The sequence below is a fragment of the Ursus americanus genome, chromosome 8 (genome assembly GCF_024610735.1).
Source record: "Ursus americanus isolate L20-20 chromosome 8, mUrsAme1.1.p, whole genome shotgun sequence".
NCBI classification, from domain to species: domain Eukaryota; kingdom Metazoa; phylum Chordata; class Mammalia; order Carnivora; family Ursidae; genus Ursus; species Ursus americanus.
In genome coordinates this window covers 46,407,506-46,642,542 of record NC_142134.1, presented here as the reverse complement: position 1 = coordinate 46,642,542, position 235,037 = coordinate 46,407,506, and the positions used below count along the sequence as shown (strand labels likewise).

General features: G+C 36.1%; 1 protein-coding gene across 1 annotated transcript; it reads right to left on the bottom strand.

Moving 5' to 3' along the window:
* Positions 1-128,808: 128,808 nt before the first annotated feature.
* Positions 128,809-234,254, bottom strand: COX7B2 (cytochrome c oxidase subunit 7B2). The gene is made up of 2 exons (XM_045815886.2): positions 234,198-234,254; positions 128,809-129,169 (listed from the first exon to the last, which is right to left on the bottom strand). Exon 2 carries the CDS (start codon positions 129,105-129,107, stop codon positions 128,865-128,867), a length of 243 nt encoding a protein of 80 aa, XP_045671842.1. The 5' UTR covers positions 129,108-129,169; positions 234,198-234,254; the 3' UTR covers positions 128,809-128,864.
* Between the last annotated feature and the right edge of the window lie 783 nt (positions 234,255-235,037).

Below are 235,037 nucleotides of genomic sequence, written 5' to 3'. Positions count from 1 at the left end.
TGTTATCACCCAGTTTACCTATGATAAAACACAGAATCAGAGGATTTTACATAAAGGTTTGCAGTAATTAACCACAATTGAGTCTGTGTGGTTGTCTCTTTCATAAAAACCAGTTTGCAGTCTGCTGAGACATCTAAAAAAAAAAGGTAGTGCTCTTTTGACACTCTCTTCTCGAACTTTACAAATAACCATGGGGGGGGGGGCCCAACATGAATGCAAAGGAAGAGCCTGAACTCACCTCCTCACAAGTACATACCAAATTTACAGCCACATATGGAATAATTCCCATGGAAAAAGAACTGAAAACTAGCTGAACAGCTCCTTCTACAACTAGGGATAAAAGGACCACATTGAGATGAGTGGAAGAGATAGAGATAAGGTCTTGTCTAAAACACCAGCCCAGGACATGGACACACAATAACGAGGGAGCTCATAGTTACAAAGCTTCTCTCCAAGAAGTGAGAGGTTTGTGTCCCACATCACGCACCCCAATCTTTGAGACTTCCATCGGAGAGACAAGTCTGGCTTTGGAAAAAAATCAGTCTTACATCCACAGGGTCTCAGGGGCTGTGGGGATCTGAGATACTCTGGTTTTTTTTGTTTGTTTGTTTTTGTTTTTTAAGATTTTATCCATTTATTTGAGAGAGCGAGAGAGAGCATGCATGCACAGGAGTCGGGGAGAGGAGCAGAGGTAGAGAGACAGGCAGACTCCCCACTGAGCAGGGAGTCCAACATGGCCAGATCCCAGGACCCCAGGATCAAGACCTGAGCCAAAGGCAGATGATCCCAAGGCAGATGTTTAACTGACTGGGCCATCCAGGTACCCCTGAGATACGCCTTTTAAGGGACTTGGATTCATTTGTCTGGGATTTAGCACAAAGACAGTAGTTTGAGAAGGGACCGAATTATAAGCGAAGGAGATACATTTGCTAATTTTGAAGTATCTGCTGGAGGGGTGGGACCAGTAGAACTTTGAAGACGAAGGTGCTGGGGAGTGCCATTTTTGCACTCTCCCTCTCCCTTGCTGGTGCCCAAGACACAGCCTTGCTAAAGCTGCAGGCATGCCTAGCTCAGTGCTCATCTCCGCAGTAGATGTCCCCCACTCTAGAACTCTTCCCCTGTATCACTAAAGCCTCAGACATGCCCCACCATCATCACTTTCCCAAAGCCTTGCTAAAACTAGTGGACAAATGCAGTCTACACAGGCAATGCCTTTTGATTGCCTGGCTCTGGAGGTCAGAGGGTCTTGTGTTCCTGCGCCCCATGCAACTGTTACAATCAGAAAGACAGTTCAGGACAAGCTATCACACCCAGTACACTGCACAAAGAGAAGACTTGAAATGCACCCTTAGTCTGCCTATAAAAAAGCCCATCTATTTTTGCTGAAGCTTCAGCCTGAAGATATAAGCTTCAGGTATGCCACACATCTAGAGGCTACGGAGGTGCTCTCAGGGAATGCGGGCAGGGAGCCACCACCTTTTTGTCCTCCCTTGGCCTCACCACAACAAACAGATACCTTCCAGAAAGGAACTTATACACTCACCTGAAACACCAGTTCTTGCAAGTGGGTGCAGGAGACACCTCCAGATCTCTTGGTCTGAAGATCAGCAATCTACGGTTGTGGTCCCACAGGACTGTATGTACTTACATAGGCTAAAAGAAGTTGCCTAAGGATCTGGGTTTCAGTCAGCCTGAAACGAGGTGTTGACTGAGATTCTTCCCTTTGGAACACTACACATCTTGGCACACCCTCAACAGTTAAGAACTAGGAAGAATAAATCAAGCTACTGAGACAATCACAAAGGTTCAAGAGACAACGAAGCACTAGGCATGTTTGAATGATATTTCGTCTCCTACACAAGGCCACTCCTTCACGTCTAGGAGAGGTACCTGTTTCACATAATACATAGAAACAAACACAGAGAGTCAAATAAAATAAAGAAACAGAGGAATGAATATGTTCCAAATGAGAGAGCAAGACAAAACCTCAGAAAAAAACTTTAATGGACCTAGCTAATCTACTTGATAAAAAGCTCAAAGTAACAGTCATGAAGATTCTCACCAAACTCAGGAGAAACTCCCAGGATGAGCACTGTGAGAACTTCGACAAAGAGAAAGAAAATATAAGAAAGTACCAACCAGAAGTCTGAAGAACACAATAATTAAACTAAAAATTACATTAGAGAGGTTCAACAAAAGACTGGATAAAGCCAACTGACCAGCAAGCTCAACAACAGGGCAATGGAATTCACCCAATCAGAACAACAAAAAGAAAATAGAACTTTAAAAAGTGAAGATGGCTTAAGAGACTTATGGGACAATATCAGGTGGAATAATATTCACATTATAACGGTTCCAGAAGGAAATGAGAGAAAGAAAGGGGCAGCAAATGTATTTGAAAAAAATGGCTGAAATTTGAAATAATGGCTGAAAACTTCCCTAACCTGGAAAGAAAACAGGCATTCAGATCCAGGGAGCAGAGAAAGTTCCAAATCAGGTAAAGAGATCCACATCAAGACATTATAGTTAAGATATCAAAAGTTAAAGATAAAGAGAATATCTTAAAAATAGCAAGAGAAAATTTGTTACATACAAGGGAAGCCCTATGAGATTGTCAGCTGATTTTTTCAGCAGAAACGTTGCTGGCCAGGCGACAATGGCATGATATATCCGAACAGCTGAAAGGAAAAAACTTCCAACGAAGAATACCTGGCCAGGCAGTCACTCAGAATTGAAGGAAAGATAAAGAGTTTTCCAGACGAGAAAAAGCTAAAGGAGTTCATCATTCACTAAACTGTCCTTGAAGGAAGTGTAGAAGGTAACTTTTTAAGGAGAAATACAAGTCATTAACTAATAAGAAAATATAGAAAGTAAAATCTCACTGGTAAAAGCAAATATATATTAAAGGTAGTGGATTAACCACTTATAAAGCTAGTATGAAGGTTAAAAAACAAAAGTGGTAAAGTTAAGTATAACTACAATAATTAGTTAAGGGATACACAAATATAAAGATGTAAAATAAAACATCAAAAAAAAAAACACACCAAAATATAAAATATAAAAGACCTAAGGGAGAAATTGACAGTAAAACAACAATAGTAGGGGACTTTAATACCTACCCCACTTATATCACTGGATAGATTATCCAGACAGAAAATTAGTATATAAAACATTGGCCTTAAACAACACATTAGACCAAATGGACTTAATAGATATTTACAGAACATACCATACAAAAGCAGCAGAATATACATTTTTCTCAATTGCACATTGAACATTCTCCAGGATAGATCACATATTAAGCCACAAAACTATTCTTAATTTAAGAAGTTTGAAATTATATCAAGCATCTTTTCTGACCACAATGATATGAAACTAGATATAAATTACAATAAGAAAACTGGGAAAATCACAAATATGTGGAGACTAAACAACGTACTATTAAAAAAAAAACTCACCACTCAGAAAAAAAAAATAAACAACATACTACTTAACAACTCAATGAAGAAATCAAAAGCGATATCAGAAAATACCTTAAGACAAATGAAAATGGAAACACAACAATGCAATCCAAATCTTTTGGATGCAGCAAAAGCAGTTCTAAGAGGGGAGTTCATAGTGATACTGGCTTACCTCAAGAAACAAGAAAAATCTCAAATAAACAATCTAACTTTACACTTAAAGGAACTAGAAAAAGAAGCACAAAGCCCAAAGTTTGTAGAAGGAAGGAAATCAAGATCAGAGCAGAAAAAAAAAAATTAATAGAGGCTAAAAACCAAAACAAAACAAAAGCCAAAATAATAGAAAAGACCACTGAAACTAAGATCTGGTTCTTTGAAAGGATAAACAAAATTGACAAAACTTTAGCTAGACTCACCAAGAAAAAAAGAAAGAGGCTCAAATAAGTGAAATCAGAAATGAAAGAGAAGTTACATCTGGTTCAACAGAAATACAAAGGATCATGAGACTGCTATAAGAATCAAAATGCAACAAACTGAATAACGCAGAGGAAATGGGTAGATTCCTAGAAATGAAATTTTTCAAAACTGAATCATAAAGAAATAGAAAATCTGAATAGACTGATTACCAGTAAAGAGATTGAATCAATAATCAAAAACTTCTCAACAAGCAAAAGTCCAGGACCAGACAACTGCACTGGTGACTTCTATCAAATATTGAAAAGATTTCATACCCATCCCTCTCAGATTCTTTTAAAAAAAACTGAAGAAGAAATGCTTCTAAATTAATTTTATGGGGCCAGAATTACCCTAATACCAAAACCAAAGACAACACACACACAAAAAGAAAATTACAGGCCAATATTCCTGGTGAACATAGGTGGAAAAATCTCAACAAAATATTAGTTAAACGAATTCAAAAATATGTTAAAAGGATCATGCACCATGATCAAGTGGGATTTATTCCAGGGAGGCAAGGATGGATGAATATCCACAAATTGATATGATATATGACATTAACAAAATGAAGGGTAAAAATCATATAATCATCTCAATAGATGCAGGAAAAGCATTTGACAAAATCCAACATCTACTTATGATAAAAATACTCAGCAAAGTAGTTATAGAAGGAACGCACTTCAACACAAGAAAGGCCATATATGACAAACCTATAGCTAATATCATACTCAACAAATGAAAAGCTGAAACCTTTTCTTGAAGATCAGGAACAGGACAAGGAGGCCCAGTCTCACCATATTTATTTTATTTATTCAACATGGTATTGAAAGTCTCATCCATGGCAATTAGGAGAAAGAAAAAAAGATATAAAGACATTCAAATTGGGAAGAGTTAAGTAAAACTGTCACTATTTGCAGATGACATGATACTATATAGAGAATACCCTAAAGACTCCACCAAAAGACTGTTAGAACTAATAAATGAATTCCATAAAGTTAGAGGACATAACATCAATATACAGAAATATGTTGTGTTTCTATACACTAATAACAAACTGGACAACACAGAAGAAAATGAGTAGAAAGAACACAGAAGGAAGAAAGAACATCAGAAAGATAAATTAAGAAAACAATCCCATTTATAATGGCATCAACAAGATAAAATACCTAGGAATCAATTCAACTATAGAAGTGAAAGTCCTATATACTAAAAGCTATTAGACATTGATGGAAGATTTTGAAGACACAAATAGTGGAAAGATATTCCATGCTTAATAGATTGAAAGAATTAATATTGTTAAAATGTCCACACTACCCAAAGCAATCTGAAGATTTGATGAAATCCCTATCAATATTCCAGTGGCATTTTTTCACAGAAATAGAACAATTTTAGAAAGCCAAAGCAACCTTGAAAAACAAGAAGAAAGCTGCAAGCATTAAACTCCCTGATTTCAAACTATTTTACAAAACTATAGTAATCAAAATGGTATGGTATTAGCATAAAAACAGACACAAAGATCAATGGAACAGGATAGAGAGCCTATCCTAATAAACCCACACATATATGGTCAATTAATGCACAAAAAAGGAACCAAGAATGTGCAATGGGGAAAGGACAGTCTCTTCAATAAATGGTGTTAGGAAGACTGAATAGCCATGGGCAAAACAATAAAACTAGACCACTATCTTTCATCATTTACAAAAATCAACTCAAAATGGATTAAAGACATGAATTTAAGACTTCGTGCCATAAAACTTCTAGAAGAAAACACGGGTGGTAAGCTCCTTGAGAACATCAGTCTTATCACTGGATTTTTGGATCTGACTCCAAAAGTAAAGGCAACAAAAGCAAAAATAAATATGTGGGACTACATCAAACTAAAAATCTTCTGCAGACCAAAGGAAACCATCAACAAAATGAAAAGGCAATGTACTGGATGGGAGAAAATACTTGCAAATCATATAGCTAATAAGGAGTTAATATCCAAAATATATAAAGAACTCAAACAACTCAATAGCAAAAAAAAAACCCAAACAATCTAATTTTAAAAATGGGCAGAGGATCTAAATAGACGTGTTTCAAAAAAAAGACATACAGATGATCAGAAGACACATGAAAAGATTTTCAACATTGTTAATTACCCGGGAATGCAAACCAAAACAACAATGAGATATTGCCTCATACCCATTAGAATGGCTATTATCAAAAAGATGAGAAATAAAAAGTTTTAAAAGGATGTAGAGAAAAGGGAACTCTTATATACTATTGGTGGGAATGTAAATTAGTGAAGGCACAGTGAAAAACAGTATGAAGATCCCTTGAAAAGATACATGCACCTTGTGTTTGTTGTGGTATTATTTATAATAGCCAAATACAGAAACAACTTAAGTGTCTATCAGCTGAATAGATAAAGAAAATGTGTGTGTGTGTGTGTACCATTGTGTATGTATGCGTGTGTTCCATTGTGTATGTATGCGTGTGTACACATACATTTATACATACACATACGTAGACAATGGAATATTACCTAGCCTTAAAAAATGAAATTTTGCCATTCGTGAGTTGGCTGGATCTTGAGGGTATTATGCTAAGTGAAATAAGTCAGACAGAGAAGGACAAATGTACGATTTCCGTTATATGTAGAATATAAAAACAAAACTAACAAACAAAAAACCTCATAGATACAGAGGATGAATAGGCAGTTATCAAAGGGGGGACGGGGGGTTCGATGAAAAGGATGTAGGGGGTCAATCATATGGTGATGGATGGTAACTAGGCTTATGGTGATTACTTTGTAGTGTATACAAATATCAAATTATTATGTTGAATACCTAAAACTAATATGTTATACACCAATTTGACCCAAAAAAAGAATAATCATACATTTTGCAATGCTATAGTAATCAAAATAAATATAAATATCTATTTATGCTACAGATAACCCTGCTGTGGGAGAACTGTGCGCGATATACAATACTTAGTACAATGTTTAATGGGGACTCATTAGCAATGTCTCTGAAAACCAGCTTAGGAAAAAAATGATTGTAATATAATGAAAGTGAAAAGATTTCTGTAAATTTTATTTTCACAGCAAGGGAAGAAAAGCGATTCCTTAAGGAAATCTTCATTATTTTGTTGCTTTCATCACCAGCATTCTCATCATTATCAATTAGAGTAGTCTTGATTATTAAAATATTAGTTGCAAGTGACAGAAACATATCAGCAATCTATTTAAACAATAACAAAAAATTAGTATGAAAAGTTCAGGAACAGTTTTCAAATAAAGCTCAATCCAAAGATTCAAAGTCTATCAGCAAGGCCTTGAAATTTTCTCTCCGTCTCTTAGTTCTACTTTCCTTTTGGCCTCATTCTATGTTTGATTCTGTCCATGTGGTAGCAAAGTTGTCTCCTGGAAACTTGTGGCTTAAATGGTCCCCAGCACTTCTGTTTTAGAAGAATATTTCTTACTATATATCTAATGCCAATCTCCACATTATTTTCTACTTTGACCTCCTCGAAGCGTGTGCTGCGCGCTCGGGTTTTTCAGATAAGGGCATCCTAGATCTCATGCTTACTTGTATGTAAAGTCGTTAGGGCTGTTCTTGAAAATAAAAGAAAGGAAATAGATCTTGAACAGAAAAAACAATATTACAAAAAATTATGAAGGATGTAATACATTTGAAAACAATGCATAAAGTATATGCTCTATTTTTATAATGTAACTTTCAGAGTAACAGGTATAAGACTAAATTCTTTTCATTTTCTCATCCAAATACCTACACCATATTTTGTTTCCATGTGTAAATGCATTTTAGACCTCACAATGCAAGACATAATGAGTAAATCTGGTGAACCATGTGTTGGGAGGGAGGGAGGAGGAGTTGGGAGACAAAAGGTCCATGTAGTTAGTCATCAGTGAAAATATTTTTAAGTTGGATGGTCCATTATAGAAAGTTGAATTCAGAATTGAAGCACCCACACAGTTTCATTTCAGATGTATGCAAGGAAATAATTGTGAATCCAGAGAATCATACGAGGCTATCCAGGAAAAAGAATATTGGAACATGCAATGGAGTTTGGTGAAATGGTAGGAGTTTAGTGAGAAAAGTTATGTGTCAAAGCAACCCATGTAAAAGGGTCTGGTATCGAGAGAGACGGGAAGTCAAAGTTTAGGATTCTTTCATCAAAAAGAAAGCAGAATCTTATTTAATATTCATCAAAAGATTGAGGAAAAACATACTGAAGTGTTATCAGTTGTGCAATGCTCTAATGTCATTGTTAAAAGAAGTTTCTTGTCATTAAAATGAACACATGAAAGAAACCTTTTAAAAGCAAATATGATAAGGTTCATTCTCCAATATTGTCCTCCTTTTTTCTTAGGGTTTTCCTGAAGACAGAATTAAACTTACAGCATCCACAAAAAATTATTTATATCTTCTAAATGTACAATAATCTTTCTCCTAAGTAATATCCTTTTTCAAGAGTTTTTTTATGGCATGGTGCAAATACAGTAACACCAATCACTCAAGGAGAGATCATTCACTCTTATATAAAATTTTTGTAGGAAACTTCCACATGTAATGGAGATGCTTTCTTAAGAATCTGGATTTCGAGACAAATCTGAATTCTCTGAAGAATGACAAAGTCTCCATTCATTTATGATTCTATAGATTAATTTTGTGGCATAGGTGGTATATGAAGAATATGTGGTATATACTCAAAATGCAAAAATTAGCCAAAAAACTTTGGAATTTTAGCACATTGCCTAGCATATGTGCCTTGTTTTTCTTGTTCAAGAACAAGTGCCAGATTCTGATAATATAATTATCTCAAATATTTCAGCACGTGATTTTCATGAGCAAGTCCATGGACCTAGCAGAATTAAACCCTTTATCTCAAGTATGGAGCTATTAATATTTAAGTTTCATTAATTCAGGGGTTTTTGTTAAAGAGATTGACATTTATTATCATTGTTTTAATGATAGAATCTTTTTAACTTTACTTTTAATTGGTCTCAGGTCAACAGCTTTATAATTTACAAAGTCCTCCACCTACAAATTAAAATAATAGGACTGTTTACATCCCTGATATAAAGAATAACATGTCTCAAGTTTTCTAATTCTCCTTCTTGTCTGGATTTATCATTTTCCCCTTTCACAAAGATTTATTTAAAAACTACTACATTCCCAATACAATATGCCTACAGATATTATTTCAATTCATCACACTAAGGGAAATTTCAAGGCAGATTTAAAAAGAAGGATGCTCAGACTAATTTACTTAATTCTCTTCTGTCTTCCAGGTGAGAAGAACACTTTAGATAATTTCTTCTCAAATAGCTTCATTTCCTTATCTAAGGGTAGGACCATTGGAGGCACTCTGCATTTTCCTTTTAGCTCAGAGAATTTTGATAACTTTCTATTATGATGCAAATCAAATGTGTATAACTGTTTCTTTGGGTTATAAATTTTTACTTTTGTTCAGTTACCCATGACGGCTTGTGTGAGGACACTCTCAAAGTTTGATAGGTGTATGCTAGACACAAATGTATTTCAATTTGATACTTGTTTCCAAGATTTGTGATTATATGGTCCCCTGGGAACATTTGTAGTATAAATCCAAGTATTCTTTGTAATAAGAAGCCAAGTTCCCACAGAATAAAAAATAATAATAATTTTTTTAAAAAAGCAGAAAATAAGATGGAATTCCCCAAGAGAAATGTCAAAAGCTCTTCCTTTCTGCCTCTATTGATCTTCACCCTAATTGTCATGGTAACTATGTAGGGATAAGATAGGGAGGTAACATAGAAGACATTTTCTCTACACAAGAGCACAGCCTATGTAATTGGATAAAAGATCTACTCCTATAAATTGGGGTTGGGGTGTGCAATTTTCAGTCTCCAAAATACCAGTAGTCATTCAGATATCTATCTTCTTCACACACTCAGAACCATACTGGTATCACAACTCTTAAAGTGAATGGCCTCTTGGAAATAATCATGCCTCTAACAAAGGAATGTGCAAAAGTTGCTACGGAGAAACTGATTCTTCAGGGATTAGAAAGGCTCAAAAGAGGAGGTACCATTATTGTTTGGTGATGAGAAGCTTACCAAGAAGAAACAGTGAGGAGGCATATTTCAGGTCCAAAGAGCTCATCTACTAAGTGCATTAAACATATACTAAAGCCAAATTAGACTTCATAAGTTTCAAGATGAACAAATTATCTACATTTTCCCCCATGAATGCAAACTGAAACCTCAATTTCAATAAACTTCTTGGTCCACATTCCATTTCTTAGGAAACCAAGAGACGTTTGGATAGTTTCATGCAATACATTACAATTATTAGGGAAAAAAGTAATTTCAAGAGACAAGTGGGATAATTTGGTAGTCAAGTATAGCTTTGTGTTCTCAAAAAGGAGGATCCACTTTTTCAGGGTTTCTAAATAAAATTCAAAGGAAATGTGAATCTTGTTTCCAGATTTACTGAAGAGCTGTGTTTACACCTTGCATGTATCCATTCACTGGTAATTAATCCCTTCTTGCTTTCCATGCCATCCTGCAGCCGTGGTCTTCATTTACCTGACTTCATTAATCCTGCACACATAGTTGTATCCAAGTTCTTGCTCCCACTCATCTACCTAGCTGACACATACCACTACATGTTTACTTACCTGTTGAGAGCTTTTTCATTTTATGCCCTACCTTTGCCTTACTCCCATGGTGACACTTGAATTTAGGACCCAGTTTTTTCTACGGACCACTGTTAACTTGGACAATAATCTAGAAAAAGGCATTCCATAGATTTCATCTGTTATCCTCCATGGACTATAACTAATGGTTGCCAATAGATAACATTCACCTGTAAAAGCAATTATTTTTCAACCTTATAACAGAATTATTAAAATGATTAAAATGTTACATTATAGTGACCTATTAGGGTGTATTGGCTCAAACTATCCACAGGAATGCAAAGTACATAAGACTATAAATTTCTACAATGATCTCTAGCTTATTTGTCTCTTGTGTTTCCTCTGCTGCGATTCTCACTCCCTTCATGATAGGAGAATGTGTAATCATAAATCTGTGTTGGCTGTAGTGTCAAAGCAAGATTACACTGGGGGAAGAATCAAGTCCCTGCTCTATTGGAGCCGACAAAGACGATAGCATCAATCTGACCCTTTTATAACCTCATTCTGCAGGCCTCACTTCCCTCATCTCTCGTGGAGAGTGTGAGCAGACCCACCTATCATGTTTTTACCCAATAAAGTGGCATGTGTTTGCAGAACATCTTGTTTTCCTCTTATTCATATTTTGACTTGGCATTTATAGCAGTTGGGTTAAAAAAAAAAAAAGCCACAGTCTGATTTGTCTGCAACAGACAGTCTAATTAAATTGGAGGGGAGGGACAGATGCACAATGCTGCTGAAATGCTCATAATACAAAACATGGCAGCTTCAGTTTGGGAAAATGTAGCAAGATGGTGCCAACAATTTCTGCTCACTGAACTAGCTGAAGTATGTAATTATGTTAAGTTCCCTTATTTTAATTCCAATTTCACATATATTGCTGATGTATTTGGAAAGAGCTTAAAAGGCCATTATTTGGGTTGTGATAAAAGAATGATATACACATGATTCACAAATGCTGTAATTTTTTCTGACTCAGATGTTTTAATATTAAAAGTGTTATTTTTATAAAATAAGTATTTATGCATGGTTTTTTTCATCTTTTAAAATTTTAGCTATATGATTCAAATCAGCATCAGTTCTTTGATACTTAAGAACTGCATGTAATCAAGAGCTCCAACTGCTGTTTGTAATATTGAAAACCTGAAGCAAACCTTTATGAACATGAACTCTTATGAACAGAAGCACAAACTGCTTGTGTCTCTAGTGGCAAACCCTCTGTCAAGCTGTTTTACAATTTGTACCATCAGTGTAATATTATTCGTTCAAATTGCTGTGGGCATTCATGTTGTTACTGTGGGACAGATGCTAATCTCACAATGATCTATTTGTCTATTTCATCCCATCCTACCTCACAAGTTACAAAAGCTATACACATCACCAGTTTTCAGTGTGAAATATGTTTACAAATGTGTAAGTAATACATGTTGCATTCAAAATTCACTTTTTCAGAATAATTTACAAGATTCATGCTCCCATTAGAATACAAAGTTTCAAGAGAAAATTGCTGTAAACTTATAACTTAAAAAAATTCATTGAAGAGCTGACAGTACAGGAACCCTAATTGAAATAAACTTCAAAAAGTACTCAGTGCTTTATAAGAGAGAAAGCATTTCTGTCTGTTTTATCCTTAAAAAAATAAAACAAAGAGCAGCAAAAACAATAAAAGGCAAGAAAATGATTCATGATCAAGAGAGGAAACAGTCAATGAAAGCAGACACAGAGATAGTCAAGAAGGATTTTAAATTAAATGTGATAAAAGTCCAAAAATTCTAATGGAAAAAGTGTACAGCATGCATGAAGAAATGGAAAATTTCAAGAGATATGTGGAAGCCATAAAAAAGGAGTGATCTATAAGATAAATATATCACAAAACTTATGTGAGTAAAGCTTATAACACTTCAATGTTATTAAAATATAATATAAAAAATAGCCCCAATAAAAGGGAAAATAAAGCACATTGCCATGATTTATCTTTAACATTTATTCAAATACAATAAATCTAAAAAATACTATATGATACCTGGTTAAAGATGACAAGTTTAACATAAGAAATAGCCTCCATTCCTTCTTGAAATCTTATTTTTAAAAAACTATTTTTGAAAGAGGAATAAGCTCAAAGAACAAAGGGAGGAAAATTCTGGAAGCTGAAACCAGATGGAAAAGTAGTAATTGATTAAATAGATCTAAGAAAGCTGAATCCTAATGCAACAATGAAACCTGAGAGTCTCTTGGATGATCCAATGCACACCAAAGAATCAACAGGGGTTGGCAGCATCAAGTACTCATGCAAGTTCGAATAAATGTGGCAGAATAATGTCAGGAAGGTCAGTTGAAAGTTCGTTAGGACCCCCAGATCACCTCCCTTCCTCTGCATTGCTAAGGATCGGCTACATTACACACACACATACACAGGCATGCATGCACACATGAACACCCTGACTAGGCAGATGATTCGTGGTTCATTAACAGGGGAGGAATAATTAGAATATCTCTGATCTGATTTGAAGACCAGAATACTAAAAACAAAGGAATCACAGGAAATTTAAACACTAAATATATTATCTTACCAGGATCCCGGAAGTGAAAGCCATAATTTATGTCCCACAACCCCCTTAAAAGAGTTTTCATGGGAGTCTGGCCAGCCCAAGAGAAAAGTCCTGCAGGTAATAAAATCAAGGATTTCTCTAATAAGCAGCACTGCTAGATTACTGCACATGAAAGCGCATGGTCTTTTCTATTTGCATAGAGCCTCCAATCAGTTTTTTAGTACCCTTTTTAGTCAAAAATGAATAGACATTTGAGGCACATCGCTATTATGAAAGACAAAAGCCAAGACAGACAGAATCAAGTAACAGAGTAAAGAGGTTACAAAGAGAGAAGAAAATTGCACACACACACACTCTTGAATATTTTCAGAGAAATAAAAGGAATAAGAATATACTAAAAAAAAAAAAAAGGAGACATTCAGAGAACACTGAAATGAGTTCTTGGAAACTAAATATATAATATTAGAAATGAAAAGATTAGTAAGATAAATGGAAGATAAAGTTGAGAAAATCTCCCCAAAAGTAGAACAGTGAGATTAAAAAACAAAACAAAACAAAACAAAGAAATAAAATAGACTAGAGGATCAAGCTAGGGTTCTTAACATCTTAATAATAGGTGTTTGGAAAAAAAACACACAAAGAAATGGAGGTGGACGAAGAAAGGCAAAACAATTCAAGAAAATATTCTAGAGCTCAGATTCATAAAATTCCACATTGAAATAGTCACCTGGTATCAAGTACAATGGGCGAAAATAATCCCACCCAGTAACATTGTATCATATGGCCACACAGGTTGTAAAATACACAACTTTAAGGGTAACATTGTAAATGACAATGAGAGTGAACTTCCTTTCACAAGTGCTTTCTGTAATGAATGATGCCCTGGATTTTTGCAGTGAAGTGGTCCTTCTCAGCAATGTATGCCATTGTGAAATTTTAGAAAGCAGGATAAAGAGAAAATTTCATGAAATTTCTGAGAGAAAGAGACTGATATCAGATTCTCAGCAATAATACTGGAAGCTAGAAAACAATGGAGAAAAATCTTAAAAACTCTTTTAGGGGGCTCCTGGGTGGCTCAGTCAGTCAAGCGTCTGCCTTCAGCTCAGGTCATGTTCCCAGGGTCCCCTGCTCAGCGGGGAGTCTTCTCCTCCCTCTCCCTTTGCCCCTCCCCCGGTTTATGTTCTCTCTCACTCACTCTCAAATAAATAAATAAAACCTTAAAAAAAAAAAAAACTCTTTTGGGGAAAAATGCTTTCCCAATCAGAATCCTATAAGAAATCAAACAATTGTCAACATAAAACAAAGATATTTTCATACATCCAAGCTATCAACGAATGTACCTTCTGATGTGCCGAGGAAGCCCGTGGGCATCTGATCCAGCAAAATCAGGAAGCAAAACAGATTTATGGAAATTATGGGATTCAGAAAACTAGAGATCCAAATTAAGAAAGAAAGCAGAATACTTAGTGTAATGATATGGGGCAATACCAATATAAAAACCATCAGACCTAGGGATGAATCATCCTAGATCAGAACAAGAAACTTCTGGAAAGCATTTCTTCAAAAACATGAAATTGATAGAATAACTAATATAACTTAATGAAATAAAAGGGGATTACAAAATTAGGGAACAAACTGGGGATAGTAAGTGATACATGTTTAGAAAACTAAGCAAACATGTAAAAAGGGCAATTTTTTAACTATAAAGAATAAAAAAAATGCACACAAATGAAAAGTAATCATGGCATACCATATGGGTCAGTTGGGAAGACAGTCACATAAGCATAAAAGTTTTAATAATGTAAATATTAAATATTGATCTTACAGAAATTATATAAGGGTAATGACAAGATGGGGAGATATAAGAGAAGGGCAGTGTTGTAGGTTATTCATGAAAAAGAATTAATCTTCCTCTTCTATATTAGGAAGTAGATTGATAATGCCAAAAGAGAAAATCAAAAAGTAGAAGATACATACAGGGGATACTAAAAGAATCGGGGTTCCCTTGAGAGGTAGCAAGCATGTGTGGGATTGTGGTACTACTGCTGTGGAACAAGGCCTATGGAACTATTTCTCTCATTAAATTGTGTGCAGAATATAGGAAAATCTGCACTACAAATATGATGGGGTCTTCTAATTCAACCATTTGTTACACAACTAGTATCGGGATTTATGGCAGCTGTATAGATGTGCATGAATGGCTTCCTCAGTTCTTGATAAGAACTTGTGTTTCCTGCTGAAAATTGTCAACTGGCTGGTCAGTCAATATGCCTAATTCTTACCAGCCCCAGTCTCTGGGAGAAGATACTGGACCCTCAATCCACATACATCTTTGGGCCCCGTTTGACCATGGACTATCAGGAACCTCGATAATGCTGCTTAAACTGATTTCACGTATCACCCCTACCTAGAATTTCATAGGTCCTTGAATTCTGTAACTTGGACTATGGCGGTATAATTTTGTGGTTAAAATCTTTGCAGTGGTCGAGAGTCTGCAACTGGACTGCTTGCATCAGAATTTACCACTTCTATGACATTAGGCAGTTGCTTAGTTGGTTTATTGATTCATAAAGTGGGATTAATAGTACTACCTACCTCATGCGATTAAATGTTACATTATATCCATTTAATGAGTTTATTGCAGTATTTGGCATTTAGTAAGTTCAAAAGAGATGTTAGCTATTATTTTTATTATCTTCTCAGCTCAAAGCCTAAAGGTCTACCATTCCCCTTGAACTCCTCAGCTTCTTCAATAGCCAGGGCCACTTGATTGCCAGTGTTTCCAACTACCCAGCAACCTGGAGCTTTGGAGCTGTTATGCAAATGAAACTAGAGGGGCTGTCTGTGGCTTTCCAGACATCTTCAAAACAAGTATGCAAATTGGATTTAAACAGCCAGCTTGGATTACATATGAGGAAATGATTCCAACACTTACAAACACCTTCTGCAAAAATAACAAAAAGACAAGACCATGATCAAATATAGTGAAAGCAAAATAAAATTCCAAAGGTATGACTTTGACTTTTTATTTAAATATATTTTGGTCCTGTATAACATTCACAAAGACACAAAACCTGAAAAGAAGGTAAACATACAAAGAAAGTGGGAATAAAAAATTCTGCACCAATATGGAAAAAGAAAATGAGAATAAACATAAAATTTTAGGAATAAACATTAAGTCTTCTAACTGTAAGGACAGCATAAATCCACACAGATAATTAGAACACTAATAATCTAAGATGTGGCCATAATTTGGTTGTACCTGCATCCTCAGAACCCTGAGGTTCCTTAAAAAAAAAAAAATTCTAAAATATCTCTGTGTTTTGCTTCTAATTTCAGTTTATCATTGCTTTACTTAAAATAAGACACTGAGGATAAGCAATGAGGAACTACATAAAGGAAAGTGTGCTAAGGATCTAAGAAACACCAATTTAACTTGTGTCAAGGTGTCTCAAAGGGTATTTTTGCATCTAGATGCAATTATAATTCCAGATGATGAACCAGTAAAAGATGCATTATGGCTCTTTAAACTTGAATCACAACTCATTTGTTTAATTATTTAAACACTATGCTCTTATGTAATAATAAAAACATTTATTTGATGAGATAATGAACAATACTTTCTTTCCTCCTCCATCGATGGATTGGAATCCCAAAATCAGACTGAGACGTAAATGAAAAGGATACTTAGACTGCCATCTAGTATACATTTTTTTGTATAGCATAATTTCCAAAGCTGTTTGAAAAACAACTCTAACACTGGAACAAATACATGCTTAAGCACCACTGCTTTTTTTAATGTGTTGAAAATTGTATATGAGACATCCTTTTCACTCTTTGACCCAAATTCTTCTCCTAAACATTAATTTGTGAATGTTCCAATCTATATATCAATTTATTAGTACTTCATTCACTTGGCCCAGATGTAGAATTGTAATCTAATAAGGATTTTCTTCAAAGGCCTCATTTGAAATATTCTTACTAACCTGTTATTTTCCTTCTCTAGAAAGTATACAAAGATTTGAGCCAGGAGTCTCTCAGGATTCAACATGCTTTGTAAAAGTATTTACCTTCTTCAAAGAGAACTTATTTTTTTATTGGCACAAGAATAGTTATGTTGATGATTAAAATTAGGTGGAAATATTTCCATTAACAGTTCTCCTGGACGATGTTCTGATATCTATTTGTAAGCCTTTTGCCACTAACCACATAGGTTCATATCTTCTCTAGCTCCAAGAGAGGGAGGGAAGACAAACCACCAGGGATTTGTGACACAAAGACACCCAAATAGTGCGTCCAAAATGAGCAGAACAAAGCAACACCTCAAGACTTACTGAACATTAAGATTGACGTTAAAACTTGATCAGTAAATGTTCTAACTTGGCATCAGATAGGAATAGGCTACAATCCCAAGGACATTTAAGAATTGAGCAGAAATGTTAGGTCTTTCACACGTCCTTGAAGCTCTTGCAGAAAACGAAGAAATACTCAACTTTGCTCGAGGATTAAAAAAAAAACTTGACTGACCCATTGACAGGTAATCTTAGGCTATTCAACTCAATTTAATCACACACATTTTAACTGAGCTCCCTTTATGGGCCAGGAGATATAAGAATGAATAAATCATGGCATATCTCATGAACAACTTACCATATGTTGATGATACAAATTTCAGTATTTAGAAAACTTTCAAAAGGCTAAATTGTAATAAACTGAAAAACCCAGCCTTGCCGATTTTCTAATGGAGGTTGAATTATGACCTGTCAGTTACGCAGCTAAAAAGATTCCTTTATTGAGAAGAAAGTTAGCTATCTTAATGCCATTTTAATGTACTATTCTCTGGTTTTGTTATAAATTGAAATATTTCAATACTAAATAAAAAAATCAAAGAAAATAGAACATTGTATTTCATTAAGAAGTACCATAGTTTTACTCAAAGGCAAAGTTTTGAATAACCAAATACCTTAAAATATTAATGAATCAGGAAATGAACTTAATTTTTTTCTGTAATCTTTGCATTGTAAAAAAAATGTCTAAATAAATGCCCAAATTATAGCATATAACTGTAAGATAACTTAAGAATATTTAACCATTCATCCCCTTTATCCTTCAGTGCGTTATGTTTCTTTTTAATACTTTTTATCTGAACTTAGAAAATTTAATTGGAAAAGACAAGTCCAGTGTCACAATCATAGTCTAAGCTGCCAAAACAATTCCAAGCAAAGCCCAATTTATATCTGCATCACCATCACCAGCCACTCACTCTCTTCAGTCCTATCTCACCTCATGACTTACTTTAAAGAGCCTATGAGGATCTGAATCCTAACAGAAGCAAAACTAATTATTTATGCGTATTTCAAAATGTAGGAAGTTCAGCCAAAGCTCGATTTCAAAACAAAAACAAAAACAAAAACACTGCTTTAAGTGTGTTCATTAGCACACACACACACACACACACACACACAAATACAAGGAAGTGAACAAAGCATTCAATTCAATAAATATGAACTGAACCTATCTGTATTATTCAATTCCTCTATAGAATAAAATTGAATGCAATTTTGCTTGTTTTCGCATTAGATGCTCTCTTAAATTGATGTGAACACAGTATGACTACCCTTTTTCTTCCTTCACTTTGTCTCCTCCAGGAAGTCCTCTTTCTAGATAGATATCCCTTAATAGTCAGTAGACCACTCGTGTCAGGTCTCTTTGGCTTGTGTTTCCAGTTGTCTGCTGTATTAATTTGCTTAAGCTGCAAGTCCAGTCCAAGATCAGAGGTCTACAGAGTTGGATCTGAAGCCTCTCTCCTTGGCTTCTAGATGGCCATCTTATTCTGATGTTTTCACACAGTGTTTCATGTGTGCCTATGTTCTAATCACCTCTTATTATTAAGACACTAGTCATATTGGATTAAGGCCCACCCAGAAGACCTCATTTTTGACTGGGTGACTGGATTTCCTGTGGCTCCTAATGCTTTAAGATTTCCTCACTGTCCAGGAATCCAGCATCTTTAGAAAAAATGTACAACTTCAAGGAAGAAAGTTACTTATAAAAGGAATGAATATAGGTTGTTGGCTTTATAAAAGAAAGGAGTTTTATAAAAATTCATAATAATATTTGTTTTTTCAAATCTGTACCTTCTCTTTTCATATTATCTTAAGGATATCCGAGTCATCTCTAAAGTGGTTGCTCCCCTTAGTAGAAGTTCTATATTGCAAGTCAAATCTATGGCCAAATATGAAACATAAACCAGTTTATGGAATACAGATGTAAGACAACTTATCCTGCTTACTAATTCACACACCTATAATTAAGTCTGGGCCTATGTGAACTCTACATTTCATCGCAAATGTGCATTCAGGAATATTTATTATCTCATGCTTCTGAAAATGTAAGAGAAGTATTAGAATCTAAATCATTCCCTGTGCACTAAGCACTATAGGCCAAGAAGGTGAGCAATCAACGACTCAACAAAATTATTTCAGAGTTAAGCCTGCTTACCTGCTTTCCTAAGATTTCAAGTTCCCTGTCCTGTGTGTGCTTCAAATTTTGACAACTCATGGGTGCATTAAAAGAAAAAAATTAATAAATTTTTAAATTTTAAAGCTCATCCAACATTTAAATTATTTTTAGCAAAAGATTTATTCAAGTAGTTGGTCATTCAATAGAAGTCCGAAATTCTTATTTTCGGTATATTTTAATCTTATGTCATTGCCCATATTATTGTTAGGGACTTAAATAATTTGGAGGCATAGGAGTAATGTTAAAATATTACTTTTAAGATTCTTGAAATTTCCTGTGACCTTAGTATCCTTAATCTTGTAAATCCAGAAAAAGAGTTAAACACAATCAATCGAAATGAGGAATTGACTTGCATTAATTCTTGGAGACTGACAAATATCTAAGAATATGACATGACTAATTCAGTTTCAATAATTTCCAAATTAGTATTATTAAGACTGTGGAGCATTTATGTTAAATAGCAAATTGAATATACATGTTTTCATTTTTATTGGGCTATATATGCAATAGTTGTTTGAGGTTATTATATCCAGGATTGCTTGTTTCATTTCATTACCTAAGTGTCATCATAAAAATATCCTAAGATAATAGAACTTTGATCAAGTAAATATTAATGTGGGTGTAAAATAGATGTCTCACGCTGGCAGTTGGATTTTGTCTTAAATGTGTTTCTTTTAGTTGGTACAACTAAAACAAAAGAAATGTTAGTAGGTAATAATTATTTGAAGATTTTAAATAAAATTCCATATTTGTGGCTTCATTTGAAAAATTGTTTATCTTACAACAAAAATCAACTTCCCTACATGGTGACAGTCGGATGGAATTGAGCAGCCACCGCCCGTTTAGGCAGGACAAGCAAGACCTCATTGCCCACCAGCCTCTACCACTCCCTACTGTTACTCCTAAATACATTCAGTCATCTCCCTGGCCACATAAGCATTCATATTTGCCACACTTTATATCAAAGAAGAAAGATGGAAAAGATGCAGAACTGGAGGTATTGTCCAGGTTTGGATCAAGTTCTTGGTGGAGCTGAGAATGTTGTAAGACACATCACTATTGGAGACAAAGTTTAAAAGAAAAGATATCCACATTCACGGTCAAAGTATGAAAACTCATTTTTCAAGAATATAAATGGCTAGAAAAAAATAGAATGTGTCTTATGGAACTTTGTAATGTTAACTGTAAGATCTTTTAGGTGTGTTTTGACATTAAAAACATTCTGAATCCTTTAGTATTAAGTATATTTTATTGATGTCTAAGTCTTGGAAATTGGTGGTCAATATAGTTAACATAAAGCAACTTATCATTGAGTAGAACATTCATTTAACTAGAAAAAAATAATTCCTTTAATGATTTGTGTACAATGAATATAGTTTAAAATGGTTTACACCGTTCTTAAAAATCTTTTTTTTTTTTTTTGGTACCACCTTTTTTTTTTTTTAATGATTTTTTATTATATTATGTTAGCCTTCTTAAAAATCTTTTAAGTTATTCTTTTCCTAAGGGGCTTATATGAGTTGCTTATATAATGGCTCTATAGAAGTATTAGAGGGGAGAAGTAATAACATGTATCTTATGCTGTGGTTAGAATATAGTAATCAAGTCCATAATATTACCAAATCCACTGGACAACATTATCAGTCAAGGTGAAAGCCATATTGCTAAAGCACTGGTATCTTTAGCCTTCAAGTGAAGACCTATTTATTACTGTCGACAAAGTAAGATTTGGAGAGTCTCTTGATATTATGTTTTTTCATTAAAAAACTTAAATGGAATTATTATCTTATAGCTTAATTTTTAGAGTGTAATAGTTAAGATTAAATATATAAGAAAATGGAAACTTAAAATAGGCTTCTAAAAGTAATTAAGTAGAAATAGTGCTTTGTACAGATAGTATTGAGGAAATGAGAAAAGTTTAATACTTAAACAAAAGAATATCTGAAAATTATATTCTTTATAATCTGATTAAAATACACCAAAATAACAGATAAATTCAGAGAGGAGAAAAAAATTGTATTTTAAACTGTCTACTTTTTAAACAGAAGGAAGGAAGGAAGGAAGGAAGGAAGGAAGGAAGGAAGGAAGGAAGGAAGGAAGGAAGGAAGGAAGGAAAAGAAGGAAAGAAAGAAGTGAAAAAAATGAAAAGAGAAATTATGAGACCCAGAATCTCAGTGGTAAAAGTGACCTGAGAAGTCATCACACTCAGTCACCTACTCAGTTAATAAAAGAATGCTTTCTGAGGAAAATAGTAAGGCCATTTTCCATCCCCAATGAGGAATAACATACAACCGTTACATAGGTTAATAAATTAATAAATGTTCGCATTAAGCCAAAATCTTCTCTTCTTCTATTTGTACCAGTCAGCCCTATTTTGATCTTTGTATCTGTAAAATCAGTCATTTTTCACTTTGCACTTCATGGTGTAGACATAACATCAAAGAGTGTAGTAATTCTGGTTTGCATACTGTTGGAGTAAGTCAGCCATGTTGGAGGTATAGCCTGGTATCTTTCAGGCACTTTGTCTTCTGGAAATGTTAAGACATTACCTCTAACTATGACCCCTATTAACAGGAATCACTGCTATTGAATTTCCAAATTATTCAACTATTTTTTATTTGTTTGATTTAGGTTTTGTTTTTTGTTTTTGTTTTTTTTTTTTTGTCCACTACCCTCCCATCTCTGCATAGAATCATTTCATTATTCCCTTCAGAGAAAATATGAAAAAATTGTTTTGCAAGTTTTAAAATAAATAAAACCTTGGGTTAATCCAAGTTCCATTAGATCATAGTAACCTGCTAATTAGTGCCCTACTCATGTTTACTAGAAAAACAATGTGAATCAAATATTCACAAGTCACTTTCAAAGGTTAAATTAAGGTATTATTGTTACTCAAGAATTTTTCAAGTAGACCCAATTTTCAATCCTTTCCCTACTGTACATCTGGATATCTCATTCAAAAAAACAAATCTTTTCCATGGAAATGTTCATGAATGCAAAATTAAGTAAGTCAGGCAGTAGTAGAAGGAAAAAAAATGTCTTTTAAGTCCTGCCTAATATAATTTATTCAAGGCTATTTACCAAACATGTTGAACTGTTTGAGAAGAAAAGTAATACCTTGTCATTTGGCTATTTCCTCAAGAGACATAACCTATGACTTGAAACCCCTAGAAATTTCTAATATAGCCTTGTAGTTAGAATTTCCTGTGGAAATAGTGGTAGACTGAATTATTGTCCTCAACATTTGCAACCCCACCCCGCACCCTTAATAGTGTGATAACATCTGCCCAACATATAATGTATCATCAAATCCCTGCCTCATTGATTTTAGGCTTGACCGGGTGATATACTCTTGACAATGGGATATGTGAGTAGATGTGCTGTTAATCATGTTAAGTAGAAGCTTTAAAATTATTTAGGTTTGTTTCAGACTCTCTTGTGTTACTGTCCTATGCTATGAGACTAGCATGCCCCAGATAAGGGTAGATTCTTCAGCCCAGGACCTGGGATGAAAAAGCATTTTGGAGCAGACTTACCACTGGTCACAATCACAGTAGCCCTACAGACTTTATGACACTTCAGCAAGAAATAAATGTTCTTGTGCTGTAGCCCCTAAAATCTGCAAGTCGTTTGTTATATAGCATAATTTAGCATCAGGTGATTAATGTGCTAGCCAGTAACTTTGATCATAGTCTCAAGAGAAGTTTGTTATCCCCAGAAAGGGTCAAGAATTACTGTTATATAATTTGCCATGACAGCAAAAGTAATGTGGATATTTAGCAATTCTCTGCTGTATTTCTTCATGCTACGCTGCAAAGCTAGATAAGTCAGCCTACAGGTTCATCCTAGGAAAGGATTTTCACGTTAATCATGCTTATTATTGAGTTTATCCTCACAATATAGAAAAGTAAATTACTCTAGTGTTTTAGCTTCTAACTTCATTGAAGTCTTATTTGTTCCCTGCTAAAATCTTTTTTACATCTTGTATTTCTGATTAAAAAGGTTAAGAACTAAAAAACTGTTATTAAAAAAATTGCATCCCAATCTTTTCCAAGCACTTTAAAATAGGAATTGTCATTTATATAGTTGAATAATACATCTGTTTTATTTTCAACTATATATTACTGAAAGATGTCACACATACTACTTATCCATTGTTCAATCACTCAATGTCCAGATTCTTGAAATTCCTGGACTCCTATAATTTGCAATCTGCAGAGATCTGTAAAGCAACACTCAACTCCAGAGACATGCTGTAGGTGAGCACACCGAGTTTCAGAGAAGTTAATGATGTAACTAAACTCACATAGCATGTCAAAGTCAGCACTCAGACTCTAGCCTATGATTTGTTCTCTTAATCTGCTCATTGCTACTAAAACATGCTGCGATTTAAAAGAGGGTGAATAAATAGCCTCCAGACTGACTTGAGCATTAGTTAGGTAAGCAGAATTTGTGAACATCCAGGAATTTTGTCATTCTTGATAGGCCCTTACCAACACTTAAGATCAGGATTGTCTGAGGGCTTGAGATGCAAAACTGTTTAAGGTCCTAAGAAGTTTCCCTGTGACCTACTCTCATTTATTATTCTTTAATAATTCTGCTCAGTGTAACTAGCTTCTGGGTATGCATTTGGTGATTGTGAGTATGTGACGAGTAAGTACAGGACTCAAAAGAATAATCCACATCCCCAAACGTCACATACATGCACAGAAAATTCCTGAGAAGCTGTTTTAGAACTCAATCATCACTTATATCTACCTTTGTGCATAATTTAGTCATTAAAAAAATACATAGTTCAGTCAAATTAATTCAACAGCTTTCAACTGCCTAAAATATACCAGGCACCCTACACTATAGAAGAGATACCAAGGTGAATATGGTATGGCATTTGTTCTAAAAAATGTCCACATTCAAAAATAGACACCCATAGATCTGACAGCTAGTGTGGCGCTTTCACTGTGAAATCATATAATCTAAATTCTTAATTTATATAAATGTAGTCATGAAGACTACAATACACCGCTTTCCCTCATAGAACATATGTCTATGACCACTGCTTCTTTTTTTATTTCAAAAATCCTGCCGTGATTGAAGACTCATCCTGAAGCCAGTTCTACCACAGCGTGTGGCATTAGTTGCCAAGGGTCACATCTTTATATTGCTTTGAAAAGTTGAATGTGATTTTCATGCAAAACATACTTAAATGTTATATTAGCATTCCTCAAATGCTTCCCCTTTCCATCTGTGTTGATAAGCATTCAAATATGTCCACTAAAGACATTTTTACATTATTTTCTCAAATGTGAGCCAATTTTAATTTAGCAGGCAATTATTTTGAGTGAATGGAAGTTAAATACGTGACTTTTGAGCTAATTTACTCTGGGTAATATTAATTCCCAGCAAGTAATTGCTTTAGCAACTGTAAAGATGAAGGAGCTTGTGGCGCCACGTGCCTCCCTACCACACACACTGGCACAGAGATGCTGAACTTGAACTGCCATCCTCCGGGAGAGGGAGAGCTGAGACGTCAATGAAACATTCTGTTCCCTTCATGTAAAATATGTCTTCCTTTCTCCCAGGACTCCCTAGAATGAAGGCAGACAGTAGGGATTGAGGCCATTCATGGCTGCAAATTTAAGGAAATGATAAAAGACACGTTTCAACATGCCAGATCTGTGATTCATGTCTGTTACTTCTTTTAAGACATGGCCCACAATTCACCTTTTGAAGAAACCTTTCCTTCTATTCTCATCTGTGAGTAAGGTGACCTTATAGTTTATTGTCTAACTGGAACACTGTTAAGAGTGAAATGGGGCTATAAATAATAGGGCTGAGGCAACAGGCATAAACCAGACTGTCCCTTGCTAAACTGGGATGGATGGCTCCCCTATCCATGAAGCAAGCACTAGACCTCAAGATCTAATAGGATTTACTGCAGGTTTTACTTATTTGACATTCAGCATATGCTCCTGGGTGTTACTTATATTTTATGCGTGTGTTCTGTGGACTTGATTGGGTTTATAATACCTTTCGAAACGAGAGAGGATGGTTTTCACTTGTTTCTCTAGATCCTAACACAAACCTTACATACAGCATGCACTCACTAGATATGTTTAAGGCAGTGCTTGAACAGAGCTAATGCTTAATTTATGTTTGCCGAAGGAATCTGTTTTAGGGTTCTCGGGAGACACAGAGCCAATAGTTTCTGCAATATATATGTTTATATATAAAGATATTTATTATAAGGGATTGGCTCATATGACTACCGAGGCTGAGAAGTACTGAGATCTGTAGTTGGTAAACTGGAGACCCAGAAGAGCCAATGTGTGGTTCCAGTTTGAGTCTGAAGGCCTAAAATCCAGGAGAGCTAATGGTGTAAATTCCAATCTGAAAGCCTCAAGAAGACTCAAGAAGAACAGAGCTCTCGGTTCAAGTACAAACGCAGGAAAAGACTGACACCTCAACTCAATCTGTTCGGAATTTCTTTCGGCTTGTGGGAGGGTCAGCCTTTTTGTTCTGATCAGGCTTTCAACTGATTGGACAGGCTCCCACAATGGGGAGGCCAATCCGCTTTACTTAGCCTACTGATTCAAATGCTAATGCCATACGCAAGCCCCGTCACAGACACATCCTGAATAATGTTTGACCCAATATCTGGGCTCTCAGCGACCCAATCAAGTTGACACAGAAAATGAACTATCACAGAAGGAATTGCATGATATTTGTAATGACAGTGACTTCAATTAATATTATTGTATCTTTATCTATACAACTTGATTTTGGCTAGGTATGTAATAGTTTATTTCTACTGCAGGATAATAATCTTCACGGCTTCCACTGGATCTCTTTAAACTGCCTAGATCTACTTATCATTACTAGTGATGATAACTTAGAAACTGGAAAGTTACAAGGCGAATAGCACAGTTCCTGCCTTCCAAGGCCTGAAGTCTTACTTGGAAGAAGAGATGAATACAATAAAGGATGACTCACAAGGGAGTCAAATAAGTCATGTAATGTCTGTAGTACAAACAATAGAGCACAGTGTGGCAGGAAGCGTGACAATTTGCAGTCTGGAACTTGCGTTTGAGTGACTTCTAGACCCTTTCAGAGAGACCTGCGTGTGAATCCAGCTCTAGGAATTAACAGCTGTGTCGCCTTTGACTTACAGACCTTCATTCACCCTGCCGTAAAATACTGACAATAATAAACTGCTGTCACAATTGTGAGGATTAAATGAGTTGTGGGCTGGCACATAGTAAGCACCACATTCAGTAAATTATTATTGTTATAATCACTGTTGCTGTTATGAACATTATCATTACTATTATATCAATAGTTTTGATTTTTGAGCCTTTCTTCTTCATATGTTGTCATTAATGTCGGGAACACTAAACCCAAAGGATTATTGTGAAGAGGAAATGCTATAACATATGTTGAAGTATTTAGTTAACGTAAAATATTACACATTACTTATTGGAAATATTACTGCCATTGCTGTGAAACAGGGTGGAAATAGCCCATAGATGGTACAGCTGTGTTTTTATCTAGAAGTATTTCTTGCTGAAAAGTGATTGAGCCGATAATGATTCAAAGAACTGTTCTCTTAGATGTTTTCATTTTTCTGCTATGTTCCTTCTTTATATTCTTTTGTAAGAATACATAATTGCATATGAAACAGAAAATGTCCAAATCTGAGGTTGCAACAGCCAGAAGAATGTATGCAGGAAAGTACTGGAAGCAAACATAAAATGAGGGAGATACTTTTAGAAGTGATCCTCATACAGAAAGATTTTCTCTTTTGGCCAAAAGCCAAAAAGGTCTATCTAAGCCTTCCTCTCATTGCAGAACTTTCAGAAAAGTCCTTCTCTCTTAAAGTGGAAAGTAAATATGAAAATGCCACATACAAGGACCAACTTCATAAAGACTGCGATAGCTAAAAAGAAATAGAAATAGAAAAGCTACAGACAAAAAGCTGAAATTTCTTCCCTCTAAGACTGAACTTTGAGTAGATTCAGACAAAGAGGCGGAGCATGTGAATTAGAATGTAAGCACAGAATACAAGCATGGACTCATTTAAAGGCACGCCAGCATGCAAACCCACACCATTACAAAAGAGAGCAGCCGCGGGGCTCAATCAGTTAAGAATCTGCGTTCAGCTCGGGTTATGTTTCCAGAGTCCGGGGATCGAGTCCAACATCGGGCTCCTTGCTCAGTGGGGGATCGAGTCCCACATCGGGCTCCTTGCTCAGTGGAGAGCCTGCTTCTCCTTCTGCCTGCCGCTCCCCCTGCTTGTGCTCTCTCTCTCTCTTTCTTTTTCTGACAAATAAAAAAGAGAGAGAGAGAGAGAGAGCAATGTAGAACTAGGAGGCGAAAAAAAGAATCCGAATAGGAGCTGAGTGACTAAATGTTGAGGGTCCAATTCAATTAAAGTGCGAAGTACAATTAGAGTTGTGTATTAATTTTAATTTGGTGTGTTAATATTGATTTATTTATCTTAAAGATTTTATTTATTTGGGAGAGAGCGCGAGAGAGAGTGGGGGTGGGGGGAGGAGCAGAGGGAGAGGGACAAGCTGACTCTGAGCAGGGAGCCCGATGCCTCCGGGCTCTATTCCTGGACCCTGAGATCATGACCTGAGCTGAAGGCAGAGGCTTAACCAGCTGAGCTACTCGGGCCCCCTAGTGTGTTAATATTTATACTTATTTATACCTGAAAGGATGCTTTGGAGGTCATGAGAGTGAAAATGGAAACAAAGTCTTGTGGAGTTTCAAATATATAACCTTTTCTTATTTTTTCCCTGAGTTTCTAGACACATGGGGTAGTGGGCAATGTAGATTGCATTGCAGGTCCATAGACTGGGTGGAACGATACCATTGTGAGGTTGGCTGGAATGCAGGACATGGCCAGAGATGCATTTTGCCCTTGCATGATAGCATGCCAGTTTAAGGCTTATCTTTTAAACATTACCACGAAATACTTAGGCATAAAAAGGGATGGACTGTATTACAATCAACACCTATATTCCCATCCCCCAGTTTAAGGTATGACATTTCAACGCTCTCCCCTGAGGAAATTCCTCCCCAGTATGTGATGCTTTTCATTTCCATTCATGTAGTCTTTTACTACACATGTCCCCATAAACAACATATATTATTCTGCATGCCTTAAACTTTAAAGAAATATCATAAGTATTTTTCTGAAATGTTCTCTTGTTTCCAGTATACTTAATATATAGTGTTATATTAGTTTCAGGTATACAATATAGTGGCTCAATAATTCTATACATTATTCAGTGCTCATCACAGTAAGTGTCCTCTTAATCCTCTTCAGCTGTTTCATCCATCCGCCCACCCACCTTCCCTCTGGTAATCATCAGTTTGTTACCTATATTTAAGAGTCTGGGTTTTTTTCTTTTTCTCTTTTTTTAATTTGTTCATTGGTTGGGTTTTTAAATTCCACATATGAGTGAAATCGTATGGTATTTGTCTTTCTCTGACTGACTTATTTTGCTTTGCATTATACCCTCTGGATCCACCCGTGTTGTTGCAAATGACAAGATTTCATCCTTTTTTATGGCTGAGTAATATTCCATTGTGTATATATGCCACATCATCTTCACTTATTTGTCAGTTGATGGACGCTTGGGTTGCTTCCATATCTTGGCTATTGTAAATAACGCTGCCATCAACATGGGGTGTTGGTATCCCTTTGATTTAGTGTTCTTATATTCTTTGGGTAAATACCCAGTAGTGCCATTGCTGGATCATAAGGTAGTTCAATTTTTAACTTCTTGAGGAAACTCCATGCTATTTTTCATAGCAGCTTCACCAATTTGCATTCCCAACAACAGTGCACATTTTTCTCCACATCCTTGCCAACATTTTGTTGCTTCTTGTGTCTTTGATTTTAGCCATTCTGATGGGTGTGAAGTGATATCTCATTGTAGTTTTGATTTGCATTTCCCCGGTGATGGGTGGTGATGAACATCCTTTCATGTGTCTGTTGGCCATCTGTATGTCTTCTTTGGAGAAATGTCTGTTCATGTCTTCTTCCCATTTTTAATAAGATTACTTGGGTTTGTGGTGTTGAGTTGTATAAGTTCTTTATATTTTTTTAGATACTAACCCTTTATCAGATGTGTCATTTGCAAATGTCTTCTCCCATCTCATAGGTTGCCTTTTAGTTTTGTTGATTGTTTCCTTCGCTGGGCAGAAACTTTTTTATTTTGATGTAGTCTCGAAAGTTTATTTTTGCTTTTGTTTCTGTTACCTCAGGAGACATATCTAGAATAATGTTGTTAATGGCCAATTTCAGAGAAATTAATGCTTGTGCTCTTTTTTAGAACTTTTATGGTTTTAAGTTGCACATTTAGTCTTTAATCCATTTTGAGTTTATTTTTTTTGTATGGTTTAAGAAAGTAGTCCATTTTCATTCTTTTGCATATAGCTGTGCATTTTTTCCAACACCATTTATTAAGAAGACTGTCTTTTTCCCATTCCATACTCTTGCCTCCTTTGTCAAAGATCAATTGACCATGTAATTGCAGATTTATTTCTGGGCTCTCTATTCTGTTCCATTGATTTTTGTATCTGTTTTTGTGCCATAACCATAATGTTTTGATTACTACAATTTTGTAGTATATCTTGAAATCTGGGATTGTGATATCTCCAGTTTTGTTTTTCTTTTTCAAGATTGCTTGGCTATTTGGGGTCTTTTGCAGTTCCACTCAAATTTTAGGACTATTTGTTCTAGTTCTGTGGAAAATGCTGTTGGCATTTTGACAGAGATTGCATTAAATCTGTAGATTGTTTCGGGTAATATAGACATTTTAACAATATATTTGTTCTCTTTATCCATAAGCATGGAATTTTTCTTAGTTTTCATTTTATTGAGGGGTACATAGGCAAGGAGGGTATGTTCTGATTGGTTATCATCGCTCATACTTCCCTTCACACATCTCCTTTTTCAGACTTGCTAACATTCCTTTTCAGTTACCCAACTTTAATGAATTAATCTCAGTGAATTCTATACCAAATCATTTACAGTCAGAAAATCACACTTAAAATTATAATTCTCACAGTTGTTTTTGATCTTGAGTAGTAATTTGGGGAAAAAATAGTAACTACTTCAATAGGTATTACAGGGTTAAATGATATATAAATGGTTTAGCAGAGTGAGTATGATTTCATAAAGATTAGTGATGAGCCATTTTTATTACATTAATAGATCCCTAATTGAAAGAGAAGGAATATGGAAGCCTTATATCCTTCCAGAATGTCCTCCTCTCATTTGTTTTCCATCGTTTCATCTTGTTGCCACCTTCTTTTCTCTATCCTTTACTTCATATCACTGTGAGAGGAAAGGTAGAGGAAGAAGGAGAAGACCTAAAAAAAGGACTTTATCTGAAATGGTTCAGACTTTACCTTCAACAATGCTGCCAGAGAATGAAGAAAACAGAGAAATGTATAGATCAGCTGGGTCAGTCGAAAGTGAGGACCAAACACTTGGAGCAACAGAGAGATGTGATAGAAGGAAAAGGTAGTTAAATGACTAACCATGTTTGCCCTAATATCTGAGATTGACTCAGCCCTTAGTTGGGAGCCAAATATCTTAAATGCACCACCTGGCCCTATAAACATTACAAGGTGTCTTCACATTTAGTTCTTGGGATTCAGGTACAGAAAGTTTCTGTAGAAGAACAAATGTTTGTAGTTTTCTATGAATAATAGTTCGGGGAAACTTCAGTGTGTTCCCCTGGACTAAGATCACCACCTGGGCACACATATAGCTAAATTCCTTGTGTTATACTCTTGTTATTTTTAGTCACTAGAACATAATTAATTGGGTTCAGGGTGGAGGAGAAAAATGATACATATCAGGGTATTCATTCAGCTCTCAACTAGCAATGAAAATTTGGTCTAACCATGTCAACTGTGAGGCCTTGATTTCTTCACTTGCGTAATTTAAAATTAGTAACTTAATTTTTTCATATTTCTATGATTTTTTTCTAATAGTGCAGAATTCATCTGTATAAGAAATGCAAACTTTTGAAACTCTTTGGTCATTCATCTATGGCTAGTGACCCACAATATTTAAAAGAGAGTACTGCTTTAGTTCTGAATTAACCAAATGAACAGTTACTAACCTTTACTTTCTCCTCCTGCAGAATCCTTCTGGTAGAATAGACAGCTTTCATAACACTCAAATCTACTAATTGGAGTAAATTCCTTGCACATTTCAATTCTTAGGAAATAGATGGACATGAGAAAGTGGAACTGATCAATATGATTTTCTGTTTACAGTTGGCTAGAAAATCTTTTTGGTTTTTTCCCCTATTAGAAACCATAAATTTTAATTATTTCTATTTCTGAATTTAAAACAACACTCAAACCAACAATTTAAATTTGCTCAGATTATCACTTTAAAAAAAATAATTAGACATAAACCTTTCTTTATAGTTGGAAGTTCCTGTTGTCTAAAAGCCATTATTAAGAATAGGAACTCTCATAAAGCAGTTGATGTAGGTATGGTAGAAAATCAAGCTGACATTGCTTTGGCCCTGGAGATATTTTCCAGACATAACTTTTAAGTACATTCCTCTTATGCTTAGCTGTCAAACACATTTCTTCAAAAGCAGAGGACAGGAGCAAAATTCTGATTCATTGAGAAATGGCTGTTTTATCTTCATTTCTCTTACACTTTCAGCTGTTCTTGCTTCAAGCTCCCCTCACTGCACACCAGCACTAGCTGGTGAGAAATAATGCGGTTTCCTGATATATCCTATTCTAAGTAATAAACTTAGCATCTCGTCTTGTCTGCATCTTCAAAGCACTTGGTAAACATTAAATAATTAATCCCCACAACAGATTTGGGAAGTAGGCATACATTATTATCACTGGGACAAAACTGGAGGCTCCCTGAAATTAAATGAGTTGCCGGAGGCTACATATCAAGTTATTATCAGAGCTGGAATGAGCTGCTGCTTCCCACTCTCATTTTAAGACCTCGCCAGGTCCTCTCCTGTCCTAAAAAGCATCCAAGTCCACTTTCTACATCATTTCCATTGGATCAACAGTGTGTTGCAAATGTAATTTGTATATTTAATAATTTTGGACAGGGCAAATTGAAGTTTTGTAACCAGTCATGCTATAAAATAGATTTTATTTCAGCTTGTTCTGATAGTGACCAAAAGATTTCACCTTTAAACAAGAGGTCAGATGATGGCTGTCCAGGAAGGAAATGATGCTTTCTTCAACAAGGTTGGTAGCAGATCTGTGTTTAAAAATTCTGTTCTTAAAATATGACATACCATATTTTTGCCATAATAGGTAGAACGGATTTTTGGCAAGACCAATGAGTATGAACTAAGGAAATACTTGGTGAAGTTTAAAAATGAAAGAAGCATCTTCATTAGCATCTGTTGAACACTGAGTCCTTGCTAAGTAAGAACTGTACGAGGCAAAGAATTAATCATAGTTGAAACCTCATGGGTTTAGGCAATAGTCTTATTAATATTTGCTTGTAAGTAGCTGCAGTTGTACTTGCTAATAAAATCCCCAAATGAAGTGAATCCCCAAATGAAGTGCAGGTCATTCCTCCTGCAATCTCTACACTTAGTATCTCAGAATGTGTACGTTCTGTATCTCCCAAGTTAAGGAGCGCTACAAGGCAGAGCCGTGCCCTGACACTTATCACAGAATTAACAGAATTTCGCCCTCATCATGTCCAGCTGATAAACAGCTTTTGGTGAGCTGAACTCATGTTGCTGGTCTGCTAATTGGCCAGTTAGATTCATTTGGTGCTGCTGAGCCTCTAAACAAATTAAGGTTAATTGGAATCAGAAATGGATCAGCAACCTCAGTACTCAAATCTGTTTAGCAGTTCTCTTCAACTCATTACTTTTCTTCTTTTAGTTCCATGCATCACGAATGTGCCACTCATTCTATCTGCCTCTATTGTGACTCTACCTTATTACAAAATGTTTCAAAAAGAATTATTTGGGGGACTCTACCTTATTACAAAATGTTTCAAAAGGAATTATTTGGGGGACAAGCAGCACGTCACAACACATCAAGATCAACACATCTAAGATATATCTTCTGAATGTCATTTTCAAGTAGCTTTTCCCAATATGTCTCTATCTAATCCTTCAGGACTTTTCAGTTTGTTATTTGGAGCCCTCTTTGGGTAGAACAAAACCTGAGCCTGGAGAGGACCTCATCATATCCAACTGATCTGGCTCCCAGTCAGAGATTTTATTAAATCCATTGTATAGATTCAGTGAAGGAACCTTGAGTGGCATAAGAGCTTTCCCCAAAATTCTATACTTAGGGCATTAGTAGCTTTGTCTTCTGCTTTATAATTTAGTGACTTTCAACCATGCCATGTTGCCTCCACACTATTTCTAATAGCTAATATTTATTGGATGCTCACTATGTTCCAAGCAATGGTGAAGTGCTTTGCATGCATTATATTAATGAATTCTTACAACAAGCTTTATTCCCATTTCATAAGGAGGAAACATCCTTCATTGAATTAACCTGATTGCAAGGTCTTACTCCATATTTAATACCATTAATTCAACAGAGAGAATCTGTGAGCATTTGCAGAATCCATCTCCTGCCAGCTACTACTCTGAATTAAAATACAACTTTGAGAGACAGCTCTGTGGTTTAAGAAAGTGGTGTACATCCCATTCAGACCTCAGCAATGAAGAACAGTGACCAGAGTGAGCATTAATACCCATCAGAGTCTCCACTAAATAGTATGCTCTTTCTATCCCACATTCATTTAAAAAAACAAGTAATTAAAGTGTATATAAAGTTGAGGATTATTTCATTAACTTCCAAAGTGAGAATTTCCCAAGTTACTGAGGTAATTATGATTCAGTTCTTCTTGGCAGAAAAAAAAAGCAACTATATACAACAATAAGTTCTATTATAACTGTGTGTTGGGGCGCCATATACATTCAAGACTCCTTTCTTTGGCACTGTGATATTCTGTTCTCATTGTCCTCCTCTTGGCATTTCTCTATATCCTTCACTAATACCTTCTCAGACTCCTCTCTTCAAACACCTCAGCCGCCTGTTCTTCTGTAGGGTAGTTAGAAAGCAGAAATACAGAGGCATCAGCCTATGTATCTTCTCTGCCGCTAACCATTTTTCTTCCCACTACATCCTGCTGTATTAATGAAACTCCAGAAGTAATGGAGTGATATTTGCTGCACAGAGCTCTAATAATGTGGGTTTCTTATGTAATTATTTCTAATATTTTTCCAGTACATAAAAACATATAAAATACTGAGCCAGTTTCTTTGTTTATTTATTCTTGGATATATTCTATCATCTTCCCGGCCAAATAGTTCAAGTGTTCTGCATCCTTTGAAAAACTTTTAAGCTTAAATTATAAAATTATTGGGGGAATTTTAATACCCTCAATTGACTTTTGCAAAATTTAAAATTCGTAAGCCTTCTGACTGTCTTAGGGCATGATTCTCAAACCTCATGTGCATAAGAATCAACTGGAACTGTTACTAAAATTGTAGACATTTCTGAAACTCACTTCCAAGAGCCTTAATAAATCTGGTGCATGTCTGACAGTGGCAATCTTCTGGATGCACTTAAGAGACTTTATTTATAGAGAAGACTTTTAATTAATTCTTTGATTTTAAAAATTAACAATTAATTTATTAAGGTAATGAATTCAGAAATCCAAATTTCCCTTAAGATTTAAAAAATAGCTTTATGGAAGTATAATTGACATATAATAGATTGCATATATTTAAATTGGATATTAGATAAGTTTTGGCATCTGTATATCCCCATGAAAGTATCACCACAATCAAGATGATGAACATACCTGCCATCCCCCCCCCAAAATGCCCTCATTCCCATTTATAACACTCCTTTTCTCCCTCTCTGCACCTCTCCTCCCACTCATAGGCAATCACTGGCTTTAGCTCTATTTCTCAAATTTTATATAGGAATGGAATCATATAGAATATCTTATTTTTCTTTTATTTTCAAGATGGAGTGGTACCTAGCTTCTCTCATTCAGAAAAATTTTGAGATTTGTTCATGTTATTTTTGTATTAAGAGTTCATTTCCTTTTATTTCTGAGTAGTGTTACGTTGTATGAATAAACCAAAACGGGTTTATGCATTTGCCTGTTGATGTACTTTGGGATTCTTTCCAGATTTTGGCTATTACAAATAAAGCTGAAGTAAACGTTTGTGTACAAGACTTTGCATGTACATATGTTTTCATTTCTTTTGTGTAAATACCTAAAGGTGTAACAGCAGGCTCATATGGTTAAGTAAAGGTTTAATTTTTTATGAAACTGCCAAATTGTCTTCCAAAGTGATTGTACTATTTCACATTACCACGAGTCGTATACGAGAGACCCAGTTGCTTCACATCCTTACCGACATGCGGTAGGTCAATATTTTAAATGTTAGATAATTCTAATTCCAGTAAGCACGTAGGAGTTCCTCATTGTGGTTTCAGTTTGCATTTCCCTATAACTAATGATCTTGTGGATCCTTTCATGCACTTCTTTGCCCATCTGTATCTCATCTTTGGTGAAGTATCAGTTCAAATCTGCTGTACATTTTTAAATTAGGTTATTAATTGTAGATTTCTCAAACATGTCCTTTATCAAGATGAGAATATTCTCTTCCATTTTAATTTCTGAGGTTTTTATCAGGAATCAATTTTAATTATTGCGAATGTCATTTAATAATTTATCTCTGTCATTCCGGATCAGTTTTGATTGAGTTTTTGTCTCATTATGGTTAGTATTTTCCTGCTGGTTTGCATGTGTGCTGATTTTTAATTGGATACCAGAAACTGAATTCTGTCCTTAGGATGCTCAGTGTGTTTGAACACCAAGACCGTTCTTGACCTTTGTTACAGGAAGCCACTAGGTTACTTGGAAACAATCCAATCCTTTCAGGTCTGCTTTAAGGTTTGTTTGGCAGGACCAAGGTATAGCCTAGGGTTAATTTTCCTCCACTAATGATGCAAGAACCTTTTTAGTAATCTACTCCTGCCCTGTGAATTGCGAGATTTTCCACTCTGGCTGTTGGGACAGCACTGTTCTGGACCCTGTGTGAGCTCCACTCTACTCCTTTTAGATGGCTCTTTATCTGCCTAGAATAGCTTCCTCACACATGTGTGCTGATCAGATCTCAACTGAAAACTCCAAGGAGTCCCTCTGCGGGCACTGGTTGTTTCTCTGGGCAGCAACACTCTTCTCTCTGGTACTCTGTCCTGCAAAATGCAGCTGCTTTGGCCTCCATGGGCTCCCACTTGTGTCTCCTTAACCTGGGGAGATGGCAGGGATGTGCTTTCTGGCTGCAGCCTGGAAACTTCATTCTAGAAGTAATCCGGACACTCACAGGGCTCACCTTATTTGTTTCGCAACTCTCAGTGGTCACTGTCCTTCGTTGCCTCATGCCCAAATGTCTTGAGAACTGCTGTTTCATATTGTTTGTCTGTTTTTTCAGTTCCTTCAGGTGGGAAAGTATTTTTGGTCCCCATTACACATAAACTTTTTAAATTAATTCACAATCTTATTCTCTAGTTATAAATCCAGTAAAGATTTAACAACCACTTTAAAGGTAGCTTTTGATTAATATTTTGCCCAATTTATAATTATAGTTAGCTTCCCCAAAACATTCAATCTGCATTTATCATTTTTTAATATATATATATATATATATATATATATATATATATATATATTTTTTTTTTTTTTTTAATGTAGGCTCCATGCCCAGTGTGGAGCCCAACGCAGGGCGTGAAGTCATGACCCTGAGCTTGAGACCTGAGCTAAGATCAAGAATCAGATGCTTAACCAACTGAGACACCTAGGTGTTCCTGCATTTATCATTTTAAATATTCAATTTTTTTATATGAAGTTTAACTATCTCACTGTGAGCATTCTAAATGGAGATATAAAAAGTATCGTTGTGCAGGGATTACCAAATTTATGTCTTCAGACCTCAGGATGTGTGAGTGGGATCTTGCATGCCTGGAGTTCCTATGTCATTAGGTGCATAAAACAAACAAACAAAAAAAGAGTGGCAAAAACTCTTCTAATAAACAAGAATCTCACAAATTCTTAAGTAATTCCTTTACATCGAGTAAATGATACTTCTAAATATAGTAAACATAAAAGTTTTTAAATCATTCTCACTGTTTTCAAACAATAGAATGATATTATTACTTTCAAATTAAAACTTGAATCTATAATTAATTCTTTAATTATTTTAAATTGAAATTACAGGTTAGTTATTATAATATGATAAAAATAAAGAAGTAAGCAGTACAAGTACTTTAACTTACCAAAAAACACAGAATTTTTTCTTAAAATAACATAAAATTCTTAATACTTACTCATAGGAAGTAAATCATTTATCTTTGATAAAAGATGTTTACCCAATAAAGAAACTGTTATTTTTCCCAGAGCAAACTGGGATTTACATGGCTGAAAAATGAGGTTGTATATTGACTAAAGAAAGGTTTGTTAGGAACTCTGGGAAAGTGGATTTCCTCCCTTCTCCTTCCCTCTCCTCCCCTTCCCTTTGTTTTCTTCTTTCCTCCTAGGAGAAACTGGAAAATTCTTACGTCTATAGGCTTAACTAAACAGACTCCATATTTGTAAGGGTATTTGGGCTTACATTCCTCCCTCCCTATACTCAAGTTACGCAGTAGTGTAATTCATTCATCTGACTTGAATCTTTCACTACTCAGTTAGTTTTAATTAATTCTTTTCTGATTTTGCCATTCATTGGCTCTCTAAGACATTGTATTGTCTTCTAATTCATCTCTGAAGACACTACAATAACATTCCCTTGAATAGTTTTTGCAATGCTTCTGAATTTTACCATTTGAACTGTGTAGATGGAATTCTACATTCTTTTTTCTAGTCTGTCAGTCCCACAGATTTTATGTATGTTTTAAATTAGTTTCTATTGGATTTTGAGTGACATTCTGTCTTTGTCTGACTTCACAGCATGACACTAAAATCATATAAACAACAGTGCCTAAGAAGGTACACATTTTAAAGAGTATTAACCAGTTATTCTGTCTGGTTTTCCTGATGTCTCACAACTGCACGTTAAGTTGTAAATATGCACTAAACCCTAAAAAATACAGTTGCTTCCATATTGCAATATGACTGACTACTTTTATATATTTAATATACACATTGATTATCAAATTATCTTTGTGAAATTTTATGTAAGATTTTTGGTTATAATTCATATTGTACGAACATATTAAACAATCTTTACAAAACACAAATAACCTTGCTTCCAGTTATGAAAGATCAGTAACAGTAAGAAGAGTTGAATATTCCATTCCATGATCAACTGATATTCTTCTGAATTACAGTAAATGCAAGCAGCCAGAATTAATGGGCCCTATGATCAGGGTTATAGAAAAAGTCAACAGTATATTTGTTAATATGCTCTAATAATTGTTTATACTGCCTTTGCTTAAACAGAGTCCAGAATTTCAGTAGTTTCACTAAAACATGACTGGGATGGAGTCCATGATAAATAAAGTGGGTCGTATGTTGACTTTGTTAGGCACAACTCAATTCCTAAAGATGACTCTGTAACATTCTTAATCATGCCTTCACCCATTAGGAAGGTAAGGTGATTAATAATGAATATATTCACTAAAAATAAATATCTGGTGGTAAGCTCCAGCAAGTTTTACCTTCATCCTTAAACACCTACAAAATCACCTAAAAACAAGAGGCGATGCACATTTTGATAACTACTCAAAGAAATGGCCTGCAGATATTTCCAAGAATTAAAAAAAAAAAAAATCTTGACCCTCTGGCAATGTGTATATTAAGTGTCTCCTCATTCATGAATTTAACAAGAAAGATATCCTCAAAAGGAGTCAGTTTTTTGGGGGGGAAAGATAATATTGCTTTTTGTTTGTTTGTTTTAACTGATATTCTTTCCTTCCCTCTTCATATAACTACCCCTTCTTAAGGCAGGGGGAAAAAAGAGAGATGAACCTTCTCTTCTACCATTTGTTTATCCAGCAAAAAGCAAGACATTACCGCTTAACATCAAAGGAACACCCGAAGACATTCTATAGCTGTACTTTTTATTAAAATCACAGATTTTAGAAGCTATTTACTTTAATAATCAATATTTATTATGTTACCAATCTTTGAAAATAACTTCTTGGATGACTATTGGAAAATTTACTTCTGGTAGGAAATTAGAGAACACCAAAGATATATGTATGGATTCATTCCTGGAGTGTGTGTCTTTGTATGTATTTTTTCATGTTTGAAAATACTGAATATTTTAACTTCATTCATCTACCCTAACAAGTTTTAATCGATTCTCTCCTATACAAAATATTGTGCAAGATTCTGTGGTGTGAAAGGATTAAAAACCCAGTCACTTGCCTCAGGACCATGTAATCTAGACAGGACAAATGGAACAAATCTGGAAAACAAAAAAAAAAAAAAATGAAAGTAGTTTGTGATTAAATTCCAAATGAGTGGAAGAGTCATAATTCAGTTTCGCTTTTCCTCCTATGATTAGAACAAAATGGGTGACTATATAATAGTTTAAGTTATTAACCAAACATTGTGCAAACAAAATATAACCTGATTGGAGATTATTCATCCAAAATAATCTTTTAATAGGTACACACTTCAGTCACTTTTGGAATTTCTTTGTTTTTTTGAGGGGGAAAGCAGTTCTTCAGGGATACCATAGAAATTCATTATTCTACTCTTACATTTTAAGATCAAATTATTACTACTCCAGCTATTCAAAAGACTGTTCTGAGAGTCAAGCACACCCCATGGCCTTGGGCAAATTATTTTAACTCCTCTAAGCCTGTTTTCTCAATTAAAAAAATATTAAATATACTTAGCCAACTGGGGATTTATGAAGACTAAATATGATCATGTTTACTAAGTCCCTAGTGCGGTGCTTACTACACATAGCGGCTGCTCGATCAACATCAGTTGTTATTATTACTATTTTTACTTTGTAGCTTTCAAAAAGCATGTGTATTTAAATGCATTTTTGAAAAGGTGAGCTTCCTAGAAAAGATCTGAAAAACTTCTAAGTAATTCCTAAAAAGGAAGTCTAAAAATGTGAGTATTGGCAGCATTGTCATAACACGTTTGTTGGCATTTCTGAGGTACCCACTTCCAAGGAGGAGAATGGTTTTTGTATTCAATACTTTTCAAAACATCTGAGGTAATAGTAAACAAAAGCAATTATTTAAATTATCTTGTCATTGCGCCTGAATGCACTGGCAGGTTGACTTGATGTTTCTGTTAGGTGACCTGGAAAGTCAGTAAAATAGCTATCTCGTCTACGGCCAAAGTCATTACCTATTGTGCCAATCATTTCCAATCTCTAGTTCTAACCTGGAATTCTCTCTGGAATGCCAGGCCCTTGACTATCATACGTTTCCACATGGATAGCCTACAGGTATCGTCAACTTTACCCCTCCACTTCTGCCCTAATCTTCCACATCCTTCTTGTAAATCTCCTCTTTCATATCTGCGTGCTAGACACAGCCATTCACCTAATGTTCCATTTCAGAAACCCTAGGGTCACCTCAGATTTTTCGTACTGCTCCATACCCCATTCATCATCAAATCATATCCATTCTACTTATTTATTCGTTCAAGAGATGGTATTCAAGCACCAGCATTGTTCCAGATTCTTCTTCATTCATACCGGTAGGACTTTGATCAAAGTTAACCAAATCTTCCACTATAGCATCCTCACTGGTATCTCTTCTCTTCTCTCTTATCCCATATGTGCACCACACTGTCTCCTTAATGACACAAATGCCATGTGCCCCCACACCCTTCTTCATAAATGTCATGCATGTTCATCTTTAAAAATTTATCTTATGTCATTCCATATGGACTATGTGGATATGCTATCAACAAAACTGCAGTTCTGAGATGATTTATATATGTAGGACTAAGCTTCATTTAAATTCCATGCTCCCTTGTCTAGACCTACTAGGATCACACTGGTACATCTATTACAGCCCTGGCTCTGACTGCAAGGAAAGATTTTGAACGCAAAAAAAAAAAAAAAAAAAAGTTTCCGTATGATTTTGTTTAGATACTATGGGAAGTAAATTGCATCACAGAGGGACCTAGCATACGTATCACATAAATTCTTTAAGACTAGTTTTTTTAACCAACATTTTTAACAAGACTAGGAAATAGGTATGACCAAAATGCCTTCAGTCTACATCAGAGTTTCTCAACCTCAGCACTATTGACGTTCTGGGGCAGATAATTCCTTGTCGGGTGGAGAGAGGAGGGTAGGCCTTCCTGAGCATTGCGGGAGGTTTAGCAACATCCCTGGCCTGTAACCAGTAAATGCCAGTAGCACCTGCTTCCCAAGTTGGTAATAACCAAAAATGTCTCCAGATGTTGCCAAATGTGCCCTGGAGGCAAAATCACTCCCAGCTGAGAATTGCCGGGCTAGACAGTCCCAAATTCTCCAGGCTTCCAGGAGCACCCTTTTCTTGAGTATCGGATCCCATCCAGTGAAATGTAGGATGACTTAGTAGTGGGGTTTTCAGTTGCTCCTGATTCCATCCATGCAGCAGCCTGAGTCTCCACTATTACCTGCCTCCTGTGATCACCCCAGCTCCTACGACTGTCAACACGAACTCTCTATTCTTCCTAAAGTACCGCTAAGCTTAGGCTACTGTGTTTGACAATTTTTATAGAAAGTTGATATACCTAAGAGAATAATCACATTGGAAGACAAGAGACAATTTTACAAACAACATCATCATCACTGTGTTTGTGAAATTACGGACTATGCCTTCCATTAGGAACTTCATGTACCATTCTCTGCGCTTTTTCTGGAATTCCATGACTGACTGGTGCCCCACCCTCGAACCCATCTTTCTCTCTTCTACTGTTTCTTCATCTTCACTCCCCTCACCTCATTTCATAATCTCAGAAATCTCATGTTGCCATGTAGAGCAAGTATGATTTGTTGCTTCCTGACATTCTCCCCATATTCAACCCAAAATCTCCGTCTGGACTTGTCAGAGCGTTTTTCTAAATATTAGAGCTAATTGAACAGGATTTGGATTATGCCCCTGCCCAAACATTGAAGTAGACCTTCCCCCTACAGAACGCTCTGTCCCAAATCTTCACCTTACTCTTCTTTCTTGTCTTCCAGTCCCCTCTTAAATATCACCTCCAGAGACGCCTTCCCTGACTCCTTGACTACACAAAAGAGTCATCCCCAGCTCTTCTCTTTCCCTGTTTCCCTCTTTGCTTAAAATCTGTAAATACATATACCTCTGCATGTCAAATTCTTTATTCACGTGTTTTTATTAACCTCTAAGCTCTGTAGGGGCAGGCACGCATTCAGTCTTTCCAACCATGCCCAGTGTCCGGTGCTCAATAAGAGTGTTATTTTTCTAATTTTAAAAAAAGCCTAAATGAACGCTACAGTCGATCACAGTGGGAACGGACGGCACTGTAAAATACACTCAAACATTAAGTATAGGCCAGTGACAGAATTTAGTGGGCTCAGAATATAAATTAAATAAAGATATTTCTAAAGTGGCCTAGAGCAGGGAAGAGGAAACAACCATGCAAAAGGATTCCAACAGTAGTACAAGCACCGCCCCTTAACTGCAAAGAATGTGATGAAGATGTGATGTGTGCTCTTTCCCTTTGCAATAAGGTGCTAGGTGGAGAGATCCTTTTTAGCTCCAGGGAGACATAGAAGGGAGATTTCTATACCTACCTATTTAAAGAAGCAATGATAATTCTTTAAGAAACATAAATGGTTGAGAATATAAACGATAACTATTTCATACAGTCTTTCTGCAATCAGTATTTAAAATCTCACAAAATGTGAATGAATATCAAGGGAGAAAAGAGAGGGAAGGGGCAGCCCCTGGACTGGCCCAGCAGGGGAATGAGATGAAGCAGAAGCCTCAGGCTCCCCCAGGGCCAGAAGAGAGGACAGATAAATATGCAAAATGGCTTCTGTTCAAACCCCAAGTCAACAGGCCCTCCCTCCACTGAGCACACTTCCTGATAGTTCTGCCAAAACAAATAGATCCAAGCTAAATTCATTCCAAAGAACTGTTCAACTTCAACACCAAAAACAATGTCTTCTCTAAAGACAAATTTTCCTTCAGGAGCCCCCACATACATACACAACATACCCCCCCACACACACACCCTCAGATACCCCAGTGCAGTACGTATACACATGCACCTTAACTCGGCAGTGGCTGAATGGTGCCATCTCAATTTAAGCTTAGAAACATAGACTTCTAAACCTACGAGGTATTTTAAGGATTTTGTGGGATTTTAATTATTATACCCACTCCCCCTTATTTTAAAAAATGAAATTGGGACCCCAAAACTTGGAATCACATGTCCAAGTTTACTCACCAAGACAAGGGCATGCTACCTAGAATTAGAATCCCAAGCTTTCAAGTCCCTGAGCATCGTCTTCCAACCCTGGCCCCATTTCCCACAAGGCTTACAGAGAAGCGTGTGGTTGGTGGTGAATTAACTGATGGCATTTCTCTGTACATTTGCTACTACCACATGATAACCAGTTAGCATTAGAGATGAAGATACCAGAACTAAAAGAGGGGTCTGTTCCTTGCTTGTGAGCCCACAGTTGTTCAGGAGGCAATGAAGAGTGTAAGCATAGGTCTCTGAATAAAAAGCCACATTGTTCCAATATTAAATTATGAGGGATAAAATAAGTAAAATGTTAAAGACTATGTCAAAAAAATCTTATTTCCTGTTCAAGATATTATCCTGCTTTTTCTCTCAAAACTATCCTGAAATAACAAAAAAAGCATAAAATGAAATCCATTGCAGTGCGGGAAGTGAAAAATGTGTTACCATGCAACGAGGCCCTTGGTGGACAGACCTAACTGAAAAGGGAAGCCCAAAGAACTGAGCCATCTGCAATCCCCTGCATCAGAACGAGGATGCCCTGCCGAGTCTGGACTAACTCTGGAATAGTGCTAAGAAAAGAGCTAGGGGGCTGTGGGAGAAAGAGCGAGCTTGGACAGAACAGCAGGTAATTAACTAAAGGATAGCAGAGTTCTGAAAAAAGTGCTCATTAGAACTTAGAAACATGCATCTAGTCAAACTACCTTCGAATGTGACGGCATGGACTCCAGGGGCGTTTTTGGACACTCCAGAACTCAAAAAGCTTATTGTCCCTAAAACTTCTGAAAGAATTCCACATCTAGATGCCCCAGCAAAATTTTAAAAGATTAACACAGAATTGTTGAAAGAAAGGGAGTAGCCAAAAATGCGCTACAGAAATAAAAATGGCCTATATAGAAATGGCAACATTGATAATATAATTCAAGGGGGAAAAAAAAGTAACTGAAAAACAAACAGATCCTGAATTCTTAGCATGTGGTAGGCACTGTTTTAGGGACTTTGTATTCTTTAACATAATAAACAGATTAACCAATAGTGTGGGTATGATTACCCATTATACAGATGAAGAAACTGAGGCAAATATAGCTAAATAACTCATTCAAGATCACACAGTTAATATGTTTTGAAATTGGGATTTAAAGTTAAGCCATTGGACTCCAGATCTCATTCTTTTAACCATTACATCAAGAGTGTATATAGAACTATTATTCTTGTCAAAAATGGGGAACAAAATCTCAAGTATCAGACTATTCATGTAATTGAGTCATATATATTATATAAAACATATATTTGTATATCACTGTTATATTCAACAACTACATTATGTTGAGTGAACGATACTAAAAACAAAAGAATATATATAGTATGATTTATTTTCCATAAATTTCTAAAACAGAGGCGCCTGGTCTGCCTTTAGCTCGGGTCATGATATCAGGGTCCTGGGATCCAGCCCTGGGGCTGATTCTGCACTCAACAGGAAGTCTGCTTGTCCCTCTGCCCCTCCCCCCGCTCATGTCTCTCTCTCTCTCTCTCTCTCTCTCTATCAAATAAATAAATAAAATCTTTAAATTTTTTTCTAAACAGACACAATTAATTTATGGTGACAGAAGTCTTGATAGTTTAATTGTGACTGTCTTTATGGGGTTTAATGACTATGAAGGGCCAGGAGGATTGCTTCTGGGCCATTAATGCTCTGTATCTTGAATCTGGTGGTCTCTAATTGATGTGTTGGTCACTTTGTAAAATTCACTGAATGCTCTAAGATTTTTGCGCTTAAATATATATAAAAGCCTCCAGAAGAAGAGATTATACTTTGTATGCTCTTTTGAGTATATATATGTTCACGTAGCTGCTATATGTAAATCTGCACTTTACAACCATTTTATACGTTTGTCATTCGTTGTGACCACCCTTGTCAATAAAAACACTAATATACCAAAATTTGCCATATCTTTCATTTATTTATCTGATTAAAATTTGAATCACGTATAACTCCAAAGTACATTGTATTTTTTAATATAAAAATTAAATAGAAATAGGTAACTCATAGGAAGTTACCAAAGTAGCCATATTTTGTATGATTTCCCTTTGAGATATATATTGGTCTAAAAAATTCTGAGAAATAAAGTAAATCCAGTGAAATGATTTCAAGACAATTTAATTCCACATTTTTTTTTCTGTGTGAGTCATTTAAGATGGAAATAGCGTCACGACTCAAATTATTAGCTAGTCATGGAATGTCAGCTTTTATAAACTGACGACAATTAAGACTTCTGTCTAAAGACTGCAGAACATTCCTAGACCAGAGTTTTCAGGTGGAAACACGAGTTAGAATAAAGTAATATATTTTTAGGTAAATTAATTGAGACATTTTCTTCCTATACCTAGAAAAGTCCTATTCATCCTTCAAGACACTGCTTAAATGATGCCCTTTTTGCATCAGTCCTACACATTAATATGCCTTCCTCCTTTCCATCCTACTTTGGACAGAATCAATCAATGCCACTCCTGCCTTGCCTCATGTCTGGGTTAGTACCTTTATTTTAAAGAATTGTTGTTAATTGTATGTACCCATCTCTCCTCACTAAAACTGTATTCAGTGAATGATACTGGCCTACACAGGGAAATGTTTTGGATTCAGGAAGGTCTATCTTACCTTCAGGAACCTCTCTCATTTCTTCAAATTATCGTTTGCTTAATATACTAGAGTTACTAAAAATAGTTGCTACAAATATCTTGAGAATTGACTTGAAATTATTTCAAAATCTTTCCTAAAACAGATGTGGGCAAGAGAAAATGAGGAAAAAAGAAAACACAGGAGCGAAAGTAGCACCTGTGGTAGATGGGAAGAAGCTTGAACTGAGAAAGCCCCTTAGAACAGAAGGTGGAGGTTAGTAAAGCGTGTGGGTAGGAAGGAAGCAGTGTTTACAGAGCACTCACTCTATGTCAGGATACAACCTCGTAAACCTCTATCTTACCGATAATGAAACTGAGGCTCAGAAAAAGCTAGAAATTTACCAGAGTTCACCGAGGTACATAGATATTAACAGATACCTCTAAACTTATCTCTAAAGCCCATCTTTTTCTTTTTTATCCCACATTTGCCTTGTTTTGTTGACAAGTGATATCTAGGATAAGAAAGTAATTCACAGCTAGAACATAACTGTAAAATATATAATTAAGAGGACTGTTATTGGAATCATTTGTTTTATGCTTTTTCTTTTTTCCAATACAGGAATTTTAAGTAATAGCTTTTTAAAAATTTATCAATATAGTTACAAATTCAGAATGAAGCTGGGGACAGATTTAGCCCATGAAGAATATATCTATTATTCATAGAGATCAAGTAGGGATAAGACGTCTGCTCACCACACCACTTAAAAGTACTTATCAGGAAAAAAAAAAAACCACAACTGGTCGTTTCTGCAATGTTACGCACTCTCAGATATGTCTACCCCATCCGTACATATCCCAACCAACAAGAACCAACTGATTTAAGGAGCCATTGCCACTGGAAGCTTTGTAACTTAGTCTCAATTTTTTGTGGCATAAAGAAGTTTGAAAACTATTGTCATTAATATACATTTTACAGCTCCTACCTGCAATTTAATTTTGTTTATTTCAAAGTAAGCACCTTTAACATTTAGTAGGACATCTTTAATGGTAGTAAATCTTCCAAGGAAAGCTAGTTTAAGTTTCAGAAGGAGAAAATAACCGTTCAAAACTATTTTTCATTTGTCTCAAGAGGCACGTCCATGATGTTGACTTGTTCTTGTGACTGGAAAACAAACAGAAGGTAATCCCAAGAAGTCTTGCCACGGGTTGAGTAACAGTCACCTCTTGGAATCTTAGCCACCTTATCTTTGAAACAAGAATAATAGTGTTGACAGCAAACAGTGGACTTGTGAAAACTAAACAAATAAAGTTAGATAATTAATGTGAAACAACGGCAGTATTTCAGGTACAAAGGAATTGCTCAACCAATCGTAGGTGGTGTTAAAGTAGAAATCTGATACAATTTAAGGGTGAGTTCTACATAGGAAAGCATGGGAGGGCTAAGGAAAAGCCAAACTATTTCTTTTAAGGCAATTCCAAATGATAATCAGCTTAATACATAGATGGTGAATGATTCATAACCCAGTACTGATAAATTAACACACAAGATAATAATGGATCAAAACCTAAGATTTATAAGATATAAAAACATTATAGTCAATGTTCAAAGCAGGGTTTCTATCATTCTCTTTCCATTTGCAAATTTTGCTTCATTATATGTCACGTATATCTCTAGCATCCAGAACTATATTTGTTTTTATCCCAAGACTTTAGGCTTGGCACCTCAAGAATTTCTGATGTATGTATTTCTTCTCACCCTACCCCCACAAACAACGTATTGCACATTATGTGTCTCCTATACCTTCCATCTGTTCTGTTCCCTCTGTTACCAGCCTAGCTGAGGCTCTCATTCCTATCATCTGGATAACTAGAACATCTGAGAGTTTGTCATTTACCATTGCCCAATTGTCCATCTCATATCATGGTGTCACATTAATCTCCAAACAGCACAGCAATAATCATATCACTTCCTTGTTCAAAGACCTTCAATGCCTTCCAGTTTCCAAATAAATCAACTTCCAATTTTTCACGATGGCAGTAAGGCTCTCCAAGGTGTAACTCTAATTTGTCTTTCCGACCTTATCTTCAACGACGCCTGCACAAACCTTATAGATGCTGACTCTACGCCATGACTTTCAATCTCATTGCCATTCAGTTCTCACAACAGCACTGTAATCAGGTACTGTATTAGCATTTCCAATTTGTAGAAGCGTAAAATAATATTTACTAGTGTTGATAGTATTGATAATTATATGTTAACTTTATATTCTTATATTTCTTTTTACATATCTTTATATTTTTATTTTAACATTAATTTGACCAAATTCCACATAGAAAGGCATTGCTATGGTTCAGATTTAGATTTTCTAACACCAAGTCCTTGCAATTTCCAATAAACCTGAGTACCCAATTCTATTTAGTCATCACTCCCTGACAAGACATCTTAACTGGATTCTAGGACTTGGCTTCCAATTTTACTGCAGTGAATAAAACATCCCTCTTCCACATGTTGTCACTTATATTTAGGGCTGTATAATTCATTTGTTAAGATTCTTTAGGTTGCAAATAACAGACATTGGCACTGGCTAACCTAAGTAAAACAGAAACTTATTAGAAGGATATTGGGGTCAATCTTAGAATTAAAGCAAACACCAATTCTCTAAGATCATAAGGACAAACACTAAGGCAGCTGCAGGGATCTTAGCTCTTAGTTCTACCACATTATGACTCAGTTTCAAGCACCTCTGTTTTTGTAATTCTTGTAATTTTTCAAAACCTTACTAGGAATTAGAGTCAAGAACTATGTCTGAGTTCTCCAACACCTTAGCAGCAATCATTCCACAAGGAGGTTGGAATTAAGAACACAGAAAATTCCCCCAGAGAACCTCAGAAATACTTGGGGGAGAAGATCCACTAAAGACTAGAATTTTGCTAATAAACAGGTAGTAACTCACAGCTGTTGGGATTTGGTATGGTAATCTACATGTGACCTCATTTGTAACCAATGCTGGTGAAACTCAAAGCATACCCATTAATAGCATATACCTCCCGAAAGTCTCCACTGCTGTCCATCCTCTCCAATCCCGCTATTCTGTTATCTGATTGTATCCCTCTCTAAAGCCAGGGCAAGAAAAGACATGTATCCATTAAGCTGACTTCACCAACCACCTTCTCTCTCTAGCTTTCTTCCAAAACCCACCACCATATAGATATAAACAAACAAATCATTTCAATTACAACTGCAATTCCATTCAGGCACTATTCTAGGAGACATTGTGTGCTAGGAACTTTGTACTTTTCTTTCCTTTATTTTCTTTTTAAAAGTCTACCTTATCTTGGGGTTCACTGTGATTTGTTTATTTGTATTATTCTCTTCCGTGCATGGTGAACCTTTTCAGGACACAGTCTGTCTTGTTCATATTTGCACCAAATTAAATGAAATTGAATGTTTGCATGTATACGGGCCTGATGTAGTGAGGCCATTTTTTCTGGAAATCCGATTCAAAAGCCTGGCTAAAAAAAAATATGTCTTATTTTCAGGATACTAAGAAAAGAAGAAGCCATAGAGCTATTTTCGTGTATTATTCCATATGAACACCAGGAGGTTATTAATGAAACTCCCTAGGAAAATCAATGTAGGTGGACCTACATTGAAATAGATATGCTCATAACAGAATATATTTTGGGAAATGGAACATTAAATTTCTTTATTGAAAGAATAAAAGTAATGTGAATGTTATAGGACAAAATTGAAACTTTGTTAAGAAAAATTGAGTGATATGACCAAGAAATAATATTGAAGAGAGAGCATTTTGGCCCAGACTGATTGGTAGTAGGTGAAAAGATAGACCCCAGAGTAAAATAAAATAGTTTCGGTACTTAAATTTGTCAAAGTGCTTGTATCCAAAATATATAAAGAATTCTTAAAAATCAATAACAAATGACAAACAGCACAATTTTAAGCAATGGGTAAAAGACACAACCAGAAACCTTACAAAAGAATTGAGTCTTTATTGCAGCTGCTGCAATATGGCAATTGGCCTTTTCTCCTTTTTTGTTTTTCTCACTTCCATTTTATCACTCCTGTTTTCTGGGACCACCTCCCAAATAATAATATGCTTGTCTCAGGCTTTAACATTAGGGGAACCGAACTAAGGCAGGATGAGATCAAGAGTAAAGACCAAGAAGTAAAGAATGGCTCTTCTACTGACATAGAAAAAGAGAGAAAAACACGATGTGATAGGCTTAAAAATAGCCTTCCAAAAAATATCCCTGTCAAATTGTTGGAACATATGAGTGCTACTTTATTTGGAAAAAGAGTCTTTGCAGATGTGATTACATTGAGGATCTTGAGATGAGGAGATAATCCTGGATTATCCAGGTAGATTCTAAATGCCATCACAAGTGTCCTTATAAAAGAAAGGCAGGGGGAGATTTGATTTGACACAGATACAGACAGAAGACAGCAGAATGAAGACAGATGCAGAGACTGGAGTGTTGTGGTCACAAGCCAGGAATCTGGTAACCACAAGAAGCAAGAAGATGCAAAGAAGGGATTCTCCCCTTAGAGCCTCTGTAGGGAGTATGGCCCTGCCGACACTTGATTTTGGAATTCTGGCCTCCAGAGCCAGGAAAGAATAAATTTCTGTTGATTTAAGTCACCAAGTCTGTACGGCAGCCCTGGGAAACTTATACACATGAATTAAGGTTTGAATAAGGTCAGAGGGAGAAGAAAAGGAAGTTGAGAATGTCCTTACAGGTAGTCTGATTTCTTGTTCAATAAGAATCAAGTGCTACCTGAACTTTACAGACCTCCCGTCTCCCAGAGAAGATATGACAGCCTTTTTGAGGAAGGGGAGAGGAAATGACTAAATACAAGGAAAGGATTTCTGAGGAGAACTCAGAGGTTGGAAATTTGAATGTGTCATCTATCTATTGCCATCTGTTGGGATTTGACAGTCAGCAGCAAGAATGTTAATAAGCAGTCAAAATCATTCCAGTCTCTTGTCTAGTTCAGAGGCTCAACTACTGACCCTGGAAGAAACTAGCAAGAACAAGGCAAGAACCTAATACTGAAGATGGAATATATGAATTAAGAGGGCATTGCAGTAAGAATGCACGAATATGGAGTCCGTCTAAGGGCTGAGAATTTTAGGGAATGTTGGCATTCTACAGGCAAATCAGAAGCCTAGTTCACAAGGCAGGGAATCTGCTGAGGATAGGTTAGCATCAGTTGGGACTTGGTACAAGGACAGCCCCAGTTTTCCATGCCTCAAATCAGAAGGACTCCCAGAGAGTTGAGTTGAACTGAATCTGCATAACTGACATTGTGAATGCCTGGCTCTTTTTGTCGTTTTTTTCCTCCATTTCTGACTCCGTTGCTCTTCATTCCCAGCCAAAACTGTACATGGGAGGGAGCAGCGAGAACGATAGGGGCAAGAGAAGGGAAGGAAGAAAAGAGGGAGAGTCAGTGCCTTTACAAATAACACCTCACACAAACCTCAAAAAGAGCATATAATTTAGGAATTATGAACCCTATTTTAGAGAGAAGGAAAATGAGATTTGAAAAATTAAACCCATAGTCACACAATTTACGAAAGATGAAGCCAAGATTCAAACCCAAGTTGGACTTATACCAATGCCAATGTACTTCATTACTCAATCATCTCATGGTGATCATTCAATTATACTTATTTTTTAAACTAAAAAAAAAAAACTTGTATTTTTAAAAGAAGTTTTAGGTTCACAGCAAAATTGAGCAGAAAGTACAGAGCATTCCCATATATTCCTCTTCTCCAGAGATGCACAACCTCCCCCACTATCAATATCCAACATGATGGAAGTACATTTATTACAACCAATGAACCTAGGTTAACATGTTATTAGCTTCCAAAGTTCATAGTTTACATTAGGGTTCACTAATGATGTCATATATTATGTGGATCTTGATACATGTATAATCAGGTGTATCTACCATTATAGTACCATGCAGAACATTTTCACCTTAAAAATCCTCTCTGCTCTGCCTATTCACCCCTTCCTTCCCTCTAAACCCTGGCAAATACAGATACTTTAACTGCTTCACAATTCTCACTTTTACAGAATGTCATATGGTGGAATCATACAGTATGTAGGCTTTTTCATATTGTCTTCTTTTACTTAATAATACATATTTAAGTTTCTTTCACATTTTTTCATGGCTTGACAGCTATTTCTTTGTAGCACTGAATCTCATTTGATGTACTGAAGTTTTGTTTTTGTTTTTGTTTTTTATCTATTTACCCACTAACAGACATCTTAGTTGCTTCTAAGTTTTTGGCAATTATGAATAAAACTGCATTAACATCCATGTGCAGGTTTGTATGTTGACATGTTTTCAACTCATTCAGGTAAATACAAAGACTGCAGTTGTTTGATAGCATGGTAAGAGTATGTTTAGTTTTGGAAGAATCCACCAAACTGTCTTACAAAGTGGTTGTACCATTTCATTCCCACCAGCAATGAATGAGAGTTTCCGTTTTCTACATCCTTTCCATCATTTGGGATCATTTGCTTTGGATTTTGTCCATTCTCACAGGTGAGTGGTGGCATCTTATTTTAACTTGCAATTTCTTGATGTCATAGGAAATTGGACATCTTTTCAACTGTTTCCTTGGCAGCTGTATATCTTCTTTGATGAGGTACCTGTTCAGGTCTTTTGTCTAATTTTTAATTGGGTTGTTCATTTTCTAATGTACATTTTAAGAGTTCTTTGTATATTTTGGATAATGGTTCTTTATCAGATGTGTCTTTTGTAAATATTTTTTCCCAGTCTGTGGCTTGTCTTCTTGTTCTCTTGACATTGTCTTTGGCAGAGAAGAAGTTTTTAATTGTAATAAGGTCCAGTTTGTCAATTGTTTCTTTCATGGATTGTGCCTTTAATGTTGTGCCTTTAATCCATCCAAGGCCATGGATTTTCTCCTCTGCTATATTGTAGGAGTTCTATACTTTTGCATTTTATATTTAGACTGTGATCCATTTTGAGTTAATTTTCGTGAAGGGTGTATGGTCTGTGTCTATATATATATATTTTTTTTCATGTGGATGTCCAGTTCCAGCACTGTTGGTTGACAAGACCCTCTTTGCTCTAGTATATTGCCTTTGTTCCTTTGTCAAAGATCAGTTGACATAATTTTGTGGGTCTATTTATGAGCTCTCTATTCTGTTCCATTGATCTGTCTATTCTGTTACCAATAACCACACTATCTTGATTACTATAGTTTTATAGTAAGTCTTGAAAAGAGTATTATCTGTGCTCTGACTTTGTTCTTCTCCTTCAATATTATGTTGGCTATTCTTGATCTTCAGCCCCTTCAAGTAAATTTAGAATCAGTTTGCTGATATCCATAAATTAACTTGATGACATTTTGATTGGGATGGTGTTGAACCAATGACCAATTTGTGAAGAACTGACATCTTGACCATTGACTATTTTTATCCATGAATATGGAGTCTCTCTCAATTTCTTTTGTTCATTGGTAACTTCCATTAGAGTTTTGAGTTCTTGTATAGATAAAAGGGGTATTTTTCAAAATGTTTCTTTTTCCCTTTCTCCTGCTAGAAGCATGAGGAAATTTTTCTCCACTATTAACTATGAGGACCTGGTAGAGCTCCTGGAGGTAAAACCCACAAATGTATGGAGGCTCCCTATGGCTGGGTCCCCTTGGAGTTTATTTTTGTTTTTTGGAGTTTTAGTCCCCCCTTGGAGTTTTTATCAGAGTCATATCCACACAAAATCTTCAAGCAATTCACTAATTATAGTTCAGGTTTCCTAACCCTGGACTGGTTTCTGTGGAAGTTTCTGCTCTGGGAAGTTGTGATTCTCTGTATCTGCCTCTCTGTCTCTCCAGTTTTAGGAGCAGTGGTTTGTCCATGAGCTCACTCTCTGAAATATCTAAGGAGAGTTGCTTATTTTTCAGTTTATTCAGCTTTTTACTTGTTAGGATGGAGTGACAATTTCTAAGCTCCTTATTTGTCAGACCAAACTTATTTGCTTATTTTTTTAAAGACTTATTTATTTATTTGAGAGAGGGAGAGAGAGAAAGCATGGGGAGGGGCAGAAGGAGAGAGAGAGAGAGAGAGTCCTAAGCAGACTCCACACTGAGCATGGAACCCAACGTGGGACTCAATTGCACAACCCTGAGATCATGACCAAGACTGCACCACCCAGGCACCCCCAATTATGCTTATTTTTTTAATCAACATCTTCAAGTCTCTCAAACTCTTATCTCTCTTTTCCAACTTACCTTTCCAATTATCACCAATTAAATCACTCACTGAGCAAAAGCTAAAAATTACCTACTAAATTAGATAAGGCCTCTGTAAGCTGAAGGGAATTAAACAGTAACTTGTAACCAAGATATATAATGTACCTGCTTTCATGATTTTACAGTATGGTGGAAGAAACCACCAGTGAATTTCTTCCATTTCTATTACCTGGCTGTTAGATCTAGTTAAAAAACCATTTAGTCTCTGGATTATATCTTTTGCAGGTAGACTATGATATCATGTAAGAAAATTTTTAAATTTTTAATGAAAATTATTTTCAGTACTATATGAAGCAAAGACTAAGTTAAGACTGTTGTGGTCCTTGGAAGTAATTTAAGTCATGAATCGCAACAAGTTTTTCAATCGTTACAAGTGGAAAATACCTAAGCAATAGAAAGGCAATGCACTGGGGAGAGGTGATTTAAGAAAGTTAGATTTCTGTACTGGTATAGCATATTTTCTTTTAAATAGAAAGTCACTACTTCAAGTTAAATCTCAGTTTCAGGCAAAACAGTCTATGATATTTATTATTTATGTACTGAGATTTAGGTAGAACACAAAAGTAATTTTAGATTTTGCTATGGTAACAAATGTGAAATTGCCATAGTAGTAGGATGACAGACTCCGTAAGCAGCACTCCGTATGTTTGCCAAGAGGTTCTGCACAGAGACTCACTTCAAGGATTTTAAATAATTCTACCTAACCAGGTGGGACGTTTGCAACAAAGAAAGCAGTTGTAGACTTTCCAGAAATACAACATACTGAAACTATTTTAATACATCTGAGTATTTTCAACCTCGATATTTTTACAATTCAACATTATGTTGCTTTTACTTATTTTCCAAGTTAAACACCTTCCATAATTCATTAGGAATATTGTAAATTTGTTCTAACAAAAACCTAGGTGGTAAAAATCTTTGTCGTGTGCATTTAAATAAGTGTTGCTCTTAGCCTATGTAACAGATCTTTCCCGTGTTCAGTTTTTTCCTCTACATGAATGTTTAGTTCCATGTTTCCACCTTCTCATGTCAAGCCTTCAGCACTTTTGTGTCCAGAGTTCAAGTAAGAAAGTTTCACATTGCTTATTATGAAATTAGTAATTAATTATCATATTTAATAGAAATCAATAAGGTAAAACTGCTTGTAGGTTTGAAAACACATTGATAAATCAAATTAATAAATAGTATATTATGGAATACAAACTACGACAAAACTCAACAAAGCACATGACTCATCTATGACTTCCAGCTTCCTCAAATGTATACATTGCCCTCTGCAAATAACAAAACTCTCCCTTATTTAATCTTTCCAAATGTAAAAAAAATATATCATTTATTAACTTAATTAACAGTTAACATGTACTCAATATTTTCCAACTACTGGGATTCAACAGCAAATTAACAAATTAGATCCCAGCCCTTTTCCTTTTGGGGCCTTTGAATTTGTGGTTCCCATCTAAGAGGAAGGCAATTCCCTGGTTATCATTCATCTGCCTCCTCTTCATTCATTTCTTAATAAAATATATCTCTTTAGGCTCTCTGTGATCATCCTGTTGAATGGTCCACTACTCTATCCCCATCATTTTCTATCACTAAACTGGTTGGTTTGCTTAATTACTTTTTGAAATTAATTTATTAATATTTTTGTTTATTTTTTTGTGCTTTTCTACCAAAGTATAATGAAAATCCCACAGAGTAGACCCTTGCAGCACCTCCAGCAAAGTGACCAATACCTTCTACATAGATTTTTCAATAACTGTTTCTTGAACCAACTAATTCGTCAATAAGAAGAAATCAGAGAGGGAGACAAACCATGAGAGACTCTGGCCTCTGGGAAACAAACTGAGGGTTAAGGAAGGAAGGGGGTGGGGGGATGGGGTATCCAGGTGATGGATATTAGGGAGGGCACGTGTTGTGATGAGCACTGGGTGTTAAATGCAACTAATGAATCACCGAACACTGCATCAAAAACTAATGATGTACTATATGTTGGCTAACTGAACATAATAAAAAGAAAAGAAAAGAAAGTTTCTGTTATTATGAAGTTAACTTCTATTGGGGGCTTTCATTCTAGTGCAGCGATTTTTGTGCAGAGGCTATCTCCAGATGCAATGTCATGCAAAAACCACAAGAAAAGAGAACCCACTGAATCCCATTTGTTGAACAGATTTTAGCTTCACAGCGTTCTAGTCATTCCTTTTCCTGATCACTGTTTCCACAAACTACCCCTTTATATAAAGAAAAATAGCGAGGTACAATCCACTATTCTCCTCTAGCTCTTATTCTTCTGAGGTTGTTTCTGCTATTCAGTAAGGCTCTTTATTCATTTTCTCAAAGAATGTGATTACTTTTTTGTGTGGGTTGGAGATTGTCTAGCAGGAGGTAAGTATGGGATTACTGAAAAGGTAAGGAGTAAGGTATGCCCCCCTTTTATCTCCATCAATATTGTGTCCCATTTTTCTCTCCCACCTCTAGCATTGGGGATGGAGTCAACTTTTCCCAAAGATCTTGCATATGTGGTAAAGTAATGCATACCAAATTTAAAAATGGGAAATGGTTGTTTAAAGTTAACTCACAATGTCTGGCATACCCCTGGAAGGATTAACGATTTTAAATTAATTCAAATGACTATTACCATAATAAAGTTACAAATTTTTTGTAAAAATTCAGGGAACGTGTCTTTACATTCTATTCTGCTATTTGCAAGTTTATGTACATCGGTGAAATCTCATCCAAAAAAGAATAAAAATAGGCTAATTGCAACTTTACATTGCCACTTTCAGTCCTTGAATTTTTATAGTTCCCTAATGTCTTCTGTAGTTGCTTAATTTCTTCACGCTTCCATGGTCGTGGCTAATGCATGTCACATAGCTGTTGGGAATGGAGTGACCTGAAAACTGCCCACATCATTGAATTAAGAGTATCTCTGCAAAGACAATTAAATATCAGAGAATTTTTCTCAGGCAGGGTCAAGTTAAGGTCTTCCACAGCGTTTTTGTAAATTTAACTGCGCTTGGCGTTCCAATGTCACCTAACTTTAAATATAGCAAGGCATAGATGCTTTTTCCTGTGTATATTTTACTTACTTTTTTTCCCCAAAACCTTCTTTATAAATATGTTTTTATTTTGGGGTGCTAGTTTTGGGGTGCTAGCTTTGGTTCTATTGGTGAATCATCTGCATAACGGCTTTCTTCTCTGTAAGATGAGTATGCTTCACAAGATCACCATGACGGTCTGACCTTCCGCCAGGGCACTGGCTGCTAAAACGTCACTAGCATCATGTTATTCCCTTGCGCAAGGAGCTGTGGCTATGAGATCGGATTCCTCTATTAGTATTTCCAGGCTCTCCACCTTCGAGAGTTGCTCTCCCTCATACTAACTCTCACTTCTCTGATACACAAACACACTGTGTATCAGGGAGGTGGTCCAGGACTTAAGCTCACCACTTCAGGAACCATAACTGAGTGCATAGCAGCGATACTCAAAAATGCCACCAGTCCATGAACGTTTCTCACAGGCTGTGACCATATAAGCGCAGGAAAAAAGTATTCAGAAACTTTTCTAGCAATTTGACATTGACATGACACCCAAGCTCATGATTAATGCACTTGTGTTTTGGAACAGTTTTAATGTTTCTGAACTGGCACAGTGAGTAATATAGCAGGAGCTGCATACCGGTCACACTCAGTAAGACCACGTTCTACTGTAAGATTACTTTGTTCAACAACTGTAAACCACATTTGCATGAATATATGAGCATATCTAAAGATTTATTTATATTTGCAAGTCATTTTTAAGATCATTTTCATTTTTAATAAAACCTGGTTTTTAATTTACAGTTTAACATTATTAGCCAAGTCAGAGAATTAGAATCTATTATTTATTCTTAACCCTAACTTAATTACGATGATGCAAGTAAGCTTAACAGGACATCTTTGTCAAGAAAAGAGAAACCTTTTCAAAATATAGCAGTCGTCACAAACTAATTCATGATGATGAAACTGATTCTGAAGAAATGAAGATCAAAAGAGTTTATACTATACTAAATTCTGTTCAGTAGCTGTAATTGATGATGAAGGTGTTAAAGCCGTAGCGCGTTCTAGCTAGCGCACTGGCTCGTGGGGCCAGGGAACCAAGAAAACTTAAATAGCGTTTAAATTTATACAGAAAGACGATCAAAAGTATCTTATAAAGGAAAGGTGTTGAATTAAAAAGCTGATGGAAGTAAACATTTAATTAATTTATTTAATTTAATTAATTTTCTATCTGGCCATTCGTGTCTTGTGAGTTGATCCTGGTAGCACTGTGAGCTAGAAGCTAGCACCGGAAGTCTAGGTATACGTAACCGCTGAGTTCTTAGCGCAAGACCATTTCAGAGGCATTAGCTTGAAAATCGTGGGCAAAAGCTCGTGCAAGTACCACACTTCAGCGACACCAGGCATCGACTGCAGAAACGAGCCAATGATAGAGAAGATCAAGTCATACAATAAGGAAAGTTAGCAAAGTGTTTTTCACTGCAGTTTAACAAATCCAGAGATATTCTTAGCATGGCAATCCTTTCAGTATCTGTGCAATTGCACATGAACGGTTTTTAGCTTCAGTGCTAAAAAACACAGCTAGACGTGAAATCTATAAAAATATTCAGTTTGGAGTTCAAGTTCTGTGTAGGAGTATGCTCTAATGGTACAGCTGCCGAGGCGAGTAAGCATTCCGGAGTCATCATCCGGATTTAGGAGCTGGTGCCGCATTCTTTACTTCACTGAAATGTTTTGATTTTTTTTAAGTTAGGTGCACTAAATCATGTAGTTAGTGACGGAGTACAAATTGTGACTCACTGAAAACTGAAGGGTCGCATTTGAGATTATTCTTTTTACGGGGAGATAATATGAAAGCTAATACAAAAAACTGTCATTTCATGCTGAAGTGTAATGGCTATTAAGAAGAAAATTTTTGTTGAAATATTTGGGTTGCAGAATAAAACCTCATCATTACGCAATATAAAAATCCAGTTTGGTCTCAACATTATAAGGTTGTGAATTAAGCATCCAGACTTATTAATCTGGTATCTTCGGTATTTCTAATTATCTTAATACTTCCATGAAAAGGAGGAATGAAAGATGTTTTTTAAAGTCAAAAATAAAAGCGAGATTCTTGAAATAAGAGAGCTTCTACAGAAGGTTATGTGATCCAGAATTCAACAACAATTATTCAGTAGGTAGGTAGTAAATTTGATAATTTACCTGCGTGAAGTTATCAAGAAGCACCTTATAAATTTGGTAGAATGATTTAAAGTCCTTTTTCATTAAAAGAATATTCACTTATCAGATATTAATGGAATCCAAGATCAATTTCTTTCAGCATAAGTTAAATAAAGCTTAACAATAACTTTCAGGATAAATTGTTGGTACTGGATACTGATGAAGAATTAAAGATGAATTCTGAAAATACAGCATCATTTTCTTTATCCTAGATAAAAATTAAGAATGAGTATCTTGAGCTTGCTGAAGTTGCTTTAAAATCGCTTCTTTCACTTTTCACTGCTATCAACATATCATTTTGAGACTTGATTTCTCTATAAGTTATAAAAAATTGAAATAGTTCAGATCCGTTATTCCCTGTGAATACTGTTGTGGCCAATAGAATCTATATTAGATAAGTTAAGCAAGGAACAAGTTCATTTGTTACATTAAAACTTTGCCTTTTGATGCGTAGGATGTCTCTTCAAATTGTGAAGTAGGTATTCCATGTGGAGAATCACGATTTTACTCATAATTTCTTAATTGCTGTTACGGAACTCCACCAAGTTCAAGTGTAATAATAGTTCTCTATATGCTCACAGTGATGCAAACTTTCAATGAACAATATGTACAGTTTTTAAATCTTTTCTGTAATGCTTGTTCTGATTATATTTGTTAAATATGATATATTTTCAGTTGAATCTAATAGTAAAAATTGGCTTGTATTTTGTCTGTTTTTAATTCGATTTCATGGGGCGCCTGGGTGGCGCAGTCGCTAAGCTCTGCCTTCGGCTCAGAGCGTGATCCCGGCGTTCGGAGATCGAGCCCCACATCGGGCTCCTCCGCTGGGAGACTGCTTCTTTCTCTCCCACTCCCCCTGCTTGTGTTCCCTCTCTCACTGGCTGTCTCTATCTCAAATAAATAAATAAAAATCTTTAAAAAAATTCGATTTCATTTTCCTAGAAATTCATTTTATTGGATTTTACAGCAGTATAGTTTTTACAACAAACCGGAAATTTTGTAAATCAGTTTTTGCTCTAGATAGTTAAGACACAGTGTCCTAGACTTCTACACTTCCCAAGTGATACAGTGTTAGGGACATGTTAAATTTACAGCAAAAACCTGTGGATATATAGATTTATACCAATAAATTAGGTTACACTTCCTGAAGGGAATAATTTCTCCCAGTGGATAGCTGTATCTATAGAGAACTCCTTTACATCTGCCAGTTTCCAGGGGTAGAAATAATTAGAGTACACAACATGAACTGAATTATGTATAATTCTTCATAAATTTCAAAACATGAATGAAGTTGATGTCACACAAAACTGCACGGAGTTTAGTATTCCTCTAAATGAAGCAAGCACACCTTCTTTTTTCCATGAACTGTACATATCATCATGCAGATAAAACAATAACTTAGAATGCCTGAAAAGCATCTGAGTGTTATGTGTTATGTTAAGAAAAAATTCTTAAAAGAATAAGAAAAGCAAACACCCTACTGCCTTTTGTTTTGGAAGATTTGATGTTAGGAAACCAGCCAGGCTGTTTTTGTTTGATCGAACAAAAGAATACTATGAAAGTGCAAGATAAAACATGATATCGAGACTTTGGCATTTCATTATTAGTCTCATACCGGATACAAAGTCAATGTATTCTTACGGAGGTCCATGGGAGAAATGCCAAAAACAAACTAAAGCAGTTGATGGTCCTTGATCTCCTCTTTAATACGTAGAGCTCCCCGTATTTGGAAGTTCGAGAAAACGTTTGCTTTAGTAAGTGACTACAATTCTTTTGAATAAACTTTTAATCAATATCAGCTCCTTTACCTTTACGCTAAACCTTTAATCAAAGTCTTAATGTCTTCTCCACCCGTGGGTTATATCTGGGATCCCTTAAGAAGCAATTGTGCATGTTCATTTCCTCCCTGAGTGGACAAGCTAAGTGCCATTGTTATTCTATAGAATTCTTACCTTGCTTTTCCAATTGTGTGAACCAAGAATATACTTTCTCTCTGAATGATGTAAAATGTGATTAGTTGTTAAAGTGACTGTCACTTGTGTATCTGCATTATTGAATTACATAATGGCTTTCAATAACCCATCAATAAAGTTCATAAGGGAATGGAATTCTATCTGCTATTTTTTCAGTAAGGGTAATAGTGTGAACCATTATAGTCAAATATTGTTTCTTTAGTGTAACTAATAGAACTTGCTAATATCACCTATTACCATGTCAAAGTTAATACAAAAAAGAAACATTAGCATGTTAGGGTAATTTAGATATAGGAAAGTATTTCTATAAGAAACCCGGGAGAGTTGTGAGAAAAGACACAGCGGCCTCTTTTCTCAGCAAGCAACACTATTGCTTACCATCCTCTTTCTTCACCTCTGTTCCCCACTCATATGTCATCTGACACCTGAAGTCCTTCTAAAGAGAGTGTTATTTAGTGAAATGCTTATTTATATCTATTTTTTAAATTTATATCTATTTTTTAAATCTCTTAGTAACACCAACAAAGGGCTTTCAATTAATCCAGCTGGTTGGATAAAGAGTGGGGCAAAATCCGTTGTACTAAAGTTATTTCCCTATAATAAACCCATTCTGGATCCTCATCCTTTGAAATTTCCAGAGCCAAAAAGTTAAATTATTTTAGACAATGCAAAAAAAATGTCTTTGCAATATTTGGGAAACACTGTATCTTCTGAAATGCCTAAGAGAGTTTATAAAATTTACACAAAATCTTTATTGAAAAATAATTGGAAGCCACCCACAGCATGCTATAAAAAAATTCCAATTTTCTATCCTTTTTAATTCTGATACTATTAGATCTCTTTGCCTGTAATATGGAAATTGAAACACAATAGTTTTTGCCCAATGTTTGAAAATACAGAATCTTGCTATATTATTTTAAGTTCTTATTCTTATTCTCTGAAAATTGTCTAGATTTTCTATTAAATAACTAAAATCCTTTTCATTCTCTTCTTATACATTTTATAATTTCAAGGGTTATTCAAAACTAGCTTACATCAATTCTTCCCATGCTGTAAGTGAACATAATTTTAATATTTACAGGACATCGTATGTCATTGAGCTACAATTTTCTGAGAGAATGCCCAAGGTCCCACATCAAAAAAATACCGATCTTTTCAAATATACAAGCAATTAAGTCATCACTCTATATCCCATGGGCCCACTAGTCTAAGAACAAAATTTTTTTTTAAAGATTTTATTTATTTATTTGACAGAGATAGAGACAGCCAGCGAGAGAGGGAACACAAGCAGGGGGAGTGGGAGAGGAAGAAGCAGGCTCCCAGCGGAAGAGCCTGACGTGGGGCTCGATACCCGAACGCCAGGATCACGCCCAGGCAGATGCTTAATGACTGCACCACCCAGGTGCCCCTAAGAACAAAATTTTAAAAATATATGGATAAACCTACATTTCTTGATCAGCAAACAATGTGAATTTGCTGACAGGATCAAATAATAGATATATATTCCTACTGTGATAAAAAAACCTGATGCTGTCTTGCAAACCATGGGTCTCTTCAGCATATTTAGAGTACATTAAAATGTAGTTTATGATTTTTTTTGTTCTAATTATTGATGACCTATCAAATATGTAATATTATTTCAGTATTAAAAGGAACTATCCAAAACAAAATCCAGAAAGAGAAAACTATTTTTAAGATGAAGTAGTAAGAATAATTGGTATACTTTTATTCCTTTACTCCTTTGAACTAGATCATTTAAATTGCTCTTATCTGGCAGAATAGAAGGAAGGGTTTGGTATAACAATTCCCCCAGTCCTTAGATTTGATTTCTGAGCACATTTAGGAATTTTCTTTTTTCCTTTTCTTATTTCTTTTCTTAACAGAGCGGGAAGCTATGCTTTTCCCTATAGACAATTCACGGACAACAGCCTAGCCTGTGGCCCACTTTACTCCTTACCCATCTGAATTTAAAATGCTATCACAAGATTTCTTCTAAATCACCAAAACTTAACAGGCTATTTTCTCTGCATTTCTATTTGCCACTTACTCTGTACTTTGATGTTGTATTACTAGTTCAAACTTCCTCTTCTCTCTCTCTATGTTTAATATAAAAGGTTCTTCTGTCAGCAAAATTGGTGACCTTGTTTTTCATCTTAATTTTTAAGATAAATTAATAGATTTGGTTTATCATTTTAATTTTGAAAAGCAAATAACTTATTTGCTATTCACTTCCTAAGAATAGTTTTTAATACATGAGAATGTTCATGAAAAAGAGAGATTATTTTAAGATATATATATATATATATGTTTATATGGAAAATAGATAATGTTTACCAGAGGCAACAGTTTGGAAGAGACCAATCTCTAAATGTATTTGCATCTAAATTGAGAGTTTTGAACTTATAGTTCCAAGATTATGATGTAATGGGGAAGTATTCCATTGAAATTGGTATTTCCATTTTAGCACATTTAGTTACATGGTCCATTGCTAAAATAATTATATTTGTGTGGCATGTGTAGCAAGATATAAAGTATCTTAAACTTTAAAATACAATAACTAAAAAGTTTGATTTTAGTTTAGTATATTTCCAATAAAAAATGAAGGGGCACCTGGGTGGCTCAGTGAATTGAGCTACTGACTCTGGATTTCGGCTCAGGTCATGATCTTGAGGTTCTGGGATTTAGGACCACGTCAGGCTCTGAACACAGCACGGAGTCTGCTTGTTCCTCTCCCTCTGCTCCTTCCCCTGCTCATGAGCGTGCTCTCTATCTTAAATAAGTAAATAAATAAATAAAATCTTTTTAAAAAGTTAAAAGTAGAAACAACATGAAAATAGCAAATCAAATAAAGATACTTAAAGGTTCCAGTTTCTTAAAATCCCATCACTGTCTTTTATGATTGAATTTAAGCCCATCTTCTCCTGTTTTCCAACTAAATTATCTTAGTAGTGTGATTATGTTTGTGCCTTTTTCCCCACAGATCATGATATTTGATTACTTTCTAATCCACATACTGGGTCACATTTAGCCTTTCGTCTTTCTTTAAATCATGCCACAGCCATTTATTTGTGTGTCAGTTCAGCCGTTGGGAAGATGTATGAAAATGAAAGGTGTGGTGAATTATCCTCTTATTTCATCTAAGATTTTGTTTTCTATTTAATCCAGTGTAAGGACAGTGTGACTATCCTAAGGACCTCAACTGTTGCTAATTGTTGCTGGTAGGATGTAGATTATACTCTATTTCCTCTTTTTAATGCCAATTCTGTAGAAAAATAATTTACACAGGCTGTCTTCACTCCTTTCCTAGTTCAATTCTAAACTATTTAGATCTACCATTGACCTTTACCACTGTGTGAAAACTGCTCTCACAGTATCTAGTTAATATAATATAGTTATGTATTTTAAGTCCCATCCTCCTGGATTTCTCTAAAAAATTTAGTCTTCACTAATTGCAATCATTTCTACCTTCAGGTCTATTTTGTTTTACTTTCCCAATTGTCTAGTACCTCTTTTTGTCATTGTTATCTTTCTATACCATAGAAATAGACATTTTCTAAAGTCTAGTTCTCAATCTAATTTTCTTTTCACTACGTTCTCCTTATGGATTAATCCAACCAATCTTACAGCTTAAATTGCTATTTTAATGTAGATGACACAAATCTTTTCCTAATTAAGAGAACCTGACCACCAAGCCAGTTATTCCATTTAATAACAACATATTTATCCAGTATTAATTTTTATTACTTTTTTGGGTTGTTTATTTTGGTCTAGCACCCTGACATGCTATCCTTTCTCTCTTCCCCAACTCATCCTACTGAAATATCTATCCAAGTTTTGTCTCAAATGTATTATTTTTAATGAAACTCTTCCTGATTCCCCAATATGGAAATGATGATTATTTCTTTAGTATGATTTCTACTTTGTTTATGGCACTTGTCTTACTCTACTTGTTTTTGCTGTTACATGTTTGTTCAGTTCTCCCTATTCAATCATTATCTTTTTCAAGATAGGTGTCTTAGTTCATTCAGACTGCTATCACAAAATACCATAGACTGGCTGGCTTATAAACAATGGAAATTTATCTCTCACTGCTCTGGAAGCTGAAAAGTCTAAGATCAAAGGGCTGGCATGGTCACATTCCAGTGAAGGCTCACTTCTTGGTGAATGGCTGGTGTCTTCTCCCTGTGTCCTCACATGGTGAAAGGGGTGAGGGATCTCTCTCAGGTCTCTTTTATAAGGGCTCTAATCCCATTCATGAGGGCTCCACCCTTATTGACCTAATTACCTCCCAAAGGCCCCACCTCCTAATACCATCACCTTTGGGAATTATAATTTCAACATATGAATTTGGGGAGGGACACAAACATTCAGCCCATAACAGGGAGATGATGTCTTAATGTCTTTGTTTTCCGTAGAGTGTCTAGGATATAATGCCTTCACATACTGAGCGAATGAATTGAATTGACTATTTCAACTTTCTCTCTATTCTCATTTGAGGATTTCAGAAAAGTCACTCTCATAAAACAATCCATAATACAATTATAGAGGAAGGAAGAATTTGGACAGTAGATATGAACTATTTTTTAGTAAACTGGGGAAGAAGGCAAAGATGTGAATGAAGCTGAGACTGAGAAATAACTGCTTTCTCCATCATTGGAGCATTTGTCTATAGTATATCCCAACCAAGAAAAAAAGTCATAGTGGAACTAGAAAGGAGTCTGGACATCCCAGACAATAGATGCCAAGATTTTGACCTCTGCAATATGATAGACTCTTTAGTACTAAAACTTTCCTACATAAAATGTATTTACCAGGATTAGATGATTACATGCCCTGGTTTATCCTGGGATTGTCTAGGTTTTTACTGTTGTCCTTAAATAATTATCATTCCCCTCTTCATTGGCTCCCCAAAACATACCAGTTTGAGTTATGAATTATATGATAATCTTATCTAAAATATGCAAAGCTGGGTGGTTTATCCAATGTATATTCATGTATATCTCTATGATTGCCAAACTGTGACCTTACACATTCACACACTTGTCACAATCCCAGCAAAGTGATTTATGCTTTCAAAAATTCAAAATACTGGCCTACTAATTACGATTTAATGGAGGACAAAAATCACTATGTTCTTCCCCCCACTTGCTTAGCACATTATTGACCCTTGCTCAGGGTTTATTGAATCGGACCCATGTTCTAGGGAGCTGATATTAAAGGCTCCCATTAAGAGAGTCCCTGATATCAAGGGCTCTCCATTAAGTCATGCATCTGACACTTTCTCAGGTAATTTTCTTTCTAGAAAATTAAAGAGAGATTTGTACAGAAAGAATTTGGGTATATACTTAAAAGCAGATTTGCCATTAACTCAGAACAGTAACTATTCATTTTTAGAAAAGAATGTTCAAAGTACTGATGTTTTTTTCCAACTAAGTCACATTTAACACCTTTCAAATTAAACTTCTCCTATGAAGAACTCATTTGAAATATGATATCCAGAACTTACACATGCTAGAAACTTTTGTTATTTACTTATTTGGATACTGAAGATTGATAGAATGAAGCTGCCAAGCATAGGATGAAGTAAGCAAGCAAAGACAAGATAAAGCATAGAAGAGTAAGACTGGACACACTTCACAATCTTTCTTTCCACTTGGAATAATTTTCACTATATCAAAAAATGAAATTAAAAAAATAAATCTATTCGTTTCATTTCAACTCTTTATCACCCACCTACTTCTTAACAAGAAAAACAAAACAAAACAAAATGAAAACCCAGCAGCTCTTTTCCTTAAACCCAACCACCATTACTTTTAAAATCTCAGTAAATAAAAGAGAATAGATGCCTTCACTGAGTGTACAAAATTAAAGCTACTTTGCCACCAAATCCATTAACCTCTCCAAGAGGCCCCTCTGTTGCTAACATTGATAATGCCTGTTAAACTTACATGCTGAGAAGAAGATAAATGAAGATGAGAAGGGAGATATGATAGAAGTAGAAGAGAAAATTGGCATCTGCCTTCTAATCTGCAGCACTGGGATTTCCTAGAAAATAAATACACCATCAATCATGTCAATTAATCCACACTACGCCAGTCCCTAGCCAGAGGACAGGCAACCCCAGATGAGGAGAACTGGAGTAATCACAGTATAACATCTGGCTTATTAGAGACAACATTGGGCAGCAGAGCCCACATACAGATGTGGTACAGAATGTACAACCAGCATTGTGATAGCCGATTCCAAAATGAAGTCTGGCTACCCTAAGTGTACCAGTGTTTGAAATTCACTATACAGTAAAAAAAAAAAAAAAAGATTCTGAATAAAGGTCCAGGAGATGGCACAGGATCCAAAAACTGAAGGATGGCAGCAAGTTTGGATAAAGGTAGACAGGTCGAGGGACAGAGTCAGAATTCTGATTTAAGAACATTTCTTGCCACTTTTCTTTATTCTTTAATTGTATTTGCTCACATTTATTTTGCCCCTCCTGTTTATGCCAAACATTGGCATGTGGACGAATGAAAGAGTGACATGTTATCTAAAAGCACTTAAGATATATTGCATGAGTTTAATTCACACTTTGGCAGAATAAATGAGGTGTTTTGGTATCTTTTGCTTCTCCCCTAACCCTCATATCCTCTCCCAAACCTTTGCTTTTGGTTTCAGTCAACATTTGAAGACACAGTAGCTACTCTCACCATCCCACTCTTCACTTAAGAAGTGGCTGAGAGGGTATTAAAATTTATACTCCTTCCAGAATCATGAACACTGGAGTAGACATATCAGCCATTGTTTCAGATGGTGACTAGAGTGACATTCTGTTAGGATTAAAGATTAGCATCCACCCCAATCTGCTGGTACTCATGCTGGATCCCTCATGACATATTTTGAATTTGACCAGAGGCTAGTGGAGTGTATCTACTTCAGAATAACAAAGAACTATTAAACACAAAACATCTCTTGGTCCAGAACTTCCCTGCACTTTATTCTGTCCCTAACACAAGATCATAAAAATAATCTCTAATATATTCTTCCAATACTTGTATAGCTTTACCTCTTAAATTTAGATCCTTGATTCATTTCAAGGTAATTTCTTTTGTATATTTGTATGGTGTAATGTACCAAAGTTCCTTTTTCTTTGTTTTTGCATATTGATAAATGGATATCCAACTTTTCTAGCACTAATTGCTGAAAAGACTCTCTACAATGAATTACCAACTTTACCAAAAATCAGCTCTGTTCCACTGATCTCTACATCTGTCTTTTTGTCAATACCACACTGGTTTAGCTAATGTAGCTTTAAAGTTTTGAAATCAGGAAGGGTAAGTCCTTTAACTTTGTCCTACTTTTTAAAATTGTTTTGGCTCTTCTGGGTCCATTTCCATTTAAATTTTCAGATCATGTTAACCATTTTTTAATTATATTTCAAGTTTAGGATAGTTTTGGATTTCTGGAATAATTACAAAGAAGAAACAGAGCATTGCACCTCACACTCAGTTCCCCTGATATTCACATCTAACATTATTATGGTACCTTTGTCACAGTTATGAACCAAGATTGATATAGTGTTAACTGAAGTTCATACAGCATTTGGATTTCTTCAGTTTTTCCCTCATGTCTTTTTTCCATTCTGGGATGTCATCCAGGTACCACATTACGTACATTTAGTTGTCTCCTTAGGCCTCTCTTGCTGTGGCACTTTCTTAGACTTTCCTTGTCCAGGGCCTTGACAGTTTTGAGGAGTACTGGTCAGGAATTTTGTAAAATGCCCTCAATTGTGATTTACCTGACATTTTTCTTTGGGGCTATGGGTTTTGAGAGAGAAAACCACTGGAGTGAAGTGAGATTTTCATCATGTCATACTAAGGATACATACACCATCAGCATGACATCACTATCAGTGTGAACCTTGATCACTTGGCTGAGGTACTGTTGGATAGATTTCTTTATTTTAAATTTACACTCCCCTCCTTCTATCCTGTACTCTTTGGAAGGAAGTTACTATGTCCAAGCTACATTTAAGAAGTGGCATATAGGCAACTCATTTTATTGCACTTCACTTTATTGAGCTTTGCAGAGACTGCATTTCTTTGTACCCTGAATTGAGCAAGTCTACTGGCGCCATTTTTCCAATAACATTTGCTCACTTCATGTTTCTCTGTCACATTTTGGTAATTCTTGCCATATTTCAAACTTTTTCAGTATTATTTGTTATGGTTATCTGTGTTAATGATTATGATTTGCTGAAAGATCAGACGATGGTTAGCATTTTTTAGCAATAAAGTATTTTTAATTTTTTTGATAAAGTATTTTAAATTAAGGTATGTACATTGTTTTTTAGGCATAATGTTATTACACACTTAATAGAATGTAATACAGTGTAAACATAAAGTACAGTGCATATTTTATGCATTGGGAAACCAAAAAACTTTTGACTTGCTTTACTGCAGTGGTCTAGAACCAAGCCACAGTATCTATGAGGTATGCCCATGGCTAGATAAGTTATTTGGAATTTTTATGCATAGATTTTTCTACTCCTGCCGTATATATTAATTTAGTCAATCATTTGTTTATATTAGTATGGGTTCATGGATAGTAGCTTATATTTTGGAGTTATAATCCATATTTTATTTTATTGCTCACATTGCTCCAGCTTTGGCTTTTAGGCTTTTAGGAACTCTGCCAATTTATTCCTGAGTCCCTTTGACATATACCCATCACTGTGATTTTTATTTTTATTTTTGTTTTGAGCACTTCCTTACTATCTAGCACTGTAAGTTTGTTTAAGAAAGCATATAGGGGCTCCTGGCTGTCTCAGTTGGTAGAACATGAGACTTTGATCTTGGGGTTATGAGTTCAAGGCCCACCCTGGGCGTAAAGCCTACTTTAAAAAAAAAAAAAAAAGAATGGTTTTGATAAAGAAATGAAAATTGTTAATTTAAAAAAAAGCATGTAGTGAGATCTTGTTGTTGTTTTTTCCCCCTAATCCAATGTGACCATCTCTGACTTATTTTTAGATTTTATTTATTTGTTTGTTTATTTATTTATTTATTTTAGAGACAGATATAGAGCATGTGTGAGTGGGGGGAGGAGTAGAGGGAGAGGGACGAGCAGACTCTGTGCTGAGGGCAGAGCCTGATGTAGGGCTCCATCCCATGACCCTAAGATTATGACCTGTCTAAATCAAGAGTCAGACACTCAACCAGCTAAGCCACTCAGGCACCCTGACAATCTCTGACTTTTGATTAGTGTTCAGTTCACTTATATTTAATGTAGTTAGTGATAAAGTTCAGTTTACATCTGCCATTTTGCTATTTGATTTTTATAAGTCTCATCGTTTTATGACCCTATGATCCTTCTTTACTTCCTCTTTCTTTTATAACACTTTAATTACTCTACTGTTTTTTATCTATATTTTCAAGCTTTTTATAGTGGTTGCTTTAATTATAATTCCTGTCTTTAACATCACAATCTATCTCTGGTTAATACTGATTTAATTCTGGTAAAATCTAACAACTTCAAATCAGGTCAGCTTCATCGATTCAACCTGCTTTACACCATATATATATCTATATATATATTCTGGTGCTCCTCAACTTTTTTGCAAGTTACAATTTTCTTTTTACTCTAAAGCTTCTTTCTTTTTTTGGGCGGGGTAGTGAATGCTAGTAAAATTATCTGTTTTTGCTTATCTGACAATATATTTTGCCTTTTGGGGGGATTGTTTTGCTGGAAAAAGAATCTTGATGGACAATTTTTTTCTTTTAGCACTTTGAACATGTCATCCTATTGCCTTCTTGACCTTCCTTGTTTCTAATGGGGAATCATGATAACATGTCCCCGTGTATGAGGAGTTGTTTTAAGCTCGTAGCTTAAGTGATATTTCCTTTGCCTTTGACTTAGCACTTTTTTTTGGGGGGGGGGGCAGGGTCTTGGGAAAATTTATTTATTTTGCAAGTAAATTGCAATTACATTTGTTATGATTATAGAAAATAGACAAGGATGGTTAAAGTTTACATTTTTATTTGATTCTGTTTGACTTCGCACTTTGATTATGATGTGCAGAGGTGCTCAAACACCTTAATTTATAAGGCTTCCACTCTCTGCCAGTGGAGCAGTACGTGGGCTGAGAGAGGCATTCAAAATTGTAGTCTCTTCTCCATCTCCCTTGCCTTTCACATTTTGCCAGGATTTCTAGAGTCTGTTTCAGATGAGAAAGCTTGAGTGAGAGGTTATTTCATTCCTTTTCTGCTTCTTTTATGTGTAAGTTCTCCCCAATAAACTTTTGGCCTGCTGATCGCCACGAACCGGAATGCAAACTTGGGCTAGCGTAATTGCAGTTTTTCTCAGGATTCTAGGCCAAATCTGCCAGTTAAGATGAACAAACCTGCAGGTTTTCACTCTCCACTCGGAACTGTGGTTGACGCCTCTGGCAGAAGAGCATATTGTCTTTAAGGTAAAGTTACAGTTACTCCAGATCCAGCTGGGTGTGTGTTGAGGGGAAGGAGAAAAGAAAGAAGTTCTAGGCAAGTAAATCACCTTCTCCCACCATTCTTATTTGGAGCGTTTGTAATTTTTTAAAATAAACACTTCTTTTTTTTTTTAATGATGATTTCTTTTTTTTTAATAATTTTTATTTTGTTATATTAGTCACCATACAGTACATCCCCAGTTTTTGATGCAATGTTCCATGATTCATTATTTGCATATGACACCCAGTGCTCCATGAAATACGTGCCCTCCTTAATACCCATCACTGGCCTATCCCAATCCCCCACCCCCCTCCCCTCTAAAGCTCTCAGTTTGTTTCCCAGAGTCCACAGTCTCTCATGGTTCATTCCCCCTTCTGCTTACCCCCCCCTTCATTCTTCCCTTCCTTCTCCTACCGATCTTCCTAGTTCTTATGTTCCATAAATGAGTGAAACCATATGATAATTGTCTTTCTCTGCTTGACTTATTTCACTTAGCATTATCTCCTCCAGTCCCATCCATGTTGCTGCAAATGTTGGGTAATCATTCTTTCTGATGGCTGAGTAACATTCCATTGTATATATGGACCACATCTTCTTAAAAAGTTAAAAATAGAGCTACCCTATGATCCAGCAATTGCACTACTGGGTATTTACCCCAAATATACAGACGTAGTGAAGAGAAGGGCCATATGTATCCCAATGTTCATAGCAGCATTGTCCACAATAGCTAAATTGTGGAAGGAGCCGAGATGCCCTTCAACAGATGACTGGATTAAAATAAATACTTCTTAATTTGTTATAGGCCTCTAGTCAGTGTCCCATGCCTTTAAACGGCTATTTCTTTTTTTAATCATTTTACCCATTTTATCCTAAAGGCTAAATAATAAAGCTCTTTCCTGAACTTGTTTATATTTGTTTTCTACAGAAGGAAATCACCTAGCCTTCTGGAACCATTATTGGAAATCCTATAATTATTAAATTATTGAAAGGGGTTCAGTGAAACTACTGATAAAAACTAAGTGCTATATCTAGCCATAGGGGGAAGGGGAAGAAAGTCAGGTGTTCAAACCCTAAGCGAAAACTGAATATTGCTAGAAAGCTGTTGAAGACATATGCTTATTCTCTAAAGACTCATACTTAACACTTACAGATTAATAGAAGGTTGTGGCTTTTCTATGACCCTGATTATATCTGCAGTTAAGTATGTATTTTTTTAATTTATTAGTTGCAGATAAGAATTATCAAGTTTTATCACAGCTTGCACATTTGTATAAACTTAAGTTTAAGTAAGATTTTATAGATTTTCTGAAGTCATAACTCCTAAAAACCTACCAAAATACTGCTCACTTTACTTCAGATCTTTGTGATCGTGATGGCTCATGGCAGCCATATCCATAGTCACATGGCTATGATAGAAATATTATATTTTGTCGGCTAGCCACACACACAAAAATCTCTGACATCATATCTCAGACACAAATCAAGCGTAGGCCCTTGTCTGCAACCTATGAAATGAAAAGTATACTAATATAGCAAAATATCATGGTGACTTCTCTTTGCCATAATGTGTATTTCATGATCCCGCTCTAATTGGCAAGCTACATAATTAAGGCAAATTGAAAAAAAGAAGTATGATGAAAAAAGTATGATAAATAGAATAGAGATTAAAGTAATCTCTCTATATTCTGTCCAGTATACTCTTAGCCTTATTAAATAACTCTACTAGCAATTTGGAGATCTACAGTACCTTGGGGAAAATGGCACAATTTAACTGAACAGGAGAAGGAGAATCTGATTTGACACTTTCTAAGGGTTATCTCCAATTATATTAAGAAAGTGTGGCGGCATTTTATTGGAACCAGCAAAAGAGATAATTTCTTGCTTGAAACCGCAATCTCTAGTCCAAGAAAGATCTTTATTATTTAGCCTTCAGGAAAATGAAAGTGACAGATTGCAACTGTCAGTAGGTACTGACTCCCTTTATGTTCCCCTACTTTTCCAATTCCCAATAGGATAGAGAACTGATTAAACTCTGACTCCAGAATGTAAAACCAAAAAGTTTCATAACCATGTGAGTGATTTTAGCATGCCCAAGTGTTGCCATGGAGATCAGAATTTGTTGAACTTGACATTATAATCTGCATTATCGTCTCTAAAAATGCTTAAATAGTCAGAAAGCCGATAATTCCAGCCGTATGTCTTAAGTCCTATCATTCACCCTGATTTTTCAATCTTGTTAAATTTAGTCTGCTGTTTCTGTTTATTGCTACAGTATAAATCAGAGAAGGTATATATGTCAATCTCATCACATCATCTACATTAATAGGTTAGCAAATAATCCTTTTATGGGTGTCACTATTCAAAATTTGCAAAATTCTAAACCAGAAATCCTTGGCATCAAAATACCCATAGCTTAACTACAAAACCAGTAGTAGGTCAGGCAAAAGTTATGGAACTCTATTAAAATAAGACTTATTTATGCTTGAGGGCATCTGTTTATTTATTTATTTATTTATCCTTCTCAAGCTCAATGCAACAGCCAAATCATGTCCTATTCCCTATTTCTGAAGGTTTCAGTTGGAGAGTTTCAGTGTCCCAGTGCCTCTGAGATTAATTTTGTCCAATGCTTCCAGGCAGAGCTTCCCAAGGTCATTTGGGTCAGGCAGGTGAGCACCTAGGAATATTATGAGTAGTGTACTTGACCCTGGGATAAACTATCATAGTTCACTTGGCTGTGAAGTTATTCATTAAGAATATTTATCTTCCACTCTAATCAACATCATGACTCCTCCACTTTGCAGCTTTTTTGTGCTAAACTCTTTCTGCATTCAAATTAGAAAGTTTTAATATAATGTTATTTTTTGTAGATGCTTGGGTTGAGCAGGGCTATAGTTTTATTACAAAACTATAGGATGCTTTGGTTTAAAAAAAAAGCATATTTATTTATTTTTTATTATGTTAGTCACCATACAGTACATCCCTTTAAAAAAGCATATTTAAAAGCCATTTCTAATTGGCTGACTATGACTGTCCATTGATCTATTTCTGTATCCAGCTCTGTGTTCTGACAGTGTAACTGTGTCAGATTACTTTTCTTCACACGATTACCCTTCATTTTTATTTCCTGCTTAGATTTGTAAGTTCTGAGTCCTTACTGCTTTCTCCTTTAGTGAAAAATATATCAGAGAGTAAAAGAAACTTCTTTACTTCTTGCTGTTTTCTATACCTGCCAATTTCTAAATGGAAAGACAAGACACCACAATTCAAAGATATGCCTACTATAAGGCGCAAGAATCCTGGGCTATAGAGGCTTTAAAATATTTCCAATGACATCTTTCTAAGATTCAAGTCCAGTTACTTCATCATTTGCATTATATGTCTTCGGAAAGAATTTACTATAAATTGGATGCAGGTAGTGCTTAAAGCTTAAATGTTGAATTTAGTTGCTCTGCCATATATTGGTATGTTTGAATCTTAAGTGTTCAAGACTTAATGACACAGGCAGGGGAGTTATGGGAAGAGAGGATGATTGATTACAATGGTTCTTACTAAAATCTTAAAGGCTGTACTTTCACTCTAATAGCAACTTCTGAAACACCTAGAGGTTCTAGCCAGTAAAAATTTTTGGAAGCATGGACAGTGATTTTAGCAAAATTAATAGAAATTTGGGGCGCCTGGGTGGCGCAGTGGTTAAGGGTCTGCCTTCGGCTCAGGGCGTGATCCCAGCGTTATGGGATCGAGCCCCACACCAGGTTCCTCCGCTAAGAGCCTGCTTCTTCCTCTCCCACTCCCCCTGCTTGTGTTCCCTCTCTCGCTGGCTGTCTCTCTCTCTGTCAAATAAATAAATAAAATCTTTAAACAAAAATTTTAAAAAATTAGTAGAAATTTTCCCTAAAATATTCAGATTATTTTTTAATCTGTATACAATACATAGGGATATTCTTTCATGTTAAGATTGATAAATACTCTGATTGCTAATTGCCTGTAGCTGTGTGTTGCAAGTGATTCTGAGACTCCAATGAGGAAGGGGGTTCCACTAGTTTACGTAGTGTAGTCCCTGATCAACAGCATGGGCAGCGGCTGGGCACTTGTTAGAAATGCAAATTCTCTGATGCACCTTTAGACCTCTGAGACCAGGGCCCAGCAATCTGTGTTTTAACAAGCTCGCTAGGTGAGTTTCATACATACTAAGAAGCTTCAAGAACCACAGCTCTAACCCATTAATTATGTCTGCTCTGTGTTGTGTGGTGATGAACCAAAAGTCATTTATTTACCTATGTTGGATGAAAAAAAAAATGGTGACACAGTAAATAATCTCTAAGCTATTAAAGTTTTAAAAATCATGAAATGTTTCATCACCATGAACTTTGCATTGGGATATTCAGTGAATTTAAAATGAAACAAAAAGCTAAAGTAATGACTAGTGAACAACCGTGGTAAGAGCATTTATTCTTGTCTGCACTGAATCTCTTTCTTTTTAGAACAAGTACTCCTACTCCATAACTCTGCTGAGGCTGTCATTTTTGTGCCTGTTACAAAAATTGATACCAGGAATGGAGAATCCGAAGAGATAAACCACGAAACATGGCAAGTTGAGGTCAAATGGAGCTCCATTTTCCTGCCTGAAATTTAATAAACCCTTAAGTGGTAGCAAAACTCTGCTAAATGTTTTATCTATTATATAAGATTCAAACTCTGTGTCCATTAATGCTAACACTTCAGGGGACTTGGCAGAAATACGTGAGTAGTAGAGTGTACTGTTAATTTCTTGTGGATGTCACCTAGATTTTAGGAGAATTTTATCTAAGCTGGAAAATTTGAAAACAGAGAGTAGCACACAGCCTTGTTATATAAGGTTATTGTCTTCCCATAGTTAGTTATGCCTGGTGATGGGGAGTCAGATATTCCTGTGTTTTGTGGGAATACTAGTGAAATCTCCATTTCCAGCAAAGGTTAGTGCAAACGAAGTCCAGGAAGTGGGAATGTATAAGGAGATAATATTGGCAACCAGGGCCTTTGTTTAGAAGGCTCATTTCCCAGATGTCTGCACGGTTCCTCTCCTCACATCAACTCAAATGCCACCTTCTCAGTTAGGCCCACTTAGACTGTCCCATTTAAAATTTCCATCAGCCCTGTAACTTCCCTTCACTCATGTTCCCACTTAGCTTGCTCTGTTATTTTCCATATCACCTATCCCCTTATAACTCTCAATAAAATCCTAAATTACCCATAGAGGGAAATATTAGCAGGAAATCGGTATTCACAAGTTGAATTATGAACTAGCTTTGACCTTCCCATATGCATTCAAACTCTGCTTGTACCTGCAGAGAGCAGTTGCTATGGGTCAGCCAGGATAGTGATAATTATAATGGCAATTGTTAATCATAATAAGAGCAACCCATAACGATGATGGTATAATAATTATAGCATGCAAACATAATACATATTAGTGGTACTGGGTTAATACTTAACCTATTGTCATGGCTCAAAGATCAAGGAGAATAAAAGAAAGGGAATGAGTGGGCTGCATATATTCATAGTGTCTGCAGATTGTTTTTCATGTAACTGCATTTATATGGAATGAAATGGGCTGAAGATTCAGTGGACTGGTTAACAATTGACCATAGGGTCTTTTTTTTTTTTTTTAAGATTTTATTTATTTATATGACACAGAGAGAAAGAGGTCACAAGTAGGGGGAAGCGGGAGAGGGAGCAGCAAGGTTCCCACTGAGCAGAGAGCCCGATGCAAGACTCGATCCCAGGATCTTGGGATCATGACCTGAGCTGAAGGCAGATGCTTAACCGACTGAGCCACCCAGGCGCTCCAGCCATAGGGTCTTTGCTTTAACAAAACCAAGGGCACCCTTGCTGATTTGGTAAGATTTTCTCACTTATTAGGTCTCAGATACAACAACTAACTAGAGAGAACCACATCTCTGCTAAATTAGCCTTTGGCAATGGAAAGAATTTCACCTCAACTATACAAAATCAACTCACTTGTAAATTAAACATCTTCATCTTAAGTTCAAATATGCCTCAACCTTGCCTGAAAACAATTAATCAAGGAAACATATGGCAAAATGAGAGAGATAGTTAAGTCTTAGACTCCAGCAAGAAAATGCAAAGAACATTACTTGGAGATACTTTATCCATATCCACACCGATGTTAAAATGTCTCTTTGCTTAGCAGACCATAGAGAGGGTCACTTAAAACAGGTAATTTGTAACTATAAACTGTGGCACAGAAAGGCACATGCATGTATGCACGCCCCTGTGTGCATTTAAGGATAACTGAATATTTATTCTCATGAAAATTAAATTTCTCTGTCCAGTAGTACATATGAACCTCAGCTTTCCTTGCTAAGTTTTATCAATTATAAAACTATTTTGTTTTTATTTTACGTAACCCCTTACTTTGGCTCTTCAATGGTCCATTTGCTTTAACCCTCCATGATTTCCTTTTCTGGATTTGCCTTTTTGTTCAATTTAAATACATCTTGTTCACAGCCTGATGCACTCCTTGGTGACTCACCTCCTCAGCTTAACATCTCCCCACCCTATCGTTGCTGGCAGTTTTTAGCTCTGTAGGAAAACTTGTAAGATGAAATAAGCCTCTGTCATTTTCCTACCTACCTCCAACACCTTCAAAACATTTATCTTTCAAACTAGACATCAGTATATGATCTTTCCATCATTATTTATATTAAATAGAAAGGCAGTCAGGTCATTAGATGGGTAGGTAGGTAAAAAAAAATAAAACATATAGGGGCACCTGGGTGGTTCAGTTGGTGAATCATCTGCTTTTGGCTCAAGCATGATCCCAGGGTCCTGAGATCAAGACCTATGTCGGACTCCCTGCTCAGTGAGGAGTCTGCTTCTCCCTCTCCTTCTGACTCTCACCCCAGCTCGTGCTCTCTCTCTCTCTCTCAAATAAATAAAATCTTATAAAAATGTATATATAATACAAATCAGAAAATTTATTTTATAATTGTATAATCATGTATTAAACTTTCATATTCTTATAATTTCTGTACTGAGAATTTATCAAGACCTAGAATAGATCAAGAAACTCAGCGGACTATACTCTGAGAGTTTGCCTTAGTCTAGCAAAGACAGAAGCAAACGAATGGCTCCAAAGGACTCATTAGTGTTTATGCTGGCAATGCGCTTTTAAGGATAGTAGTCAGAGTTTATTGTGGGCCCATTATTATCCTAATCCACACAGACCAATTGGGGTCAATATTGCTCCATGCATTACCATCACGAGAGTGGTTGTCTCGCATCCTGCCAAATGCAGAAATTAAAAAAGGGGGGATGGGGTGGTAATAAGCTAGGCTAAGAATTTTAAATAAATAAATACTGAAATATCTTTTACTTGATAGAGTGAAAACTACAAATATGAAAGAGGAAGGAAAATATTATTTTCCCATTTTTTGATTCTCCCCTTCGATAAATCTGTACTTTAACAAAGACAGAAATAAATTGATAGCTGCCAAAAATCTATAGAGGACTCAAATGAAGTGTTTTCTTTTTCTTTTTTTCTTTTTTTTTTTTTTTTTGCACAATTGCTAATCACCAATAAATTACCTAAAATTATATTGGATGTTCCTTTCCTTTATTCCTTATTATGTTTGTAACATTTTATATATCATATTTTCCAAGTCCAAACTTATGATACTACTTATTTTCATTTATTGTTCTGTATCTATATGATATATTGTCATGAGTTGATCTCTACTATCCCAGTGGCTTTAAACACTATACATACACTGATGAACCCAAAATTTATACCACCAGCCCCTACCATTCCTTGAGACATCAGTGATACAAACACACACACACACACACACACACACACACACACACACACACAAATGTTTATCACTTATTCAACATCTGTATTTAGATATTGAATAGACACCACAAACCTCACATGCCTCAAGCTGAATTGATGATTTTACCTCTCATATCTGCTCTACTCCCACACTGTTCCTTATATCAGCAAAAAGCATCACTATTCCCTTAGTCACTCAGACCAATAATTTCCTTCTCCTACACAGTAGACCAGTTCACAGCAAATCCTATTGATCCTATTGATTTGATATTCAAAATGTAACCACCTCCCCGGCTACTCTCTTAGCTCAAATCACGATAAGTTCTGACCTCCCCCTAACTTGTCTCCTTGGCTTCCACGCTTTCCCCTTCTACAAGAACTTTCTAGAGGGCAAATCAGTGAGGTACTTCCCAGCTAGGAGGCCTACCTTGGCTTTCTCACACTCCAGCTAACAGTCAGAGACCTTACATGGTCATCGGGGTCTGGCCCTAGGTACCACTCTGATGTCACCTTTTATCCCTCACATTCACTATGCTTCAATCATACGGGCCTTTTGCTTTTCCTTGGACACATGCATCTTCTGTCTCAGGACCTTTGTCTTGGTGGTTTCTAGTGCATGGAACATTCTTTTTCTAGTATCAGCATGGTTCATTCAATTTATTTTGGTTTTGCAAATGCTACTCCCTCACAGAGCATTTTCCTGACCATCCCATCTAAAATGGAGCCCTGCTACTCTTTAAAATATAAGTATATTAATTAAAAAGGTGTAGTAAGGCCAACAGATCAGGAGACTACTGCCAGTGAAAAGATAGTTTATTACTCATAGATCCCAAGAGAGGGCACACCACACCATGAGGGGCCAGATGGAGAAGCACCAGAGTTGGTCAATAGACAAAGAGGAAGGGTTGCGTAGGGCGGTGGTTGGGGGGATGAACTGCAGGCAAGACACTTTACTGTGATTTCCTTGGAAAGGAACAGGTGAGGCAGGGTAAACAGGTGAGGCTATAGGATTGGCTACTTTGAATAATTTTAGCAGTGTCTGCGGTGTAGGTGCTGTTTCTAGTTATCTGACACCTGGCCCCGATGTGCTTAGGGCAGAATAGTGGTCCAGAGCATGAAAACCTTGTAGAGGAAGTAGGTGAGGGTAGGGGTCCGGATGGGTTAGTTTGTATTTAAAAAACCATACTCTGGCAAGTTGTTTACTGTCTCTAGAAATTGGCTAACCCTGGGAGGGGCAGCCCCTCCAGAGTCACAAAGTCCCATCACAATACAGAAAATAAGTGACATAATTAATTCAATCCTCATACCTAGCTTTATTTTCTTCATATCACCTCTCTCCATCTCATCTTACATTATGGATCATTTTATTTGTTTATTCTATATGTATCCTTCCATAATATATGTTTTGTCAGAGACTTTTCTGTTTTATTCACTGCTGTTCTCCCTGCGTTAGAACAGTGCCAGGCACATAGTAAATGCTCAATAAGTCATTTTAACTACTTGATAGATAAATGGATGAAAGCCATGTATCAGTGGTTTTCAACCAGGAGCGATTTTCCTTCCCAGGGACATCTGACAATGTCTGGATGTACTTGTGATTGTCACACTGGGGACAGAGGAATGCTATTGGCATCTAGGGGGTAGAGGCCAGATATGCTGCTAAACATTCTGCAATGCAGAGACAGCCTCCCTAAAAATAGAACTATCTCCCCCAAACGTCATTAGTGTCAAAGTTGAAAAGTCTGCTCTACATAAACCATATTGCTTTGATGGGACTCAAAAACGTATACATTTTTTTAAACATAGGAATAACTATCAGAAGTTAATGATCATGGTCATAGGTATAAATAATTTAGAACCAAGCTTTTTCAATTATAATTTTTAATATACTTTTATTAAATAAACATAATCATCAACTGCGATTACTACTTATCATGGTTCAATAAAAGTTAAACCACGAAAAGCAATGTATTTACCTGTTGATGATTTTTTTTTGTTGATTATTTTCTTCTTTATATTCTATATCACTAAATATACAAACAAAAAATGACTGACAAAACAAGATAGGTCACAATAGCACTTATGATAAGAAGGATAGTAATAAATTATTGTGATTCCATGAAAATATCTGTACAAAATAAAAATGCCAGAGTTTGAGTAACTTTTATAATTAATAATATTATCTTGATTCAGTAGTGATAATATATAATATCCATTGAATCTTCTGTGCTCTGGATGCCTTAAGTGTTTTACAGGCCTTATTCACATATTGAAAAGTACTTACATATTGTATAAGAGAATAAAATCAGACTGCTCCATTGGATCTTTCAGATAACAAGTAAAATGAATAATGTAACTTATGGAAGATAATAGGCTCAAGGATGATGATCCTTAGGCCAACTCTTTAATACTATTATTATCTCCACTTTACATTTAAGGAAATGAAGGTGTAGTGAAGATAACTGACTTACCTAAACTCACACAGATTGTAAATGGGGGAAATAGGACTCAACTATGAATCCAAATTCCAAGCTCTTAAGCACTATCCTCTATTGTCTTCTACTTCCAGATGTACTGGTGACTTTCCTCCACATAGCAACTTCAGTACAGTGGTTCTACACTCCCCTAGGTCCTGGAAGACCTATGAATCCAACAGGTAAGAAGGGAAAGAGTTTGAAGTTTCGAGTATGGAAGATATTTAAGGTCATGTCCATTAAGTTGTGAAAGTTAACTTCTGCTCACACTCCATTGGCTATCGCTCAATCACATATGTATGCCTAACGGCAAGGGAGCCTGTGTGCCCCGGGAAAGAGAAGACATGGATTGGGTGAAAGCTAGTAGTTTTGCTACAGATCGTCCTTTTTAATACCAATTGCCCATTTTCATTTTTCCTTCTAGTCTTACAAGACACTTAGACCTTAGTCCATTGGGCTTGTAAACAGGAATTTCTTTCTCATGGTTCTGGAGGCTGGGAAGTCCAAGATTAAGGCACTGGGAGATTTGTCTAGTGAGGATCTGCTTCCAAGTTCATAGACAGCCATCTTCTTGATGAGTCCTCACATGGCAGAAGGGGCAAGGGAGTTTGGGGGGATCTCTTTTATAAAGGCACTAATCTTATTCATAAAGGTTTTATTATGACTTAAACCCATCCTAAAGGTCCTACCTCCAAACATCATCACATTGCAAGCTAGGTTTCCATATACAATTTTGGAGAGACACAAACATTCATTCTATGGGCATTTGAATTCCTGTCTTGAAGGGAAATAGCCCAAAGCCCCATCTAGTTACTGAATCCAGCTCAAAGTTTAAGATCTTTAGGTGATATGCTATTTTCTTCCTTAGGTCTTAATGTGATTCCTTGTGGGTATAGCAACATATAAAACAGAATGGCAAACTTATTGCATCCCCAGCTAATACAAATAAGCTAATACACAATGACTGAGCAGGGACAGGATATGCCCATTAAAAACTTGTAATCAAAAAAATGAAAATAGGAAACATACAGCAGTCACTGATATGAGGCATTAATGGAATCCTGCTGGGTGGTTATTTTGAAAAATCTCCACTCTTTGATTAGGCCTGGATTTGGTTATCTTGAAGTAACCACTTTGTCCATTATACTCTGCATCTTTTGACTCTGCCCCCTGGGAGAGTGTAGGCAAGTTTGCTGTCTCTAGGGAATGGGAAAATACGTAAATTCAGGATGCTTCCTATCATGGCAAGTTGGAAGTGGAGGCTAAGAGTTTGTTCAGTCACAAGTTATTTTTGGCTAGACTCATGGTTTTCTTAACAATTCAGTTCTGTCAAAAACCTAGGAGAATAGAGCCAACATAGTTGCCTCAAAAACCTTATCTATTTTTTCCAGTTAGTACCATGATTGAACCACACCCAAAAGCTTTTCCTAGATATAGTTCTCAAATATTAATTGCCCTTATGTCTTTCCTTTTTTAAAGATTTTATTTATTTGTCAGAGAGAGAGAGAGAGAAAAAGAGAGAGCATGAGCTGGGATTGGGGAGGCAGAGGGAAAAGCAGAATCCCCGCTGAGCAAGGAGCCCCACATGGGACTCCATCCCAGGACCCTGGGATCATGACTTGAGCCGAACACCAATGATTAACCAACTGAGCCACCCAGGCACCCTGCCCTATGTCTTTCCCTTCAATAACCACCCCCCTTCAAGAATGAAAAAAAAAAAAAAAACAAAACAGAAGAAAGATCAATTCCTATAACTTGGAATGAAGGACAATTCTCTTTATCTTATAAGGTCCCATGACTGAATCACCGTTTTAACCTGAGAAGTCTATATGTCCTTATGCCCTCAAAGTCTTTTCAGTCTTATTTCCTATTACTTGAACTCTGGAAACTACTGGTCAGCTTTTACAGTCATCTGGAATCACTGCCTTACATTTTCTGTTTGAAAGCTGGTCAATTATTCTATCTAAGACGAGGTGACCAAAATATCTTACCTAACTTTCTGGCTCTTTCCAACAACTTTCCTAAGAGCTACTTTCCTAAGGTTTAGTACGCACTTGATCTACTTGTCAACTTATCACAAGTGACAGCTTTATCAATTCTTTTGCCATAGTTAACAAGGATCTCCAGCTTTATAGCCTTCTGTCTTGCTACCCACAACCACACTTTTAAGACTATGACCTGTGTTTCTTATAGTAGCACCCCACTTCTGATACAAATTTCTATATAAGTTAGGGTAACCTTGCACTGTAATAAATAACCACCATTCCAGTGGCTTCACAGAGTATAAAAGTATTTCTCAATTGTATAGCAGTTCTATGCATATGGTCCTTGTTGCACATGGTTGATCGGGGACTCAGGTAATTTCCATGTTATGGCTGTGCCATCTCCTAGAACTTAGAGCTCTTTGCATCAAGCTCCTGTAAATAGCATAATTATGAGAACTATGTATGGGAGAACAAAGAAATCAACTTTATAAATTGTTTTAATTTTGATAGCATTGTAAGTCACAATTGCCATGATTACAATTTTTATGGTAGGTTCTCTTCCTGTTAACTTGAGTTCTATTTAGTCCTTTTTGTTATTGTTGTTTCTTCTTTTCCTTTTGAGAATTAACAAGCTAAATGTTAGGCTGCAAGTTTTGCCTCTTAACAACAAAGTGGGACATCAGAAACTATAGGACTTCAAGGTCTTAAAGAAAAGGTCTGCCCATCTCTGGAATTGACAATGTGCTTCTCTTTTCCCTGTGCCTTACTTCAGTATCTGCCCGTACTGGCCCTTATTTCAGGAAATGCTATTACATTTACTTTTACTGAAGCTTGGCAACTCACCTATGCTCAGTGCCCAGCTTTCTTACCCTACATTCTTCTCTCTTCCTGTATTGCATAAAATTATGTGACTCACCATTCCTTTCCCTGGCTTTTTGCCCTCTGCGTATTTTTTTTTTAAACTTTTGCTATCTTTACGTCAGGGATCTGCTGAAAGAGAGTCCATCTCATTATGAAACACGGCAGATGATAGCCCTTCCTCAAACCACTCACTTCTGATCAATATGCTTTTTATAACAATTCCAATCCTCTTGCATTGAGCAACTTATTTCTGAGTCTATCTGATTTAGCAAGAAAACATTGATCTGTATCATCCCAGCTATACTAGAACATAAACTTTTATCATATATGTCAATGGAACTGAAAGAAATTGGTAATCAGAAAGCTCAAGAATACCACTCAGGGAGAAAGAAACTTAAATAACTAAATACCCCATTGTGCCTCTAAACCATAAGTCACATTCCAGATTTCATGGTATTCTGATGGGGATGCTTTGAAAACTAGTATCTAAGTGAGGCATCACATAGTCAGAAGTGTATTGCTCCCATTCCAATCTCTGACACCAGCTACGAGATCTAGGATTGGTCTATATGTTCTATTAGGCCAGTGTTTCTTAAACCTTTTTATGCTCTATATCATCCAGGATCTTGTGAAAATGCAGATTTTTGTGTAGTAAGTATGGAGTAGGACCTGTGTGTCTGCATTTTTAACAGCACCCAGATGTTGTCTGTGGGCCACACTTTGAGTAGCATAGCTCCAAGCCATGCCTGTGAAATGAAGGAGGTGGGCTACGGGCTTCTGAAACCACTGCGTATGCTTACGTTCTGTTTTCTTTCAAAGTAGATGCTTTGGGCACTGGATCTGCTCCGGCGTGCATTACTGAATAGATTTATTGTCATGAAACACCACAGCGAAGATGATAAGCACTGAAGGACACTGGAAGCTTCTCTTAAGTGTTTATATCTTCTTATCTACTATACACTGTGTACAAATGCAAAAAAAGTTATAAAATTTTTTTGCCTTCCTCAGAATAATATAGTCTGTGCAATGGAATTATTATGGAATCAAAAAATTTGAAGCATCTAAATCAGCAATCGATCAATTCTGACATGATATTTTTCTTCATGAGTGTAATGTTCTATTATTTTCAAATGCACTTGCTTCATTCCATATTTCACTGAGCAATTATTAGATCCAATTTTTCTCATCTCAACAATTCATGGAATGTTTTACAGTCCCACCCACACATAAGGCTTAAATACAGTAGAGAAGTATTGCCCGTCCTCATCACATAGTATACACACTGTTTACAATCATAGGTCTTGAAGCCAAACATTAAATAAAAAGAATTTTAAGTTACCTTTTACAGAAGAATCATTTTTTTTAATTCTCCTTAAAGTAAGCCAGGTTTATTTTTATTGAAATTAAAAATGAAATTTCTTATCCTTTCCTTTTCAGTAGCCCTTAAACAATAACTGATAACACTTTTTACTCAATTATCCCAGGAGTCTACTATATTTGACATTTCTGGTAGAATCCTTGTCTCTCATTTATGCTTTAAACAATACAAAATTCACAAACTTTTTAATGCAACGTAAATTTTTACTCAATTGCTTATTTCAAATGTAGCTTTCCTTTCACAATAGCTAAACACTTGAAAATTGTTTACAATTACTTCCTGCATCATTTCAAACCCCAAATGATTGCTTTTTGTCTCCCAAATGTATTTCAAAACTGGCTATGTGTTGATGTGTTGAGTGAGTCAGAGCACTGTAGCACGATTGACTAGACCTTTGCATAAACACATGATTTTTGTAATTAGAAATTTAAGTCTACTCTCCCCTTGTCATTATCCATCAATTGCAATACAATTTTTATCACTCCATAGCCTTTGTCCCAGGGCAAGGGGCTACCATCTCAATTTCTGTCTCAATTCTTTTATTGCTAAAATGTCATTGTTTTTCTTTTTCTTTCATGTTAAATTCTAATTATTGCTATTTCTTTCTTTTAAAAAATATGTTTTTAAATGTTCAAGAATACGTCCAAGAACTGTTGTTCTAAACCTGGCAAGTCTGTGGTCCAGCTATGTAATTTAGCCTTCTGGAAATCTATTAGTGATGACCCTGGTACTCTCTTTTTTGTGTGCTTTAGCTCCTTTGATCATTGCTATTGAAAACCTGAACCCCTCTAATTATACTGCTCCCTCTGTGGAACAAAGTCATATCACACATCTCAGACTGTCTGGGGTTGTAGCACAGAGTACCTGACTTAGGCCCTCTTCCATCCTTATTGATTATTGCTTTCAATACCACAAAAGAGGCAACATCTTTTTATGTGCGTGGTTTCCATAAAATTCTGTTGGGGAAAGGACATAGTTTAAACCTTCTCTTAAGTTTTGGTTTCATGATTTGAGCAGTTTCTATCCTTGGGAGCACTGCTCAGGGATCTGACTGATTCCCAAAACATCTTCTTGGGTAACTCAAAGCAATGTTAATTAGAGCCTCAAAATATACTGTGGGAGTGTATTATTGTAGCAATTAGTTTCCCTTTCCCCGAGTCTTAGAAAACAATCTCCTCTGTCAAAGCGAACGAATATTTTAAGAGAAACTAATCACATGATATACAGAAGCAGGGCTCAGGTAATCCTCAACCACACATAATTAGATAAATTGTAAAACCTACATTCCATTGTTTACACCAGAGGTTTGGAAGTTTCCTAATCATCATGGATCTCTGACAACTGCCCATGGCAAATGGACAGATGAAAATTTCCGGCACTAGTTTGAGAATTTCAGGAGAAGGAAACCGTGTTTTATTCACTTCTGTATTAGTTACTAGCAGAGTGCCCGCACACAAAAAATACATTTGTTGAATTCAAGCCAACGTTACTATGTCTTTAACTTAAATAATGATACCATAAAGCTTAGATGATATAATTTTTTACACATATTATGTTTAGAATTTTGTTCTATGGTCACTGCACATAATTCCCAGTTGTTTTTAACATCATTAATTCATTGTGAGAATAAGATAGCAATGGAAAGAGAGAAATATGGACAAGATGTTATACTAAATAGTTTTTGACTTGACAAATAAAAGCAACACAAGTGAGATCTTAAAAATATGAAATTATTTGTATATGACAAAAAAAAATTATATTCAACTGATAGTTCAGCATTCAGCCAAAGTTTTAAAGTGCTTTTTTGAGAACAACAACAACAAAAAAATAGTGCTTTTGGGGCGCCTGGGTGGCTCAGTCATTAAGCATTTGCCTTCGGCTCAGGACGTGATCCCAGGGTCCTGGGATTGAGCCCCACATCAGGCTCCTCAGCTGGGAGCCTGCTTCTTCCTCTCCCACTCCCCCTGCTTATGTTCCCTCTCTCACTGGCTGTCTCTCTCTCTGTCAAATAAATAAATAAAATCTTTTTAAAAAAATACTGCTTTTTACATTAATCCTATTTAAGAAATTACTACAATAATATTATCTTTCTTTTCAATCACTCTTTTGCATTTTTACCTCTGTGTGTTTGATTTCACATGAGACAACTGTCTTCGTATTTGGGCATTCTTGCAAAGTTTTAAGCCTCAGTGCATTTTCTTAGTCATTTATAAAACACTACAGAAGAACGGAAATCTTTCATTTCAGTAGTTTGAGTGATGCAGCAGTAACAGTCTCCATGGGAGAGTTAGAGAAGCAATGAACTGCAAAGCATGAACTCAAATGGGTGGATTTGGAAATCAGAAGGGCTCATATTTGAAATGTACAATATTTGCTTATATTCCAGTTCAAATAGAAATACAGAAAGTCTGAAATTACTAGATGTTTATTAACTGAATAGCATACGACACAAATATCCATAGAAACACTCTTAATGCCGGTCCTTTATGGAATATATCTTACCTAATAATTCCAAAACTGGGGGAAAACTATAGTTAAATAGGTTAAATAATTTGATCAAAGGCACCTGGCCAATGAAAACGGGGCTGAGACACAATTGTAGAACTGATTAAAAAATGAAGCTCTTTTCACTGTTTCATGCTCTCTCTCAATTGGGACATAAGCAATTATAATTTTGTTTTTTCAGCTCTAAACAAGGAGCCTTTGGGCTGAACTCAGGAAGCATGAACGGCAGTGAGGGCTCTGCCAGAATTTGTTTGACATTGAACGGGTTATTTAAAGTCTTAGTTTCCTCTTCTGAAAAACGAGAGCCTGAGTAAGGGACTTCAAAGATCTTTCCACCTCCAGCAATATGTACCACAATATTTGGGAGGTAAAGTAACAATAAAAAACGGGTCAAAGAAAAAAAAGATACTTATAATGCAAATAAAAATAAACTATTTTCAGGGGCGCCTGGGTGGCTGGGAGGTAAACCTCTGCCTTTGGCTCAGGTCATGATCTCCAGGTCCTGGGATCGAACCCCATGTCAGGCTCCCAGCTCAGCGGGAAGTCAGCTTCTCCCTCTGCCTATCCCCCTGCTTGTGCTCGCTCTGTCTCTCTGTCTCTCTCTCTCTCAAATGAATAAATAAAATCTTTAAAAAAATAAATAAACTATTTTTAAAGAAAACCATAAATATTTAATTCTATTCACTAATCCATATCAAAATTCAAAAAAAATTTTCTTTTAAGCCTTTTAATAATTTTTAAAACAAGCACATTTATAATTCAAGAAATTTATAGTTATTCTAAAAAAAATAGAAAACTCAACAGAAGATCTTTATAACCTCAACTTACTCATTTCTTTAATTGGTGTAAAGCATATTGATAGGTGCCTTAAAAGTATAATGAGAAACCAAATTCTCTATTAGGCTTTTCTCAATAATCATGCACTTTTGTTCTCAAGAATTGAACATTAGGATTGCAGAGGGACCATTGTGTTAGTTGCTAGAATCATTCATGTCAGATATACACATTACAATTATATTTTTTATTTTATTGTATAATTATTATAATTATGATCTGTGTAGTAATTAATTTTGTCTTGCTCAGAAAGAGTCCTTGGGCTTGTCCTGGGCTCCTGGGATGTAACCTCTTAAAGTCTTGGAATTTCTCAAGTAATAGAAATGTCTTTGTTATTCATGGTGGGCTTCTCAGGCCACACTGTATAGTTTATACTAATAAAGTGTCTAATGACCCAAAGTAGAGCAGCACTCATATGTCATTTTTATGACTTTGCCTTAGATTAATTGTCTTCAATTGATTGACCATCTCTGATCATGGATGTATCAAATAAGAAAGTGCTTCTCATATTCCAAAGACCCTAGCGAAACCAGAACTATTTTGTATGCAGAGAAACTAATATTCAGGAGACTATTTCTTCAAAGATCCAAATGGCAAAATTCACACCATCAGCATTTACTACTGTATCTCAGCTTTCTGCTTTTCTTTCTCCCACTGTTCCTCCTGCTTCTTCCCTTTGGTTGTAATGGGCTGGAATTCCAAGATGTGGTCTGGTACTCATTGGATGTCTCCTATCTTGGTCAAAATGGCATTAGCATCAATCCTTCGGCTCCAAATTAGACAACCATTTTCATCACTTCTCCAAAGCCTCACCCAGAATTTGTCACCAAGCCCTTTTGTTACAGCCTGACTCTATTTTTTATGGTTGACCACTGACAGTTTTCAAGTCCCATCTTTTCCCTTCTCTTGCCCCACAGCTGAGAAAGCCAATAAGAAAGTCTTCATCCAACCTCCTGTGGCACCAGCAGGAATTTGAAACTATGCAAACTTAGCTCACACAAGAACCTTTACTCTAGCCCTACCTTCTAACCAAAATAAAAACAAAGATCCCTCCTTTTGCCCAGGCTTTTGTGCCTGCCTTGCTCTCACCAAATAGTCTCATTGTATAACCAATAAACTTGTCATAACTTCTTGGTACATGTCTGATATCATCAATCTGGACACTAGTCAATTTTGTTGGAGGGAGAGGTGGGCAACCAAAAATACCCTTTCTTTTTTATCTCGTTAAAATTTTTGTGTCATCTGATATCTTCTCTCAGCTCTTTTAAAGCAAAATTTTACAAAGTTCCAATTCCTTTGCTCTCATTATCTCTTGAGCACAATTCAGTAATATGTTCAATCTCATCTCCCCAGAGAACCTCTTCTTGTGAAGGTCAGCAAAGATTTTCTTATTATTTAATCCAAAGGTCAATTCTTAGACTTCTTACTTGAATTATCAGCAACGTTTGATTCATTCAATTACTCTTCCCGCTTTGAAATATTTTTTCCTCCTGGCTTGTAAGACACCATGATCTATAAATCTTCTCCCTCTTCACTGGTACTTTTTCTCCGTCTCTTTCACTTGTTCCTCCTCATCTGCCTGATCTCGTGATGTTCGAACGCTCCAGGTTTCAATTCTTAGACCTCCTCACTATCCGTAGGTGAGCTCATCTTTGAACTGAGGACTACAAAATGTCTATTTCAAAGTTTGACTCTCCCCTAAACTCCAGAATTGTAGAATTCAAATTCCTCCTCACCACCTCTTCTTAGATGCCTTAATATCCACTTCAAATTTAACCATATCCAAGACTAACCATGATATGCTTTCCCCCAAATGTTCTCCATCTAGAGCTTGTTTCATCTCTTTTAATAGCCATTCCATCTTTCCCTAAAGACATTCTTACATACTTTTTCTCTTTCATATCTTACATTCAATTGTCACAAAATCCTGTTGTCTCTATCTTCTAGAATATTTCCAGAAACCAAAGTCTCACTATCTCCACTGCTATTACACTGGTCCAAGCCATCACTGTATGAAACTGGATTACTGAAATGCTCTTTTAAAGATCTTTAACTGAAGGTGCTTGTTTAAAATAAACAGAGGAGAGGTGGGTGGGGAGATAGGTGAAATAAGTGAAGGGGATTAACAGTTCACTTATCATGATGAGCACTGGATAATGATGTATAGAATTGTTAAATTACTATATTGCACACCTGAAACTAATATAACACTGTATGTTAACTATACTGAAATTAAAATAAAAAATAAAGACAATGTGCTAAAATATTTATTTATTTATTTATTTATTTATTAATATATTGTGTGAGGCATAATATATTTTAAGGATCAGGAGCCCAGAAGCAGTAAGAATGCCTCCAAGATAACTTAGAAATTTGACCTCAACTTACCTTTCCAACAGTCTTCTCTCTTTCACTTTATCTACCCAATGCATGAGGAAGTGTAGGTAGCTAAGTAACGTGTGGCACTGGGATTATAGAGATTGTTATGTATAGGAAGGACAGTAAAGAAAGTTTTATATAAGCTCTTTAGGGAAAATAGCAGAAAAGGGAACTTCATTATTCTGGGACTAGAAAATCATCTGTGGCCTTTAATTTGTCTAGCTAATTCACCAACTCTTAAGGGATAGTTGGGTGAAAAAATTCCATTTGGTGAAAAAGCATGTTCCCCTTACAAGTTATGATCATAGTCAATATTAAGGATCAATTAGTTAAAATCAACTTATTTTTAAAACTACACAAAAAAGTCGTTTTTTTTTTAAGAGTGTTTTATTATTTGGTATGAGTCATCACTCTCAACACTAACCACTAAAATGTTAAATTTTATTTTATTTTTAAAGATATATTTATTTACTGGAGAGAGAGAGCACGCGTGGGTGGGGAGGGACAGAGGGAGAGGAAGAATCTCAAGCAGATGCCACACTGAGTGCAGAGCCCGACACAGGGCTAGATCCCACAACCCAGAAATCATGACCTGAGCTGAAACCAAGTGTGGGTTGACTTAACTGATTGCACCAAAAACGTTAAGTTTTAGATTGTGAGAAGTAGAAATGACAAGGTATGTGATCAGTAGTTATTCATTCTATTGTTAAAAATTGGTTAAAAACATAAATTTATAGCTTAATTTTAAGATAAGAAAATCTATAATTTCTTAAATATAAAGCTTTCTATAGTGAATATGAAAGCACTTTACAAAAGACTCATAACCAGACAAAACTAGGTAATATTAGTAGGCTTACACATTAGGGGGTTAAACTATTCATTTTATAATACAATTATTAAAGGTGTAAAAAAATTACTATGAAGTATAAAGGTATTCATCATAAAATTCAAGGCAGTTCTAATGTACTGAGTACTTGATTTCTCCTAGGAAGTCCCGTCTACTTCCCTCCATATGAAATACTACTTCACTGCAGGAAACATTTTGCCCCCTCCACGGATTCTGCACTTTGCTTTCTGTTACTTGCAATTTCATCAATTTATGTTTAAATTTTAATCCCATTCTCAAGAGGCCATTTATTTCCCTATTAGTATTCCCTCTATAATCTAGGTACTCCACCAGCATATGAATCACCAGCTCTACTTGTAGTATTATGAAGAAGCCAATCTGGCTTCTTCTAAGACTGCTTTAAAAAAATCACTTGCCTATAGTATCCACCCAGCCCAATTCCGACTGTAAGGAAAAATTAATACAAATGTAATTCTGCTGCTTAGCTCGTTGACTTATATGTATATTTTTACAATCATAACTCCAAGGAAGGTGGTTTTCAGTTGGTCTTTCTTGGACCAGCTGAATCCGTATCACCTAGGAGCTAATTTGAAATCAAAATTCTCGGGCTCTACCCCAAACATACTGAATTGGAAACTATAGGTGTCAAGTCCAAAAATCTTTGTTGTAACAAGCCTTCCAATGAGTATAGTGCAGGTACCATTTGAGGAACATTTCTCTAGAACAAACATTGCTGAGTAAGGCACATTGTACAAGGTATAGAAAATCAAGTGGTTTACAACTTAATATATGGTCCTACTAAAGGTACTATTACCAATTTGTTTGAAGTTCACTTAATGTCAATGCATTTTTAGATTTGGGTGCTGCTCTGATGTACAACTCAAAGGGGTTCTGTTCACATCATAAGCAATGAGACTGGCCCCTCCTGCAGTTGTGTATGGCACAGTCCCAGGAACAGAACACTGGTTCTGGGGCCGGTGGTACTTCATGAACTGCGTTCTCTACCATCTCTGTGTATTCATGAGGCACAACATAAAAACAAAAACTGTGATGTCATCAACTTTTCTTATTTTGAAATTTTAATGCTAAGCCTCTATCATTTTGAATCTATATATCTTAATTTGTATTCAAATCCTCCTTAAGTATGTATGATGTGTGTGTGTGTGTGCACACGTGCACATGTGTGTTTCTTATATATGGATTTACTTAAAGTTGCTTTTTAAACATTTGGTAAGATCAGGAAGAAAAATGCTTCATGTGAGTATTGTTTCTGTTTGGGGGATTTTTTTTTTAAGGGGGGGAATAAAAGCAACGGTGGGGGGGAGATCAGAGGGAGAGGGAGAGAGAGAATCTTAAGCTTCCCGCCTAGTGTGGAGCCTGACGTGCGGCTCAATCTCACAACTGAGATCATGACCTGAGCCAAAATCAAGAGTTGACACTTAACTGAATGAGCCACCCAGGAGCCCCTGTTTGGGGAATATTTCAAAATAATAATCAACTTGAGGGAGTGGCTATCTGAGTGCATTACAACCATCTAGCATTCAAAACCAGCCTTGGAATTTCTACTTACAGTTTGGTAAGGACAGGATTTGGCTGCAGTCTCCAGCACTCCATATGTTTGATTTAGAATATTTTCCATGTTGTCACTATTTTTTCACAGATGCACAGATGAAAGGCAAAGTGGATTAAGCTGCCATAAAATACTAAGCCGTATTTTACAACAACCACACAATGACTACCAATGAATCCCTGCTGAAAATTGTTATGGGCAGGCCCTTCCTTTTTGCTTTTTATTTAGGTAGCATAGAAAGAAAAGGTTGGAAGCAACTCAAAGAAGTCACTTCAGTATCTTATCTTGTCTCTAATAAAGCTTATACTTTGATCTACCCAAAAAGAAAGTTAATTTATCTTCTGCTTTGAAGTGCACACAAAGCAAAACTTGATAATATTCCAGCTTAAAGGCATTTAATTTGTTTTGACACCTATTGATTACCTATGCCAGGTATGTGCAAAAGAACCTAAGTCATGGTCCTTGCCTTTAAAACTCTCACAGTGATCCCAAAGCAATACTTAAGCTAAGAGCAACAAGCATCAAAAGCTTTATGCATTAAAGAGGGTTTTGCAACATTTCTGTGAGATAGGTACAATTATTATTATCCTCATTTTACAGAAGAGGAAATGGATTTTCCCAAATGTATACAACAAAGTTTGCAGAGTTAAGATTTATGTCAAAGTAATCTCATTCCAAAGCCCACTCTCATTCTACGACACCACCTTGCCACTTCGATGCCATCCACTTTCTGGTTTTCACAGCAGTGAAAAGGAACAGTGAATTGGGTCTTGACACTGACATGAGGCAGAAAGAGTTCTTGGGTATGACTGACTCTCTACACATGACTTCTGAAGGCATACGGTCTAAAACATTCACTGAAAATTTAGACAGTTAAATAATTCAAACATGATTTAATCTAGTCTACCTCCTGAACCCATGGCAGCCATTGCTAATCAACCCCAGCTTCATTAACCAGATGAGAGGACTCCCTCTGAATGTATGTGTATTGAATTATCATGATGTACACTTTCAATATCTTACTATTTTGTCTGTCAATTATACCTCAATAAAGCTGAAAAAAGAAAAAAGAGAAATTTAGCCCCAGATTCTTTATTCACAAAACACTGATGGTGGCCATTACCAAATCTTCAGAATTAACCTATAAAGTGAAAACTGCTTGCTCTGCTTAGTCTGTTCTTAACCTTATCTCCCAGATTTAGTTATACTGCATACACTGTAAATCTTTAGTAAAATAGTACTAGATAAAGATCAAGTTATGTGGCATCTACAGTTTATTCCATCAACTAGCTTTCTTACTTTGTTGTAGAAGAAAATAATAATGGTATCACAAATTCTTCATGACAATTTCGGATGATAAATCTTGCTCTGATTCAGTAACCCTCTTCATTCCCTGTCTTAGTGTGGATAATTTCAACAGGGGATTAGAGGTAGAATTTAGGCCATATCAGGTTGAGCCACAAGGAGTGGTTTTGGAATAGAAGTGTTAAGTACATATTAGTCTATTTAGAAGCTTTACTAAAAAAAACTCTGTTTATTTGGAGGTGAGCACTGATGCAACAGGTGTAAATTTATTCAAGAAGAAGCAACTGCAAGAAATGTAATATTTTCAATCAAATTATCCTGGCTCACAGACCTCCACAGGCATTTTGCAGCCAGCGCCATTGATATCTTGCCACATGGAGTAGATAATATAGGGAGACAGAGAACAGATCTCTAACATCCCTCAATCCTCACAGTCCAAGAATCTCATCTTTTGCCTAGATCAGGCTACCCCTCTGTTCTCTCTCTGCCTCTAAACCTTTTGTGCCGTGCTGTGCAAGACAGCAGCCATTAGCTCCATGTAGCTATTAAATACATAGTATATGGCCAGTCTGAATTAGGTATTCTACAAGTACAAACAACAAAATACTGCATTTCAAAGACTTCCTATGAAAATAAGAATCTTAAGTATCTTATTAACAATTTTTATATTGAATACATGTTGAAACAATAATAGTTTGGATATGTCGAGTTAATTAAAATCTATTATTAAGATTATTTTCACTCTTTTTCCTTTTTTTTAAAATATGTCCACTAAAATAGTTAAAACTACATGCATAGTTTACATTTTATTTCTGTTGGACAGTACTGCTTTAAGATAATTTCAGCTAAATTTATTGATGAATCCATTCTTATGAATACTGCCCTACATTGTTACTTATTTTAGACTAGTGTTACCCCAAACAGAATCAATTACCATACATTCTCCCACCTTCACAATAATTTAGAAAGAGAAAATTTCGGATGTCCCGGAAGAGGCAAAGAGAGGAAAACACTTCTCCCTCTCTCTCTCTCTCTCTCTCCTTGAGAGAAATACACAGGATTTCCCAGTTAGATTTATTTTAGAAGTATCAGCACTACTGTGAGACTGAAACACGGATCCAAGGTAAGGAAAATACTTTCTCCCTGTGTTACTGTAAATTTTGTAACATAGTGTTTCTGTTCTGTTACTCTGGGTTTTAGCTTCCATATCTCAAACACAGAACAGGTCATTAAGCTCTTTCCCATCCAGATCTCCTGTACTCTATGGAAACCATGACCTTTTCCATGTCTGACTGTGGTAGAGAAAACCAGGTTCCAACAAAAGTTTTAGTCTCATATCCTCATAGAAAGTTCAACTTTCTATCCTGGCACAATTGGCCGTGACACAGGTAGATATACTGAGTAAGCAGATTATGGCAAAACAGAATTACTAGACCATTGATCATGATCCAATTTTTTATTATTCAGAAAAACTTTCCTTCAGTTTCATTTACCTTTTATTCTCCTCATAGAACAGGGTTCTGTTTTGTACCTGACTCCCTTAGTATCATTTCCACCAAGTGACTTTTGCATCTCTGATTCTACCTGTGGATTCGGTGCCCTCTTGGGTTTCATAAAATGGTCTGATGTTTGTGACTTGGTGGTGAGAAACACAATGTTCTGATCCTGTGCCCAAGTGAAACAGTATGGAAAATGACTCTCTTCTAAAGATGGAAGCTTTTTTTCACACCTAAATCTGATGATAATTTTAACTGCCATTAAGATAAAGTCAATACTCATTTTAAAACCAATGGAAATGGCTTTTCATCTAAATTACAAATGCTTGAAAAAGTCTGATATTAATTGATGTCTACAGTCTTCTAACTGAAAAATTTGCCAGAATCTAGTATCTTATCAGCGTTTCATAAGACCTGAGTAAAGGTTTTGATTTTAATTTCTTTTTAGTGCTTAATTTTCCAGAAAACATTACATTTACAAGCTGATATATCATACTGCAAATTGTACCAAAATTGACATGACTCAGCTGCAATTCAACAAAGTAAGATGCTATCCAAAAATTTTCTTCTCAGGAACACTGCAAAAGCTACATGACTCTCCATTAAACTAAACTATTTTTGTTTTGTTTTGTTTTGTTTTTTGTTTTGTTTTGTTTTGTTTTGTTTTGGGGGGATATTTTTTGCAAGTGTTTACACTGGCTAGTTCCATTAGCTTGTTTATTTATGTTTTATTTATCAACTCTAATGTACATATTATTCTAATGATGTTTGATTTTTAGATATTGACATCTTCCCATTAAAATATTAAGATCTGTGGTTATTAATATTTCATAATAATGAGAGGTGATACAGGAATGATCTTCAATTCCAGTAGGGAATAATAAATTTTTGGAGGCACTATTCTATCTTGGAGTTATATTAGACAATAGGAGTGATAATACAAAAGCCTTATCTAGATATATTCAAGAAACAGGTTGGTGACTAGGTGGTTTAAGAATAATCTTGGAGAAAAATACTCTAAACCTTTCCTCTTAGCCTTCACATACCAGATTTTTAATTTATACTCCACTGTGTCCAAATAAAAAATAACTAAATCATATTTTAATCAGTTGGGTTGACTGAATTGTCCAATTTTATCTAAAATAAATAAAACGAAGAAGTTTTTTTTTAAAAAAAAGCTTCTACATAATCTGTAGTAATTGTTTCTACTCCAATATTCATCCACTCCATCTTTTGCTTCTGCCCCTATTCCTCTGCTGAAATTATTCACGATAAGATCATCAAGTCGCTAATGTCCTCCTGATTCTGAATATGAACTTACTATGCTGTATTTATGGATGCCATTGACATATGACCTCATTAAATGCTTAGGAATTTAAACTCTTTCTTTCATTGTCTTCTATATAAATGGTTTTTCTTAGTTTTGCTTGTATCTCTGTGTTTATGCATTTGCAGATTTCATGTGCTTTCCTGTATGAATGTTTCAAATAAAGAGAGTTTATGGAAGGGAATATTTTTAGAAGTGTTAGAAGGGTTAAGACAGCAAATAAAAGAAATAGAGCACTCAACAACTCACAAGAGAAGGCAGACATTACCACCTCTGGGCCAGAAGGTGGAAGGGAAAGAAACTGTTCTTGAAGCCCCTGGAGAACAGGAGTCAATGGAAGAGGCCAAGTGGTGGATGTTTTCATTGCAGAGGGATTCACTGTTAAAGAAGCAGAACCAAGTAGAGAGGGACCAAGGAGAAGGAACTATCCCAAGTTTTCTCTGATTTCTCTCCAACAATCTTAGTGCCTCCTGTTTGTCACACTTGACTGGAAGCCAGCTAAAGAGCTTGGGGTATACAGCCTCTAAAATGGCAGCCTACTGGAGACCAGTGCTGTGCAAAGATGTCAGAGAAGGTATGTGGGTTGGGGGTGAAAGCAGACAGAAAACCAAGGATTTCTGGTTAAAGTTGGCAGAAACACACATACACACACACAGACATACACACACACACTTCTATTAAATTATCCTTGGAAATAAAGTGAACCCAGGTTACAAACAAATTATGAAGAAAAACCATTAACATTTCATATTGCCAGACTTTTCTAATCTGATAGGCAAAGAATGGAATTTCATAATAGTACACATTTTATAGTAAATTTGGCCAACTGTACTTAATTTTTTCTCTGTAAAATGTGCACGGGTTTACTTTGCCTATTTTAAAAGAGTTGTTGGTATCCTCTATTACTTATAAATACATCTTACAATAAACTCATATTCAGTTATGTTGGAAAGACTCCATCCTCCCACGTACCATAGGCATCAGCTATAGTATGCCTTTACATATTCATTCAGAAATGTTCTATCCATGGGGCGCCTGGGTGGCACAGCGGTTAAGCGTCTGCCTTCGGCTCAGGGCGTGATCCTGGCGTTCTGGGATCGAGCCCCGCATCAGGCTCCTCTGCTGGGAGCCTGCTTCTTCCTCTCCTACTCCCCCTGCTTGTGTTCCCTCTCTCACTGGCTGTCTCTCTCTGTGTCAAATAAATAAATAAAATCTTAAAAAAAAAAAAAAGAAATGTTCTATCCATATACAGCCATATATATGTATACATTTTTTCATATAAGGGAGGTATACCATTTAACATACAGGGAAACTTAGCTTACAAACTCTTCAGTATTTGCTTACATTACTTAAAAATTTTTTTTTCATTTGCAGTATAGTTTTAGAGGGTTTTTTTCCCCCTTATCAATACATACTTAACTCATTTCTTAAAGGCCGATAACATCACTTTGTATGTATATAAAATTTTGTTGGAAAAAAATCCCTTACCATGAATTGTTTCTGGTCTTCTGATATTACAAATAACCCTACACATGGTACAAATATCTTTTACTGTATACCAGCCCATCTGTAGGAAACATTGGTTTGAAAGATATACACAGTTTAAGTCTTGATAGTTATTATCAAGTAGTTAATTCAAAGAAAAAGTGCCAATTTACATTCTATTAACAGTAAGGGAGTACCTGTGTTAATCATATATATATATATATATTTAAAGATTTTATTTATTTATTTGACAGAGAGAGAGACAGCCAGAGAGAGAGGCAACACAAGCAGGGGGAGTGGGAGAGGAAGATGCAGGCTCCAAGTGGAGCAGCAAGCCCGATGTGGGGCTCAATCTCAGGACCCTGGGATCACGACCTGAGCCGAAGGCAGACGCTTAACAACTGAGCCCCAGGAGCCCCTTAATCATATATTTTAACTTTCGTCAACATAATAGACCAAAAAAATAGAATGTCACGGTAATGTTAATTTGCATGTCTTTGATTCTGAGTGAAGTTGGGCATATTTCAAATTTTTATAAGACCATTCGCATTTTTTTCTTCTATAACTGTACATAACCTTTGCTAGCTTTATATCTATTTGTGTATAGGTATGTGCATTTATATAAGATCTATCTTATTGATCTTATTTACATATTTTATATTTCATAATTTTTATCCATTTGATCTTCTTTGCTGTGAGAAAGGTAGACAGATCAAAGGAAGAGAATAGAGAGACAAAAAATAGAAGCAAATGCATATGGGATTTAGCAAAGAGCTAAATGTGGCATTTCACTTCAATAGCAAAAAGATGGATTTTTTTTCTTATAAGTCTTTAGAATGACTGTTAGCCACTAGAAACAAATTAAGCTGTATCCAATATCATTCTTTTTACCAAAATACTTTTAGAGGAGTCAAAGTAAAAGACATGAAAATTAATCTCATGAGAAATAGAAACATAAAAGTACATTTATTCATTTTTTAGAGTGGGAAATGACTGTCTTCATGAGATATGCATTCCAGAAACTATAGAGGAAAGTATTATTAAAGTTATATATACCATAATTATTAAATGTCAATACAGAAAATATAAAAATAAAAATGCCAAATGATAAATTAATAATAGGACCATGTTTCTTAAAGATATAAAGCCTTTCTACACATTAAAAGCATAACTCAACAACCCAATAAAATATGGGTAAATTATATAAAGAAGAAATATTACCAATTTATAAACTGCTCAAGATCAACAAAATGCAATTTAAAACAAAAATTCAATACCATTTTTACCTTCCAGGTTGACAAAAATGAAAATATTCATTAATATTAAACCAACATTCTCATACACTGGTGGAAGGAACATAAATCAACCCCCTCTTTGGAGAACAATTTGGATCACAATATAATTTAAAAGACACACTTTTTGGCTTAGAAATTCTACTTCTTGGCATTTATTCTTATATATACATGTACACAAAGGTATATGCACTGATGTTATATTAGCAATGTTGTCTGATGTCTATTGTTGAGCGAGAAAAGAAAAGCACTGACCAGTAGGTAAGGAATACTCATGTGTGTATTGACGTTCAGGACCTGGGACACAGACTGGAATGAAACTTCTTTTTATTGCACATATGTTCAGATGTTACCATTTGAATTTGTTATTAATTCATAGTAATGCAATTAATAATAGGATTTTTACTATCTAATATGCCAGCATTTACTATTATGGCAGAATTGCACCAATCTCAGATGGACAGGTTATCCAGGAGTAATGAAATTTTAATTATACTATGTCAACCTTCTCATGAGATTTATACACAACAGTAGCAAGAGGGAGAAAGAGGCTTTTGGCAAAAGCTACCTTTGGCCCTAAACCTCAAAGCTTGTAACCATTTTAAGCTGGGACCTCTAGAGTTGGACCTGTCACCTCTATTTCATTTAAATTCTCCTTCCTCACACACCTCTTCAACCTAAAGCAGGTTTTCAATATTATCACATTCTAATTTCATGGCAGAAAGAGGCAGAAGATACGCAAAGAAAGATAAAGTGTAGGCTCCAGGGTTGAGATAGCTGAGTTAGTGAACTGTAAGAGCAGAGGCCACTGAGAGAGAAATTCAAATGGAGCTCACATCGCATTTAACCCACAGATTAACTTCACTCATTGGCTATTACAGCCTGTTCAGTGTTTGATATGCAATAAGTGGATTTCTCCTTCAGGAGGAATAAGGAGAATGTGAGAGTGGAACCTGAAAATCTTTCTCCTATAAACTACGAAGCTAGCAACTCTTAAGTCCATATTGGAAATTTAGTCCTATATTTAGAGGCCTAGACTGTATTTCTCACTTAACTAAATCTCTTAATTTGGATATCCCATCATTATCTAAAAATTAACTTGCCCAAACTGAACTATAATTTTCTCCTAAATCTGTTCCTCTTACTGTGATGATCCCTGTTCCGCTTAAGGACCCACCAATATCTAGACAGTTAAGGTAAAAACGTCATGGTGTTTCTTCAAGTATCATTGAACTGACGTAGGAGGAACCTCTTCATTGAGCCACACACACACTTTCGACAACCATGGACATCATACACACATGCACATGCAGGCACACAGACACACACTTACTAACACTACAGGGAAGTTATGAGCACCTCTGTCATTCAGGATCCGGCACAAGCTGAGCTACCAGTATCGTTTCTCTTGACTAGTACCCTCAGGTTCCATGAAAATGTTTCTCATATCTCTTGCCTATATTCTTGAAACAGAAGGAAACTACTCCTGAACCTTGGGATGGTGTGGGGATTGTGTGACTACTGACTTCAAAGAGGAACCTTGTGAAGGATGAGGAAAGTTTAGCTGTAGGCATGTTTAGGTAAATAAAAAGAGAAATTAATGAACTTGACAAATGCTTCTTCTGACAGCATGAATACAATGGATTCTTGCAATAATTAAATATCAGTTCTCATTAGTGCCAAGAATCCATAGTCTTATTCTCTTGGTGCTCCAATTTGTAGTTCCAGAGGTAATCAAGAGTGAGTAGTGTATTACTAACTGCTCAATAGAGACCATACAGTATTTAGCAATATTAACAATTCATATTGAATTTAAATTTGTGTATATAAAGTTCTAGAGAAAACATGCATACAGTATGATATCAATTATTTACATTGGCAACCAGATGGATTTTACATGCTAGAATTATATTTTAAATTATGATATTCACTATAATTTGCATTTTGCATCTTAATTTCAACAGATAATTTGGGTTGCTTTGGAAGGAAAATCTTTCCTAAAACTATAAAAAGTCATTTTTAAAGTTTAAATTTACCATGTTATTTAAGATAGATTAAAAAATTACATATACTTTGAGTACAATTACATTTTATTTAATTTTTTAGCCATTGTTTTCACAAAAAAGAACTGCTGAACAGAACGCTCAGACATGTGCAATAATTCAATTTAGCTATCTTTGATATTTTGCCAGCATTGTTATATAAAAATCAGAGATTAATATTATAGTTAATCTGTCAGTATGAAATTATATTTTTCAAGATAGGAGGATAGAACATGCTTTACTTAATGAGTTGTTAACTTTATTTATACCTTTTAAATATTCATGGTATGTCAGCCTGCACTGACTCATGCCCTGGGATCCTGAAATGTGAGGGGCCAGACTGTATTCCCTTTCCTCTCACATCCAACCCTTCACCACATCCAGCTAGTCCAGCTCCTAAATGCTTCTTGAATCTTTCTCCTCTGATACGTCTTCATCCCGGCTCTCATGGATTTAACCTGGTTAATAACAATAGCCCCCTAATTGGTCCATTTCCTCTAATCTCACTCTCCTCAAATCTAGTTTTCACCATACCAAGAGTGGTTTTTCTACGTATCAAGTGATGTTATTGCCTTCCTTTAAATACTGAAACACCTTGAGGGCATGTTAAGTGAGCTGAATCGGAGTAGACAAACCTGGATGATCTCACTTACACGTGGAATCTAAAGAACTGGAACTCATAAAAACAGAGAGTAGGATGGTGGTTACCAGGGGCTACAGCAGGTAGGGGAACTAGGGAAATACTGTTTAAGGGTACACGTTTTCAACTAGTAGATAACAAGGCCCAGAGATCTAATGCAAGTGATTATAGACAAGACTGTATGAGGAACTTCAAAGCTGCTAAGGGACTACATTTGAATTGTTTCCACCACAAAGAAGAAATTGTAATTATGGGACCTGATAGAGGTGTCATGATATCGTGCTGATCAGATTGCAACATTCAAATGTATCCAATCAACACAATGTACACTTTAAACGTACAATGTAATATGTGATATTATATTAATAAAAATATCTTTTTAAAAATAAATGAAGTTGGCAAACATTTAGAAAAGAACACTGTGATTATTAGGAATCAGCACACATAAACGTAGGAAAAAAGTATGTAAATCTAAGCCAACTGCCCCTGTGGTAGTTGTGGGGGTTGTAGGGGTGGTGGTTGATAAAATTATCAAACTGAAAATTCCTCAGTCACTGTGAGCATTGGGTCAGACTTCGAACAAAATTACAGAATCTCAAAGATGAAAAATAGATGCATAAATGCATAATCAGCCCCAAAATGATGTATGAATAAAATCTAAACTTGTTATCATGACAGTCAAAGACACTGCATAACTTCTCTAATCATCTGTCATTTTCTCACATACCTTATTCTTGGTGATAACTCCTATTTTTCATAGGCTTTATTTTTTAGAGCAGCTTTAGTTTCACAGTAATACTAAGCAGAAAGTACAGACAGTTCTCATATACCCCCTGACCTCACACACGCATAACCTCCCCAGCTATCAACAACCGACGCTGGAGTATTACATTTGTTACCATCAACAAAACTACAGCGACACATCATTATCTCCCCAACTCCTTGGTGTTGCCCATCCTCTGGGTTTTACAAATGTAGAATGACGTGTATCCACCACTGTCATATCACGATTAGTTTCACTGCCTAAAAAATCCTCTGTGCTCTGCCTACTCATCGTCACTCACTCTCTCCTGATCACCAGGAACCACTGATCTTTTTACCGTTTCCATTGTTTTGCCTTTCCAGAATGTCATACAGTTGAAGCCTTTTCCTATTGGCTCCTTTCAATTAGTAACATGTGTTTAAGATTGTTCCGTGTCTTTTCATGGCTCAAGAGCTTTTTTTATTTTTAATTTTTAAAAATTTTTTATTTTTTGGCACTGAATAATATTTCACTGTATGGATGTATCATAGTTTATTTATCCATTCACTTAATGAAAGACGTTTTGGATGCTCTCAGTTTGTGGCAATTATGATGAAAGGTGCTATTAATATCCATGTGCAGGGTGCCTGGGTGGCTCAGTCAGTTGAGAATCTGACTCTTGATTTTGGCTCAGGTCATGATCTCGGGGTCATGGGATCAGCCCCGCGTGGGGCTCCATACTCGGCACGGAGTCAGCTTGCCCCTCTCCCTCTGCTCCTCTGTGCATGCTTGCTCTCTCCCTCTCTCTCTCAAATCAATACATAAATAAAATCTTAAAAAATATATCCATGTGTAAGTTTTTTTGTAGACATGTTTTCAACTCATTCAGTTAAGTACCAAAGGAGTTTGACTGCTGGATCATATTTTAAGATTATGTCTAGTGTGAGGCTGGCCCATCCTGGCCCCCCTGGTGTTTTAAAATTCCAGACTTGCCCACGCTGAGCCTCCAGAAATTTGTCAATTACCATTTAGGTCTCTCCTCCAGTACCTTGTGATTCTCTGTCTATCTGCCTATCTCTCTAACTTTGAGGGCAGTGATTTTGCTCTGTAACCTCAATTCTCTGATGGATTTAAGAAGAGTTGTGGATTTTTAGTTTGTTCTGCTTTTTTACTTGTTTTTAGAACAGAGTGGTGACTTCCAAGTTCCTTAGATGCCAGACCAGAAACCCTCAAACATGTTGTTAATTTTCTTAATGTGTCCTAGTCACTCTCTTACCTCAATGCCTTTACAAAAATTGCTTTACTTAGCTGGGTCTCTGTGCACTGGCTATTACCACCTGCACTGATCGACACTGTGTCACAAGTATTTATTTTTTGTTCATTTCACTTGAAGATGGAAGATATACACCCAGAATCTACCTACACACAGCATCAGGACACTACTGTTTAACAAGAAAAAGAAAACATACCCAAATTAGTTTAAGCTAAAAAGGAAATGTATTGGCTCATTTCATAAGAAAATACATGTGGTAGTTCTTGATTCAGGCTTGGCTGGAACCAAAGGTTCAAATGTTATGAAGAAGCTACTGTCTTTTCATTCTTAAACAAACTGTTTCCCTATCTTAACAAAGATGGGGGCTCTGGGTCTGCTGTTTCTTTATGCCAAATATTTCTGCCACAAAAGTATTATGACCCCTTTTCTAGTAACATCTATATTAATCTCTTGAAAAGTTCTGGAGTTGTTACTTTTCCTAACAGTAAGGGGTATTCTTACAGGTCAGCCTGGATTATATTCTTTCTCCTGTAGCCAGGAATCTCACAAACAGGAAAAGAGAGCTCCACCAAAGGAAGGGATACAGATAAAATATAAAGGGCAAAGATAAATTCTGTGGTTTGTAATCTAGTAGGGCCACCAAAAATGTTCATAATAATGCATTTCAACAATCAGAATAGATAATTGAAATTATCTGTAACTCATTATTTTTTCATATTTATTTTTGCACATACAGATCAAATTCACCAAAAATTTGTAAACTCTCATACCTAGTTTGAGCTGTCCACAATGGCCTCTAACAAATATGTATCTGTTAACAGTTAAGAAAATGGAATATAAATTAATAACAGCTGTGCCTTGAAATAATTTTTTCCTTTTTTCCCCAAATTATCTTTAATATGATTCTAATATTGTTTTTATAATTAAACAATTTTTTCTACTACTATAAAGATTTATTTTATTTTATTTTATTTTTATTATGTTCGGTTAGCCATTGTGTAGTACAGCATTAGTTTTTGATGTCATGTTCAACGATTCATTAGTTACGTATAACACCCAGGGCTCATCATAACACATGCACTCCCTAATACCCATCATCCTCTTACCCCCTCTCCAAACCCCCTCCGCTCTGAAACCCCCAGTCTGTTTCCTGGGGTCCATAGGCTCTCATGGTTCATCTCCCTCTCTGATTCCCCCCCTTCAGATTTCCTTCCCTCTCCTATGATCCTCCATACTATTGCTAATTAAACATTTTTTAAAAGATTTTATTTATTTATTTGAGAGAGAGAGAGCAAGTGAGAGAGAGAGCATCAGTAGGGGAGAGGAGCAAAGAGAGGGAGGAGGCGGCTCCTCACTGAGCAGGGAGACTGACTCTGGGCTCCATCCCAGGACCTTGGGATTATGAAGGCAGACGCTTAACCAACTAAGCCACCCAGGTACCCCACAATTAAACATTTTTGAAAAAAAGAAAACTCTGGTCAAAAAGAGAATAACTTTAAAACATATTGAAGTAATAGAAACAACCATACCACCTACTTTTTAAAGAAACATTAACTTCTGCTACTGACTTGAATGTGACTTCTACATCTGACTTGAATGTGAATTAACAACCTTTCCACTATTTGATAACGTGATAAGAATTATTTGTCCAACTCTATTCTGAAAAGTTTAGATCATTTTTGACAGCACCAGCTAATAAATACATCACTCTGACGACATGTTGTAGATAAGATTATTTTCAGGAATACTGAAAAACTAAAACAAAGAGAGAATTCCTGGTCTGCCTTACTTACTTACCAAATCAGGGAAAGACTAAAAGAAGGAGGAGATCTCATCAGCAGCTGTGTCTGCCGTCCTCTGCTTGCTCATAATTCCTTGACTCATCCACTCACCAAATATTTATGGAGTGACAGCCTCTCAGCAGGTGCTATACTAGATACTGCACTTCTTTACATTCTTTGCAATTGTCTTTCAATTATCTCTTCTGTGCTAAGAATGTATTATAATTCTTGCTACATGTTTCTTTTCTTTATGCATCTCTTGTGTTTATGATTTATTTTTAAAACTTCGGCAACATGCATAACTATATGTAAATGATGACAGTATCCACAGAACACTTTAAAGTTGACTGGGCATTTAAAATAGGCTATGCACGACAAAATTTACAAAACAAAACTGGTGCATATATAAGGGAACACATTTTGATTTGTTACAAAATTCTAAAATATAACCATTACATGGCATGATTGCAAAAATCATCAAAGGATCAAAGCAGATAATTCATGAAAGAAAAAGCAAAAATAGCCAAATAAAATTTAAAAGCATCAACCTTGTTAATGATGAAAGAAAAATCAAGTAAACAAGATGAAATTTCTATCTGTAATGTTGGCATTTTAAAAAATGTTAATATTATATTTTGTAAGGTCATTGGTGAGAGGGGATCCTTATACACTGCCAATGGATATACTTCTTTGTAAAGCAACTTAGCACATGAATTGTGAAATTTAATATTTTTTTCATCCTTTGATTAACAATTTTACTTTCAAGATAAAATTTCCAGGAAATAATAAGGGATGAGGGTAAAGATTTATGTAAAGAATTCTCACTGTAGCATTTCTTGTAACAGTGATAAGGGAGAAAACATTTTAAATTATAGCCATGAGGGAATAGTAAATTATATTATAATAAATTCATAAATAAAATGGAAAAATTTTTCCTTTAAAATTTGAGTGATTATTATTCAAACAGAAAATTTTCACCATACAATATTGTGATTAAAGTCCAATACAAAGGTATACTAGAACTATAGACGTAGTTTTGAATAAAAAACCAAAATGTCATTATCATTAATGATAAGACTGCTGTGGATAGTTAATTCCTTCTTTATGTGTTCCTGAGTATTACAAGTTTTCTTTGATGATTACGTATTTGTTTTTAAAATAAAATACAATAAAGTTTGTTTGTTTATTTATTAAGTTTTTCATTTTAATTCCAGTATAGTTAACGTGGTGTTATATTAGTTTCAGGTGCTCAATATAGTGATTCCACAAGTCTATACATCATTACTCAGTGCTCATAATGGTAAGTGTCCTCTTAATCCCCTTGACCTATTTCACCCACCTCCCTTCTGATATACTTTATTTTAAACAGCACCCTCAGTTAAAGTTATTTTTTCAACAAGAACATTTTTTACTTGAAGCATACTTCAGAATACATGGTTCTAAAAGATATATATAAAACATTCTAACCAAGAAACATAAAATACACATTTTCTTCTAGTACACACAGAAGAATCCCCTGATTAAATCACATAAAAAGAAACATAACAAATACTACAAATTTAAGAAAACTGAAATCATACCAAGTATTTTTTCTAACCACAATGGTACAAAACTAAAGATCAAAGATAAAACAAAGCTGGAAAATAAAGTTTATTTTAAAAAGTAACTTGTGGCTTCTGGTTGAGGGCAGCTAACCAAAAACAAATATTTTTCTTTTCTTACACCAAGAGCCTCATCAAGGGACAATAAAAAGGAACAAGTAAAAATGACTGACATGGGCTTTCAGTAGACAGAATACTTATCATATATGAAGAAACAGAGAAGGACACACATTCTAGAATTTAAGGAGAAGGGCCCAAAAATAGAGGGGTCTGAACTTCCAGATATAACATTTTTGCATTAACTTTTAAGCAGGGCTGAAATAGTCCCCATTTACTCCTACCCCTAGGTAATGTAAACCCCACACAATGGTGGGGTGAGGAGCAAGAAGTTTTCTTTCTAATGAAACTGAAGTGGCTCTCTGGGCAAACTGGGACAGTGGGTATTTGCCTTGAAAGCAAAGTTGTTCAAATTCTACTATTCAGAAAAATTCCAGCTTCCTGCTTTATTATTCAAAATGAAGTCCACCAGTTGACAGGCACCACCCATCCATCCAATATTGCTGGTCATTCTCAATTGAAAATGATATTCAAGCATTGCTAGAAATTGAAGGAAAATCTGTAGCAACACAAGGATAAACAGAAAAAGTTACCACAGTGGAACTATCAATTATTGGGGAATTGAATTGAACCTTTTTTAAAAAAAGAATGTCAACCCTAAATGCACAGAGGTTTGAAAAGGTTTTGGAATCCCTGAAATGAGAACAGGATAGTAGAAGAAAGGAATTGCTAAATGTTCATCTGGGGATGCCTGGGTGGCTCAGTTGGTTAGGTGTCTGCTTTTGGCTCAGGTTATGATCCCAGAGTCCTGGGATTGAGTCCCACATCGGGCTCCCTGCTCAGTGGGGAGCTTGCTTCTCCCTCTGCCTGCCGCTCCCTCTGTATGTGCTCTCTCTGTCTCTCTCTGACAAATGAATAAATAAAATCTTTTTAAAAAATAGTTTAAATATTCATCTATCAAAGATTTCCATAGACAATGGCTGAAATGGATTAATCAAGAAAAATCAACTTAAAGATGTAGAGATACAAGAACAATTAGAAAAACAATTAGAAAACTGTAAAATGGTTCTAATGAAAGACTAAAGATAGGCCATAGTACAGAACACTATTGTTTTTGGCTTTAAGCTTTTCTACACTGCTTGAGTTTTCAAAACTATGTACTTGTATTACTTTGTTGCAAATCTTAAGTGTTAAAAATAGCAGGAAAAATTGTGTTTCAAATCGTTCCTTCTCAAAATAAGATTTCCAAACAAAAGTCAGGTTTTAAAATTCACACTTGCTCTATCAGTCTAATTCTGAGCAGTGAAAGCAGAAATGAAAACTCATCTTTAAAGCATTAACAACAATGATTTACTTTTTTGTTGTCATTAAAATTCTGTAGTCAAAAATGTACTCCATGTGAGTTAAATATTGAGAGGAAACTTCAGGATTTCTGTGGTTTAGATAAACTGTGTCCGTGAGTGAAATTCTCCAAGCATTTTGCTAGATATCTCCTATGCCTTCATAGTTAAAGTAGTACCAACAAAAATTCAATCCTGCTTTAAAAATGCTGATGCTTTTCAATTAATTATCTTCTGTCTTTTCTACACATGACCCATTTGCGTCAGAGCCATGCATTCATATTATAAGGCATTGGTGATTTTCTAGTACAAGCTGGCTTCCCTAGCTTTTAAACTAATAATACTCCTCAGCTCATTGCCAGGAATTCCCTGCTGAGATCAGGTTCTTTAACAGCCAGGATTCTTCAACCAATTTAGACTACAAAACAGCTTTGGACAATTTGGTCCAGCTTTGAACTGCCTAGGGAGCAGGCATTACAACACGCCTTTCCCAACTCAAGCTGGCAAAGAGTTTGGTAGATTCAAGGGTAATGAAAGGAAATCAGCTGACTAGAGCATTTTGGTCAAGGGAATAATAAAGTCTCAAAAACAAATCAACTAATGCGCAAGTCTGTGAATGCTTCTCTGATACTGTGATCCCTAAAAGACCTCCCAACCAAGCAAAAAAGTTCAGTGGAAAAGGTCAAAGGAAATAATTGATTTAATGACTACATCAAAATTGAAAATTCACTTGTCAAAAATATCCTGAACAAATTTGAAAGGCAAATAAGAAAACACTTGTAGCATATATGACTGAAAAGATCTGGTATTTTACTATACGAAGAAGTCTTACAGTTTAATAAGACCAGAATGTCATTAAAAAAAAAAAAAAGATGAAGGAAAATGACGGACAATCCATAGACGTACAAACACACATTCACATATAATATGATCTCATTTAAAAATATTAGATACTATTAATAATCAAAGAAATTAAAATTAACATGCAAATTACATGGCACTTTTCTCCTCCCAGTTTTCTATATTTTTTTTTTCAGATTTTTTATTTTTAAGTAATCTTTACACCCAACATGAGGCTTGAACTTAGAACCCTGAGATCGCCTCTGGTTCTCTATTGACGGAGACAGCCAGGCGTCCCTCACCTCTCCGTTTTCAATTTTGCTCCTTAAAAATTAGATTACTAAGGGGATTAAAGTATACTGAACTCCACATAACTCTAAAACTGCTATGTACAATCGGTAGAAGCTGGCAAAATCTTTCTAAACAGCATTTTGATAATATAGATCAAAAGCTTAAAAATGTTTATACTTATTTCTCTCATAAGACTCTAATTAAAAATAACTAAAGTGAAGACTCAAAACTGTGTATAGTGCTGCTTAATACTGGATCATTGCTGATACCAACAACAAAGGAGAAATTTACACGTCTAACAAGAAAAATGGCTTAAAGAGACTCTGGATAGGTGGCTCTTTCAAGAATTAAAAAAACCCGCATTTAGCTAATAAATGTTGTACCTCATAGGGTGGTTAAGAATATCAAATAAATACACACAAAACCCTTAGAACAATGCCTAGCACATAATAATAAACATTAACCATTATAACTTAATAATTACTAAATATTAATACTAAAAGCTTATTCACTGGCAAACTTGCAACTTAAATTTTTATCACCTCTATCACTAGCTAGATAGAATGGCAGAGAGGTAAATAGTTGCAAGAGTAAAGTCTTTGAAATCAAACAAACGGGAATAATACAAAGATCACATGTTTTGGGGACAGATTTAAAGACATAATATATTTAAAGTGCATTTATGGAAAAAAAATAAAGCGCATTTATGGGGATGAAAACATTGTAGTACTCAAATGTAAGGCATGTTGTCATCATTATTAATCATTATTATCAACAAAATATATTACAAATGAATATACTAAGTGTATTTATTTTTACTGTGAAAAATTTCCAAAAAAAAGATATAAGTACAAAAATAGAAGTAATAAGAAAAGGACTCCCATGCACAGAATTCGAAGTGTTTATTGTTTTCAACAAATGGCCATTTTTTAAAATATTTTATTTATTTATTTGACAGAGATAGACAGCCAGCGAGAGAGGAAACACAAGCAGGGGAAGTGGGACAGGAAGAAGCAGGCTCCTACCGGAGAAGCCTGATGTGGGGCTCGATCCCATAACGCCAGCCTCACGCCCTTAGCCAAAGGCAAAGGCTTAACCACTGCACCACTTAGGCACCTCAGCAAATGGTCATTCTTGTTTCATTTATGCACTCACCCTCAACACACACACTGGATTACTGTGAAGGAAATTCTAGATGGTATTTATAATCGTCTCAGGGTATAGCTCGAAAATATGAGCATTCTTTTATTTTTAACATAACCCAAATATTATTATCACATCTAGAAAATTCTTTAAAATCATCACATGTCCAGCCAGTGTTCAAATTCCATATTGTCTCATACATTTTTGTTTCTTTGAATCAAGATCTGAGGACAGTCCATATGTTACTTTTGTCTCAAGTTTAATTTAATATATAAGTTCCTATCCATTCCCTCTTTTTCTTTCTTTGACGTTTATTTTTGGAAGAAACTGGATATTTGTCCAAGAATTTCCCAGTCTCAATTTTGCTTACCGCAGCCCCATGGTATTGCCCAAAGTATTCCTGTCTCTTTATTTCCTGTTAATTGGTAGTTGAATTTATATCCAACTTTGTTTTTTTGGCAAGAGTTGTTCATAGATGGTGTTTGTACTTTCACCAGTAGGTATATATTGTCTGATTTTCTCTTTTTTTGTGAGGTAAGTAGTCACCAATTATCATAGCTTAGATCTATTCTTTGATTTGAAGGGCACTATTCTAATTCTCTTTTTTCTTTATTACCTAGAATAATATGCAAAAAAACTTCTCACCATTTGTTTATACTTCATTAGAATTCATTTGGAAGAGACAGGATAAATGCTAGCTTCTTTTCTTTATATATATTCCAATTTCTGAAATAATAAGATGACTTCCTAATATTCTTTGAAGGGAACAGTTCATTCCACCTTCGAGTTTTTCTAATTCTCACAGAGGGTATATCACCTATACCAACCAGAACAAGCCTGCTGGGTACCCCTCACTGGAGGTCTGTATGCCAGGTCTGCAGGTCTCCAAGCTCAAAGATGCCAGCACCAGCCAAACAGTGCTCCTTCTTTCGAGGTCTAGGTACCAGTTCTGTTGATTGTTTCTTTATGCCAACGTCTAATAATTGTAACTTTTTCCCTTTGTTTTCCTGGTCATAGGTGGTTATTGTTTCCTATAGTTTCTACCCATGTGATACTTTAGCGTTCCCATTTTCTTCTAGTTATGATTTTATTTTTTAAATATTTAAATTTCAGAACAATTTGGGATCAATTCTGTGAATAGTGCCAGAAATGGAATCAATTTTATCTATTTTTTCCTATGGTTTAACTAGTTAGTCCAACACTACTTATTAGAAAGTCCAGGTTTTCCTGGATACTGTTTGTTCTTCTAAATGTATTTTATAATCAACATGTCAAGCTCCAGACAAAAGCATTCAGTACATGATAAAGGCAGTATTGAAGACAGTGGGAAACAAATTCTTGTTGTTGGAGTGACAAAGTGTTGTTCTTGTGACACTCAAAGGAAGCTGAGGCAAAACAGAAAGGTTAGTATCCTTTATTTTTGGCTTCCAAGTCCCAGTCTTGTGGCAGTGCCCCCCGCAGGCAGAGACTTACTGAAGCCCGCACACAAACAGAAATGTGGTGAGTAGAGGCCCAGACTGCGCATCTAGTCAATTATACATGGGTGGGTTTTGAAATTGAGACACCAGAGTTTAATAACTGGCTGTTTGGGGTCTTTTGCTCTTATAAAAGGATTGCCATTGATAGTATTCTGCACATAACTTTTCACATATTTGCCAGTGCATTTTGAGATAGATACCTAGAAATGAGATTGCTGGGTTGAAGAATAAATGTAGGATATTGCCAAATTCTCCTCCAGGGAGATTTACCATTTTGTATTCCCAACAGCAATGTTTGCCAATGCCAGTTTTTCTTCAGTCTCATCAACATATAGTTACGCTTTGGGATTTTTGCCAATCTGATTGGTAAGAAACAGAATTTCGGTTTAGTTTTAATTAGCACATTTCTCTTATTATGGAGAGTCATGAATATTTTCACATATATAAGAGCTATTTGCATTTCTTTTTCCATGAACTATCTGTTCATATCTCTTTGACCATTTGTATTTTACCTCTCTGCCTTCAGAAGGCTTTTATATATTAGAGATAGTAACTATGTAAACTGACATAATTTTCAAATCCTTTCTCGTATTAGCCATTGTGTTTCTTACTTTGTTCTTCGGATTTTTTGCAATGCAAAGTTATTTCTAAATATGTTTTAATTTACCAATATTTCTTCTTATTGCATTTGGATTTTGATTCATATTTAGAAGATTTTCCTCACTCTCATGTTATAAATTCCCCCATGTTTTCTTCTTGCTTTATAGTTCCATTTGTTGTTGTAAAACTCTAAACCAGTTAGAATTTATCCTATCTACAATGTCAGAAATGGACACAAATTTATCTATTTTATGTTTAATCAATTATCCTCCAACACTACTTATTAAAAGTTCATCTTCTTCCCCACTGCTTAAATGCTACCTTTATCATATATTACATTTCCATATGCAATAAAATTGACTTATGAATTACCTATTCTATTATATTGGTCTGGCTTCCATTTGTACACATAGCACAATGATTCAGAAATAAAGACTGTGGAAAATGTTTTAATAACTAAGAGAATCAGTCACTACTTCTGGAATTTGCATGTCCTGATTATTATTTGTTTTGTTAAATGAATTTTATAATTAACTTGCCAAGCTCCAAAGAAAAATAGCTTATTCATATTTTCTTGGAAAATCTTTAATGTTATAAATTATCTCAGGGAAGACTGAATTCTATATGACATTGAGTCTCTCTGTCCAAGAATATGATACATGTTTTCATTTGTTTATATAGACACAATTTGTTGCACATAAATTTATATATATTCTATGTATTTATTTTCTCTTTTGTCAATGGAATTGTCTCATCCATATCATCTTTTTGAATGTTGATTTTATGATTTTTAATCTGATATCACCCTGAAGTTCTTAAGTTTCCCCATCATTTTTTTTTTTTTTGGTTTTCCACATACATAATTCTATCATCTGCAAATAGAATTCTTATTTTCCAATTCTTATACTTTTCTGGTTTTGACTACCTTTATAAGCTAATACATCTAATAAAAATGTTAAATAGTAATAGAATATATTTGTCTTATGTCTGACGTTAATCAGAAAGCCTCTAATGTTTTCCCATTAGGTAAGATGCCAACTTTAGGGATGTGTGTGTGTGTGTGCGTGTGTGCACGCGTGTGTGTGCGCACAGATCAGATTTTTGTCTTTAAAGCATAATAAAGGTCAAATATTTTTAAAGATCTTTATGTATCTATGAACTGAGCATATGCTTTATCTCTTAGCGCTATTAATATAATGGATTATGTAAGTGCATTTGTTAATATTTAACTATCATTGCACATTGCATACCTAGAATAAATCCACATGGTCATCATGTATTATCCCAATGCCGATGAGATCGGATTGTAATTTTATTTTTGGTACAATCTCTGCAATATTTAGGGTTAATAATACACTCATTTCATTCCTATTATGAACTTGGATTTTTCCTTGTTCTGTTCTGCAATAGTTTAGGCTGGAGATTGTCTTATTTTCAGAGTTTGGCAAAATTCTCATCTGGACCCATACAGGGTCTTTTTTTTTTTTAATTGAAGTAATCTCTTTACTTTCCCTATTTATTCCATGGTAATTTATCTGTTCAGACTTTGTAACTTTTAGGATTAAAAGATAATTTCTTTATTTTGGTAAATTGTATTTTGCTAGAAAGCGATTCATCTGATCTAGATTTTCCAATATATTTGCATAGAGGTATGCACACTAATTTGTTATTTTTCCATATATATGTAATATTTCTAAATTTCTGTATGCATGTTTTCTCCTCACATTTTAAAAAATTAATATGGTTGATAATGGTTGCTTATTGTGATCATTTCAAATAAGTGAATTCACTATTGGATTAATTTATTAGTTCTTATTAATGTTTTGTTATATTCCAATTTTGGAGTTGATTTAATTCTGCTTTGTTTAGTTTATATAGTTCTTTATAAAGTTTCTTTTTCTTTTACTAAGTAGTTAGGTGTTTAATTCACTTTTCATTTTTATTGTTATAGGTATTTAATCTATAAATTTTCCTCCAGTACCAAATTTAACTGTATATCATCAATGCTGGCATGTTGCATTCTCATAAGTCTTTATTTTCAGGATGATCTGAAATTTTGGTTTCCTCTGACCCAGGAGTTGTGTGATAGCTAATTTTATGTGGCAACTTGACTGGGCCATGAAGTACCCAGCTATTTGGTCAAGCATTATTCTGGGTATGTTTGTAAGGATGTTTTAGGATGAGACTAACATTTTAATTGGTAGACTGAGTAAACCAGATCGCCCTCCCTAATGTGGGTGGACCTCATCCAATCAGTTGAAGGCCTGAGAAGAATTAAAAAGTTTACCTTCTGCAAATAAAAGGGAATTCTTCCTTGTGTTCTTTGATCTGGGCTATTGGGTCTTTTCTGGCCCTTGAACTTAAACACCTGCTTTTCTTGGGTCTTGAGATTGCTGACTTTCAGACTGGAATTTACATGACTGATTCTCCTGATTCTCAGGCCTTCAGACTTGGACTGGAACTACACATCAGCTCTCTTGAATCTCCAGTATGTTGACTCACTTTCTAGATCTTGAGACTTGTCAGCCTCCATAAGTGGGTGAGCCAACCTATTTGTTGTAATAATCTCTCCCTCCCTCTTTCTCTGCTTAGATAGATAGATAGATAGATAGATAGATAGATAGATAGATAGATAGATAGAAGGAAGGAAGGAAGGAAGGAAGGAAGGAAGGAAGGAAGGAAGGAAGAAAGGAAAAGGGAAAGAGGGAAATAGATACAGATATATATAGATACATAAAAAATAATGTATGGATTATATTTTGCTAGATAACCCTAATACGAGTTGTTCATAGATTTATTTTCTAAATTCCAGATGGAAGGGGCTGTTTTATAATTTTGGAATGCTTTGGTTTTAATTGCAATATGGTTATGCTATTTAAATTATTTCAATCACACACACACACACTCTCTCTCTCTCTCTCGCTCTCTCTCTCTCTTAATATTTCTATAACCATCCTATCTTGGGGGAAAGGATGAACTTGTTTTAGCTAGAAAAATGTGTAATTCTTCCTGTTATTAATGTTTCCTATCTGTCCTTGGTGTCTCCTGTGGCTACTGTTTTATGGAAGTTGTTGCTTTGGGGTGTAACCTACTGCCCTGGACTGTTTGCCTACACTGAACTGCTAAATCAGAGAGAAATAAACTTCTATTTTCTTGAGACTGCATTTTAGATCTCTCTTTAGCTTAGCCTTACTGTATCTAACTAACCATAGACAAACTTACCAAGTTTGTAGTTTGAAGAGAGACTGGCTCAGTGACAGCATTACAAAATGGTCAGTTCCAACAAATGCAAATTAAATGTGGCACACATTTGTGAATAATTCATAAAAGAAGTTTTCTGTTATTTTGCCACCCTCTTCTCAACAATTACTTAAAAATTCTAGTAATTAAATTCCACAAACTAATTAATGATCTTGTATCCCGAGATTTATAACACAAGCCAATAAACTTATTAATTTTAAATGAATAAAGATTATAAAACATTTCTTTTATTATGTTTAGGCGGCTGTACCATAGACTGAGTGGACTATAAGGAACAGAAGTATATTTCTTACAGTTCTGGAGCCCAGAAAGTTCAAGATCAGGATGCTAGCAGATTCAGCATCTGGTGAGAGCCCACATCCTGGTTCATAGACAGCCATTTTCTCACTCTGTCCTCACATGGTGGAAAAGGCAAGTGAGTCTTCTGGGATCTCTTTTATAAGGGCACTAATTCCATTTATAAATTCCATTTATGAGGACTCCACCTTCTGAAGGCCCCACCTCCAGATACCACCACACTGGGGATTAAGTTTCAACGTGAATTCTGAAGAGACACAGTCAGTTTACAGCAACACTGTATCAGTTAAACGACTAAATATGTAACACATAAGTAAAGACGAAGCAAGTAATCTTGCTTAAAAATCGTATGTAATACATGAGAAAAAGTAGTTGTGAAGAATATAAGATTTCTCTTCTCCTAATTGGAACCTTCCTTTTAGGTGTAATTAATAGCATTATTGTTTCATTTTACATAAGCAATCATCCTAAATTTCCTCATTGCTTAGGCAAAAACTGAAGAATTGACCACTTTGAAGTTGCATAACATTTAGCAAATAAAACGCTTTTCCTCTTGTTGGGTAGAGTCTTTAACAGGCCAAATTTCAAGCAGTTTGTTCTATGGATATGAAGTAAAATAATTATTTTAAATGTTGTCACATTAGAAAAATATATGATGTGAGTAGTTTATTTAAAAGCAATTAATTTTAAGTAACATTTTTGAAATGAGTGTGAGGTCAAAGTCTTATCCTATTTTATTGGGGATAACGGCTTAGATTTCTTATTCACTATTGTTGGGGAGATAATATATATATTTTATATAGAGAGAGAGTTACTGTATCTATCTATATATAGCAACTCTATATAATTTATAGAGTTATTAGAACTGCAAAGTTTTCCTGGTACCATAATTTATAGTTCACAAGAGTTAAGCAGACTTTGATAGGGTGGTCTATTACCTTAACCGCCATTCTCATAACATTAGGTGATGTAATAATAACGCAATGTCTTGAATACTCTATTGCTACAATAGTAACAATTAAAAACTCAAGCTCACAAATTATTTAGTAGGTAGGGAGGCAGGTATACAGAAAAAAGACAGAAATTGGAGTGAATTTAAGGTTTTTCCTAGTACATGTCCCTCATACATATAAACATTTGAATGTGTTTCGTTGAGAGAATGTGTTTGGCCAAATCTAATGCGCTTCAAACGGTGACATAACTGCAAGCCTATCTTAGCCCAAGGTAAACAAAAATTTACAATATAGTTTAACACACTTGAAGTAAATATAAATTATCATACAGCTTATTAATCTTTAGTTATTTCCTTACAAAGTTTGAGAGACTAAAATCAGTGTAATTATGTATGCTTAAAATACTTTCAGAACACTTAGGACCTCTTAACCCACAAAAATATGCATGTTCCTATTGCTTTATTTCCCTATTTTTTTAAAAAAATCAAATTCTGGCTACATTCATAGAAATTTGTCATATATCCTTCATTCAGCAAGTGTTGCTGCAGAAAAAGTTTAAAGGGCGCTTAATTTTAATATTGTTGTTAACAGCAATATAGAGTCGTATCATATATATATAACTTAATCAAATTCAATTACATAGGCTTAAAGAAAAAGACACAGGAACAGAGGAAAAGCAAACAGAAAGGACTGGAGAGAAATCAAAAGACTGAAACATAGATACAGATGACAGAGACAAAATATAAACAAATGCACACAGGAGAGAACTTTCCATCTTATGTTCTGCTCAGTAGCTCTATGTGCTCCTGAGTGGTTTCTCAGTTTCCCATTGCTCTCACAAAAGGGCATGTCCTCACACTCTTTCTGGGCCTACTGGACAATTATATTGGTCATGTACATGTCTTGGTAAATGTGTATTACTGTATGTATTCTACATATAACAGAAAACTACATTAAATAAATACTGAACTTTATAATAAACTATACTTTGTAATTAATTTTGATTATGTAATTTAAGATTTCACAATTTTGTAATTTAATTTTGAAAACAATATTTTTATCTCACAGGCTTATTTTAGAGCTCCCTCCTACAACAGGACGGAGCCCTTCCCCCACCCACGCTGTTCATTGGACCCAAGCTCCAAACAACAATCTCAAAAATGAATTTTTGGAAATTAGCCAAGTTTTGAACTAGGCATTGCTTTTGTATTATCATAGTTAAATAACAGAGCTCTTAATATTAGGAAATGTGGTAATATGTCATATAGGACAGTACTATCTCTTAACCATTTATTAAAGGGCTAAAATCCTCCTCCTCCACAATACTTCCATCACTCATTTATTCATTTTACCAGATAAAAAATAATTGCTTATTAAGCATTTAACTCAATTTAATCTGCAAACGATCTGTAAATCAGATATTATTTTCCTCAACTTTATAAGAAAATGGGAACAATGAGCCAGATAGCCAAGGGGCAGAAATAGATTCTGAATATAGATCTTTCTGAATTCAAAGTCCATACTATTTTAGGAAGTTGCCTTTAATGCAAAAATCTAGAAAGAACAACATTTAAAAAGAGTGACAGAATATTGTTTTCAAAACTGTATGTTTATTTCTATAGTTGGCATTATACTTACCATTTAAATGTTCTCATTTATGAAGTGGTTTTAAAACTCTTCTGCATGTATTATCTAATAAAATATCCATATACTTCTCTGTTGTTGTTGTTATATTTGTCAGACACCCATCAGTTATGGTTTTGTGCCTGATTGGAAGATCTTTCATTTCAAGAAAATGTGAAATGTTTCCATGGAGATCAGCTTGAGATAGCCCAGTGACGAACTTCTTAGCTATAATTTCACATTGGTTTCTATGGTTTCCAGATAGGGGAAGAAAATGAAGTTGCAGATTTTTTTGTAATGTAAAAGGTTATTGGAAAATAAGAGATACTGCTCAAATTAATGTCATCCCCCTCCAGGAAAGCAGCTGCTGTACTGCAGAACATGAAAGATTTGAAGATACATGTTGGACATCGATGCACTTTTCCATTCTGGTAACAAATGAGGAACTATTAGGGTACTTAATTTCCAAAATTAGCAGAAACTTCTTTTAAAGGGGGTGAATTCATTGTTATAATGCTTTAACAATGGGTACTAACAATTGGCTTGCAATCCCTACTTCACTTTTCCTGCATCACATCGTTAAAGATGGAACACAGTACATCTGCTAAATCAGTTAAGGAATGGGTGAAAACTGACACAGAGATATCTCTTTATTCATTGTTTATAACTGAAACCAGAATTTAGCATTTTTGACGTACTTGTCATTGTTCTTATCTATAAGGTTGTGTTATGAAACAAGAACTAGTAAATACTGGACCTCGTATTCAAATCCTATTTAAAGTAGATGGACATAAGTTAAGACTGATCAAATACATATTATCCCTTTGGCCCTATCCTCCAGCCTGACTCTTACTTACCAATCTTCTCAATAGTTGGCATGTAGCTACAGCATTTATTTATCAACATACCATCACCACCTGGGATTAGATCAGGGTTGTCTTTTCTTAGAAAGTCTGTGAAATTCCTAATGGTGCAGTAGACCAAAAGCCAAGAGTTGTGAATTCTATTTTCACTTTAAATTGAATTCCATGTCATTTAGCCAATCCAGGCTAATCATGGGTATACATCAATTCAACAAGATACATGACCAGCTTACAGACCTTATAGGATTGCTACAATTTCAGATGAGAAAAACATCCAATCCTCTAAGCTATAACAGCACACAGACATGGAAAACTTTAATTATTCATTCTTCACTTATTATTCATGCTTATTTAGAGCCCAGTAGCAAAATAAAGCTATGGCAGCTCAGTTTTTCCAAATAAAGGGAGAATATGTATCAAAATGAAGTTATCCAACTCTGCCGACAGCAAGCAAATGTATTCAATAACTGCCAAGTAATATCTTCCTCATAATGGTAATATATAATAATATAGTTTTCCAAGAAGTGTGTGAGACAATGTAACAATTGTGTTGTGGCTGATAATTTTATAAATGTATCTAAAAGTTAGCTATAAGGCACATGGAGAACAACAAAATGGCTTGCCTCCAATGTTTTACATATGACCAAAATACAATATCCAGTGAGAAAGGTTAGAAACAGTAAAAGATTCAATATCTAAGTTTTATTATAAGAAACGAGAGGTCACAAATTTTAATACCACAATAATCTTAAGTATTTATTTGTATATATACATTCCTTAAAATAACTGTATTCTTAAAAACATGCATGTATATGTATGTGTGTATATTCTCCATACTTATATAAATATATGTATGTGTACATGTCTATATCTATGCATATAGATATACACACATATGCATTCTTTCTCTACACACAAACACACAGAGGCTTATGCATATATAAACACACAAAGGCTTACATATATACACATATATAGGCTTTCACCCGTATATCAAATCAGAAAATATTCAGGGAGAAGGTAAAGAGGAAAGTAACAGCCATTTAAAAATACTCATTACATGCCACATACATTCCCTATCTCTACTTCCTTGTTGATCTACTCTCTTGATAACATTTTTCACTCCCAAGGTTTTCACAACAATCTGTGATTTGTTCCCTATCTTCTCTAGTTCCAGCCTGAATCTTTCCAGAACTTCCAACCTGTATACCTGAAAAAAGACTAACAGTGTAACTTGGAAGTAAAAGAACAGGTTCTAAAGCTTGACTCCTGGTTCCACTGTTTGTAAGTTGTGTGTTTGGGAAAGTTTCATTCACTTTGAACTTAGTAGGGTATACAGGTGTATATGACCCCGTGGGGAGTTTCCTATTACTAGTGGACCAAAGAAGAAAGAATTAAAATCTGGTTCTGCAAAATAGGTGGGCCATAACTCGAAGTGGAGGGCTTCAGCAATATAGTTTATTTCCAAGTTGACAAGGACGAAGACGGGGAATCTTCCTGGTCGGCAGTACTTTAAGTAGAATACACAGTTGCTCATTTTACTTGGAAGGAAAAATTACCAGAGGTACAACTGTACACCAAGTCACGGGGACCAGCTAATGGTATGACAAGCTGATCAGGGAATTAAAAGGAACACTACTGGGAAATTGATGACAGTAAGTTTGGGAATGGATTATGTGAACAGACTTTTATAAATGGGCACAGAGTGGGAAGATAGTCAGGTCCCATATAAATACACATAAAATAATAGTCAGCAGAGTATCATTTTAATAATCAGGTGGAAAAGATGACCCATCTTATGGCTATGACTCTCTTTCTCAGACACCCTATGCCTTCTCAGTGCCTCAGACACAGAGTGATCACGACAGCAGGGATGATTATGTATGGGCTCACAAAATGGACTTGCACCCATCAAGACTAGTCTGGCCACAGACACTGTTGAGTGTACCCAATCTACCAGTGGACAGGCCACCAATGCACCTATATTTAACACCATTCCTCGGACCACTTCAATCATGGAAAGGACAGTGGTTTGCTGTCACTTGAACACTTAACTAACAATGTCGATTTACCTTCTGTCTCTGCATCCTTTCTATGAATACCATCATCCATGAACTTGCTAAATGCCTTATTTAGTACCTTGGTACACAACAAAGCACTGATCCTGACAAAGAAACTTACTTTATAGCAAACGAAATACATTAATGGATTCATGCTATGGAATTCACTGATCTTACTATGTTTCCCACCACCAATAGAATGGTGCAAGAACCTTTCAAAAGTGTTAGTTATGGCAACAGCTGGATAACACTACCTTGCCAGGCTGAAGTAATGTCTTCCATGCTCTAAATGACCAACAAATACGCAGTGCTATTTTCCCAGAGCTGGGAGTTTCGGGCCTGGGAATCAACAAGTAGAGATGAGAGTGGGTCCTATCACAATCACCTCTAGTGATCCACTAGAGAAATATTCATTTCTATAGCTTTGGGTTTTGCTGGTCTAGAGGTCTTAGACTTCTCCTAGGGATCACATAAATGGCTCCATTTAACTGGAAGTTGACAGTGTCACCCTGCCATGGTTTGTAAAGGGATTTCATGTACTTTTTTAGGGACAGGACTAGTGTATTAGTTTTATGAGGGAAAGTTGCATTGTTAGGTAAAAGCATATTTTTGTTTTTGGCTTTATTTGAAATACAAATAAAGTCAGGAAAGATGTGCCCTTATGTCAAATTGACAAGCGGTGGGTTACTGTGGCTTTCTAAGTGTCAATTTAACTAGGCTTCAACTAGTTTTTCCAGAATTCCTTCCCTCTGTGGTTTCAGATTAGGGTCAACCACAAGAGAGATATGTATTATATAGGGATGGTGGACATAAGACAGCAACCATTTTGTACTTGGAAGGCTGGCATAAAACACTGGGCACTGTGAAGTGTGTGTATGCTGTTGCTGATCTTCTGGTTTGTTTTACTGATAAGGTCCAACACCTAGAGCTATTTAACCTTCTACCAATTCTTTAGCTTTTTTGAGTACTGGGTCAGGTGAATGCGCAGTTCCACAATGAAGGGCACCAGCTGCTCCCATAAGTCATCCATGTCATCTTACAGACAGTGACAAACAGGCACAGGTTCTAGTTTATAGCCAGGATTCCAGTGCATCCTTCCCAATTCCAGTTGGTTGTTGCTCTCCCCTACTTCACATCCAGCTTTCCTCCTCTACTAAGAACTTATTCAGTACCAGATGGCAAGGCAACAGCTTTGTAAAAACCGCTCCACTGGTTCTCACCATTGCATCAGTTCTAATTCCCATAATTAATCTGATATTCTATATTACTTATATGGTTCTGCCTCTCTGATTAAACCCTGACTGATAAAATTAGTATGGAGAATTTATTCAAAAACTTTTACAAAATGAGCAAGACAAACAACTAAATAGAGAAATGGAAAAAGAAACAGAAAAGTCACACACACACACACACACACACACACACACACACACACACACAGGCTAACACAGGATGTTGGACCTCATCAGTAATTAGGCCCAGGAAATACAGATTAAAACAAGAGCTACTATGTCACACTCATCAAAGCAGCAAATACTAAAAGGTATGAAAACTCTTAAGAGTGAGTTTGGATGTGGAAAAAAGGAAATTGTATACTTTACTGGTGAGACTGTAAACTATTTAACCACTTTGGGAAATAATCCAGCAATACTGATAAAGCTGAAAATGAGCATTCCCTAAGAACTACCAATTCTATACCTAGGAAGGACCCTAGAGGAACTCTCCCATAGTAAAACTGGGAAGGAACACATAATGACCTTTGTCTCCACAATAACGGTATTAATGTATATTTGACATTGAGATACATTTATCTTGAAGTTAGTCATCCAGGAGGAGGTGGTCTCCAATGTCAACTGTGATAGGTATTCCCCAATGATCCCTACCTTGAGGTAATCATGCCCTTGCATAATCCCCTCCCCTCTTTTAGAGCCTTGATTAGTGTCTCACTTCTAGTGAACAAAATATGGTAGAGGTGATGGAATGTCATTTGCAAGATTAGGTTATAAAAGACCTTGGCTTCTGTATCTTTTACTCTGTTACACTGTGAGATACCCTAGGGAGAAAACTACACAAAAGGAACTGATGTGTCCAGCCAACATTCAGTGAGGTCCTAAGGCCAGTACGCAGCTGTATGTGTTTGGATATAGATCCTGTCCTGGTTATACCTTGAAATGATTATTGCCCTGACACTTAGATTACAGAAGTGAGAGATCCTGAGCCAGAGATATCCAGCTAAGTCACACTGAGTTTCCTAACCCACAGGAACTATGAGATAATAAATGTTTATTGTTTTAAGCCACTGAGTTTTAGGGTAATTTATAAAATAGCAATAGATAACCAATATACTCTCCAATAATCATTGCAAACCCACAGTGGTAAACAAATTCATTATTTGTAGACTAATATTCATTAATTCAACCAATAATTACTGAAGGTCTAATCTATCAAGCCCTGTTATAGGGATAAAGTCATGAAAAACCCAGTTTCCAAACTATGCTTTTATGGAGCTTTGCACACAGACAATAAACAAAATATATCTTATGTCAGATGATGATAATTGCTATGGAGAAAAATAAAGCAAGGAGGCAGGACAGACAAAGCCCAAACTAAGGAGGGCCTGCAATTTTAAAAAGGGTAGTCAGAGTCCTCCTCTGAAAATATGACATCTGAACAAAACCCTGAAAAGTATGATGAAATGAGTCATACAAGATCTGGAGGAAGTACATTCCAAGGAGAGAAAAGAGCAAACAGAAATGTCCTGATGCAGGAGTAAAACTGATCAGTGCAGCATCTAGGGGGCCTGTATACCTTTCTAAGGACTTTGGCTTTAACTCTGGAGTGAAATGCAGAGTCATTGGGTTTTGAAAAGAGGAGTGATATCACTAACGTTTTAAAATGATCATTTTAGGGGCGTCTGGTGGCTCAGTCAGTTAAGCATCTGCCTTCAGCTCAGGTCATGATCCCAGTGTCCTGGGATTGAGTCCCACATCAGGCTCTCTGCTCAGCGGGGAACCTGCTTCTCCTTCTCCCTCTGCCATTCTCCCAGCTTGTGCACTCTGGCTCTCTCTGTCAAATAAATAAATAAAATTTAAAAAAATAAAATAAAATGATCATTCTGGCTTCTGTGTTAAAAAAAGTTGTGTGTGGTGGGGTAGAGGATGTGGGACATCATGTGTTGAAGCAAGGAGACTGGTGAGAAAGTTTTTATAATAACCTGGGTAAGAGTATGGTGATACAGCTCATGATGGGAAAGATTAAGGATGTGAAAAATAGTCAGATGATGAATATTTTTTTATCATGAATATGTTTTAAGGAAAGATTCAACAGAATTTGCCAAACAAATTTATAAGGTACATATGTGTGTATACCTACTAAGGGATACCTACTGTAAATCATTAAGCCAGAAAAATACATGCATTATTAATTCTACTTTCAAATATTTATTATTCATAATCTCCTATAACCTATACCCACTGCTACTGTTTTGCTTCCAGGCGCTATAATGAGTATTTTCAACAACTTTTTAAAGGTTTCAAATGTATTTTATTTCTTCAATTATGCTATATTTTAATGAGCAGCAGAGTGCTTAAATGACAAGTTTATTTTGAAACAATTTTGTATTACAGTAACTTTGATGGTTACTCATCATTCCACTCTTTTGGGGTGACTCTGCCGACAGGAGATAGATTCCATTTTACTCCAATCTGTGTGGCTATAAACACCCATGCAACTACACAGAAAGCGGTCCCACTGGCTAGTACAGTGTTACCGTATTTGTTATGGAAATCTTGTGAATGATTTTCGTGGCTCTGTCTTGACCTAATTTGTTGAATGCTTCGAATCTTGAACCTATTTAGTGCATTTCTGGTCAAGGGAAACATGATGAAGTTGTGACGGGACTGCTGTTGATTGGAGCAGTCGGCCTATTTCCTTGGGAAGAAACCTGGAAAAACAATAGATAGGCGATGACATCTGTCTACATTCAGTTCCTCCTTCTGAATGCTTCACTCACAGCGCTCCTGAGTGTGACCGGTCATGTAGCTTTGCTACCATGCTGCCTGGATTTGAGTCTCAGCTCCGCTACCGATTAGCTATATGAACTCTGGCAGTTACTTAACCTCTCTTTGCCTTAGTCTTTTCAATGGCAAACTGAGACAATAAATGCCCAGCTCCAACACATGCTGTGTGTGTAACAGCACTCCAGCGGGTCTTAAGGGTTCACTTGCTTAAAGTTAGCACACTCCTTACTTGCTGACCTAAGGTCCTTTATCTGTAACAGAACTGATTTACTTTCTTTGAGATTTGTAGACCACCGGCCTTGGGGAGTGAAGGACTAGAACTTTCCCAGGCCACAGAAGCCAGCAAGTTTGTTCAAAACTGCCTCGGCTTTCTGATTAGTCCAGTAGTTCTTCAGCAAAATGTTTTCCATTTTTAGTCACACAGATGACTTTACTGGCCTCCCTTTGTGCATCTATAGACCCTGCCTTCCTTTTCAAAGAGAAGGGAACACTCCAGCACATCGTGAAACAAGAACCAGACCCTCCTGCACAACCCCCCTCTCACTGAGATAACTGTTGTAGTTGGCATCATTGAATCTGCATGAATCAAGAAATGAAGGCTGCTGCAACCCCTTTACTGATTGACCACCCCAAACCTCTTTAAAAACCCCTGGGCCAGGCGGAAACCTCAGAGCTGGCTTTTGGACAAGAGCCCACCTTCTCCTCAGGTTCCCAGCTTCCTGAATAAAGTTCAAATTTTTTTCCAATCAAAACTAGTCTCTTGAGAGATGATCTTTCAGGTGATGGGCAGCTGCACCTGGGTTTGGTAACATGAGGATTACATGTGATAATCCGTAACAACAACAGAAGTAAGCACACAGTAAGTGCTATCTTTTCTATTCTTCACAAACAGCCAATGGCTTGCTCCCTAGACTCTAATCAGCATGACTGACAAAATGACAATTCACAACATGTCCCACAAGTCCAATGACCTGTGACTACTAAAAACTCAGGATTCAGTCAGAATTATAAGGCATTCACAGAGTATGTCATACTTCCTCCTGCTGCTCCTTTTCCCCCTCTCTTTTAACCCCTTTCCTCACCTCCCCCCTTCTCCTTCTTTACCTATTCCTGCCTTGCACCTTTCTACAGGTAAAATTCTATTTGTCTTATAAATCCAGTCTAAAGGCCACCACTTCTGTAAAATCTCCACATCTCCCTAGTCAAGTTGGATAAAGCCCCTCTTCTCTGGGCTACTACACTTCTTATAACCCTTGTTTCATAGCTTTTAACACGATGTATTGGCTCTATCATTTTTTAAAATAGACGTTTTTTTTTTAGAACAGTTTAAGGTTCACTGCGAAAGTTAGTGGAAAATACAGAGTCCCCATATACGTGCTGACACAACATATGCATAGCTTCCCCCTCCTCTAACAGGCTAATAAATTTGTTACATTTGTTACAATTAATGAACCTATATAACAGCCCTTTATCAGATATGTCTTTTGCAAATATTTTCTCCCAGTCCATGGCTTGTCTTGTCATTTTCTTGAGAGATTATATTCTCCACAAATCGACTACAAGGTCTTTAAGAGCCAGGGATGTAACCTTGCATACACAATAGTTGACACAAAAGCACAGAAAGAACTGTTTTTTTAAACCAATCTGAAACATAAATGAATACTGGTAACCCTAAAGAAGTTAAAACGAACACTGAGGAGAAATTAAAAAATCAAATGTACCTGTCATAACAGCCCTAATAATTTTTTTTAAACAGACAGTTATATTGAACAAGAGATCTGGAAGCAGAAACACACAGAGTTCTGTCAATTTCTCTTCTTTGTGCAAGCTGTCAAACAGTGTTCAGTCTCTAGCAATGACATATGTTAACTGCGGTCCAAATGCAGGCAACATGGATACAAAAATGCCTGAGGTCAGTACTTGTAAACTTATAACTGTTCACTGAAATTTGCCAACTCAAACGACTTTATTCCCAACTTAGAAAACAAGACCCTAAGGTTCTCTTTTATTTCCTACCAGATGGTAAAGTGGTACTCTTCATGATTGTGATGAAGGGGACAAAAACAGAACCAAATGCTTTTCTTCTGAGGTTCCAAATATTCAGGGTTTTTTTTTGTTTTGTTTTGTTTTGTTTTTTCCCCTGTTAGTCATGAATCTCTCCACTAAAATGCACTAAGGTTTTAATTTGACTGAATTCAGAAAGTAGGCTGAAGGTGAAAAGGGTCGGGGTAGGACAGGTGCAGCCTTAATACCAAATACCAATACCAAAACACTTGTGGCACCTAGTATGGCACAGAACCAGAGAATAATTGTGGTAACAGGGATTTCTTGTGGGTCATCGATGCATGCCTGTTACTTTGTGACAAGCGGACTTCATTATTCCTATCCTCAAGATGTTACGTTGAAACTTAGATACTTTCTCTCTAGTGACACTGATCACATTGCTTTGTAGTTTGGTTCATCCTTTGGTTATTCCTGTATCTGTGAAGACTTTTTCTTCCACCCAGCCTAAATTTTCTTGTGCCAGTAAGTATCCATTATTCAGAATTTTCTTTTAGGAACTCCTGTAGTTTGTAGTTGGCATTTTGTCCCATAATAAACAAAACACAGCTTTCATTCCTTTTTTGTTTTTCCTTGTCAGCATCAGCTACATCTGTCTCAGTTGCTTTCATATCTACATTATATCTATTTCTGTTTATAAAACACAAGAGCTGGGAATCCATGGATTAGAGAAATTTTCCATACTGTTAAAGTCCATATAACTTACTTTTAAAATAAATTTCATATTATTGAGAAACCTAAGCCTATTACCTGAAGAACTGAAGCAACAGGGTCTAATATCCATATGAAAGCATAAAAAATTCAATAATATAATGCTGGTAAGAAAATATTTCTCAAAGTAGATGCTTTTGATGAAAACAGACCACAAAGAGATGGAAGAAGACAGATTTCTCTAGGTAATAAGAACAAAGTAGAGGTTCTCTCATGCCTGTGGCAATATAAGAAAAGAAATATGTTCTGAATAAATATAAATAGTTAAAGAGAGTGAAGTATCCTGTGAGGATGAAAAGGAAAAATTGATTGTGTCATCTACTTTATACAGCAATGTTGAAACTCAGTTTAGGAAAATAACTAATATTAGACTTCACTCTAAGTGCAATAAGGAGATATATATATATATATATATATATATATATATATATATAATATTATATAATATTTAAATATAAATATATTTAAATAAAAATATATTATATATATATATGAAACTTCACAGATAACAAAAATAATTTCAAATCACTAAAGGCCATAAAAAGAAATAACACAGTAATATACTAATATAGTAAGGAAGCTAATATTTAATGAATATATGCCTGTTTGCCAGACATTGTCCCAGAATTTTGCACATTTGCAAAAACAGTGTACAATGATGATTATTTATCTCCATTCTGTACATAAGAATAAATGACAGGCCAAGATGTGAATTCAAGTCCCCTGATTATAAATCTAGTACATTTTTCAACTACCATTTTTCTATCATTTTTCAAAGTATATTCAATTCTGAGTATTGGAAATAAAAAAATCCAAAAACCCAATATAGTTACCAGAGGTGGTTTACTATAATTTTTTACTAAGTGACTACTGGTGTGTGAGGGTCTGGGCTGGGTGCCAGTGGTTTCATACCTACTCTCGAGAAGCTTATGGTAGAGTGAGGGAATGAACAGAGCCACTGTTACAAGGGAGGAGACAGGCTAGAGATGAACAAAGGGTATCCGTGGTCCACAGGAGGAGTTTCATTTCAACCTGGAGTTCTAGAAATGGTTATAGAGGAAATGACACCTGGGCTAGATCTTGAAGGATGATTAAGATATAAAAAACAAACCTGGGAGTGCAGACAGTAGACGAAGTAGCAAAAGTGAAAGCACAGACGGCTGAGAGAGCATGCAGGCAGGGCAACTGGTGAGCTCAGTAACACTAGGTAATAAGTGAAGAAGTGAATGCCCACAGATGAGCCTGGACGGATGAGGAAAGAAGAGCAGCGCAGTGAGGACTTTATATGCCTGGCTATGGAATTTAGACTCAATTCAAAAGACCAGTGTTTCTCACTAATGAGGAAAGAGCACTCAAACTCACAGCCTTTTTCTGTGAGTTGACAATGAGAATTCTTAGTTTTGTGTGTTTACTTTCACAATTTAAAGAAATATAACAATATGAGACCTGGATGATGTAGTTTATCAATTACTGCTGCCTGTGTTTGTCTTGTTCTGCGTTTTTTGCTTGTACTATTGATCCTGAACTAATAGGAAAAGAATGGAGGCAGTTTTCATGTTTAAGTAATGTGTTCATGCCAGGGACAAAATGAAGAATTAGACAAATCGAGTCATGCCACAGCTCACTATATGGAATAGACATCTGAAAATAAAAGGACTATGGCTATGGCAAGCACTGTTGCAGATTCTGGACAATACTAATGGTCATATTGAATTAATATTATAATTTTTAATTTTCTTTGTTGTATATTCAATTCATTTTAATTTGAAACTGTTCTGGTTTCATAGTTGTATCTTAAATTTGGTTTTATGTTTACACATGTATACATGATTTTAAAATAAAGCAGTTCAAGGTGGACAAATGATATGAAGGAATTTGTTTCCCTTTTAAAAAGATTCCATATGTAATCCAAGTTTGAGAAACATTCTTACAGAGGAGATACCACTGATGGAATGGGGAAAAATCTGGGGGAAACGCACTTTACAAAGATAATTGTTAGGTGGAAAATGGGTAGGAAGATGGCAAAAGTTGCAGAAAAGGTAGGAGGTTATTTCAATATTAAGTGTTTATTTCAATGGTTCAAGAAAATGATGATGAGGATCTGAATTAAGTTCTGATAAAACAGACGGAAAGGAACTAGAATTGAGAAATATTAGGAAAAGAAAATCACTCTGATGTGGAAAATAAGGTACTCTAAGTAAACTGAATAAGTCCATTCACTTAGCCTCTGGCTTACCATTTTGAACCAAAATTCTGTCTATTTCCGTTAAAAATTAGCAGACATTGACACTGTAGCTTGTAGCTGATTCCAGGGAATTAAGAGTGCGGGTGATCTAGGTACAGAATGCGGCAAGGTCAAAGCAGACATAATTGGGGTGCTCTAGGAATAGAAAGGTCTAGATACCTGAATAAGAAGGAGGGAGGGATCCTAAAACGATTTACTGTGTGGCTGTAAGGGAAAAAATCAACTTCATCCAGTCTAAGTACAGCATAACACAGATCAATAAATGCCCTGCTTAGCTTTGATATAAGGTTTTCTATCTAACTTTAGGGAGAAAATTAGAAAATGTATTCTATTTCGCAAATGTGCCTAAATATTAGCAGTAAGTATCACACAGAGAGATGATGCTCAAGAAAGGATTAAGTGAATACCAAGGTTTCCCAACCTGGACTCTATTGACATTTTGGTCGAAGTAATTCTTTCTTGGGGGGCGAGACTCTGTTCATTGCAGTGTGTTTAGCAGCACCCCTGCCCCTGTATAATACACACCAGTAAGAACTACCTTCCTCTCCTCAGTTGTGACATCAAAAATATATCTCCAGACATTGTCAAATGTCACTTGGTGAGTAAAATCACCCCTGGTTAAAAACCACTGTTGTATACAAAGCAAAGTGTCTCCTGTCACTTCTCCCATAATCCTCTAAATGGCGTTGCTCTATTCAATACAGAGGCTTAAATTCTAAGAAAATACATTCTCCCATTCCCTGCCATGGACTGCATAAAGACTGCCTATCAACATTTTTCCCTGAACTAATCTCAATTTAAAAAATGTTGTGCAGTACACAACTTAGATGAATCAATCTATCTGGGTATCTACTTGCTCGTCTATAAAACAAAACAAAACAAAACAAAAAACAAAACTGAGACTAATTTGGCTTTTCCCAAACCTGCCTGATGCTAAGAGTCATCTGGAATATTTGTTACAAAATGTAGACTCCTAGACTCCATGTCAAACCTACTGTAACAGAGCATTCAGGGGGTAGCCTGAGAATCTGTATCTTTTTAAAAAGTTCTCAGAAGAGCCTTGTCACCAGACAAGTTTATGGAACAGTGAATCAGATAATCTCTAAGGTCCTATCCAGCCCTAACACTCTAGACTTTTCCAAAGAGAAAAACATTTTAGGAAGGCCATTTATTCTTTTAGGCCACTGGAAGAGTACAGTAGTAACTGAATTCACCACCATGGTAATTTAAACAGCAGCACCTGAGTGACCTGAGTTATAGGAGCCCCCCTGGGAATAAGTTAGTCAAGAGAAACATTTGGCAGCATTTAAAAACATTAGAAGTATTAGTAATACTGGTGGTTTGCTGTATAATGAATGATACACTTTCAAAGCTGAGGCTCTTTGACTACATTGCTCAATTGTAACACCTTTATTTCCACCTGCTTTTATTTCTACTCTTCTTTTTACAGCTTCAGAATATTGACACACAGTAAGAAACAATAAAAAAAGGCAATCTTCTTGAAATGAAAATGCACATAACCTGCAGTGTCTTCTGTTCATTTATGTATTTCTCAGAAGACTACGCTGCTCAAGGAAGGATTAAGTGTACACAGTGCAAAGTGTCTCCCATCATGATTACTTAAGGCTTCAGCCTTTTTGTAACAGGAAATATGGGAAACCTGCAAGCAGCAATGCTGCTGGTGGAAATGCTGAACAATGGCTCTATTTCATATGTAATGGCATCATCTCCTGAGTCACTGAATTGATGGATGGTACAGCCATTTGCTTAAGGCTGTGGTTTATGCCACTTTATTAAGTCTAAAAAGTTACATAAATGGATGTTACCTGAAAAAATTAAAAGGCATATTATGGTAATGAATTGTTAGGTGAGGAGGGAGAAGTAACAGAGTGGACAGCTTGTGAGCTGATGTCCTCAAATGGCAAATGTTGCCTGAAAAGTGAAGGGATATAAGGTATGCGCTCTCCCTCACATTCTTCCCACAGTCAAAGTCTAAATAAACTGTGCAGCAGATCATAGGAACAGGAACTAAATGAGAAGAAAACAGAAGGGAGACAAACCATGAGAGACTCCTGACTCTGGGAAACAAACTGAGGGTTGCGGAAAGGGATGCGGGTGGGGCGATGGGGTAACTGGGTGATGGGCATTAAGGAAGGCACATGATGTGATGAGCACTGGGTGTTATACACAACTAATGAATCACTGAACATTACATCAAAAACTAATGATGTATTATATGTTAACTAAATGAATTTAAATAAAAAATAAAATGGGGGGAAAAGTCTAAATAACCAGACCATCTGTACCCTATACAGAATGCTAAAAGTATTCAATAAAGTCTATCCAGAGAACAGTCACAGTGTTCATTCAGGCAATTCCTTTTATGGACTTGATCACATTCATGTGATTGACTCATTAACTACTCATTATGTTTTCTTTAGTCTTAGTGCTTTCAACTATACTCATTTTCCCCCTTTCTGACAGCTATGTTTAAGAGAACAAAATTATAAGAGAGGTTGAGGGCTTTTCTGCATGGCACACTGCAAGTCAGTGGCATGATTGTGCAAAATAATTCTTATTTCATTTTCCATTAAACTTTCATAAGCCCATCGAATTTCCTCAAGGTGGATGTCCATGTTAGTTTTACATTTTGATCCATTTCAAACACTGGAAACAGGTGACCTTGTTATTTTAGGCAACATATTAAGTGCTGAAGGGCTGCTGTGGTTACTCTCAAAAGATTTTATATTAACTGCATTCCATAGCTCACAGATTGTTGTATAGTCAGGTCCTGCTAAAAGAGACTATTTCAGTGGACCAGCAAGTCAAAATATCTGGATAAATGCACAGCATTTCTCCAACCTAATCTTGGAAAAGAAGAAGATCATGGTTATAATAAATTCTAGAAACTTTGAAAATTTTATCCAGAAAATGATACATGGAGTCACTGAAAGACATCAGGGGTGTGAATTAGATGGTCAAAAGATTTGTAGCTTAGACACTACTCTGGTACAAGTATGGGGAAAAGTTTGCAGGAGAATGCTGCAAATGCTCCAGTGAATAATGATAAGAACTTGGACAGCTCACCCAATTAAGGTCTCAAAATATGTCAGTCTCTTATTTCTGTAGTCATCATATTTTTGTATCCAATCCTCAGCTTTGCAGATCCAGAACAAAATTCTTTGGTACAGGCACCTAAGGATGACAGCCTCTGAGGATCTACCTCATGCCACTGGAGATCTCAGAACTATAAACTGAGAATGTGGGAATTAATTTTTTAATTTCAAAGGAAAAATATACCATTCCAGTGAATGGAATACATCACTTATCTCTTAGATTTACTAATTTCAATCATAAAGTGACCTTACCATCAACATTCACCAAAAGATGTGCCTATTTTACTAGTTCCATTTGATGTTAGAAAGTGTTATTTTTAAAAAGGGCTTTGAAGTCAGCTAAGTTTGGGCAATATGCAGATAACAAAGTTAAATTCTTCTTTATTGAAGCATTTTCCAAACCTCTACTGTGCTAATGTACATGACTATTCTCTCACAGGGATGGTACTTTCCAAACTTAGCTGAACATGCCATGTTTTTTTCCTTCTGGAGCATATCTCTGTATTAGTGCTTTCCAGAACACACTTCAGGGAACACCAAAGAATGTCTCTGTGTTCTCAATGCTGTTACATTATTGTACTCATTTCCAACAGTTTAATAATTCCAGGAGGCATTTCACAAACAAAACCACTTCCTTGTGGGGACTTTTAACATACCACTGAAGAAGCACAAAGTGCATGGTAAGCCCAGGGTCTCTTAAAAACACTCATAGTAACAATTAACTACAGCCTTTAGTATGTGATTCTAACTTCTGCAGCTTTAATATTTGTGTAGATGTTTCCCTCCTCTCCACATCTACCTTTATTCATTAAATGCTCTAGGAACAGAAAGACCACATGATGCTTCACTGGCCATTAGAGTTGCATCAATTATCCCTCATTGCATTGGGGCACCTGGGTGGCTCAGTCATTAAGCGTCTGCCTTTGGCTCAGGGCTTGATCCTGGCGTTCTGAGATCAAGCCCCACATCAGGCTCCTCTGCTATGAGCCTGCTTCTTCCTCTCCCACTCCCCCTGCTTGTGTTCCCTCTCTCACTGGCTGTCTCTCTCTCTCTCTCTGTCAAATAAATAAATAAAATCTTAAAAAAAAATAATCCCTCATTGCATAATCTGAAATTTTCATTTAAATCTTGAAATGAAAATGTACAAGCCAACCCTGCAGTTAATCTAATTATGTGATTGATAATGCAAAAGTAACAATTAAAATGTTTAACTTTTAGATGTCAAAGACATTTTAAATTTGAAAGACACATTGAATGTTTCCATTTTTCATGAAAATAGTTTTTAATTTCTAACCTGAAATTAGGCCAGTAAGGGTCTACTCCAGAAGTTAATTTGGATCAAATCCAAAATTCAGATTGGAATATCCTTTCTTCCTTGTTTCTAAAATCTCCAGATTTTTTATTTATGACTTGAACTATCTCTGCCCTCCTAAATTCTGTTCAAAATATATCTGTAAATAAAACCTTTACGAGTAAGGCTTTTATTCTTGCCATCACCTGGGCAACTTACAGAGCATTTGCGGAGAAATTCCATTTGATGAGAAGAGCACTTCATGGACCCAAGTACTAACTATGATCACTTTCCCAAGTTGTTTTTCCAGGCCAGTTCTCTCGTTCAGTATGCTTTTTTTCCTTTTCACTTTCATAAAATTTTGAAAACTTTTTAAAAAACTTTTAACAAGATGTTGGCATTTTACCTTTTTTGTTCTTCCACTTAGGATCCATTATTTGGAAGTGAGAAAGACTTTGGCCAGAGGGCTGACTCTGGTAAACTGATATTTTTTTTTTCCTTGTAAATGCCTCAGAAGAAACAGTGAGAAAGGACGCACTTTGCCAAACCTTGAGGCAGGGATCCTGTTTTAGTGAACTGCTATTTCATTTTAGCTTTCTTTTTTAAGTTCCTGAGGGAAGGACACTAAAGAAGAGGTTACACATCTAAACACATGCAACAGAAATTCAGAACACAGATTCTTGTTTTGAAATCCTAAGACTTTCAATTAGAATTCTTGTTTCAAAGAAGTTACTCTCAGTTTCTCTTTTGTTAATCTAATGTAGTCTAAAATGTCACAGATAAAAATGGCATTCTAAACCAAATTAGCATAATTAACCATCTGAATATTTGTTAATTGGAAAAGTAAGATTTCTATGCAATAGGCCATAATTTTGATTACATGTATAATTTATAGAGCTTACACTCACTGCTGATGATGGAACTATGGGTTTCTTTATATGATGTATTTTATCACATTTATCAAATCCAAATCATAAGATTTAAATGACATAAATACCACTTTAAATTGATTTAATATCTGTAGTAATTGTTTGGTTACTAGACATTCATGAGTTGATATTATAAACATATGTTGAGGAGGAACATGGATAAAAATAGGAGGGTGGGGAGGAAACAGTAAATACATAACTCTAGCTACTCCTTTCCTAGATTCATATTCTATTTGAAGGAGAGGTGGAGAACCAAACTCATGTATGTATTTTTCTAATGCAAGCTAGTTTTGAAAAAGGCACAAAGATCTAAGTATAGAAATAGGTGAAGGACTTACATCCTTTGCCCTTCTTAGAATCAGGACATTGACTGAGAATGGAAGATAGATAGCTTCATAAGAGCAATAGGATACTGTTAAAAGAAGAAGGTGGAATGCATACTGAATGAGGGGGAAAAAAGTCCACAATACTGGAAGAAAAATTTGATCCAATCAAAGGTCCATCAGGGGTAGGGGTGAAAACAGAGATTCATTCACTTAAAGGACAGGGACCAGTGGATTATATTCTCTCCAGTTTCCTCTATCTCTAACATTTTGTTTCTATATTAAAAGCTTCAAATAAATGTACTGCACAGGCCCAGAGAAGTCAGTGTTAGGAGGAATTACAATTCTGTGAGAATGGGCACATATATACTCTTCTTTCTATTTATTTCTAGAACTGAAAGTTGCTCTTTCGAGTTTTTTTTGCATAATAAAAAGATCCTCTAGAAACCCTAAATAATACTGAGGTTATTTTATTGCTTAAATATGATTCAACTGAGCTTCTCATATTTGACTACAGCCTGCTAAACACTGGAGTTACAAAAATGGATAAGAATCACCCACTCTTTCAGGAATGCTTGGTTATAAGAAGAGACAGATAATCATAAGGTTTCAATATGAAAAGTATTATAACAGATATGATCAGGATACTATGTCATCAAAAATAAGAGGTACCTTTCCCACCCAAAGAGCTCATGAAGAGCCTGCTGAATTAACGGTAGATAAGCTAAATTCTTAAATAGGCTCAACCAGATGAAAAGAATGGGGTTGGAGAGATTTATTAAGGGCTTTTCTCCAATTACCAATGCTAAAATTTAGTCTTCAAATATTTCTCCTCTAAAGGTGGCCTTCAAGTCCAAACATATATAAATCAAGAGAGTCTCCTTTAATGTCAAATTCAAAACAACAGCACATGTAACAGTGGCACATAAACATCACATTGAAATAAATCTTCTGGCTTTTTGCCAATTCTATAATACATTTTCATCTTGATTGAACATCATATCGTAATCACCATAAAAATTTGCTTTTAACGTTACTACAAAATAATAGGAGATAAGCCTGAAAGACTTAAAAATAAATGTAGGCGATTCATAAAACTGAATAGACACAAAATAATCAGAGTTAAGACAGTCATAATCTAATTGTGTTCAGAATTAATAATATCCAAGGTAGAGCCATTTCTTGCATTTTCTTCTGAGTTCATGATGTTGCAGGATGACCTATAACTTTATAATTTACACTAAAGACACATAGAGAATAGCTAAGAAAATTTTGGAATTAATATTGGGAAATAAACAGTAGCCGTGCTTCATAAAGGATTAAATTTAAGATAGATTATGAAGGTATTTCCTTAAGTATGCCTACAACCAATGTCACATGTTATCTAAGAGAGCCTACAAATGATAATTGTCAAAGTCCATAAATACTGATAAAACATATACCCACCAGCTAGATAATTCTGGGAATCCCTACATACAATATTCATTTATTTGACTGCAAAGAATATCCCCATAACATCAATGACAACACTTTAAGCCAAAAACACAGTTTATACTGTGTGAACTGTACACAATGTGAGAATGTATGGAAGGATACTGTCCTATGGAAAAAGGGATCCAGGGAGGCTGGGAAGATGATGGAGTAAGAGGACCCCCAAGCTCACCTTATCCCACGGATACAACTAGATAAACTCACATCAGTGTAAATAACCCACCTGAAGACTGGCAGAACAAACTCCATAACTAAAGGTAGAGAAGACACCACAACTAAAAGGGTAGGAAGGGGTGGAGATGCTGTGGGGAGCAATAAGGACCTTGGCAGTTGACAGGAAGGAGGGAGCCACTGGTGTGAAAAGGGCAAGAAATAGACTATCATACCAGGGAGCTGGCAAGGAAGAGAGGAATCCCCAAAACATTTGGCTTTAAAAGCGAGAAAGACTGAATATCCTGAGTTCTTACAACCCTTGGGACATAAAGCCTGGAATTTCAAAAATCAGAGGGCTCTGCTCTGGGAGAGCCCCAAGGGCAACAGGAAGCTCAGTTCCCACCCTAAAAGAGATAGCATGACAAAAAGCCCTGGGAGACATAATGTAGAAGCAGCAGTTTGAAAAACACCTAGGGCGTATGGGAGAGAGAGCAATATACTCATTTCAGAGCCTCTCCTAGAAAGGCAGGGATCACAGGAAGACCCCTTCAGAAGCAAAGGAGCTGGAAGGGTCTATTTCCCTCCCCACACCTAAGCAAAAACACTGGGCCACCTGCTGCAGCAAGGACATGGACTATCTAATTGCTTACACCAAGCCCCTTTCCCCAAGCTTTGGCGGATCTGCCCTTTTCAATCATGCTTTCCTTGGTCCTGGAGCTGTGGTCCCCTCCCCCAGAAGACCAGCGCAAACCTTGCTAATATTGCATCTCTCATGCAGTGTGCTTTGTGGGGCCTTGGTGCCAGCAATAGCAGTGGTGGCAGGGCCCTGTGGAAGCCTAAGGCGCACCTTGCTAAAATTGCATACCAAATGTGGCCAGGACACAACAGCAGGGCACACACAATACATATAGGAGACACCCCCTGAAATGCTAGGTTCTGGGTAACACTGCACTACAAGGAACCACAGGACCGCTTCTCCATAAGGACATTACCTTCAAGAGCAGGAAACATAGCTGACTTTCTAACACACAGAAAAGATACAGAGAGTTAGACAAAAGAATGTGTCCCAAATGAAAGAATAAGACAAAACCACAGTAAGAAACCTAAGAAAACAGATATAAGCAATATGCCTGATAGAGAATTTACAGTAAAGATCATAAAGATACTCACTGGACTTGAGAAAAGAGTGGAGGACATCAGTGAGACACTTAATAAAGAGATAAAAAATAATCCATCAGAGATGAAGAACAGAATAAATGAAATTAAAAGTAAACTAAATGGAACAAATAGCAGACTAGAGAAAACAGAGGAATGAATTAACAACCTGGAAGACAGAGTAATGGAAAGTAATCAAGCTGAGTTGTGAGAGGAAAAAAAATAGGTGAAATGAGAATAGACTCAGGAAATTCAGTGACTACATCAAGCATAATAACATTCGCATTACAGGGATCCTAGAAGAAGAGCAGAGAGAAAAGGGGGCAGAAATTTTATTTGAAGAAATAATAGATAAAAACTTCCCTAGATCTGGGGAAGGAAACAGATATCCGGACCCAGAAGGCACAGAGATCCCCCAACAAAATCAACCCAATGAGGTCCATACCAAGACACACAGTAATTAAAATGGCAAAAAGGAGTAACAAAGAGAGAATTTTAAAAGCAGCAAGAGAAAAGAAGACAGTTATATACAAGGGAAATCCCATAAAGCTATCAGCAGATTTTTCAGCAGAGACTTGGCAAGCCGGAAGGGAGTGCTATGATATATACAAAGTGCTAAAAGGAAAACATCTGCAGCCAAGAATACTCTATCCAGCAAGGTTATCATTCAGAATAGAAGGAGAGATAAAGAATTTCTCAGGCAAACATAAGCTAAAAGCATTCATGACCACAAAAGCAGTCCAACAAGAAATGTTAAAGGGGACTCTCTGAGTGGAAAGGAAAGACCACTAGTATGAAAAGTAGAAAATGCAAAAACAGTAAAAATAACTACATATGTAAAAATCAGTCAAGGGATTTACAAAATAAAAGGATGTAAATTAGAACACCATATGTGTAAAACATGGGGAGGCGAGGAATAAAGAATGGGTTCAAACCTAAGTGACAATCAACTTAATATAAACTGCTATATGCAAAAGATGTTATATACAAACCTAATGGTAGCCACAAATCAAAAACCAGTACTAGGTATGCAAAGAATAAAGGAGAAACCATCCAAATATACTATAGAAAGGCTGCAAACCATGAAAACAAGCAAGAGAAGGATCAGAGAAAAAATATAAAAACAACCACAGAACAATTAACAAAATGACAATAAATATCTATCAAAATTACTGTGAATATAAATGAACTAAATACTCCAATCAAAGGACATAGGCTAACAGAGTAGATAAACAAACAAGACCTATCTGCATGCTGCCTTTAAGAGACTCATTTCAGACCTGAACACACATGCAAACTGAAAATGAGGGGATGGAGAAACATTTACCATGCAAATGGATGTCAAAGGAAAGTCAGGGGAGTAATACTTATATTGGACAAAAAAGACTTCGAAACAAAGACTGTAATAAGAGACAAAGGAGGACATTGTATAATCATAAACAGGACAATCGACAAAGAAGATATAACAGTTGTAAAAATTTATGCATCCAGCATGGTAGCATCCCAATACATAAAACAGTTAATAACATAAAAGAAATAATCGACAGTAATACAATAATAGTAGGGGACTTTAACACTCCACTAACATCAATCGACCGAAAATCAACAAGGAAACAGTGGCTTTGAATGATACACTGGACCAGATGGATTTAAAAGACATACTCAAAAAATGCCACCCAAAACAGCAAAATATATATTCTTTTCAAGTGCACTTGAAACGTTCTCCAGAATAGATCATATATTAGGCCACAAAACAAGTCTTAACAAATTTAAAAAGACTGAAGTCATATCATGTGTATTCTTCTAACCACAATGCTATGAAACTAGAAATCAACTGTAAGGAAAAATCTGGAAAGAGCACAAATACGTGGAGGTTAAATAACATGCTATTAAACAATGAATGGGTCAATCAAAAAGATAAAAGAAATCAAAAGTTGCATGGAAAGAAATAAAATGAAAACACAATGATCCAAAATCTCTGGGATGAAGCAAAAGCAGTTCTAAGAGGGAAGTTCAGGACTACCTCAAAAAGCAAGAAAAATCTAAAATAAACAACTTAACCTTATACTGAAAGGTGCTAGAAAAAGAACAACAAACAAAATGCTAAACAGCAGAAGGAAGGAAATAAAGATTACAGCAGAAATAAATAAACAGATACTAAAATAACAATAGAACAGATCAATGACACCAAGAGCTGGTTCTTTGGATAAATTGACAAAATTAATAAACCTCTAGCCAACTCATCAAAAAAAAAAAAAAAAAAAGGAGAGGGAGAGAGAGAGAGAGAAAGAGAGAGAGAAGGGGGACTAAAATAAAATCAGAAACAAGAGAAATAACAACAAACACCACAGAAAAACAAACAATTATAAGGGAATATTATGAAAAACTATATGCCAACAACTTGGACAACCTAGAAGAAATGGATTAATTCCTAGAAATATATAACCACCAAAACTGAAGCTGAAGAATAGAAAATCTGAACAGACTGATTATCAGCAGTGAAACTGAATCAGTAGTCAAACAACTCCCAACAAACAAAAGTCCAGGACCCGACAGCTTCACGGGGGAATTCTACCAAATATTAAAGAAGAGTTAATACTATTCTTTTCACATTTTCCCAAAAAATAGAAGAAGAAAAACTTCAAAATTCATTCTGAGTCCAGATTTACCCTGATATCAAAACCAGACAAAGACACTACAAAAAAAGAGAACTAAGGCCAACATCTCTGATGAATGTAGATGCAAATTCCTCAACAAAATATTAGCAAATGGAATTCAACAATACATTTAAAAAATCATTCACCACGATCAAGTAGGATTTATTCCCAGAATGTAAGGGTGGTTCAATATTCATAAGTCAATCAACATGATACATCCCATCATTAAGACAAAGGATAAAAACAGTATCATGTCAATAGATGCAAAAAAGCATTTCACAGGAGCGCCTGGGTGGCTCAGTTGTTAAGTTGTCTGCCTTTGGCTCAGATCATGATCTCAGAGTCCTGGGATTGAGCCCTGCATTGGGCTCCCTGCTCAGCGGGAAGCCTGCTTCTCCCTTTCCCACTTCCCCTGCTTGTGTTCCCTCCCTCGCTGTCTCTTTCTCTCTGTCAGATAAATAAATACATACATTAAAAAAAAAAAAAAGGATTTGACAAAGTACAACATCCATTCATGATAAAAACTTTCAATAAAGTAGGTCTAGATGGAACATACCTCAAAATAATAAAGTCTTTATATGAAAAACCCAAAGCTAACATTGCAGTCAAAGGGGAAAAACTGAAAACTTTCCCCCTAAGGTCAGGAACAAGACAAGGATGTCCATTTTCACCACTTTTATCCAACATAGTACTGGAATACCTAGCCACAGCAATCAGAAAACAAAAAGAAACAAATACATCCAAATTGGTAGGAAACAAGTAAAACTTTCACTGTTTGCAGATGACATGATACTATTTATATACAGAATACCCGAAAGACTCTACCAAAAAACTGCTAGAACTGATACACAAATTCAGTAAGGTGGCAGGATACAACATCAACATACAGAAATCTGTTGCATTTTTATATACTAATAATGAAGCAGCAGAAAAAGAAATTAAGAAAATAATCCCATTTACAACTGTAACAAAAATAATAAAATACCTAGGAATAAACCAAAGAGGTGAAAGATCTGTACTCTAAAAGTTATAAAACACTGATTAAAGAAATTAGAGACAACAACAAAGAAATGGAAAGACATTCCATGCTCACGGATTGGAAGAACAAATATTATTAAAATGTCTATATTGGGTGCCTGGGTGGCTCAGTCAGTTAAGTGTCTGCCTTCGGCTCAGGTCATGATCCCCCAGTCCTGGGATTGAGCCTTGAGTCAGGAAGCCTACTTCTCCCTCTCCCTCTGCCACCCCCCACCCCACCCCACCCCCGCTTGTGCTCTCTTTCTCTCTCTCTCTCAAATGAATAAAATCTTTTAAAAAAATAAAAAATAAAAATAACTAAAATGTCTATATTACCCAAAGCAATCTATATATTTAAAGCAAACCTGATTATCAAACTACCAACAGCATTTTTCACAGAACCAGAAGAAAAAATCCTAGAATTTTAATGGAACTACAAAAGACCCTGAATAGCCAAAGAAATGTTGAAAAAGAAAAACAAAATTAGAGGTGTATCACAATTCCAGACTTCAGGATATATTACAAAGCTTTAGTAATCAAAACAGTATGGTACTACCACAAAAAATAGACACATAGATGGATAGAACAGAACAGAAAGTGCAAAATAAACCCCCATTTATATAGTCAATTAATCTTCAACAAAGGAGGAAAGAATATGCAATGAGAAAAAGACAGCCTCTTCAAAAATGGGAAAACTGAACAGCAACATGCAAAAGAATGAAAATGGACCACTTTCTTAAACCATACCCAAAAATATACTCAATATAGATTATAGACCTAAATGCAAGACCTGAAACCATAAAAATCCTAAAAGAGAGCACAGGCAGTAATTTCTTTAACATCAGCTGTAGCAACTTCTTTCTAGGCATGTCTCCTAAGACAAGAGAAACAAAAGCAAAAATATACTGTTGGGACTACATAAAAAGAAAAAGCTTTTGCACAGCAAAGGAAACAACCAACAAAACTAAAAGGTGACCTAATGAATGGGAGAAGATATTTGCAAATGATATATACAATAACAGGTTAGTATCCCAAATATATAAAGAACTTATACAACTCAATATGAAAAAACAAATAATTCAGTTAAAAATGAGAAGATATGAACAGACATTTCTCCAAAGAAGACATACAGATGGCCAACACACACATGAAAAGATTTCAATATCACTCATCAGGGAAATGCAAATCAAAACCACAATGAGATATCACCTCACACCTCTCAGAATGGCTAAAATAAAAAACTAAAGAGGATGTGGGGAAAAATGAACCCTTGTACACTGTTGGCAGAAATACACACACACACACACACACACACACACACACACACACACACTCTCACACACACAGTGGAATATTATTAAGCCATAGAAAAGAATGAAATCCTGTCATTTGCAATGACGTAGATGGATCTAGAGAGTATAATGTTAAGCAAAATAAGCCAGTCAGAGAACGACAAATACCGTAAGATTTCACTCATATGCACAACTTAAGAATTTCCATTTGCAATAAGCATGCATAGAGCTAGAGAGTATTATGACAAGCGAAATACGTCACTCAAAGAAAGGCAAATACCATATGATTTCACTCATATGTGGAATTTAGGAAACATAACAGATGAACATAGAGGGGGGAAAAAAGAAAGAGTCAAAGTATAAAACAAACTTAACTCTTAACTATAGAGAACACACTAAGGGCTACTGGAGGGGAGGTAGGTGGGAGGAATGGATTAAATGGGTGATAGGTATTAAGGAGGGCACGTGCTGTGATGAGCACTGGGTCCTATATGTAAGCGATGATTCACTAAATCCTACACCTGAAACTAGTATTACACTGGACATTAACTAAATGGAATTTAAATAAAAACTTGGAAGAAAAAAAAGGAAAACAAATGAACAAAGGGGGGGAAAAGAGAGAGAGAGAGAGAGAGACACTAACCAAGAAAGAGATTCTTAACTATAGGGAACAAACAGATGGTTACGAGAGGGGAGGTATGTGGGAGGATGGGTGAAATGGGTCATGGGATTCAAGAGTACACTTATTTTGATGAGCACTGAATAATATATGGAGGTGTTGAATCACTAAAGTGTAAATCTGAAACTAATATAACACTGTAGGTTAACTACACTGGGTTAAAATTTATAAATAAATAAAAGTAAAAAATAAAAATAAATACATGACTAATTATAAGAAAGAAAGAAAGAAAGAAAGAAAGAAAGAAAGAAAGAAAGAAAGAAAGAAAGAAAGAAAGAAAGAAAGAAAGAAAGAAAGAAAAAGAAAGAAAGAAAGAAAGATAAATAAAGGGGATCCAGTCTCAACTACTAAATGAACCCTGGCCATTTCCTCAGCTACCATTCATTCTTCTTACACTCCATCCAGTTTCCATCCCATCATTTTATATAAATAGGTAATACAAAGGTCATTAATAGCCTCTCTGTTCCTAAAATGGACATGTTAAATCACCTGTCTTGACTTTTCAGCTAAAATAGCACCAGTGATACATCCTGCTCTGGAAACCTTCTCTTCCATTTTAGCTTCTATGATATTCCCTTAGCTTTCTTTCTATCTCGATGGCTATTTCTTCTTTACAAACTCATCTTCCTCTAACAGGTTCTTAATGTAGAAGCTCTTAATGCTTTAGCCATAGGTTTCCTTATATTTTCACTCCAGCTATTCCTGGCTATACAAATAAACTTAATTACCATGGGCAATTGGATAACTCCCAAATTGTATCTCCAAATATAAATCATTTTCTTCATTCAAGGGCACTACATGAAAATGCCTTCATAACATCTCAAGATAATTCAAATTCTAAGATATTCAAAAGATAATGCAAAGATAATTTGATGTCTGCAAAATCAATAGAATAATGGTATACAACCATGCTCCTCCATTCCTAACCCAGCAAATACCACCTCCACCCACCTAGTTGAGCAAGTGAAACCTAGAAATAATTCTTGCTTAGATACCTTCAATTCCCCAAAAATATTTAATACACCATTGGATTCTTGTTTCATCCTAAAAACATCTCAAATCTGCTAACCTCTTTGCAAACTGTCTCCATGACGGCCCAACTTTTCTTCATATGCTTTCCTTAAATGATGTTCCCATAATACCTCTGCCATTTCTACCCATCTATTCTCCCAACTGCTCACAAGTGATTTTTTTTGTATTTGCCCCAACAGGTTTATTAAGGTATAATTCCATATAACATTGTGTAAATTTAATGTGTACAATGTGATGACTTGGTGTATACTTTGTGAAATGATTACCACAATAAAGTTTATTAAACACATCCATTACCTCACATAGCTATCATTTTGTGTGGTGGTGTATGGGGTGTGTAGTAAGAATAACAGTGCTGTTGTGTATAATTACTATGGTATATATCAGAACACCAGAACACATCTTATAACTGGAAGTTTGTACCCTTTGACCAACATCTTCCCATTTCCTCTACTCCCTGGCAACCACTAATTTACTGTCTCTGAGTTCAGTTTTTTATATATTCCACATGTAAATGAAATCACACAGTATTTGTCTTTCTCTATCTGACTTATTTAACATAACACACTCCACGTTCATTCATGTTGTCACAAATGATAGGATTTACTTCTTTGTTATGGCTGAATAATTTTCATTACAAATATATACCACATTTTCTTCTTTATCCATTTATTTGTCAGCAAGTAATAGGTTTCTTCCAAGTCTCATGAATAATGCTGCAGTGAACATGGGAGCACAGATACCGCAAGATACTGAGACTTCATTTCCTTTGGATATATATACAGAATAGGATTACTGGATCATACGGTAGTTCTATTTTTAACTGTCTGAGGAACCTCTATGTTTCTTTCCATTATAGCTATAATAGTTTACATTCCCACAAACAGTGCACAAAGGTTCTCTTTTCCCCACATCCTTATCAACACTAGTTATCTAGTCTTTTTGAGAACAGCCATCTTAACAGGTGTGAGGTAAAATCTCACTGTGGCTTTCATTTGCATTTCACAGTTGATTGGTGATACTGAGTAACTCTTCATTTACCTGTTGGTCATTTGGATGTATTCTTTGGAAAAACGTCATCAATTCAGGTCTTTGGTCCATTTTTTAATCAGGTTATTTAATTTTTTCCTATTGAGTTGTAGAAGTTCCTTATATATTTTAGATATTAACTCCTGATCAGATATATGGTTTTCAAATACTTTGTCCCGTTCTGCAGGCTGACTTTTCATTTTGTTGACTGTTTCTTTTGCGGTGCTGAGGCTTTTTAGTTTGATGTAGTCTGACTTCTTTATTTTTACTTTTGTTGCCTTTTAGTGTCAAATCCATAAATCATTGCCAAGACCAATGGCTAAGAGCCTTTTACCTATGTTTCCTTCTATGCGTTTGATAGTTTCAGGTCTTAAACATTTAAGACTTTAATCCACTTCAAGTTAATTTTCGCGAGTGATGTAAGGGAGGAGTCCAGTGTTATCCTTTCGTATGTGGATATCCAGTTTTCCTGATACCAGTTATTGAAGAGACTGTTCTTTCCCTATTGTGTGCTCTTGGTGCCCTTCTCAAAGATTAGTTGCCTATCTCTACGTAGGTAGACAGTTCTCTACTGGGTTTCTGGGTGTTCTACTTGGTTCCATTGGTGTATATATCTGTTTTCATCCAGTTCCCTACTGTTTTTATTACTCTATCTTTGTAGTATAGTTTTAAATCAGTAAGTATAAAGCCTCCACCTTTGTTCTTTTCTCTCAAGATTGCTTGGCTAATTGTGGTTTTGTGTGGTTTAATATGTGGTTTAATATGAATTTTAGGATTGCTTTTATCTATTTATGTAAAAATTTGGTAAGGATTGCATTGAATCTGTAGATTACCTTGATGGCATGGACAATCTAACAATATTAATTCTTTCAAGCCATAAACAAAGGACATATTTCCATTTATGTGTGTCTTCTTCAGTTTCTTTCATTGATGTCTTACAGTTTTTGTTGTACAGGTCTTTCATCTCCTTGGTTAAATTTATTTCTAAAAATTTTCTTGTTTTTGATGCTATTGTAAATAAGATTATTTTCTTAACTTCTCCTTCCAAAAGCTCATTAATGTTAGTGGATAAAAATGCAACAGATTTTTGTATATTGGTTTTGTATACTGCAAATTTACTGAATTAGTTCTAACGTTTTTTTGGTGGAGTCTAAGGTTTTCTGTCTATATGATCCTGTCATTTGCAAATGGAGATAATTTTATTTATTCCTTTCTCACATGGATCCCTTTCATTTCCTTTTCTTGCCTGATTGCTCTAGCTATGACTTACAGTACTATGTTGAATATGAATGGTGAGAGTGGGCACTCCTGTGTTATTCATAATCTTAGAGGAAAAACTTTCAACCTCTCAATGTTGAGTATGTTAGCTGTAGGCTTGTCATGTATGGTCTTTATTATGTTGAGGCATATTCCCTCTATATCCACTTTCTTTTCTTCTTTAATCATGAGAAGATGTTGAATTTTGTTAAATGCTTTTTCTAAATCTATCAAGATGACAATATGATTTTTAAACTTCATTCTGTTAAAGTGTTTTATTGCATTACCAATATATTTATATTGAATCATTTTTCACAACTGATGTTCTATATGTAGAAACATGACTGTATCACATCAATACTGAAAAACCTTTGTTATACTCTTTGATGACTTACTTTAAAAATATTTCAATACAAATAGTATGATATGTGTGTGAATAAATTAACCTTAGTTTTCAGTCAAGGGATTGTTAGAATTTAAAGTACACTAACCAGACATCCACACTTCAGGAAAGGTTACATATGCACCAGAAACCTAACTATAAAAATATAAATCAGAGGGTTTGTTAATTAACCTAAGGGATGTTAGAAATAATTTTTTATCTATGACTAGTATTCAAGATACATGGTTAACTAGAAAGGTTTTACCAGGCCTAATGCTGTTGCATAAATAAAGACTGAGACTCTGGTAAGCATGGCAGCCTGATACACTGGGAATAGCCTTTTGGATCTAGAGTACTATTGGTCCTAAGTTTCTCCACTGTACAAAGAATTCTGTTATCTGATTCGACTATCTGGCTGCTCCTGCCATTAGAAAGAATTGTTTTAATGTAAGAAGTGTGCTAAAATGCCTTAGAACAGTTTCTGAACCTATGTTCTTGTACTTTCTTTCTACTTAATTCCATACATTTAACAAAATACATCTAAGAATTTATCATAATACCATCTAATATCAAGACCCGTTACACACACAACCTACTCAAAGTACTAGAGTATACAAATATTTACCAAAATGACCTGACCAATGGTTGAAAAGCCAAATTGTTTTAGGTCAGGACACAATACCACACAATAGTTTCTTTTTTTTTTTTTAAAGGAACAAAAATAAATCACCTGTATTTATATATTTAATAAGCTGCCTTTAGTGGTCACATAATCACTAGACATTGGAATATATGGCTTTTAAGATAAAGACTAACATCTTTGACATGACTGCCTGGGTTGTTTGGGCTGCCATAAAAAAAAATGGCATTGCTTGCATGGCAGAAACAACACAATTTTATTTTCTCACAGTTCTGAGGTTGGAAAATTCAGGATCAAGATCTGGCAGGGTTCATTTTCTGTTGAGAACTCTCTTCCTGGCTTGGAAATGGCTGCCTCTTTGTTGTCTTCACATGGAGGAGTTTGAGCAAGCTCAGTGTCTTCTTTCTGTTCTTACATGGCACCAGCCCTAAAACATGAGGTACCCACCCATATGACTGATTTAACCTTTATCATCTCCTCACTTGCCCTATTTTCAAAAATAGTCACACTGGCAACTAGGGCTCCCACATATGAATCCTGGGGATATAGAAACATTCAGTTCGTAACAACAATCTATTATAAGGTTTTTATGATCCTTGTTCACTTAATCAGCACCATCTCACACAAATCTATTCACTTTCTGCATTCTAGTTACACATGGTTTTCCACTAGTTTCTGGAACACTCATTCCTTCTCTTCACTGAGTTCTTTCTCATAATAGGAAATTCTAACTCATTCCTCTGTTATCAACTCAAAGTGTTCTCAGAGAGATCTTTATATTCCCTCATTTATTGTTTAACTACTTAAAAGCAACAAATTAGGTCTATGACACGCATCATTTGGAATTTTACTGAAGCATACGTATGAATTTGTTTACTGGTGGTGGTGGAGTGCACTGCATGCCGTTTAATGAATATTTGTCTACTTTAGAATCCACTTCTTACATCTATATTTTATTCTCTTTTAACTTCCATCAGAAAACACGGAAGTTAGTTATTATCTTCATTTTAGAGCAGACAATAGTAAGAAAATTTTATGTTATGCCATTATTTATAAATTTGAGTATTTATTGAAATGGAAGTAAAAAAAACGCATTATTTGCCCTTATAGAGCTTACAAAGCTCAGTGGGGGAGCAAATCATTGAACAATCACAATCTTTTATAATTACACTAAATGATAAATTCTATAAAAATGCTAAGTATTATAAAAATGGCAATAGAATAGTAATGTTAATATTCTGTAGGCAGGAAAGATTTCCCTGAGGAAAAGACATTTAGGGTGAGACAATACAATGATCAGAAAGAAATATTGTAGTAAGAGAGGGAAAAAGAAATTCTAAGAAGAAGGTGCATAACTAGAGGCCCTGTAGTAGAAACTGAAAGAAGCTCAGTGTGTCTGAAGCATTGTGAACTAGAGAGAAGCTAGCAACAGGTAAGTTAGAAAAGGTTGACAAGGAGCCAGTAATACAGAACATTATAGAACTCAAAGGGATTTTGGATTTTATTTGTAAGTATAATATTTCATTGTAATTTCATTATATAACCATTTTTATAGTACTATTTTATAGAAACTGAGGTAATATTTATTCAAGCAAAGTTTGGTAAAAATTTGTTTATAGCAATTTAAGATAAACTAGTATAGATACACTGTTTTCCAATGTTCTAAACTGAGAGTCATAGAGCATAGAAAACCTAAACAAGTGGGTAGTTGCATAGCGCTTGGAAAGTCGGTCTCAATTAGCCATTATCTTGGCCATATATCGGGCAGGAGTTACATAATAGTCAATTCATGTCTCTACATACTGTCAAGTACCTAAATGTGCAGACAGTCTGTGTGGTTTTTTTAACTGATCAAAGTTTCATATATTTCTAATCTCCAGAAGTGTAGGTAACAAAGCTGAAATTACATGGAGAAAAGAATAAAGGGACATTCTACCTCAGAAAAAAAGTAAATTATAAGAGTAGCTATGCATGGGTCCAAATCGCCTTCCTAGTGTGTTTCTGATTAAGATTTCTATTTGTAGTAATGTGGCAGGACATATGGAAGTTTGTATATTCTCAAAGCAGAAGTTCAGTGATAGTGGAACCCGGACAATGCAACAGTTTTAACCAGCATTTATTCCGAGATCTTTTCCTCAAAAAATGAACTTGAACTACAAAGTTTCCATGATTTCACTGTGTGTGAAGCTAGTAACCAAAACCCAAACTTGTCCAAGGCAGGAAACCTATCTTCTTATTACTAAGATTCCAAAGGGTTATATCTTTAGGGAAAGGGTAGACCAGAAATAACCCATTCCGTAGAAAACTGCAAGAAAACTAATTATCTTAAACCTTGAAACTGCCTGGAGAACACTGGTTAAAAACGGTGATTACAATTTTGGAACCACCAACCGGCCCTCCTGCAGATTTTACAGCCCAATTTCACACTGTCTTGGTAGTCTGAAAGCCCTCAAGTTGAGAATATAATTTAGAGATCTTAGACTTACAGAAGTAAATGTAAATCCTCTCCAGAAGAACACACTTCTATCCCAGATCTCAGAGGATTCCACAATTAAAAATCTAAGGAAAATGATCAGTTAATTGAGAAAGTACCAATTACAAAGGAAACAAGGCACCAAGGGCAAGATCCAGAAGAAATAATAAAATAAACAGACTTACAAGTATTTCAGATAATAGAATTATAAGAGACACACTCTAAGATAAACATATTTATTACATTCAAAGAATTTTTTAAAGCCTGAGAATATATTCTGTAAGTAACCATAAAGAATGACTAAGAAGATCTGAAAAAGAACCAAGTAGAATTTCTAAAAATATAATTAAAATTAAAAATCCAATGAATGTGTTTAATGGCAGTCACAACTGAAGAGAGAATTACTGAACAAGAAAGTAAATCTGAGGAAATTATTCAAAAGTCAGCTGAGAGAAACAAAAAAATATGTGAAAAGCTTTTTGATGTGTCCAGATGCCTAAAAGAGAACTCAGAATCACACCAGTGAGTATATACAGAAGCAAATTACAGTTAAATATGCCCTCCAACTGGGCTAGGGAATTCCTCCTCCTTTTGACCTTTAAAACCACTCTGACCCTTAATTTCTCAGTCACTTAAGATGTCTGCAAATCAAACACAAGAAAACTTCTTGGAAAGCAGGTGAGCTACATATCAAGGTAAGTGTTCTCTTAGCAGGGCCTCAGCTCTTTCTTAATCAGAGCCTTTTTAAGTGAGTAGAAAAGGCTTTAAAAAGGATGCTATGCCAGCAGAAGCCAGAGCTCTCTGAAAAATAGCTCTTACTTCTATGTGTACTTGTCAGCAGAACCACTAGCAGGGGGCCACCGAAATGGTAGCATCTGGAGTGCAAAATAGTTTCCTGCTGTTTTCATGCAGCCAAGGTATCCATTAAAGAGCTGGCACAGCTTCCAGAGGCACATTAGAAATGGCCTTCACTAAATACACAGTCTCCTCTTCCTTCCACATATAGATTATATTGCTTTAATTGGTCAGTCATTCCTACTGTGTTCTCCTGGTCCCAGGACAGGGGAGATTGCTGAACTGTTCCTGTATGTGTTACAGTAACACTGTTACTTGCTGAGGAAGTAAGAAAAGAATTAAGGCTGAGAATACATTTTTCAGAGGCTATTAATTCCTTTTGGTTTTATGTCTGAATCTGAATGTTTGGACTTGATATCCCAAGCTGTTTGAAACTCAAAGGTTCATTGCTTTGCCCCAGGGAAATATGGATCTCTACTGGCCAACATGATGAATTGTTTTTTGTTATGCCCTTCTCAGACCTTTGGAAGTATGAAGAATTAAAAATCAAGAGAGCCCAGGAGAAATCAGAAATTCTAACTATAGGTCAGAAGTTGTTGAGAAGAGTGAATTACAAGAGGCCTAAAAATCCCATCATCCATTAGGGCACCATACCATTCTCTTAAATCACAACTGTCATCTATCTGCCTATTGTCTATATTTTTTAAAACCACATTGGAGACACTGCAAACAACTATAGGAACAGTGTGATCCTGGGTGCAGGATCCAGGAAATTCTAGTATCGGCTCTGCAACTTGATTAACTGTGTGACCTTAGCCAGGCAGCAAACTTTCTGTGCTTCATTCTCCTCATATGTAAATAAGGATAATAATAACTGTTATGGTCTAAGGAGAAATGACTTTTAGGAGGTTTAATGACAGGAGAAATAGGTGACAATGGAATATGGTGCCCAGCAGAGAACAAAAGGGGTCTTAGCTCTATAATTGCATATATCAAACTTTATTAACAATGTTTGCCTTTTTTTCCCACTTAATAGTAAACTTATTAAGAATAGGAACTTGGAGCACCTGAGTGGCTCAGATGGTTGGACGTCTGCCTTCATGATCCCAGCGGATGGAACCCCCGCATCAGGTTCCCTGCTCGGCAGGTTGCCTGCTTCTCCTTCCCCTCTATTGCTCCCCCTGCTTGTGCTCTCTTGCTCTCTTTGTCAAATAAATAAAAAAATAAAATCTTAAAAAAAAATAAGAATAGGAACTCTTTTATTCATATTTGAATTCCTAGCTCCTGTGGAATATCTTACATATAAAAGTTCTCAATAAACATTTGCTGAATGAATGAATTCTAATAGAGCTAAGTCGAGACAGGAATCCAGATATGGGGCCATACTGGAGAAGATTAGGAAATGAGGGAGTAAGAAGAGTGTTATGCATCACAGTTTGTACATGTCTTTTCAGTTAAATGGAAATATACACACACACACACATATATATATACATATACACACAATAGCTATATATACACATATAATAGCTATATATAATATATTTATATAAAATATATATTTATGAAATACCTTGTATGAATTTTCCTTTTTAAAAAGGTATAACTTCATGAACTTAGAAGGAAAGACATTTCCCATTTGTGTGGGGGGGCAGTGTGCATGTGTGTTCTTTATGTTAGATGGTTTTACAGCACACTCAAGTATAGACTCCTATTGCTACCAACAGTGACCCAAGTGGACTAGTTGGTCCTAAAATTTTCTTTGATATATTTTCCAGAGAACTACAACATTTAAACCTTCATTTACAAAATAAGGTCTCTTATCCTGCTCCTGACCATTTCTATCAGATTTCATTAACATGATCATAATTCAACCAAATTTAAGTCCTTATTTAGTCAGACTTTGTGTACTTACATAATTATCTCCCCATCCCTGCCAAATCATTATTTATGAACTTAAGAGGCAGGAGATCTGGCACAAGGCAGATACAGAGTCTCTGTTCTATATGATTTCTTGAATAAAAAATCAAAGTTTCAATTATATGGACTAGGGATGAAACCACCACAGAATTCAAATTCATTTGTATTTGAAGTTACATCTATATATGTGTATATATAAACATACATGCATTTACACATAAACACAAACAAAAAGATGACTAATGACTTCAGCAACAAACTGATTCCCTACCTAGGTTTTACTTAAGCATATCTAAATATTTTCATGTACCCTGAATATAACTTTACAACACGAGGAAGGTAATTCGAACTCTTGTAGGATAATAAAGAAGACAGAATATAGTTTAGAATTTATAATATATTCAATGACAACACACTCAAGTCAGCTTCACTCAGGGAGTAAGCAACCTCTTACATGATTCAGTTTAAGTGATCTGAAAGATTACCCTTCCAAAACTATTTTCCTTTTCAAACTGCTACTATGCCAGAATCTTTAACATTTTTGTTTACTATTTAGGATCTTCAAGTGTATATATTAAGGCAGTATTACTTAATTTCCTCTTTGCTTATATGCTATCAACTTAATAACATTTATTTACAGATTTAAAAATAAAATACTGCCACGTTAAATGTACATTAAATACATTAAATGTATTCATTGATTATTAGATAAATTTCAGAAATGTTGACACAGAAAAAATTCAAAACAATAAAATGCATTTTTCACTTAAAAAGGAACAGAGCAGACAGCTATTTTAGGTGTTTAAGTGGAGTGATCACAATCTAGTACCTGATCTTTATCCTCACAAAAATTCCTTTTTTTATCCAGCAACTTATGTGGATTGTTTAGGTTGCAGATATTCAAGTCATACTGTCCAATCTCACAGGATGATTTACTGCTAATGCCTACTTAGTGCAGTATGCAGGGTACCTATCTCTTATAAGCAGAGACTCTAGGAAACCAAATTACCTAAGGAGTTTGTGCGGTGAGCTTTAAATAAGATTTTAAAAACTTCTTTTAACATTTTTGAATGTAAAGCACAAGGCATGACTTACATGTCCACAGAAGCTAGAAAAATAATAGAAAAGTGGCAAATGGGCTGAAGGTTTCTTATGAATCAGGTAGTCATTTTTTACACTTCAACAAAAATATATGTATTCTTTGTTTTCTTAAAACACAGTAAATACAATGTCCACTTGTAAGCTGATTTGATTTTCCATTCTGAGTCAGGGGCACAGAAAAATATTCCTCTACTACTACAAGAAAACCCATGGTTTTCTTTTTTAAGCTTTAGTGTTGGGGGAAACAGGCTATGTTGGAAACCATGGTGAATTAATGAAATAATGTTCTTTAATTATACTTGACTTTTGTGCCTTGCTGGAACCTGAGCTATAGTTCCAGGTCTCATTTTTAAAGAAGAGGAGCTGAATATCTAAGTTATGTATGTGAAATATCCTGATTTCTAAGAGTAGATTTAGTTTCTAAATAAGGTGCAGGGCAAACAAAACACATCTGAGGCCATATTCAGTCTATGACCTGCTTCTTTAAGACTTTTATCTAGAGGAATGTTACTGTGGTCTGAATATTTGTGCCTCCCCCTTCCCCTATATTTTGAAATCCTAACCCCCCAATGGTAATGGTATTTGACACACTGGATCTTTTCGGAGGTGCTTAAATCTTGAAGGTGGAGCCCTTATGAATGGGATTAGAGCCTTACAAAAGAGGCTCCAAAGAGATCTCTAGCCCTGTTCACCATGTGAGGACACAGGAAGACACAGTGAGAAGTCCACAGTCTGAAACCCAAAAGAGGGCCTGCATGCTGACCATGCTGGCACTCTGATCTCAGACTTCTGTCCTCCAGAACTGTTGTTTATAAGCTACCCAGTGCATGTTATTTGTTTTAACAGTCCAAACTAAGAGATGTTTCAGTCAGACAATGACTAAATTGAATTTTATGATCCGGAGAAGCCTATAGTAACTGGAAATGTGCTCTCATAATTCCTTCCTTCTGTTGTTCTCTTTGGGTTGATATGGGTTTCTGCTCTCATGCTCTGGTTTTTAAGGAATCCATGTATAGCTCATTAACAGTTTCCTTGTAGGAAGTTGGATACAGAATTAGTTAGGTTATATTTTTCTGTGGTTATTTCTCAGTCAAGAGGTTCACCTTTTTAATGTTTTCAAACAGCTGTTATTTGCTTCTTGAAGGTGCTTCCAATTTTTGCAAGTGATTCTCTTTGGAAACACCATCTTCCTTACTTGCCTGGGCTAGCAACACATTTATAGCTCATTATCTTAAGACTTGGTTCTTCCATTCATGCATATATTAAATGATTCTGTGTTGGATTTTAAATTTGCCTGACCTTGCCTCAAATTCAGGGAAATTATACTAACTCCCTGTCTGATTATACTCAGTAGTGCTCCAGTGCTCTCATTTTATTAATTTTTCATGCATACCACCACCTTTCCACTCTAAATCTTTTGTAGATAGTCTTACTATGGTACAAAGTGAAGTACTGGATGAAAGGGAAGGTGATGTCTGCCTTACCCTTTTTCCATTGGTAGGCTTGTCTATTTCCCCTAATCCCAAGTGTAAAGTTTCATTTGTTGGTACTGATGGCTATATGCACTTTACCTATTCTTTTTTTCTTTTCTATGCTATACACCCTGCTCCTCTTTCATATCTCTATCCATTTTGAAAGCTCAAAATTTTTTTACCTATACCTCTCCTCCCCTCAAATTTTATTGTTGGTGGGTAAAGATGGTATCTGATAATAAGCCCTCTTATGGGTGGTAAAGGGACATTTTTCCTAGGGCTAATTCTACTTCTTCAAAAGAAAAACAACTTAAATGTATCAGAGATTTGATTAAATGTAAAATTTACATTTTCACTATTCAATTCACACTGCAAGTCATTCACTCAGAAACACAAAGCACCATGTAAGAAGACAGCTTATGTTTCCTTTAAATATAAATAAAGATGCACCTTTTAATTTTCAAATAGATAATTGATGTTCCCATATTGCTGAAATAAAATTAGGTTTCTCTAAGTCTTAGTATTCTGATTTGTTACTTCAACTACAGTGTAGGCATCATATGTGATACTGCTTGATACTTAAACTGCAAGTATATCAGGTTTGCTAGTCAGATTCTTCAGTATTACTTAAGATAATGACTAAGAAAAGACAAGTTATATTCTTTATAGGAAAGCACAAATATGACTCCCAGTATGTTATGAAAAGCATGTCTTATAAGACTGTATTTTGCAAACCAGATTATCAAGATTTCTGGAGACAAATTTTAGTGTTATAGTCACATATTGTTAAAAGAATCATCTCTATTCAGTCTGGTGTTCTAATGCAATAGCAAATGTCACTGTACTTCAGGATGACTTTAAAATCTTTCATCATGGAAAGCATAATACCCAGTTTTTAGAATTCCACATTTCCCTGAAGTACATTGCACATTTCTGTGCACTACTTTTACTAGCATAATCTTTTACTGTCCAATGATAATATGTTGTTTAAATGCTTTTGTCTAATTGGGTCATGTTGCAATGAACAACCGCCAGCATTATGTATAGTTGTGTAATAGGAAGCCCCTGACTAATGTCTTTTTTCTCCACATACAAAGTAAAATCTGTTACAGCAGCAAGACACATGAAGGGCCAAAACCTTCCATTATTTATGATGTCTTCAAGAACAGTGAATGGGGTTCAATGGGGCAGAAGTAAGACAAATTAGAAAAGAACTTTAGAAGTAGATTTTGGCGCAACACAAAGAACACGATTATAAAACTATCTTAAAAGGAAACAAACTTTCTTGTAAGGTAGTGAGATCCCTGCTATCTGAGGTGTTCGAGGAGGACTGATAGTGGTGGAAAATTCAAATACAAAGCAGAACAATGGCCAACACTATCTTCAAATCCATGTCAAAAGGTGAGAATGCCGGGGCGCCTGGGTGGCACGGCCGTTGGGCATCTGCCTTCGGCTCAGGGCGTGATCCCGGCGTTGTGGGATTGGGCCCCACATCAGGCTCCTCCGCTATGAGCCTGCTTCTTCCTCTCCCACTCCCCCTGCTTGTGTTCCCTCTCTCGCTGGCTGTCTCTATCTCTGTCAAATAAATAAATAGAATCTTTAAAAAAAAAAAGGTGAGAATGCCAATATTATAAAAGATAGAATATTTGTTTAAATGAAAGAACACATACCTAAATATGTACTGTTGTGTATTAGAATTTTCCTGTGCCCTGAAGCTAAAACAGTGACTAAGACATACATCTGACTTCATGAAGCTTATAGCCTACTATAGGAAACTGACAACAGACAATTGTAGACAGACTGAAAAGCTTATGCCCTTGATTCTGTAAGAGTACGGGTCAGTGAAAGACTACCTTAAGCAGAGCGGCAAAGCCCATGCTTGCAGCATTAGAAAAGCAGGAGACCAAAAAAAGAGAGAGAGAGAGAGAGAAAGAAAGTAAGTTTTAAAAGAATATGCATGTGATATAAAAAAAAAACAGCAAAATAATGATGGCATGATGGCAAAAAATACAACTTTTTTGGACTTATTTTAAGGTATTTGAATTAGATCCTAATGGCCATGAAGGTCCACTAAAAAATTTTAAGCTGGAGAGTAGTCTGATGATACACAGGTTACAGAAGAAATAACTGTATGCACAATACGAAAAGGGGCAGACCCCGTAGCAAGATGAGCACTGTTGAAATAAACTCAGTGGGAAATGATTAAAAATTTAATGTACTTGGCAATGGGACGAAGAGAAGATCAAGAAATATTAGCCTCTCCTGAATCTGGTGACTGAATAGTTATAGAGAAGAAAGATAAGACGAATAACGTCTCTTGGATTTCTGTCTCCTTTCTTCAACCATTTTATTTCAGCAGCTGGAAACTGAATAATAAAATAAGCTCCTGGACTTTTCCATCCACCCAGAAGGAGCGTGAGAAACATATGAGCCACACCCCTCACCTAGATCTTACAAAAGCAAAATAGGATTGCCAAGAATTCTGTCCAACATATCCAGGGTTTCTCTTGATCACTACCTAACAGCTAGTTTAAAGTTAAGTGCTATAAACAGTTTATCTCTTTTTAACCTACATGTTAAAAAGAAAATAATCTGCAAGAGATGGCAATAAGGTAGTTCTAATCAACCTTATTTTAAGTCAACATCCCACTTTTCTCTTACCATTTATGCCTTTCCACTGGATGCGTATTCAAAAAATTTAAAAAATTTTTAAGATGTTATTTATTTATTTGAGAGAGAGAGAGCACAAGCAGGGGGAGGAGCAGAAGGAAAGGGAGACGCAGACTCCTGGCTGAGCAGAGAGCCAGACGTGGGGCTCAATCCCAGGACCCTGGGATCACAACCTGACCGAAGGCAGATGCTTAACCAACTGAGCCACCCAGATGCCCCAAAAAACATGGGGAAAAAACATGAATCTAATACAATTATCCTACTGTTAAGAGGCCCTTGTTCCTGTGCACAAGGAAATCCATCTGTTGGGCTGAAAGAAGGTCATGTAATAGCTTACATTATCACATGACTGATAATCAAGAGTTTTCAGAAAATCTCTGATGTTTCACATCTCTGTTTCATACTGATTTGGAAGTAATCTTTTTCTGAAATTCAAACATTTTGGTAACGTAGAAGACTGCAGTTTCATCAGAGTTTAAGAAGGTATTATGTCTTAATTGGTTTAAGCTGCTCTAGCAAAATACCATAAACTAGGTAGCTTAAACAACAGACATTTATTTCTCACAGTCCTGGAGGCTGGGAAGTCCAAGATCAAGGTGCTTGCCAATTTGGTTCCTGGTAAGAGCCCTTTTCCTGGCTTCAAACTGCTGCTTTTTCACTACGCCCTCACATGTTAAGAGAGAGAGCAAGATCTGATCTCTTCTTCTTGTAAGGACACACTCATCCTTCATGGGGGGTCCCACCCTCATAATCTCATATAAATGTAATTACCTTCCAAAGGTTCCACCTCCTATCACCACATTAGGGGTTAAGGCTTCAACATGAGTTTTGGGGGGACATAAACATTCAGTTCATAACAACATATACGAGAGTATCTAAAAAAAACCTTCAACATATTCATTTAACAGGTATTTATTGAACTTACTATATGCTTAGACTACTGTGGATATAGAAAGGACCAAAACAGACAAAGATTTCTGTAGTCTTACAGCATACTTTCTAATGGGGGGGGGGGAACAACCAACAAAGTAAGTCCTATAATGTAACAAACAGTAAATTCTAAAGAGAAAAACAAAGGGAATGGGCATGGGGATGACAATGAGTATATGTAATTTAGAACTGGGTATTGAAGAAAAGGCCTCAATGAAAAGATGGAATTTTGGCAGAGAATTAAAGGAAGTGAGACAGTAAACCATGTGGCTAACTGAAAGAAAAGACAGAGGCAAAAGCAAGTAAAAAAATCCTCAGAGCACAGTGATCTTCATGTATTCCATAAATAATAAAGAGGCCAGTGAGGTTGGATGAAGTAAACAAGTGAGAAAGTAGGTTGAAATTAGAGAAGAAATAAGAGACAAGATCAGGTAGGGATTTATAAGCCATTTTAAAGATTCTGGCCTACCTCTGAATGAGACAGGCATCCAATAAAGAGTAATGAGCAAAAGAAAGGCAATTTCAATTGTGATTTCAAAATACGACTGCTGTGTGAAAAGATGCTATGGAGAAATAAGGGTGAAGGAAGGAAGTTCTTTTATTTATTTTTTTTTAAAGATTTTATTTATTTATTTGACAGAGATAGAGACAGCCAGAGAGAGAGGGAACACAAGCAGGGGAAGTGGGAGAGGAAGAAGCAGGCTCATAGCGGAGGAGCCTGATGTGGGGCTCGATCCCATAACGCCGGGATCACGCCCTGAGCCGAAGGCAGACACTTAACCGCTGTGCCACCCAGGCGCCCCGGAAGGAAGTTCTTTTAAATCCAGGTAATGAATAATTGTGGCTTAGAGTAGGACAGTAGCAATGGAAGTAGTGAGAAGTGGCAGAAATACAGATATACTTTCAAAGTCGAGCTAACGATTTCCTGAGTGGAATGTGGGAATGATGATAAAAAGAATCAAGGATGATTCCATGTTTTGTCAGCTGGAGCAAGTGAAAGAGTGGCATCCACGGGGGAAGGGCTGGGAGTATGTCAGGAAAAAGGCAAGAATTTGGCTTTGGATAAGTTAGTTTGAGAAGTCTACTAGTCATCTAAATAAAAATGCTGAGTAAACATTTGGACGTGTAGGTTGGGAGTATAAAAATAGGCTGGGCTAGAAGTAGAAATTAGGGAGTCATTAGCACATTGATGGCATTTTGGTTAGCTCTGCAGCAGTAACAACTCTATTCCCCAAATCTCACGGGGTTGCAACAACAAATATTTATTTCTCACTCACATTACTTCTTGGTTGCTATATGGGCTTCATGCTGCACTTTGGTTTTTGTTTTCTTATTCTAGCATCCTGCCTGAAGGAAGAATCTCTTTCTAGGATACACCAGTCTTGTTTTATATGACAAAATGAGAGAAAGAGTATTAACATATAAAGCTTCTGTAGAGACCTGGCATACTGTCATTTCCACTCACATTTTCATTGGCCTAACCCAGTCAACCACATGACCAAGCCAAAGAAAGGAGTAGTGATGTAATTCCACCTACAAAGAGGTACAGTTCAATGTTAGTCACACTGCAAGAAGGAAAATGTGAAATCTTGTTACAGAGACAGAGAATGAACTGAGTGCAATGCCATAATCTATTGCAGATCATAATTTAAAACTCTAAGATGAAATGAGATCATCAAATAAGTGAGTACAGAAAAAGAAGAGAAATTGTCAAGGACTGAGCCCTGGATCATTCTGTCATTAGAAGGTTGACCACATGAGGAAAAACTGGTAAAGGAGACTGAGAAAAAGCTACCAGTGAAATAGGAAAGTAGGACAGTGTAGTCAACTGGAAGCCAACTACAGAAGGAATTTCAAGGAAAAGACAATTATTTGTGTCAAACGTCAATGATAAGTTAATGTGAACTGACAAATGACCATTGAATTTAGCAATATGGGAAGACTCTGGACTTAGACAAGGAAATTTCACTGGAGTAAAAGAGAACAACAGCCTGAATTCAATGGTTTTAAGAAAAATGGAAGAAGTACAACTAGATGCAGTCAGTATAGACAATTTATGAGAAAATCTGCTTTTAACAAAGAGCAGTTAAATGAGTCAGTAACTATAGAGGAAAGGGAGGTAAAGAGAAAGTGTGTGTGTGTATGTTAAATAATGGAGAATAATGACACTTAATGTGCTCTGATTGAAAATGACTCCACAGGGGCGCCTGGGTGGCTCAGTCGTTAAACATCTGCCTTCAGCTCAGGGCGTGATCCCAGGGTCCTGGGATCGAGCCCCACATCAGGCTCCTCCACTGGGAGCCTGCTTCCTCCTCTCCCACTCCCCCTGCCTGTGTTCCCTCTCTCGCTGACTGTCTCTCTGTCAAATAAATAAATAAAATCTTTAAAAAAAAAAAAAAGAAAGAGAAAATGATCCCACAGAGAGAGAAGAAAAATAGAAGAGAAAGAGGAAAATTATTAAAACAAGGTCATTAATAGACAAGAAAAAAAGGGATCCTGGGTATAAATGGAGGGGCTGGCCTCAGAGTGGTACTTAGAGAACTCTTCTGTATTAAAAGAATGAAGGAAGGATACAGATGGTGGCAGGTAGATAAGCTCCATTTTTTTTCAATAAATGCATAGAGATGTAAATTAAGAAGCAGTAGACTAGGAAAAGCAGAATATCATAGTGGAGAAAGGCACTGCACGGTTTTAGTTCCTGGTTTAGTCCTTACTAGCCATATGACTTAAGGCATATTACAAACTTCTACTTCCTCAGTGGTAGATGGAGAAACTGGTGTCAACATGATAAAATTGAGAAGAATTAAATGACATAATATATCTCTCTTTCCTCCATAAACTATAATAAGTTCGATGAGGACATGAATTTCCTTTTTTTTTTTTACATTATATCGCTAGTGCTTACATGTTTAATAAGACTTAGTAGGCACACAATAATGAATAAAAACATCTGAAAAGTACTTATATGGTACCTGGCATATGGTAAGTGTTCAATAAATGCAACCTATTTTTATTACCACCAGTTACTAATTTTATTATATTCATTGATTGATCCATAGTGAAATGATCCCTTCCTTAATAAGACAAAGGACATTTCCCTGTGGTTGAGGTGGGTGTGAGGTAAAGATATAAGGTGTGATCTGAAAATCAAATTCTGGGGCGCCTGGGTGGCACAGCAGTTAAAGCGTCTGCCTTCAGCTCAGGGCGTGATCCCGGTGTTCTGGGATCGAGCCCCACATCAGGCTCCTCCACTATGGGCCTGCTTCTTCCTTTCCCACTCCTCCTGCTTGTGTTCCCTCTCTCGCTGGCTGTCTCTATCTCTGTCAAATAAATAAATAAACTCTTAAAAAAAAAAAAAGAAAATCAAATTCTTATTTGATTCCTATCTCAAAGTAACAGTTACTTTGAAAACTTCCAGATTCTTCCTCAGAAGTATCCATGAATAAGGCTAAAACCTTTCCTATCACTATCATTACTATTTATTTTTTTCCTAAAAGGAGTTATAGCATCTCCTATTCTCATTAACTTTCCTTTTTTCAATACTGGGACCCCTGGGTGGCTCAGTTAAGCATCCAATTCTTGATTTTGGCTCAGGTCATGATCTCAGGGTTATGAGATGGAGCCCCAGGTAGGGCTCCACGCACAGCACAGACTTTGCTTGTCTCTCTCCCTCTGCTCCTCCCCCACTCGCTCACTCTCTCTCCCTTTTTCTCCCTCTCTCAAATAAATAAATAAATAAATAAATAAATAAATAAATAAATAAAATCTTCAATACACAGTAACCATGACAATAACGGCATTCAGCAAACCAGGTTATCTTCTGAGTTCTCTAAGCAATCAGTATTTTCTCTTAGTAATAGTGCAGATATAGGTAAATGCGTGCAGATTTCGAGTTTCGACTTTTTTAATGACTACCCAACCAAAATGTTCATTGACTAGAAACAAGAAAATTAAACACTGTTTATCAAATTCAATTATGAGTGACCTACTTAAATAGTTTCCTACTGTTACTCAAATTTAAAAATGTACATTTGATGCTAATGCATGAGATGAGTGTATAGAATCAACAGACATTTAAAAATAATAGTTGGGGCGCCTGGGTGGCACAGCGGTTAAGCGTCTGCCTTTGGCTCAGGGCGTGATCCGGCGTTATGGGATCGAGCCCCACATCAGGCTCCTCCGCCATGAGCCTGCTTCTTCCTCTCCCACTCCCCCTGCTTGTGTTCCCTCTCTCGCTGGCTGTCTCTATCTCTGTCAAATAAATAAAATCTTAAAAAAAAAAAGATTTAATAAAAAAAAATAGTTTATATTTTGCACACTTAATCATATCAACTGATGATCCATAGAATAATTTGATGGATCAAATTAGCTCCATCAGCATTAAAATATTTGTCAGTATTTTTTGCATCTGTTAATTCAGCTAACAGAATAATCAATGAAACTACATTTTCATCATGGTAATTCAATAGTCCCTTCTGCCTAGTTTATTCAATTGTGAGGCTCCCATTCTTTTCAAGTAACAATATTATATGTAGTATGCATGTGTTCTCATTCAATAAAACACTGAGTTTTCATAATTATACACATTCAAAAACACAATTATCAAACACATATTAGATGTTACTCTTGCATTGTAGATACTGGAAATATTTATATTCATTGATGTAATTCTTTTGACAAAGAGTGCAGATTTACCAAGAAAAGCTTAGAAGTCATTCACCTAACCATCTATAAATATTGACTGAATGACCAAAGCTACTGGCTATAATTGATTTAAAATTTATATGCCAGAGACTGTAATTAGAAATATACTTAAATTGTCATATCTAATTCCCATACTACCTAAGGAGGCAATATTAGTCCCAAAACACAAATAAGAATTTAATAAGATTGTTTAGATTCAATGACTTATCCATGGTTACATTGCTAGAATATGGTAAATCCAATAATCAAAGTTGGCTGAACCTAAGCCAAAGCCCTTGGTTTAAGTCTGTGATTTTCATGTCCTGTGCTATCACATTCCCAGGTTATGAGATACAGAAATGAATGACACAGTCCCTTTCTCACAGTCTGGTTGGGGGACATAAGAGTATAAAACCAAAAATTTCAGAACTAATAAAATAAATTACTTCAAGGAAAACACATAGAATGATGGAGGAATAAGATTGTTGTCTGGTAGAATTTTGTTCCCTAAGAACTTAAAACATCAGATTTCTGATTACATACACTTGAAACATAAATATAATCTTAATTGCTATGGCTTTTTTGTCTTCAGGTTGGCATGCCTATGCTTCTATGTGTCATACAAACGACCACTTTCTTTTTCTTTAATAATTTTTTATTATGTTATGTTAGTCACCATACAGTATATCCCCAGTTTTTGATCCAATGTTCCATGATTCATTATTTGCATATAACACCCAGTGCATCATGCAATATGTGCCCTCCTTAATACCCATCACCGGCCCATCCCAATCCCCCCCCCCAAGTCCTCAGTTTATTTCCCAGAGTCCATAGTCTCTCATGGTTCATTCCCCCTTCTGTTTACCCCCCCTTCATTCTTCCCTTCCTTCTCCTACCGATCTTCCTGCTATTTCTTATGTTCCACAAATGAGTGAAACCATATGATAATTGTCTTTCTCTGCTTGACTTATTTCACTTAGCATAATCTCCTCCAGTCCCGTCCATGTTGCTGCGAAAGTTGGGTAATCGTTCTTTCTGATGGCTGAGTAATATTCCTTTGTATATATGGACCACATCTTCTTTATCCATTCATCTGTTGAAGGGCATTCCGGCTCCTTCCACAGTTTCGCTATTGTGGACAATGCTGCTATGAACATTGGGGTGCATATGGCCCTTCTCTTCACTACATCTGTATCTTTGGGGTAAATACCCAGTAGTGCACTTGCTGGATCATAAGGTAGCTCTATTTTTAACTTTTTAAGGGACCTCGACACTGTTTTCCAAAGTGGCTGTACCAACTTGCATTCCCACCAACAGTGTAAGAGGGATCCCCTTCCTCCATATCCTCTCCAACATTTGTTGTTTCTTGCCTTGTCTATTTTTGCCATTCTAATTGGCGTAAGGTGGTATCTCAATGTGGTTTTTGATCTGAATTTCCCTGATGGCTAATGATTTTGAACATTTTTTCATGTGTCTGTTAGCCATTTGTATGTCTTCATTGGAAAAGTGTCTGTTCATATCTTCTGCCCATTTTTTGATTTGATTATTTGTTTCTCGTGTATTGAGTCTGAGAACTTCTTTGTAGATACTGGATACCAGTCTTTTATCTGTAGTGTCATTTGCAAATATCTTCTCCCATTCCATGGGCTGCCTCTTAGTTTTTTTGAGTGTTTCCTTGGCTGTGCAGAAGCTTTTTATCTTAATGAAGCCCCACAAGTTCATTTTTTCTTTTGTTTCTCTTGCCTTTGGAGATCAAACAACCACTTTTGCTCCCATTTTTGATCCATTTCAACAACTATAAGATCTTTGTTTATACATTATACTGTAATGTACACTTGGCCTTGGTCAATACTCATCTACATAAAATTAATTAAATTAAAATAGTGCATTACTCACAACACTATGTCATTTTCATGATGTGAAGTCAATGCCTTTTATTTTTCACTATCATTATCCCTGCAGAAGAGATTTTATACCTAGTGGTGGATTTCATTATGACAGACACGAGATGACTATTATCATTTTGAAATTAGAAAAAAAATCACCCTAATAGGAGCCAGATATGTTTATCAACAGGTTCAATCAAATAGTCAACCATAGCTAAGAGAACAGATTTACTATCAGATAGTGGGCAGGAGGGATGAGGAAGAGGCAACATAGGAAACACTGAGAAAGCAACAGTAGCTACTATAGTCCAGTCGTTGGATGCTAATATTTAATATACCTTTCTTCTTCTCCTTCTTCTTCTTCTTCTTCTTCTTCTTCTTCTTCTTCTTCTTCTTCTTCAGAGAGAGAGGGAGAGAGCATGCACACAAGTGGTGGGGATGGGGCAGAGGGAGAGGTAGAAAGAGAATCTTAAAGCAAGCTCCATGCCCAACACAGAGACAGATGCAGAACTCAATCTCACGACCCTGAGATCTTGACCTGAGCCAAAATGAAGAGTCGGATGCTTCACCAACTGAGCCACCCAGGCACCCCTGATATCCTTTCTTCTGATAATGGACTCCTCCCTACCCTGATTGTAAGAGTGGGCACATGACCCAAACTAAGCCAACGAGATTCTATCCTCCAGAAATTTTAATCACGGGGGAAAAAAACCAAACACACTCAAAAACTAAAATTAGAGATGTTTCTGATGACAGTGCATTAGAGATTCAGTCTGCATCACCTACTAGAGACAAAACCAGAGATGCCTGGTTTCTGCCAATCTCAAGGTTTGTTTTTCTTGCTGTCTTTGTTCGTTTGTTTGTTTTTTTAAATATGTTCAGTTAGCCACCATATAGTACATCATTAGTTTTTGATGAAGTGTTCAATGATTCATTAGTTGTGTATAACACCCAGGGCTCACCACAAAATGTGCCCTCCTTAATACATATCACCCAGCAATGCTTCTTTTTAATCCTTTCCTACATATTCTATGTTTGACTTAGTTCTTTTTTCACTACTAAAATAATTATAAATTATAACCTATTACCACAAGTGAGGTATATGAAAAGCCTAGGGAAACCACAGGCACTGGTCCATTGTGTTACCTGTTCTGCTGTGAACTGAATTGAAAGATGAAAGATGATTTGTGTGGAATATTGTGACAATATTTAGGATATGCAGTAACCCAACAGAATGAGTAATGGACCCAACAGAAACAATACAGGTAGGAAAACAAAATCAAATTCAAAACAAATATTTTTGGAGATTGGAGATTGTTACTTTTGTAAAACGGAAAAAGCCCAATGTAGATGACCTATAACCAGGTAGCTAGCTAATCTCTTAGAAATATCATTTCATATCAGGGACCTGATGTTTACCAATGATTGAGAAAACTGCAGTGGCAGTCACAAGGTCAGTCTTAGTGAGAAAAAATCCCTGTTGTTGAACACACCATCACTTCCGTACTCACCCTACTCTGCCACTTTGTAAATGAGTGCACTATGAATAAACCCTGGGTTGACTAAGGAAGGAGGATGACTGTACCCACAGTGGGTCATCCTATTTACCTGTTTACTTAGAGCTTTCTTTGAAGTAAGGTCTTGCTAGTGAAAACCCACACACGCTGGGCCCATTTCATAAGCTCAATTTACATTTTGTTTGCAGATGATATGAACCAAACTCAAATTAGCTTAAGAAAAAGAAAAGAAAAAAGAAAAAAAAAGAACAAGAAATGTACTAATTTTCTTAACTGGAAAGGTAAGGGGTGGTACCTATGTCAGATATCAAGTAATCAAACATTATCAATTCTCTGAATTTGTTAGCTTTACTTCTCTCTGTAGTTTCCTCATTCTTTTCCACTAAAGGTAGATGTTTTCTCTTTGGCAGAGGACATTACTGAGACAGTATCATGAACTTATCTTCTATTTCTCAGTGTCTGTATATGATATTTCATCAAAAGCTTCTAACGCACTCATCTTAGGTTATGTACTCATTCCAATTACACCCAGACTTCAGTAATGTTACAATCCTTCTACACAACCCACTTAACTTTTGTGAGTAACAGTGCCGTCAGAACCTCATGGAGTAGGAAAGGGGCAAAGTACAAAGAAGAGGGTACTATTATTAGCAAAACTGATAACCAGGTATACAAAAATCGAACTGTGTATTATGAAAAATACTGTTTTTTAAAAGATAAAGTACAACACAAATTTAGCCTTAGATAGTAAAGATTGAAAAGCCTTAGGGAAGTAAAAGAAGCTATGTAAATCAAGTGAATGATCTCCCTCTCTATTACTGAAAACCAAGTGAACAGAATTCTCAACCTCAGGATGGTTCTGTCATAACAGGCTATAATTCTCATGACTCAATGGATGCTTCACCAATAAATGTTGACTACTTAACTTTTTTATCTTTACTGCTATCTAGAGGATCTGCTCATAAACAATATTATGTTTATAAAATATTAAAGGTCATTAGTTATTAGCTCCTTGCCCATGAAAGGACTGATGATCCTGATTATCTTTAAATTCATAGAAGTTATTTTCTTATTTATTTATTAGCTAAGTGTTATTAAGAAGAAAATTATAGTAACATAATATGTTCACAAGACACATGAAAATAATTTTGCATCAAATTGCAAGGAAAAAGAAATGTAAAAGAATCTCAATAAAACTTCAAAAATCTATTTCAATGGCATTAAAAATCAGCAGATAAAACACAAAATCTCATCATCACACTCTGTCTCATTGCTTGTGCAGTTGTTGTCTTGTCTGATTCCCAAATCAGCAGAACTTTACTCACATGCACACTAAATGAGTGAATGATACCCTATTAAGGAATGTTATTCCAGGGCACCTGGGTGGCTCAGTCGTTAAGCGTCTGCCTTCGGCTCAGGGCATAATCTCAGGGTTCTGGGATCAAGCCCCACATCGGGCTCCATGCTCTTCTGGGAGCCTGCTTCTTTCTCTCCCACTCCCCCTGCTGTGTTTCCTCTCTCACTGGCTGTCCCTCTCTCTGTCAAATAAATAAATAAAATCTTTAAAAAAAAAAAAAAAAAAGGAATGTTATTCCAAAAATGGTATGAAACGTGCTGCCAAAGGTTTAGACCTAACACACTACTGCTTTCCTGAGAAATTTCTAATCTTGTTGGGAAATGAATACAAAAGAATTCCAGAAAATCTGATCCAGCAATTTGTGTGGCAATTCCTCAAGAGTTACCATTTTTAAAATTCAGATTTCTTCTCCTCATTCCCAGCTTAGTCTTTTTGATCTCACTCCATCACTACATTCTACCCAAATTAACATCAATGACAAGCATACTAAGATATTAATCAAAGAGAATAGGGAAGAAAAGCCTTTGAGGGAGGCAGATTTTCTTCAGCTAACCACATGGATAGGGTGGAAGATAGACTGCCCATGAGAATGGAGCCTGTTACCATACAGCAGTCCTGTTGAATAAGAACCAGGGCTCTTCCATCTGTCAATCTGATTAATATATCCTTCTTCTAAGAACAAAGAATGAAAATAGAAAAAAAAAAACCTTACACCTATTTTTAAGGATTGGCAAGAAGAACAGAAATGATGTATGTAAAATGCCTACCTAGGTGACTGACACAGTAAACATTTAGTAGATGAAAGCAATTAGATCTTTTTGAAATTCAAAATAGTTCTTTTTAGCTTTATTTTCATAGTTAAAAGGAAATACACGCTCCTTGGAAAAAATGAAAAAAGTCAAGTGAACAAAAAGTAAAGCTGAAAACTCTTGAATTCCCACCAACTAGATTATTTAGTCATCACCATTGGTAAATTTTGGGGATGTATCTGTTGTTCATGTTCTTTGCAACCTTTATTTTTTTTAAGATTTTATTTATTAGAGAGAGAGAGACAGACAGAGAGAGAAAGGAGCAGAGGGAGAGGGACAAGCAAACTCTGCGCTGAGCACAGAGTCTGACATGGAGCTCAATCTCAGGACCCCAAGATCATGACCTGTGCCGAAAGCAGGAGTCTGGCACTAAATCAGCTGAGCCACCCAGGTGCCCCTGTAACCTGTATTTTGTATATAAGTATCTATTATGCAAATCTTCTCATATCAACATCATTTTAACACCCATGTATGTACACATGTAGTACATCCTTGCACAGATACAACATCCTTTATTTCGCCACCCCTCCATTGCTGAGCACTAATGTTGATTTCACTTATTTTCTCAAAAAAGTAATACTGTGATGAACATAAATGTAGTCAAATATTAGTATGCTTGTTTATTTTTGAGGAACAAATCCTCTAAGTATAATTGGTAGCTATAATCACAATCATTTTTCTTATCAATAATAGTCACTTGTTCAATAGTCACTGTCTTCCATTTTAGACTGGTAAGTAAATTTTTGAGAGTTTCATATGTATTTTCTCTTTTCCTTTTCCTATCTTACTGAAATAATCTAGTTTAGTAATTCTTTCCCCAAGGATTTACTGTCTGGTAGAAAGTGGAAGCAGCTGAAGAAACCTGTCATTTATAAACAGCCTAAAACCACTGAGGAGATGATGTCAGATATCCAGGAGTGGAAAGCAGTAAGGCAAGGATGCCTGGATGGAGAAAGAGATGTCTGTAAGTCCCTTTGGTAATACAGGCATTGGTTGGTCTCCAAGGAAGTGGCCAGAGTTAGGAGAGTATGGTAGCAGAATAGCACATCTAAGAAACTTGAATCGTAGCAAAGAACCCCCATTCCACATGCAGGATAGCAAAAAAAACTTCTGGACTTTAAGCATCTATTGTGGGCTTGGAAAAGACGATGATACTAACAACTATGACAGAGAAAACAGTCAGGTTCCATCTTCCATCTTCTAATCATTGAAAATTTTCCTTGTGTGATTTTAGGAGAGAATAGGAGACTAATAAAACACGGATAAGGAATTTCCTAACAGAATACTTGGCACACTGCAGGCACTCAACCTTTATTGAACTGAATTAGAAAGTAAAAATACAATGGGAATACTGTAAAGTATTGAGGGAACATATTGATTATAGCTTGGGGGATACTGAAGAGCCTTTATTGAAGATGTAATATCTAGGATGAGAATCCTAGGAGGCAGTGTCTGGCAGAGTCTTGATATATGAAGACCTCAGCACCTGCTCAACAGGACTTCATTAAGCTGCACGGAGGCTACAGAGAAATTCTGAAATTACTCTCATACCCTGCCTTGGCTCTAATACTCTGTGTTCTCCCCGTTTTCTTTCCTAGGGCTTCAGTCAATTCTAGTTTTAATGGTTTCTACTTACCCAGTTCCTGACCACCCATGTAATCTCACCACTTGAGGTGTGTCTTCTTCCTCACTCCATTTGTCTTGGATGGCTTTTAGTTCTGATGTATATGGCCTGTGATCCCCAACTCTTCTTTCTTAAATCTCTCTCCCCTGTTTTTTAAATTGTGGTAATAACATTTAACATGATTTAACAAATCTTTGAGTGTACCATACAATATATATATATATATATTTTTTTTTTTTAATTTATTTGAGAGAAAGAGAGAGAAAGCACAAGTAGGAGGGAGGGGCAGAGGGAGAGGGAGAAGCAGACTCTCCAGTGAACAGGGAACTCAACATGGGGTTCGATCCCAGGACCCTGAGATCATGACCTGAGCCAAAGGCAGATGCTTAAGCAATTGAGCCACCCAGGTGCCCCAATGTACCATACACTATTATTAAATATGATACCAACTCTTCACCCTCTGGCTATCTTGCTTGAAGCTTAGGACTTCAGGGAATAAGGCTTTCAACAAATTGAGCCAGGTACTTGGACTTGGATTGAGAAAATGTAATGAACCAAAGCCCAAGAAAGAAAGTAAAGGGAAAATCATAGAATAACACTGTAGAACAATCAGATCGGAGAGAAGCCCACAGATCCATGTTTTACATGTTTGGTATCACTGGTCACTTACATTCAGTCCAAATATATTTATTTACTTTAAAAACCTTCTTTAATTTCTAAAATTTTTTTAAAGTTTTGATTTAAATTCCAGTTAGTTAACATACAGTGCAATGCTAGTTTCAGGTGTACAGTTTAGTGATTCAACACCTCCATACATCACCAGGTGTTCATCGCAAGTTCATTCCTTAATCCCCATCACCTATTTAACCATCCCCCACCCACTTCCCCTCTGATAACCATCAGTTTGTTCTTTACAGTTAGAGTCTATTTCTTGGTCTGCCCCCCTTTCTCTTTTTTTTTTGTTACCTTTGCTCACTTGTTTTGTTTCTTAAATTCCACATATGCACCCTGATGTCTATAGCAGCATTATCTACAATAGCCAAATTATGGAAACAGTCCAAGTGTCCATCAACTGATGAATGGCTAAAGAAGATGTGATGTGGTGTGTGTGTATGTACGCATGTATACACACATATATATAAAATGGAATATTATTCAGCCATAAAAACGAGTGAAATCTTGCCGTTTACAAAAATGTGAATGGAGCCAGAAAGTTTATGCTAAGCAAAGTAAGTCAGTCAGAAAAAGCCCAATTATATTTAAATCAACAAAAATGGAACCAAGTAATGATGGATATTACATAACGATTAAAAACTAAATTGAAGGGGCACCTGGGTGGCTCAGTCAGTTAAGTGTCTGACTCTTGATTTCGGCTCAGGTCGTGATATCAGGGTTGTGAGATTAAGCCCTGCATCAGGCTCATGCTGGGCATGGAGCCTGCTTAAGATTCTCTCTCTCCCTCTCCCCCTACGCACCCCTGCTCTCCTTCTCTTAAAAAAAAAAAAAAAAAAACCTAAATTGAAAAGCCAATTTTATTTCTATGATAGATAAAACATTATACGTAACAGGATAATATAAGGCAAAACTGCCTTTTGAGAGTTCTGATGACATTTATGTGTCTTGAAAAAATTTATCTTGTTAAACCTGTGCTCTTTTTTAATGTCTAGGGCTCATTTGTCAGTTTAAAATCTATATTAAATGAAATGGTTATTTTTAAGGAATCAGAAATTTGAAAGAAGTTAGAAATTTAAAAAAGAATTTCTAGCCAGCATGCTTCAACCTTAAATGATGATTTTAAAATCCTTAGAATCACCAGAATTTACAAAACACTTTTATATATATATATATATATACACACACACACACATATATATACACACATATACATATATATGTTAATGTTAGTTTATACATATATACATATATTAATAAATAAAATTTATTTTTAAAGTAATAAAAAGATAAATCTAATTAAAGTAAAACCAATAGTAAATTCATATTATTACAGGTTGCAGAAAAATTATTAGAAATTTATGGACAATAATTTTATCAATCTTAGTGCAAAGGAGAAAACTGTTGACCTTAGTCCATGAATGATGCATGAAACAAAATTATTTATCCTCAGGATTGTAGAGACTTAGGTGTAAAGGCTACCATTTCTAACAAGCACTATGCTTACTCAGCTAGTTTTCCAAGATACCTGCTTGTTCTATTCTCTGCTTTGGGTCGTAAGTCACCTCTGGTGTGCTCTTAGTATTTGGTTTCTAAACTTCAAAAAGTTTTTTACCAGGAAGCAAAATTAAATTGAGGTTTAGTTAGAAAAACTTTACGGGGCTCCATTTCACGGGCTGTGAATCCAATCAACACTCAAAAATTAGGAGGTTGATTAGCTTGGGTATGGATTATCAAGGCCATTTACTTCTTTTGATTGCCTCTCCTTTGACTATTCAATTGTCTACCCCTGCATTCCTACCAGGTAAGATTTGAGTATAGGAAAATCCAAAATAAGCAGTAAACAAGACTAGCAAATCACAAAACATAACAGATCAATATTGTTTCTCTCTAACTTGTTAATGTTAATGCTGGTTAAAAACAACCATTGCAAAAAAAATAAAATCTCAAAATAGATTTAAAAAATTGCATTCTCTAGATGTTGAAATTATTTATTGAATGAAAAGATCCTTTTGAGTTATGTGTCAATTTCATTGATCTACCCATTTACCATTACTATGGAAATCTTAAAGTGAGCGATATCTGGTGAACATATTACTATTCATGGCATTAATAGTATCATGACCTTGGAACATTGGAGAAAACCATATAAAATGCATGGGATTATACGTCTCACCCAACCCAAGAGAAAAAAATAAATTGCCACTCAAATGAACTACTAACTCTTCATTCCTCAGTTTTTCCTCCAAACAACATTAGGCTGAGCAAGGGAAGAGTTAACGGTTTTTCAGTGTTTCACTTTTTCCTCTGTAAACCCGGAATTGGTTTCTGTAAACTGGTCAGAGGTACACTCTTTGGAGAATTACTTTTATAGATCCAATTAAAGTGTATCCTACTAGCATTCTGAAAGTTCAGATTTAGCAAATGTCTCCAATGTAGGTGACACTTCTTGAAATTTTAAAAATAACATGAGAAAAGTGAGACTCTCTCTTGAATTGCCACTTAGCAACTAAAGGAAATAAAGGTTATTATACATTTTCCATCAAAAACCTATTTTTATAGGTTTAAAAAAGGCAGCTAAAATATATTGGTTTAGACAATGATATATCTTAAAATCAAGTATACTTTTATGTTGTATAATGTCTGTAATTTTTATATCTGTCATCTAAGTACATCTTTATACAATGTTTGCTTACAATCAGGAAACATAGGGAGGCAGGAACAGAATAAGCAATTTATCTGTGCTAGGTATGTTCTTTGTGATTCTATTAACTTACTCAGCAAATGTTTATTAAGTGCTGGTCTAAGGCTAGGCTTTGTAGGTGATTCACAGTTTGTACCCTAAATGTATGGGTTTATTTCATTTGGAGGGGGGGCAGAAAAATAGCCCCTGAAAAGCCAGACTCCTGAGATTTTTATTCATTCATATTTATACACTTGTAGTGTTTTGAGCGACTTTTTTTGATTATTAAGTTTGTTCACTTTGTTTTTAAAACACAAATTTATGTACACAGGTTAATTCATTACTTTATTATTGTGATGTTTGTCTTATTGTTGTTCCTTTTTCATTGTCACTACCACTATCCCAGTTCAAGACTGTGCCATCTCAAAGACAATCAGCTTGACCCCAAACTCTATTCCCTGCCTTTGGTATCCTGCCTTTTAATACATTCTAACAATTTTAAGCCCATACCTGTTCTAGTTCCCTATATCCTTCTGGCACTTCCGAGCTCAGTCTCTTACTATTCCAGAGACAAATCTATCCAAAGAAAGCAATATATTAACAGTCTCGCCTGGGGTTTGCTGAGGTAAACTCTACTGGACGAGCTCTGGGCAGATGCCTGATCATCATTTGGAACCATCTTAACCCTCTATTCTGTTGATAGAACAATTGGTTCTTGTAACTTGTGAATCAAACCCTAGCCTATTCTCACTTTTCCGACTTCTTCCAAAACTTCCTTAGTGAGAGTAGAGTTCCATGTGAACATCAGTTCATTTACGAGGGTACTTCATTTTAGCCTTAGCTAGGTAATGCCTGCAGCCAACACTATGTACTAATTAATTACCCAAGTTTTGAACAGAAAGAGTTACAGGAAATATGTAACTCTGATTCTAATGTTAACAAAATAATGTTTTGCACAAAATAGATTTGTAGGTGACTCCTGACTGATCTTCAGATTTCCATTTGTCTCTTTCACTTCTACTCTTATTCACTACATGGTGAATAAACTTGGAAGACTGTTTCTCTAGACTGTTTTGTAGTTAGTTAGTTAAGACCAAGTACTACTCTCCTTCTTCCAAACTAAACTCCCAAAGGGACTGGCAGCCCCCAAGATGTCAAAGTGCTGGGCAGCTGGTTTTCTAATACTCAACTAAATGGCTAGCACCTAAGCTCAACCTGTCCATTTCTTGCCATGCAAGGATGTTCTCATATTTGATCTATTCAAAGAAAACAAAGGTGTAGGAGTCTCGCTCCTGGAATCCACACCTTTGTAGCACATAACTGCACTCTCATCCAAGCATTCCTTTCCACTGGATGCTGAAAGAGCAAGGGATCTATCTGCCAATCCTCCTGACTGTGAGCTCCAGCTTGCATCCAATGATGATTATTGGTATACACCCAATTCTTTACTGCAGACTACAAGAAAAGATAGTATTATAATTAACAGCTATTTTCAATTCTGCTTTTAGTTTTTACCAGTGAAATGAGATAACATAATTCAAATGGGTACTTAGAGAAAGAGCATCTTAAATCCCACAAATATTTCCGTTATTATAAAGACCCTAAGATCTTATCACAAAGATGCCTAATTAACTTCCAGAAGTAGGTTTCAACCTGTGTAGTAAGAATCTCTATTGTATCCTTGATAGATCAGGGATCCTTCAGGATGCACGTTACTTTGCTTAGAATATTCCAGATTCTCAGATTGCCTAATAAGACTCTGACCCTCAGATACTTAAACAAGAATCTAATAAAGGGTCTACACTGACCCAGAGATGATGTCCTTGAATCACTTCTATATTATTTGAGCCAGATATTTTTATAAGATAGTCTCAAAATAAATTATTCCCATTCCAGATTTCAGGAAGCCAAGGAGAATATGATTCATTAGGTATTGGCAATCTCCAATAGTATAGCATAACCTAAATGAAGTCTCTGGCACCAAGGTCACCTGAATTAGATCTTAATGCTCTAATAGTCACTGTTCACCCACATATCACTGAGTTAGATTTGCCCTGGAAGTCTAGTTGAGTGAATTTTTCCAATCTTCATCACCCCTACTGACAGTAAATTGAGAATGAGTAAATATGAGAAGGCTGAAAAACAACCCAGGTCCCAAATTAAGTATCTACTACTCTTGGGTGACTCTGAGTTGCCCACTTGTTTTCTTAACACAGGAGTGCTAGGGCTTTTGCCAGGAAGACCAAGGGACTTATACAAAATTTCCTTCAAGAAGCTGAATATATCCCTGGTATACATAATCTTTAGAGCTTAGAGCAGATATACTTACTCTCAGGAAGTAAACTCCAGACACAATGTTAATAGAATAGAAACCAGCCCTTTCCTGAAGACAGTTCTTTCCTACTTTAAGAGGACCTCTTGATAGACAACAAGCAGGATAGAAGGTACCTCTGTAACGAGAATTCAGTCTATGGTGGTTTCCATTCATATGATTATAAAAAACCAGGAAGGTGTGTCAGTCTAAAGGGCCTGTGTTTAGGTGAGGAGCAGAATCCCAGAAGCCCATCATTGTTGGGGTTATATTAAGTGCTTTGGGTTACATGTTACATGGGCAGGTCCACTAGTTTAAAGAAGACTAGACAAGGAAACTATGTTGTATGCACAAGACCTTGCTTACTGAACAAGTTTCTACAGTTTCTTTCAAGAAATGTCAAATAAACACTGGTTTTATGAAAGTGCTAATGTTGAGAAAATCATGAATACAGAATTTCTCAAGTTTTTAAAGAATGTCCCTTTTTGGGCACACAACTCTAATTATACGTCAGGGAATCACCCCCCCCCCAACCCCCAGTAACATTGCTGTCATTTCATATAAATTATTCAAGCAACAAAGAATGAATTACAGTACTGAAATCTATTTGAGAGATTCCTACTTTGAGTTAGTTCTCCAAAGGTTAGCCACAAGAGTTTCTAAACACAGGAGAGGCTGAAAACTAGGCTGTCACATTTGCAAAGTGTCTCATGCTTGGGTTATTTTGTAGCGAAGTTGTGGAAAAGGAAATTGGAGGGATATGGGACTTACTTAAATTATCCCCACAACTATCTGTAGTCAAGTTACTGGAACTTCAGGGATTGATGAGCTGAAAAACTTAGTCCTATAAAACTGTGAAGCGATTTTACCTGAGGGGAATTCTGGTAAGACTTAAAAATAGGCTTCCAGAGCTAAATGGTGCCTGGAGAAGTCTACATTCCACTCCCACATGCATAGGAAGGATTACCTTTAGATGGTTTTGAATCACCTATAATAAAAGAGATGCCATAAACTTCCTTAGCAACCAGTAACTATGGCAAATAACTTTCCGTTCCATTACTTTCTGTCTTAGACAAGCCAAATTGTCCACTTTGCTCTTAAAATTAAGGAATTGCCCCGATGTCATATAGGGATTCTGTCCAGTCTTGTAAGTCTATGGATTCCAGCATTTAATAATCTTCGCAAAATCCTGAAGTAGGTCTCAGAATAGATTTGGGCTGTGCTGGTAATTTTTTCATTGTCTATTCCTTAAATCCCCAGAAAAACAAAACAAAACAAAAAACAAAACTTGAGCAAGAGATTCACTGGAAAGAAACAAAAAACAAAACTTGAGCAAGAGATTCACTGGAAAGAAACGTCATGTTGCCAGATAAAATATTTGGGATATACTAAATTATTCATTGTTTATCTAAAATTCAAATTTAATTAGGTGTTCTGTATTTTTATTTGTTAAAATTTGGCAACTCTACTTTATAATAAACTGACCCTAATCTCAATTAGAACTGCAGAATCTTAGCATTGGTAGGGAATTTATTTTTTATTTTTTATTATTATTACTTTTTGCATTGGTAGGGAACTCAGAATTAATCTAACTCAAGCTTTTTTTATTAAAGTTATAAAATTAACAATGAGACTAAAACACAACCTTTACTTAAGCATTCTAGAAATGGAAGTTTTAACCTTCCGAGCTAAACCACCAGATTTTCAATTATTGCAAACTTCTATAATGAGCCATCTTTCATTGTGCCTATGTCTGCTTTGCAGTAACTTTTTCTACTGGTTCTAAATATGCTATGTGGAGTTAAGATATTCTGTGTTTCAATCACTTTCTACTTATTAGAAAAGATGGAATTTATTTAAGTTTACACTTAAATAAGACCACAGTATGTCTGACTTCTTGCTTTCAAATGTTAACATCATGATATCTGTACTTTGCTAGAATCCTATCCAACCTTTCTTATTATAAATAAAATTCCCTACTTCTTTTGTTTAGCACTTTTGTTAAATTATAGCTCATTCTGGGCTCTGTTGGCTATTCCTTCATGATACTCTGTGGTTCAATGATCCTCATTTCAGCTTTTCTCTGGATCCTTTATTAAAAATCTGAGTTTAATTATTGCTTCCTGTCCAGTTACCAGGATCAAGTTTTCATGCTTTTCACTTACTTCTCCATCAAATATTTTATTTCATTAGAGTCAGTATTTTCAAGATTCTCATCTGTCTTGAGCCAATGTTCCTTTAAGAGTCTCATATCATATAATTATATCTTTACATTTTTCTCCCACCGCCCCCCTCAAATGTTTAATACTTGTAAATACAGTACATGTCTTTATTCTCCTAACTTAGGACACTTTCTTTCTATGTTCCCAGTGCTTTCATATAACAACTGTTCTTGCTCACTGGTAAAAATTCAGCCTGATTTAGTGGACTGTGTTTTCTACTTTACAAGAAATAAAGTTGTCGACAAATAAAGTATTTATTGCAGTTTACACCATCCCCTCTCTTATTTTATTATTTATTTATTTAGCTAGTTAGTTATTTTATTATGTTCAGTTAGCCACCATATAGTACATCATTAGTTTTCGATGTAGTGTTCAATGATTCATTAGTTGCGTATAAAACCCAGCGCTCATCACAACACACGCCATCCCCTCATTTTTAAAAAATACGAGAATGAGACTTTCTAAAGCTATCTTCCCTACTGAATCTTGCCTGTGTGCTACTTTTGAGGTCTCTGTTAGGAAAATATCATCAACACAGTCTTTCCAAAAAGATTCGAAGTCTACAGTAAGGAATGTACTATGGGCTTGTCTAGGTGGCTCAACTCTTGATCCCAGCTCAGGTCTTGATCTTAAAGTTATAAGGTCATAAGTTAAAGCCCCATGTTGGGATCCACATTGGGCATGGAGCCTACTTAAAAAAAAAAAGAAGAAAAGAAGAAAAGAATATACTATGGAAACTATGTGCATGAGGACTATGTTATAGGTTACAAAGTTCTTTCACATCCATTATCTTATTTCATCTGCATTACACTCCTGCAAGGTAAATACATAAAGAATTCTTCCTCCTTTTTCCCAGATGAGAATTAAGACTGGTAAAATACACTGGGGCGCCTGGGTGGCACAGCGGTTAAGCATCTTTGGCTCAGGGCGTGATCCCGGCGTTATGGGATCGAGCCCCACATCAGGCTCCTCCGCTATGAGCCTGCTTCTTCCTCTCCCACTCCCCCTGCTTGTGTTCCCTCTCTTGCTGGTTGTCTCTATCTCTGTCAAATAAATAAATAAAATCTTTAAAAAAAAAAAAGACTGGTAAAATACAAGATTGAATGGCTAACAAATGAGAGATCTAGAAGTTGAATGCCGATTTTTAAAAATTTCACATCTAATATTTTAATATCATTTCTGCATCCCTCTTTTTGCACCATTTGATTCTCTGTTTGGTGTCCGTCTTTCCTCCCCATATTTTCAGCCACTTTGTGGATTTTCATAGATTGGTATGATCTTTTTTTTATATACTGGTACTTCTTTCTGCTTCTATTAGATGTTGCTTCAAAAACAAGAAAAAGCAATACCTTTCCACGTCTTCATGTAAACTCTAAATATTTGAAGGGATGGTAAGATACAAGCCCTTTACTAAAATATCTTGACTATCCTTATAATTTCATCACCTGGAGTCCAGGTCTTTTTTTTTTCTTCTTCCTTTACCTTCCTAATTCTTGGCAGACCCCATATGCTTAATCAATATGGACAGGTGTGAGTGCCTGCACACATGCATGCACAAATCTCAGAGGCATTGTCTGTGCCTGCAGACTTTGCCTCATAAGAAATGCTTCTTTGGTTCAAATTCATCTTCTTGTCACTGAGTATTCATCTTATCTTTTTGCTGCTCTCATATGTTACATGGATTCATGCTGGCTCTTAATGTACTGGCCCTAAATATTCCCTTGAAATCTTTTTCCTTTTAGTCATGCTATAGTAACAGATAATTATAATCTTAATACCCAATTTTAATATTTCATGTTCATATAACCAACAAAGTCAAATAACAATAACCATGACTTAGGAAAGGTAAAATCACAATGCTAATGATAGGCTTTTCATATGATGAAAAAAAAAATAAAAGGAATTCTCTTCTGTTTCTTCATGTAACTATTTTAATAGTTTTGGTTTTTTGTTCTTTTTAATAAATGTGTACCTAAATTGTGGGCTTCCCTACGTTCAATAATGAATGAGGATAGCATTTTGCCCAATTATTATAATAAACATTTTTAAGCCTGATGGTTATAACAAATATACCCCAAAGTAGCATATAAGTTAAATGCATTAGAAATTTATTTCTGTTCACTTAAAAACAGGTGAATGGTGAGATTGACTTCTTCAAGCAAAATGAAGTCTCAATTCCAGGTCAATGAAAGGGACAATGGGCATGGAGGCACTTACATGGAAGTTTTATTTCATTTTCAGGCCTATGAGTGGCATGTGTCACTTCTGCTCTAACTCCACTTATTGGCATTCAGTCATATAGCCAATTCCTATTCACAAGAAAGCTTAGCAAATGTCTACCAGTGTGACCAGAAAAATCAGAACATGGATTTTGGTCAGCAATCAGAAATCTCCATAACAACATAGTTAGCTGAATCTGAATTTTGAGGTCAATTCGATGATACTTCTTTAGTCATGTGACAGACTTTTTAAAAAATAAGACTTACTTGTCTAATTCTTGGTCTGTCACTGGATATCAAATTGTAGCATTGCAAATTTCAGAACCAGACTTCCATTCTCTTTTCCCCAGTTCATTGGAGAAGCTGCTTTGTTCAAGGTAATATATAAATCTGCTTTCCTTTAGGTGTATCAACCTTGGAAAAGGGATCTGTAATATCTCATTAAGTGTGTCCTTCTTAGATGTAATCATCTTTCTACAAAAATTACTATACGCATAGTTGACCTGAGTGCAAACTGTAGAACATTTATAAAGCTACAAGTTTCCTTTAAGAAAAATGAACTAAGCCTATAAGCTATTTTTTAATTAAAAAAAATACCTTAGAAAAGTTTCCTTCTTTAAAGGTATGTGTATATAAATTAAAAGTTATAACTCATACTAGTGAATAATGATATGCTATGATAAGCCTCTTGGCAATGAATGGTTTCATAGATTATACTGCAAGATTCATCACTTTTTATGTCTGTATAATACTGATGAGTTGACTGCCACTGGACACTTCCGTTGAACAGATATAAGCATTATTTATGATTGCTTATAGTAGTCATAATATTTTAGATGTCAGGGAATTTGTACATGTTGGTAAAAAACATTCCAATAATCCTATTATTCTTTTATTTTGTGGTATGTTCTAAGAAATTAGATTTGGTTTAAGAAAATATTATTTAGAAGCATACAAATTATTCAGACAGTAAATAAAAATTATCTCCAATTGGGGTTGAAGTTAGATTCTTCTTTTAAATGATGGCATTATTATCAATTAACATTATAAAGTAATATGAACAAAATCTGTAAGTCTATTAAATTCACAACGCATTGGCTTTATTTAGATTGAACTCATGATAGAGTCATATTCAACATTATGGCCTGTAATGTGATAAATAATCCTACTTATTAATAATTCTAATATAGCCTTTCCCTTTTTATATTGTACATTTTGTGCACCTTAGAACTGCCTTCACCATGCCTCTCTCTTCAGTGCTAACCAAGAAAATTCTAGAGCTTAGCCTTGGAAATAAAAGGCTGTCCCAATTGCTAGTAAAAGAAATCTCAGCATATTAAAAAAGAAGAATATGTCTGCTTTTACCTGCAACTGCAGAAATGCAGATTCGATTCTGCTGAAGTGATGAACTAAAAATTTAACAAATCTTACTTTCTTATTCAGGTTGAGAGAAACACATAAGTCTTTTATTTTCCATTATTAAAACTGTCCATGGACGTGTTATTTCAACAAAGTATTCTTATTGTATCAGGGCTTCTGAGAATGTTGCAATGCCCTGTGAAAGTAAGCTTTAACCTCTAAAATGTAATACAAATTAGTTGTCCTAAGTAGGTAACACTTTATTTTCTGATAATAGTTACACTGACATTTTTGTTTTGGAAAAGTACCAAATAAACACTTGTAAGATTTGTCAAACTACAAGAAGATCATAACACTTTCCTCTTCTCTCTCATGAACGGGAGTAAAGTGAGACTTATGACTGTTAGATTTTTGATATAAATAAAAAATGTGAGTCTATTTCATTGAAAACAAAAACTTGATGACATCAGAAGAAATTAGTATGTAGGTACTCCTTATATCTTCCACCAAGGTCAGCCACCCTCATTCCATCTGACAATAAAAAAAAATATATATAAAATACATACTAAATACAAGATTGGGATTATATCTGACGATTACAATAACATGTAAAATTGTTGTATTCATGAATACATGTGAAAAAAAACAAATTATAGCTTGGTAGTTAATGCCCTTAATGATATAGTCGAAACGTACCTCATACTCTATCTTTAAGCCTCATGCATACTGGATTTCTTTGCCATTGTTAATACACACTTCACCTTCTCTGGACTCCAGCTCTCCCCCTCCCCACAACCCCCAGTTTTTTGTTAGGCTGTTCCCTTGCCTAAATGTCCTTTTTTTTTTTTTTCTATTCCTTTTTCTATGTCTTAATTGTGACCATTTTTCAAAAAAATTCCATCCTTCCTTAAACCCAATTTGAAGTGATCATGTTCTTCTCTGAATTCTCACAGTACATTATTAGAAACTTTTAAAATCACTTACTCTGAATTATAATTAATGTTATCATATCTGTTATCATATTATAATCACCTTGAAACCATGATTGGTATCTGAATCTTTTCAAATCCTCTGTAATTTCTAGCAAGATCTCTTATACACAGTAGGAACTCAGTCAAACGTTGAAAATGATTTAATTTCAAAAATATTTAATTTAAAAATAATATTCTGTTTGTATTAGAATATTTTTCTACTAGAAGAAAATAATCTATTGCCTAATGGTAAAGAATTCATAAGTTCCACAGTATTCACTTGAACAGAATATTACATATCTCACTGACTCATTTATACTGTACGCCTGGCTGTGGACTAGAAGTAGACCTATGTCAGAGACATCCAGTTAGTAAGCAGTTGCTGCACTCACAATGTACTGATTGAAAGCCTACTCTGGGGGCGCCTGGGTGGCACAGCGGTTAAGCGCCTGCCTTTGGCTCAGGGCGTGATCCCGGCGTTCTGGGATCGAGCCCCACATCAGGCTCTTCAGCTATGAGCCTGCTTCTTCCTCTCCCACTCCCCCTGCTTGTGTTCCCTCTCTCGCTGGCTGTCTCTATCTCTGTCAAATAAATAAATAAAATCTTCAAAAAAAAAAAAAGTGATGGGACGATGAAACATTTAAAAAAAAAAAAAAAAGAAAGCCTACTCTGAATGCTCTGTAGCTTGTTTGTTAACCTCAGAAATTTTTTTAAAAATGGGAGTTAGATTCAGGATTTTGCCTCATTTTGCCTTCTAGATTTAGAATACGGAGAGAAAGAGTGATTCAATCTTAGCTCAGTATTTTCAGGCAGCAGTTCATGAGTGGGAAGTTAAAAGAAGAGACAGACAAGAAGAAAGGGAATAGAGGGCAAGCAATGGAATTTTAAACCTCATTTTACAGACTTGGTGGTTAACTGACAACATGTTACTCTTCTTCGCTGTTCTAGAAAGTATTTTTTGTCTGTTCTAAAAAAGACGTTATTTTTTTTATTTGAATATAATTGACACACAATGTTACATTAGTTTCAGTTGTACAATATAGTGATTCAACAACTCCCAACCTTATGCTATACTTATAAGTGTAGCTACCATATGTCACCATACAATGGTATTACAATAGCATTGACTGTATCCCTATTTTGTTTGCCCTGTGCACAGATGGATGATAAAAAGAATTAGAAGGGAACTAACACATGCAATGTTCACCAATCTGCTAAATGATTTGCATGGATTATTTTACTCAATTCTAACAACAATTTGTGATACAGGTAGAATCATCATCCCTCTTTCTACTGATGAAGAAGTTGAGGATCTGGGGATTTAAATACAGCTATCGGGTCAAGAGCCAAATCGGTTCACATTTTAGCCCATCGGTCCCCCAAGTCTATGACCTCTCCACTATAACATGCTGAATAAACTCTTAATATGATCTGAATATTGACATTTTCACCGTACCTTTTTTCCCTTTACTCTCTCTGACATTCTTTAGCTGGACAACTTTTATTTGCTACCTAACTACTGGCTCTAAACATTCTGAATAATTATATAATGAAAGCATAATCCTAGGTTACAGAGTAAATAGCACTTTCTGAAATACTTTCCCCTCTTGAGGAAACATGATGAAGTTAAAGCAAAAATAGCATGAAGAGGCTTGGAGTCTGGTTGCAAAGTCAGGCTCAATGAAATTTAAAGAAACCAGGAGATAGGAGAAAAGCCTCAAAATGGGGCAGCTGAAAAAAGGCCAGATTTTCTAATCACCTCAGTAGATCAGAGTGTTGGTATTGAGAAGAGTTAGAGGGTCACCCTATTGAGACCCTCTTCAAACACATTTTCTCCCTCAGCTTCAGAACTTGCTTTGTATATGAGGTATCTGAATAACTCTTTGAACCTACGCATTTCTCAGAACTTAGAAAATGAACTGATTAGAAATTTAAATTTCAGAAACACTCAAAATTGCAAAAGAGATTTCTTACCTAAATACTGTACAGTGGCTTCCAGTGAGTCTTATTATGCCCTTGTTACAAAGGTAACTACACTGGCATCTATGCCAGAACGGACTATTGAAAACATCCAGAAGGGCTAGGCAAGTGCGAATGAGTAAACAGAAAAATCATATGTCAATACTCAATTATTCAATACCCCTACATATACCCAACAACCATTACTGAGTTAACTATCTTATAATCTTTGCATATCTAGCAGAAGGTAGGAAAGGTCAGTTTGTCAAGGTTTTTTATTAGAGGTCCACTAGTTCAGAATATTGCAGTGAGCCCTGTAAAAAATACATGAACACAGAAGACAGTCTCCTAGACTTTAAACATCTTTAAATGTAATGAAAACTATACAGCTACACAGAATGTGCTTATGACTACAATCGCTGCCCTTTGACATGGCATACATCTGTATTGTTATCTATATGAAATGTACCACACATGGCATATTCGTTTATTTATGCCTTAAACACAGAACCTCTGCTCTGTGCTACTTCAGACATGACCATGTTTCAGAAAGCACTCGCTTTGTTTTAATTACTCCTTTGACTGTCTTTCTTCACCAGTACTGTAAATTTCAAGAATGAAGGGCTCACTATTTCTACTTATTAATGTATATATGGTGCTTTATATGTTACAGGTGCTTGAAAACTATTTTTTAATGAACGACTGAACAAATAAATACAGTACTTTCAGTCATGTTGACATATTCACAGTCACCTTAAATTTTACCCTTTTTAAAACAAAGCCTTTAAAAAAATGTTAGCATCTCTAGGCTGACAAGAGATAGAGTTTCTTGCATAGCAGGGATTATTAAATGACTAATTTTCACAGAAAAAAAACTGTAAAATAAGGTAAATTTCATTTGGAGAACTTAGCAATCCCCCTTTATTCACCAAAAGTCCTTTTTTGTGTTACCACTTCAGGGTCACACTACATTCATTCTTTCTACATATGTGTAATTAAGCACCTGTGCAAGGGCTGGAAGTAGAATTGCTAACTAACACCTCACTCCAGGAAGCTTACAATCCTGAGGCAGAGAAATCAATAAAAGCAATGAATAAAAATTCAAACCATGGTTAAATACTAAAGCAAAGCAGAGTGGTGACAGGAAATTCTGATCCAGTCCCAAAGAAGAATCAGGACGATCGAGGTCAAATTCCAGACCTTTCAATTAACTGTCTTCATTTCCACAGGCAGTTGTACCATTTCTGCAAGGTATTACTATTACTGTGTATTCAGACTGAAATAACCCTCTATCTAATCCAGTGACTTGCTTTTTACTAACACATAATAGCAGTTAGGCAGTATGTCTTGGAAAGTAGTCCAACCTAAGGTAGAAGTTGAAAATTTAGAATTATTACAGTTGAAGCCTAGGCTTTATGCATACAAAAGTTAAATTTACTGCCTTATGCTGACTTTGCTCACTTAAAACACACCTCTGAGCCTCATATTTGGTTGGTTCTAGTTGAAGCTTTTCTAATCTAAATTCAACTCAAATATGGATTCTCAATTGATTATTTTTTAACAAAGTGCCATACAAATTCAGTAGGAAGTCATGAGGTAAAAGCAGTAAGACGCACTTCAAAAGATGCACCAGAAAGAATTCAGTCACTCTTATCAAAGAAAAGAATATTAGATAGCAGAGATAATTCCCCCTGACAGAAATTACTTTTCCAGAAGAAAACCTGAACTCTATTTGGCAGCAACATTCTTTGAAGTTTTCAGTGAATCTCAAATTAACCTTAAATATTTGACTCTATGTGGTACAGCCTAGGCATGAATTAGGATACAACACAATAAGCAAAGATGGGTAATCACATGCAGCAGTCTTTTCAGTGACACAAGAACTAGATTTGGAATACACAGACCTAATGGTACCATTTACTTTTTTATATTAAGCAGATCCTTTAATCCCTCTCTAAGCATCAAATTCCCTAATCTTGGATATGTGGACAACAATTCTTATACCACACTTGCAAGGAGAGTCAAATTGAATACTGAATATAAACTATATAAACTCTGACGTGTTATTCAAGTGTATAAGTTGAAAATAATCATTGCCACAAATATTTATTATCATTGTCAAATACTTGGGATTATAATGGAATATTAGAGGAGTCTCTGTTGATTAACTATATTATAAAATAAGCCTAGGAAAGAGAAATAATTTGTATGTCTTAGATTGTCAAAATAGCTGCTAAGTCTTTAATACACTTGAAGACCTCAATTTATTCAATTGTTTTTAATAAAAAATATGGGAACTTCTGTTCTGAAGGAGATGCCACTAACATGAACTGGATCCCTTCCACAAAACCAACATGGGATATGTTTCAAAAGTGAGACAGTATGACTGAATGTACCCAGAATAGAACATAAAAACTACAAGATACCTATGGGGAGACAAAAAATAACATAAAGGGGGTAGAAATAGGGAGAAGACTATGGTACATAGGGTAGGGAGAAGTATCTATTTGGGAGAAGTATCTATTTGTTTATTTTTTTCTCCCTCACATGACCTGGATGAATTTTTGCTCACTGATTGTCACAGACAGAAAAGCAATAGCACCATGCCAATGTGGCACAGAAACAGTAAAATTAGATTTTAAAAGCAAAATGAAATTTTATTAAAAGAAATATCTTCCTGTACCAACACATAAAAAGTCCTAGATGTTTCATAACTGTATCAAGTTTTAAAAAACACAAATTAATATCTACCTCATATAAATTCCTATAGAGAAAGAAATGATGCTATCAACTTATTTCATAGGCCTAGCAAAACCCAGACTCTAGAGTATGTTCATGAATATAAACATAAATGGTAAGATAACTAAATATACTAATATATTAAGAAAATAATATCTTAGAGATCAAAAGAGACCCACTCTTACTTTTATATAACAAAATCAAAATAAAAATTAGACAAACAGTAAATTAATAATTTTCTTTGACCCATCAGAGAATGAGGTTTCCTACAAACAAGTAATCCAAAATCTGGAAGCAAACAGGTGCCTGCAAAGAGAAACAAGAACAGCATTTGCTTACCTGGTATAGATACTACCATATGCCATATATGCTAGTAAGATTTTCAGCTAGAAATATTTAAATAATTTCTAAAGGCTGAGTATGGGCCAGGGTTAGGAGTGTGCCACCCCTGAGGGCCTACAGACATAGGGATGTTACAAGCTTTTACAGGCTTTTGCTCCAGGAAACCCACTCAATACAAACTGGGAATTCAGGGAAAATCCTGAAAGAACTTTCTCCATGGTGCTAGCTGGGGGAATATCAAGAGCCTTTATCTTCAGAGGGAAGATTAAAACAACAACAATAAAAACTGTAGCCTGAGTGAGCCTGTGGAAACCCACTACAGCTGGAGGAGAGAGTTGCAGCCAACACCAAAACTCCATCACCTGTGTTATGTCCCCTGGGGGGGGGGGGGAAGCCTTAATCTACAGGGGGAAGGACAAAAAAACTAAAACATCAGGCACTGGTAGAAAGACAGTGAAGCCAGAGGATGGCACAGGATTCAAAAAAAAAAAAAAGTCTCTCTCTCTCAGGTCTGGAGTGAGAGGGCAGTATGTGCTATCTCCAGGATTACATCTGAAGAAGGGGCAGGAAGAACTGTGGAGACCACACCCCAGTTAATCAGGTTCACAGTGCAGTCTAAACCAGGCTTAATCTAATATGATGAGATCACCAGTTCCCCTAATCCTCACTACCATGCTACTAAGTATGGAGTAAAATACTGGAATACAGCACAACTCCTAACTAGATTAAAACAAACTATAGCTTAGCAGAAGGAATGGTGTTTTAATATCTAGGCATAAAAGCATAACAACAAAAAAAAAAAGGTACTTCAGTATCTAGCATCCTGTACAGTATATTAGGCTTTGAACAACAACAACAACAACAAAATCACAAATCATATGAAAAGGCATAGGAAAAAAAAAGTGTAAATAGACAAAACAAACAGATTGAGATCAGATATGACATAGGTGTTGGGATAATAAAAATGGGAACTTGAAATAATTATAATTAATAAGTTAAAGGTTATCATGAAAAACACAGAAAACATGCAAGACTTAGATAATTTGAGTAGAGAGAATTATAAGAAAGGATCAAATGGAAATACAAGGAATCAGACAGAATAAAAGAGAAGAGGAAAAGACAGACAGACAGACAGAAAGAAAGAAAGAAAGAAAGAAAGAAAGAAAGAAAGAAAGAAAGGGAGGCAGCCTTGCCTGGTTTATCAATGGAACTGACACAAAGAAAGAATCTATGAGGTTGAACACAGGACAGTAGAAATTATCTTAACTTAAAGGCAAAGAAAAAAGTGAAAATGCAAAAAAAAAAAAACAAAACAAAACAACAAAACAAACCAGAAAACCCACCACAACAGAACACAGTGACATAGGAGCTGTGAAACAATATCAAATAGATTAATATATGCAGAATTGGAATCTCTGAAGAAGAAAGTGAGAAGAAGGTAAAAAAAATATGTGTGTGTGTGTGTGTGTGTGTGTGTGTGTGTGTGTGTGTGTGTATTTCAAGAAATAATGGCTGAGAAATTTTCAAAATTAGTGAGACTCTAAATTACCCAAAAACCTTGAAGGACACCAGCTTAAAAAAAAAAAAAAAGTACTTTTCAAACTACTGAAACCAAAAGATAAAGAGAAAATCTTAAATATAGAGAAATAAAATACATTACAGAAAAACATGGATAAATATTATAGCAGACAGGGGTGCGCCTGAGTGGCTCAGCTGGTTAGCATCTGGATCTTGATTTTAGCTCAGGTCATGATCTCAGCATTGTGAGATCAAGGCCCGCATTGGGCTCCAGGCTGGGCCTGGAGCCTGCTTAAGATTCTCTCTCTCTCTCTCTCTCTCTCTCTCTCTCTCTCTCTCTCCCCCCCTCTGCTATCATCCCCCCCAAAAAAGAAATTATACCAGACGTCCTATCAGAAACCAGACAAGAAAACAAAAGAGCAATATCCTTGAAGTGTTAAAAGAAAACAAAACAGACAAAAACTCGTCAACTAAGAATTTTATCCCCAACAAAAATAAATGTCAAAAATGAAAGTGGGGAGGAAAGAAAGACTTTCTGAAACTAGCAAAAGCTTATATTGATTACCAGCAGATTACTGTAAGAAGTAATAAGGGAAAAAGTAGAAGAAATATGATATAGGTCAGAAACTCGGCACTACACAAAGACATGAACAGCACTGTAAATGGAATAAATAATGGTAAATTTATCATGGTTTTATGATACAAGATATAAGATAACTGTTTAGGAGCTCCTGGGTGACTAAGTCAGTTAAGCGTCTGCCTCTTGATTTTGGCTCAGGCGATAATCTCAGGGTCATGGGATCGAGGCCCACATCGGGCTCTGTGCTCAGTGCATGGAGTCTGCTTGTCTCTCTCTGCTCCTCCCCCCCAGCTCTCTCTCTCTCAAAAAATAAATTAATTAAATATTTTTTTAAAAGATAACTGTTGAAATCAACAATAATAATACAGTATGTGTTTTAATATATATGTACAAGTAAAATCCATGACAAAAATAGCACAAGGGATGCAAGAGAGAAACTGAGAATATATTGTTATAAGGTCCTCACTCTACATGTGAAGTGGTATACTATATTTGAAGGTAGACATAAATTATTTTTAAATGTATACTATAAATACAAGAAAGAAAGAAAGAAAGAAAGAAAGAAAGAAAGAAAGAAAGAAAGAAAGGAAGAAAAGGGAAAGAAAAGAAAGGAAAAGAAAAAAGAAAAGAAAAGAAAAGAAAAGAAAAGAAAAGAAAAGAAAAAGAAAGAAAAGAAAAGAGAGGAAAGAAGGAAGGAGGGAGGGAGGGAAGAGGGAGGGAGGGAAAAGAAAAGAAAAAAGAAAAGGGAGAGAGGGAGAAAGAAAAAGAATGGAAGAGAGAGAAAGGGAAAGGGAGGGAGGGAGAAGAAGAGGGAAAGAAGGATACTGGAAGGGAGAGAGAAGAGAGGGAAGAAATAATAAGAGGCAAAATGAAGCAAAGAACAAATGTAATGAATAGAAAACAGCTAGCATGATGGCAGATTTTAACCCAACCCTATGGAAAATCATTAGAAATATGAATGGTCCAAACCACCATTGAAATGACCAAAATTCCCTGACTGGATAAAAGAGTAAGACCCAACTATATGTTGTCTACAAGAAAGCCACTTTTTAAAATATAAAGTCTTAGGTAGGCTCAAACTAAAAGGATGGAGAAATGTGTATAAAAAAGGGATAAAAGGTATCCAAATCGGCAAAGAAGAAGTCAAACTGTCTCTCTTCGCAGATGACATGATACTCTATATGGAAAACCCAAAGGAATCCACTCCCAAACTATTAGAAGTTATAGAGCAATTCACTAATGTGGTGGGATACAAAATCAATGCTCAGAAATCAGTTGCATTTCTATACACGAATAATGAGACCGAAGAAAGAGAAATTAGGGAATCCATCCAATCTACAATACCACCAAAAACCATACGTTACCTTGGAATTAACTTAACCAGAGACATAAAGGACCTATATTCTAGAAACTATAAATCACTCTTGAAAGACATTGAAGAAGACATAAAAAGATGGAAAGATATTAAATGCTCATGGATCAGAAGAATTAACATAGTTAAAATGTCCATGCTACCCAGAGCAATCTACACTTTCAATGCTATCCCGATCAAAATACCGAGGACATTTTTCAAAGAACTGGAACAAATAGTCCTTAAATTTGTATGGAAACAGAAAAGGCCCCGAATCGCCAAGGAACTGTTGAAAAGTAAAAACTAAGCGGGGGCATCACAATGCCGGATTTCCAGCTGTACTACAAAGCTGTGATCACAAAGACAGCATGGTACTGGCAAAAGCAGACACATAGACCAATGGAACAAAATAGAGAACCCAGAAATGGACCCTCGGCTCTTTGGGCAACTAATCTTTGATAAAGCAGGAAAAAACATCCAGTGGAAAAAAGACAGTCTCTTCAATAAATGGTGCTGGGAAAATTGGACAGCTACATGCAAAAGAATGAAACTTGACCACTCTCTCACACCTACACAAAGATGAACTCCAAATGGATGAAAGACCTCGATGTGAGACAGGAATCCATCAAAATCCTAGAGGAGAACATAGGCAGCAACCTCTACGACATCGGCCAAAGCAACCTTTTTCATGACACATCCCCAAAGGCAAGAGAAACAAAAGATAAAATGAGCTTGTGGGACTTCATCAAGATAAAAAGCTTCTGCACAGCCAAGGAAACAGTCAAAAAAACTAAGAGGCAGCCCACGGAATGGGAGACTATATTTGCAAATGATACTACAGATAAAAAACGGTATCCAAGATCTACAAAGAACTTCTCAAACTCAATATGCGAGAAACAAATAAACAAATCATAAAATGGGCAGAAGATATGAACAGACACTTTTCCAATGATGACATACAAATGGCTAACAGACACATGAAAAAATGTTCAAAATCATTAGCCATCAGGGAAATTCAAATCAAAACCACACTAAGATACCACCTTATACCAGTTAGAATGGCAAAAATTGACAAGGCAAGAAACAACAATTGTTGGAGAGGATGTGGAGAAAGGAGATCCCTCCTACATTGTTGGTGGGAATGCAAGTTGGTACAGCCACTCTGGAAAACAGTGTGGAGGTCCCTTAAAAAGTTAAAAATTGAGCTACCCTATGATCCAGCCATTGCACTACTGGGTGTTTACCCCAAAGATACAGACGTAGTGAAGAGAAGGGCCATATGCACCCCAATGTTCATAGCAGCATTGCCCACAATAGTTAAATTGTGGAAGGAACTGAGATGCTCTTCAACAGATGACTGGATTAAGAAGTTGTGGTCCATATATACAATGGAATATTACTCAACTATCAGAAAGAATGAGTTCTCAACATTTGCTGCAACATGGACAGCACTGGAGGAGATAATGCTAAGTGAAATAAGTCAAGCAGAGAAAGACAATTATCATATGATTTCTCTCATCTATGGAACATAAGAACTAGGAAGATCGGTAGGGGAAGAAAGGGATAAGGAAAGGGGGGGTAATCAGAAGGGGTAATGAAGCATGAGAGACTATGGACTCTGAGAAACAAACTGAGGGCTTCAGAGGGGAGGGGGGTGGGAATGGGATAGTCTGGTGATGGGTAGGAAGGAGGGCACGTGCTGCATGGTGCACTGGGTGTTATACGCAACTAATGAATCATCGAACTTTACATCAGAAACCAGGGATGTACTGTATGGTGACTAACATAATATAATAAAAAAACATTAAAATAAAAAAAAAAGAAATGTGTACCATGAGAACAAAAAACCAAAGAAAGATGTTGTAGCCTTATTAATTTCAGACAAAGTAATTTTAAAAACAAGAGAGATAATGTGATATAAGGAGGGACACTTCATGAATACAAAGTGGATAATTCTCTGAAAAGACAAAACAATTCTGAATGTGCATGAACTTAACAAAAGAACTTCAAAATATGAGGAAAAGACTGATAGATCTGAAAGGAAAAAATTAGAAATCCACAATTACAGCTGGAAACTTCAACACTCATTTCATAGTAACTAAAAGAAAAATTAATTAAGCAGAGAAGTTTTCTGTATATAAATAACTTGAACAGCACTATGAACTACTTATCCTAATTGACATTCATAAAATGATCCAGCCAATAAGAGCAGAATATACATTTTTCTCAAGTGCATATAAAATACTGAAAAATTATACCATATCCTGAGCCATATATTAAACTTTAATAAATTTAAAAAGAATATAAATAAAACAATGTATACTTCAGACCATAAAGGAATTAAACTTAAAATTAGTAACAGAAAGATACATGGAAAATCCTCAAATATTTAGAAGTTAAACAACACATTTCTAACTCATAAACCAAAAAGGAATTCTCAAGGGAAATTTCTAAAATGATGAACCAAAACATAATAAAAATACAACATATGAAAATACGTGGGATGCAGCTAAAGCACTGATTAGAGGGAAATTTGTAGCTTAAATGCTTATATTAAAAAAGATGTAAAATTAGACCTAAGCCCACATTTAGAAACTAAAGAGGAGCAAATTAAATACAAAGCCAGGACAATAAAGGAAAGTATAAAGATTCACACAGAAATCAATGAAATTAAAGCAGGAAAAATAAAAATTAAAGAACCAAATATAGGTTCTTTGGAAAATCAATGAAATAGACCTATAACAAGACTCATAAGAAAAAAAAGAGAAGGCGCAAATTACTAAAATCAGGATTGAAAGATGGGCATCATTACTGATACCACAGACATCCAAAAGACAATAAGGAAATACTACAAAACAGATAACCTGAATAATCCTATACCTACTAAAAGAACTAAATTTATAGGGAAAAAATCTTCCAAAAAGAAAACTTCAGGCCCAGAAATTTCCACTGGCAAATTCTACCAAATATTTAAGGAATAGTAATTATACACAGTATCTTCCAGAAAATAAAAGAGGGAACGCTTTCCAATTCAATCTATGAGACCAGCATTATTCTAACACCAAAACTAGACAAAGATATTTCAAGAAAATCATAGAACAATATTCCTCATAAACATAGATGCAAAAATGATCAACAAATTTTCTTAATCAAATCCAGCAATATATAAAATAGATAGTATATCACAACTGAATGAAGTTCATTCTATGAACTCAAGGCTGATTTAACAATAAATATCCATCACTGTAGTTCATTGCAGTAGTAAAATAAGTTAATGGAAATATATGATTATCTCAGTAGATACCAAAAAGCATTCAACCAAATTCAATATCCATTCTTAATAAAACCAAACAAATGAAGCTTTCACCAAACTCAGAACAGAAGGGAATTTCCTTAACTTAATAAAAGAAATATATTAAAAACTTGCCGTTAACATGATAGAAAATGAGGAGAAACTGAATTTTTTCTCCCTAAAATCAGGAAAAACATAATCTTCTCTCACCACTCCTATTTCACATTGTACTGAAAGCTCTAGCCAATGCAAAAGGACAAGAATAATAAAAGGCATACAGATTAAAAAGGGAGAAATAAAACTACCTCAATTTATAAATAACATGGATATCTATGGGAAAACCCCAGAGAATCTAAAAAGAAATGTCCTATTAAGTGATTTTAAGATTGCAGGGTAAAGGTCAATACACAAAAGAGAACTAAGTATCTATATAGCATTAATGAACTATTGAAATTTTAAAAGAAAATCCCATTTGCAATAGTACCAAAAATATTTACATATAAATTAACCAAATATATGTAAGAGCTGTGTAGTAGCCTGGGTTCTCCAGAGAAACATAACTAACAGGATGAGTGTGTGTGTATGTATGTGTGTGTAAAGTGGAGCCTTGAACAACACAGGCATTAGGGTTGCTGAGCACCAACCCCCCCGCCATGCAGTTAAAAATCTGACTATAATTTTTGACTCCCTCAAAATTCAACTACTAATAGCCTACTATTGACCAGAAATTTCATTGATAAGCAATTACCAGATATTTCATATATGTATTATATACTATATTCTTACAATAAAGTAAGCAAGAGAAAATAAAATTTTATTAAGAAAATCATAAGGAAAATATATTTACAGTACTGTTCTGCATTTATTGAAAAAAATCCATGTATAAATGGACCCACACAGTTCAAATTCACGTTGCTCAAGGGTTGTTCTTTACATACAAACACATACAGGGAGAGAGAGAGAGACTGATTGACTTTAAGATTAAACTGGCTCACTTGTTTGTAGAGGCTGGCAAGTCCAAAATGTGCAGAGTTAGCTGGCAGGCTGCACAACTAGACAAGCTGATGTTGCAGCTCAACTCTGTTCAATGAGTGAACAGACAGGGAATCTCATCAAAGAAACAAACTACAAAAAAGAATGAAATAGAAGTTCTGAATCTGGGGGGAATGGGTTAAATGAACGATGGGTAATAAAGAGGGCACTTGTGATGAGCACTGGGTGTTGATGTAAGTAATCAATCACTAAATCCTACATCTGAAACTAGTATTACACTGTACATTTACTAATTGGAATTTAAAGAAAAACTTGCAAAAGAAAAAAAAATTCTGGATCTGAAAAGTACAACTGAAATGTAAAATTTCTATATGGGATTAATATCAGTTTTAAGATGAAAGATGTCAATTTCAAAACAGATCAATTAAATGAATAAAATTTAAAGAACAGAGAGAAAAATATATTGAAGAAAAATGAATAAAAGCTCAGACACTTGTGGAGTAATATCAAATGATTCAATGTACATGTCACAGGAGCCCCAGAAGCAGTAGTGAAAGAAAAAAAAATTCAAGAAATAAGGGCTATAATCTTTCCTGATTTAGTATAAAGGAAAACAGGAAAGGAAAACAGCAAAATTAATTTACAGATTCAAGAAATTAAACAAATCTCAAGTAGGATAAACACAAAGAAAATCACACTCATATTTCATAGTCAACTTCTGAAAGCTACAAATAAAGAGAAAACCCCGAAAGTGGGGATGTGGGGGAAATGACATTACAGAGATGTTAATAATGATTCAATAGGAGGAGTTAAGATGGCGGAGGAGTAGGAGACACCATTTTCAGCCGGTCCCCCGAGTCGAGCTGGATAGGTACCAGACCAGCCTAAACAACCACGGAACCAGCCTGAGACGCAGGAAGATGCATCTGGATCTCTACAAATGAAAATCTCCAGCGCTGAGTATTGAGGTACGAAGCGGGGAGCCATGAAACCGTGCACAGATATCGGAAGATAAACGGAAGGGGGAGGGAGCCACCGCGTTCGGGCGCCGGGAAGAGGTAGCCACTTGCACGGGGGAGCGGGCGGGCTCGAGGTCGGCACCCGCAAAACAGCAGACTGAGACCGTGAGCCGGGTGCGCGCCACCAGGCATCTTGCGGAACACCAGAATCCCGGTGCGCTCACTGGATCCAGACTGAGACCGGGAGATCCGGGAGCGCGCGCGGCGGCTGGCGGCGTTAGAAACACAAAGGACAGAGACACGCGCCGGCCCTGGAAGTGAGGGCTGGGACGCCGGGTGTGGGGCGCACATCCCGGGACGCTGCAGGGTTGAGCAGCACCAACAGTAACAGAGTTAAAGTGGCCAGAACATTAGTAGAGAACGGGCCGCAATCCCTCTGTTCTGTGACAGAGGCTGAAATTCGGCCGCTGCTGCTCAGACTCTCAGAAGAGGCATAGCCGGCCGCCAGGAAAAGCCGCCAGAGAACAAAAGCCTGGAAATACCGGTTCAGAGAGTGCCCATCCCCATCCCCCCTCGCAGGGGACATGGAGACTCTACCCAAACAGGGTTGCCTGAATATCGGCGCGGCAGGCCCCTCCCCCAGAAGGCAGGCTGAAAAATAAAGAAGCCCACAACCCGGGCGCCTGGGTGGCACAGTCATGGAGCGCCTGCCTTCGGCTTAGGGCGTGATCCCGGCGTCCCGGAAAGGAGTCCCTCATCGGGCTCCTCCGCTGGGAGCCTGCTTCTTCCTCTCCCACTCCCCTGCTTCTGTTCCCGTTCTTGCTGACTGTGTGTGTCTCTCTCTCAGATAAATAAATAAATAAAATCTTTAAAGAAGAAGCCCACATCCGTAAGATCCCTATAAAACAAGGGGCACGGCCTGGGAGCCAGTCAATAATTTGGGCTCTGGACAACCCCGCAACCTCTCATCAGAATGACAAGAAGGAGAAGCCCCACCCAGCGAAGAAAAGACAATGAGTCTGTGGCCTCTGCCACAGAAATAATGGATATGGATGTAACCAAAGTATCAGAAATGGAATTCAGAGTAACGATGGTCAAAAGGATGAGTAGAATTGAAAAAACTATTAACGAAAAGGTTACTGAGAATATAGAATCCCTAAGGACAGAAATGAGAGTGAATCTGGCAGAAATTAAAAATTCTATGAGGCAAATGCAGGCAAAACTAGAGGCTCTGACGGCCAGGGTCACCGAAGCAGAGGAACGGGTTAGTGAATTGGAGGATGGGTTAATAGAGGAAAAAACCAAAATAGAAGCTGCTCTTAAAAAAATCCAAGCCCACGAATGTAGGTTACGGGAGATTACTGACTCAATGAAACGATCCAATGTTAGACTCATCGGCATCCCCGAGGGGGTGGAGAAAAACAGAGGTCTAGAAGAGATATTTGAACAAACTGTAGCTGAAAACTTCCCTAATCTACAAGGGAAACAAACATTCGTGTCCAAGAGGCAGAGAGGACCCCTCCCAAGCTCAACCACGATGAACCTACGCCACGTCACATCATAGTGCATCTCGCAAATATTAGATCCAAGGATACAGTATTGAAAGCGGCCAGGGCAAAGAAATTTCTCATGTACCAAGGCAAAGGCATCAGAATTAGGTCAGACCTGTCTACACAGACCTGGAATGAGAGAAAGGGTTGGGGGAGCATATTTAAAGCTCTCTCAGAGAAAAACATGCAGCCAAGGATCCTTTATCCAGCAAGGCTGTCATTCAGAATTGATGAAGAAATAAAGATATTTCAGAATCGCCAGTCACAAACCAATTTCATAACCACGAAACCAGCCCTACAGGAGATATTACGGGGGGTTCTATAAAAGTAAAAAGGCCCCAAGAGTGATCCAGAACAGAAAGTCACAGCCAATACAAACAAAGACTTTACTGGCAACATGGCATCATTAAAATCATATCTCTCAGTACTCAGTCTTAATGTTAATGGCTCAAATGCTCCCATAAACGCCACAGGGTTGCAGATTGGATAAAAAGAAATGACCCATCCATTTGCTGTCTACAAGACACTCATTTTGAACCCAAAGATGCATTCAGACTGAGAGTAAGGGGATAGAGTACCATCTTTCACGCAAATGGACCTCAAAAGAAAGCTGGGGTAGCAATTCTCATATCAGATAAATTGGATTTTAAACTACAGACTATAGTTAGAGACGCAGAAGGGCACTATATTATTCTTAAAGGAAGTATTCAACAAGTGGATATGACAATTATAAATATATATGCCCCCAACAGGGGAGCAGCAAGATACACAAGCCAACTCTTAACCAGAATAAAGAGACATATAGATAAAAATACATTAATAGTAGGAGACCTCAACACTCCACTATCAGAAATAGACAGAACACCCTGGCAAAAACTAAGCAAAGAATCAAAAGCTTTGAATGCCATACTCGACAAGTTGGACCTCATAGATATATATAGAACACTACACCCCAGAACCAAAGAATACTCATTCTATTCTAATGCCCATGGAACATTCTCAAGAATAGACCATGTTCTGGGACACAAAACAGGTCTCAACCGATACCAAAAGATTGAAATTATCCCCTGCATATTCTCAGACCACAACGCTCTGAAATTGGAACTCAACCACAAGGAAAAATTTGGAAGAAACTCAAACACTTGGAGACTAAGAACCATCCTGCTCAGGAATGACTCAATAAACCAGGAAATCAAAAATCAAATTAAACAATTTATGGAGACCAATGAGAATGAAAATACAACAGTCCAAAACCTATGGGATACTACAAAGGCAGTCCTAAGGGGGAAATACATAGCCATCCAAGCCTTACTCAAAAGAATAGAAAAATCTAAAATGCAGTTTTTATATTCTCACCTCAAGACGCTGGAACAGCAACAGAGGGACAGGCCTAATCCACGCACGAGGAAGCAGTTGACCAAAATTAGAGCTGAAATCAATCAAGCAGAAACCAGAAGTACAGTAGAGCAGATCAACAGGACTAGAAGCTGGTTCTTTGAGAAAATCAATAAAATTGACAGACCACTGGCAAGACTTATCCAAAAGAAGAGAGAAAGGACCCAGATTATTAAAATTATGAATGAAAAAGGAGAGGTCACGACAAATACCATTGAAATTGGAAGGATTATTAGAAATTTTTATCAACAGCTATATGCCAATAAACTAAGCAATCTGGAAGAGATGGAGGCCTTCCTGGAAACCTATAAACTACCAAGATTGAAACCGGAAGAAATTGATTTCTTAAACAGGCCAATTAATTATGAAGAAATTGAGTCAGTGATAAACAACCTTCCAAATAACAAAACTCCAGGCCCGGACGGTTTTCCTGGGGAATTTTACCAAACATTCAAAGAAGAAATAATACCTATTCTCCTAAAGCTATTTCAAAAAATAGAAACAGAAGGAAAGCTACCAAACTCATTCTATGAGGCCAATATTACCTTGATCCCCAAACCAGGCAAAGACCCCCTCAAAAGGAGAATTACAGACCGATCTCCCTAATGAATATGTACGCCAAAATCCTCAACAAGATCCTTGCTAATAGAATCCAACAGTACATTAAAAGGATTATCCATCACGATCAAGTGGGATTCATACCTGGGATGCAAGCGTGGTTCAATATTCGCAAATCGATCAGCGTGATACATCATATCAACAACAAAAGACTCAGGAACCATATGATCCTCTCAATCGATGCAGAAAAAGCATTTGACAAAATACAGCATCCTTTCCTGATTAAAACCCTTCAGAGTGTAGGAGTAGAAGGTACATTTCTTAATCTCATAAATGCCATCTATGAAGAGCCTACTGCAAATATTATTCTCAATGGGGAAAAGCTGGAAGACTTTCCCTTAAGATCAGGAACTCGACAAGGATGCCCACTCTCGCCACTATTATTCAACATAGTACTAGAAGTCCTTGCAACAGCAATCAGACGACAAAAAGGGATCAAAGGTATTCAAATCAGCAAAGAAGAAGTCAAAATGTCTCTCTTCGCAGATGACATGATACTCTATATGGAAAACCCAAAAGAAGCCACTCTCAAACTATTAGAAGTTATAGAGCAATTCAGTAAGGTGGCGGGATACAAAATCAATGCTCAGAAATCAGTTGCATTTCTATACACGAATAACGAGACCGAAGAAAGAGAAATTAGGGAATCCATCCCATCTACAATACCACCAAAAACCATACGTTACCTTGGAATTAACTTAACCAGAGACATAAAGGACCTATATTCTAGAAACTATAAATCACTCTTGAAAGGCATTGAGGAAGACATAAAAGATGGAAAGATATTCCATGCTCATGGATCGGAAGAATTAACATAGTTAAAATGTCCATGCTATCCAGAGGAATCTACACTTTCAATGCTATCCCGATCAAAATACCGAGGACATTTTTCAAAGAACTGGAACAAATAGTCCTTAAATTTGTATGGAAACAGAAAAGGCCCCGAATCGCCAAGGAACTGTTGAAAAGGAAAAACAAAGCTGGGGGCATCACAATGCCAGATTTTGAGCTGTACTACAAAGCTGTGATCACAAAGACAGCATGGTACTGGCACAAAAGCAGACACATAGACCAATGGAACAAAATAGAGAGCCCAGAAATGGACCCTCGGCTCTTTGGGCAACTAATCTTTGATAAAGCAGGAAAAAACATCCAGTGGAAAAAAGACAGTCTCTTCAATAACTGGTGCTGGGAAAATTGGACAGCTACATGCAAGAGAAAGAAACTTGACCACTATCTCACACTATACACAAAAATAAACTCCAAATGGATGAAAGACCTCAATGTGAGACAGGAATCTATCAAAATTCTAGAGGAGAACATAGGCAGCAACCTCTACGACATCGGCCAAAGCAAACTTTTTCATGACACATCTCCAAAGGCAAGAGAAACAAAAGATAAAATGAATTTATGGGACTTCATCAAGATTAAAAGTTTCTGCACAGCCAAGGAAACAGCCAAAAAAACTAAGAGGCAGCCCACGGAATGGGAGAATATATTTGCAAACGACACTACAGATAAAGGACTGGTATCCAAGATCTACAAAGAACTTCTCAAACTCAATACACGAGAAACAAATAAACAAATCAAAAAATGGGCAGAAGAGATGAACAGACACTTTTCCAATGAAGACATACAAATGGCTAACAGACACATGAAAAAATGTTCAAAATCATTAGCCATCAAGGAAATTCAAATCAAAACTACACTGAGATACCACCTTATGCCAGTTAGAATGGCAAAAATAGACAAGGCAAGAAACAATTGTTGGAGAGGATGTGGAGAAAGGGGATCCCTCCTACATTGTTGGTGGGAATGCAAGTTGGTACAGCCACTCTGGAAAACAGTGTGGAGGTCCCTTAAAAAGTTAAAAATTGAGCTACCCTATGATCCAGCCATTGCACTACTGGGCGTTTACCCCAAAGATACAGACGTAATGAAGAGAAGAGCCATATGCACCCCAATGTTCATAGCAGCAATGTCCACAATAGCTAAATCACGGAATGAGCCGAGATGCCCTTCAACAGATGACTGGATTAAGAAGTTGTGGTCCATATATACAATGGAATATTACTCAGCTATCAGAAAGAACGATTTCTCAACATTTGCTGCAACATGGACGGCACTGGAGGAGATAATGCTAAGTGAAATAAGTCAAGCAGAGAAAGACAACTATCATATGATTTCTCTCATCTATGGAACATAAGAACTAGGATGATCGATAGGGGAAGAAAGGGATAAAGAAAGGGGGGGTAATCAGAAGAGGGAATGAAACATGAGAGACTATGGACTATGAGAAACAAACTGAGGGCCTCAGAGGGGAGGGGGGTGGGGGAATGGGATAGACCGGTGATGGGTAGTAAGGAGGGCATGTATTGCATGGTGCACTGGGTGTTATACACAACTAATGAATCGTCGAGCCTTACATCGGAAACCGGGGATGTACTGTATGGTGACTAACATAATATAATAAAAAATCATTAAAAAAAAATGATTCAATAATGGGTTTTACATCACAAACAGTGGAGGACAGAAGACAACAACAGATGTGCCAAGTACAGGAGGAAAAAAAAAAAACTCAGCTAAGAATCAATCCATATCCAGTGACAGCACCTTTCAAAAATGATACTGATTTGTTTTTTAAGATTTTAAATTCCAGGTACTTAGCATACAGTATAATATTAGTTTCAGGTGTACAATATAGTAATTGAACACCTCCACACAACACCCAGTGCTCACCACAGCAAGTGCACTCTTTAATCCCCATCACCTATTTACCCACTCCCCCACCCACCTTCCTGCTGGTAACCATCATTTTGTTCTCTACAGTTAAGAGTCTGTTTCTTGGTTTGCCTCCCTGTCTCTCTTTCTCTAAGCTTGTTTATTTTGGTTCTTAAATTATTCATATGGGTGAAATCAGATGGTATTTGTCCTTCTCTGACTGATTTATTTTGCTTAGCATAATACTCTCCAAGCTCTATCCATGTCATTGTAAATGGCAAGACTTCATTTTTTTATGGCAAGGTAATATTCCATTTTATATATTTATAGATAGATAGATATCAATATATAGATCTATCTATCACTTCTTTTTATCCATTCAACAGTTGATGGACACCTGGGCTGTTTCCATAATTTGGCTATTGTAGATAATACTGCTCTAAGCATTGGGGTGCATATATCCCTTTGAATTAGTATTTTTGTATTCTAGTGGTATGATTGATCAGAGGGTAGTTCTATTTTTAACGTTTTGAGGAACCTCCATACTGTTTTCCACAATGGCTGCACCAGTTTGCACTTCCACCAACAGTGTAAGGTTCTCCTTTCTCCATATCCTCGCCATCATCTGTTGTTCCCTGTTTGTTAATTTTAGCCATTCGGACAGGTATGGTTTTGATTTGTACTTCCCTGATGACCATCTTTTCAAGTGTCTGTTGGCCACTTACATGCCTTCATTGGAAAAATGACTATTCATGTCTTCTTCCATTTTCAATTAGATTATTCATTTTGGGGGCGCCTGGGTGGCACAGCGGTTAAGCGTCTGCCTTCGGCTCAGGGCGTGATCCCGGCGTTGTGGGATCGAGCCCCACATCAGGCTCCTCTGCTATGAGCCTGCTTCTCCCTCTCCCACTCCCCCTGCTTGTGTTCCCTCTCTCACTGGCTGTCTCTATCTCTGTCGAATAAATAAATAAAAAATCTTTAAAAAAAAAAAAAGATTATTCATTTTGGGGGTGTTGAGTTTTATAAATTCTTTATATATTTTAGATACTTCTGATCAGAAATGCCATTTACAAATATCTTCTTTCATTCTGCAGGTTGCCTTTTAGTTTCATTAGATTGTTTCCTTCGCTCTGCAGAAGAAGCTTTTAAGTTGATGAAGTCCCAATAGTTTATTTTTGCTTTTGTTTCCCTTACCTCAAGAGACATATTTAGAAAGAAGCTGGTACGGATGATGTCAAAGAGGTTACTGCCCTGTGTTCTCCCCCTAGGATTTGTATGGTTTCAGGTCTCACATTTAGGTCTTTCATCCATTTTGAGTTTATTTTTGTGTTTGGTGTAAGAAAGTGGTCCATTTTCCTTCTTTTGCATGTTGCTGTCCAGCTTCCCCAACAACTTTTGTTGAAGAGACTGTCTTTCTCCCACTGGATACTCTTTCCTGCTTTGTCGAAAGTTAACTGACCATACAGTTGTGGGTTCGTTTCTGGGTTTTCCATCTGTTCCATTGACCTACACGTCTATTTTTGTGCCAGTACCATAGTTTTGATCACTAAAGCTTTGTAATATAAGTTGAATATAAGTCTGGAATTGTGATTCCTTCAGCTTTGCATTTCTTTTTCAAGGTTACTTTTTGGCCATTTGGCATCTTTTGTGATTCCATACAACTTTTAGAATTGTTAGTTCTAGTTCTGTGGAAAAATGCTGTTGGCATTTGGATAGGGATTGCATTAAATGTGCAAATTGCTTTGGATAGCATAGACATTTTAAAAATATTTGTTCTTCCAATCTATGAGCATGGAATATCTTTCCATTACTTTGTTTTTGTCTTCAATTTCTTTCATCAGCGTCCTATAGTTTTCAGTACACAGATCTTTCACCTCCTTGGTTAGGTTTATTCCTAGGTATCTTATGGGTTTTTAGTGCAATTGTAAATGGGACTGATTCCTTGATTTCTCTTTCTGATGCTTCATTATTGGTGTATAGAAATGCAACAGATTTCTGTACATTGATTTTGTATCCTGGGACTTTACTGAATTTCTGCATCAGTTCTAGTAGTCTTTTTGGTGGAGTCTTTTGAATTTTCTATACAGGGTATCATGTCATCTGCAAATATTGAAAGTTTTACTTCTTCCTTGCTGATGTAGATGTCTTTTATTTCTTTTTGTTGTCTGATTGCTGAGGCTAGGATTTCCAGTACTATGTTAAATAACAGGGGTGACAGTGGACATCCCTGTCTTCTTCCTGACCAGAGAGGAAAAGTTCTCATCATTTTTTCCCCATTGAGGATGATATTAGCTGCAGGTTTTTCATATATGGCCTTTATTGTGTTATGTTCCCTCTGAACCTTCTTTGTTCAGGGTCTTCATCATGAATCGTTATTGTAATTTTTCAAATGATGTTGAAATACAAATATCTATTTTGAAAATGAGTTATTAGCATACAGCATTAAAGGAAATGCTAAATGAAGTCTAGAGGATGGAAGAGTAATGATACCAAATAGTAAGTCAGTTAAATAATAAGACAAACTGTACATATATGTACAATACATATCTATCTCTGTATGTGTATATTTACATATATACGTGTCCCTGCATATATACGTATGTATATTTTCTTCTCTTTTTTCAAAACATTATGTTGAATGAAAGAAGCCAAACACAAAATGTACGTACTGCATGACCCTATTTAGATGACGTTCTAAAAGAAACACTACTAATCTTTGGTGATAGAAAACATACCACTAGTTGTCTGTGGTTGGGGATCTAAGGCAGAAGTTGACTACAAAGGGTCACCAGGGACTTTTGCAGGTGATGGAAATTTTCTATATCTTGATTGTGGAGATGAGCAGACGTATATATGTCAAAACTCATCAAACTGTACACTTAACGTGAATGTATTTTAACACATAAGCAAATTTTACTTCAAGACATAAGCAAAAATTAATTTAAGACATAAGCAAAAAACTAATGGACTTGGCAAAATATAAAGGATTTCTACTTAATGAAGAATGCCATAAACAAAGTTAAAAGATTTAAGACTAGGTATGATGTTTGCAATGCCTAAAACTAATGAGATATTAATAGAGTATATACAAGGAACTCCTGAAAATCAACAAGGTAAAGACAGGAAACCCCAAAGAAAGAGTGGACAAAGGCTACATGTATGAAAAAGAAGTTCATCCTCAGTACTGAAGTAACACAAACTTCAAATTACCAGTTTCCAAAATGACAAAAATTAGAAAGTTGGACAGCACCAAACATTAGAAAGTATAAGTGTTTAAGCTGCCAGGTTTTTCTGCTAGGCCTATAAATTGATTCAGCCATTCCACAAAGCAATCAGGGAGTACTTAGTGCACGTGACCTACAAAACCCTCTTCTGGTAATACTAAGTGTCAATCATAGGCGATAAGATGAGTAAAATGTGGCATATGCATGCACTCAAGGCAACAGTGAGAAGAACAAAATTAGATGCAGAGTAGAATTAATAAATCTAAGAAAAAACAGTGTCGAGCAGAAAAACTATTAAACAGAAGATAATTCAAAGTGATTTACATAAACTAAAAACACATGAACACATAAAGAGTAACACCATATAATTTTCAAAGACATGTCTAACTCAAAGTCTAATGAGTATGAAAGAAAAGGAATGCCAGTGGAGATGAGGAATCAAGAAAGGTAATTATAAAAAAAAAAGAGAGGCCTTAGACTGACATCAGAGAAGTATAAATCTCTACTCATAAAGGAAAAAATGTATTTATGAACGTTCATGCATCTCAATACTATTGTAATGTTGTGTCCATACTCTTACATCTGAGCTATTAGACCTTTTTCAAAAGATAGCCTAAACTATGAAGACAATTGCAGTATTCAAATCATGTGCTTTAGATTACTGTCTTTCTGCATATCAAAATGGATACAGCATTCCTTGGGGAACACCAAAGGATCATTTTATTATTACTTTCTCCCCCTCTAAAGGGAATACATTTATTTTTCATGGTGTGTGTCATACTGCCAAGACTAATCTTGTTTTAAATTGAAAAATGCATCAAGAACCATGATTCAGTTTCATTGAACATTATGAAGTAATAATGTCCCTCATTTCACAACAATCATTTGGTGATTGTGGAGTAAGTGTATCTTACATTATCTAAGAAGAATCTATTTATAAATCTCCCAGAGATCTATTTTTCTACCTCAGCTGCACCCACTTTTATTCTTTTGCAAAAATTGCTGATACCCTTATTTCCATATGCAAAATTTTCAGGTAAAATTCAATTAGTTATAGTTTTATGAAAGAATGTCATCATCAAGCTCTTTTTCTAGTGAAGGAATAAGATATACAGAATAACTGTAGGAAAAACAGTGTGTCATAAAAGACATTCCATCCTTTAGAAGATGAAGAAATTAGAAAATAAGGGGATCAGAGAAGTTTTGTGGATGAAATAACATTTGAGCTGTCCCTTAACATTAGGAAGAATTCAGATATTCTGAGATGGAGAAGCAAGATGTTCCAAATAAAGAGAACAAAGGGAGGTGGGAAAATAAAGAGTACGTAAAGGAACTGCAAGTATTTCAGTTCACACAATATATTGTACGATACTGTGAGGGCATATGAAATAAGACAGCAAAATTAAATTAAAAGGCAGATCACAGATAAAGAATTTGAATTTCACTACATACAATTTGGGTAAAAGCTAATGGCATATCAGAAACAAGCCAGGAGTATTAATCGGTTGCAGAGGAAGAGCTTGGAAGAAGAAATGACATGACATGACATGAAATGAGGAGACTGGTTAGAAAGTTGTAATAACTGTCAAGAGATAATGAGAGCCTGAAACAGGGAAGATGCTATGAAAATGGAGGGAAGAGGAACAATGTATGTATGGAAGACTGTTTAGAAAATAGGAAGTAATTGGGTGAGTGAAATAAGAAATAAGTTCAAATGACTATCTTGTAGTACACTCAGTACACTGAGTCATTACTAGGAAGAAGGAAAAGGAGGAAACTCAGGTATAAAATAGGTCTGCCACTGGTTCCTGTTAATATTTGGTCTTTAACCTAATAAGAGCTCCTAAAACTCTTATAACATCCTGAGTGATAGGAATGTCTGACACAGTGCTCCTAAATGCCCTGGAATTTTCTGGGTGACAGAAACATATTTTGTTCCAATGAGGTGACTTTGGTGAACTCCTGGATGGGGGATGATCACTAGAAAGATCAAATCATGATTAGAAGCTTGGAACTTTCAACCCCAACCCCCATTCTCCAGAGAGAGGATAGGGACTGGATATTAAGTTAATAATTGATCATGTCCACATGACGTAACCTCTGTAAAAAGTCCCAAAAAGTACAGAGTTCAGAGAGCTTCCAGGTTGGCGAACACATCTACCTGCTGGGAAGATGGCACATCCCAACTCCACAGGGACAGAGCTCCCACGCTTAGAACCCTTTTGGAGATCACCCTATGCATCTCTTTATCTGGCTCTTCATTTATATTCTTTAAGATATCCTTTATTAAAAAACTGGCTGTAGTAAGTAAACTGTTTTCCTGGGTTCTGTCAGCCACTCTAGCAAATTATCAAATATAAGGAAGATGTCTGGAAACCTCTGATTTTGTACAAGTTGGACAGAAGTTGAGGGTATCTGGCTTCTGAAATGGAGGGAGGAACACATCCTGTGGAACTAAGTCCTTAACCTGTGGGGCCTGTGCTAATTTAGTGTCATAACTGAACTGCAGGACACCACGGTAATGTTGGAGAATTGGTTAGTGTGGGGAAAAACTTCACTCATTTGGTGGCTAGAGCAGTAGTAGACAGGAAATACGAGTTTTTCCTTTCCAGACGTCATGTTTAGCAGAATAGAAGAAAATGTTTTCTGGACATAATGAGTTTGAAGTGTCCAAAATACCTTTAAAGGGAAATGTTCAAAGGGCAACTGTATTAGTCAAGGTAATGCTAGCTGCTGTACCATAAAAACTTCAACACTTAAGTGGCTTAACATAATGAATGCTTATTTCTTGCTCATGTAAAGCCTAGTTAAGAGTGTAGAAGAGGGGAGGGAGTGTCTGCTACACAGAAATGTAGGAACCTTGGCTGAAAAGTTTCTAACGTCTTTAACATATGGCTTCTACTGTTTATCTGAGCAATGGTAGACATATTCTTAAAGTAGAAAGCATAATAAAAGATGACATTACAAAAGAGTTAAATACAGGAAGAGTAGAATCAAAATGCAAGCTGCTAGAATTCATATTTTTTGAACTTTAGTTATGAAATAAAATTCAGAAAATGACTCAGAAATTCAGTGTCACTAAACCCAGTGAAAGGATTTCAAGAAAGAACAGACAATAAAATGTATCAAATCACTGCAGAGTCAGGCAAGGAAGAAGATGAACATGGAAAAAACTGATGCGAATGAATGACTGAGACTATTATGTCACTTTATAATCATGTGGACTTAATAGTTCTGAGCAGACACCATATGAAAAGGGAGGAAGGGCTGAAAGAATAAGTGAATGGTGAAAAACTTTAGTCCATGTAGATAATTAAAAAAAATTCAGTGTAGTCATTAGTTTCAGGTGTACAATATAGTGATTCAACTTCTCTACACATTATGCTCTGCTCACCACAAGTGCAGCTACCATCTGCCACCATACAACACTATTACAATATCACTGACTATATTCCCCATGTTATGTCTTTTATTCCTGTGACTTATTCATTCTACAAATGGAAGCCTGTATCTCTCACTCCCCTTCACCCATTTTGCCCATCCTCCATCTTCTCCCCTCTGGCAACCATCAGTTTGTTCTCTGTAGGTCTGATTCTGCTTTTTGCTTATTTGTTTTGTTTTTTTTTAAGACTCCACATTATGAGTGAAATCATATTATCTTTTGATCTTTCCCAGTCTGACTTATTTCACTTAGCATAAGACCCTCTAGGTCCATCCATGTTGTCACAAATGGCACAATCTCATCCTTTTTTATGGTTGTGTAATATTCCAGCGTGTACACATACTTATAGATAACAACATAAAAAAAAAGGAGTGTACACAAGAATGCTGAGTGATGAAGATATGGTGAATTACAGGGAATCTTGTTCAGTTAGCAAACTGGAATTCCATGAACATATTTTAAGTTTGAAGATTAAAATCCAGTTCAAAATAAGAGTATAAATATATAGCTATAAACTATAGGACTGATAAATAAGGTCACAGAAAAGGTGAAGAAGGCAAGAGTTCGGAAAAAACTGCAGTTAACATGCCTCAGAAATTTAGGAAAAGAAATCAAATGAACAAAATCCTTACAAAAATATGTAATTTTTCTAATGAAAACCCATTAAAATTATTGAAAGACAAAAAAATAAAATGAAAATATGGAAAGATACACATATTCTTGAGTGGAAACAATATCATAAACATGACAATTCTTCCTACATCATACTATTATGTAATATGAACCCAATTTTAAAATATCAACGGGTTTTATTTTGCTTCATTTTGTTTTGGAGAACTCAACATGGTGATTCTAGAGTTCACATGGTAAAATAAACAAGCACAAAAAACTGAGAAATTCATAAAAAAGACAAAAAAAGAAATGTGGGAACAATACTCTCAAATGTTAAAATATATTTTCAGCTATATCAGTGTAATGCTAAGCATGATATATAATGTCAATAGCATGAAAAACTCTGAAAATAAGCAACACACTTGGAAGTTCTGTATATAACAAAGGTGGTAATGCAAACTCATGTGAAAAAAAAGATGGATTTTTCCAATAAAAAATATTAGGACAACTAGGTTGCCAATTTGATTGCTTGGAACCATCTTTCTTTCACAAGTACTTCATTCTCTCAGCCCTTTTCTTTCTCTTTTCTTTTTTTTTTTTTTAAGATTTTATTTATTTATTTGACAGAGAGCGAGACAGAGAACACAAGCAGGGGGTGTGGGAGAGGAAGAAGCAGGCTTCCTGCTGAGCAGGGACCCTGACGCAGGGCTTGATCCCAGGACCCTGAGATCATGACCTGAGCTGAAGGCAGATACTTAACTGACTGAGCCATCCAGGTGCCCCTCAGCCCTTTTCTTCTTCACCTTGATTATGACTGCCTCATCAATCCAACAGGATAAATTCTCAATAAATCAAAGATTTCAATATATAAAATGAATGTACATCAAATCACTAAAAAAAAAACTAAAGAAATATTGTTAAATAATTTTACCTAGAAGTCATTCTGTTCACCAAAACCAGACCCCTCAAAAACAAAGAAAACTTCATTAAAAAATCATGAATTACAAAATCCTAGAGGAATAATATCAAAAGACAAGTAAATTGAGAAAAATAATGGCAACTTATAACACAAGCAATACATCAGTGTCCAAATCCTCTGAAAAAAATCCCTCAAAAGAAAAATGGGCAAGTATGTAAATTGGTAATTTATAAAAATGGAAATATGAGTGGTTCTTAAACATGAAAAATTTCTCAATTATAATAAGTGAAATAAAAATCATAAGTATAATGAAAACATCTTTCTTTTCCCTAATTGGACTCAAAATTTAATAACTCACTATGTTAATGAGGATGGTATAAAGGAATGGCTCTTCTCACATATTGCTGGTGGCAATGTGCATGACAGTGTAACTTGAATAGAGGAAAATTTGGAAGCATCTATCAAAATTACAAATGTACATATTTTTTACCTGCAGGTATACTTGCACCCAGACACAACTATATACACAAGGTTATTCATTGCAACATCACTTATAATTGCAAAGTTAGCAAACGAAATGTTCCTCTAGTTTGTAAACATCCTATGATGAAAATGGGTTGCTTTCAAAGTAAGAAAAAACCCAATAACTGTTTTGAGAAACACAAACACATCACAGACACATTTACTCACACTAAGGAAAGTAGATCACTGGAGAATGGAAGTGCAAGAATAGTCTGATAGCAGCATTTGGAGACAATAAGCATGCCTAGTCCTCTTAGTGATATAGGAGAAGAGAAAGAAATGGCTTTCACTGAAGAAAGTGACTGCGCTGGACATAGCTTCTTACAAAAATTCAGCTACTAACCCAGTCCATTTGTACCTAGGGAAAAAACTTTTTTAAGTCTGAAAATGTATGAGGTCTGAAAAATATAAATATATTGAAACTAAAGTTTGAAAACCACATAAGTAAAATGAATTAATAAATGCCTATACAATTTTTCATGTCAATTAGACAGTAATTTAACTCAACTTCATATTTAGGTACAACAATATTTAATTGATACGTACGTTTATTTTAACATGTTGACTTCAGTGCAGGCCTGGATTTCCAAAAGAAAAAGGATCTAAAGATATTTAAAATGCTCTGAGACTTAGATCAATGAAAGGTCTTAGTTTAAGATAAATAGAAACCTTAAAAATAATAATACGGTAGAAACAATCTAAGCATCCATCAATAGTAAATGGATAAACAAAATGCAATATATACATACAATGGAGTATTAGTCATAAGAAGATGGATGAATCTCAAAAACCGTATGTTAAGTGAAATAAACCAGACACAAAAAAACAAATATTACAAGATTTTACTTACATGAAATATTTAGAATAGGCAAATTATTAGACATAAAGAGATCAGAGATTGCCAGGGTTTTGGTGGAAGGGAGAATGGGCAGTTATTGCTTAATTAGTACAGAGTTTTCTCTTTGCAGTGATGAAAGGGGTTTGGAAAATAGTGATGATGACTGCATAACACCGTGAATGTAATTAATGCCACCAAATTGTACACTTAAAGATGGGAGATCTTTAAGTGTATTTTAATGATAAAAAATGTTTTAAAAGGAGTGTATGGAAAGTGGTTTCTGACTACTGACTGCCATTTTAAAGATAATTAATTTGTATTTACCTAGCTGATGAACTCACTTCTCTACCTGATTTTAGAATGTCCTAAAATACCTCCAGCAGTTTGTATCTGAAGCATTTCAATTCTGAGAGAGTCCAATTAAGTTTTAATTTTATTTCCTCCAGTTTTATAAGAGGCTTAACTAACACCGATAGAAAATATGTTCCACTCGATAATAAAACGAATTTTTTTTTCGTTTTTGCTGTGAATACTAACACACACATACTCACAAGCACATGTTAATTTCACAAATGTATTAATTTTACTAGGCTGCTATAGAAATGAAGTTATATAAAACATACAATGAGATTGTGTGTGTGTGTGGGTAAACTATTTAACTCGATGCCCAGCACAGAGTAAGTACTTAGTACTGCATAGTGGTATACGGAGAACATATATTACAGATAGAACTCTGTTTAGATCTACATTAATCTCAAAAAGTAGTGTGAAGAATCAGGATAAAACTTTATAAATACTTTATTTTAGACTATGTCAATCTCCTAAATCCTCTTTTACATTCTTTGTCCACACTAACGGCTACTGTGAAATAAGTGTCAATCTCCTCATTATAAATTCAACTACTGAAAAATACTTTCACCAACTAAGATTTGAAACAGTCTTTTTTTCAATAAAATCATAACTGGAAACTTTAGATATCTAGAATCTTCTGTATTCCATTAATAACATAGCAAATCACACCCACAAAAAGCTAATATTACAAAGTTCCATTACAAACAAATGCCTATACCTCCTTCATCTTTATCCCACTATAATACTACGGAATGAGAAATCTGCTTCAGAGTAGAAGTTTCCAAATGCAAAGAAAGATTTGGTTATCACTGTATTAGGGGAGAGAAGATAAGGATAACATTAGCTGAAGAAAATTTTCAACAATGGAGTCACGAAAAACATTCAGCTTGACTTTTATCAAAGATCCAATGAAATTAAAATACTGTTCCCTAGGCATTCTGTTTAAACAAGTTTTTCTATACTGCAATTTAATTATAGAAAATATCTGCAGAATATTTTCCAAACATTCTATTTCCTAAGAGACTACCTTTTCAGTAATACCCATTTGGCCATTTGGTTACCATTCTTTATTGATACTTGAAGGTAACTATGAGTTTAGTAGCCAACCTTAATTAGTTAGAAAAAGATCTGAAGGGCTTCAGAGGGGAGGAGGGTGGGGGATTGGGATAGGCCAGTGATGGGTATTAAGGAGGGCACATACTGCATGGTGCACTGGGTGTTACACGCAAATAATGAATCATGGAACACTACGTCAAAAACTAAGGATGTACTGTATGGTGACTAACATAACATCATAAAAATTATTTAAAAAAAGATCTGAAATTTTACAAATTATTCCTGGCTTCCACTTTATACTGCATTTATCTTCTCAGGCTGCTATAATAAATAACATACACTGGGTGGCTTAAACAACAGAAATTTATTTCTCACAGTTCAGAGACTGGAAGTCCAAGATCAAACTGCTGGCAAATTTGGCTCTTGCTGACAGTTCTCTTCCTGGCTTATAGTATGTCCTAACTCTTGTGTCTTCAGATAGAGCTCTGGTCTCTTCCTCTCCTTATGCTAATTATAATTCTTATACTTCTGATGCTATGACATATATAGCAACAGAAGGCTATATACTAATAGCCCATTATGAAGGCTCCACTCTCCTGGCCTCATCTAAACTTTACCTCCCAAAAGCTCCACCTCCTAATACCATCACATTAGAAGTTAGGGTTGCAAACAACTGAATTTTGGAGAACACAAACATTCAGTCCATACCACATACTTTGCAATTGTATTTAATTTGAAGTCAACACAGAACCTTAAACATATTTCTGAAACATCTCATTATAAAAAATGTCACTCTGCATAATTTTCTTGAGTATTTTAATGTCCTCATATACTGGCGTGCATTAGACTCACATGGGGGAGCCTGTGCAACTTAAAATGAGATCCAACCCAAACGTGTGTATAGATACAAGTTAACAAAAACAATTAACCTGAGTTTTATAGAGATGAAAATTATTTTTTTTTAAGATTTTATTTATTTATTTGACAGAGAGAGACAGCCAGAGAGAGAGGGAACACAAGCAGGGGGAGTGGGAGAGGAAGAAGCAGGCTCATAGCAGAGGAGCCTGATGTGGGGCTCGATCCCATAACGCCAGGATCACGCCCTGAGCCGAAGGCAGACGCTTAACCACTGTGCCACCCAGGCGCCCCAGAGATGAAAACTATTGGCAGAAAAAAACTCTTCCTATATAAATAACCTAAGAAGGATATTGGAAAGTTAGAAAGAAAAACCTTTAATCCAATTCCTTTGCAATTTCATAGCTAATTCTTGATTATTACAGTCCCCTGATTTCTTTTGGAAATCTAATGCAATCTTCAAGTCATATTCATCAAATATTAATGGCTCACTATAATCATACATTTGTTTGTAAAAATCAGGAATATATAATTTTAGGAATAGGATTCATCATCAGGATGAGATGAGGCTCTTAGAAAAGTAATGAAAATTAAATATCCATGAAGGGATTTTTGTAATATTCTGCCTTACATGCTCTCATACTGTCTCATGCCGCCTGTTGCCACAATTCAGAAACACCAAAGATCAAGGCAGGATTTAAAGAAAGACAATAATAATAATGAACTACAGAACAGATTTATATGAAAAAGGTAGTAAAGGCCAGAAATATTCATTCCAAAAGACTGAGGCTGAAAAACCGAAATAACTGTAAACAAAGAAGACACGGAAAAGGTAAACATGAATATTTACTGAATCCTAGATACCTAAACAGTGTGTTCTTTGAAAGTACATTACTATGTTTCACAGATTAAGCAAGCAGCCTGCCAACTATAAGCAAATAGTTTCAAGAAAAATTCAGGTGAATTTACATATTCTAGATAAGCCTCAAATTATGAAAGAAAGTTAAAAGGTATTTAGGTCACATCCTTATTTTGTGGCATTTGAAATCATACCAAATAATCATGCTCTCTCACAGGCAACACTTCCAAAGCAAAAAAAAAACAAAACAAAAACAAAAAACACACATCATGAATAAACTACTTATATGTCTTACACTGGAAATAATTTAGATCATCTTTAATATTTTAAGTGATCTAATACATTTCAGATATAAGACATATAAAACATGCATATATATAATATATACATATTTCAGAAAAATACTGCCAGTCAAATTTCATTAGATTAGGTAATTAGCATTCCTCATAGATGAAGAGTACAGATGGAGTATGGTCACAGAAGCCAAGATACTTGTTATCTATGTTAGTTGTTCTCTGTTTTTTCAGAAGACTGGACTTGTGCCATTGAAAAGTATTTAATTCTCTATCAGACCCTGGTGGTTAAGCATCAAAGTATAATGTGGTCCATTAATACTGAGTAGAGTATGGACTATTAGTTGATTGCACAAACATGTCTTGATGCCTTATCGGTATTTATAGCTTCTCTCAAGTGTGTGGTTGGCTGGAGATGGTCAGTCCTTATTACTCAAACCTGGATCCCTGGCAGCTTTCCTCTTTTTCATCTTCTGGGAAAACCCTGTGTGGCACAGTTAGAAGAAATGGTAATGTACTCAAATTTCTTTCTGTAGCTTATCCTAAAACATGAGAATTCTGAATGGCATTCGCAATCCCAGACATTTTATTCCACACTGATTTTGCCTTTCCTGGGGCTTCTTTTCATTTCAAAATCTGTACAAAAAAATCACCTCAAGATCAAACCCTAAAATCAGTGCCAATATTCCTGGACCTTCTTTTTGAATCAGGTTCTTGAGAATTTTGTGCTTTTTCAAAACATCAACTGATTATAATTTTTATGCTTTATTTTAAGACCATTTTCTCATTTCTACTCCTTTGAGTTTCTGTGATTTTATAAATAGTGCCCTTATTATGGTCTGCTTCTGGCTTTCCTCACAGACTTTGCCCAGAGTCCCGGAGTAGAGCAGCCTATTTTTGTGCTCTCTTGAGGAGGCTTGCTCCCTAGCCCTCCCTTATTGTGAGTTTGTTCCAGGCTGTCGGCTGCCTGATGTTTTGATGTCTCTCTCCATTAACTAACTCTTGCCTTTCAACCACTAAGCTTCAGTTTCTTGTTTACTGCCTTCCTTGTGATAGCTCTTGGCTTACTGCTTCAGTCTGTGTGTCAATAGAATCCTTGGCAACTTCCTGTGTCATTTCTTGCCTCTCCTTCTCCACAGATTGCTTTTCACCAATTTGATTTTCCAAAGATAGCCTGTCAGCAGTTCAAAGTGTAGATTCCGTCTCTAGTCTCTTAGACCGTGTGCATTTTAATTATTAGTATGAGGCAGCAAGGTTGACACACAAAACTAAGTGACCACCAGCACTGTCTCACTGAAAAAGCACAAGGATTAAGTCCTGACCAGGGTGCCTGAAATCTCAGATGACAGATTCATTTCTCCAATTTCAAAAATTTTAATATTTTCAGGAAAGCTTGTGCAAATTGCAAATACTCTCTTCTGTTTACCCTTAGGAATTTCTAGATATACTACTGTGGTGCTTACCATATTTTATATTCTATATTATATTTTATGATATATTATAATTAATTTTGTTTCTGTGCCCCCATAAAACTATAAGCCATTTGCATAGGAATGGTATTCCAGTCCTTATATCTTAGTGTCTAGGGTGGCACATGGTGACATTGGTCTAAATACATAGTCGTTGAGCTGATAAACATAAAATATAGGTGGACAGGTAAGAAACTTAAACTATTAACTTCTAATGTATATACTTTTTTTTTCTTTTGGTAACCTCCACACCCAACATGGGGCTCCAGCTCATGACTGGGAGATCGAGAGTCACATGCTCTTCTGATTGGGCCACCCAGGCACCCCTAGAGTTCTAGCCTATGCATTTTGTATGCTATTGTATGCTATGCTAATTGTAATACTAATAAGTACCAGTTAGAGAACTGAGTCAGTTGCTGCAAAAGAAAATCCAAATAACAATGGCCAAAACAACATGGTGAATTCTTCTCATGTAATGAGAATTCCACAGGAAGAACATTACTGGTATCAATTTGGAAGTTCAAGGACGTCATGTCTAAAATCTCAATAATACTCCTCGCCTTTCAAGGTTACAAGGTAGTTGTTCCAGTTCCTGTCATCATGTGCACCTTCCACAAATAAGGAAGAAAGAAAGGATCAAAAGGAAGATAAAGTAACATCCGTATCAAGAAGCAAAACCTTTCCAGAAATTCCATCAGATTTCTGATTATATTTCATTAGACAGAATTATAGAAGTATATTTCTCATAACAACAAGAAGGATGAGAAAATGAAGGGCTTGTGTTTTTTTCTTCTTTTTTTAATTTTTTTTGCCTACAACAATAGTGGGAGTCCATAAGTAAAAAGGAAAGGAGAATAAATATTAAGTCACAGGAAATTTCTGTCAGAGGGGTACTGATGAATACATGAGTGCTAGAAAAGAGTCAATATAAATGAAAATGCAAACGAAGAGAGTCAATGTAAAATAAAAGAAAGCATATGAAATCAACTCATGGCTGCTTCACCATCCTGCCCAGTAATGGCTAACAGGAGTCAGGCATTTTGATTTATAAATTTTAAAGCCCTACTGAGGCACAAGCTTCATGGGAATCCTTTCTTTTGTTTTGTTTTGTTTTTTGTTTTTTTTTTTTCATTTAATGATTTTTTATTATATTATGTTAGTCACCATACAGTACATCCCTGGTTTCCGATGTAAAGTTCGATGATTCATTAGTTGCATATAACACCCAGTGCACCATGCAACACGTGCCCTCCTTACTACCCATCACTGGTCTATCCCATTCCCCCACCCCCCTCCCCTCTGAGGCCCTCAGTTTGTTTCTCATAGTCCATAGTCTCTCATGTTTCATTCCCCCTTCTGATTACCCCCCTTTCTTTATCCCTTTCTTCCCCTATTGATCATCCTAGTTCTTATGTTCCATAGATGAGAGAAATCATGTAATTGTCTTACTCTGCTTGACTTATTTCACTTAGCATTATCTCCTCCAGTGCCGTCCATGTTGCAGCAAATGTTGAGAATTCGTTTTTTCTGATAGTTGAGTAATATTCCATTGTATATATGGACCACAACTTCTTAATCCAGTCATCTGTTAAAGGGCATCTTGGCTCCTTCCACGATTTAGCTATTGTGGATAATGCTGCTATGAACATTGGGGTGCATATGGCCCTTCTCTTCATTACGTCTGTATCTTTGGGGTAAACACCCAGTAGTGCAATGGCTGGATCATAGGGTAGCTCAATTTTTAACTTTTTAAGGGACCTCCCACTGTTTTCCAGAGGGGCTGTACCAACTTGCATTCCCACCAACATGTAGGAGGGATCCCCTTTCTCCACATCCTCTCCAGCAATTGCTGTTTCTTGCCTTGTCTATTTTTGCCATTCTAACTGGCGTAAGGTGGTATCTCAGTGTAGTTTTGATTTGAATTTCCCTGATGGCTAATGATTTTGAACATTTTTTCATGTGTCTGTTAGCCATTTGTATGTCTTCATTGGAAAAGTGTCTGTTCATCTCTTCTGCCCATTTTTTGATTTGTTTATTTGTTTCTCGTGTATTGAGTTTGAGAAGTTCTTTGTAGATCTTAGATACCAGTCCTTTATCTGTAGTGTCGTTTGCAAATATCTTCTCCCATTCTGTGGGCTGCCTCTTAGTTTTTTTGAGTGTTTCCTTGGCTGTGCAGAAGCTTTTTATCTTGATGAAGTTCCACAAGCTCATTTTATCTTTTGTTTCTCTTGCCTCTGGAGATGTGTCATGAAAAAGTTGCTTTGGCCGATTTCGTAGAGGTTGCTGCCTATGTTTTCCTCTAGAATTTTGATAGATTCCTGTCTCACATCGAGGTCTTTCATCCATTTGGAGTTTATTTTTGTGTATGGTGTGAGAGAGTGGTCAAGTTTCATTCTTTTGCATGTAGCTGTCCAATTTTCCCAGCACCAGTTATTGAAGAGACTGTCTTTTTTCCACTGGATGTTTTTTCCTGCTTTATCAAATATTAGTTGCCCAAAGAGCCGAGGGTCCATTTCTGGGCTCTCTATTTTGTTCCATTGGTCTATGTGTCTGCTTTTGTGCCAGTACCATGCTGTCTTTGTGATCACAGCTTTGTAGTACAGCTCGAAATCTGGCATTGTGATGCCCCCAGCTTTGTTTTTCCTTTTCAACAGTTCCTTGGAGATTTGGGGCCTTTTCTGTTTCCATAAAATTTAAGGACTATTTGTTCCAGTTCTTTGAAAAATGTCCTCGGTATTTTGATCGGGATAGCATTGAAAGTGTAGATTCCTCTGGATAGCATGGACATTTTAACTATGTTAATTCTTCCGATCCATGAGCATGGAATATCTTTCCATCTTTTTATGTCTTCCTCAATGCCTTTCAAGAGTGATTTATAGTTTCTAGAATATAGGTCCTTTATGTCTCTGGTTAAGTTAATTCCAAGGTAACGTATGGTTTTTGGTGGTATTGTAGATGGGATGGATTCCCTAATTTCTCTTTCTTCGGTCTCGTTATTCGTGTATAGAAATGCAACTGATTTCTGAGCATTGATTTTGTATCCCGCCACCTTACTGAATTGCTCTATAACTTCTAATAGTTTGGGAGTGGATTCTTTTGGGTTTTCCATATAGAGTATCATGTCATCTGCGAAGAGAAACATTTTGACTTCTTCTTTGCCGATTTGGATACCTTTGATCCCTTTTTGTTGTCTGATTGCTGTTGCAAGGACTTCTAGTACTATGTTGAATAATAGTGGCGAGAGTGGGCATTCTTGTCGTGTTCCTGACCTTAAGGGAAAGGCTTCCAGCTTTTCCCCACTGAGTATTATATTTGCTGTAGGCTTTTCATAGATGGCTTTTATGAGATTGAGAAATGTACCCTCTATTCCTACACTCTGAAGGGTTTTAATCAGGAAAGGATGCTGTATTTTGTCAAATGCTTTTTCTGCATCAATTGAGAGGATCATATGGTTCCTGAGTCTTTTGTTGTTGATATGATGTATCACGCTGATCGATTTGCGAATGTTGAACCACGCTTGCATCCCAGGTATGAATCCCACTTGGTCATGATGGATAATCCTTTTAATGTACTGTTGGATTCTATTAGCAAGGATCTTGTTGAGGATTTGGGCATCCATATTCATTAGGGAAATCAGTCTGTAATTCTCCTTTTTGATGGGGTCTTTGCCTGGTTTGGGGATCAAGGTAATATTGGCCTCATAGAATGAGTTTGGTAGCTTTCCTTCTGTTTCTATTTTTTGAAATAGCTTTAGGAGAATAGGTATTATTTCTTCTTTGAATGTTTGGTAGAATTCCCCAGGAAAACCGTCCGAGCCTGGAGTTTTGTTATTTGGAAGGTTGTTTATCACTGACTCAATCTCTTCATAATTAATTGGCCTGTTTAAGAAATCAATTTCTTCCTGTTTCAGTCTTGGTAGTTTATAGGTTTCCAGGAAGGCCTCCATCTCTTCCAGATTGCTTAGTTTATTGGCATATAGCTGCTGATAAAAGTTTCTAATAATCCTTCCAATTTCATTGGTGTTGGTCGTGACCTCTCTTTCATTCATAATTTTAATAATTTGGGTCCTTTCTCTCTTCTTTTGGATAAGTCTTGTCAATTTTATTGATTTTCTCAAAGAACCAGCTTCTAGTCCTGTTGATCTGCTCTACTGTATTCCTGGTTTCTAATTCATCAATTTCTGCTCTAACCTTGGTCAACTGCTTCCTCGTGCATGGATTAGGCCTGTCCTTCTGTTGCTTTTCCAGCTTCTTGAGGTGAGAATATAAAAACTGCATTTTAGATTTTTCTATTCTTTTGAGTGAGGCTTGGATGGCTATGTATTTCCCCCTTAGGACTGCCTTTGCAGTATCCCATAGGTTTTGGACCTTTGTGTTTTCATTCTTGTTGGTCTCCATAAATTGTTTAAATTGATTTTTGATTTCCTGGTTTATCGAGTCATTCCTGAGCAGGATGGTTCTTAGTCTCCAAGTGTTTGAGTTTCTTCCAAATTTTTCCTTGTGGTTGAGTTCCAATTTCAGAGCGTTGTGGTCTGAGAATATGCAGGGGATAATTTCAATCTTTTGGTATCGGTTGAGACCTGTTTTGTGTCCCAGAACATGGTCTATTCTTGAGAATGTTCCATGGGCATTAGAATAGAATGAGTATTCTTTGGTTCTGGGGTGTAGTGTTCTATATATATCTATGAGGTCCAACTCGTTGAGTATGGCATTCAAAGCCTTTGATTCTTTCCTTAGTTTTTGCCATGGTGTTCTGTCTATTTCTGATAGTGGGGTATTGAGGTCCCCTACTATTAATGTATTTTTATCTATATGTCTCTTTATTCTGGTTAAGAGTTGGCTTGTGTATCTTGCTGCTCCCCTGTTGGGGGCATATATATTTATAATTGTCATATCCACTTGTTGGATACATCCTTTAAAAATAATATAGTGCCCTTCTGCGTCTCTAACTATAGTCTGTAGTTTAAAATCCAATCTATCTGATATGAGAATTGCTACCCCACCTTTCTTTTGAGGTCCATTTGCGTGAAAGATGGTACTCCATCCCTTTACTGTCAGTCTGACTTTATCTTTGGGTTCAAAATGAGTGTCTTGTAGACAGCAAATGGATGGGTCATTTCTTTTTATCCAATCTGCAACTCTGTGGCGTTTTATGGGAGCATTTAAGCTATTCACATTAAGACTGAATACTGAGAGATATGATTTTAATGATGCCATATTGCCAGTAAAGTCTTTGTTTGTATTGGTTGTGACTTTCTGTTCTGTATCCCTCTTGGAGCCTTTTTACCTTTATAGAACCCCCCTTAATATCTCCTGAACGGCTGGTTTCGTGGTTACGAAATTGGTTAAAGACTGGCGATTCTGGAACGTCTTTATTTCTCCATCAATTCTGAATGACAGCCTTGCTGGATAAAGGATCCTTGGCTGCATGTTTTTCTCTGAAAGAGCTTTAAAAATGCCCCCCAACCCTTTCTCTCATTCCAGGTTTGTGTAGACAGGTCTGACGTAATTCTGATACCTTTGCCTTGGTATGTGAGAAATTTCTTTGCCCTGGCCGCTTTCAATACTGTATCCTTGGATCTAATATTTGCGAGATGCACTATGACGTGATGTGGCGTAGGTTTGTCGTGGTTGAGCTTGGGAGGGGTCCTCTCTGCCTCTTGGACACGAATGTTTGTTTCCCTCGCTAGATTAGGGAAGTTTTCAGCTACAGTTTGTTCAAATATCTCTTCTAGACCTCTGTTTTTCTCCACCCCCTCGGGGATGCCGATGATTCTGACATTGGATCGTATCATTGAGTCAGTAATCTCCTGTAACCTACACTCGTGGGCGTGGATTTTTTTAAGACCAGCTTCTATTTTCGTTTTTTCTTCTACTAACCCATCCTCCAATTCGCTAATATGTTCCTCTGCCTCGGTGACCCTGGCCATCAGAGCCTCTAGTTTTGACTGCATTTGGCTCATAGAATTTTTAATTTCTGCCAGATTCACTCTCATTTCTGTCCTTAGGGATTCTATATTCTCAGTAACATTTTCATTAATACTTTTTTCAAGTATACTCATCATCTTGACCATTGTTACTCTGAATTCCATTTCTGATACTTTGGTTACATCCATATCCATTATTTCTGTGGCAGAGGCCACAGACTCATTGTCTTTTCTTTGCTGGGGGGGACTTCTCCTTCTCGTCATTCTGATGAGGAGAGGTTGCGGGGTTGTCCAGAGCCCAAATTATTGACTGGGACCCAGGCCGTGCGCCCTTGTTTTATAGAGATCTTATGGATGTGGGCTTCTTCTTTAAAGATTTTATTTATTTATTTATGTGGCAGAGAGCCCACCAGCGACAGAGGGAACAGAAGCAGGGGAGTGGGAGAGGAAGAAGCAGGCTCCCAGCGGAGGAGCCCGATGAGGGACTCCTTTCCGGAACACCAGGATCACTGCCTAAGCCGAAGACAGGCGCTTAATGACTGCGCCACCCAGGTGCCCTGGGATGTGGGCTTCTTGATTTTTCAGCCTGCCTTCTGTGTTCTGGGGGAGGGGCCTGCCGAGCCGACACTCAGCCAACCCTGTTTGGGTAGAGTCTCCATGTCCCATGCGAGGGGGGATGGGGATGGGCACTCTCTGAGCCGGTATTTCCAGGCTTTTCTTCTCTGGCGGCTTTCCCTGGCGGCCGGCTGTGCCTCTTCTGAGAGTCAGAGCAGCAGCGGCCGAATCTCAGCCGCTGTCTCAGAACAGAGGGATCGCGGACCGTTCTCCACTGATGTTCTGGCCACTTTAACTCTGTTTCTGTTGGTGCTGCTCAACCCTGCAGTGTCCCGGGATGTGTGCCCCACACCCGGCGTCCCAGCCCTCACTTCCAGGGCCGGCCCGTCTCTGTCCTTTGTGTTTCTAACACCGCCTGCCGCCAGCCGCCAGCAGGCCCCCCGCGCGCTCCTGGAGCTCCCGGTCTCAGTCTGGTTCCAGTGAGCACACCGGAGTTCCGGAGTTCCGTGAAAAGTCTGGTGGTGCGCGCTCCCGGCTCAGGGTCTCAGTCTGCTGTCTCGAGGGTGCAGGTCCGCGAGTCTGCCCACTCCCCCGTGTAGGTGGCTACCGCTTCCCGGCGCCCAAACGCAGCGGCTCCCTCCCCCTTCCGTTTATCTTCCGATATCTGTGCACGGTTTCACGCCTCCCCGCTTCGTACCTCAATACTCAGCGCTGGAGATGTTCATTTGAAGAGATCCAGATGTATCTTCCTGCATCTCAGGATGATTCCGCCAATGTTCAGGCTGGTCTGGTACCTATCCAGCTCGACTCAGGGGACCAGCTGAAAAAGGGGTCCCTTACTGCTCTCCCATCTTCCAGAGACTGTATTTTAATCAATGCAAAGCGTATCCAGCTACCATGGTGACCGTGAGAATGTCTGACAAATGCTCTATGCAAAAGCAAGGCTTTGCCATTCAAAGTCTCCTCTTGTATTTGTCTCACAAAGTCCTGGGCTTTGCCAGCATTATTTCCATCTTGAAGAAGTTCAAAGTTGCAGACGTCAAGAAAACGCAGCTGTGAAAGTCTTCACACCTTTGCCTCCCTATGATCACATGCATGCCGAGTCTCGCCAGGTGCTTCACCGTGGAATAGCCGATTCCATCCGTGCCTCCGGTCACAATAGCAACATGGTCAGGTTGTGGGGCCAACACTGGTTCTGCGAAGCCCCCGCAGCAGCACCGCAGCAGCTGCGCCAGGACCACCGCCGCGCCCGCCACGTAGACCCGCAGGGCCGCCCGCGCCGCAGACAAAGGCAACATCTCATGGGAATCCTAATATAGTATCTTTCTATTTTTCATTCAGCCTCTTCATGGGCTCCATAAATAAAGTTTTCCTGAGCACTTTCTATATATCTAGCACTGTGATACATTGAGTAAAAAAACATAATTGCCTTCAAGCTGCCCACTTTGAACTGAACTTTTCAATAACAGATCAGGGTCATGCAGTGGTCCACTGAAGAGGCACCTAACTCAAATGGGGTGTGTGCTTGTGGAGTGGGAGTTTAGTCAGAGAACTGCCACAGAAGGAGAAAGTGGAGCTCATTAAATGGCGTGCAGAAGGATGTTACTGGCATAGAGTATTACTGCACAAAGGCACAGGAAGGCAAAGTAAAAAATATTCTGGGATTTGTGAATTTTTTAGTGGTGCAAAGAACAGAACTCATAGGGAAAGGCAATGGTAGTGAGAGAAATTAGAAGAGAGGTAAGCAAGAACCAAAGGGCCTTTTTTGACAATAAGACACTAAATGAATCTAAACTGATACTAGTTTCATGCTTTAGGAAAATCTTCCTGATCCCACAGTTTACTGGAAACAGACAACACTGGAAAGAGGGAATTCAGTTAAGGAACTATTCCAATTGTTCATATGAAAAATATAAAGGCCCATCCCAAAACAATACCAGAGGAACTGGGGGAAAAAAAGAAAGACTGATTCTATAGACATTAAACAAGTCAAAGTTAAAAAACACATTTACCAAATGCTGCGTGTGTGCACGTGTACGGGGGTGGGGGGTGGCCAGGCAGGAAAAACTACAGAGTGGGGCAGAAATGAGGGCAGAAAAATAAGTCAACTTCCATTTCTTCACTTATTCACTGATTCAATAATGATGATTGAGCCAATTTTCCTAAAGATAGTGTATGTTTGGGGTAAGACATAATATACACACCTGTTCATAGTAATGTCTGTATCTCTGACCCAAGCACAACATGAGGCAACCTCACCAAGAGAATGGTCATTCTGTCATACAGAAACCTAACAATGTACACTTAAATCATGGTTGAACAGCCTACTTCCTAGAGCAAATCTCAAGGACCTAGGGAATAATATAAAACATGAGATATTATTAAGCAAAAAACAGGCTTGATCAACACCATGTTTCCAGAGTGAGTTTCCTAAGAACCTTCAAAATGACTTATTAATGAAATGAGAAACGTATTACACTGGCCTCTGTAGCAATTAAACAATAAATTCTGATATCTAAAATATCAGATAAAAATTCTTAAACCATAAGGAAAATGATGCAGGCTTCACAAAGCCAATCCATACTTAAATAGAAGAGCAAGGAATAGATTACGGTCCCAGGTCCAGAGAAAGCCAACTCACGTGGTGAGTTGGAAGCATGCAACAGTTTCTAAAACTAGCATTCTATTATTCTGCTTTTACATTAGGCATAAAGGTGCCTTAAGGTTCACTAACCCAATAGTTCTTGTCACTGTTGTTACCAGCTCAACCATGCTAACAACAAGGAATCTTTTAAATCACTGCCTGGTTACAAAAAAAAAAAAAATGTATAGAAGTATGAATAGTGCCCAAAGTAATTCTGGCTTCCAGACAAGAAGAGCATCCATGTTAAAGAATCCATCTCTTCTGTTTCAAAAGATTTGTTTCCTCTATGTTTGTGCATTGGAGACTATTTGACCTTAAGAACAATGAAATCAACAAATTAGCAGAAATGAGTATAATTAAAACAAATACACAGTATAGTGGTTATGAGCTCACTTTAAGTCAAAAAGATCTCAAAACCTTGGCTTTTGCACTTACCAGGTTTCTTAGCCTCTCTAAGCCTCACTAATAATATAGAAATAAGTACACTTAGTTCACAGAATTATTGTGAAAAATAAATGCTTATGAGGCACCCAGCCCCAAATCTGGCATAAATAAGTCTTAAATAGATACTAACATAAAAGAGGGATTAATATTTCAAGGGTGGTGATTTGTATTTCTCTTTTACAGAGAAGAGACTGAGGCTCTGAGAGGGTCAGTGACTTGTTCAAGGTCACAATGCTAGTAAATATGAGAATGAGGATTCAGATGCAGATCTACTGTGGTAGATAGTAGACGGCTCTGATATTTTTAATTCTACATTTTAGAAGATACCCTTTCAAAAAGCCAGGACTTAATGTAAACACTGTGCTGATCTTACGGCTTCAGAATTAAATGAAAGAGGGAGCTTACAGAAGAAAATAAAAGCAAAAGCAGTCTACTCCAAACAGTTCAGTACTACAGCCCTGTACATGATCAAGTTTAGAACACAGAACGAACCTATGAGAAATGGTTAAAACAATCAAAATTATTTACAGTCTGGAGAAGAGACAGTAGGAGGAAATATAATTACAACTACCCAATTTACAAAAATGTAACAGAATATTATGCTCGCTTTCAGCTTGCAAGGATGGTTTAATTATTCCCAAAAAACTAAAAATTAAATGTAACAAAAAACGAGCTTTTTGTTCTCAGTTTTGAATAAGAATTTGTGGGGATGGGGGTGATTTCAGAGGAGAGATGAGAGCTCTATTTATAATTCATGGATGAATTACCATGTTTATACTTGCAAGTTCTATAACTATAGGGGAGCTGCTTTTAAGGAAATATTAAAACCTGAATTATTTTTCACATGATATAGATTTCAAAAATAAAATGTAATGTCTGAATTTTCATGTTTAATTATTAAAATACCCATGTGTTTACCAAAAGGGAACTGTTCATAGCAATTTTCCACTTAAAAAAGATTACCAGGAAAGAATTTGATTACGCTGTAAAATTTTCTCAATACATAATTTCACTTACTAAGTGATATATTGTCATTATCTTGAACTGAAGAATTTTAGGGATTAGGTATTTCCAAATTCTACTTTTAAGCTAACCACTGGCTCCAGATATAATCATATATTAGGGCAAGAAAAAAACTGAATGCATATTTCTAGATAGTTACATACCATACTGATCAAATCAATCCATTATCAAAAAAGGCCCATCACCAACTAATAGAAAACAGATTTTAAAAAATAATGTCTAAATTTCTCATAAATATATAATTACACAATCACACTAGGGGGCGCTCTTAACACTGAAATGATGGATGACATATTTTAAAACACATGGTGGTCTCAGTTGGCCAAAATGAGATTTTTTTTCTAGGCATGTAGTACTTGCAACAAGTGCTTATCTCTTGAAAATGTTTGCTGGCAACACACACATTTTCTTTTACATCCAAAATGTTTGCGTTGTTAAGACTATCAAGTTAAGTCTATCAAGTAAAACATTTTCTGCTGATAGGAAACATCTTATTTTGGAACATTTGTCTATTTAGACTGGCATCTGTCTCTTATTCTTTCTGTGGTTATGTTGATTCTCAAGAGTCAACAGAGTGCTTAAGAGTACATAAAACTTTAAAAATGGTTTCGCTGCCCATTTTATTTTTTGTAAAATTTCTACCAGAACTTCAGCTCCACACTCCCCCCCACACACACACACACACATAAAAAGGGGGTCATCTAAAATCGACACACAGAGTGAAATTCTAATCTGGGCAGTATGGGCCTTTTCTATATTTTCTCATTACCTGGTAAGAACTCTGAAGCCCAGATGCTCTCTTCAGAAAATTCAAGATTCAGACTCCTAAAAATATAATTAGAAAATCAGTGTGAGGTTTCAAGGAAATAGAAAAAGGCAAAAGGTAAGTTTGGACTATATTACCGAGAGAAATCACCATTTACTACTCCATCAATAGTAAATATTTTTATACAAATGACATCTGATTAAATAAACTTTAAGAAATAAAGTCAAAAGGAAAGAATCATAAAGTTTGTGAAAGAGGACATAGCTACTGGTCTTCCTATAGTGGTAGAGGAGTTTGTAAACTTTTCTGAACCCATGTAGTTGAGATCACCCCCTTTTTTCTAGCAGCTGCCTCTATGAGTCATCTTCTACCTGTGCCTAAATTGAAAGAGGAAAAGTTCTAACCAAGATTAACCAGGTCTGAATTGAGAGCAGGTTGCTACCTAGGATGTGAGTTCAAGGAAACAAGAATGGACCTACCTGCTGTTTGCACCCTAAATAAAATTCATGAGCATACTAATGTCTGAAATCCTGTTGACAGGAACACATTTTTCATTCTAGAATAAGAGTAGGGTTTAAAGTAAAAATACACCTGGAAAAAAAGATGCGCTTATTTATTACTTTAGATCCAAGTATATGTGAATGATGGGAAGTCCTACCTACACAGAAGTAGATTTTAACACATTTTTTGACAATGTGGAGGGGAAGGAAGAAAAAAAGAACACAGGATGAAAAAAGGTCAGGCTATGGAGGAGAAAACCCTGCAGGAAGAGAATGTTAGCAGTCAGGTGACTATTGTTACCTGCGTTACTCCCTCTTGACCTTTGGAATGAAACCAAAATTA

Excerpts from the sequence above, each read along its gene's own strand:
- COX7B2 (XM_045815886.2), bottom strand. The coding sequence starts at position 129,107 with ATGTTTCCCTTGACCAGAAATGCACTAAATAGGTTCAAGATTCGAAGC.